This window comes from Rana temporaria, chromosome 13, assembly GCF_905171775.1.
Source record: "Rana temporaria chromosome 13, aRanTem1.1, whole genome shotgun sequence".
Taxonomy (NCBI): domain Eukaryota; kingdom Metazoa; phylum Chordata; class Amphibia; order Anura; family Ranidae; genus Rana; species Rana temporaria.
Genome location: NC_053501.1, coordinates 11,565,677 through 11,854,034, shown reverse-complemented (window position 1 = coordinate 11,854,034; position 288,358 = coordinate 11,565,677).

The window sequence follows — 288,358 nt, the reverse complement described above, 5'->3', positions numbered from 1 at the left end:
TTAAATTTGGTGTTATCACTCTAACTCTCTCATACTGGTCACTGGACGTTCAACATGGCACCTCATGGCAAAGAACTCTCTGAGGATCTGAAAAAACACCCTCTCTTCCCTTTCTTCTTCCTTCCAAACCATGGATTAATTCAAGGTAGTAGTTCACCAGCGGCGCTTAGACGCTCACTTCCCAGTGGGCATTTGGCGCCTAATCAAGCTCAAAAATCAATCAATCAAGAAGATTGCCAAGACCCTGAAACTGAGCTGCAGCACGGTGGCCAAGGCCATACAGTGGTATAACAGGACAGGCTCCACTCACAACAGGTCTCGCCATGGTCCACCAAAGAAGTTGAGGTCATCTGCTCAGCGTCATATTCATAGGTTGTCTTTGGGAAATAGATGTATGAGTGCTGCCAGCATTGCTGCAGAGGTTGAAGGGGGGTCAGCCTGTCAGTGCTCAGACCATACGCTGCACACTGCATCAAATTGGTCTTCATGGCTGTCATCCCAGAAGGAAGCCTCTTCTAAAGATGATGCACAAGAAAGCCCGCAAACAGTTTGCTGAAGACAAGAAGACTAAGGACAAGGCCAAGACTAAGACTAAGGATTACTGGAACCATGTCCTGTGGTCTGATGAGACCAAGATAAACTTATTTGGTGTCAGATGGTGACAAGCGTGTGTGGCGGCAACCAGGTGTGGAGGACAAAGACAAGTGTGTCTTGCCTACAGTCAAGCATGGTGGTGGGAGTGTCATGGTCTGGAGCTGCATGAGGGCTTCCGGCACTGGGGAGCTACAGATCATTGAGGGAACCGTGAATGCCAACATGTACTGTGAGATACTGAAGCAGAGCATGACCCCCCCCCCTTCAGAGACTGGGCCGCAGGGCAGTATTCCAACATGATAACGACCCCAAACACACCTCCAAGACAACCACTCCTTTGCTAAAAGAAGCTGAGGGTAAAGGTGATGGACTGGCCAATCATGTCTCCAGACCTAAACCATATTGAACATCTGTGGGGCATCCTCAAACGGAAGGTGGAGGAGCGCAAGGTCTCTTTTAACCACCAGCTCTGTGATGTCATCATGGAGGAGTGGAAGAGGACTCCAGTGACAACCTGTGAAGCTCTGGTAAACTCCATGCCCAAGAGGGTTAAGGCAGTGCTGGAAAATAATGGTGGCCACACAAAATACTCACATCTGCATGTGTGTCCAAGCTTTGCATTGTATGCTAACGAGAAGAGTCTCAGCCTGTCCTTAGGACAGACTCTCCCTGGCATAAGCCATGATTAAGCACTAATTGTAAGTGCGAAACGCGTCGGCTATCCTGTTTTCTGTTGATTGCAGTGACTGTGTGTGTACAGTTGAAAATTAAAGACAACTTTTTTAAGTCATTGTGGAGTGCGGCTATCCAGTTTTTGTTCCTTATTTTTGCTATCAGGGTTAAGGCAGTGCTGGAAAATAATGGCGGCCACACAAAATATTGACACTTTGGGCCCAATTTGGACATTTTCACTTAGGGGTGTACTCACCTTTGTTGCCAGGGGTTTAGACATTAATGGCTGTGCGTTGAGTTATTTTGAAGGGACAACAAATTTACACTGTTATACAAGCTGTACACTCACTACACAACAGTGTAGCAAAGTGTCATTTCTTCAGTGTTGTCACATGAAAAGATAGAAGAAAATATTTACACAAATGTGAGAGGTGTACTTACTTTTGTGATAGATATATATATATATATATATATATATATATATATATATATATATATATATATATATATATACATACATACATACACACAGGGCTTGTTTGTTAAACAATAGGTGCTGGACCTCAACCACGACCCCCCCCAAAACCCCTCCACCCACACACCCTCCAAATCACATCAAATAGTGGGTGTGGTCAGTCAAATTTCACGAACAGTAGGAGGATCTTAAAGGGGCATTAAATATCAGGATTGCATTATACACAGAGTGCAGAGCTGTCACTTGTAAACACAAAAAACAAACTTCTGTGTTTACAAGTTATTATGGTGAGCAGCCCCCCCCCCCCCAAGGGTCTGAGCCAGAGGTGGGGAACTGAGTTCCACCAAGTTCCCCCTGAAAAAAAAGCCCTGTATATATATATATATATATATATATATATATATATATATATATATATATATCTATCTATCTATATATATATATATATATATATATATATATATATATATATATATATATATATATATATAATTTAATTCTTTATGTTTTAATGAATGTTTTCAAATAAAAATATGAAAGGGAGAGGAAAAAAAAAAGGCCTAGTGAGGGAGAGGAGAAGAAAAAAAAATCTAATAACTCTACATTAATAAAACAATACATATAATTGAGTACATTGAATTAAAAGAAAATGCATTTGGTCTATTCAATAATAATAAAAAAAAATAATAGCATCTATGTATATTATGTTCACATGAATCAGTTAATGATGGTACAATAGGTCCTATGTAATAAAACAGCATGATATAATGATGATATCTGATCTATGCAAATTGCTTGAATCATATTGTATCAAGTCATGCGTGATTAACTTCGAATTATACCGATTGAACATAGTGGGTTTACTATAGAAAACATAAAAATTTAATTAAAAATATAAATAGACCGTTTTTTTTATGTATACATAGAAATTAACTATTGCTTGACAGTTATGGAAGTTACCTGAACAGGCTCAAAGAATGAAATCTGGACATAACATAAAGGAGTAGGTAACAATGATATGTCATGAGTATATCAATAAATGTTCATTAATATTCGAATGTTATGCGTTTGTATCACTTTTTACTAGACATGTGCTCTTGAAAATTCATAAATTCGAAAATCCGAAAATTCAAAAATAAGAAAGAAATTCTGAGAATTCAAAAGAACAAAAATTCTAAATGAAAACAAACTAACTAACTAATAATAACGAACTATTACATTTTAGGTATTAGACATGTGCACACTGAAATATTTCATTTCGGAATTTCGATTTTGTCCGAAAAATAAATGTATTTAGTTACTCCCGAAATTAGTTTTTATTAATTTTGTTTTTCGTTAAAAATTGCATTCGTCCGAAAATCCAAATTAATTGGTAGAATCTGTCATTGAAGGCTTATGGTGTCTGTCGACTGTTCAAAAAGATTCGACGGAGCAGCCAAACTGTACGACGCCGCAATCGTACATTTCTCGTCGAATGTTCCACCCACAAGCTATAGAAGAATTCTAATGTTGTATGACACTAGTAATAATTATATTTATAAATTATTATTACTAGTCAACCAACATTAGAATTCTTCTATAGCCTATGGGTGGAGCATTTGACCGGAAATGTACGATTGCGGCGTCGTACAGTTTAGCTGCTCCGTTGAATCTTCTTAGAACTTTCGACAAACACCATAAGCCTTCAATGACAGATTCGACGTTTGTATGTTTTTCGCTGCTTTGTCGAATCTTTGTCGTTCATGTTGTCTACCCCAGGGGGTTTCCAAACGTTCTAAAGAAAGGGCCAGCTTATTGTCCTTCAGAGTTTAGGAGGGTCGGACTGTGACCAACGTAAGTAGAAAATGGTGAAAGATTGTGATAAACATAAGGGTACGTTATAGCAATATAATGTTACAAAATGTTTATGTAAGGTGTGACATATGGACACAATATGGAAAAGATGACAATTATGGAAAGTGTGAGGATTGCTTTCCAGATTTTCTCCTTAAGCAATCATTCTATAAACAGTTTTGTCATGTTTTTTTTTTTACAACTTATCCCTGTGTTAAAAAAAATTTCACATTTTAAGCCACACTTATAAAAATAGCTTATGACATTTTACCCTTATGTTGCTATTTTCCATATTTTAGCTTTATGTATCATTTTGCACAAATAATTTTGTAGGAAATTTTGAGTTTAAAAAGTCATTAAACCCAAATCATCAACAACTGTAAATACATGCTATATTACATTGTTTTTTTTTTAACTAAAGGAAAATCCACTTTGCACTGCAAGTTCACTGGGAAGTCCAGACGCTGTAGATCCTGTAATTTAGGATATCATTTCTCAGTCACCCTATGGCCCTATCGGACACAAGGTGACCTTAGACATAAGACTCCTTGGTGACGCCGGTACAGGAGTACCCCTCATCCTTGCAAAGTCTCTGTTTATCCCGGGTCATTCCGTTACAATCGCTTTAACTGACAACTGTGCGGTCGTGCGACGTGGCTCCCAAACAAAATTGACGTCCTTTTTTCCCCACAAATAGAGATTTCTTTTGGTGGTATTTGATCACCTCTGAGGTTTTTATTTTTTGCGCTATAAAATTAAATAGAGCGACAATTTAAAAATAAATGCAATATTTTTTACTTTTTGCTATAATAAATATCCCCAAAAAATATATATATATAAAAAAAAAAAATGTCCTCAGTTTAGGCCGATACGTATTCTTCTATATGTTTTTGGTAAAAAAAAATAATCGTTTATTGATTGGTTTGCACAAAAGTTATAGCGTTTACTAAATAGGGGATAGTTTTATGGCATTTTTATTAATATTTTTTTTTTTTTTACTAGTAATGATGGCGATCATCAAATTTTATCGGTATTGTGACATTATGGCGGCCACATCGGACACTTTTGACACATTTTTGGAACCATTGGCATTTTTATAGCAATCAGTGCTATACAAATGCATTGATTACTGTAAAATGTCACTGGCAGGGAAGGGGTTAACACTAGGGGGCGATCAATACATTTATAGGTAGATTCAGTAAGAGTTAGGCCGATATCAGTAGATAAGCCGGCCTAACTCAGAATCTACGCCGACTTATGTTTAAGCGTATGCTCAAACAGAGATACGCTTAAACATATCTAAGATACAACGGTTTGCGCCGTCCTATCTTAGCTTGCAATATTTTGGATGGCCGCTAGGTGGCGCTTCCATTGCAGTCGGCGTAGAATATGTAAATGAGGAGATACGCCGATTCACGAACGTACGCCCGGCCGACGCAGTACTTTTACGCCATTTACGTAAGAGATAGGCCGCATAAAGTTAGAGCTAGGCCCTATTGGAATAGTAATGTCAAGTATGGCCGCCTTTCCCGCGTCAAAATTCGATTTTTTTACGTCGTTTGCGTAAGTCGTCCGTGAATCGGGATTTACGTTGTTTACGTCCACGTCGAAATCAATAGGCCCGTGCGGCGTACTTAGCCGCAATGCACACTGGGAAATGTAGGCGCCCGGCACATGCGCAGTTAGCAAAAAACATAAAAAACGTAAAGTCAAGCACAATTAGCATACAACACGCCCCCCTAACACACATTTGAATTAGGCGCCCTTACGCCCGCCGATTTAGGCTACTTAGCAGGTAAGTACATTGTGAATCATGTACTTGCCTAGCTAACTTACGGCGGCGTAGCTTAAATGCCTTAAGCTACGCCGCCGCAAAGTTAGGAAAATGTACCTGAATCTAGCTATGTATGTATTGTGTTGTATACAATACATTGTATGAACAGACGATCAGTCATTTCTCCCCCTGAAAGAACCGGGAGCTGTGTGTTTACACACACAGCTCCCGGTTCTCGCTCTGTCACGAGCGATCGCGGGTGCCCGGCGGGCACTCGCATCAGCATCAGGGGCGAGCAGGGGGCGCGTGCACGCCCCTAGTGGCCGCAATGCAAAATCACGTTATATTATGTGATTTTGCGCAGCCGAGCCATAAAACTACGGTGGGCGGTCGACAAGTGGTTAATAGATGGAAAGATTAAAAAAATACAGAGAGGCAGATTCACAGAGCAAGTACGCCTGCGTATCTACTTATACGCCGGCGTACTTTCAAATTTCCTGCGTCGTATCTTTAGTTTGAATCCTCAAACCAAGATACGACGGCATCTGGGTAAGATCCGACAGGCATACGGCTTCGTACGCCTTCGGATCGCAGATGCAATACTTTGGCGTCCGCTGGGTGGAGTTTGCGTCGTTTTCCGGGCGGGTATGCAAATGAGCTTTTTCCGACTATCCACGAACGTACGAGCGGCTGTCGCATTCTTTTACGTCGTCTCTAGTCGGCGTTCCCACGTCGAAATTTTTTTTTTTGCGTAAGTCGTCCGTGAATAGGGATGGAAGTAAGTCACGTCTAAGTTAAAAAAATTACGTTGTTGCGACGTCATTTAGCGCAATGCACGGCGGGAAATTTAGGAATGACGCATGCGCATTTCATTCGGCGCGGGGATGCGCTTCATTTAAATGAAACCTGCCCCCAACCCGCCCAATTTCAACTACGCCACCGTAACTTACAGCGCAAATTCTTCCTGGATTCGAATTTAAGCCAGGTAAGATACGGCGGCGTAGCGTATCTCTGATACGCTGCGCCTGTCCAATTGTATGTGAATCTGCCCCAGAAGGTTTAAGTTGTCAACCAAATCAGAATTTGGTTGACAAAACCAAGTAGTGTGGGTAAGAAATGAAACATTTGAATGAAGTGTATCATAAAATTAATTATAGAGATGAAGTTACAAAAGTGAAACATAGAAATAAAATATGGAAATGTATGCAGAAAGTGTAGCATGGGGGTAAGTTATGGAGATAAAAATGTTACAAAACTATTTTTATAAGGTGTGACATAAGAATAAAATATGGGAAGGGTGACAATTCCAGAAAATAAGTGAAAATTGCTTAACATGTGAAAGATTGTGATGAACATAAGGGTAAGTTATAGAAATATAATGTTACAAAATGTTTATGTAAGGTGTGACATATGGACACAATATGGAAAGGATGACAATTATGGAAAGTGTGAGGATTGCTTTCCAGATTTTCTCCTTAAGCAATAAATTCTATAAACAGTTTTGTCATGTTTTTTTTTTTACAACTTATCCCTGTCTTCAAATTTTTTTCACATTTTAAGCCACACTTTATAAAAATAGCTTTTGACATTTTACCCTTATGTTGCTATTTTCCATATTTTAGCTTTATGTATCATTTTGCACAAATCATTTTGTAGGAAATTTTGAGTTTAAAAAGTCATTAAACCCAAATCATCAACAACTGTAAATACATGCTATATTACATTGTTTTTTTTTTAACTAAAGGAAAATCCACTTTGCACTGCAAGTGCACTGGGAAGTCCAGACGCTGTAGATCCGAGGGGGACATGCAAGGAAAATAAAAAACAGCAACTGACCATTCGGGCAATGCCGGAGGGCCCCATGCGACTAGGGGGCCTCATCAGGGTTGCCAGCCTCAGTAAAACCAGGGACAGTATGTTAAAATCTGTGTTTTTTTTAATTCACAAGATTATAGCTGCCCAGCTTCTCCAGTACCTTTTTAGTGTGTGTATGTGCATTATGTGTGTATGTATACTGTATGTGTGTGTATACTGTATGTGTGTGTGTATACTGTATATGTATACTGTATGTGTGTGTGTGTATACTGTGTATGTATACTGTATGTGTGTGTGTATACTGTGTATGTATACTGTATGTGTGTGTGTGTGTATACTGTGTATGTATACTGTATGTGTGTGTATACTGTGTATGTATACTGTATGTGTGTGTGTATACTGTGTATGTATACTGTATCTGTTTATACTGTGTGTCTGTATACTGTGTATGTATACTGTATATGTGTGTATACTGTGTGTCTGTGGGTGTAAACTGTGTATGTATACTGTATGTGTGTGTGTATACTGTGTGGCCCCATAATCTATTGCCTGGAGGCCCCATAATCTCCTATTGCCAGGGGCCCCATGAGTTGTCAATCCACCCCTGGGTACAACTACACTGCCAGTAATCTTTGTTAGAAATCTACGTTGTATCCACATACAAATTAGAATTATGTAGTATGTATACTGTATGTGTGTGTATACTGTGTATGTATACTGTATGTGTGTGTATACTGTGTGTATGTGTGTGTATACTGTGTATGTATACTGTATGTGTGTGTATACTGTGTGTATACTGTATGTGTGTATACTGTGTGTGTATACTGGGTATGTATACTGTATGTATGTATGTATATTGTGTGTCTGTGTATACTGTGTATGTATACTGTATGTGTGTGTATACTGTGTGTCTGTGTGTGTATACTGTGTATGTATACTGTATGTGTGTATACTGTGTGTATGTGTGTGTATACTGTGTATGTATACTGTATGTGTGTGTGTGTATACTGTGTGGCCCCATAATCTATTGCCTGGAGGCCCCATAATCTCCTATTGCCTGGGGGCCCCATAATCTCCTATTGCCCGGGGGCCCCATAATCTCCTATTGCCTGGGGGCCCCATAATCTCCTATTGCCTGGGCCCCCATGAGTTGTCAGTCCACCCCTGGGTACAACTACACTGCCAGTAATCTATCCACATACAAATTAGAATTCTGGAATATGTATACTGTATGTGTGTCTACTGTGTATGTATGATGTATGTGTATGTATACAGTACTGTATGTGTGTGTGTATACTGTGTATGTATACTGTATGTGTGTGTGTATACTGTGTGTATACTGTGTCTGTATACTGTATGTGTGTGTCTTTATACTGTGTGTGTATACTGTGTATGTATACTGTATGTATGTATACTGTGTGTCTGTGTGTGTATGCTGTGTATGTATACTGTATGTGTGTGTGTGTGTGTGTGTACTGTGTGTCTGTGTGTGTGTATACTGTGTGTATACTGTGTCTGTATACTGTATGTGTGTGTCTTTATACTGTGTGTGTATACTGTGTATGTATACTGTATGTATGTATACTGTGTGTCTGTGTGTGTATACTGTGTATGTATACTGTATGTGTGTGTCTTTATACTGTGTGTGTATACTGTGTCTGTATACTGTATGTGTGTGTCTTTATACTGTGTGTGTATACTGTGTATGTATACTGTATGTATGTATACTGTATGTGTGTGTGTATACTGTGTATGTATACTGTATGTGTGTGTGTGTATACTGTGTGTCTGTGTATGTATACTGAATGTGTGTGCATACTGTGTGTCTATACTGTGTATGTATACTGTATGTGTGTGTGTATATTGTTGTCTGTCTGTGTGTGTATACTGTGTATGTATACTGTATGTGTGTGTGTGTGTGTTTACTGTGTATGTATACTGTATGTGTGTGCGTGCGTACTGTGTGTCTGTATGTGTGTGTGCATACTGTGTGTCTATACTGTGTATGTATACTGTATGTTTGTATACTCTGTATGCATACTGTATGTGTGTGTGTGTGTGTATACTGTGTGTATGTGTGTGTATACTGTGTATGTATACTGTATGTGTGTGTGTACTGTGTGTCTGTGTGTGTATACTGTGTATGTATACTGTATGTGTGTGGGTGTGTGTATACTGTGTATACTGTGTATGTATACTGTATGTGTGTGTGTATACTGCATGGCCCCATAATCTATTGCCTGGAGGCCCCATAATCTCCTATTGCTTGGGGCCCCATGAGTTGTCAGTCCGCCCCTGGGTACAACTACACTGCCAGTAATCTTTGTATTCTTTTTTTTTTTTTTTTCTCGCACCCGAGATTCTTAGGACTATTAGGACTATTACAGACACAGTGCAGTTGTAGCGTTGGGTAGACATGAGGATCACCGGCACTCCTTCCTGAAGATGATGTGCAATGTTTTGGAGTGGAAGAATCTTGTGCGCAGATTGTGGAGTTCTGGGGCTTCCGTCACCAGAAATAATAAGCGCCATTCTTCTAACATTACGCAATTATCCTGAGATGAGATCTATTGATCGGCGTTCTGTTCAAGGTATTTTGCCAGCAGCTAAGTCAGGGAAAAAAAAATGAAATCACAAAATGCTCCATCAATCAGGTGGAAATTCTTCACATGCTACAGATGGATTCCCACTTGTGTCATTCCAGAGACATTATTTATAACGCCGTATGTCTGGCGTTATCGGAGACGCCGAGCGCCGCTCCCCCCCCCCAAACAACGGATACCTTTCATGTGTTATGTTGATGAACAATACATTTTTTTTCTTTATTATACATTGGAAGGGATGGATAGAGTTTGTACTTTTCTGTCATCTTTGATTTAAATCATTATTTGTTTTCCCCTTCAAAATAAAATATATTTTTCTATGTTTGTGTGGTAGGTTTAGCGAGACAGAATGCGACTGTCATTGCTTGTTTTCTGATTTTCTCAGGCGTAAATCAAAAAATAAAAAAAAAATAGGATAGAAGCTATAGTGAAAATAAAGGAATAGAATAAAAAATTAAAGAATAGAATAGAAAAAAAGAATAGAACAAAATAAAAAGAATATAACCTTCTTCTGAAATTCTAATTTTGAATAGATTAAATTAAATAGAATAAAAAATAAGACAAAACTCAAAAGACATTGCTTATTTCTGATTTTCTCAAGCATAAATAAATAAATCAAAGAATAGAAACTATAGAGAAAATAAAGAAGTAGAATAGAAAATTAAAGAATAGAATAGAAAAAAAACAATAAAATAGAAAGAATATAACCTTCTTCCGAAATTCAATTTTTTAATAGATACATTTTCTCAGGCGTAGATAAAAAAATTGAAAGAAAAAAAATAGGATAGAAACTATAGGGAAAATAAAGGAAAAGAATAGAAAATCAAAGAATAGAATAGAAAAAAGGAATAGAATAAAATAGAAAGAATATAACCTTCCGAAATTCAAATTTTGAATAAAATAATTTAAATAGAATAAAAAATAAGCCAGAACTCGAGTGACATTGCTTATTTCTGATTTTCTCAAGCGTAACAAAAAAAATAGAAACTATAAAGAACATAAAGGAATAAAATATAAAATCAAAGAATAGAATAAAAAAAAACAATAAAATAGAAAATAATAAAATAGAAAGAATATAACCCTTTTCTGAAATTCGAATTTTGAATAGACTGAATTAAATAGAATACAAAACAAGACAGAGCTCAAAAAGGCATTACTTATTTCTGATTTTCTCAAGCGTAACAAAAAAAATAAAAATAAAATAGAAACTATAAAGAACATAAAGGAATAGAATATAACATCAAAGAATAGAATAAAAAAACAATAAAATAGAAAAGAATACAATAGAAAGTATATAACCTTCTTCTGAAATTCTAATTTTGAATAGATTAAATGAAATAGAATAAAAAATAAGACAGAACTCAAAAGACATTGCTTATTTCAGATTTTCTCCAAGCGTAAATAAATAAATTAAAGAATAGAAACTATAGAGAAAATAAAGGAATAGAATAGAAAATCAAATAATAGAATAGAAAAAAAAAAACAATAAAATAGAATAGAATAAAATAGAAAGAATATAACCTTCTTCCGAAATTCAATTTTTTAATAGATACATTTTCTCAAGCGTAGATCAAAAAATTGAAAAAAAAATAGGATAGAAACTATAGGGAAAATAAAGGAATAGAATAGAAAATCAAAGAATAGACTAGAAAAAAAAAGAATAGAATAAAATAAAAAGAATATAACCTTCTTCTGAAATTCTAATTTTGAATAGATTAAATGAAATAGAATAAAAAATAAGACAGAACTCAAAAGACATTGCTTATTTCAGATTTTCTAAAGCGTAAATAAATAAATTAAAGAATAGAAACTATAGAGAAAATAAAGGAATAGAATATAAAATCAAAGAATAGAATAGAAAACAAAACAATAAAATAGATAAGAATAAAATAGAAAGAATATAACCTTCTTCCGAAATTCAAATTTTGAATAGATTCATTTAAATAGTATAGAAGATAAGCCAGAACTCGAGTGACATTTCTTATTTCTGATTACAGATAAAAAAGATAGAAAATAAAGGCATAGAATGGAAAATCAAAGAATAGAACAGAATAGAAAACAAACAATAAAATAGAATAGAGTAAAATAGAAAGAATATAAGCTTCCTTCCGGAAATGCACATTTAGAATAGATTAAATTAAATAGAATAGAAACTAATAGAGTAGAATAGAAAATAATAGAATGGAAAAAACTAGAATAAAACAGAACATAAAGAGTATAACAATATAACTATCTTCCTAAATTTAAATTTTCATATATATATATATATATATTTATTTACATACATTGGTGTCCCTGATCACCACCACCCCAGTTATATGATGCATCTGTACTGCACTGGTGACATTATGTAAAAAACATGTTTTTACATATACAGTATCTCACAAAAGTAAGTACACCCCTCACATTTTTGTAAATATTTTCTTCTATCTTTTCATGTGACAACACTGAAGAAATTACACTTTGCTACAATGTTGTGTAGTGAGTGTGCAGATTGTATAACAGTGTAAATTTGCTGTCCCCTCAAAATAACTCACACAGCCATTAATGTCTAAACTGCTGGCAACAAAAGTGAGTACACTCCTTAGGAAAAATGTCCAAATTGGGCCCAATAAGCCATTTTCCCTCCCCGGTGTCATGTGACTCGTTAGTGTTACAAGGTCTCAGGGGTGAATGGGGAGCAGGTGTGTTAAATTTGGTATTATCTCTCTCACTCTCTCATACTGGTCACTGGAAGGACAACATGGCACCTCATGGCAAAGAACTCTCTGAGGATCTGAAAAAAAGAATTATTGCTCTACATAAAGATGGCCTAGGCTATAAGAAGATTGCTAAGACCCTGAAACTGATCTGCAGCACGGGGGCCAAGACCATACAGCGGTATAACAGGACAGGTTCCACTCAGAACAGGCCTCGCCATGGTCCACCAAAGAAGTTGAGGTCACGTGCTCAGCGTCATATACAGAGGTTGTCTTTGGGAAATAGACGTATGAGTGCTGCCAGCATTGCTGCAGAGGTTGAAGGTTAGGGGGTCAGCCTGTCAGTGCTCGGACCATACGCCGCACACTGCATCAAATTGGTCTGCATGGCTGTCGTCCCAGAAGGAAGCCTCTTCTAAAGATGGTGCACAAGAAAGCCTGCAAACAGTTTGCTGAAGACAAGCAGACTAAGGACATGGATTACTGGAACCATCTCCTGTGGTCTGATGAGACCAAGATAAAGGTATTTGGTGTCAGATGGTGTCAGGCGTGTGTGGCGGCAACCAGGTGAGGAGGACAAAGACAAGTGTGTGTTGTCTACAGTGAGGCATGGAGGTGGGAGTGTCATGGTCTGGCGCTGCATGAGTGCTGCTGCCACTGGGGAGCTACAGATCATTGAGGGAACCATGAATGCCAACATGTACTGTGACATACTGAAGCAGAACATGATCCCCTCCCTTCAGAGACTGGACCGCAGGGTAGTATTCCAACATGATACCAACCCCAAACACACCTCCAAGACCACCACTGCCTTGCTAAAGAAGCTGAGGGTAAAGGTGATGGACTGGCCAAGCATGTCTCCAGACCTAAACCCTATTGAGTATCTGTGGGGGATCCTCAAACGGAAGGTGGGAGGAGCGCAAGGTCTCCAACATCCACCAGCTCTGTGATGTCATCATGGAGGAGGGGAAGAGGACTCCAGTGACAACCTGTGAAGCTCTGGTAAACTCCATGCCCAAGAGGGTTAAGGCAGTGCTGGAAAATAATGGCGGCCGCACAAAATATTGACACTTTGGACCCAATCTGGACATTTTCACTTAGGGGTGTACTCACTTTTGTTGCCAGCGGTTTAGACATTAATGGCTGTGTGTTGAGTTATTTTGAGAGGACAGCAAATTTACACTGTTATACAAGCTGTACACTCACTACACAACATTGTAGCAAAGCTGAAAATTTAAAGGGGATGTACCTGTACGCCCATTTGCACAGCCGTGCCATTCTGTCGACGTAAACGGTCGTGCGGCGGTCCTTAAGCGGTTAAGGGGGAAAATTAGGGTGACCACATTTCCAGCTACCACCCTCCCTTCCCAAAAATCAGCTTGTGGTGTAACGAATCACAGCACAGTGATTGGACACAAGAGGCGGGATTTATGATTTCTCCAATCACAAGCAGGGGGCGGGGATTGTGCTCCTCCAGGCATTCCCTGCCAGGGCAAGTACTGTCAGTGAGTAAAGCGGTGATGTGGCGGCCTTTTTTGGTGGCATCTTATTGGCCTGGGGGGTGGCTGTGTCAGTTTCATTCCGGGACACTGTATTGTCCTGGAATGAATGTGCCCGGGACAGACCCGCAATCCGGGACACGTGGTCACCCTGAGGCAAATCCTTCCGGTCCTTAAATGGTTAAAGTTTCAGGGCCAGATTCAGAGAAGAGATACGACGATCTCTTAGGCTGCAATTCTAGGCCGGCCGCTAGGTGGCGAGGCCATTGCGGTCGGCGTAGAATATGCAAATGACTAGTTACGGCGATTCACGAACGTCCGCGATGCCCGTCGATCTAAATTTACGTCGTTTCCGTAGCGATACGCGTCGTAAAGTTAAGGCTACCTCCTAGGTGGTCTAAGCAATGTTAAGTATGGCCGTCGTTCCCGCGTCAAAATTTTAAATTTCACGCCGTTTGCGTAAGTAGTCCGTGAATGGCGCTGGATGCCATTTACGTTAACGTCAAACCAATGACGTCCTTGCGATGTCATTTAGCGCAATGCACGTCGGGTAATTCGACGGACGGAGCATGCGCAGTACGCTCGGCGCGGGAACGCGCCTAATTTAAATGGTGCCCGCCCCATTTGAATTAGGCGGGCTTGCGCCGAGCGGATTTACGTTACATCGCCGCAAGTTTACAGGTAAGTGCTTTGTGAATCAGGCACTTACGCTGTAAACCTGCGGCGGTGTAACGTAAATGGGATACGTTACGCCGCCGATGCGCAACGTAATTCTTTCTGAATCTGGCCCTCAGAGACTGCACAAGGCACACAGAACTATAATGAGAGGACTCCGCACCTACACAGCCCACTCATCCCACAAAGATGAGGTTCAGGGGGGACGAGATTCTTTCTACAATGAGATAAAATTGGAAACGATACAGGAAATGACTGCGGCGGAGCCTTTCTTTTGGGACGCGGGTTTGGCGCACCGGTTAACCTGTTCTGGATGGTGTCATGAGCCAGTTTAGCAGACCAGCACACTCGGCGGGAATTCATCTCCCTCTGCAATAACTGCGGGTAGCAGAGGTCAATTAGAATCCATTCGTCTCCACTCCGCACATAAAAGGAAAAGGGCCGCCGCTCGCCGGAACCGTCAGGTAGATAGATTCCTGGGTGGTTTCTCTCTTTGACTCTACACAGGTTCAGGTCATGCTGCCTGGAAGCCGCGAGTCACCCCGAGTGTTTGCTGGCATTTAATAAAAAGGACTCTGATGAATTTCCTTCAAACGAAAGGCTTCTTTAGCAAAATCTGAACAAAAGCCTGAAGTATATAAGAAAATTAAGGCAGACTTAAAGGTAGACTGCATTTAACCCCTTCCATACAGGGGGGCACTTATACACCTTCCCGCCCAGACCAATTTTTAGCTTTCATTGCTGTTGCACTTTAAATGACAATTGCGCGGTCATGCTATGCTGTACCCAAACTAAATTGTTATCATTTTGTACCCACAAATGGAGCTTTCGTTTGGTGGTATTTGATCACCTCTGGGATTTTTATTTTCTGCAAAAAAATAAATAAAAAAAATGACGAAAATTTCGAAAAAAACAAACATTTTTTTTGTTTCCGTTATAAAACATTGTAAATAAGTAAGTTTTCTCCTTCACTAATGGGCACTGATGGTACTGCAATGACTGGCACTGATAAGGTGGCACTGATGGGCACCGATGAGGTGGCACTGATGTGGTGGCATTGATGATGGGCACCAATATGTGGCACTGATGTGCAGCACGGATGGGCACTGATGGGCGGCACGGATAGGTGGCACAGATGGGCACAGGTAGGCAGCACTGATGGGCAGGGATAGGTGGCACAGATGGGCAGGGATAGGTGGCACGGATGGGCAGGGATAGGCGGCACTAATGGGCAGGGATAGGCAGCACGGATGGGCAAGGAAAGGCGACACATATGGGCACTGATAGGTGGCATAGATGGGCACTGATAGGCGGCATGGATGGGCACTGATAGGCGGCATGGATGGGCATAGATGGGCACTAACTAATGTGTTGTACTAATGGATGCCAATCAGTGCCAAACAATGCCTGCCAATCAGTGATGCCCATTGTGGGCACTGATTGGCATCCATTGTGGCACTGATTGGCATCCATTATATGTCATCCCTGGTGGTTTAGGGTGGCATACCTTTGATTTAAATCCCTGGTGATCTAGTGGAATCCCTGGTGGTCCAGTGGGCATCCCTGGTGGTCCAGTGGGCATCCTCAGGGGGGGCTGTGCTGATAATGGATCAGCACAAACCCCCCCTGTCAGAGGAGCAGCCGATCGGCTCTCCTCTCCTCGCATCTGACAGACGCGAGTGAGGAAAAGCCGATTACCGGCTTTTGCTGTTTACATCGTGATCAGCCGTGATTGGACAAGGGCCTCTTCCTGACAACCCTGGCCGTTGGTTGTCATCGGTTAATTGATGAAGCTGACTGATGGTCCGTCGTGCATACACACCATCAGTTAAAAAAACGATCGTGTCATAACGCGGTGATGTAAAACAAAAACACGTGCTGAAAAAAACGAAGTTCAATGCTTCCAAGCATGCGTCGACTTGATTCTGAGCATGCGTGGGTTTTTAACCAATGGTTTTCCATACTAACGATCGGTTACCAGTCCATCGGTTCAATTTTAAAGCAAGTTCTAATTTTTTTGACTGACCGATGGGGCCCACACACGATCGGTTTGGACAGATGAAAAGATCCTTCAGTCCGTTTTCATCGGTTTTGACCGATCGTGTACGCGGCCTAAGGTTTATGGTTTCTTTTATTAATCATATTGAGGTATTTCTTATATCACATTTTAATTTTATTTTTAGTAATTCACTAGAGGTCACACCATCAGGGACCTTTTTTAGGGCCAGGCAGCGCCAACATCCCCAACCCCTTTTTCTGGCAGTTTGGAAGCGTGACATGTTGGATATCAATTTACTCGGCGTAACATCATCTTTCACAATATAAAAACATTGGGCTAACTTTACTGTTGTGTTATTTTTTTTAATTCAAAAAAGTGATTTTTTTTCCAAAAAAAGGGCCCTTGTAAGAGCGCTGCGCAAATACGGTGTGACAAAAAGTATTGCAACGGCCGCCATTTTTATTCTCTAGGGTGTTAGAAAGAAAAATGAATAATGTTTGGGGGTTCTAAGTAATTTTCTAGCAAAAAAAACAAACGTGTTTTTAACGTGTAAACACTATGGCCTAGATTCACGTACCCCGGCGTAAGTCTGGGCGGGCGTAGCGTATCGTATTTACGCTACGCCGCCGCAACTTAGAGAGGCAAGTGCTGTATTCACAAAGCACTTGCGTCCTAAGTTACGGCGGCGTAGCGTAAATGTGCCAGCGTAAGCGCGCCTAATTCAAAGCGGGAAGAGGTGGGCGTGTTTTATGCAAATAAAGCATGACCCCACGTAAATGATGTTTTGAACGTACGGCGCATGCGCTGTCCGTGGACGTATCCCAGTGCGCATACGTCGGATAGAATGCCTAAGATACGTCGAACACTGCCTACGACGTGAACGTAACTTACGCACAGCCCTATTGGCGTACGACTTACGCAAACAACGTAAAAAGATACGCTTGTTCCGACGTCCATACTTTGCATGGGCTACACCACCTAGAGACCCGTTTTATCTTTACGCCGGCGTATGTCTTACGTAAACGGCGTAACTAATTGCGACGGGGTGTATGTACGTTCGTGAATCGACGTATCTTGCTCATTTGCATATTCAACGCGGAAAACAACGGAAGCGCCACCTAGCGGCCAGCGTAAATATGCACCCTAAGATACGACGGCATAGGAGACTTACGCCGCTAGTATCTTAGCCAAATTTAAGCGTATCTGGTTTCCAGAATATGCTTAAATATACAACGGCGCAGATTCGGACTTACGACGGCGTATCTACTGATACGCCGACGTAAGTCTCTGAGAATCTGGCCCTGAGTCTGAAAAACAGGCTTGGTCCTTAACCACTTCCCGACCGCCGCATGTAGATATACGTCGGCAGAATGGCACGTACAGGCACATTTGCTTACCTGTACGTCCCTGCCTAGACGTGGGTCGGGGGTCCGATCGGGACCCCCCCGCTACATGCGGCGGTCGGATTCCCGCGGGGAGCGATCCGGGACGACAGCGCGGCTATTCGTTTATAGCCGCTCCATCGCGATCGCTCCCCGGAGCTGAAGAACGGGGAGAGCCGTATGTAAACACGGCTTCCCCGTGCTTCACTGTGGCGGCTGCATCGATCTAGTGATCCCTTTTATAGGGAGACTCGATCGATGACGTCAGTCCTACAGCCACACCCCCCTACAGTTGTAAACACACACTAGGTGAACCCTAACTCCTACAGTGCCCCCCTGTGGTTAACTCCCAAACTGCAACTGTCATTTTCACAATAAAGAATGCAATTTAAATGCATTTTTTGCTGTGAAAATGACAATGGTCCCAAAAATGTGTCAAAATTGTCCGAAGTGTCCGCCATAATGTCGCAGTCACTAAAAAAAAATCGCTGATTGCCGCCAATAGTAGTAAAAAAAAATAAAAAATAAAAATGCAATAAAACTATCCCCTATTTTGTAAACGCTATAAATTTTGCGCAAACCAATCGATAAACACTTATTGCGATTTTTTTTTTTACCAAAAATAGGTAGAAGAATACGTATCGGCCTAAACTGAGGAAACATTTTTTTTTTATATATATGTTTTTGGGGGATATTTATTACAGCAAAAAGTAAAAAATATTGCATTTTTTTCAAAATTGTCGCTCTATTTTTGTTTATAGCGCAAAAAATAAAAACCGCAGAGGTTATCAAATACCACCAAAAGAAAGCTCTATTTGTGGGGAAAAAAGGACGCCAATTTTGTTTGGGAGCCACGTCGCACGACCGCGCAATTGTCTGTTAAAGCGACGCAGTGCCGAATCGCAAAACCTGGCCTGGGCATTTAGCTGCCTAAAGGTCCGGGGCTTAAGTGGTTAAAGACCATCAGGAACGATATATGACGTCTCCACGCCGCTGAATTTTCAGCTTTCATGCCAACATCATTGTTGTCACTTCACCTCACTATACACAGAACAATGCAGGGGGAAAAAAACTGTGTGAAAACAAATTAGCAAATTCTTATGAGATGATAAAACATAAGCATTTTATTTCACAAACCTCCATCCTTTAATAAATAACGACGCTTGTTAATTAGCATTCCTGCACTTAATGACACAGACTTCATTTAGTGATGAATGTTTGTTTGTTAATCAGACTGTTTGTATTCATAATGTTACCGGATTATGCAAACACCAAGGTGCTTTAGTTACCGGTTTGTTCTCTAGAAAGAGCTATTGACATTCAGAAAGACATTATTTACACCAGGAAGATAGTGACGCTACAACATTGTTTCACTAATATAAAGTACAAGGATTCGAAGATAAAATTGAAGAGCAGTCGCTAGTGAATGGATAGGCTGCATTCTCAGTGATGTCACCGTTCTCTAGTGAATGGATAGGCTGCATTCTCAGTGATGTCACCGCTCTCTAGTGAATGGATAGGCTGCATTCTCAGTGATGTCACCGCTCTCTAGTGATTGGATAGGCTGCATTCTCAGTGATGTCACCGCTCTCTAGTGAATGGATAGGCTGCATTCTCAGTGATGTCACCGGTCTCTAGTCATTGGATAGGCTGCATTCTCAGTGATGTCACCGGTCTCAAGTCATTGGATAGGCTGCATTCTCAGTGATGTCACTGCTCTCTAGTGAAGGGATAGACTGCATTCTCAGTGATGTCACCGGTCTCTAGTGAATGGATAGGCTGCATTCTCAGTGATGTCACCGCTCTCAAGTCATTGGATAGGCTACATTCTTAGTGATGTCACCAGTCTCTAGTGAATGGATAGGCTGCATTCTCAGTGATGTCACCGCTCTCAAGTCATTGGATAGGCTACATTCTCAGTGATGTCACCACTCTCTAGTGCAGTGGTTCTCAACCCCTGTCCTCAGGGCCCACCAACAGGCCAGGTTTGCAAGATAACGAAATACACCACAGGTGATATAATTTTTACTTCTCAGTGATTGCAGTAATCTGGTCTGTAGCTCCCCAGGTTAATACTTAACCACTTAAGCCCCAGACCAATATGCTGCCTAAAGACCCAAGGGGTTTTTACAGTTCGGGACTGCGTCGCTTTAACAGACAATTGCGCGGTCGTGCGACGTGGCTCCCAAACAAAATTGGCGTCCTTTTTCCCCCACAAATAGAGCTTTCTTTTGGTGGTATTTGATCACCTCTGCGGTTTTTATTTTTTGCACTATAAACAAAAATAGAGCGACAATTTTGAAAAAAATCCAATATTTTTTACTTTTTGCTATAATAAATATCCCCCAAAAACATATATACAATTTTTTTTTCCTCAGTTTAGGGCAATACGTATTTTTCTACCTATTTTTGGTAAAAAAAATCGCAATAATCGTTTATCGGTTGTTTTGCGCAAAATTTATAGCGTTTACAAAATAGGGGATAGTTTTATTGCATTTTTTTTTTTTTTACTACTAATGGCGGCGATCAGTGATTTTTTTCGTGACTGCGACATTATGGCGGACACTTCGGACAATTTTGAAACATTTTTGGGACCATTGTCATTTTCACAGCAAAAAATGCATTTAAATTGCATTCTTTATTGTGAAAATGACAGTTGCAGTTTGGGAGTTAACCACAGGGGGCGCTGTAGGAGTTAGTGTTCACCTAGTGTGTGTTTACCACTGTAGGGGGTGTGGCTGTAGGACTGACGTCATCGATCGAGTCTCCCTAATAAAAGGGATCACTCGATCGATGCACCGCCATAGTGAAGCACGGGGAAGCCGTGTTTACATACGGCTCTCCCCGTTCTTCAGCTCCGGGGAGCGATCGCGACGGGGCGGCTATAAACGAATAGCCGCGCCGTCGTCCCGGATCGCTCCCCGAGGCTTACCGACTGCCGCATTTACCGGGGGGGGGGGGGGTCCTGATCGGACCCCCGACCCACGTCAAGCAGAGGACGTACAGGTACGTACATGTGCCTGTCCGTGCCATTCTGCTGACGTAAATGTACATGAGGAGGCCGGCAAGTGGTTAAAATCTGGCCTGTTAGTGGGTCCTGAGGACTGTAGTTGAGTTTGAGAACCACTGCTCTAATGAATGGATAGGCTGCATTCTCAATGATGTCACCGGTTTGTAGATGTTGTTCATCCCTTTTGATAGCAATAAAGTTAATAAAAATATGTTTTTTAAAGGAACAGTGTAAAAGAAATTAAATATAAATAAATAAATAATAAAATAAACAATAATAAAACTATAATAAATAAAATAATAATAAAAATAATAAATATACATGAAAATATAAAGCACTCCTATCTCCCCATGCCCACATGCTCACAAGCACGTCGGTCATGCACACATATGTAAACAGTGTTTGCACCACACATGTGAGGTATCGCTGTGAACGTCATTCAAGCATCGAGCCTCCTATGCAACTAAATTGGTAATCTATAAAGGTTTATAATGCACCGCCTATGGATAATTTAATGTACCGTAGTTTGTTGCCAGGACCCCCAAATTATTTTCCATCATTGATTCCCCCAGAGGTTCTCCACCTAGAATACATTTTTTTGCATTATTCTACATTTTTTTTTAACATTAACCCTCATCTATCAAGATCACCTGTCACAATAATGCAACAATTATTGAATTAAATATAAAAAAAGTGTATTACAGTAATAGTGTTAAAAGCAAAGTAAAGAAAAAGTTGTGTTGATAGGAAAATCCGATATGGAGTAAATGAACAGAAGAGTGTGATGGCAGATCACCATAGTTACCATACGTGTAAAAATGAAGGTAAAGTAAAAGATAAAATGAATAACTGCAAGTTTTATGCTGATGGAAAAATCCGACATGAAGTGAAAGAAGGAGAATGTGTAACAGATAACGATATCTACATGTGTGATGTATATTGAATGAAGACTAACACTGTAGCAATATGTCTATGCAAGTGTGCTAAAAAAGTGTGAATCATTTATAATAAATGAAACGTAACACAGTGCCACCTGAATGTGTTACTGAAAAGATACTATAGCAGTTCATAAGGAGAGAAGTACTGTGAGACTGTGTAAGATCAGAATGGAATAAGAGAAAGAGTAACATTGTAACACACACTGGCGGCCTGTCCATTAGGGGCCCCCTGTATCCACGGCCGCCACCCCCATGCTCTATCCACGGCCGCTATTTTGACAGGACACAGCCGCCCCCTATTCATGAGTCCGGACCCTCTCAGGGCACCGGGCGCATTAATTACAGCATAGATAGAGCTGAGGGTGGAGACCGTGGATAGAGGGGGCAGCGCTTGGGCGCCCCCTAATGGATGGGCTGCCACTGTGTGTTTACAAGTCTTACACATACACAATGCCCCCCCCCCCCCGAAATCGGGGGCTCCACAATGTCACATACCATATTTATCGGCGTATAATGAGCACAGATCGTGGCTCAGCCACGCTCGGAGCCAAACACACCAGAAATCCAGCTCTGCACAGCTCGACCGAGGCGCCAAACTCAAATTGCAACCCCCGGCAGACGGACATGACGGACACCGACAAGGCTGGATGGACCGGCAGACGGACGCAGCGGACACCGACAAGCCCGGACGGAACCCACGCAAGGACGCAGATGGACGCCGGACAAGGCCGCCGATGGACGCTGGGCAAGACAGCAGACGGACACCGACAAGGCTGGATGGACCCCGCGCAAGGCCGCAGACGGATGCCAGACAAGGCCGCCGACCACCGACAAGGCTGAGCATCCAAAATGTAAGTTTTTTCCTAAACTTCCCTTCTAAGCTTGGGGTGCGCATTATACGCTGGCACGCGGTTTCCCCCGATAAATACGGTAATTTCAACTTTAAAGCAGGCCTTTTCACATGCCACTAGATTAGATATCCGCACTGTTGGCCTAGATACTTTTTAGGACCTCACGGGTCCAGTTAGAAATATACTTGAAGAATGATAAATCTGAGAAGCTTGCCACATATATCACAATATATATATTTTTTTTTATTTCAAATAATGATAGATGGAGGCAGAAGTAATACAACGCCATTTCTACACAGCTGTGAAGTTTCGATAACAATTTATCATTTTCAATATTATATATTTTGTGTTATTTCCGGGTGATTAAATGCTGGTTTTGAGATCTGGAAACCGCTGTTTTTTGTCTCCAGCTCGAAGCCCTCTCATGATTGTTGCAGCTCTACCTTCGTTCCATCAAACACAATGCAACAGGCAGAACAGCGCCTGATAGATGTACAATGCTGAGCAGTTTTATCGCCGGATAAATAGAAGCCAGGAGATTTATTCCCGCTGATGGGGTGTCACTCATTCTCCATCAGCCTGTGAGAGTAAAATCTTTACCAGGACAACCAACGTGTCAATGGCTTCGCGAAGAATGGCTGCAAAAACATCTATGCTAGGTTTTCAAATCTTATTTTTTTTTTCCTCAACAGGAAATGGGAAATAAAATGTGTGACAATTGCTTCGTCCCGAAAAGCTGGTAAATATGTAACCGGAGGGCGAAAAAACATTGTTGTAGAAGTAATTGTTATACAGAGTAACAGCAGAATGGATCGCAACTGTGTTTTGAAATTGAGCGTGTTTATATTACACTGAAAGAAACTGCAACTAATAATTACATACAAATATAAATGATACTGATTACAATTTTCATGTTTGATTAATTGTTTTTTTTTTTAATCGATTAATCTACTAATTTTTATTAATTATAACGCACAGTTTTTTTTTTTTTTTTAATTAAACTCCCCCCCCCATACTGTAATATCCACCCCCCCCCCATACTGTAATATCCACATCTCCCCCCATACTGTAATATCCACATCCCCCCCATACTGTAATATCCACATCTCCCCCCATACTGTAATATCCACATCTCCCCCCCCCATACTGTAATGTCCACATCTCCCCCCATACTGTAATATCCACATCTCCCCCCATATACTGTAATATCCACATCTCCCCCCCCCATACTGTAATATCCACATCTCCCTCCCCCATACTGTAATGTTCACATCTCCCCCCCCCATACTGTAATGTTCACATCTCCCCCCCATACTGTAATGTCCACATCTCCCCCCATACTGTAATATCCACATCTCCCCCCATACTGTAATGTCCACATCTCCCCCCCTCCCATACTGTAATATCCACATCTCCCCCCCCCATACTGTAATATCCACATCTCCCCCCCCCCGATACTGTAATGTCCACATCTCCCCCCATACTGTAATATCCACATCTCCCCCCCATACTGTAATATCCACATTTCCCCCCCATACTGTAATATCCACATCTCCCTCCCTCCCATATTGTAATATCCACATCTCCCCCCATACTGTAATATCCACATCTCCCCCCCCCCCCGATACTGTAATGTCCACATCTCCCCCCATACTGTAATATCCACATCTCCCCCCCATACTGTAATATCCACATTTCCCCCCCATACTGTAATATCCACATCTCCCCCCCATACTGTAATATCCACATCTCCCCCCCTCCCATACTGTAATATCCACATCTCCCTCCCTCCCATATTGTAATATCCACATCTCCCCCCATATTGTAATATCCACATCTCCCCCCATACTGTAATATCCACATCTCCCCCCCTCCCATACTGTAATATCCACATCTCCCCCCATACTGTAATATCCACATCTCCCCCCCATACTGTAATATCCACATCTCCCCCCTCCCATACTGTAATATCCACATCTCCCCCCCTCCCATACTGTAATATCCACATCTCCCCCCATACTGTAATATCCACATCTCCCCCCATACTGTAATATCCACATCTCCCCCCCATACTGTAATATCCACATCTCCCCCCCTCCCATACTGTAATATCCACATCTCCCCCCATACTGTAATATCCACATCTCCCTGCTCACGTCGCTACTAGGCCACCGTCGGGTGTACCAAGATGGCCGTGGCTCTGGAGCTAGGCCGAAGCCACGGCCTTTCCTATGGGCGAGACCATGGAGCTCAATCCATGGATCGTCCCGATCAAAATTATTTTGATCGATCAAAGAAATGAATGATTAATCGAGGAATTAAACGTTAATTTCCGCAGCCCTAATATATGAACATGAATGGAATGATAGATAGATAGATAGATAGATAGATAGATAGATAGATAGATAGATAGATAGATAGATAGATAGATAGATAGATACACTCAGAGCTTTTTTTCTCAGAAAATAGGTACAGGAACTCAACCTAAAAAAAAAATCCCCTCCACACTCACACCTTTCAATGTGGGTGGGTCTTAAAGGGGCATTAAATATCAAGAGTGCATTATGGAAAGAGTGCAGAGTTCAGGGTTGTGCTATGTACATAGTGCAGAGTTCAGGGGTGCACTACACACAAAGTGCAGAGTTCAGTCTTCTTCCACAACTGCTTACCTCTGCATCCCCATCCACATCTCACTTTCACTCCTCTTCTGCTGACCTCAGTGTGCAATCCTCCCACTGCCCCACCCCATCTTCTCCCCCCCTCGGTAGACGCTCCACCATCCATAAAGTGTCAGCATACCAAGACATTTTGGACAATTTCATGCTCTCAACTTTGTGGAAACAGTTTGGGGACGGCCCCTTCCTGTTCCAACATGACTGTGCACCAGTGCACAAAGCAAGGTCCATAAGAACACGGATGAGCGCATTTGGGGTGGAGGAACTTGGCTGGCCTGCATAAAAAGTCCTGGCCTCAACCCAATAGAACACCTTTGGGATGAATTAGAGCGGAGACTGCAAACCAGGCCTTCTCATCCAACATTGATGCCTGATCTCTCAAAATGCGCTTCTAGAACAATGGCCAATTATTCCCATACACACTCCTAAACCTTGTTGACAGCCTTCCCAGAAGATTTGAAGGTGCAAAGGGTGGGTCAATTCAATATTGAACCCTATAGACTTAGACTGGGATGTCCCTTTGTCAAGCCTACTTTTATTTATTTAATCTTAGTGTTCAGATGTTTATCTGGACATCAACTTTAACTTTTTCAATAATTTGTATTCAAGTTTACCAAGTAGCTAACCTGCAACAAGTCTGCCCACACAGGGACTACCTAGCATTGACAGTAGACATGTACGGTTTGTTTAGTTCTGAATTAATATTTGAACAAAATTTTGTTATTCGAAGATTCAGATATTTGTGAATACCCAAATTACAATATATATATTTTTTTTTTTACTGAATGCTCTGAATAATGAAACAAAATTTGTCTACATTTTGGAAATTCAGACTGAAATTTGAATCTAATTTTATTTAGAACTTCAGTCGAATTCGTTATTAGAGTGCCAGTTCAAAATAATGCTGTTTTAGTTAAGCCAAAGGTGATTTAAGGAGTAGCGATGAGCTTTGTGTTGGAGTCGAACTCATGTTCGTCTCGAACATCGTATGTCCGACCATTTGTCGAATAACGAACGTTATGGGCCGTTCGCGCCAAATTTCGAGTGGGGTGTCACGGCCCATAATTCACTGCGGCATCGCAGTGCATTGCTGGCTGATGATTGGCCAAGCATGCACTATGACTTGCATGCTTGGCCAATCACAGCTTGCAAAAAACGCAGAGCCATAATTGGCCAAAGCCTGCGTGGCTATTGGCCAATTATGGCTCAGGGGGTTTAGTACACACCCACATATGGCTCAGGGGGTTTAGTACACTTCAACATCTCCCCCCATACTGTAATATCCACATCTCCCCCCATACTGTAATATCCACATCCCCCCCATACTGTAATATCCACATCCTTGGGGGACTTCACATGACACAGTGCGTCGTTCTGAGGTGAAAGGACCTAATTTCACTGTCTGGGATGTAGTAGTGCCATATACAGCCAATACAGGTATGAAGAGAGAGGCAGATTGGAAATCAGAAGAAAGTTAGGCAAGAAGGTGGTGCTAAAGAAATAGAGAATGCACACCTGAAAGGTAAGGATCCAGGGAAAGGTTAAGGGAAGCCGAAGAAGGAGAGCCAGAGGTTAGAGGCTGAGAGAAGGGGGAAAGATAAGGGTTCTGGAACATCGGGACCATCCGTCATAGGCGGCCCAATCTGGCTTGGGGCAACTTTACCTTTTTCAAATGAGTATGAGTTTTCAGTACCGCCCAGCGGCGGTCCGTCCATAGAGGGCGCTGGAGCGCTGCCCCCTCTGGCTCCGCACCGCCACTGAAAATATCATACATTCATGCATTGCATGAATGTATGTTATTGTTGCCAGCTGCCGCTGGTCTATTTAAGTGGCCGGACATTGAGCGCCGACCACCTGAATAACGGCAGCTGGTTGGATGTGCGGAAGTGCCTATCAGAGCCAGCGGCTCTGATAGGCTTTCCGAGTACAGCCCTCGGCTCCTGGATGTCTTATCCTCGGAACGTATGGGGGATGCGTTCCTTGGATAAGACTGAGGGACGTCTCAGCCAATGAGGTTCGCCAATTCTGGTTATCGGTAACCTGATTGGCTGAAGCGTCACCAAGGCGGAAGAAGACATCGAGGGACGTGGAAGGATTAAGGTAAGTGCATTTTACAGGGCACAGCAGCGACAAAGGGCACAGAGGCGACAAAGGGCACAGTGGCATCAATGGGCACAGTGGCGACAAAGGGCTCAGTGGCATCAATGGGCACAGTAGTGACACTGGGCACAGTGGCAACAATTAAAGGGCACAGTGACATGCACAGTGGCAACAATGGGCACAGTGACGACAATTAAACGGCACAGTGGTGACAATTGGCACAGTGGCGACAATTGAGGGGCATAGTGGTAACAATGTGCACAGTTTCGACAATTGAGGGGCACAGTGGCTGCGTTTAATGGCATGGCACAGTGGTGACAAATGATGGCACAGTGGCTGTGTTTGATGGCATGGCACAGTGACTGCGTTTTATGGCATGGCACAGTGACTGCATTTGGCATGGCACAGTGACTGCGTTTGATGGCATGGCACAGTGACTGCGATTGATGGCATGGCACAGTGACTGCGTTTGATGGCATGGCACAGCGACTGCGTTTGATGGCATGGCACAGTGACTGCGTTTGATGGCATGGCACAGTGGCTGCGTTTGATGGCATGGCACAGTGACTGCGTTTGATGGCATGGCACAGTGGTGCGAATTGATGGCATAGTGACTGCATTTGATGGCATGGCACAGTGGTGATAATTGATGGCACAGTGGCTGCGTTTGATGGCATGGCACAGTGACTGCATTTGATGTCATGGCACAGTGGTGCGAATTGATGGCATAGTGACTGCATTTGATGGCATGGCACAGTGGTGATAATTGATGGCACAGTGGCTGTGTTTGATGGCATGGCACAGTGGCTGCGTTTGATGGCATGGCATAGTGGTGACAATTGATGGCACAGTGGCTGCGTTTGATGGCATGACACAGTGGTGATAATTGATGGCACAGTGGCTGCATTTGATGGCATGGCACAGTGGTGACAACTGATGGCACAGTGGCTGCGTTTGATGGCATGGCACAGTGGTGACAATTGATGGCACAGTGGTTGCGTTTAATGGCATGGCACAGTGGTGACAATTGATGGCACAGTGGCTGTGTTTGATGGCATGGCACAGTGGTGACAATTGATGGCACAGTGGCTGGATTTGATGGGCACAGTGAGGCTGAATTTTTTTTTACATTTGCGCCCCCCCAAAAATGTTAAAACCAGCCGCCACTGGTACCGCCCCTTTGTCAAGCCTACTTCTATTTATTTCATCAAAGTTATTAGATGTCCATCTGGACATGAACTTTAATTTTTTTTTAAAAGGTATGAGCATCCAGTCAAGAGTACAATGCCCAGGCAGTAATGTGACAATTTATGTCAGGGATTTTGAGCTATTTGACATAACTATCCAACGTATTCTGCACATGGGCTATCAAAACTCACAGCGGGATCGGTCCGCATTAGACTCATCTTCACCTTTATGACTTTCCCCTCACTACTCCTAGGCCGTTCCAGATGGTGCTTTAGCTGATAACTGCACATGTTGCAAATGCCGAAGCACAAAAACCATTAACAGTGAAAAAGCGGCAGCGCAGTTATAATTAGAATGATTGAAGAGTTTGGTTGGGGGGGATTTGAAATGACTGATTCCAATTTTGTGCGAGGCCGACGCGGAGATATCAAGTGTTAGACGAGATATGATTGACGGCCGGAATGAAATGAGCACAAATTCCAGTCCCCGAAGAACGCTTTAATTTGAAGTTAGCAGGTCTACCTCTGATGAAACTTTATATTTTGAATTACACTGACACTGCACTTAATTAGGCGGGCGGGAAAGGAAAGGCTTTTTTTCCGGCATCACATTGAGATGAGTTCCACCTTTTTAACTGTGCAAAAAAAAAAAAGTATTGTATAATAACGGCTCATTATTTCATCCAAGCCCGTTAAATAAACAAAATGTGTGGCAGCATCGCTCTACCTCCGAGTCAATCATCAAAAATAAACACAAAATAATCAGAATAACTCTATGCTTTATTATTTTCATGTCTGCCAACCCGGAAAAATAATCTGTTATGCAGCCCGATTCTGTCTTTTTAGTTTAACCACTTCAATACCGGGCACTTTTACCCACTCCCTGCCCAGGCCAGTTTTCAGCTTTCGGCGCTGTCATACTTTAACCACTTAAGCCCCGGACCAATATGCTGCCTAAAGACCCAAGGGGTTTTTACAGTTCGGGACTGCGTCGCTTTAACAGACAATTGCGCGGTCGTGCGACGTGGCTCCCAAACAAAATTGGCGTCCTTTATTCCCCACAAATAGAGCTTTCTTTTGGTGGTATTTGATCACCTCTGCGGTTTTTATTTTTTGCGCTATAAACAAAAATAGAACGACAATTTTGAAAAAAATGCAATATTTTTTACTTTTTGCTATAATAAATATCCCCCAAAAACATATATAACATTTTTTTTCCCTCAGTTTAGGCCGATATGTATTCTTCTACCTATTTTTGGTAAAAAAAATCGCAATAATCGTTTATCGGTTGGTTTGCGCAAAATTTATAGCGTTTACAAAATAGGGGATAGTTTTATTGCATTTTTATTTTTTTTATTTTTTTTACTACTAATGGTGGCGATCAGCGATTTTTTTCGTGACTGCGACATTATGGCGGACACTTCGGACAATTTTGACACATTTTTGGGACCATTGTCATTTTCACAGCAAAAAATGCATTTAAATTGCATTCTTTATTGTGAAAATGACAGTTGCAGTTTGGGAGTTAAACACAGGGGGCGCTGTAACATTTAGTGTTCACTTAGTATGTGTTTACTACTGTAGGGGGGTGTGGCTGTAGGACTGACATCATCGATCGAGTCTTCCCTATAAAAGGGATCACTCGATCGATGCGCCGCCATAGTGAAGCACGGGGAAGCCGTGTTTACACACGGCTCTCCCCGTTCTTCAGCTCCGGGGAGCGATCGCGACGGAGTGGCTATAAACGAATAGCCGCGCCGTCGTCCCGGATCGCTCCCCGAGGCTTACCGACCGCCGCATGTAGCGGGGGGGTCCCGATCGGACCCCCCACCCACGTCAAGCAGAGCACGTACAGGTACGTTGATGTGCCTGTCCGTGCCATTCTGCTGACGTATATCTACATGAGGAGGTCGGCAAGTGGTTAAACGATAATTGAGCGGTCATGCGACACTCTACCCATATGACATTTTTATCATTTTTTTCACACAAACGGAGATTTCTTTTGGTGGTAGTTAATCACCGCTGGGGTTTTCATTCTTTGCTAAATAAAGACAGAGGGCCAGATTCTCAAAAGAGTTACGCCGGTGTATCTACAGATACACCGGCGTAATTCGAAAATCCCGCCGGCGTATCATTGTTTTGTATTCACAAAACAAGATACGCCGGAATTAGGCTCGGATCCGACTGGTGTAAGTCACTTACACCGTCGGATCCTAAATGCAATACAACGCTGACCGCTAGGTGGCGTTTACGTTCAGGTCTCATTTGACTATGCAAATGAGCCTGATACGCCGATTCCCGAATGAATTTGCGTTGCGTACTCGTCGTTTATGCCGTTTCCGTAAGCGTAAGGTTACCCCTGCTATATGAGGGGTAACCTTACGCCAGTCCGCCGTATGCCATGTTAAGTATGGCGTCGGGTCCGCGTCGTCTTTTTCCGTCGGTTACGTCATTTTCCTAAGTCGTTCTTGAAAACGACTTTACGTCAATGACGCTCACGTCGGCGTTCAATGACGTTTTCCGTCGTGAGCTGGAGCATGCGCACTGGGCTAATTTTCAGCCCGGCGCATGCGCAGTTCGGTCGTCGCGGGGGCGCGCTTAATTTGAATACAAGCCGCCCCCTTTGAATTACGCGGCCATACGCCGGGCCATTTACACTACGCCGCCGCAAATTACGGAGCAAGTGCTTCGCGAATACGGCACTTGCTCCAGTAAGTTGCGGTGGCGTAGTGTAAATGACTTACACTACGCCAACGCCGTTTCTTAGAGAATCTGGCCCAGAACGTTTTGAAATAATAAAAAAAAGTTTTCTTTGTTTGTTATAAAATGTTGCAAATAAATAATTAGCTAGATTCAGGTAGGCAGGCTTATCCTTGCGGCGGCGTAGTGTATCGTGTTTACACTACGCCGCCGTAAGTTAGCGAGGCAAGTACATGATTCACAAAGTACTTGCCTGCTAAGTTACGGCGGTGTAGCCTAAAGTGGGCGGGCGTAAGGGCGCCTAATTCAAAATAGGCTGAGAGGGCGTGTTTTATGTTAATTTGGTTTGACCTGACGTGATTGACATTTTTTTGGAACGGCGCATGCGCCGTCCGCCTACATATCCCAGTGTGCATTGCGGCAAAGTACGCCGCACGGGCCTATTGATTTCGACGTGGACGTAAATGACGTAAATCCCATGGACGACTTACGCAAACAACGTAAAATTTTCGAATTTCGACATGGGAACGACGGACATACTTAACATTACTATTCCAGCTATTTGATGGAATAACTTTAGGCCTGATAATGCGTTACGTAAACGGCATATCTGTACTGCGTCAGCCGGGCGTACGTTCGTGAATAGGCGTATCTAGTGATTTACATATTCTTTGCCGACCGCAATGGAAGCGCCACCTAGCGGCCAGCCTAAATATTGCACCCTAAGAAACGACGGCGCAAGCCTACCTACGCATGTGGCCTCCATACCGAGTAAATGCCCAACAGGGATTCTAATCCTTCCCCACGCCATTGAAAAACTAAAAAACTAAAACAAGTTATGGCAACATTTTCACAATAAATCAAGCTGATCTCTCAAACGGGTATATTTAAAATACAATTGATAAGATTATACTTTTCCTTTAATAAGGTGTTGACAATAAAATTGCTACTTGGCTGCCACATTGTTTGCTTCGTGTAATTACAAATTGAATGTGATATAGCCTGTTAACAAATGGAAAAGTAGAGAGGAAGAATGGCTGCTGACAGGTTGATTGGCAATAAATCACTAATCTGGATCCGCTTACCGACTTAACCACACGACAAACTAAGGGAAGCTGACAAATGACCCTTATTAGCAATTCTCTTGTCAACAGTTGTTTGGGGAGATCCCAATGATACAACATAACTATTGTTAAAAAACCTACTCAGGATTGGATTTCCTTTTTTTTGAAGATTGACTTTGGCGTCTTTTACTTTTTCTAAGTCTAAGGTGAACCTGTACTTTGCCCACGCCTAACTCGGGTGTATATACAGTGCCTTGAAAAAGTATTTATACCCCTTGAAATGTTCAACATTTTGTCATGTTACAACCAAAAATTTAATAGCTGGATTCAGATAGCTTTACGCCGGCGTATCGGTAGATACGCCGTCGTAACTCTGAATCTACGCCGTCCTAAATTTAAGCGTATTCTGGAAACCAGATACGCTTAAATTAGGCTAAGATACGAGCGGCGTAAGTCTCATACGCCGTTGTATCTTAGGGTGCATATTTACGCTGGCCGCTAGGTGGCGCTTCCGTTGAGTTTGGTGTAAAATATGTAAATGACTAGATACACCGATTCAGAAACGTATGTGCGCCCTGGGCATTTTTTTACGTTGTTTACGTACGGCTTTTTCCGGCGTAAAGTTAGTCGAACAAATAGCTGGCCTAGTCAATGTTAAGTATGGCTGTCGTTCCCGTGTCGAAATTTGAAAATTTTACGTCGTTTGCGTAAGTCGTCCGTGAATGGGGGCTGGACGTAATTTACGTTCACGTCGAAACCAATACGTCCTTGCGGCGTACTTTGGAGCAATGCACGCTGGGATATGTCCACGGACAGCACATGCGCCGTTCGTAAAAAACATCAATCACGTCGGGTCACAAGTAATTTACATAAAACACGCCCCCTCATCCTCATTTGAATTAGGCGTGCTTACGGCCCATTCACGCTACGCCGCCGTAACTTAGGAGGCAAGTGCTTTGTGAATACAGCACCTGCCTCTCTGACTTACGGCGTCGAATCGTAAATACGATACGCTATGCCGCCTCAGAGATACGCACATCTACCTGAATCTAGCTATAAATCTATATTATTGGGATTTTTATGTGATAGACCAACACAAAGTGCCACATAATTGTGAAGTGGAAGGAAAATCTTTTACAAATAAATATGTGAAAAGTGTGAGGGGCATTTGTATGGCGCCCCCCGGAGTCAAGACTTTGTAGAACCTCCTTTCTCTGCAATTACAGCTGCAAGTCTTTCTGGGGGTGTCTCTACCAGCTTTGCACATTTAGAGAGGGACATTTCTGCCCATTCTTCTTTGCAAAATATCTCAAGCTCTGTCAGATTGGATGGAGAGCGTCTGTGATCAGCAATTTTCAAGTCTTGTCACAGATTCTCAATGTGATTTAGGTCTGGACTGTGACTGGGCCATTCTAACACATGAATATGCTTTGATATAAACCATTCCATTGTAGCTCTGGCTGTATGTTTAGGGTCGTTGTCCTGCTGGAAGGTGAACCTCCGCCCCAGTCTCAAGTCTTTTGCAGACTCTAACGGGTTTCTTCTAAAATTGCCCTGTATTTGGCTCCATCTATCTTTTTATCAACTCTGACCAGCTCCCCTGCCCCTGCTGAAGAAAAGCATCCCCACCCCATGATGCTGCCACCACCATGTTTCACAGTGGGGATGGTGTGTTCAGGGTGATGTGCAGTGTTAGTTTTCCACCACACATAGGGGCAGATCCACAGAGATCTGCACCGGCGCAGCGTATGGGAGATACGCTACGCCGCTGTAACTTACTTTGTTAAACTTCGAATACACAAAGAATTTGCGCCGTAAGTTACGGCGGCGTAGTCTATCTCTCGCGGCGTAAGGGTGCCTAATTCAAATTGTCGACTAGGGGGCGTGTTTCATTTAAATGAAGCGCGTCCCCGTGTCGAATGAACTGCGCATGCGTCATCCCTAAATTTCCCACGGTGCATTGCGCTAAATGACGTCGTAAGGATGTCATATTTTATAACATAGACGTGAATTACGTCCATCCCGATTCACGGACGACTTACGCAAAAAAAAAAATTCAAAATAAACGCAGGAACGACGGCCATACTTAACATAGCAAGTCTAACTATACGCTGCAAAACACCAGCTTTAACTATACGCCGGAAAAAGCCGACTAGAGACGACGTAAGAGAATGCGACGGCCGCGCGTACGTTCGTGGAACGTCGGAAAAAGCTAATTTGCATACCCGACGCGGAAAACGACGAGAACTCCACCCAGCGGACGCCGAAGTATTGCATCTAAGATCCGAAGGCGTACAAAGCCATACGCCTGTCGGATCTAACCCAGATGCTGTCGTATCTTGGTTTGAGGATTCAAACCAAAGATACAACTCGAGAAATTTGAAAGTACGCCGGCTTATCAGTAGATACGCCGGCGTACTCGCTCTGTGTATCTGCCCCATAGTGTTTAGCTTTTAGGCCAAAAAAGTTCAATTCTGGTCTCATCTCACCAGAGCACCTTCTTCCACATGTTTGCTGTGTCCCCAACAACCATGAATGTCAACATGTACTATGACATACTGAAGCAGAGCATGATCCCCTCCCTTTTAGGAGACTGGGCCGCAGGGCAGTATTCCAACATGATAAAGACCCCTAACACACCTCCAAGTCGACCACTGCCTTGCTAAAGAAGCTGAGGGTAAAGGTGATGGACTGGCCAAGCATGTCTCCAGACCTAAACCCTATTGATCATCTGTGGGGCATCCTCAAATGGAAGGTGGAGGAGCGCAAGGTCTCTAACATCCACCAGCTCCGTGATGTCATCATGGAGGAGGGGAAGAGGACTCCAGTGGCAACCTGTGAGGTTCTGGTGATCTCCATGCCCAAGAGGGTGACGGCAGTGCTGGAAAAAATGGTGGCCACACAAAATATTGACACTTTGGACCCAATTTGGACATTTTCACTTAGGGGTGTACTCACTTTTGTTGCCAGCGGTTTAGACATTAATGGCTGTGCGTTGAGTTATTTTGAGGGGACAGCAAATTTACACTGTTATACAAGCTGTACACTCACTACACAACATTGTAGAAAAGTGTAATTTCTTCAGTGTTGTCACATGAAAAGATAGAATAAAATATTTACAAAAATGTGAGGGGTGTACTTACTTTTGTGAGATACTGTACGTCTTACTGCCTGCCTCCAGCTTTTTTTTTAAATATGAATTTGACACAGTTTGACTTAACCGGTGAGAGGAGAATTCACAAATAATGAGCAATGCTTTATTATTCGCTGAAGGTGAAAAATGGCAACCAAAAAAATATTTGGAGAAAAGTAAAAAAAAAAAAATGAAATGCGCCATTTGGTGACCTCTGATGGATATCCATTCATTCATGAATACTGAAGCAAAACAACTCATGGAAGTAAAGCTGAGCCAAGTTCAACTTTTTATGCTAGTCTTGTTCAAGGTTTTTTTTTTTCCTTTGCTGAACAACAAAAGAGAAACTGTGGGTGTTTATTGTGGGGAATGAGTGCAGGAATCAGGCATCTGAATAATGGCTCCATAGAAATTCATATTACATGTTTAAGTGCTTTTACTGCTGCAGTGGCAAAAATACAGACCTGATTTCATAGCTATGTTGAAAAAATAGTCTTTTATAGGGAAAAGAAGAAGAAGGAAAAAGAAGATGAATTATATTCATATTTTAACGTTATTTATCTCTTATTTTATAGCTGGCATATATAGAGATTGAGCATTTATTTTGTCTATCTATCTATCTATCTATCTATCTATCTATCTATCTATCTATCGTCAAAACAGTAAATAAATATAATTATATTGCTTGCTTTGGGTGAAATTCTGGGTGTTCCTGTCAGTCCCTCTGCTTTCCTAATAAAAACTGACCATGCTAAGCAGGGGAGCACAACGTGGGGCAGTTCTCTAGCTATGCTGTGAACTCAACCTGCTCTCCTCCAATGATCAGACTTGTCTAGACACGCCTCCCTGCATGACCTTTTACTGGGCAGCTCAGTGTACTGTTGGTCCCCCCCCCTTATGAAGCTGAGAACAGCTTATAAAACAGCTTTTAAAAAAAGGGGGGGGGAGTATTTATAATGTTTTATATAATATTATATATATAGATCTATCTATAGATCATTAGATCTATATATCAATATATATATATATATATATATATATATATATATATATATATATATATATATATATATATATATATATATATATATCTATATAGATCTATAGATGGATATATATATATATATATATATATATATATATATATATATATATATATATATATATATATATATATATATGTATAGATATATATATAGATATAGATATAGATATAGATAGAGATAGATAGAGAGAGATGGATAGATAGAGAGAGATGGATAGATAGAGAGAAATTGATATATATCCATCTATCTATATAAATAGATAGATATATCTATATAGATAAATATATATAGATATATAGATATATAGATAGATATATATGTAGATATATATATATATATATATAGATATAAATAAATAAATATATGTATATATAGATATACATATAGATAGATAGATAGAGAGATAGATAGATATATATATATAGATATAAATATATATATATATATATATATATATATATATATATATATATATATATATATATATATATATATATATATATATATATATATTGAAATGTTTTGCCTTTAATTTCTAATTTAAACTGAATGGGTTGTTTTACAAAGGTGATCATTTACAATCACTTCAAATGTTCTCAGTCTATATCAGGGATATGCAATTAGCGGACTTCCAGCTATAAAACTGCAAGTCCCATCATGCCTCTGCCTCTGGGTGTCATGCTTGTGGCTGTCAGAGTCTTGCTATGCATGATGGGACTTGTAGTTCTGCAACAGCTGGAGGTCCGCTATTTGCATATCCCTGGTCTATATTCTCTCCAATTTGAATGTGAAAAAGCAGGAAGTACCACATTATGACCACTAGATGGCACTGACTATCATGTCAAATACTAATGCTCCTCAGTGCCATCTAGTGGTCATAATGTGGTATTGTCCACATAAAAGCGGACCTTCAGTCATTTTTCCAACTTTCTATCTATTACATCTTCTGTCCTTGTTGTTTTAACTTTGGATAGTATTTATTTTTTTTGACAGTAAATACCTTATACAGCCCACTTGCTGTTTCTTGTCTGGTAAAAAGCCTAGGCGTATGACCACAAGCACAGCTCTCTTATATATATATATATATATATATACCTGTATATATAAAATCACCGGCCACTTTAAATCTGTTCAACTTCTTGACACAGAAACTGGCACATCCCTGTTGTCAGTAGAGAGATCTGTGTTTTATTTACCAACACAAATCTCCCTCCACTGATCGACCATGAGTCATTGGCTGGGACCTGCTGATCGGCATGTGATGGAGCCAGTGAGAGAAAAGCTGGATCAGCAGGGAAGTAAACAATGAGGTCTATATTTGTGATTCTTCGCAGCCAGCCTGCACTGTAGCAGTAAAACTACAATGTGCGGTCGGCAAGTGGATATATATATATTATTATTATTATTTTTCATTACAATTGCATTCTGCTTTCTCATACTGAGCAGCTGAAATATTGTTTCAATTTTCTCACACAATAGCCTTGGTTGGGATATTCCTCCTCTGAGGTCAGGCTGTGGGGTGAATTGGTCAGCCAGCCACAATCCATACAGCTTGTTATCAGGAACTATGAACTGGGATTTCACATTAAGTGTAATAGAAGACGTGCGCAAGCGGTAAATAAGCCCGTTTCCTTAACAGAATAACATTTTTCATTTACAAAGAGAAGACAGTGGCCCAGATTCACGTAGAATCGGGCAAATCTGCGGCGGCGTAATGTATGACATTTACGTTACGCCGCCGCAAGTTTTACGGGCAAGTGCTTGATTCACAAAGCACTTTCCTGTAAAGTTGCGGCGGCGTAGCATAAATCCCCCGGCGCAAGCCCGCCTAATTCAAATGATCCGGGTAGGGGGCGTGGATCATTTAAATTAGGCGCGTTCTCGCGGCCGAACGTACTGCGCATGCGCCGTCCCTAAAATTTCCCAACGTGCATTGCAGTAAATGACGTCACAAGGACGTCATTGGTTTTGACGTGAACGTAAATGGCGTCCAGCGCCATTCACGGATGACTTACGCAAACAACGTAAAATTTTCAAATCGCGACGCGGGAATGACGTCTATACTTAACATTGGCTGCGCCTCCTAATAGCAGGAGCAGCGTTACAACGAAAACGAGTTATGCAAACAACGTAAAAAAACTACCGCCGGGCGCACGTACGTTTGTGAATCGGCGTAAGTATGTAATTTGCATACTCTACGCTGACAACTACGGAAGCGCCACCTAGCGGCCAGCGTGAGAATGCACCCTAAGATACGACGGCGTAAGAGACTTATGCCAGTCGTATCTTAGGCTAATGTCGGCGTATCTAGCTTTCTGAATACAGAAAGTAGATACGCCCGCGCAACTTTAAATTTACGCGGCGTATCTATGGATACGCTGGCGTAAATCGTTCGTGAATCTACCCCATTATTTGGGAATCTCTTTGCTGTGTGAATTCAGAAAAAAAAGAGATGCATCGCCACGTACACACAATCGGATTTTCCGGTGGAAAAACCGTGGATGTTTTTTTTTTCAACGGAATTCCGCTCAAGCTTGGCTTGCAGACACGCGGTCACACAAAAGTTCTCTGAACTTTCGTCCATCAAGAACGCGGTGACGTACAACACTGCGACGAGCCGAGAAAATGAAGTTCAATGATTCCGAGCATGCGTCGAATTGTTTCCGAGCATGCGTCAGAACTTTGCCCGTCGGAATTGCTACAGACGATCGGAATTTCCGAATTGGAATTTTTTCAGTCGGAAAATTTGAGAACCAGCTCTCAAATTTTTGTTGGTGGAAATTCCGACAGGAAAAGTCAGATGGAGACTACACACGGTCGGAAATTTCCGTTCAAAAGCTCACATCGGACTTTTTTTCTTGTTGGAAATTCCGACCGTGTGTACGTATGCTTTTGCTTCTGTGCGCGAACATGGAGGGATATGGGCGTATTACTTTTTTTTTTTTTTTTTTACACTGTACCTTTAATTTACATTTTTTTTCCTCACTTTTATTCTTTATTACAAGGAATGTAAATATCTCATTTAATAGAAATAAGGGATGAAAGGTCCTCTTCATGTAGAGATATGAGGTCTCTAGAAGAGATCTCCAAATTCTCCTCTACCTTTGAAAGAAAACAATAAAAAAAAAAAGTCCTCCTCTCGCGCAGGCCACTCCCGTGCACGTGCCCGGCGAGCACGATCGCCACCGGGCACACGCGATCGCTCGTTACAGAGCGAGGACCGGGAGCTGTGTGTGTAAACACACAGCTCCCGATCCTGTCAGGGAGAGAAATGCTGATCTTCTGTTCATACAATGTATGAACAGAAGATCAGTGATTTCCCCTAGTGAGGCCACCCCCCCTACAGTTAGAACACACCCAGGGAACATACTTAACCCCTTCCCTGCCCCCTAGTGTTAACCCATTCCCTGCCTGTGGCATTTTTATAGTAATCCAATGCATTTTTATAGCACTGATCGCTATAAAAATGTCAATGGTCCAAAAAATGTGTCAAAAGTGTCGGAAGTGTCCGCCATAATGTCGCAGTACCGAAGAAAAATCGCTGAATAAAAATGCCATAAAAATACCCCCTATTTTGTAAATTCTATAACCTTTGTGCAAACCAATCAATAAACGTTTATTGCGTTTTTTTTTTACGAAAAATATGTAGAAGAATACGTATCGGCCTAAACTGAGGAAAACGTTTTTTTTTTTATATATATTTTTGGGGGATATTTATTATAGCAAAAAGTAAAAAATATTCATTTTTTTCAAAATTGTCGCTCTTTTTTTGTTTATAGCGCAAAAACCGCAGAGGTGATCAAATACCACCAAAAGAAAGCTCTATTTGTGGGGAAAAAAGGACGTCAATTTTGTTTGGGAGCCACGTCGCATGACCGCGCAATTGTCTGTTAAAGCGACGCAGTGCCGAATCGCAAAACCTGGCCTGGGCCTTTAGCTGCATTTTGGTCCGGGGCTTAAGTGGTTAAAGGTATCTTACATATTTACAAAATGTAGATAAAGTTCCATCAGGGATGACCTGTCGTAAGGCACTGACAGGATGACCCCGCTATACACTCCCCCCACTTCAAATCTTTGGTCCCCAAAGAGGGCAAAAGTATGAATCCTGATACATTGTCAGTTAAAGCGACACAGTGCCGAATCGCAAAAAGTGCTCTGGTCTTTGACCAGCAATATGGTCTGGGGGTTGAGTGGTTAAAAGTCTAATTTTTTTTTTATCTCTCTTTGGTATTATGTGGAATGCTAATGCAACATCAGCAACTTGTCCTTAGGTAGGTGCATCAATTTGCCTGTGGTTGACCTGTAATTGACTTGCTTTAATTGAATTTTAGACTTGTATGGTAAGAAAATCAGTTTTGGGGTAGATTCAGGTATCTCCGCCTAAAGTTACGGCGGCGCAGCGTAAGTGTATTTACGCTACGCCTTCCACAACTTACAGGAGCAAGTGCTGTATTCAGAAAGCACTTGCTCCGTAAGTTGCGGCGGCGTAGCGTAAAAGGGGCCGGCGTAAGCGCGCGTAATTCAAATGATCCGGTAGGGGGCGTGGATCATTAAAATTAGGCGCGTTCCCACGCCGAACGTACTGCGCATGCGCCGTCCCTAAAATTTCCCGACGTGCGTTGCGGTAAATGACGTCGCAAGGACGTCATTGGTTTCAACGTGAACGTAAATGGCGACCAGCGCCATTCACGGACGACTTACGCAAACGACGTAAAATTTTCAAATCACGACGCGGGAACGACGTCCATACTTAACATTGGCTGCGCCTCCTAATAGCAGGAGCAACATTACGACGAAAACGACTTACGCAAACGACGTAAAAAAACTACCGCCGGGCGCACGTACGTTTGTGAATCGGCGTAAGTATGTAATTTGCATACTCTACGCTGACAACTACGGAAGCGCCACCTAGCGGCCAGCGTGAGAATGCACCCTAAGATACGACGGCGTAAGAGAATTACGCCAGTCGTATCTTAGGCTAATGTCGGCGTATCTAGCTTTCTGAATACAGAAAATAGATACGCCGGCGTAGCTTTGAATTTTACGCGGCGTATCTATGGATACGCCGGCGTAAATTGTTTGTGAATCTACCCCAGTATCACAAACCAAAACATGTCAAGACTGGCCCTATCTGATGTTAGGACTTTGAAGTCCATCTGATTAGGGATACAACTGTTTGCCCAGGAGGTGAACATCCAAGCTTTCGTAGTGGTATTTGACAGTTCAGTTTCCATATACGGAACAGTTTCCCTCTCTCTGCTCTTTTTTTTTTTTTTTTGTTAAGTCGGCTCAGCAAGGCATGGAAAATCTCTCAGTGCATAGAAGTAATTCTTAGTGGAACAGCAGATCAGCTGTGAAGACTTCTTTTCCCCTGGGCAACATTCATGAACCGCTAATAGACAACATGTATTTCGGGGTGAGAAATGCCCGCCGGGTGTAATCGCTACATCTGTCCTGCTCCACATACCAAAGCTCTGCCTTGTTTCTGCTTACAGGATCCCAAGGAAAAAAAATCTTTTCATCCATTACTACTTATAAAAGCTTAGATGTTAAAAAAGTATAATGGCCCGGATTCAGGTAGATTTGCCCCTTAGTTACGGAGGCGCAGGGCAGCGTTTTTGCCCTGCGCCCCCGCAAATTTCCTGCGCTACCCGCGATTCACGGAGCAGTAGCTCCGTAAATTGCGTGTGCGCTGTGTAAACTTGCCCTGCGTAAGGGCGCCTAATGTAAATGATCCCGTAGGGGGTGGGAATCATTTAAATTAGGCGCGCTCCCGCGCCGAGCGTAGAGCGCATGCTCCGTCTGGGGAACTTTCCGGACGTGCATTGCGGCAAATGACCTCGCAAGGACGTCATTTGCTTCAAAGTGAACGTGAATGGCGTCCAGCGCCATTCACGAATCACTTACGCAAACAACGTAGATTTCAAATTTTGCGACGCGGGAACGACGGGTATTCTTTAGCATTGGCTGCCCCTGCTTTTAGGATGTGCAACCTTACGCGAAACCCGACGTACGCAAACTACGTAAATTGCGTACGCAGGGCTCGCGCAACGTTGTGAATCGGTGTTAGTATGCAATTTGCATACTATACACTGAGCACAACGGGAACGCCACCTAGCGGCCATCGCTAGAATGCAGCCTAAAATCTGCGTGGCATAAGAGCCTTATGAGAAGAAAAAATCAGTTGCGCTAAACCATAAGTGAGTAAAAAATAAGTGAGTAAAAAATAAATTGATATAAATAATGTCCATAAGAGCCTTATGCCACGCAGATTTTAGGCTGCAGTCTGCGTTACGATGTTCCTGAATCAGGAGCATTCGTAACGCCGGGGCAAGTAAGCAATTGCGCTGTGTAACCTATGGTTACACAGGCGCAATTGCTTCTTGAATCTGGGCCAATATTTGAATAACTTTTCAAAATGAAGAACCTTTTGAAGATGCTAGGGAGAAGGACATTCTGATTTCTGATGAACTCTGAGGCCTCGTACACACGATCGGTCATAACCGATGAAAACGGACTGAAGGAGCGTTTCATCGGTTAACCGATGAAGCTGACTGATGGTCCGTCGCGCATACACACCATCGGTTAAATAAACGATCGTGTCAGAACGCGGTGACGTAAAACACACGACGCGCTGAAAAAAACGAAGTTCAATGCTTTCAAGCATGCGTCGACTTAATTCTGAGCATGCGCGGCCTTTTGACCGATGCTTTTGCATACTAACAATCGGTTTTGACCCATCGGTTAGGCGTCCATCGGTCAAATTTTAAAGCAAGTGTGACGGTATTACAATGATATCCCCGTCAACGTTCCCTTCTTCCCATAACGAAAATCACCCCAATATTCCACGAGGAGGAATATCCCTGGAGTCGCCCAGAAAGCCACACATGCCAAGCTTACTGCTGGAACAACACACTTTAATGGTTTTCTTCTTAGCTTTTTATACAGTCCAAGACATTGAAGCAACAATGAAATCTCCACACCCCCCCCCCCCCCCTAATCACACACTAAGGCTAATTACTAAAACATTCTAGACAGGTCGGCACCGACCGACAATTATCATGTCTAATCACTGCACATTCCTTAAACAACAAACCACCTTCACACACTTGAGTTTCCTAAGCAGACGTTTCGTCTGCTTCCAGTTTGACACCTATTAACACCTCTGAGAATCACTAGGTTTTTAGACAGGGTTATCACACAATTAAAGGCCTTTCAAAAGCTAGCCTTATTTAACATATGAACAGTGTTCACAGAGAGAGATGAATCACACATGAACACCTGTTACCTCTAACCCACAGCATTAAGTTAGCAGGGAGAGCATTAGACTGAAGCACATAGGCAAAAAGTCCTTCACAATGGCCCCCCTTTTCTCCCTGCTCCGGCAAACCCGGTTGGACCTTCCCTGGTCCAGTAGGGTTGACGGGTTCAGAGCTTTCAGTACGAGGTTAACTCCGTTTGGCGTGACTGACCTCCCTTGGCAACTGCTTCAGACTCAGGTATGCCACCGGGTCGTCAGATCACACGCCGTTCAGTCCCCAAGTCTTTGTGCTATCTGCAGAGTCACCAGAAGTCAGTGTGAAGACGGCGAATGGGTCTGTGCGCCGCCATCTAGGTGTCCCGCTATGGGAGGAGCAGGTTATGGCTCTGAAGTGACAATCACAGGAGATTCATAAAAAGAAAAAGTTATATTTGTTGAAATGCTGTAGCACCGGTGCTCAGAGTTCGGGGGGGGGGAATCAGGGCCCCATAGGGTCAGCCACCCTCTGCTCCCTCCGCAGCCGCCAGTTCTCCTCTTTGAGCTTCTCCAGCTCCATCTCCAGTTCATGGAGCCTGGGGGGGTCAGCCTGCTGTGACCTCAGGTGGTTGTTCTCCTCCTCCATGCGGCTTATGCACTCCTCCAGCTCTATGTACTCACGGATCAGCTCCTGCTTGCTCATGTCCTGCAGGCTCTCCACGTGGTCCTTCATCATCAGGAACTGGGTGGTGCTGTAAGGGGCCACCGGTGGGCCCTTGGCGAACATCTCGGCCCGCATCTGGGACGCCCGCTGCGACTCCCTCTCCTCCAGTCGCTTCTTCTCCTCCCAGGTCAGCTTGTTATACGGCTTCCAGGACCTCTTCTTCTTGGAGGGTGGCCGGCGGTGCCTCTTTCTGCCCAGCTCCCTCCAGGGCCCCTCCGGCTCATGGCTGTCGCCCATGACCAGCTGACAATGGTGTTCCCTGTTGTCCGTAATACCATATTGTACCGTGAGGACTTCGTAAATGGTGTCCAATGGTTCTTCCGGACCCAGCTCCTGGAGATCCCAAGCCGAGTCTACACAATGGGCTGCTGCTGGTGGGCGGTACCCAGGTTGAGACCAATTTGACCTGGTGTTGTCGTTCATGGGGCAATTCTGCTTGAAGTGACCCAGCTGTTTGCACCGGAAGCAGCGTTGTTCGTTGTCCTCCTGGCGTGGATAGCGAGGGCTAGATGTCACCGGTCTGTTAGGAGGTTGGTATCTAGCGGCTGGTGGGTGTAAGGGCACCGTTGGTCGTGGAGGTTTTACCCGTGGTGTGACCTGGTTTGTCTTGCGAGTATCTGCATATTCATCCGCCAACTTCGCGGCCTCTGGTAGAGTCATGGGCCTGCGATCTCTCACCCAGTCTTTGACATCCGTCTGGATGTGATTGTAAAATTGCTCCAGGAGCATTAGTTGCAAAATGTCCTCTGCGGTGGTGGCCTGGCTGCTGTTAACCCAGTTAGAGGCCGACAGGGATAACTGGCATGCCCATTCCGCGTAAGAGTCTTCCGTGGTTTTGCGTGAGTCCCTGAACTTCTGTCGGTGGGACTCTGGGGTTACTGCATAACGAGCCAGGAGCACTTCTTTAACCCGGGCGTAGCTATGGATATCCTGATCTGGCACGGTCCGGAAAGCATCAGAAGCTCTGCCTGACAGTTTGCCTGACAATATTGCAACCCACTCTCTTCTAGCTATTCGGTGCAGGTTACATTGTCTCTCAAAATCTGCCAGGTAGTTATCAATTTCACAGTCCTTTTCATCAAAAGCTTTAAAAGCGCTAAACGGAATCTTCCTTGTGTCTGCTGTGCTGTACTCACTGTTTGGAGAATGTGCGGCTGCTTGTCGGACTGCTGCCAGTTTTAACTGTAGTTCTGCGTCCCTTATTTCTTTAGCCTCCTGTAGCTCCATCACTCTCAGCACCACATCTGCCGTTGGGTTCGGACCGAACCATGCTAGCTTCTCTCTCATTAGCTTGTTGGCTGGCGATTCCTCCTCCTGAATCACTGGTGTCTCCATCTCTTGTACTGCTGGCGTTGCTGCAATCCCGTCCTCCTGGTCTAGCTCCATTGATTCTGCTATGATGACCCGCTTGGTTTTGTTGCTAGCAATCCTTCCACGAACTTCCAGTAGTTCTTCCAGTGTCTGCTTGGAATCCGGGTGTAAAGGAGAGTAGAAGGGAAAATCCCGCTGCTGCCAACCAGTTGTGACGGTATTACAATGATATCCCCGTCAACGTTCCCTTCTTCCCATAATGAAAATCACCCCAATATTCCACGAGGAGGAATATCCCTGGAGTCGCTCAGAAAGCCACACATGCCAAGCTTACTGCTGGAACAACACACTTTAATGGTTTTCTTCTCAGCTTTTTATACAGTCCAAGACATTGAAGCAACAATGAAATCTCCACCCCCCCCCCCCTAATCACACACTAAGGCTAATTACTAAAACATTCTAGACAGGTCGGCACCGACCGACAATTATCATGTCTAATCACTGCACATTCCTTAAACAACAAACCACCTTCACACACTTGAGTTTCCTAAGCAGACGTTTCGTCTGCTTCCAGTTTGACACCTATTAACACCTCTGAGAATCACTAGGTTTTTAGACAGGGTTATCACACAATTAAAGGCCTTTCAAAAGCTAGCCTTATTTAACATATGAACAGTGTTCACAGAGAGAGATGAATCACACATGAACACCTGTTACCTCTAACCCACAGCATTAAGTTAGCAGGGAGAGCATTAGACTGAAGCACATAGGCAAAAAGTCCTTCACAGCAAGTTCTCTTTTTTTTTTGACAGAAGGATAACTGACCGATGGGGCCCACACACGATCGGTTTTGACCGATGAAACGGTCCTTCAGTCCGTTTTCATCGGTTTTGACTGATCGTGTGTACGCGCCCTGATCCTATTTTTTTGGGGGGCAGAGATCATGCTCAGAAATGGGGTTCTGTGATTGGCTCTGACAAGATTTAAAAACTTGAAGGGAAAGTTAGAGCTGAGCTCTGGGCAGCAGTAAACGTGTCTTAAAGTGGAGGTTCCATCAAAAAAACAATTTTGCTTTAAACTGTAGCTTACGACTAAAAAAGGAAAAAAAATTAAGATTTTTTTTTTTTTTTACTCATCTGGAAATGCCTGTTGCTATGCGGTCCCACGAAATCTGCCTTTGAAACCACCTAGGATTCTGACATCATCTCCCTGACATCATCTCACTTTTGATTTTTCATGTTCGTGTCCCATAGACTTTAACGGTGTTCGCGCATTCGAACAAATTTTTTGGCTGTTTGCATGTTCTGCTGCGAACCGAACCCGGGGGTGTTCAGCTCATCCCTAATTACAATATGACTCTGTCCTCTGCACCTGGACTCTTAGGGCCAGATCCACGTACCTGCGTGCATTTTTCCGTCCCGCGTAGCGTATCTCAGATACACTACGCCGCCGTAACTTTCAGCGTATTTTCCGTATCCTGAAAGAATTTGCGCCGTAAGTTACGGCGGCGTAGTGTAACTGTGTCGGCGTAACGGCGCGCAATTCAAATGGCTAAGTTGTGGGCGTGCTTTATGTTAATACATCTTGACCCGACGTAAATGACGTTTCTTCTGAACTGCGCATGCGCCGTACGTGGGGGTATCCCAGTGTGCATGCTCCAAATTAACCCGCAACAAGCCAATGCTTTTGACGTGAACGTCATTCTACGCAAAGCCCTATTCGCAAACGTTTTACGCAAACGACGTACACAACGGAAAATTTGACGCTGGCCTGACGTCCATACTTAACATTGGCTACGCCTAATATAGCAGGGGTAACGTTACGCCAAAAAAAAAGCCTTACGGAAACGACGTAAAAAAATGCGCCGGCCAGATGTACGTTTGTGGGTCGCCGTATCTAGCTAATTTGCATAATCGACGGAAGCGCCACCTAGCGGCCAGCGTAAATATGCACCTAAGATCCGACGGCGTACTAAGACGTACGTCAGTCGGATCGAGCACTCATTCAGTCGTATCTTGTTTTGTAGATACAAAACAAAGATACGACGGGGGATCTTAGAAATTACGCGGCGCATCAATAGATACGCCGGCGTAATTTCTTTGTGGATCTGGCCCTGAGTTTTCTGCTGCTGCACCACGCTGCACCTCCCGACAAGTAAAATACCCCACACACCTACACATACGGAGAAAGGGCTCACCTGTAGAAGCTGCCCCTGGCCACCGTTTGCGCGTTTTGTACGGCTATGTGTGCTTTCCAAAGAGGAGATGTTTAAATTGAAAAACGGCCATAAAATCTTAACAGCGAAAGCTGTTCGGAGATCCCATCAGTATTCAGAATGACAGGTGGAAAGATTTCGCTGCATTAATGAACAAGGTCTGTGAAGTCTTCCTGCCGATTCAGCCTATTGCTCATCATTCATGATGAATACAAACCACATCAAAAAGTCATTTCACAGATTACATCCCAGAGCCGGAGTGCAGAGAACTTTCCAGAACTAGTTTGACTATATTAGAATCTTTATCTGTTATTATCCATTTAGGGCAATGGTTCCCAACCTTTCTGAAGTCGTGACACGACGTGATAAAACTTCAAAATGTTGGTGACTCACATTATATAGTTATGGCTGAACTCCGTTCGGCGGGAAAAAAAGCTTTTAATCCCAAGCCGCAGCCTTACCTTGCCCAAAAGTGTGTCGCTTTATAATTTTTTTCAGAATTGCCAGGGCAACTGAACTGGAATTTCTGTCCTATCAACCCGTAGGAGATGCTACTGCTTATGCTGCCTGGTCACCGTTGCCCTCTTCCAATTAATCAGGGAGACCAGTTCTGCTCACAGATTGCTCCTCAAAGACTCCTCCCACAGAAAAAAACACTGATGTCAGTACAGTCAGTGGCGGCCCATCCACTAGGGGCGCACGGGTGTCGCCCCTTCTATCCGTGCTTCCGGCCCCTGATCTACATGCAGGGACGCCAGAGGCATGCATTCCAATGGGGGTGTTTTTTTTAAGCATACGATTAGAGCCAAAGGGCTAGAACCACAAAGAAATTACGCCGGCGTATCTATTGATACGCCGCGTCATTTCAAAATTCCCGCGTCGTATCTTTGTTTTGAATCCTCAAAACAAGATACGACGGCATCTGGGTTAGATCCAACAGGTGTCCGCCTTCGGATCTAAGATGCAATACTTCGGCGTCCGCTGGGTGGCGTTTTCCGTGTCGGGTATGAAAATTAGAGATTCACGAACGGACGCGCGGCCGTCGCATTTTCTAACGTCGTCTGTAGGCGGCTTTTTCCGGTGTATAGTTAAAGCTGGTATTTTGCGGCGTATAAATAGAATTGCCATTTTGCCATGTTAAGTATGGGCGTCGTTCCCGCGTCGAAATTTGAATTTTTTTTTTTGCGTAAGTCGTCCGTGAATAGGGATGGACGTAATTCACGTCTAAGTTCAAAAAATGACGTAATTTCGCGCAAAGCACGGCGGGAAATTTCTGGACGACGCAAGCGCATTTCATTCGGAGCGGGGACGCGCTTCATTTAAATGAAACCCGCCCCCAACCCACCCAAATTTGAAATCCGCCGCCAGAAATACACTACGCCGCCGTAACTTACGGCGCGAAATCGATGAGGATTTGAGAATGCGCCAGCTAAGGTACGGCGGCGTAGTGTATCTCTGATATGCTGCACCGTTCTACATGTATGTGGATCTGGCCCATAGGCTCTAATAGGCTTCAAAAAAGGGTGGTCTCTGGGCGCAGAGCACTGCGCTCTGAGCCCACCCAGTTGTGTTACAATAGCAAATGAATATTCGCTATTGTAACACTGAATCACCCCCTGAACAATCAGGAAGCGGGTCATGTGACACGTCACCCAGTTGGCCTGAAAGAAGATCTGATCGGACTGGCTGGCTGGAGGAGGAGGGAGGAGATGCACCGAGGAGAAGAGGATGGTAATCGAGCCAACCAGCAGCCTGGAGAGAAGCTGACACTGCCCACCGCACCACCCATGAAGTGCGGGACCCGGACTGGGGGGCATGCCACCTGTGACTTCTGTGACCCAGGGGGGTGGTGGTGGCGTAGGATTGTTTGCTGCCCCCCCACCCAAAAAAAAAAAAAACACCGGCCACCACTGCTACAGCCCCAAAGGATCAATGGACATATAATTTTGCCAGATACTAGTCTGTGAGTGGGATGTGATGCTTTTTGTGTGGAAGCAGTGATCTCTCTGTAGAGGTCTGACATACTGTACACCCTGCTGACCCATGAAAGATTATTGTGCCGCTCAGGCTGTTTGGATTATCTGGGGAGAATTTTTATGGTTCAGAAATCACTGCTGTAGGAGTGCTCAGTGCCAGTGAGGGAGTGGAGCTTGTCCCAACTCCGGTGGTCACTAAAGTAAGGAAGGAGGGAATCCCCATTGCCACACATCCATGGGGTGGTGTGATGGTAGAAGAGACAACCTCAGCCTGGGCACCCGCCCGGTCATGCCCCAAACATGTTTCGTTCCGCCTCCGAGCTTAGTCATGGGGGTTAGTCAACCAAAACAAAATGTATCTTAGGCATGCCCTGACGGGAGCCCCAGCTGAAGTTGTCTCTTCTACCATTACACCACCCCGTGGATGTGCAGCACTGGGGATTCCCTCCTTCCTCTCTTTAGTACACCCTGCTGAGTCAGAGCACTGTTTCTCAATAGACATGAGATATGAATGTCATTGACTGCCAGACAAGGACATTAATGATTTAAGATCTCTAGATCCAATTAAGCAGGGGGTTGTGTCAGATCTCTGTAGTATATAATGTGTGAAAGCAGTGGTCTCTCTGCAGAAGCTTACATGCCCCTGCTGAGTCAGAGTCATAGCATTTCTCTGCATTTAGAAGAGAGCATAAACCTTGCTGATAGGAAAGTGCTAGCTCTGACCACGCAGGAAGTGTGTTGGATCTCCCTATACGATTTTATACTCTCTGTGGGGAAGCAGTGCTCTCTCTGCAGAGGTCCGATATGCCCCCTAATAAGTCAGAGCATTGCTCTCCAATCAGAGGGGAGCATAAACTTTGGAGACCTCTAGTTTTGACTAATCGGGGGGGGGGGGGGGGAATCGATGGGTCAGATCTCTGAAGGATGTGATGCTCTTTGTGTGAAAGTAGTGATCTCTCTGGAGAGGTCTGGAATGAGTCAGAACAAGTGGCATTGCTAGGGCTAGCTTCTGGGGCTATAACCCTGAATCTGGGGCCCATAGCCCAGAGTCTCTTACCGGGTGTACTCTCACTGTGGCAGCCCAGATTCCTGCTCGCCACTGACTGGAATTCCAGTGGAAGTTGGTTGCTAGGACCTCCCAGCGTCTAGCAACCAACCACGTGACTCTGATCCATTCAATGGAGAGTGGAACTTTCCTGGCTTGTAGTCCTGCCCTGGGCTGGCTACTGGCACACCTCCCATCACTCTGTCTCCTCAGTGGTTGGTTGCGATCAACTAACCAACCACCGTTTGTCTAACTCTGCTTCCTCCCAGTGTGGAACATTCTCATTTAGACCTGGCTGCTGCCACTGCCCGGCCTCCCCCTTCACACGTTGTGAATTTAAAGAAAGTAAGAAACTTTAGGAGGCTTATATTTAATGCTAGAGGAGGAGGAGCTCTAGGGACCCTGATGTAAGGGGGGGTGCAACTCTCTGATGACCCGGAAGTAAGGGGGGCTCTCTGAGGACACTTACGTAAGGAGAGAATTTCTCTGGGGACCCTGATGTAAAGAGAAGGTTCTCTGGGGACCCTGATGTAAGAAGGGATTCTCTAGGGACCCTGATGTAAGGAGGGGCTCCCTGGGGACCCGGATGTAAGGAGAAGGTTCTCTGGGGACCCTGATATAAGGAGGAGTCTCTGTGGGGACCCTGATGTAATGAGGGGGGGCTCTGGGGACCCTGATGTAAGAGGGAGCCTCTCTGGAGACCCTGATGTAAGGAGGAGGCTCTCTGGGGACCCTGATGTAAGGAGAAGGTTCTCTGGGGACCCTAATGGAAGGAGGAGCCTCTCTGGGGACCCTGATGTAAGGAGGAGCCTCTCTGAAGACCCTGATGTAAAGAGGAGTCTCTCTGGGGACCCTGATGTAAGGAGAAGGTTCTCTGGGGACCCTAATGGAAGGAGGAGCCACTCTGGGGACCCTGATGTAAGGAGAAGCCTCTCTGGGGACCCTGATGTAAGGAGGAGGCTCCCTGGGGACCCTGATGTGAGGATAAGGTTCTCTGGGGACCCTGATGTAAGGAGGAGCCTCTCTGGGGACCTTGATGTAATGAGGAGGAATCTGGGGACCCTGATGTAAGAGCGGATCCTCACTCAGATATGTAATGATATTTTAAATATACATATATATATATATATATATACATACACACACAAACACACACACACACATATTATATACATGTGTACGCCCGCCCAAGCGTATGACTTTCTTTACTTCGCTGCTATGGGCTCTAGCCCCTGATCTTTTGTAGACCCAGCAACGCCCCTGTTCATAACATTGCTCTCCAACAGAAGTACTCTGCACACAAAAAAATCAGATTGTGTGGACATTGCAGTGCAACTCTAACGCCCTGTACACACGATCGGTCCATCCGATGAAAAGGTTCTGATGGACCGTTTTCATCGGTTAACCGATGAAGCTGACTGATGGTCCGTCACGCCTACACACCATAGGTTAAAAAAACGATCGTGTCAGAACGCGGTGACGCAAAACACAACGACGTGCTGAAAAAAATTAAGTTCAGTGCTTCCAAGCATGCGTCGACTTGATTCTGAGCATGCGTGGATTTTTAACCGATGGACGTGCCTACAGATGATCGTTTTTTTTTTCTATCGGTTAGGTATCCATCGGTTAAATTTAAAACAAGATTGATTTTTTTTAACCTATAGATAAATAACCGATGGCGCCCACACGCGATCGGTGTGGTCCGATGAAAACGGTCCATCAGACCGCTCTCATTGGTTTGACCAATCGCGTGTACGCGGCATTATTCTGCTCCCAAGAATGTATTATTTATTTCCGCTAGAAGAGCTCTTAGAGGGAAGAGTCTGGCTATGTCTGATTATCCGTCTGCCTCCAGATTTATACCTTCTCTCTCACAAACTTTTTTTAATCTCCCGATGTAATTTAATTAGTGGCTGATAGGGAAAAAATAGCTGAAGCTGCAAAGCAATGAGATGCAAAGCATGAGCGTCTCTTTGTCAATAACGGTTTTATTGTGTTGAATGAGGTGGAAATTCAAAACAAATGATGCATCAGCAGCATATGAGACGTGAATATTGCCGAGTCCTCGGCTCAGTGAAATGTATTCAGAACTCAACAGATAGGAGAGAGAAAAGTTTCAGAACCAGATCTCGTGTGTCAGCTGGTTGGAGCCGGTGTGACCTTGAGATGAAGGGCTCAGTCACAGCGCTGGGCTGCGGTAATGAGCGGTAAATTATGTGCATTATTGCTGTGCGTGCTAATACACCAAGAATGTTGTGGTTCATTGCTATGTTGTTTATTTTTAACGGGACCCTTATGAACCCCTACAGCTTGCACTTTTTGCATGTAGCATTTTCATCTTGAGTTGGCACACTGCCCTGAGTTCACGGTCTGTACACTTCCTGTGCCCATTATGAGGAGTTCTCACCATTCCTGTGCTGAGTTCCCGGGTCTGTACACCTACTGTGCCCATTATGAGGAATTCCCACCATCCCTGTGCTAATTTCCCAGGTCTGTACACCTTCTGTGCAAATTATGAAGAGTTTCCACCATCCCTGTGCTGAGTTCCCGGGTCTGTACACCTACTGTGCCCATTATTAGGGGTTCCCACCATCCCTGTGCTGAGTTCCCAGGTCTGTACACCTACTCTGCCCATTATGAGGGATTCCCACCATCCCTGTGCTGAGCTCCCAGGTCTGTACACCTGTTGTGCCCATTATGAGGGGTTCCCACCATTCCTGTTCTGAGTTCCTTGGTCTGTACACCCACTGTGCCCATTATGAGGAGTTCTCACCATCCCTATGCTGAGTTGCCAGGTCTGCACACCTGCTGTGCCCATTATGAGGGGTTTCCACCATCCCTGTGCTGAGTTCCTGGGTCTGTACACCTGCTGTGCCCATTATAAGGGGTTTCCACCATCTCTGTGCTGAGTTCCTGGGTCTGTACACCTGCTGTGCCCATTATGAGGGATTCCCACCATCCCTGTTCTGAGTTCCCTGGTCTGTACACCTTCTGTGCCCATTATGAGGGATTCCCACCATCCCTATTCTGAGTTCCCGGGTCTGTACACCTGCTGTGCACATTATGAGGCATTCCCACCATCCCAGTTCTGAGTTCCCGGGTCTGTACACCTGCTATGCCCATTATGAGGGGTTCCCACCATCCCTGAATTGAGTTCCCAGGTCTGTACACCTGCTGTGCCCATTATGAGGAGTTCCCACCATCCCTGTGCTGAGTTCCCGGGTCTGTACACCTGCTGTGCCCATTATGAGGGATTCCCATCATCCCTGTTCTGAGTTCCTGAGTCTGTACACCTGCTGTGCCCATTATGAGGGATTTCTACCATCCATGAACTGAGTTCCCGGGTCTGTACACCTGTTGTGCCCATTATGAAGGGTTTCCACCATCCCTGTGCTGAGTTACTGGATCTGTATAACAGTTGTGCCCATTATGAGGGATTCCCACCATCCGTGTGCTGAGTTCCCGGGTCTGTACACCTGCTGTGCCCATTATGAGGGGTTCCCATTATTTATCAGCATAGAATCAGAAACTATCTTCTTTACAGGTATGACCTCAATTAAGGATTTTATTTTAGTAAATAAAGTTACAAAAAAGCAACATTTCCTATTCTCTATACATTCCATCATTGAAGTATGAAGAACACAACGCAGAGCCTTACCCAACCCTAACCACGCACAATTCCATCATAAAGGGTTGTGCGTAGAGGGCAGTAACTCATTCCATAGACCATCTGTCTATTAGCCTATTAGATTCTTAGGAGCGTTAATGTGCTCTAATCTTCCTATTTGGAGGTAATTACGGTCTACATGATTACCACAAGCGCCCTTAAATGTATAAACCTGAATCTTTGCCTTCAATCTGAGCGCCACCAAATGATTTTGCCGCTATGCAGGCTTCCAGATAGAATTAGGTTATCTATCATAACCTTATTGATTATCCTCCCTGTTCTCATTTGTAGTGAGTTATAGCTGTAATCTTACTTATCGCTAAGTGTGGCACAACATTCTCCCGCAAAAACACAAGATAGTCGTATCCTCTGGAGATAAGACTCTCATGCAAACAACAAATGACTTTACAAGTCATTGTGGATGGGTCATTCAAGGTATCTATGCACAAAAAAATACTGAAAAAATTAGAACAGAAGATTTCCAGCTAAAAATAAAAAAGAAATAAATATATGTCCTATTTAAAGATACAATTAAAAATCAGCTTTTGCAGCAATAATCACCTTCAATCCAGAGATTTCTCTTGCAGTACTTTTTTCAGCCACTAGATGCCCATAGGTTGGATAGTCAGAATCTTTCAAACCACTTCCTGGACCCGCCCCATCATGTGACAGGATGCTGTAAGGAGAAGCAGCACATGAGCTCATCTCTCTGTCACCCTGCTTCCTCCACCTACTGTATCAACATGCTTCTTGTCAGCACATGGATTAATTTTCTCCTTGTGTGTTGTGCTTCTGTCTCCCTCAGTATGAGCTCTGCTGTACACAGATGGCAAGAGACTAAAACTAGCTATAGGTGGATTGAAATTTGGCCATTTCAGCATGGATCTGCCGAATTTCAATTCACCTATGGCCGTTCCTGTTCGTGAGAAGTCAATCAAGCAATCAACTTCTCACAAGTGTGTGGGCAGGGCTCGTCGCCTGATTTGGGACAATTGTGAATGTGCTCACTAATGCCCGGGAAGGCACAGGGGACGCGGTCATGCGAGAATTGGCATTAAGGTGGCACACCAACTTAGAAGCAAGCCTGTTAGGAAAGGTGCATTCCTGACCAGAAGATTGGTCCGTGGCCGGAAGTGTGCGAACAGGTGCGTGAACGGCTGCGTGAGCATGCAGAAATGCCAGGTGGGCCTATGTCCCACTCCAGCAGCCCAGCCATGATTGACACCTCACTTCCAGTGTGAGAATCCCTTATCGGCCTATTTGTTTGCCTTTACCGACCCTGGCCTGACTTTGATTACTCTTCTGCCTGCCGCTTGTACTTGATCTACCTTTCCATTGCCGACACAAACTGTCTGACTCTTTTTAACTGCATCTGAACCTGCTAACCTGTGTCTATCTCCTGGTCTCCCTGCCACTACAGCCTGCTCTTAGCAACGCACAGCCTCTTAGCAATGTACAGTCTGCTCTTCATGCACACACTGCTCTTCAGCATCCTGCAATGGAAGACCAGTATGGCACTTGTGCCCACTCTGTGCTCAGGTGCTCCTGTGACTTTACCAGGGTTCCTGAGCCATAAGTGTAAGAGAAGCCTACCTCCACACATCAGGCTCTACCACCAGGTACGTTACAGTGCCATTTACCTTGCACAGTTCCACTGTATACACTGAGCACTTCTAACCAAGCACTGACTCTTCCCATGACACTGTACACCTTCTCCTCTTCCCGTGACACTGTACACCTTCTCCTCTTCCCGTGACACTGTACAGTACACCTTCTCCTCTTCCCGTGACACTGTACACCTTCTCCTCTTCCCGTGACACTGTACACCTTCTCCTCTTCCCGTGACACTGTACACCTTCTCCTCTTCCCGTGACACTGTACACTTTCTCCTCTTTCCATGACACTGTACACCTTCTCCTCTTCCCGTGACACTGTACACCTTCTCCTCTTCCCGTGACACTGTACACCTTCTCCTCTTCCCGTGACACTGTACACCTTCTTCTCTTCCCGTGACACTGTACACCTTCTTCTCTTCCCGTTAAAATGTAGGCCTTCTTCTCTTCCCATTACACTGTACACCTTCTCCTTTTCCTGTTACACTGTAGACCTTCATCTCTTCCCGTGACACTGTACACCTTCTCCTCTTCCCGTGACACTGTACAGTACACCTTCTCCTCTTCCCGTGACACTGTACACCTTCTCCTCTTCCCGTGACACTGTACACCTTCTCCTCTTCCCGTGACACTGTACACCTTCTCCTCTTCACGTGACACTGTACACCTTCTCCTCTTCCCGTGACACTGTATACCTTCTCCTCTTCACGTGACACTGTACACCTTCTCCTCTTCCCGTGACACTGTACACCTTCTCCTCTTCCCGTGACACTGTACACCTTCTCCTCTTCCCGTGACACTGTACACCTTCTCCTCTTCCTGTGACACTGTACACCTTCTCCTCTTCCCGTGACACTGTACACCTTCTCCTCTTCCCGTGAAAATGTAGGCCTTCTTCTCTTCCCGTTACACTGTACACCTTCTCCTTTTCCTGTTACACTGTAGACCTTCTCCTCTTCCTGTGACACGGTACACCTTCTCCTTTTCCCATGACACCGTACACCTTCTCCTCTTCCCGTGACACTGTACAGTACACCTTCTCCTCTTCCCGTGACACCGTACACCTTCTCCTTTTCCCGTGACACCATACACCTTCTCCTCTTCCCGTGACACTGTACAGTACACCTTCTCCTCTTCCCATGACACTGTACACCTTCTCTTCCCATGACACCGTACACCTTCTCCTCTTCCCATGACACTGTACACCTTCTCCTCTTCCCGTGACACTGTACACCTTCTCCTCTTCCTGTGACACCGTACACCTTCTCCTCTTCCCGTGACACTGTACACCTTCTCCTCTTCCTGTGACACTGTACACCTTCTCCTCTTCCTGTGACACTGTACACCTTCTCTTCCCATGACACTGTACACCTTCTCCTCTTCCTGTGACACTGTACACCTTCTCCTCTTCCCGTGACAATGTAGGCCTTCTCCTCTCCCCGTTACACTATACACCTTCTCCTTTTCCCTTGACACCGTTCACCCCCCAAATTACTAGAGGCCAGGCCTGGTGGGAAGTCATTTTCGCCCCCTTACCCCGCTTCTAAACTCGCTGGCTGAGTCATTTCCGACAGCAGAACACCCCCTCCCCCCGCTTCTCAACTTTCTTTAATGTGACATGTCACTGTCGTCAGCGCCCCCCGCTTCTCATTTTTAATGTGCCATGTCATTTTGCTTAGGGCCCCAGGGAGGTCAGGATCGGCACTGCCTATATGTCTTATTATTGTGACAGGATCACTTTAATAAAGTAATACAATGCGTGTAGTTCCTGTAAAGAAAGTCAAAGTACAAAAAAAAGAAAAACAAAAAGATTGTTAAAAAAAATACATCATTCCAAAAGGGCTCTAAAATATATAAAAATTTACAAATTTCTATTGACAGAATAACAGGCTGTTTGCCTTGAGTAAATCAACCCCTATAAATCAGCCCCTGGGTAGGTAAGCATGAGAACATCTTATATTCCAGCTGCTTGTATTTTGTATTTTTATTTTTTCAGAGACAGGATTACTTTAATTAAAGTGGAGTTCCACCCATAAATATAACATTACATCAGTAGTTTTAAAAAAAATGTCATTAGTCCTTTAAGAATTTTTTTTTTTTTTTAGATGCCTTCAAAGTGTTGTTGCTAGGCAGAATAGTTAATCTTCCCACTTCCTGCACCTAGGTGCTTAAGCTTCCTAACCTACACCGCACAGACTCCTGGGAATGTAGTGGGTGTAACTTTCCAGGAGTCTGTGCACTCCCCAGTCTCGAAGAATCATGTGACTTGGACAGTACAGGTGCTGAAACCTGATCTGAAACCTATTACACTGCTTGTGCAGCACTGAGCATGTGCGAGATCTGCAAGGCTGAAATCCAGGAAGTCATACAGTCTGGCTTCATGATGCCCACACTTAAGATGGCCCCAGTCAATTTATTTTTTATAAAGTGTCTAAATGCTGTAACAACCTAACAAAACGGACCTTAGTTTGCAGACCAACTTTACTAGAATACATTAAGCTTGTGTATTACAGGGGTATTTATATTTAAAAAGTGAAATTGTGGCCGGAACTCCCCTTTAAGTAGCACAATGTGTTTGGTTCCTGTAAAGAAAATCAAGGTACAAAACAAAAAAAATGATACTAGTAAAAAAAAATCACAATATCATTCCAAAGTCTTCAAATTCCTATCAATCAGCTCCTTGGTAGGTAGTTATTCCATGTCTTTTTTTTTTTCAGTGACAGGATGACTTCAATAGTAACACAATGCATTCAGTCCCTGTAAAGAAAATTTAAGAAAACAAAAATATATATTATACTAGTAAAAAAATATACAATTCACAATATTGCCCCAAAAGAAAGTCAAAGTACAAAAAAGATAAATAAAAAGATTATTATAGTAAAAAAAAAAAAAAAAAAAATTAATATCATTCCAAAGTCTTCAAAGGGCTCTAAAATATTACAATTTTCATTATTTCTATTGACAGAATATCAAGTGATTTCTTTAGCAGCTGCAGCGGCAAAGAAGACAAGACAATAAAGGTAACGAGTTTCACTAATTTCCATTTAATGAACAAAATGAAGTCAGCTTGTGTGGGAGGCGCAGATTTGCATTATCTATGTCTCGGTATTGCAGCTGTTAGACCCCTGGGGTTCCCGTCTTGGATATTCACAAAGAAAAATAAGTTGCAGAAAGTATTAGAGCGACAAAGAAAATCGTCTTCAGCATTGTTAAACAAAGAGCTCCATATCACGTGTCCCCGCCGGAGTACGGCTTTCGTAGGGATTTCAAAAAGTTGACAAAGTTTCACATTTTGACAAAGTAGAAAAGCCAGACGTTTGCACCAAAATCCAAAAAATCAGGCTACAGTATCTCACAAAAGTGAGTACACCCCTCACATTTCTGTAAATATTTTATTCTATCTTTTCATCTGACAACACTGAAGAAATGACAATGTTGTGTAGTAGGGGTGCAACGGATCGTCACCGATCCGTGATCCGAACGGGTCACCCCGTTCGGATCGGCACACCCCGCGATCCGCGGAGTGCTCCGGAGCCTCTGCCGTAGAAAAGTCCCCGGCTTAGGCCTAACTCCGGAGCGGCAGCCATCTTGCTACACCCCCGTGTGCTTGTCAGAGCACAGCGTGACACGCCTCCCCACCTCAGCGCGCTCACTACAGACCCGGAACTGCCTGCAGACATGTGGAGACAGCATCGTTGAGCTCTGCACCTGCAGGTAGGAGCTACACCATCACCTGGGGAGCATGTCTGTACACCAGGGTGGAGGGGGGTGGATAGTGATTAGGTGGGTGTAACAAGATTTGTCTTTTTTTTTTTTTTTTTTGCTGATCCGAGGATCGATCCGATCCGTGACTCCTGATCCGAGGATCGATCCGATCCGTGATTTTTTTGTTCCGTTGCACCCCTATTGTGTAGTGAGTGTACAGCTTGTATAACAGTGTAAATTTGCTGTCCTCTCAAAATAACTCAACACACAGCCATTACAGTGGAGGTTCACCCGGAAATGACAATTTTTAAGATTAGATTGATGCTCATTTTGTCTAGGGGAATCGGGTGTTTTTTTTAAATCAAAGCCGTACTTACCGTTTTAGAGATGCATCTTCTCCGCCGCTTCCGGGTATGGGCTGCGGGACTGGGCGTTCCTTCTTGATTGACAGGCTTCCGACGGTCGCATTTATCGTGTCACGATTTTCCGAAATCGGCCGAACGTCGGTGCGCAGGCGCCGTATAGAGCCGCACCGACATTCGGCTTCTTTCGGCTACTCGTGACGCGATAGATGCGACCGTCGGAAGACTGTCAATCAAGAAGGAACGCCCAGTCCCGCAGCCCATACCCGGAAGCGGCGGAGAAGATCGATCTCTAAAACGGTAAGTACTGCTTCATTTTTAAAAAAACTACCCGATTCCCCTTGAAAAAATGAGCATGAATCTAATCTTAAAATTTTTTTTTTAGGGTGAACTCCCGCTTTAATGTCAATATTTTGTATTTCTATCATTATTTTCCAGCACTGCCTTAACCCTCTTGGGCAGGAGTAGGCAACCTCGGTACTCCAGCTGTGTTGAAACTACAAATCCCATCATGCCTCTGCCTCTAGGAGTCATGCCTGTGACTGTCAGGGTCTTGAAATGTCTCATGGTCTTAGTCCGTAATGTTCAATATTGAGTTGGCCCGTCCTTTACAACAGCTTCAACTCTTCTGGGAAGGCTGTCCACAAGGTGTAGGAGTGTGTCTATGGGAATGTGTGACCATTCTTCCAGAGCATTTGTGAGGTCAGGCATTTATGGGTTCCTGCATGTGTTCATAAATAATATATATAAAGCACATTAGAAAAAAATATAAATGTGAAAAATACCTTTAAGCCCCGCCCTCAGCCAAAGCATCCATTGGCTTCCACTAGCCCAGTGTAATAAATTCAAATACTAACAATACCATGCAAAACCATCCTCAATTCTGCCCTGAGCTAATTTACCAACCTTATCCAGTGTCATACATCTTTTTTTTTCTGGGGGATGTTCAGTCTTGGGCACCCACATTGGGAACAATAAGGTGGCATGCTCTACATGCCACAACAAATTTGTCAGAACTGCACTAACAGTGGGAGGGACTGTTAGCAGTAACATATACCACTGTCCTTGTACCCAAAGGCCTTATGCACATGGATACATAAGGCCATGTATAACATATGTTGCACCCTCTAGTGTGCTACAAGTGTTAGAGAAGGAAAACATAGTTTTGGCTCATGGTTAAGTCATGGAATCTGGGTCAGGGTTTATTGGAGTTCAGGGCTGGGTGACTCATACAGGCAGGTCTCTGGTGCATTCCTCCAATTCTGGAAAGTTGAAGAAAGTTCTGGAAACTGGAGGGCGGAGGCTAGTAGGGTCGTTCTACATACTTAGGGGAGTTTGGCCAATCCCCAGGCAGTGGGCCTGGCAGGGTGGTTGAGCCAGCCCTTAAAGTGGTTGTGGACACTTACAGACCACTTTAGCCTACAGGTAAGCCTAGATTAAGGCTTACCTGTAGGTGCAACAAATATCTCCTAAACCGCCACGGTCAGCAGTAGCAGCAATAAACCATCAAAAGGCCTGGGGTTGCCTGACTTACCACCTTCTGCATGATTTATCCACGTGGGCAGTTCTCTCCCAATATCTTTCTGCCGAAGGTCCCCCTGATCATATCCAGTGTGCCATACTGTCCCCATTGCTGGTGAGCTGAGCCAAAGTCCAATGTAGCCAATCTGTGTTCTCCTCCCCCCTCACTCTGCCACACTGTCCTTTGACTGGCAAGGAGACACAAGAGAATAACCGAGCTGTGTGACTCCAGCTCCTTAAATTGGCCCCTTTTATCCACGCCTCTGACCGTATCTCAAAATATCACCCAAATAGTCCTCTCCACTTCTCCAGCCTCCTCCCAGCCTATCCAATTGTCAGGGCCTGCACTTGAACTTGGGACCTCTGCGGTTTCTGGCTATGACTTTTCTCGCTCAGTTAACTGAAACGCTGGACAGCACCCTGCCTGATCCATTGGACAACCATATCTTGTGCCTTGATTCCTGCTGAATCTTGAACTCTTTGCTTCGCCCATAAACTTTCTGATTTAAGCCATGTCTCTGCACTTCCTGTTTGCCAGATTATTGTGCTTCACACATAATCCTGCCCACTGCCTCAAGCTCTCTCCATAGCTAATTAGAATCAACCTTGGTTTTTGACCTCCGACTACAAAACTCTTCTCCTGCAGCGACTTTGGCTTGTGACTTTGACACTGATCATCGGTCTAGCAGTTCAGACAGTTCATCCTTATAAGAACTGAGAACTGTGCTTAGCCTGACATTGGTCTCCACTCAGTACAGGCATTCTTCTAACACCAATCCTCTGGAACTCACTATCCCAAGCTTTCCAGCTACTTTTGTCTTTAGATGATCCCAAAAAATCTCTTCCAGGAAAGCCATCCAACCTCCACCTAACGACTGCACTTCTACCATCTTCATCAGCCTATTCTCCACAGCTATTACTTTTTTTCACCACTTGCCCATCCCTTTTACATTGCAAGCTCTCATGTATTGACTTGTATTTTAACAGTTGTGTTTCACTTTATTTTGAAAGCACTGCACAAACTACTGGCCCTATATAAATCCTGTATAATAATAATAGTTTTACCGTCTCTCTCATTAAATTTTAAATTCATGGGATTAAGGGGAAGGGGATTAAGGGGAAAAAATGCAGTCATTAATTAGTTCCCACATTTAGCTTGTAAAACCCAAACCAATTATTAACTTCTTTGGCTTTGAAGACATTCACCAGGGAGAGCGCCTAAAACTTTTATATTTAGAAGAAAAAAAAAAGTTATTATTGTTATTCTCTTATTTATTAATATTCTGATTATGTCCTTCAATTTTTAAAGACCCATCCACTAAAAAAAAAATATCCATGTCCCTTTTTTGTGCCTTTTTTCCCCCCTAGAGTTTAACCTTTAAGGAAAACCAGCATCCCGCTTGTGATCTCAAAATATCATCTTAAAGCGGGAGTTCACCCGAAAAAAATTTTTTAACCTTAGATTGAGGCTCATTTTGTCAAGGGGAATCGGGTCGTTTTTTTAAAATCGAAGCCGTACTTACCGTTTTAGAGAGCGATCTTCTCCGCCGCTTCCGGGTATGGTCTTCGGGACTGGGCGTTCCTATTTGATTGACAGGCTTCCGACGGTCGCATAAATGGCGTCACGAGAAGCCGAAAGAAGCCGAACGTCGGTGCGGCTATATACGGCGCCTGCGCACAGATGTTCGGCTACTTTCGGAAAATCGTGACGCGATAGATGCGACCGTCGGAAAGCCTGTCAATCAAATAGGAACGCCCAGTCCCGCAGCCCATTAGATTTTAAAAAAACTACCCGATTCCCCTTGACAAAATGAGCATCAATCTAATGTTAAAAATTAACTTTTCGGGTGAACCTCCACTTTAAAGCAACTCGTCATGAAGATGGATATGCAGATTAAAAGTTGCTTTCTTTGAGATTTAATGTTGTCTTGATTGGGTCTCCATGCTGCCATACTGCAAGATGAACTTATCTGCAATTAATATTTAGAGCATGTGTGGCCAGAAGGATGCCAAGGCAGCAGATAATGCAATCCTGGCATACTTTTTCATTTTACCACTTCTAATTGTGAAAGTTAATCATTAAAGTGATACTGTCATCACCCCCCCCCCCCCAAAAAAAAAGCAAAATAATAATAAATTATACTCGACTTTCTGGAGGCATATGTTTTATACCTTTCCCTCCATTTCAGCACTTAACCCTCCATAACACTGTCAGGACCTTGAGCTGAACCCAGGAACACTGGACAGCCCCCTCCCCGATCCCTTTGACAAACTTACTATCTTATTTCTGGTGAACCTTGAACCCCTTGCTCCTCCCGTGATCTCCTTGCCCCTATGTAACCCCCCCCCCCTGTTATATATATATATATATACATACACACATATATATATATATATATATATATATATATATATATATATATATATATATATATATATATATATATATATATATATATATATATATATATATATATATATAATATTATTTATTATTAAAGGGCCCAGAGGTCCCCAGGGCCCCGGATAGCAACCCCCCTTTTTTATTAAATTTATTATTTTTTATATTGTTTTATTTCTTTTTATTTATTTTATATATATATATATATATATATATATATATATATATATATATATATATATATATATATATATATACATATATTAAAGGGCTCATGTGGCAAACCCCCCCTTTTTTTTTTATAAATGTTTATTTTTTATTTATATTTTTATTTTTATTTTTTATTAAAGGGCCCAGAGGTCCCCAGGGCCCTGTATGGCAACCCCTTTTTTTTATAATATAAAAATGTTTTTTTTTATTCATTTTTTATTAAAGGGCCCAGAGGTTTCTTTTTTTAATTGTATTAAAGGGCCCAGAGGTCCCAGATGGCAACCCCCCATTTTTGTAATTTCTCTTCATAAAAAAAAAATATTAAAGGGCCACAGATGGCAACCCCCCTTTTAAAAAAAAAAATATTTTTTTTAATATATATTTTTTATTTCTTCTTTTCTTTTTATTAAAGGGCCCAGGATGGCCTCCCCCCTTTTTTATCTATATCTTTCTTTATCTCTTCTTTTTTTGTAAAGGCCCCCCCCGCTTCTCAATTCGCGCCAGCCCCCCCCGCTTCTCAATTTCAGACGGCAGCACCCCCCCCCCGGTCCTCTGCTCCGGGGGGCCCATGCCTGAAGCTGTGTAAGGGGCCCCATATTTCCTGATGGCGGCTCTGCTCATCAGTGCCCATCAGTGCAGCCTTATCAATGCCCATCACTATAGCCTAGAGGTGACCATCAGTGCAGCCTCATCTCATCAGTGCCCATCAGAGCAGCTTCATCAGTGCCAATCAGTGCAGCCACATCAGTTCCCATCCCTGCAGCCCATCAGTGCCCATTAGTGCAGCCCCATCAGTGCCCACCAGTGCTGCCTCATCAGTGCCCATCAGTATAGCCTATCAGTGACCATCAGTATAGCCTATCAGTGCCCATCAGTATAGCCTATCAGTGTCAATCAGAGCAGCTTCATCAGTGCCAATCGGTGCAGCCCCATCAGTGCAGCCTCATCAGTGCCCATCAATGCAGCCTCATCAGTGCCCATCAGTATAGCCTATCAGTGCCCATCAGTGCAGCCTCATCAGTGCCCATCAGTGCAGCCTCATCAGTGCCGGGTTGCCTTTATTTTCTCAGTTTAGAAGTGTGGTGCAGGCTTTATTCCTGTCTCATTTTATATCCCCCCCCTTTCCTTCCACGTCTTTAAATATAACAATAACAAAAATCAATTGACTGATAATAAATGAATCTCATATATTGCTAAAAATCTGAAAACCTTCTATTGTTTCCCTTTAACAAAAGTTAATCAGGAGTTAAAAAAAAAATCAAACATTGTTGCAAATAGAAAAATAATATCCATGCGTTATTTTATTCATAAGGCCATTTTCTGTATCTCTAAATCCTTTAATTGTGGATATCACCCATCTAATCAGCCGACCATAAGTGCCAGAGGCTCCTTTATAAAAAAAAACCTTTACATAATTCCCCTTCATCTTTCTGTATTTATTTATTCGGATCGATACAGAATGCCTGCTTTGTCTTGGAAGAGAAATTACTTATTGACCTGTTTACGATAAATCACATACAGGTAGATAATGGTTGACTTTAAACTAATATCCGGGGCCGTTGGTTGGAAAACTTTCTTACCTAATCAGGGTTATTTAATAACATGACAAGAGAAGGTTAGATACTACGTGATAAATGGAAGCCTAGGAGAAAGTCGTTTTCATCATCTTGGTAGAAGTCGGGTGATTTGAAGATGATACGCAAATGGTTCTTTGATGTTGGTGTTGGGTCATGCCAAGGTTATCTTGCTGAGTAAGTTATAAGGCCCGTACACACGATCTGACTTTTTGGCAACAAATGTCCGACGGACCTGTTTTTGCAAACAATCCGACCGTGTGTACGCGCCAACTATTTCGCTTTTTCATCGGACAAATGTTCGCTGAGTGAGTGAGTGAGAAACTTGTAAAGCGCAACACATGCGAACTGAATCGCCACTGGGCGCTTTATCCATTTCATGGATAAGGAACCCCTTGACCTCAGAAGAGATGGGTTTTAATCTTTCTCCTGAAGGCCAAGTGGTCCGACTCCAGGCGGGGACCTTGGACTGCAAATCTTCGATCTCCTTTGGACTTGTATCTGGCTTTGGGTATCTGGAGGAGGTTTTGATTGGTGGATCGCAGAATGCGATTGGGGTTATGGGCTTTTATTTTTTCCGCATAGATATTGGGGGGCGTTGCCTTGAATACACTTATGTATTAGGCAGAGTGCCTTGAAAGTGATTCTGTCTTTTACTGGCAACCAATGAAGGGATCTCAGTGAAGGTGAGATTGATTCCCATGGTTTTTTCCCAGTCACTAGTCGAGCGGCCGTATTTTGAACGACTTGCAGACGAGTGATTTGGTATTTGGGGAGTCCTAGATAGAGGGCATTTGCGTAGTCGAGTCTGGAATTGATGATTGTTCCCACCACGACTGCAATGTCCTCTTTCGGGATAAAGGGCGTGAGTCTGCGTAGTAGGCGCAGCAGATGGTGAGATCCGCTGACTACTGACCCTATTTGTGCATCCATTGTCATGTAGGTATCGAACATGACTCTGAGACTTTTCACTTTGGTGCTAGGGGTGATAGTTTTACCCAGAAAGGGTGGGGGAGTCCAGGTTGACGCAAGGTGATTTGCCTGTGAGAACAGGAAAAATTTTCGGCAACAAATGTCCTACGTCGCCTAATCCCTCATCCCGAAAGAAGACACAGCAGTAGTAGTTGGAACACTAATCAATTCCAGACTCGACTAGGCAAATTCCCTCTACCTAGGACCACCGAAATACCAGATTGCTCGTCTACAAGTTGCCCAGAACACTGCAGCCAGACTGGTAGCTGGTAAAAAACCGTGGGAACCAATCTTCCCGGCCATGAGGACCTTCCACTGGCTAGCCATAAAGGACCGGGTGACATTCAAGACCCTCTGCCTCACCCACAAATGCACGCAAGGAATCGCGCCGCAATACCTATGTGAGAAAATAAAACACTACACCCCAAATCGGGTCCTCCGATCAACTAATCAGAACCTCCTCCACATCCCCAAGTCCCGCTACAAAACGAAAGAAGAACGAAGATTCGCTGTCCAAGGACCTCAGTTATGTAACGCTCTACCCTCATGCCGCGTACACACGAACATTTTTCGACATGAAAAAAAACATGTTTTTCGGCATGTAGAATTTTTTTTTTTTTTGTAGCAACATGAGGTGAAATTGAAAGCTTGGTTGGTCGAATTTCGAAATCAATGGTGGCACATTCGAATCACAAAACGCTTAAAATTTATGTTTTTTAAAAGAAAACTCTTTCAAAATTCGACCCGTGTATGCCTTAGTTATTATTTCATATTTTCAAATTTACAAATTTTCCAATTTCCTAATTTTTACGAATTCACAAATTTTGCAATTTACGAATTTTCGAATTGTCAAATTTTCAGAAAAATTTGTTAAACGGGTTCTTCGCTAATATGGATTTCCGAAAACTTCTTCGGAACAAAATGAATTGCACATGTCTAAAATTAAATAATGTCCATGGAAACGCAACGGCTTGCAGTACGAGATGACTGCAGAAAAAGGCTTCTGCTGAAGAATGGAGGATCCTAAGACTACTAAACTGGGGACTGCTATTTTCTGCAGGCTGTCATCCGTTTTATCAGTTAAATAAATGGTATTATTTTTAAATTGTGTGTGTGTGTGATTCACACACAAGAGAGGTGTAAATTGTATGTATAATCAGTTTCTATGGGGGTCATTGCAAATGATTTTTTTTAAGATGAACAGTGTCAGGCCAATTAGTGTCAGGCCATTAAGTTAGCCAGATTCAGGTAGGGGCGTGTATCTTTAAGGCGGCGTAGCGTATCGTATTTACGCTACGCCGCCTTAAGTCAGAGAGGCAAGTACTGTATTCAGAAAGCACTTGCCTCCTAACTTACGGCGGCGTAGCGTAAATGGGGCCGGCGTAAGCGCGCCTAATTCAAATGAGGATGGGGGCCGTGTTTTATGTTAATGTTTGGTGACCCGACGTGATTGACGTTTTTTTTACGAACGACGCACGCGCCATCCGTGTACATATCCCAGTGTGCATTGCTCCACAGTATGCCGCAAGGACGTATTGGTTTCGACGTGAACGTAAATTACGTCCAGCCCACATTCACGGATGACTTACGCAAACAACGTAAAATTTTCAAATTCCGACGTGGGAACGACGGCCATACTTAACATGCCGTGCATACTAGCTCATTATGACTATCTCTTGCAGGTGTATTTAAAAAAAAAAGGGAAAAACAAGGATTTACTTCCTCTTTAATTGTTATGGTTGATAAAGTGGCTTCTTTGGCTAATTGAATTGAAGTCATGCGGCCTATTGTTTATATTAGGAGGGTTTATTAAAAGAAGGAGCTAAATCCTTTATTTATGAGAATTGTAGGTAACTTTTAATTGCACGGTATATATTATATTTTATTACAGTTTATTTTTTTTAAACATAAGGAAATGCCGATAATACAGTATACCTTTAACAATTCTATATCGTTTTAAAACCCACGTTAAATGTAATGAGATCTGGAAGTATAATAAATAAAATAACGAGGGACGGGAGCCCCGTGTTTGTGTTTATTTTTTTCCATTCCAGCCCAACGTTCTTTTCTAAAGGTAGACTTGATGTAATAACGGCACTAGAGTGATCTAAACAAGAGCTGATCTCTGCCTTTGGCACTTATTTTTGTGTCAATAAAATCTCTCTTGTAATTCATAAAGTGAAGTTCCATTTGAAAATAATAACATCAGGACAAATCGCCTTTCAGATCTGCAAAAGGATGGGGAGAAAAACAGAAATCTGAGGCTGAAATCCTGATGAGGACATTGGGGAGGTTTATTACCGCCTGAAATGCCCAAATATTTCACATGGCTTTTTTCCCAGAATTTGCAGTTCACTGCGACCAAGATTTTTATTTTTTCTCTTTTGCAAAAGGTAAGGCAACTTAAAGCGGAGGTTCACCCAAAAAAACTTTTTTTTAAACATTAGATTGAGGCTCGTTTTGTCAAGGGGAATCGGGTGTTTTTTTTACAATCGAAGCAGTACTTACCGTTTTAGAGATACATCTTCTCCGCCGCTTCCGGGTATGGGCTGCGGGACTGGGCGTTCCTATTTGATTGACGGGCTTCCGACGGTCGCATACATCGCGTCACGATTTTCCGAAAGTAGCCGAACGTCGGTGCGCAGGCGCCGTATAGAGCCACACCGACGTTCGGCTTCTTTCGGCTACTCGTGACGCGATGTATGCGACCGTCGGAAGCCTGTCGGAAGCCTGTCAATCAAATAGGAACGCCCAGTCCCGCAGCCCATACCCGGAAGCGGCGGAGAAGATCTATCTCTAAAACGGTAAGTACTGCTTCGATTTAAAAAAAAACACCCGATTCCCCTTGACAAAACGAGCCTCAATCTAATATAACATTTTTTTTTTCGGGTGAACTCCCGCTTTAAAGCGGAGGTTCACCTAAATCTTAAAGCGGAGATTCACCCTAAAAACATGTATATACCATTACATTCAGCATACTTCTGACATACATACAGTATGCTGTTTTTTATTTTTTTCCGCTGTACATACCGTATCATTGTTCTTTTCCACCCGGCTTCCGGGTGCTCACTCCCGCGGGAGTAGGCGTTCCTATGCAGCGGCGCAATGTCACCTGGGACTTAGCCTAGATGATTGACGTGCTTGATAAAAACTTCCCCCCGGTGGATAAGGTGCGTCACGAGTTCCGAAAATAGCCGAACTGGGAGTCAGCTCTATACGGTGCCTGCGCAGTCAGCTCTACGCGGCTCCTAGTCTGTGCACAGGCGCTGTATAGCGCCGTGTAGAGCCGACTCCCAGTTCGGCTATTTCCAGAAACTCGTGACGCGCCGGGGGAAGTTTTTATCAAGCACGTCAATCATGTGGGCTAAGTCCCAGGTGACATTGCGCCGCTGCATAGGAACGCCTACTCCCGCGGGAGTGAGAACCCGGAAGCTGGGTGGAAAAGAACAATAATACGGTATGTACAGCGGAAAAAAATAATCATACTGTACATGTCGGCAGTATGCTGAATGTAATGGTATATACATGTTTTTAGGGTGAACCTCCGCTTTAAGTATTGTTTAATCGGACTATCTGAGTGTGTATGTAAACAGATCCCTATCCATACTTTGCAATATCATTCCAATACCTTAGATCTGGAGTCTGTAGCTGGCACTTCCTGGTTTTCCTCCCGCTGGAGGGGGCGTGTCGCGTGTATTCGAATTTGAAAATTACAATAGTGCCAAATTTAAATGAATCTGAAAAAAAAAAAAAATTATTCAGACGAAATTCAAATTTTAATTGTTTCCGAATCGTTTTCCGAATTGTTTTCGAATTCGAAAAGTTTTCAAATTCGAAAGGTTTTTCGAATTTGATTTGTTTTCCAATTTCCAAAGACAATAAAATAGAATAAAAGGGAAGAGAATAGAAAAAAAATTATAATTATAATAGTACAGGATTTAACCACTTCAGCCCGGAAGAATGTACCCCCTTCCTTACCAGAGCCCTTTTTGCGTTTTGGCACTGCGTCGCTTTAACTGACAATTGTGCGGTCGTGTGACATCGAAATTCAGACAAATTTTTCATTATTCGAAGACTCGGATGTACCCGAATTTCCGAATTACAGTAGTAATGAATGTAACCGGATCCGAAATAACGAAACAAAATTCGCCTGAAATTTGAATTTGAAACTAATTTCAAAAACCAATTTGAAAACCAAATTGAATTTGAAAATCAATTCAAAATCAAATCTGAAAACAGGAATAGAAAAAATAGAATAGAAAATAAAGAAATAGAATAGATTGGAATAGAATAGAATAGCATAAAACAGAACATAATAGAATAGAAAATAAAAGTATAGAACAGAATAGAAAAGAATAGAGTAAAAAAGAACAGGAAAAAAAATAGAGAATAAAAGAATACAATAAAATGGAATAGAAATGAAAGGAGTAGAATCTCGATCAAGCAATGTCTGGGGTTTCCTCTCCTCTTGGCAAAGACAGCAGCAGGGTGCTATTGGCTGCCACTGCTGTCAATCAAACTGAGCCAATGAGGAGAGAGAGGGGGCAGGACTCTTCCTGGGCCTCCCATCCCACTGGGAGACCGTAGCCACCAGCTGGTGCATCCGCCGCCTAGGCTGACACCCGCACAAAGCCAGATTCAGCTCCGATCTGGTCTCCGATGTAAAATCCCGGAAGCGACGTTGCAACGTCACTTCCGGTTTACTCGGCTACCAATGGCGCAGATTTTAAAAGTATTACATTATTCAGAATCACTGTTTTTGACGATCTGAATAATTTTAAGGGCAAAGGCGGGATTTGGAGTATTTTAGACCCCCAATCTCTCCATAAGTACCTGTAACCACCTAATAAAAGTGATCAGATGTATTTAATGTTTTAAAATGAACAATGTAAAAAATAAATAAATAAGTAAGTAAATAAATAGGAAAAAATAAATAAATTGAAAGCGCCTCCCTCCCCGCGAGCTCGCAGAGTAAAGACAACGCATACGTGAGCCGCGCCCGCATATGTAAACGGTGTTCAAATCACACATGTGAGGTGTCGCCGCAATCGTCAGAGTGAGAGCAATAATTCTAGCACTAGACCTCCTCTATAACTCAAACCTGGTGACCGTTTTTTTATTTTTTTTAAAGCGCCGCCTATCGAGATTTTTAGGTACCGTAGTTTGTCGCCATTCCACGAGTGTGCGCAATTTCAAAGCATAACATGTTACATATCTATTTATTCGGCATTACGTCATCTTTCACAATATCCAAAAATGGGGTTAACTTTACTGTTTGTTTTTTTTTTTTTTATTCACGAAAGTATATTTTTCCCCCCCAAAAAAATGTGTTTGAAAGACGGCTGCGCAAATACCATGTGGCATAAAATATTGCAACTATTTTATTCCCTAGAGTCTCTGCTAAAGTATATATATATATATATATATATATATATATATATATATATATATATATATATATATATACTGTATATATATATATAGGGCTAGAATCAGGTAGACTTACGACGGGCGTATCAGTAGATACGCCGTCGTAAGTCCGAATCTGCGCCGTCGTATATTTAAGCGTATGCTCAAATTGAGATACGCTTAAATGTTGCTAAGTAACGACCGGCGTAAGTCTCCTACGCCGTCGTATCTTAGCTGTCTATTTACGCTGGCCGCTAGGGGCGTGTACGCTGATTTACGCCTAGAATATGTAAATCAGCAAGATACGCCTATTCACGAACGTACGCACTGCCGTCGCAGTAAAGATACGCCGTTTACGTAAGGCGTTTTCAGGCGTAAAGATAAACCACCAAAAACATGGCGCAGTCAAAATTTTCACGTTTTACGTTGTTTGCGTAACTCGTCCGTGAATGGGGCTGGGTGTAAGTTACGTTCACGTCGAAAGCATTAACTTTTTGCGACTTGATTTGGAGCATGCGCACTAGGATACTTTCACGGACGGCGCATGCGCCGTTCGTTCGAAGCGTCATTTACGTGAGGTCGCGATTAATTTACATAAAACACGCCCACCTCTTCCACATTTGAATTAGGCGGGCTTACGCCGGCCAATTTATGCTACACCGCCGCAACTTACGGAGCAAGTGCTTTGTGAATACTGCACTTGCCCATCTAAATTGCGGTCGCGCCGTAGCGTAAATAACATACGCTACGCCCACAGAAAGTTAAGCCGCCGTACGTGAATCTAGCCAATAATATTTGGGGTTTCTAAGAGAATTTTCTAGCAAAAAAAATAATATGGATTTTAACTTGTAAGCAACAAATGTCAGAAATTGGCTTAGGCGTGAAAGTGATAAATAAAAAAGAACTAAAAAAAGGTAAATATGAACCATGTCGGCCCAGCGCGGCAATCTACGTTATCTGGGAGTCTTGCCAGGCCCAAGTCATTGCCATTAATTGTTAGATTTCTCTGAGCTCTGAATCACTTCAGACGTCAGTGTAATAAATACATGGCCATGTTTTCTACATCCCGCACCATTTTGTGCTTGATTAAGACCCGGGCACACTTGTAAACAGAAATACGCTGTGTCTGGCTATTAGGAAGACCTATTTCAGCTCTCCGCTTCCATAAAAGACTGTTAGAAATATAGATTTTTGGGTTGCTGCTGGCACAGAACCTTGAAAAGTTTGAAATCTAGTGAAGGACAGGAGATATTTGCTTGTTTAACAGGCAATATGTATTATTTTTGAATCTTGGTTTTATGAGCAACACATTAAATCAGCAGAAAAATAATTTAAAGTGATGATAAAAGGTAGATTACATGTTGTACTTAGCTGCTCTGTGTAATGGTTTTGCACAGAGCCGCCCAGATCCTCCTTTTCCTGGGTCCCCCCGCCGGTGCTCCTGGCCCCTCCCTCCTGCTGGGTGTCCCCCACAGCTTGCTATGGCTATGGGGCAGGGGTGTATTTAGGTTTTTATGCTGCCCTAGGCCTGACTAAACTCGTGCACCCCCTAATTTAAATACGACCCACCCCTTCCTGTCAAGGCCACACCCCTTGCATTTTAAGACCCACCCTGAAATTTTTAAGTGGGAAAACTAGTTCTGATGGCCTGGGGGCAGGGGGGTGGGGGGCAATGGATTCCCTTAATTTGCATAGATTTCCTCTCACTTCCTGTTTAGCTATGGGACAGGAAGTGAAGGGAAATCTCTACAATGGGACAGGGATGGTAAAAAATTAGAAGCAACACCCCCCCCCCCCACAGTTGCAGAATGCCAACCGCCCACATACTAGAAGAAGTGCGGCCGATTTATGGGGGCGCTAAACTACTTTGCCCAACAGTGTAGCGCAAGCCGGCTGGGACACTGTCCGTGCTGCCCCCCTGCAAAGTGCTGCCCTAGGCCTGGGCCTTGTTGGCCTAGGCCAGGATACAGCATTGCTATGGGGGCACTCCGTTCACACATGAAGCGCGGCTTGGCCCACCCCCCCCCCCCCGGCTCTCTCCTCATTGGCTCACTGGTTGTGATTGACAGTAAGGGGAGACAATGGCAGCCAGGCCTCGGGCGGCATCGCAGGCAACCAGGACAGGTAAGTGTCCTTATTAAAAGTTGGCAGCTACAGTGTTTGTAGCTGCTGACTTTTAATTTTAATTTTATTTTTTTATGCCGGACCTCCGCTTTAAATCCTTAACGCACAATTAACACGTTTGATGAGCGCACTGTGTCCTGTCTAAAAAAACATTTATTATATTTCACGACACAATGGCAGTTGATAGATTGCAGGACTCTTTCTATTTATCGGTCCTCCGCTTACTTACAACCAATTTGGCGCTCAATAGCGTGCAGACATTGGAAAAAAAAGACTGCAATGTGAAAGCAATGGTCATTCGGTTTCATGGAGCGTGCCTAAAAACAGAAACATTTCACACCCCAAACTCTACCCTAGTTAATCTCTGCGGAGAAATCAAATGACATTACGCTGTAGAATTACCGACTGAAAAGAGATAATATCTGCGCGCGTTTCCATAATCCGGGCAGAGGATTCACGAGTTGTGGAGCATGAATTGTTTTCTTATGATCTGAATATGTCATTTTGGAGATAATGGCGTGCACATTACGTGGAATTTTACACAGGTATAGAAAGCGCTCGTGTCCGCTGAATTTTATATTTCAACTCGCAGAACGAATGCCGCTTCTCTTATCAATGTAACCGGCTTAGATATGGAATTGAAGTTATATAAGATCAGGGTATGGTTTCAGCAAGAACACAGGGGGAGCACAGTTTCACTTCCAGCACTGAAGTTACCGTATTTTCCGGCGTATAAGACGACTCGGCGTATAAGACGACCCCCTAATTTTCCAGGAAAAATTTTGGTTTTGGGATATACTCGCCGTATAAGACTACCCCCTTCCTACTAGTCTTTCTGGAAGCTGAGGGGTAGCCAGAACAACCGCTGACAGAAACAACCGCTGACAGAAACAGGCTTTTTTCAAGCCTCACTATGCCGTTACATGCCCTACTATGCCATTACATGCCCCACTGTGCCATTACATGCCCCACTGTGCCATTACATGCCCCCACTGTGCCATTACATGCCCCCACTGTGCCATTACATGCCCCCACTGTGCCATTACTTGCCCCCACAGTGCCATCACATTACATGCCCCCACAGTGCCATCACTTGCCCACACAGTGCCATCACTTGCCCCCACAGTGCCATCACTTGCCCACACAGTGCCATCACTTGCCCCCACAGTGTCATCACTTGCCCCCACTTTCCCCCCCACTGTGCCATCACTCACGTTTTGCAGGCCGGTGACAGTCTCTGTCTGCTGCGAGCGTCCATGATTTCAAAGCCGCGACGTCTTCTCAGCGTGTCCTGTGATTGGCGGAATACAAATTTTCCCAGTAGCGCCTCTGTTCTGTGTTCCGCCAATCACGGATGCCTTCTCATCTCGTCCGAGGATGAGAAGGCATCCGTGATAGGCGGAACACAGAACAGAGGCGTTGCTGGGAAGTTTTGTGTTCCGCCAATCACAGGACAAGCTGAGAAGACGGCGCGGCTTTGAAATTATGAACGATCGCAGCTGCACGGAGACCGTACCTGGCGTATAAGACGACCCCCGACTTTGGATGCATTTTTTTTGCATCCAAAAAGTCGTCTTATACGCCGGAAAATATGGTAATTAATAGCAAGGGATACTGGGGTGTGCTGGAGAGTCTTTTAATGCTGGCTGCTGGGGAAATCTACTGTTGTGGGTGGTCTATTGATGTTGGTGGGGGGGGGGGTCTATTGTTGCTGGGGGGGGGTTGATTGCTGCTGGGAAGGATCCACTGTTGAGGGAGGAGTATACTGACTTTGACTTCTGGGAGATCTATTGTTGCTGGTGGGCGTCTTTTGTAGCTAGGGCTGTATATTGTTGCTAGGTAACTATTGCACCACAACATTAAACTTATACTATAATTATACTACTTCTGTATTCTCTAAAAGGGGTGGTACTGGGAGGTGGATCCAAGGAACAGTGCTCGGAGGTGGGTAGGGGGCAGATATAAGGGACAGTGATTGGAGGTGGGTGGGGGACAGAGACAAGGGACTGTGCTCTGAGGTGGGTAGGGGGCAGAGATAATGGACAGTGATTGGAGGTGGGTAGGGGGCAGAGATAAGGGACAGTGCTCGGAGGTGTGTAGGGGGCAGAGATAAGGGACAGTGCTCGGAGGTGGGTAGGGGGCAGAGACAAGGGACAGTGCTCGGAGGTGGGTAGGGGGCAGAGAAAGGGGATGGTTCTCAGGGGTGGGTAGGGGGAAGAGACAAGGAACAGTGTTTGGAGGTGGGTAGGGGGCAGAAACAAGGAACAGTTTTCAGAGGCTGGTAGAGGGCAGAGACACGGGACAGTGCTCGGAGATGGGTAGGGGGCATACAAGGGACAATGCTCAGAGGTGGGTAGGGGGCAAAGAAAAGGGACAGTGCTCAGTGGTGGGTAGGGTGCAGAAACAATGGATGGTGCTCAGAGGTGGGTAGAGGGCAGATATAAGGGACAGTGCTCGGAGTTGTGTAGGGGGCAGAGACAGGGGACGGTTCTTGGAGGTGGGTAGGGGGCAGAGACAAGGGACAGTGCTCAGAGGTGGGTAGAGGGCAGAGATAAGGGATAGTGTTCAGAGGTGGGTAGGGTGCAGAGACAAGGGACAGTGCTCAGAGGTGGGTAGGGGGCAGAGACACGGGACAGTGCTTGGAGGTGGGTAGGGGGCAGACAAGGGATAGTTCTTGGAGGTGGGTAGGGGCAGAGACAAGGAAAGTGCTCGGAGGTGGGTAGGGGCAGAGACAAGGGACAATGCTCGGAGGTGGGTAGGGGCAGAGACAAGGGACAGTGCTCAGAGGTGGGTAGGGGCAGAGACAAGGGACAATGCTCGGAGGTGGGTAGGGGGCAGAGACAAAGCACAGTGCTTGGTGGTGGGTAGGGCGCAGAGACAAGACACAGTGCTTGGTGGTGGGTAAGGCACAGAGACAAGGGATGGTGCTCGGAGGTGGGTAGGGGGCAGAGATGAGGGACAGTGCTCGTAGCTGGGTAGGGGGCAGAGACAATGGACAGTGCTTGGAGGTTGAGTAGGGCACAGAGACATGGGAAGTGCTCAGAGGTGGGTAGGGGGCAGACAGAGGATAGTGCTCAGAGGTGGGTAGGGGCAGAGACAAGGGACAGTGCTCGAAAAGTGGGTAAGGGGCAGAGTTAATGGACAGTGCTTGAAGGTGGATAGGGGGCAGAGTTAAGGGACTGTGTTTGGAGGTGGGTAGGGGGCAGAGACCAAGGACGGTGTAAAAATAAAAAGTAAAATAAATAAGAAAAAACAAATTAGAGTTCCCCTATCCCTCTGTGCTCGCACGCAAAAGCAAACACATATGTAAGGCGCGCACACATATGTAAACAGTATTTGCACAACACATGTGAGGTATCACTGCGATCGTTCGAGCGACAGCCATAATTCGAGCACTAGACTTCATATTTAACTCTAAACAGGTAACCTGTAAAGGCATTTAAAAAGTTACCTATGGAGATTTTTTATTACTGTAGTTAGTCGCCATTCCACGAGCGTGCGCAATTTCACTTGTTAGGTATTTATTTACTCATCATAACATCATCTTTTATATTTTACAAAAAAAAATTGGGGTATATATTGTGTTGTGTTTTGTTTTTTAATCCGTCAAAGTGCGTTTTGCATAACCGCTGCACAAATTTGACGTAAAAAAAAATGTCAACGATCGCCATTTGATTCCCTAGGGTCTCTTCTATAAAAAAAGTATAATTTTTGGGGGTTATAACTAATTTTCTAGCAAATAAAATCCAGATTTAACCTTGTAAACAAAAAGTGGCAGAAACACCTGGGCCCGGATTCACAAAGCACTTACGCCGACGTATCTCGAGATACGCTTCGTAAGTGTAACTATGCGCCGTCGTATCTATGCGCCGTGCCCACAATCTGAGATGCGCCTGAAAATAGGCTTCCTACGACCGGCGTATCTTGCCTACGCCGGCGTATCGTGGGCGCATATTTACGCCGGGCGCATTTTCCGCTCCCATTGATTTTCTATGCACATATGCAAATGAGGGAGATACGTCGATTCACGAACGTAGTTGCGCCCGGCGCATAATATACGCAGTTTTCGTAAGTCGTACGTCCGGCGTAAAGTTATTCCCCATATAGGAGGCGCAACTCATGCAAAGGTATGGACCAGGGAACACAAGCCGTTGTATCTTTTGTCGGTTACGTTGTACGTGAATAGGGCTGGGCGTAGGTTACGTTCACGTCGTAGGCAGTGATTCGACGTATCTTAGGCAGTTGTTTCGACGTGATTCTGCGCATGCACACTGGGATGCAACCACGGGACGGCGCATGCGCTGTTCCTTTTAAGTACTTCTATGGCGCTTGGCCCATCATTTGCATGGGGTCACGCCTCATTAGCATGGCTCACGCCCACTTCCACCTACGCTGGCTTACGCCGAGGAAACCCAGCGTATCTTTAAGAGCGAGTGCTTTGTGAATCCAGTGCTTGCGTTGGCGTAGCGTATATTAGATACGCTACGCCCGCATAAATATGCGCCGATGTATGTGAATCCGGGCCCTGGTCTTCACGTGGTTAAGAGATTGATTTGCTAGTGTAGAGTAGGCGGAATTTTTTTTTTGGTCTTTGGAGTTATTGGGCCCAGATTCTAGTAGATCGCCGCATCTCTGCGGCGGCGTAACGTATCTCATTTACGTTACGCCGCAGCAAGTTTTACGGGCAAGTGCTTGATTCACAAAGCACTCGCCTGTAAAGTTGCGGCGGCACAGCGTAAATCCCCCGGCGCAAGCCCGCCTAATTCAAATGATCCGGGTAGGGGGAGTGGATCATTTAAATTAGGCGCGTTCCCGCGCCGATCGTACTGCGCATGCGCCGTCCCTAAAATTTCCCGACGTGCATTGCGCTAAATGACGTCGCAAGGACGTCATTGGTTTCGACGTTAACGTAAATGGTGTAAATTTTTCAATTTCGATGCAGGAACGACGGCCATACTTAACATTGGCTGCGCCTCATATAGCAGGGGCAACTTTACGCGTCGCAAATCTTACGTAAACGTCGTAACTTCACTGCGTCGGTCGGGCGTACGTTTGGGAATTCGCAGATTTTGCTAATTTGCATACTCGATCGGGAAAACGACGTCGGCGACACCTAGCGGCGGAAAAAAAAATTGCAATTAAGATCCGACAGCCTTACACCTGTCGCATCTAATGGTTATCTATGCGTAACTGATTCTATGAATCAGGCGCATTGATACGACGGGCGGACTCAGAGATACGACGGGCGGACTCAGAGATACGACGGGCGGACTCAGAGATACGCCGGCGTATCTCTTTTGAGAATCTGGCCCATTGCCTCTTTTTTTATTCATTCCACTCCTACATACTTCAGATATCACCGGAGTCTGAACTCCCTGACTATCTGATGCTTGACGATCTCTGTATATATCTCTATTACGGCGCTCATTGTATGATTGTATTTCTGTACCATAACTTTTTGTGCATAGCTGTAATGTTCAGAATTTCTGTATCTGATAAAAAATTTTTATCATATAATGCATAAAAAAGTAGGAGAAAAATTGTCAGACAGCTAGAAGTTCTATGAAATAAAATTCTAGTAAAGCAAGAAGAAATCCCTTATCCATCCCCCTCATTTCAGACTTCTTTTTCCTTTTTCTCTGCCTATTTTTTCCCTATACCCTAGAAACCCTCTACATCCCCCTTTTCTACCAATAACTCCTTTATGTATTGCCTATATAGGCAGTGGCAGCAAAAAATAGCCCCCCCCCACGAGGAGATGGCGGCACCTCTGCCCTCCTGTTTGCTGGTCGGTCCAACACTTACCCCATCTAAACGGGTAGTGAGTGGCGGGCAGCAGGCACCGTGCAGCGGCTCCGTGTCCTCTCCTCCATCGGTGGCTTCCAGCATGCAGCTCCTCCCCTCCTCCTAGGCATCTAATAGGATCGCCTGTACTTTCAGCCAATCGTGTGACTGGTCTTAAAACCCACTTCCTGATTGGCCGGGAGGAGGATCAGTGTTACAATAGCAAATATTCATTCACCTGGGTGGGGTCCGTTCGCATTCTCGGTGCCTATCAGTCCATCGGTACAGCCTATCAGTGCCCATCAGTGCTGCCTATCAGTGCCCATCAGTGCAGCATATCAGTGCCCATCAGTGCTGCCTATCAGTGCCCATTCGTTCATCAGTGCAGCCTATCAGTGCTGCCTATCAGTGCCCATCAGTGCAGCATATCAGTGCCCATCAGTGCTGCCTATCACTGCCCATCAGTCCATCAGTGCAGCCTATCAGTGGCCATCAGTGCTGCCTATCATTGCCCTTCAATCCATCAGTGCAGCATGAGATGTCACACTACTTGTGCTGTCTATCATAGGAGCCGGTCCGGTCCAGTTTGACAGTGGGTGTCATTTCAGATCCAAGCTGTGTCAGGAAAGGAGTTCCCCTCTCGGTGTGATCTGGCTGGCTCTCCTCTTCCTCTCATCTCCCTTCCCCACAGTTTCCTGGCCAATCGCTGGGAAGAGAATTTTTTAACCAATAGGAACCTTTTTTCATTTTTTTTTTTTTTGCTTTTTTTCGGAAATTCAGGGAAAATTCGACAGGCAGGGTAAGTAATTCCCTGCCTGTGGATGCTGCGAGGCAATCCTGAGTCTGGCTCGGGTTACCGCTTTTGGTTCTGAAAGAGCCAGACTCGGGAATACCGCCAGGGGGGTTAAAAAAAAAAAAATCATTGAAATGTATGCGTCCGATGCCCTGCATGTAGATTAGGGGCCTGCGCCCTGCATGGACGGGCTGCCACTGTGTACAATGGTATTAGGAACTGGCGATATCTTTCTGGATTCATACCCCAAGACATAATCCCATGAGGTTGTGCTTTCTGGTTCAGGTTCTGCTAGAGTCCCCAAAAGCCCTTTTGACCCATCTGTATTTAGGGGGTCCACAAGCTCTTATAAGAGGACATCTTATTAGGGCGTTGGTGATTGGCCTCTTTGGTGAAGGGAAGGAGCTAACATATACCTTTGAACTTTTGGCTGTTGGAACCACTCATCTTTCACTATTTTCTTTGTGAGATTTTTCTTTTTTTCACGTTGGATTAAATATGTATTACTATACATTGGCCTGGATTCAAGAAGCAATTGCGCCTGTGTAACCATAGTTACACAGCGCAATTGCTTACTTGCCCCGGCGTAACGAATGCTCCTGATTCAGGAACCTCGTTACGCCGACTGCAGCCTAAGATATGCGCGGCATAAGGCTCTTATGCCCGCATATCTTAGGCTGCATTCTTGCGATGGCCGCTAGGTGGCGTTCCCGTTGTGCTCAGCGTATAGTATGCAAATTGCATACTAACGCCGATTCACAACGTTACGCGAGCCCTGCGTATGCAGTTTACGTCATTTCCGTACGGCGTCTTTCGCGTAAGGCTGCCCTTGCTATTAGCAGGGGCAGCCAATGTTACGTATAGCCGTCGTTCCCGCGTCGCGAAATTTCAAATTTACGTAGTTTACGTAAGTGATTCGTGAATGGCCCTGGACGCCATTCACGTTCACTTTGAAGCAAATGACGTCCTTGCGACGTCATTTGCCGCAATGCACGTCGGGAAAGTTTCCCGACGGAGCATGCGCTCTACGATCGGCGCGGGAACGCGCCTAATTTAAATGATTCCCGCCCCCTACGGGATCATTTAAATTGCGCGCGCTTACGCCGGGCATTTTGCCTGCGCCCCCACGCAATTTACGGAGCTACTGCTCCGTGAATCAAGGGCAGCGCAGTAAATTTGCGGGGGCGCAGGGCAAAAACGTTGCCCTGCGCCTCCGTAAAAAATGCGCAATTGTATTTGAATCTAGCCCATTGACTTTATGTATTTTTTGTTAGCGCAACACTTTTTGTTTACATATTTTGGTGATAAATATCTTACTGTCTTTTTCATTTTAAGATTTATACAAGCGCAGTAATTTTCTGATTTTCACTATAAAAGAGGTACAGCATAATACCAAACACATATTGAATGTTATCTTACTTAGTTGTTGCTTTTACAAAGTACAGTAAAAGAAAAAGGAACGAAACATGGTATGCCACCATAATTTTGCACTTTTAATTCCACCTTTAATAACCTTTTTTTTATTTTATTGAAGACACGCTGTTTATGGAGTGAAGAAATTTTTCAATAAAATAAAATAAAAATATTGGATTTAAAGACATCTCTGAAATGGTGGTGTATGTGAGTTCTTATAGTACCTTTCCTCTTCTCTTCCTCTGTGAGCCGCGATCGGTTTCCAGAGTTCAGAGATTTAGTGTGTGTGTCTGGCAGTTTTGTTCTCAAAATATTTCACAAAAAATTGCTAATTCTGTTCTCGGTTTTCACAAGCCCCGTACAGTTTGCCGGCTTGTAAATGGTTGTAAATCTGCGCTTCGTAAATATCACAAAAACAGGAAAACAGAGTCTGGTAGAAAACCAGCGCGCTTCCAAAACTGAATTATTTTTAGGCTTGTTAATAACTGCTTTATTTTGTTTTTTCTTTTCACAGAAATTAGTATTTTTTTTAACCATTTAAGGACCATTTAAGGACCAGGACCGGTCATGAAAGGGATTTACCCCTTTCATGACCAGGCCATTTTTTGCTATACGGCACTGTGCCGCTTTAACTGACAATTACGACGTTGTTCTCAAACAAAATTTACGTCCTTTTTTTCACACAAATAGAGCTTTCTTTTGGTGGTATTTGATCATCTCTGCATTTTTTGTTTTTTGCGCTATAATTAAGAAAAAGCTAAAGTTAGGCTACCTTTACTGTTTCGTTTTTTTTTTAATTCATGAAAGTGTCTTTTTTTCCCCAAAAAAATGTGCTTGAAAGACCGCTGCACAAATACCATGTGACATAAAATATTGTAACCATCACCATTTTATTCTGTAGGGTCTCTGCAAATACATATATATATATATAGGTGTGTGTATATGTTTGGGGGTTCTCAGTAATTTTCTAGCAAAAAATACAGATTTTAACTTGTAAGCAACAAATATCAGAAATAGGCTTAGGCATGAAAGGGATAAGTGTGCCATCATGCATTTGACCATTTTACCACTGTGTGTCATGTGATTCAATTAAAGTCCCAAACCTTTTCCTTTTAAAATTCAGATTTAAGGATTGAGGGACATGACCACAGTATGTCATAAGCTAAAGTCCCTAAAAAACCCACATCTAAGAACAAGTAATCTGCAAGATGTTACATTTTTGTTCTTGGGTTTAATAAAATTTAAATGGCTTTTGCACAGACCACATATGTTAATATATATATATATATATATATATATATATATATATATATATACAGCCCTCAAAATTTCCACTCGCCTACTAGCATTTGGCGAGTGGATTTAAGCTGGGGGCGAGTGATTACAGGGCTACATGACCAATCTCCCTCCAATCTGTGCCTACACTTAGAGTTCCGATGAGATTGGCGGCCGAAGAGGAAAGGTGCATGCTCGGGAAAAGTAGTCTGCGAGCCGCGCACAGGCAGAGCAGTACACAGGTGCTCTACTTACAATTCTCATTAAGCCATGGGACCCAACAGTATGACCTCTCTGAGCCTGCCCCCCTCCCCCGGGCCCCGACCAATGTAGCTGGAGAGCAGAAAGTAATGAGTGAGGTGGAGGATTGCAAAAATGACCACTCCGGTGCAGCGCTCATTGAAAGTTGCCCTGACATGAGAGCGGCAGCCTTCTAGTTTGTGCAGTTTTCTTCTCCTTGTGCTCTATATAAGTGTCCAACAGTTTAGCCTGAGCACTGTGAGCAGACTGGTCTCAATGTGTGCTGTGCGCTGTCAGGGTGCGCTGTGCTATGGTGTCAATGGCTGTGCAGTTGTGTGGATCTCAGCACTGGATTGTACTCCCTCCCGCTGTGCTGCAGCTCCTCTCCTCTCCGCCAGCCTGAATAAAAGGGGGAAGTGGGGACATGCAAGCGTGGAGCCACACACACAGGCTCCTGATGATGAGATGGATGGGAGTTGCAGAGGAGACAGCAAGAGAATGGGGAAGAGACCCAGTTCTAGTGCCCTGTCCCTCTGGTCTGCCCCCAGTGCCCTGTCCCTCTGGTCTGCCCCCAGTGCCCTGTCCCTCTGGTCTGCCCCCAGTGCCCTGTCCCATTTTGTTAAAGTTGTTGTTGGTAATATTTAATTTTGTAACTTGATTCTGCATAAAACATTGTCATTCCATGAGATAATCTACGAGGGCGTGTTTACGGGTGCAATTAGGCGCAGGGCAGTGTATGAATTAGGTGGGGAAACTGGTGGCGAGTAACTCTTGAGGCCTGGCTAGTAGCTCAGGACTTGAAATTTTGAGCCCTGTATATATATATATATATCAATCATATTTATCTTCGTATAGCGCACCCCGGCATATAGCGCGCACCCCCAAATTTCCTGAAAAAAAGAAAATACTTACAGTTTGAATGCCCCTCGTCGGTGTCTTGCCCGGCGTCCATCGCAGCCTTGTCCGGTCCGGCGTCCATCTGCGGCCCTGGTGGTGTCCTCCCTGCTTCTCCCACGCTGTTTATGAGTCGATCCCCGCTTCCCACGCTGTGTTTAAACGCCGCCGACATATACCGAGCGCAGTACACTCGGGCACGCGCGGCCCTTTTCGCATAAAGGCTAGGAGGCGGCACAGGGCATGACCACGAGGGGAGCCGAGCCTGGCCGAGTGTACCCGACTGTACTGCGCTCGGTATATGTCGGCGGCGGCGTTCAAACACAGCGCGGGAAGCGGGGATCAGCGTATATCACGCACCCATGATTTTCCTATTATTTTAAGGGGAAGAAAGTGCGCGGTATACGCCGATAAATACGGTGGGGTAGATCCACAAAGAAATTACGCCGCGGGAATTTTGAAATCAGTAGATACGCCGGCGTAATTTCAAAATTACCGCGTCTTATCTTTGTTTTGAATCCTCAAAACAAGATACGACGGCATCTCGGCTAGATCCAACAGGCATACGTCTTCGTACGCCGTCGGATCTAAGATGCAATTTTTCGGCGTATGCTAGGTGGTGTTCCCATCGTAATCCGCGTTGAGTATGCAAATTAGCTATTTCCGACGATCCACGAACGTACGACCGGCCGTCGCATTTTTTTACGTCGTTTCCGTTCGGCTTTTTCCTGCGTATAGTTAAAGCTGCTATATGGTGGCGTACTCAATGTTAAGTATGGCAGTTGTTCCCGCGTATAATTTTGAAAATTTTACGTCGTTTGCGTAAGTCATCCGCGAATGGGGCTCGACGCCATTTACGTTCACGTCGAAAACAATGACGTCTTTGCGACGTCATTTGGAGCAATGCACCCTGGGAGTTTTTACGGACGGCCCATGCGCAGTTCGTTTGGCGCGGGGATGCACTTCATTTAAATGAAACACGCCCCCTACCCGCCGAATTTAAATTCTTACGCCGCGAGAGATACGCTACGCCGCCGTAACTTACGGCGCAAATTCGTTGAGGATTCAAAGAAAAGCAAAGTAAGTTACAACGGCGTAGCGTATCTTACATACGCTGTGCCCTGCGCCGATGTATGTGGATCTGCCCCGGTATATATATATATATATATGTATATATATATATATATATATATATATATATATATTATTTTTTTATGGAATTGGAATTTTCGGCTAAATATCCAGATATATAAAAATTGTATCACACATACAGATAATTTTTAAAACTATTCCTCCATTGAAAGGAATTATTTTCTGCTTAATAGCAGAGAGAATTCCGCAGACCTTTAACTTGTGAATCCAAGTAAGAAAGGAAAACAAGAAGTGCCCTTCAAAGAGTCAAGTGCCAAATGAAAACCTTAATAGGGTTTGCACAGTTGTCTGAGGCTGCCATATATTACTTAATTAGATATTAACCCCTCCAAACCTGTATCATCCTCGAAGGCATGGAAAGTCAATTAGATATACGACAATAATTAACAGAATTCTGCCACCATGTCATGGGCTCCCAATAACGGCCCTGCTCTGTTGTCTATTTAATATAAATTACAGGAACCTTTTGGACGATACCCTCTATGTATTGAATCGTCCAACAGTAATGTAATGGCATCCTAATGGGCAAAAAGAATGGATTGCCTGAAAGGTAATGTCTTTGTGATAGTAGATCCAATAAAGTATCGAAATGGGTGCAGGCTCACCAAGTAATGAAACTGTCAAGCAGAAGGCTTGGAATTGGGGACGAGTTACTGTAACACGGCATGACCTTGGTCCAGCTATACTATACTCTCTATGTTTTGGTCTTCTGCTCCTACCATATAAGTTCCCTAAATGATATTAACTTGGAGCAAAAAAATAATATCAAGGATGTCTTAACAAAAATGGGACCACAGGCTGTAATTAGATTTGACTTTTGGTCGCCCATATCCTGGGCAGTAATGAACAGTTTTTGCCAATTATAAATAATGTCAATATAAGGACGTTGTATGGCTCTTTTTTCATCAATGTTTTTTTTAAGATTCACCCATTTTCCATAGTCTGTTAGAAACATTGTTGAATCTTAGGTGAAAGTTGTGCTATTATCCGTGAAAAAATAATAAATAGACCAGTGGCGGCAGGTGGAATTTTTTTAGGGTGGGCAGCAAATAGTATGCCACCCCCTTCCCCGGTCGGTAGCACTTACCCCATCACTGGCTTCCCCTGCTCCGGCGGCTTCCCGTTCTCCTGCTCTCCACGGGTCATCACAGTGGCGGCAGCTTTTGCTTCCTCCATCCCCCTTTGGCGACCAATCAGGATTTTTCTCTTTTCAGCCAATCGGAAATCGGGTCTCACACCCGCTCCTGATTGACCAGATTAAGGATAAGTGTTTCAACAACAAATGTTGAAAGGGGGTGGCCACAGCAGCCATGGATAGATTCATTTTAAGCACGTCATGGGGCGGGGTCACCCATCCACGTCATTGGGTAACCCAATGACGTGGACGGGTGACCCCGCCCCTTCTTGCGCGTCATGGGGGTTTTGTTCCTCTCTGGGGAGTGGAGACTGGAACATCGCTAGAGAATGGATCATCGTTGGACATGGAGAGACAGGATTACATCGCTGGACAGACATCGAGAGACTGGATTACATCACTGGAATTTTTATTTTATTTTTTTTAATAAAGGATTTGTCCCAAACCATCTACTGTGAATTTTAACATTTTCACACTTTTTCTTTGTGAAAGGGTTACAATTTACCCCTTACCAATTCACATAGGGGTGGGCCAGGATCTGGGGGTCCCCTTTGTTAAAGGGGGCTTCCACATTCTGATAAGTTCCCCTGCCGCAGACCCCCACAACCACCGGGCAAGGGTTGTGGGGATGAGGCCCTAGTCCCCATCAACATGGGGACATCCTCCCCATGTTGAGGGCATGTGGCCTGGTATGGTTCAAGAGGGGTGGCGCTCTCTCATCCCCCCTCTTTTCCTGCAGCCTGCCAGGTTGCAGGTTGCGTGCTGGGATAAGGATCTGGTATGAATATTTGGGGGAACCCCACACCATTAAAAAAAAATGGCACAGGGTTCCCCTTAATATCCATACCAGACCTAGAGGGCCTAATATGGATTTTGGGGGGGACCCCACACTTTTTTTTTGTTCGGGGTTCCCCTCAATATTCATACCAGACCCAAAGGGCCTGGTAATGGACTGGGGGGAACCCCTGCGTTTTTTTTCAATGACTTTGATCTGTATTGCTGGGACCCGACATTTCATGAATAGACGCGAGTAGTTTTAAATGACTTTTTTTCCTTTATAAATGACATATTGTGCAGGGACAGTCCTAAACACGGGAAACAAGCGCTACTTTACAGGCATACTATAGACACCCCCCAGGTATGAAATTTAAAGGAATATTTCACTTTTATTGTTTCACTTTAAGCATTATTAAAATCAGGTCCCGAAACACTTTTTATGACAATGACTTGCATATTAACCTTTAAAATTAACACTTTTGATTTCTCCCATAGACTTTTAAAGGGTGTTCCGCGGCTTTTCGAATTTGCTGTGAACACTACCCAAATTGTTCGCTGAATGGGCATACAGCCAATGTTCGAACATAAAGCTCATCCCTAACCAGCATGTTATTGGAGTGTGGTCACGGAACCGGAGTACCCAGAGGAAACCCACACAGGCACAGGGAATACATGCAAATGCCAGGCAGGTAATGCCATGGTTGGGATTTTTGACCAGTATGCCTAGTGCCGCCAGGCAGCACTGCTAAGCATTTAGCCACTGTGTTTCCCGACTCGCCCCGAATATGCATTTAATCTCTTTACATAAAGGATAGAGAGAGCGCACAGGCTCCTATCCTTTTAATACCAGAATAAAACCAAATTAAACCACTTAAGGACCAGAAGCTTATTTTTGCGATATGGCACTGCGTCGCTTTAACTGACAATCGTGTGACGCTGTACCCAAACAAAATTGATGTCCTTTTTTCCCACAAATAGAGCTTTCTTTTAGTGATATTTGATCACATTTGCATTTTTTTTTCTGCTATAAACCAAAAAAGCGTCAATTTTGAAAAAATTATATATTTTTTGCTATAATAAATATCCCCCCAAAAAATTAAAAAAAATTATAATTTCGTCATCAGTTTAGGCCAATATGTATTCTTCTACATATTTTTGTTAAAAAAAATCGCAATAAGCGTTTATCGATTGGTTTGCACAAAAGTTATTGGGCCAGATTCAGGTACAAATGCGGCGGCGTAACGTATCGTCTTTACGTTACACCGCTGCAAGTTTTTAGCGCAAGTGCCTGATTCACCAAGCACTTGCATGTAAACTTTCAGCGGCGTAGCGTAAAGCCGTCCGGCGCAAGCCCGCCTAATTCAAATGGGGCGTGTACCATTTAAATTAGGCGCATTCCCGCGCCGAACGTTCTGCGCATGCTCCATTTAGAAATTTCCCGCCGTGCTTTGTGCAAAATTACGACGCCCCAACGTGTTTGTGAATGTCGACATGCGTAACGTACTTACGCCGAAAAAAAATAATTAATTTGACGCGGGAAAGACGCCCATACTTTAACATGGCTGGTGTAAAGTTAAGCCATGAAAAAGCAGGCTTAACTTTGCGACGGGAAAAAATTGAATTTATTCTATGCATAATTCCAATCTCAGAGGATGGCTATATTTTTTCTATTCTATTGTTTTTCTATTCTATTCTATTCTGTTCTCTTCTAGTCAATGTTATTCTTTTACTTTCTATTCTATTCAAATTCATTGAATTCAAATTGTAGGAAATACTTAAATTATTTCAATTCTATTTTATTCCTTTATTTTATATTCTATTCAAATTCAAATGTGTTCTATTTGAAATTCAAATTTCAGAAGATGGTTCAATTCTTTATATTATATTCTATTGTTTATTCTATTCTGTTCTTTTCTTTTCTAGTCAATAATATCTATTATTTTCTATTATATTCAAACTTATTGTATTCAAATTTGGGGAAATAATTATAGTTTTTCTATTCTATTCTTTTATTTTCTATTCTATACTTTTCTATTCCATTCAAATTCAAATCTTATCTATTTGAAATTTGAATATTAAATTTTGTTCTGTTTTACTCTATTATTTTATTCTCTATTCAATTCTTTTTTATTCTATTATATTCTTTCCTGTTCCATTCCTTTATTTTCTATTCTATTTTTATTAGTTTCTGAAATTACTTTTCGAAAACTAATTGAATTCAAATTTCTTTCCCAATTTTAATTCGTTATTTTGGATTTGTTAATTGAATTCAAATTTCTTTCCCAATTTTAATTCGTTATTTTGGATTTGTTTAAATTCGTTACTATTTTAATAACAAAAAGTTCTTCCAAATTTTGAATCGGAACAAAATGAACCGTACATGTCTACTGCATAATACATTTGGTGGTACAATTGTAAATCTAGAAAGCGTGATACCACTTTTGGGGGAAATCTTCTTTATTTAAATGTGATGAGTTTACATGTGCTTGAAAATTCAGCCAAAGAAAGTAACCTTCGATATTTGAAACAAATTGAAAGGACATTTTAATTCCCTGTTTTCCCGAAAATAACACCTAGCGTTATTTTTGGGGGATGGCTGCAATATAAGCCCTACCCCGAAAATAAACCCTAGTTAAAGTCGTTGTAAAAACATGTAATCCGTTTTGTAAAAAGATTATATAATGTGCAGTGTGTCTCCTTTTTGTAACTTTGGGCCAGATTCATAAAGAATTGCGGCGGCGTAACGTATGTCCTTTACGTTACTCCGTCGCAAGTTTTCCTCGTAAGTGCTTGATTCACAAAGCACTTGCGTGTAAACTTGCGGCGGAGTAACGTAAAGCCGTCCGGCGCAAGCCCGTCTAATTCAAATGGGGCGGGGACCATTTAAATTAGGCACGTTCCCGCGCCGAACGTACTGTGCATGCTCCGTTTTGAAATTTCCCGCCGTGCTTTAAGCGAAATGACGTCGCCCCGACGTAATGTTTTAAATGGCGATGTGCGTAATGTACTTTCGTATTCCCGGATGACTTACGCAAAAAAAAAACTTGAAATTCGACGCGGGAATGATGGCCATATTTTAACATGGGCTGTCTATTGTTACACCACCTCAATAGCAGCCGTAACTTTGCGACGGGAAAAGCCGACTAGCGATGACGTAACGAACGTGCGTACCTTCGTGGATCGCCGTAAACAGCTAATTAGCATACCCGACGCGGAAAACGACGCAAACTCCACCCAGCGGCGGCCGAAGTATTGCATCCTAAGATACGAAGGCGTACAAAGCCGTACGCCTGTCGGATCTTAGCCAAATGCCGTCGTATCTTTGTTTGTGAATTACAAATTAACATACGACGCGGCAAATTTGAAAGTACGCCGGAGTATCAGCAGATACTCCGGCGTACTTATTCTGTGAATCTGGCCCTTTGTTTTGGAAAATACCTTATTTACAGTGCCGCTGGGCGCTCACGTGACCAGCTGGAGATCTTCTCCTCTCCAACGTCAGCGGTCCCTTCCTCTGCAGTGCTCAGAGTGGAGAAGAGCTACAGCGGGTCACTGTGCTGGCTATCATGCTTTAAAGGATCAGGATATATTTTTTTCTTTTTGTGGTAACAACCACTCTAAGATCGTTATGATGACATGACTGTATTTGAATAAATGTAGATTATTGTACATACTGTAAATAAATAAGACATCCCCTGAAAATAAGCCCTAGTGTGATTTTTTGTAGCCAAAATGAATATAAGACCCGGTCTTATTTTCGGGGGAAACACGGTAAGTATAACAAAAAACATAGGGCCAGATTCACGTAGGTGCGCGGTAGCGTAACGTATGTCCTTTACGTTACTCCGCCGCAAGTTTTCAGCGCAAGTGCTTGATTCACAAAGCACTTGCCTGTAAACTTGCGGCGGCGTAGCGTAAAGCCGCCCCTAAAGTTTCCCGACGTACATTGCGCTAAATGACGTCGCATGGACGTCATTGGTTTCGACGTTAACGTAAATGGCGTCCAGCGCCATTCACGGACGACTTACGCAAACGACGTGAAATTTAAAATTTCGACGCGGGAACGACGGCCATACTTAACATTGGCTAGACCACCTAGGGGGCAGCCTTAACTTTACGATGCGTATCGCTACGGAAACAACGTAAATTTACAGCGACGGGCAAATCGGACGTTCGTGAATCGGTGTAAGGAGTCATTTGCATATTCTACGCCGACCGCAATGGAATCGGCACCTAGCGGCCGGCCTGGAATTGCAGCCTAAGATCCGAAGGCGTACGAAGCCGTAAGCCTGTCGGATCTTAGCCAAATGCCGTCGTATCTTGTTTGTGAATTACAAATTAAGATACGATGCAGCAAATTTGAGGCCCCGTACACACGAGAGGATCTATCCGCTGGAATTTATCCGCGGATCGGTTTCAGCGGATAGATCCGCTGGTGTGTATGACCCAGCGGATATTTATCCGCGGATATTTTTCGGGCCGATGGATTTCCAGCGGATCAATCCGTCCGATTCCCTCCCTCGCATGCGTCGTAATGATTCGACGCATGCGTGGAAGTCCTTATATTTCAGCGTCGCGCACGTCGCCGCGTCATCATCGCGGCGACGGCGCGACACGTCACCGTGGAGGGAATTCCGCGCGGATTTTGATCTGATGGTTAGTACAACCATCAGATCAAAATCCGCCAGAGGACTTATCTGCGGAAACGGTCCGGAGGACCGTTTCCGCGGATAAATCCTCTCGTGTGTACAAGGCCTGAAAGTACGCCGGAGTATCAGCAGATACTCCGGCATACTTTTTCTGTGAATCTGGCCCATATTTTGGAAAACTGAGGTTATTATGATGGTAATGGGGTTCCAAAAAAGCAACAAGAAACTGCAAAAATTATTACCATCAGATTTTTTATAAATAAAACTAAAATTATTATTGCATTTTCAAAAAATGTTAACCTTTTCATTTCAAGCTTTTTTTTTTTTTTTTTTATAAATATTATGTAACTATATTATTACCACTTTCCAAAAAACTTTATAAACAAGTCATCTTAGCAGACAGATGTCACCATCCCTAGCAAAATATAATTATTTTAGAGCATTTTTTTGCCCGGAATGAAAAATATGTCAAGAGCTATTATTTTATTTTGGCCCAAAATTGAAAGTTAAAAAAATGAATCTTCCTACTGGTTTTCTGCATACCAGGTGCACTTTAATTATTCATTGAAAATTGAATTGGTAATAAGTCAAGAACTGCTGATTAGAGCAGAAAAAGCTCAGTGTGGGAGGACAGTCTCCACTGATAGTGAAAAACATCACAGAGTCTTAAGACAAACGTTTGGCGTGAAGAGCGAACCCGAGTGCCAGTACCTCAGAGTGATAGACACTGTTCTGGCAATAAAACTTGTGCAGGAAAAGTTTTACTCTTCATGCCAGAGTTTGGGTAAAGTTCCTAAGTGACACGGACAGAATCACTCAAAACATTTTGTACCACTGACAAAACTATCAAAAAAATTTGCATAACTTTTTTAAAGGAAATTTTAATCTCTTGTGATATTTTTTTTGTACAATCTTCTACTTCTACAGATTAGTAAATGTGCAATTTTTTTTATCTTTTCTTATTTTTAGTATTGTAGTTTTTATTTGCCTCAAATATATATTCCCGTAAAATGATCATCATTATTATTATTGTTATTATTATTATTGTTATTATTATTGTTGTTATTATTATTATTATTATTATTACTATTATTATTTTCTATATTATTATTATAATGATTAAGGCAAAACTCCAGTCAAAAATAAAAATTAATAGCCCATTATAACATACAATAAGAAAAAATAATTTACTAGACATGTGCACTGCCGAAAAATGTGTTTGTTTTGGTTTTCAATTCATTAATTTTTTTTGTATTTTTTTCCGCTTTTTGGGTCATTCATTATGATTGCAATTTGTAAATTTGTAAATTTCAGAATTCATAATTTTTTTTCGAAAAAATAACTAACTAACTAACTAATAATAACTAACTATTAAATGATAGGTATTGGAGTTTCCTTTCAAATTTGGCTGTTAGTGAACGTAATGAATATGAATTTATCCGACATTACAAATTATCCGAAATAACGAATGCCGCAATCTAAACAAATGGAACAAAACAAATTATTAATAATAATAATACGTTTTTTATTATTTTTATTGTTATTTATTATTATTAATTTGTTACATTTCATTCGTTTAGATACGACATTCATAATTTTTAGATAATTCGTAACTTCAGATAAATTTGTTACGTTTATATAAAAGAAAACGAATCAGCGCAATAATATACAAATACATGGACACAGTGAAGCAAAGTGAGGCACAGTGAGGCATGCAGATGGACACCCTAGGCTTATACTCGAGTCAATACATGTTCCTATTTTTTTTAGGTAAAATTAGGTGCCTCGGCTTATACTCGAGTATATATGGTATGTCTTTACACTGGTCCATTGCGCTTCCTTTGTGGTGTTAAAAATCTTGCTTACTGCATTTTTGGTCAGTAAAAAAACAAAAATCACAGCATGGGTTGGCAGTGGGCATGAGCATGTGTGCCCAAAATCTGGAAGAAGGCTGGTCACTTACATGTACCTGTCGCCAGCGTTTTTAAAAAAAAAATCCTATCAAAGGAAAACTGGTCCAAAATAGTAAAAAAAAAAAAATGTATCTGTATGTCTTGCTACTACCATAACATTCCACCAAAGGACAACCCAAAATAATTCTCCTGCTCCTGACGATCGCGGTAATAACACATATGTGTATGTTAGTTGTTGGGGGACTCTGATGTGGGACAAAAGATTGGGGGCTCTGATGGGGACACAAGTTTGGGAGGGCTCTGATAGGGACACAAGTTTGGGGGGGCTCTGATGGGGAAACAAGTTTGGGAGGGCTCTGATGGGGACACAAGTTTGGGAGGTCTCTGATGGGGACACAAGTTTGGGAGGTCTCTGATGGGGAAACAAGTTTGGGAAGGCTCTGATGGGGACACAAGTTTGGGAGGGCTCTAATGGGGACACAGAAGTGCAGGGGGTCTAGGGAGATAAAAATGTGGGCGGGGTACTCTGATAGGGGACACAAGCATATGAGGGCTCTGGTGGGGACACAAATGTGTTAGGGGGACTCTGACAGATGACACAAGGATGGTGGGAGGCTCTGATTGGGGCATAAGTGTGCAGGGGGCTCTGATTGGGGCACAAGTTTGCAGGGGGTTTTGAGAGGGATACAAGTTTGCAGGGGGTTCTGAGAGGGATACAAGTGTGCAGGGGGGCTTTGATAGGGACACAAATGTGCAGGGGGTGCTATGGTGGGGACACAAATGTGGGGGGGACGCTGATGTAGGACACAAATGTGGGGACTCTAAGGGGGACACAAATGGGCAGGAGGGGATTTAATGGGTGTGGGGAGGTGCCTTTGAGGATAACGTGTTGCAGGGTATCTGATGTGGACACAAATGAGCAGGGGGTGGCTTTAAAGGGGGACACAAATGTGGGGGGGGCACTGATGTGGGACACAAATGTGGGGGCTCTGAGGGGGACAAAAATGGTCAGGAGGGGATTTAATGGGTGTGGGAGGTGGCTTTGAGGATAGCGTGTGGCAGGGTATCTAATGTGGACACAAATGGGCAGGGGGTGGCTGTAAAGGGGGACACAAAGGTGCAAGGGGGTGTTAATGGGGATACAAACATGCAGGCAGAGTCTGTTGAGGACACAATTGTGTGGGAAAATCATGTTGGGGACACAAATGGGCAAGGAGACGCTAATGGGGACACAGATGTATGGGGAGACTCTGTTGGGGACACAAATGGGCAGGGAGTCTCTGATTAGGACACAGATGTACTGTATGGGGGAAATTCTAATTGTTTAGCCCTGGTGCACAAGGCTCAGGGCTCTGATGGCAGCCTTTTAAATTCTATTCTATTTCATGTCTGAGGTTTCATTACATATTACATTTATTTATATTTTTTTTTTTCGGTCTGCGAATATCTGTGAATTATATGACGCAGCCCTCAAAGTAAAACGTTTAGAGACCCCTGGACTAGACCCGTTTTTTTTTTGTTCTGCAATAATTGATGAATAAGTTATTGTTCAACTACATAATTATGAGAAGTTTTAAAAGATTATGGCCCAGATTCACAGAGAGCAGGGCGCACATTACGCCACCGTAGAATAACCAATGTACGCTACGCCAACGCAGCGCAGAGAGGCAAGCAATGCATTCAGCAAGCCAGTGCTCCCAGCGTGGCGTGGGATTCGAAAGGCGTACGCCAGCGTAGGTGGAAGTGGGCGTGACCCATGCAAATGATGGGCCGAGCGCCAGACAGATACGTATCACGAACTGCGCATGTGCCATGACATGGACGCATCCCCCTGCGCCTGCTCACAACCACGTCGGAACAACTGCCTAAACTACGGTGGATCACTGCGTACGGCGTGAACGTAACCTACGCCCAGCCAGACACACGTCCAACATAAAATACGCCGGCTTGTGTTCCCTGGTGCAGACCTTTGCATGTCTGCTGCTGGGTTGCACCTCCTTTATGGGGAATAACTTTACGCCGGACATACAACTTACGCGCACCTCGCATAGCCTGCGTCGGGCGCACGCAGGTTCGTGAATCGCCGTATTTCCCTCATTCGCATGTTTGAATGGCTAATCAATGGGAGCGGCACCATGCACCCAGCCTAAATGTGCGCCCACTCTACGCCGGTGTAAGCAAGATACGTCGGCGGGGTGTAGCCTGGTTTTAGGCGCATATCTGTTTGTGGGTCTGGCGCACAGATACGACAGCGCACATTTGCACTTACGTCGACGTAACTTGTTATACGTCGGCTTAAGTGCTTTGTGAATCTGGGCCTATGTTTTTTAGTTTTTTTTTTATCTTTTTCTCCTAACAGTGAAACAGTTTTGGCTCTCCGTCGCCCAAGAATAAAATCCTAAACAGGTTTATTAAAGCATAAACAGACATTCTACACAACTGATAAAAAAAAGAAGATTATCCATCAAATAGCTTTCTTTTAGCTGAAGGCATTAAGAATATGAAATATGTATTTGTGGAGTATGACACATCGATGATATTCATTATCCGGCTGAGGTTCAAAGGAGAGACCGTAAGCTGCTAAGAGGATTATTGTTCAAGCTCAACTCCGGGAGTTAACATGGCTAAATGCAGCTTGTTAGAGAAACACAGGGTCAAAGGAAGACATTCCCATTTCATTAGCCTCTGCCTATCAGCAAGCTACAAGGCTTGCAAAAAAATACTCGCAAATCCTATCGGCCATTATAGTGTTAGTTATACGGCGGATTTGTTAAAACAGCGAGAAACCCTTAAGTTTCTGCTTCTGTCATGTTATTCTGCTGGTTTACTCAGAAAAAATCTTAAAAATAAAAAGAAAGAAAAGAAAATAATTACTTCTGTAATGTCTCTGTAACCCCTAGAGAGAATACCAAACTGAGATTGGGGAGAACAAAGAAAGTTGGGCATAGGGAGAGAAATAGAGAGATAGAGAGAGAATATTGTGCCATAGGTGGTGATGTACTTATTATAGTAATAGGGAGTCAAGCAAGGTTCTCATTTATCCCGATCATGGTGAAGCCGGCACTAGTTAGTCACAATCAACTGGACTTCTTTTGTAATGCCGAGGTCACATCACCACTTACCCATTTGGCTTCCTTCGCTCTTTGTAAAAAGCAATAAACTGTCAAAAACGTTTACTAACTGGCCTGAATTGTGACCGGTAAAGATTGAAACTACACTTACATTCATATTACATTGTTGCATGTAAAAAAAAGAAAGTAAAACTATGAAAAGTATTGATGCTACATTTTTTCGAAAATTTGCTCGAAAGATCCACATTGTAGGGGAAGGATTTCATCACTCTATTCTCAATTGCCTAATAAACCTGACGCCCCGCCCTCTTATGTGTACCCAAATATATTTTACCGTATATACTCGAGTATAAGCCAACCTGAATATAAGCCGAGGCACCAAATTTTACCACAAAAAAATGGGAAAACTTATTGGGCCAGATCCACAGTGAGAGTACGCCGGCGTATCTACTGATACGCCGGCGTACTTTCAAATTTCCTGTGTCGTATCTTTAGTTTGAATCCTCAAACCAAGATACAATGGCTTCTGGGTTAGATCCGACAGGAGTACGGCTTCGTACGCCTTCGGATCGTAGGTGCAATACTTCGGCGCCCGCTGGGTGGAGTTTGCGTCGTTTTCCGCGTTGGGTATGCAAATTAGAGATTTACGACGATCCACGAACGTATGCGCGGCCGTCGCATTTTCTAACGTCGTCTGTAGTCGGCTTTTTCCGGCGTATAGTTAAAGCTGGTATTTTGCGGCATATGGATAGAATTTCCATGTTAAGTATGGCCGTCGTTCCCGCGTCAAATTTTTTTTTTTTTTCGTAAGTTGTCCGTGAATAGGGATGGACGTAACTCGTGTCTAAGTTCAAAAAATTACGTTGTTGCGACGTCATTTCGCGCAAAGCATGGCGGGAAATTTCTGGACGACGCATGCGCAGTTCATTCGGCGCGGGGACGCGCTTCATTTAAATGAAACCCGCCCCCTACCCGCCGATTTGAATTCCGCTGCCAGAAATACACGACGCCGCCGTAACTTACGGCGCAAACTCGCTGAGGATTCGAATATACGCCAGGTAAGGTACGGCGGCGTAGTGTATCTCTGATACGCTGCGCCGATCGAAATGTATGTGGATCTGGCCCATTGACTGAAGTATAAGCCTAGAGTGTGTCCATCTGCATGCCTCACTGTGTCCATGTCCATGCCTCACTGTGCCCATGCCTCACTGTGCCCATGCCTCACTGTGCCCATGCCTCACTTTCTTGATATCATTACCAAATTCCATACAAATTACTTAGCATCACAAAATGATACTTTGTTTCGATATTGTCTAAAAGGGGCGGTACCGGGAAAGGGGGAGTTCCCGCACCTATTGTCTGAGAAAAAAAGCCCTGGATACAACAAGGTTTTAGAAACGTTCCTCAGAGATTTTGCTCCATAGTGAAATGATAGCATCACGCAGTTGCTGCAGATTTGTCAGCTGCACATCTCCCAATCTCCCACCACATCCCAAAGGTGTTCTATTGGATGAGATGTGGTGAGTGTGGAGGCCATTGGAGGACAGTGACCTCATTGTCCAGTGGTGAGATGATTGGAGGACAGTGACCTCATTGTCCAGTGGTGAGATGATTGGAGTACAGTGACCTCATTGTCCAGTGGTGAGATGATTGGAGGACAGTGACCTCATTGTCCAGTGGTGAGATGATTGGAGGACAGGGACCTCATTGTCCAGTGGTGAGATGATCGGATCTTTGTGACATGGTGCATTATCCTGCTGGGAGGAGCCATCGGAAGATGGGTACACTGTAGTCATAAAGGGATGGACATGGTCAGCAACAATACTCAGGTAGGCCGTGGTGATTAAACGATGATCAATTGGTACTAGGGGGCCCAAAGTATGCCAAGAAAATATCCCCCCCCCCCCACACCATTACACCCCCACCACCACCAGCCTGAACCGGTGATACTCCATCCCCCACACCATCACACCCCCACCACCAGCCTGAACCGTGGATACAAGGCCCCACCCCCACCATCTGAATGTCGCAGCTGAAATCCAGACTTATCAGACCAGGCAACGTTTTTCCAATCTTCTATTGTCCAATTTAGGTGATCCTGTGCCAATTATAGCCTCAGTTTCCTGTCCTTAGCTGACAGGAGTTGCACCCGATGCCGCAATGCATTGAGTTGTTGCCATGTGATTGGCTGATTAGCAATTTCTGTTACCAAGCAATTGAACAGGTGTACCTAATAAAGTGTCCGGTGAGTGTATATAGGCCTCTGTAATCTTTTGCACAAATATGAATGTTTGCGATTGGAAAATATTCTTCACCTGTAAAACAAACGATTGTGAAAAGCCGTATTTCAGAATGGGAATGACAATCTGTATATACAAACTCCCAGAGTAATCACAACCTACTTTCGGAAGCCCGGCTTGGAGAGATTTATATTTAGGGTTGTTTGTTTTTTTTTGTCCCAGGATTACCAGAGATGAGAAATACAGTCACTGATACGCATAGAATGTGACTGCGGCCTCCCTCTGTGCTGTAAAATGCATAACTCATTTAACAATAAATAAAAAATATTGCGCTGAAATATTTCTCACGCATGTTTATCTTTTATTTCCTTGACGGTGGCTGAATTTTTTTATTTGTTTTTTGGATAACAAAATAGAACAAAAAATGAACTCGGTAAGCCGTGTTCTGTGATGTAAAATAACAAAGAATAGGATTGTAAAAAAAAAAAACTTTACCAAATGGTACATTGGTTTTCAGCACTAAAAAGCATCAATAAATCTTAACCACTTCCGCCCGTACCATTTCTTTGCGAAAGGACCAGGCCCCTTTTTGCGATTCGGCACTGCGTCGCTTTAACTGACAATTGCGCGGTCGTGCGACGTGGCTCCCAAACAAAATTGACGTCCTTTATTCCCCCACAAATAGAGCTTTCTTTTGGTGGTATTTGATCACCTCTGCGGTTTTTATTTTTTGCGCTATAAACAAAAATAGAGCGACAATTTTTTAAAAAAAAATCAATATTTTTTACTTTTTGCTTTAATAAATATCCCCCAAAAATATATATAAAAAAACTCAGTTTAGGCCGATACGTATTCTTCTACATATTTTTGGTAAAAAAAATCCCAATAAGCGTCTATTGATTGATTTGCAGAAAAGTTACTGCATCTACAAAATAGGGGATATAATTATGGCATTTTTTATTATTTATTTATTTTTTACTAGCAATGGCGGTGATCTGCAATTTTTAGTGGGACTGTAACATTGCGGCGGACATATCGGACACCTTAATGACATTTTTGACACTTTTTTTTGGGAACCAGTGAAATTACTACAGTAATCAGTGCTAAAAAATATGCACTGCCACTGTACTAATGACACTGGCCAGGAAGGGGTTAAAGGGGTTGTAAAAGTTTGTTTTTTATTTTCTAAATAGGTTCCTTTAAGCTAGTGCATTGTTGGTTCACTTACCTTTTCCTTCAATTTCCCTTTTTAAATGTTTTTTTTTTCTTTGTCTTAGTTTCTCACTTCCTGTTCCTCCTCAGTAAGCTTGCCCCCATCATCCGAGTCGTTCTGGCTGGGGGTTAGTCAGCCAGAACAGCTTACTGAGGAGGAACAGGAAGTGAGAAATTCTGACAAAGAAAAAAAAAACATTTAGAAGGGAAATCGAAGGAAAAGGTAAGTGAACCAACAATGCACTAGTTTAATTGGGATATTTGTTCTAGCAAAAAGTAAAAAATATAGGGCCAGATTCTCAGAGATTTGCGTATCTCTGCGGCGGCGTAACGTATGTCATTTACGTTACGCCGCCGCAAGTTTTACAGGCAAGTGCTTTATTCACAAAGCACTTGCCTGCAAAGTTGCGGCGGCGTAACGTAAATCCCCCGGCGCAAGCCCGCCTAATTCAAATTAGGCAGGTAAGGGGCGTATAGCATTTAAATTAGGCGCGTTCCCGTGCCGAACCTAATGCGCATGCGTCGCCTGAAGAATATCCCAGGGTGCATTGCTCCAAATGACGTTGCAAGGACGTCATTGGTTTCGATGAGAACGTAACGTCCCTATTCACGGACGACTTACGCAAACAACGTAAATTTTCTAATTTCTACGCGGGAACGACGGCCATACTTAACATTGACTGCGCCTCATATACCCAGGGGCATCTTTACGCCGGGACAAGCCTAACGTAAACATCGTAACTTCACTGCGTCTGCCGCGCATACGTTCGGGAATTCGCGTATCTCGCTAATTTGCATACTCGATGGGGAAAACGTCGTCGGCGACACCTAGCGGCCAAGAAATAAATGCATTTAAGATCCGACGGCGTAAGAGCCTTACGCCTGTCGGATCTAATGCTTATCTATGCGTAACTGATTCTATGAATCAGTCGCATAGATACGGCGGCCGGACTCAGAGATACGACGGCGTTTCAGGAGATACGCCGGCGTATATCTTTTCAGAACCTGGGCCACAGACTTTTTTTTTCAAATTTCACTTGTTTTTTGTTTATAGTGCAAAAAAAAACAAAAAAAAACACAGAGGTGATCAAATACCACCAAAAGAAAGCTTTATTTGTGGGGGAAAAAAGGCCATCAATCATGTTTGGGTACAACGTCGCACGACCGCACAATTGTCAGTTAAAGCAAAGCAGCGCGTATCACAAAAAATGGCCTGGTCATTAAGGGGGCAAATCTTCCCAGGGATGAAGCGGTCAAACTCACAGCTAAAATTTGAAAAAGGTAACTTTTTTGCTGAACAATTTTTCTGTTCACTAAAACACTATTACGTTCTATACCACTATTTTGCTTTTTTTTTTTTTAATAAATTTAATAAATTACACATAAAATTATACATTTGCTCAATTTCATTAATTCTGCTCATTATGCAATTTCAGCACAGGTAGTGAGCCATAATTACCGCGCCATCATAGCAATTAGCCAAGCCTGCATTTAAGTACATAAGGGGATGGCTGACTGTGCAGTCGTTGCTAAAAAAAAAAAAAAAAATTTAATGGAGCTAGAAAATTAAATTAGTGACTAAATATTTAGGGGGACTCTTAACAGACTACAAGTGGGTCATTGGTGGTACTATGGCAACAGGTGTGCCTCAGCTGCCTTGCCGTTCATCACTTTACACGTTGAACTAAAAATATCCTTGCTGGAAACCCATTTCCCATTTATAGGGCGATTAAAAATACAGGTACAGTACAGACCAAAAGTTTGGACACCCCTTCTCATTCAAAGAGTTTTCTTTATTTTCATGACTATGAAAATTGTAGATTCACACAGAAGGCATCAAAACTATGAATGAACACATGTGGAATTCTACATAACAAAAAAGTGTGAAACAACTGAAAATATATTTCATATTCTAGGTTCTGCAAAGTAGCCACCTTTTGCTTTGATTACTGCTTGGCACACTCTTGGCATTCTCTTGATGAGCTTCAAGAGGTAGTCACCTGGCGCAGCACCCCATCACTCTCCTTCTTGGTCAAATAGCCCTTACACAGCCTGGAGGTGTGTTTGGGGTCATTGTCCTGTTGAAAAATAAATGATGGTCCAACTAAACGCAAACCGGGTGGAATAGCATGCCGCTGCAAGATGCTGTGGTTGCCACGCTGCTTCAGTATGCCTTCAATTTTGATTAAATCCCCAACAGTGTCACCAGCAAAGCACCCCCACACCATCACACCTCCTCCTCCATGCTTCACGGTGGGAACCAGGCATGTAGAGTCCATCCGTTCACCTTTTCTGCGTCGCACAAAGACACGGGGGTTGGAACCAAAGATCTCAAGTTTGGACTCATCAGACCAAAGCACAGATTTCCACTGGTCTAATGTCCATTCCTTGTGTTCTTTATCCCAAACAAGTCTCTTCTGCTTGTTGCCTTTCTTTAGCAGTGGTTTCCTAGCAGATATTCTACCATGAAGGCCTGATTCACACAGTCTCCTCTTACCAGTTCTAGAGATGTGTCTGCTGCAAAAGGTGGAAGAACCTAGAATATGAAATATATTTTCAGTTTTTTCACACTTTTTTGTTATGTATAATTCCACATGTGTTACTTCATAGTTTTGATGCCTTCAGTGTGAATCTACAATTTTCATAGTCATGAAAATAAAGAAAACTCTTTGAATGAGAAGGTGTGTCCAAACTTTTGGTCTGTACTGTAAACCTGGTAAGAGTGGTAGGCAAAGGCCTCTTGAACCAGTGTTGATTCTTCAATGGAGTCAGGACCCTTTAAAAAAATTGTTTCTTTTTTTTAAATAGCGTGGTGAAGGGTTAAAACCCCGGTCAGAGTTGTATTGCTGTCTCAGCCCATATTTAGGAAACTTCTTTTCATTTGGTAAGTAAGTGAAACAGCAGAACCTGAGGCCCCCGTACACACGGCCGAGGAACTCGACGTGCCAAACACATCGAGTTCCTCGGCCAGTTCAGCCCTGAAGCCGCCGAGGAGCTCGGCGGGCCGAGAGCTCCCATAGAACAACGAGGAAATAGAGAACATGTTCTCTATTTCCTCGCCGAGGTCCTCGTCGGCTTCCTCGGCGAAATTGTACACACGGCCGGGTTTCTCGGCAGAATTCAGCCAGAAACGGAAGCTGAATTCTGCCGAGGAAACTGGTCGTGTGTACGGGGCCTGAGAGGAAAGCTCTCCAATCTGCAGTAAAAACCCAATAAAGGATGCAACTTTGGTAATGGCCAAAACTGGTATTTTGTTGCACTAATGGGTATCATTGCCTGAAAGCTCGTTGTGTTTCTTAAGCCTCGTACACACGACCGAGGAACTCGGCGGGCGAAACACATCGTTTTCCTCGCCGAGTTCCTTGTTAGGCTGTCGAGGAACTCGACAAGCCAATTTTCTCCATTCCCGTCAAGGAAATAGAGAACTTGCTCTCTTTTTGGCTCGTCGAGCTTCTCGAAAGTTTCCTCGACGAAAATGTACACAGAAACTCTGTCGTGTGTACGAGGCTTTCGAGGATAGGGATTCCAACCAGCTAGAGCAGTGGTTCTCAACCCTTTAGTGCCGTGACCCCTTGATAAAATTTCCCAAGTTGTGGGGACCCCTAACAGTAAAATTATTTTTGTAGCGTGCGTTGTCAGCCCCTTAACCCACGGAAATGTTGCGCTCCCTGAGTCCCCTCCACTCGTACAATATTAGAACCTCATATGGTTCATTTTAGGATGTAAAAAGAACAAAAAAAAATGTCCACCACTAGTGGTAGAGAAAAAAACACTGCGCTAACATATAAAATATTGTGAAATACGTGAGTGTAAATAGCTGCCAGTACCTAATACCTAAAACCAAAGTAAAAAACACTAAAAATACAAAAAAGTACAGCGCTAAAAGTATGTGTGATCACCAAAAAAATATTGAAAAATTTGTGAAAAATAAATGAATAGTGAAAAGAGAACAATAGTTCAATAAAAGTCCAAAAAAAAACTCGAAATCAAATGGATCATATATTGAATAGTAATGTTGAAAGCAGAAATCCTCCACCATAAAGGACACCCGATAAATAAAGATGTAGTCTCCTTACCAGATGATAAGACCGGTATTGCAGCGGTCTTATAGGGCCCAGGGATATTTAAAAGTCCTCCCAAAAGACTAACTCAGATGCTGGAATGAATATCATAGGCTAAGTGCATGCCACCAAGTATAGTCCCTTCAAGCTCCCATGTAATGAAAGACAATAAAGAGCCACATAGTGTAAATCCGTAAAACTATGCAGGGTTTAATAAGGTGAAAAAGGTGCACTTACAGTGAGTAGAACACAAAACAGCATGTAGATAAACAGTTTTCGGAGTGGCGTCTCCTCTGTGTTTTCCTCCGTCTGCTCACACTCCGTCGCCGTGTGTCTCCGGGTAGTGCGTGATGACGTCACAAGCTAGGCCACGCCTACGCGTTTCGTCACATACAGGACGTCGTCGGGGATTGGCTGCTACCGTGCTATAGTCTGATAAATGTCCATAGAGTGAAATAATTATAGCTAGAATTCAACAGACCTGATTGTGATGACAAATCTGGCAAATTGAGGGACAATTGTCAATGGAACAGATATGAAGAAGTTTTCTCAGCCCTATTGTCTGTGGGTGAAAAAGGTCAGATGCTTAATGATGCTGGAATGCAGACCAATATTTGCCATGTAAAGCTAAAGAGAAATACAGAATACAGATATATGAATATAGTTTAGCAATCTAACTTGAAAATGTATAATGAGCAAATGCAAATATGATGAGATAACAGCTAAGAGGAAAGAAATGCTTTCAGTCTGGCACTTAACTGCACTGTGAAAAGCATAGTAAGGAATTCTCTGCTAAAACAACGAGTCCAGCCAGCCTGTCTCCACAGCACTGAGTTCTTTTCATTCGAGGCACCAGAGTATTTCTCAGTTTCATCGTCCCATCGTAACGAGACAAATTTACTTTGTTAAAATGACTTCATGTTAAAGGTGCAGTCTGACAAAACAATTAATAGCTATGCGTGTTGTGGCTTTTTAGCGAGTCAAGCAACTCAATATGAAGGAGGTCCTGTTGCCAGTCCATTAAATTCAATGATCTTCCCATAAGATTATATCTTTGAAGGTGGATTGTGGAAAAATAAAATGGGGCAGACTTGATAGACCACTTGACCTTTGCCTTCTACTGTGTTTGCATGCATGTTATGCCAGCTATTTACCTCTAAAAACCTCATTGAGCCCTGAGACTGTGATTGGGTGCCACCATCTTGGATGTGATGTTAGCAGCCCCAGCAGACTCAGTACTGTCACTCAAGTGACCCTCTATAGCAGTGATGGCAAACCTTGGCACCCTAGATGTTTTGGAACTACATTTCCCATGGTGCTCATTCACTCTGCAGTGTAGTTGAGCATGATGGGAAACATAGTTCCAAAACATCTGGGGTGCCAAGGTTCACCATCACTGCTCTATAGTGTTCCCATTCAGTCCTCCTCTAGCAGCTGAATAAAAGGTTAGGGTGTTAAAGATAGGGTCTCCTTCAGTGTTTAATGCTGAACTCCAAGTATGGCCATTTTTAAACTGTTACATTGGTCCAGCCTGGACTAACGTTAGGTAATGCCGCGTACACACAATCGGACATTCCGACAACAGAACCTTGGATTTTTTCCAGACAGATGTTGGCTCAAACTTGTCTTGCAAACACACGGTCACACAAATGTTGTCGGAAATTCCGCCGCCTATGGATAGAGGGGGTGGTGCCTATGCGCTAGGGTTGCCACCTTTTCTTCAAGTCAAACCCAAACACTTTAGCGGCGCACATCATTTTTTTTACAGTATAAACTATACATATGTATTGCAATTACGTCCACAGAGTTCCACTTTTACATCTGGATCCGCAGAGTTTCCCTTTTACATCTGTATCTGAATACTGTAAGGGGGGACTCTGCAGACTCTGATGTAAGGGAGAGCTCTGGGGACTCTAACATAAAGGATGCTCTGGGAACTCTGATTTAAGGGGAAACACTGAGAACGGAGAGGACTCTCATGTAAGGGGGAACACTGTGGCCTCTGGTGTCTGGTAGTTTGTCTCTTGTTGACACTATGCTGAGCATGATTCCAGCTGACCCTGGAACAGTGCAAGTAAATATTTAATAGAGGGTGAAATGATGATTGGGTCTAGTAACATGGTAGATGAAAGATGTTGTAAGTAAAACGGCACGAGAGTGAAGGCACCCCATGTAGGGTGACCACGTGTCCCGGATTGCCCGGGACAGTCCCGCATTTTGCAGGTCTGTATCCCGGGCACATTCATTCCAGGACAATACAGTGTCCGGGAATGAAACTGACACAGCCACCCCTTGGGCCAGTCTGATGCCCCCAAAAAAGGGCCCCACATCACCACTTTACTCACTGATAGTACTTGTACTGGCCGGGAATGCCTGGAGGAGCACAATCCCGCCCCCTGCTTGTGATTAGAGAAATCATAAATCCTGCCTCGTGTGTCCAATCACTTTGCTGTGATTCATTACAGCGCAAGCTGATTTTTGGAAAGGGAGGGTGTCCCTGAATGGTAGTTTGGAAATGTGGTCATCCTAGGACATAGATGGGAGAACAGACATAGGGGTTTCCCTCTCTTCACTGCCACATCATTCCACACATGGAGGACATACTTACTGGTAAGCAACACATATCCCTTCTGTTCGGGACATTCTCATGGACATGTTCCCATCCTGCACTCAGGCAATGCTTGCCTTTGGCTCTGCATTGGCACAACTTTTTGTTGTTTTTGTGTGTTTTTTTTCTTTCTACAATCAAGCACTTTTTTGCAATTCACAGCACTTCCCATCTCACTATGCCCATAGCATTGTAGGACTAGGATTGCTCTGCATAATATGTTGCTTCAAACATCATTATCTCACAGTCTGCCATTACAGGATTCATGAAAATACATATTTACATTTACATTGCAGTTGCTCTGCAAAACATGTAGATTTACCCAATACTATTATACAGTTTGTTCTGGCAGGACTTGTGACAACATTTAGATACACATACTTACATTCACACTACAGTTCTTTATGTTTTATATTACATTGAGATCATCCATTACTTTTTTACAGCCTGCCACAATAGGACTCATGAGAATACTCAGTCATACATATTTATATTTACATTGCAGTGGCTTATCCCAAATGCTTAGACAACTGTCACCATTGAGTCATGTCTGTCCCTCGCATGTTCCCCCGGCTCCACCCCTCCAGCTCCCTAGCTGTATGCATCCTGTTGCCGCCTCCTACGGGATCAATTTTTGGAAACTCGGCTTCACCGTTTTTTTGTAAGTACGGGGCTCCACTTGGGCCTCTACTTGCAAAAATATATGTTATGTGATAGGAATTTTCAATGCATACTTTGTTTTTCTAGAGATACTGCAACTAACGATTTACTCCTGAAGAAGCGAGCAGTGGCTTGCAAAACACGTTGAGTTATAGATGCCAGTACAACTCTAACATTGTATACAATAAAATGTGATTGTTTTCAATAAATGTGTCATCATGTTAACAGGTTGGCTTTTATGTCTATGAATTTACTCAGGTTTTAATAAACCATGGGCCAGATCCACGTAGCGGATCGTATTTTTATGCAGGCGTAGCGTATCCTAGTAATGCTACGCTGCCGCAACTTTGAGAGGCAAATGCTGTATTCACAAAGCATTTGCCTCTAAAGTTACGGCGGCGTAGCGTAATTCTCCCGCCGTAAGGGCGCGCAATTCAAATCTATGTGATGGGGGCGTGTTTTATGTTAATATGTTGTGACCCGACGTAAATGAAGTTTTTTTTAACGGCGCATGCGCCGTCCGTGGGGGTATCCCAGTGCGCATGCTCGAAATTAAACCGGAACAAGCCAATGCTTATGACGGTGACGTCATTCTACGCAAATCCCTATTTGCGAACGACTTACGCAAACGACGTAACATTTTAAAAATTCAACGTGGGAACGACGGCTATACTTAACATAGGATACGCCTCATATAGCAGGGGTAACTTTACGCCGGAAAAAGCCGAACGCAAACGACGTAAAAAAATGCGCCGGCCAGACGTACGTTCGTGGATCGCCGTATCTAGCTAATTTGCATACTCAACGCGGAATTCGACGGAAACGCCACCTAGCGGCCAGCGTAAATATGCACCTACGATCCAACGGCGTACTAAGACGTACGCCTGTCGGATCGAGCCCAGATTCCGTCGTATCTTGTTTTGTGGATACAAAACAGATACGACAGGGGAACTTTGAAATTACGCGGCGTATCCATAGATACACCGGCGTAATTCGTTTGAGGATCTGGCCCCATGTTACTATGTTTTACTGTACTTTGTTGGCCCCCATGCTTGCCTCGTTCAAAGTTCCATGGGCTATTTTCCTTTAGTTTTTTTCCCTACAAATAAATTGTTTTTGGGTGGCATTTGATCACCACTGTGGTTTTTATTTTTTGCGCTATAAACAAAAAAAGAGCGACAATTTTGAAAAAAAACAACAACATTTATTTTTTACTTTTTGCTATAATAAATATCCCCCCCCCCCAAAAAATGTCTTTATCAGTTTAGGCAGACATGTATTCTTCTACATATTTTGGGAAAAAATTGCAATAAGCATATATTGAGTAGTTTGCACAAAATTTAAGATTTATTATATATTTATTTTACTAGTAATGGCAATCAGCGATTTTTAGCAGGACTGCGACACTGCGGTGGACAGATGGGACACTTTTGACACTTTTTTGGGACTGTTGACATTTATACAGCGATCAGAGCTAAAAATAGCCACTGATTACTGTATAAATGTCACTGGTAGGGAAGGAGTTAACACTAGGGGGCGATCAAGGAGTTAATTGTGTTCCCTGGGAGGTGTTTCTAACAAGAAGGGGAGGGGACTGACTGGAGGAGGAGAGAGATCGCTGTTCTTGATCACAGCAGCAGATCTCTCTCTCCTTCCCTGACAGAATGGGAATCTGTCTGTTTATATTGACAGATCTCCGTTCTCACTTTGAAAAAAGATTGCGGGCCACGCGCTTAAGCTCCGTCTCTTAAATCGGCCGATGTATAATGATATATATAATGTATAATAATTAATGATTAAGTAAAATGATATTAATTAAGTATAATTATTAATTAAGGAATAATGATTAATTAAGTATAATTAATTAAGGGATTTATTATTGAATTTATTTATTATTGACTTTAAGGAATTTATTATTGAAATTACCTTTTTCTTTCTTCACTAAAAGCTAGACAGAAAATGTTTTCCAAAAAAAAAATTCTTTGAGTTACTGTAAAACTCTAACTCTAAATAAGTCTAACCCCTTTAAAAAAAAAAAAAACATTTTATCTTTGGAAATGTTAGACTTTTTATTGCTTCGGTACACACAGTCACCGGGATTCCGGTTTAGCGACAGATAGCCTCAGCTGCAAAGATTTGATTCATTATCTACAAAATCTATTACAGCGTGAAGTCAAGATGAACTTGTTTGTCATACGACTGTCTTCCTTTCACGCCGAAATGCCTTGAATCACAGAGAAGGTGAAGAGTTTTGTCATGGCTGAGCGGCAGGGGAAGAAAGTTCCAGTAGTCATTCATGTCACTTGTTTGAGCCCCTTTATCTGTCATCTACGTCCGCTGGAGATGGCAGCATGGTCTACCAAAGAGCCTCCTAGATGTCTGAAAACGAGGGTTATAAATTGTGGCCCAGATTCTCGTAGATCTGCGTATCTTTGTGCGGGCGTAGCGTATCCTATTTACGCTACGCCTCCGCAACTTAGACAGGCAAGTGCTGTATTCTCAAAGCACTTGCTCCGTAAGTTGCGGCGGCGTAGCGTAAATAGGCCGGCGTAAGCCCGCCTAATTCAAATTTGGAACAGGGGGGCGTGTTTTTATGTAAATAACTTGTGACCCAACGTGATTGACGTTTTTTACGAACGGCGCATGCACCGTCCGTTGACATATCCCAGTGTGCATTGCTCCAAAGTACGCCGCAAGGACGTATTGGTTTCGACGTGAACGTAAATTACGTCCAGCCCTATTCACGGACGACTTACGCAAACAATGTAAAACTTTCAAAATTCGACGTGGGAACGACGTCCATACTTAACATTGGTACGCCGCATGTACGCCTCATATAGCAGGGGTAACTTTAGGCCGGGAAAAGCCTAACGTAAACGGCGTATCTGTACTGCGTCGGCCGGGCATACATTACTGAATTGGCGTATCTAGCTGATTTACATATTTCTAGGCGCAAATCAGCGTACACCGACGCGGAAAACGACGTGAATGCCACCCAGCGGACGCCCAAGAATTGCATCTTAGATCCGAAGGCGTACGAAGACGTACACCTGTCGGATCTAACCCAGAAGCCGTCGTATCTTGTTTTGAGGATTCAAAACAACGATACGACGTGGGAAATTTGAATTAGCCATCTGTATTGAAGCCCCCCAGGCTGTGAGGTGTGGGTGGAGAGTTTGATTTTTCCTTTCATGCTTAAACTGTATATAACCTTGAGAACTAACCATTAAAGTTGTCTTGCATTTGAAACCAGAACAGAGCTGTGTGTCTCGTGTCTGGGGGTAATTCTTATGGGTCGTGTTCGTTTGCCTGATTGTGGAGTGTCGATAAGCTGTCGTGGGTTGATGGAAGGTCGTAAACGGTGGTGACCGTTACAGACGTAATTTACGTTCACGTCGAAACAAATACGTCCTTGCGGCGTACTTTGGAGCAATGCACACTGGGATATTCCACGGACGGCGCATGCGCCGTTCGTGAAAAACATCAATCACGTCGGGTCACAAGTTATTTACATAAAACACGCCCCCCTGTTCCACATTTGAATTAGGCGGGCTTACGCCGGCCTATTTACGCTACGCCGCCGCAACTTACGGAGCAAGTGCTTTGAGACTACTGCACTTGCCCATCTTAGTTGCGGAGGCGTAGCGTAAATAGGATAAACAACGCCAGAACAAAGATACGCTCTTCTACGAGAATCTGGCCCTAAAACTGCAGAGACGATCAAATACCACCAAACAAAAGCTCTGTTTGTGCAAAAAAAAAGGACGTCGATTTTATTTGGGTATAGTGTCGCACGACCGTGCAATTTGTAAGTTAAAATAGCGCAATGTCGTATCACAATTTTTCAAGTGGTTAATGTACCTAAATGCGTGTAAACGTACTTAAAGCGGAGGTCCATTAAATTTTTTTAAAAAAAATTAAAAGTCAGCAGCTACTAACACTGTAGCTGCTTACTTTTAATAAGGAGACTTACCTGTCCAAGGTGCCCGCGATGACAGAAGCCGAGCAAACGCTCGGGTCTCGGCTGCCCCACCGTCATCCTCGGTGAGTAGGATTCCCTACTGCGCATGCGCGAGCTGTGCGGCGCAACGTGAATGGATGATGTCTCCTGGGACACACACAATGTCCCAGAAGACACCGCTCCCCCATTCCACAGGAGGCAGCCGAGGAGCAGAAGAAAGAAGACGGACCGCGGATCAGGAAGTGGCAGATTAGGATGATCTGCCTAGCAACAGGCACTTCAGGTATGTATAAAATATATATATATATATATACCGTATTTATCGCGGTATAACGCGCTCCCGCGTATACCACGCACCCCTAAAGTTGCCCCGAATCCTGTGGAAATTTTATTTTTTTGTACTTACAGTTTTGGTGTCTTGCGCGGCGTCCATCGGCGGCCTAGTCGGGTCCGGCGTCCGTCTGCGGCTTCGGGTGTCCTCTTTGTCGAGTCCGGCGTCCTTCTGCGGCTTCGGGTGTCCTCTTCGTCGGGTCCGGCGTCCGTCAGCGGCTTCGGGTGTCCGCTTCGTGGGGTACGGCGTCCTTCTGCGGCATCCTCGCGTCCTCCCCGCTCGTTTCCCACGCCGAGTTTGAATACTGCGCCGACATATACAGAGCGCAGTACACTCGTGTATTGTCGGCAATGCTCGGCTACCCGCGCTGACGTCCTGTACGTCCAGGACGTCAGCGCGGGAGGAGCCGAGACTGCCCGACAATACACGAGTGTACTGCGCTCGGTATATGTCGGCGCAGTATTCAAACTCGGCGCGGGAAAGCGGGTATCGGCGTATACCGCGCACCCACGATTTTGCCCTGATTTTCAGGGCAAAAAAGTGTGCGGTATACGCCGATAAATACGGTATATATATTTGTATTATTTTTTTGCAGCATTTTAAAAAAAAAATCTTGGTGGAGCTCCGCTTTAAGTGCAGGCCAATGGAATGAATGCCCAAGTGCTCACCTAAACGCAGGTTTTAGAGCATTTTAATGCTGCATTTTTCTCCCCTGGAACAAGACTTCAAGGGGAAGGCAAAAAAAAATTGAATAAAAAATCCAGTGTGCATGAGACCTTCAGTTTACTTTTTCTAAGGAAATCAAATTGTGCGAAATTAGCTGGAGGTGGATGGAGTGAATTACCCGGAAGATCATCTTTAAAAAACACATTTATGAAAATTCTAGAGACTTGCTAGACAAAAGGTCTTTTTCCAGCCTAGCCGGGGATTATGCCGCGGCTGTACTCACCGAACAATGGAAGCAAAAGACGAGGCATTTTCTTCCATGTCTGCTCACAGTGTGCTGAAGTTCATTCAAGGTAAAAAGAAGAAATCGAGTCCATGAATGCGGCGTGGGGTTGTTTACTTCCTATACTCATAATTAGTGTTGCTCACGAATATTCGCATTGCGAATATTCGACTCGAATATAGCATATTCGAGAAATCGCGCTATATTTCGAAATTCGCGGTGAATATTCGCAATTCCGAATATTCGATTTTTTACAATTTTTTTTTTGAATCAGATCACATCCTAGATATCTCCATCGACGTCTAAAAGCATTGCTGGTATCATTAGAGACCCTGGGCCGAGTAGCTGAAGCGTTCATTGAATTTTCCAGAAAGATCGCAATGCGATTATTCGGCAAACGCAATATCGCGCGATTATTTTCCTCGCCCCGATCTTCCGCATCAGAGCGATTTTTACAGTTTCATTTTTAAAACAGATCACATCCTAGTGATCTCCATAGACGTCTGAAAGCATTGCTGGTATGATTAGAGCCATTGGGCCGAGTAGCTGAAGCGATCATTTTATATTGCCGAATAATCGCAATGCGAATATTCGGCAATAGGAATATTGCGCGATTATTTGCTCCGCCCTTTTGCATCAGAGCCAATCAGAGTTCTCCTTCCACACTCGTCACAGGTTAGCAACCAATAGGAACCTGCCTGCATGGACATTATATAAGCTCACTCCCAGCACCATTTCATTGCAGATTCAGAAGCTTGCTATAGAGTGTGGAGGCTGTTTCTGTGTTCCTGGTTTCCTGGTTTCCTGTGTCTTTGTTCTTGATTGATTTAGATCATCACCAGCATTGCTATTTAGTGATTCCAGTGGATCTTTTCCAGTATATCAACTGCTTTTTTCAAAGCAATAGACCCAAGAGCTTTTTTCAAAGCTACGTTTTGTGCTGTTTTGTGCTGTTTTTTTCATTTGTGTTACTGTTTGATCCTGCAATCCTCCCTGTTCAGTTATATTTGCAAGAGATTTCAGAACACATATTGATCTGAGCTTTATAAAAGAGCTTTTCTAAAAGCTAAGTTTTGTTCATCTTGTGTTACTGTCAGATCTTGCAGGTTCACTGTTCAGTGATATTTGATAGGCATCTCAGTTCAAATTTTGTTTAGTTTTCCCTAAAGAGCTTTTATAAAAGCTAAGTTTTGTGTTCAGTTTAGTTAAATTTTGTGTAGTAAGTGTACACACTGTTAGTGTACATTTATTTCATCTAGCTTAGCTTAGTGTGTGTTTAGTGTCTGTGTTTTGTGTTTAAAAAAAAAAAAAAAAAAAAAAAAAAAAAAAAAAAGTTAGTGTTTGTTTAGTGCTTTTTTTTTTTTTCTTTAATTTTGTAGTCCTTGTCTGGTGTACTACTTTTCTTATAGTTTAGTAGCTGTCTGTGTACGTCTTTGTCTGCGTGCCTGTCTTGTAAAAAAAACACAAAAACACATTTTGTTCACATTTTCCCCCCCAATAAAGTTTAACCCCCCCACACACATATCAGCAATTATGAGCGGCATCCGTGGCCGTGGCAGTAGGGGTAGGGGAGTTACTCCCAGTGCTGGATCGCTGCCAGCACGGGGTACCTCTCGTGCCCCTACTAGTGGTAGAGGATCGGGTGCAAGGGGAGTACGCCTGATCCGGGAGTTCTTCCCATCGGGCAGCCGCCCGATATTGCCATCTCAGGCTCAAGTAGTGGTGGACTACATGGGGCACAGCAGTGCCACTGAGTCGTCGGTCCCGACTCACAGTAGTACCACCATTACACCGTTGCCTGTACTACCCCCCCCCAGCCCCCAAGAGTCCAGCATCTTACTGTTCGACAGCGACAGTGATAGGGATCTCTTGGGGGAGGCCATGCATCAGGCAGACCTCCAGCTCTGTCCTGATGGTCAGGACCTTTTTGAAGGGATGGATGAGGAGGATGGGATACCTGCTGGCAGTATCCCAGAGACATCCCTTCAAACTGGTGCTGCTGTTTTGGTGCAGGAAACAGCAGCACCTAGTCAGACCCAGGCGTGGGTGAGGGGACAGCGGAGCCAGGCTAGAGGCTCCATGTCACGTGGTTCCCTCAGACCAACACATCTCAGCCCTTGGTCTGACATCTCTGGGGGCGAAGAGGGTGACCCATCATGGTTGCCATCTGACGCGTCGGCTCACTACGTCAGTGACGACGGGGAAGGTAGGCACCCTGGTGAAACGGTGCGCCAGGTCACCACCAGGGAGACCATCGTCAGGGTCTCCACTGGTGATGGCAGCAGGAGGTGTCAGGAGGAGGAGCAGCAGCAGCAGCAGCAGCAGCAGGCAGCTCCACCTGTGCGCACCGAATCCCAGCAGGTGCAAGTAAGCGTCACCCCATCTGACAGGAGGGCGGTGCTGAAGTCACCTGTCTGGAATTTCTTTACCCTGGTGGCAGACAACCCTACCGTGGCCATCTGCCGGATTTGTAAAGTGAGGGTGAAGAGAGGGAAGTGTTTGGCTCGGGTGGGTACCACAGCCCTGAACCAGCACCTCAGGATAAACCACTGGGCGTTGTATGAGGAGATGAAGCGTGGTGGTGGTAGCAGCGCCACCACCACAAGTGAGCAGGGTACAGCAGCCCCTGCCACATCTTCATCTGTTTCCAGCAGGTCATGCCCCCCCGCTCCCTCTAGTAGAGGTACTGGTACCGGCAGCCAGACCTCTACTTCCACAGCACCCTCCACGTCTGTGTCCCGCACTGCCGTCCGGCGCCAGGCGTCGATTTCAGACGCCTTTGACCGCACCACTCCCTTCCCCCCTGGAGACCGACGTGTGCGTTCCCTCAATGGGCTCCTGGCAAGGGTTATTGCCCAACATCTGCTGCCCTTCAACATAGTTGACAGCAACCCCTTCAGGCAGATGTTGGAGCAGGCCCAACCCCAATGGCGTGTCCCCAGCCGCCATTTCTTTGCCAGGACTGGTGTCCCTGCCCTACACCAGCACATTGTTCAGAATGTAACCCTGTCGCTGGATCACGCTGTCAGCGACAGGGTTCATCTGACAATGGATGGCTGGACCAGCAGGCATGGGCAGGGACGCTACATCAGCTTCACGGCCCATTGGGTTTCCCTCCGAGGCGTCGGTGAGGGATCGTCGGCAACCGATCTTGTGGTGCCGCCCCGGGGTGTCCAGGGGAGAACTGCTGGTCTCCCTCAAGCCACTGTCTCCGCAGCTGCTGAGCCTCCCAGCAAGCGCCCCCGTAGCTACTCAAGTGTGGGGCACGTGCGCTGTCAGGCCGTGCTCCAGCTTGTTAGTTTAGGGGACCGGAGACACACTGCAGAAGAAGTGCTGAAAGCACTTCAAGCTCAGGTCCAGAAGTGGCTGACACCCCGAAGGCTCCAGCCAGGTATGGTTGTCTGCGATAACGGCAGCAACCTACTCGCCGCCCTCCATGCTGGCAGTCTGACGCACGTGCCCTGTCTGGCACATGTCCTCAACCTGGTGGTGCAGAAGTTCCTGCGCACTTATCCAGGGTTGAGTGACATTGTGGCAAAGGCGCGTAGGATTGCCAGCCACTTCAGGCGCTCCCCAACCGCTACCGCGTCCCTGTCCAAATTGCAGCGGAAGTACAATCTGCCCCTTCACAGGCTGATTGTGGACAGTGTGACGCGGTGGAACTCCACCCTCCACATGCTGAAGAGGTTGTGGGAGCAGCAAAGGGCGGTGAGGGAGTACCTGATGGAACTAGGCACTCAGAGGGCTTCACCACAACTCCCTTTCATCGCCTGTGCGCAGTGGGGGCAGATAAACCAGGTCTGCCAAGTGTTGTCCTCCTTCGAGCAGGCGACCAAGATGGTCAGCAGTGAGCAAATTGGCCTCAATAGCGTGCTGCCAATACTGTTCATGCTGGAGAGGACACTAGATCGCCTGCTCGAGGCTGGGGAGAGTGCCTTGGTGGAGCAGGAGGAGTCAGCAATGCTCCACCGAGACCAGGGCCAGGACCAGGAGGAGGAGGAGGAGGAGGAGGATGATGATGAAGAGGAGGAGGAGGTGGTTGCTGGTGTCGTCCCGGAGTCAGGGCCTGGTCAGGAGGGAGAGCCGGTGTTGGGGGCACCGATAGTCCGGGGGTTGGGCATGTCTGAGTTTGACCAGCAGCGCCTCAGGGAAGAAGAGTCGCACCTCATTCACCTGGCCAGCATTGAGGAGTCACAGCGGGCTGTGCTCTTCCCCATGGCTGCCCACATGCTCAGATGCCTCAGGAGGGACCCCCGGGTTAAGACCATCAAGACGAGGGATGATTTCTGGATGGCCACCCTTTTGGATCCCAGGTGCAAGGGGAAACTGGAGCAGTTCATCCCAGCCAGCCGGAGGCAGCACCGGATGGAGGAACTGCAGGCAGCCATTGTCAGACGGTTGGAGCAGGCAACTCCCCGGCCTCCAGTTGTCCCCCCTCATCTCACCCAGCAGGTGGCTGCACCCAGCTGCAGCCGAGCAGGGGACCTAATGGAAGAGATGACGATGTTCTTCCAAACCGAGCGACCCAGTACCACCACCAGCAGCAGCAGCAGCAGTCACCACCAGCGGCTGGCCCACATGGTGGCAGACTACATGGCGTCCGTCGGTGCTTCTGACAGTATGAGCACCGACGACCCCATGGAGTACTGGGTTGCCAGATTGGACACCTGCCGCGAGCTCGCTCAGTATGCGCTGGAGTTATTGTCTTGCCCCCCCTCCAGCGTACTATCTGAGCGGACATTCAGCGCGGCAGGTGGGGTGGTCACGGACAAGAGGACCCGTCTGTCCACAGAGTCCGTGGACAGACTCACATTCATAAAGATGAATGAGTCCTGGATCGGCGGTGACTTTCTGGCACCCGTCGTCGGTTCAGGGCGCTGAAGGGTCCCTTGCCATGCATTCCCTGATGAAGCCCCGGACCTGATGTATTTACAGTGCTGAATATAACTATTTCAACATCAGAGAAAATCAATGTTAATATTTGGTACAGTAGGCTTTCTTTGCAATTACAGCGGTCAAAAATTTCTTGTAGTTTTACACCAGCTTTGCACACACTGGAGGAGGGATTTTGGCCCACTCCTCCACACAGATCTTCTCTACATCAGTCATGTTTCTGGGCTATCGCTGAGAAACACGGAGTTTGAGCTCCCTCCAAAGATTCTCTATTGGGTTTAGGTCTGGAGACTGGCTAGGCCACGCCAGAACCTTGATATGCTCCTTACAGAGCCAATCCTTGGTTATCCTGGCTGTGTGCTTTGGGTCATTCTCATGTTGGAAGACCCAGCCTCGACCCATCTTCAAAGCTCTAACTCAGGGAAGGAGGTTGTTGCCCAAAATCTTGCAATACATGGCCCCGGTCATCCTCTCCTTAATACAGTGCAGTCACCCTGTCCCATGTGCAGAAAAACACCACCAAAGCATGATGCTACCACCCCCATGCTTCACATTAGGGATGGCGTTCTTGGCATGGTACTCATCATTATTCTTCCTCCGAACACGGTTAGTGAAATTATGATCAAAAAATTATATTATAGTCTCATCTGACCACATGATTTTCTCCCATGACTCCTTTGGATCAGTCAAGACAATTATGTCAGCAGTTATTTCACACCCTATATACTCTTATTAAGACTGCTGTACATCATGGCAACTCCTGCCCATGTGAAATGACTCTGTATCAACTACTACTGTTAATACTACTACTGCTGCTTCTGCTGCTGCTGCTGCCCAGTCAAGACACCTATGTCAGCAGTTATTTGACACTCTATATACTCCTATTCCTACTGCTGTTCATGATGGCACCTCCTGCCCATGTGATATGACTCTGTATCAACTACTACTGTTAATACTACTGCTGCTTCTGCTGCTGCTGCCCAGTCAAGACACCTATGTCAGCAGTTATTTGACACTCTATATACTCCTATTCCTACTGCTGTTCATCATGGCACCTCCTGCCCATGTGATATGACTCTGTATCAACTACTACTGTTAATACTACTGCTGCTTCTGCTGCTGCTGCCCAGTCAAGACACCTATGTCAGCAGTTATTTGACACTCTATATACTCCTATTCCTACTGCTGTTCATCATGGCACCTCCTGCCCATGTGATATGACTCTGTATCAACTACTACTGTTAATACTACTGCTGCTTCTGCTGCTGCTGCCCAGTCAATACACCTATGTCAGCAGTTATTTGACACTCTATATACTCCTATTCCTACTGCTGTTCATCATGGCACCTCCTGCCCATGTGATATGACTCTGTATCAACTACTACTGTTAATACTACTGCTGCTTCTGCTGCTGCTGCCCAGTCAAGACACCTATGTCAGCAGTTATTTGACACTCTATATACTCCTATTCCTACTGCTGTTCATGATGGCACCTCCTGCCCATGTGATATGACTCTGTATCAACTACTACTGTTAATACTACTGCTGCTTCTGCTGCTGCTGCCCAGTCAAGACACCTATGTCAGCAGTTATTTGACACTCTATATACTCCTATTCCTACTGCTGTTCATGATGGCACCTCCTGCCCATGTGATATGACTCTGTATCAACTACTACTGTTAATACTACTGCTGCTTCTGCTGCTGCTGCCCAGTCAATACACCTATGTCAGCAGTTATTTGACACTCTATATACTCCTATTCCTACTGCTGTTCATGATGGCACCTCCTGCCCATGTGATATGACTCTGTATCAACTACTACTGTTAATACTACTGCTGCTTCTGCTGCTGCTGCCCAGTCAAGACACCTATGTCAGCAGTTATTTGACACTCTATATACTCCTATTCCTACTGCTGTTCATCATGGCACCTCCTGCCCATGTGATATGACTCTGTATCAACTACTACTGTTAATACTACTGCTGCTGCTTCTGCTGCTGCTGCTGCCCAGTCAAGACACCTATGTCAGCAGTTATTTGACACTCTATATACTCCTATTCCTACTGCTGTTCATGATGGCACCTCCTGCCCATGTGATATGACTCTGTATCAACTACTACTGTTAATACTACTGCTGCTTCTGCTGCTGCTGCTGCCCAGTCAAGACACCTATGTCAGCAGTTATTTGACACTCTATATACTCCTATTCCTACTGCTGTTCATGATGGCACCTCCTGCCCATGTGATATGACTCTGTATCAACTACTACTGTTAATACTACTGCTGCTTCTGCTGCTGCTGCCCAGTCAAGACACCTATGTCAGCAGTTATTTGACACTCTATATACTCCTATTCCTACTGCTGTTCATGATGGCACCTCCTGCCCATGTGATATGACTCTGTATCAACTACTACTGTTAATACTACTGCTGCTTCTGCTGCTGCTGCCCAGTCAATACACCTATGTCAGCAGTTATTTGACACTCTATATACTCCTATTCCTACTGCTGTTCATGATGGCACCTCCTGCCCATGTGATATGACTCTGTATCAACTACTACTGTTAATACTACTGCTGCTTCTGCTGCTGCTGCCCAGTCAAGACACCTATGTCAGCAGTTATTTGACACTCTATATACTCCTATTCCTACTGCTGTTCATCATGGCACCTCCTGCCCATGTGATATGACTCTGTATCAACTACTACTGTTAATACTACTGCTGCTTCTGCTGCTGCTGCCCAGTCAAGACACCTATGTCAGCAGTTATTTGACACTCTATATACTCCTATTCCTACTGCTGTTCATCATGGCACCTCCTGCCCATGTGATATGACTCTGTATCAACTACTACTGTTAATACTACTGCTGCTTCTGCTGCTGCTGCCCAGTCAATACACCTATGTCAGCAGTTATTTGACACTCTATATACTCCTATTCCTACTGCTGTTCATCATGGCACCTCCTGCCCATGTGATATGACTCTGTATCAACTACTACTGTTAATACTACTGCTGCTTCTGCTGCTGCTGCCCAGTCAAGACACCTATGTCAGCAGTTATTTGACACTCTATATACTCCTATTCCTACTGCTGTTCATGATGGCACCTCCTGCCCATGTGATATGACTCTGTATCAACTACTACTGTTAATACTACTGCTGCTTCTGCTGCTGCTGCCCAGTCAAGACACCTATGTCAGCAGTTATTTGACACTCTATATACTCCTATTCCTACTGCTGTTCATGATGGCACCTCCTGCCCATGTGATATGACTCTGTATCAACTACTACTGTTAATACTACTGCTGCTTCTGCTGCTGCTGCCCAGTCAATACACCTATGTCAGCAGTTATTTGACACTCTATATACTCCTATTCCTACTGCTGTTCATGATGGCACCTCCTGCCCATGTGATATGACTCTGTATCAACTACTACTGTTAATACTACTGCTGCTTCTGCTGCTGCTGCCCAGTCAAGACACCTATGTCAGCAGTTATTTGACACTCTATATACTCCTATTCCTACTGCTGTTCATCATGGCACCTCCTGCCCATGTGATATGACTCTGTATCAACTACTACTGTTAATACTACTGCTGCTTCTGCTGCTGCTGCCCAGTCAAGACACCTATGTCAGCAGTTATTTGACACTCTATATACTCCTATTCCTACTGCTGTTCATGATGGCACCTCCTGCCCATGTGATATGACTCTGTATCAACTACTACTGTTAATACTACTGCTGCTTCTGCTGCTGCTGCCCAGTCAATACACCTATGTCAGCAGTTATTTGACACTCTATATACTCCTATTCCTACTGCTGTTCATCATGGCACCTCCTGCCCATGTGATATGACTCTGTATCAACTACTACTGTTAATACTACTGCTGCTTCTGCTGCTGCTGCCCAGTCAATACACCTATGTCAGCAGTTATTTGACACTCTATATACTCCTATTCCTACTGCTGTTCATCATGGCACCTCCTGCCCATGTGATATGACTCTGTATCAACTACTACTGTTAATACTACTGCTGCTTCTGCTGCTGCTGCCCAGTCAAGACACCTATGTCAGCAGTTATTTGACACTCTATATACTCCTATTCCTACTGCTGTTCATCATGGCACCTCCTGCCCATGTGATATGACTCTGTATCAACTACTACTGTTAATACTACTGCTGCTTCTGCTGCTGCTGCCCAGTCAATACACCTATGTCAGCAGTTATTTCACACCCTATATACTCTTATTAAGACTGCTGTTCATCATGGCACCTCTTGCCCGAGTGATTTGACACTGTATTGTCAATGTCTACTACTACTATTACAGCTCAGTCAAGACACCTGTGTCCCAATTTTTTGGTACACTATTGACTACTATGACCACTACTGATGCTGTACAGTATTCCCCAAGTGTTTTTATGCTATGTATTACTATTACCACTACTGCTTGTAAATCATGCCTGTGTGATACTTAGTGGGAATGCTTTAATAAGCATTCCAGTATGGATACCCGTAAATGTATTAATCTTAATTAGTGTGAATGCTTTAATAAACATTTCCAGTATTGATATACGTAAATTTAGTAATCTTATTATTCCTTACGTTTTTTGGTTCTGCGTAACTTCGGCATACTTTCAGCTATTGAGACCATTCAACTGTAAAAATGTTCGTCTCTTTCAGCTAATGATGGGACTTCTTCAAGTTTTTTTCTACTTTTTACACTTTTATAAATTTTAAGCTTTTAGACCCTTTTTTTAACATTGAAGTCAATGAGAACATCCTTTTCCCCTTTGAATTCACATGCCCTGCCAAAAGTTTCAGCTACTTCATACTTTCACTTACAGACACTGAAAAAACTGTAAAGCGGTCACAAAATATTTAGCTATCCGGCTATGACTTTTCAGATCTTCATCGTTTACAATTTTTTGTTGAAAACGCAATTTACGTTTTGCGAATTTTTCACAAAAATGCGATAGGTTATAATGTAATCCTATGGAGGGGATTTAGAGTCTGTCATGTGACCTTAACATTGGAGATCTTTGTAATTAAAAATATCTTTACAAAAAGGGGAAACAAAATGGTCTCACGCCCACAAGATCTACTTTTCATACACAATTTTTATATCAAAACGTAGCTATGCTTGTCTGGTTTCTGGCAATGTGATCAATTCTGCGATACGTATTTTAGTTTTAGTTATTGGAGCAACAGCCAGAAATTATGTCTCATAGACTCTCATGTTAAATTATCTAAAAAATGTTGCTGCAAAACTCACAAAGACGCTGTTTTCTAAATCGCAGACATGGCCACATTTTTAAGTTTATCAACATAAATTTCATATCAATGCGTTCACAAGGGCCGTGTATTTCAAACGGTGTAGTCGTTGTATCGATCGCATGTACGGTTGAGGATTTATTAAGCTTTGTTTGGAGGCTTAAATCATGTATTTGATCTGTGAATTAAAAGCGTTTGTAATGTTATTTCTTTCCATAAATAACTTTCCTGACCTCAGTGCAATATTCCTCCTCACTGACCTGGGGGGGAGGGGAAACCTCTTGAGGGGGGAGGGGCGACCAGGAAGTCAGCATACTCTATACTTTGCAGATAGAGAAAGAAGCTGTGTGTCCTAAAGATAGTGTAGTGGTTATGGTGAATGTCTTTGGCAAGGGGCTCAGCAATTAAGCTATTCAGCATTCCCACTCGCATTTTCCTCAGGAAATGCATTGTCTAGTTACATTATATTTTAATACTACTGCTGCTGCCTCCATGCTGAGTAAAGCTTCATGACCTCTCTGGCACAGCGGATTCACCAACAGCCTCCGCTTCAAGCTACCAGACCGGATCGTAACAGCAAGTGTAACTAAAACAATTAACCTTATGTTAAACCCTGGTTTGCGGCCTTTATACTGCAACCATTAGGCTGTCTGCAAGAGCAAATCTGCACTCTCTCTCTCTTTCTTGCTCTCTCTCTCTCTCTCTGTATATATATATATATATTTATTGTTGCTTTTGTTATGTTCATTTTCAACAGTTTATTTTGTGTTCGTCGTGTCTGTGTCCGTGTGCTTTAGTTTGTCCTAGGTTTGTGTTAAATAAAATGATAGTATAAAATGTTTTTGCTTATTATGAAGTTAGATGTGTTGATGTTGATTTGTTCGATGTGAAGTTAGATGTGTTGAAAAACCTAAAAATCGATCTCAAAAAGAAATGAAACATTTCCAAAAAATAACATTTTTTAATCAAAAAATTAATTCAGACATAGCTGAGCATGAGCTTCTGAAGCCTTTCCAGCTCAGCAAGATATTCTAATTGCTGCTGGTCTAGCTGCGTATTTTGCTGGACCAGGTATTTAATTTGTTCATGATTTGCCTTTATCCTCTGATGTGTCTTCTTTAGCAGCGCGTGCTGCTGCATCATCTTTCTTGCTACTGTTAGGATATAATAAAAAAACATTTGGATTTCAAAGAACGTTACCAAATAAATAAAATATTTTTTTTGCTTATTAATCAATCATTATCATGTGTATACACTTGTTATGTGTCTAACACATCCCGGGAGTGCAGAATTATTAGGCAAATGAGTATTTGGACCACATCATCCTCTTTATGCATGTTGTCTTACTCCAAGCAGTATAGGCTCGAAAGCCTACTACCGATTAGGCATATTAGGTAATGTACATCTCTGTAATGAGAAGGTGTGTGGTCTAATGACATCAACACTCTATATCAGGTGTGCATAATTATTAGTCAATTTCCTTTCCTTTGGCAAAATGGCCCAAAAGAAGGACTTGACAGACTCTGAAAAGTCCAAAATAGAGAGATATCTAGCAGAGGGATGCAGCACTCTTAAAATTGCAAAGCTTCTGAAGCGTGATCATCAAACAAAAGAAACGTGTGGAAAAACAAAGGCGCAAACTTAACTGCCCATGACCTGAGAAAGGTTAAGCGTGCAGCTGCCAAGATGCCACTTGCCACCAGATTGGCCATATTTCAGAGCTGCAACATCACTGGGGTGCCCAAAAGCACAAGGTGTGCAATACCCAGAGACATGGCCAAGGTAAGAAAGGCTGAAAGACGACGACCACTGAACAAGACACACAAGCTGCGACGTCAAGACTGTGCCAATAAATATCTCAAGAAAGATTTTTCTAAGGTTTTATGGACTACTGAAATGAGAGTGAGTCTTGATGGGCCAGATGGAAGAGCCCGTGGCTGGATTGGTAAAGGGCAGGGAGCTCCAGTCCGACTCAGACGCCAGCAAGGTGGTGGTGGAGTACTGGTTTGGGCTGGTATCATCAAAGATGAGCTTGTGGGGCCTTTTCGGATTGAGGATGGAGTCAAGCTCAACTCCCAGTCCTACTGCCAGATTATGGAAGAGACCTTCTTTAAGCAGTGGTACAGGAAGAAGTCACCATCCTTCAAGAAAAAAATGATTTTCATGCAGGACAATGCTCCATCACACGTGTCAAAGTACTCCACAGCGTGGCTGGCAAGAAAGGGTATTAAATAAAAAAAAGTAATGACATGGCCTCCTTGTTCACCTGATCTGAACCCCATTGAGAACCTGTGGTCCATCATCAAATGTGGGATTTACAAGGAGGGAAAACAGTACACCTCTCTGAACAGTGTCTGGGAGGCTGTGGTTGCTGCTGCACGCAATGTTGATGGTGAACAGATCAAAACACTGACAGAATCCATGGATGTCAGGCTTTTGAGTGTCCTTGCAAATAAAGGTGGCTATATTGGTCACTGATTTGTTTTTGTTTTGTTTTTAAATGTCAGAAATGTGTATTTGTGAATGTTGAGATGTTATATTGGTTTCACTGTTAAAAATAAATCATTGAAATGGGTATCTATTTATTTTTTGGTTAAGTTGCCTAATAATTCTGCACAGTAATAGTAGTCACCTGCACACACAGATATCCCCCGAAAATAACTAACACTAAAAACAAACTAAAAACTACTTCCAAAAAAATTCAGCTTTGATATTAATGAGTTTTTGGGGTTCATTGAGAACATGGTTGTTGTTCAATAATAAAATGAATCCTCAAAAAATACAACTTGCCTAATAATTATGCACTACCTGTATACTTCTAGCATCAATACCATATTATGGTTCTACAATCTGACAGGTGCGCTTTATATGTTGTCCATTTTTATATCTACATTTTGTTGTTGAAATGTTATTAATCATTGTGCACATATTTACCTTCCTGAGCGAGGCTCACAGGACCGCTCTCTTCCTCCTGCTCTTCCGCTTGAGAAGCTGGGGTGGTGGGGGGGGGAATCTCCTCAGCTTGCTCCTCAGCAGGAGCTGGGGTTGGGGAGTGGGAGGGCCCTGGCTGCTCCTCTTCATCCATCTCCTCCTCTGCCGCATCCTCCTCTGCCGCATCCTCCTCCTCCTCCTCATCGGCCTGGCGCCTTCTGCGCTTGGCGCGGATAACTGGCATTGGAGCTCCTATAATAACACAATGTTCATATATTATAAAAATGTTTTCTAATGACGTATGCAAATTCTGTGTACTCTGCTGTATTGTATATGAATACAAATTGATTTATATAGACAGTTAACCAATGGGACAATGTTATATTAAAGGGTCTTGTGGGCACTACAGGGGACTGAGCGTGAGCTGGGATGCAACCATGTTAAAATGAGCTGTTTTTGTCTCCTTTGTTTTGTTCAGACCATCTCATGTTAAAAAAAGGGCCTGATGGAGCACACGGGATTACTATAACAACCCCACTCCTAACACAGGAATTTAGTGGTAATCTATATATATAAAACTCAACGTGTGTGTGTGCATAAATGTATGTATGTATGTATGTATGTATGTATGTTCCAGCATCACGTACAAACGGCTAAAGATATTTATATGAAACTTGGCACACAGGTTACTTATATGTCAGCCACAAACATAGGATAGGTGGTTTAAACCTTACCCACCCCCACTTGCCATGGTCGGGGTTTTTCTTTAAAGTCCCATGCAAAGCAATGGGAAAATTATGTTCCCACATAACTTCTGTGTTCCTGTCTGCTGCCCCATGTCTTTTTTCAACAGTACTATGAATACCTTGGCCGGTGGTGATATATGTTAGCACAACATGGCATCTTGGTTAACAACATCTGACCTTACATGAATTACATATGACCTTACATAACTGTCACCAAAGGAGCTGCGGTGGCTCCACGCGATTGCCACTGCACTGACAACTGATTCACCTCTGCAGCTAGGGGTTCGGATCCCGCTCTCGGCTACCTGTGAATTGAGTTTGGTGGTCTCAGCCCCGCCACTGGTGGGTGTGCTATGCGAGGTTGGGTTGGGAGGACCCCCTCACACCCGCCATTGCCAACCGGGGCATGGAGAAAGGTGGCAGATTGCCTCTGGGGGAGGCCTCCCAACTCCTGCAGGCCGGCTCCTCTCTCTTTCGAGTTCACGCACAAAATACACTTTTTTAAAAAAAAACATAACTGTCAACAATAACTTACCTGGATGATATTTAGCCCGAAGACGTCTGACATTACCCATTTGGCGCCTCTTGAGGTCAGACCACTTCTTAACAATGGCCTTGTGGTCATGTTGGCCGCCAAAGTCAGCGATTAGGGCGCTGACCACAGCCCTTTTCTGTGGCTGCCGCCGCAGGTCATCATATCCTGTTTCCAGGAACTTCTGCAAGATGAAGAACAAAGTATATTGTAATACTTCTGTTGACAGCCTTATGGATATATGACGTAAATGTATGCTATTCAACAATTGGAAGCATTCTCGCCTTATTAATCAATGACAGGGGTAACATGAAAGATTTTATATCCTGCCATTTCGGTCGCCACCTTTTTTGCATAAATATAGCAGCCATTATCATTTGCATAATTATGAATATATTATTAACAACACAGGATACACGTATAGGGGAGATATGCGTTGCTAACTCTTTTCCCTGTCAGGAGCCTAACGCCCCGGGGGGTCAGAGACGGGACCTTTTTCGGAGGACCACTGACGTATGTACCAGTCGCAGTTTTTTGTGATGTCACTCTTTAGGTGTGTGCACATTTTTCACTGCATCCGGGTGGAGTTTTTGGGTTGTGTTTTGCACGCCACAGGCTTTTCAACAGGAAAAAAACAGCTGGAGGCAGAATGGTTGCAAAACACTACGTGTTTGTTACTTAACTCTGGGTTTCAAGACCAGTCCACCTCCAGCTGTTGCAAAACTACTACTCCCATCAGCCACGGTCTGTCAGTGCATGCTAAGAATTTTACTTTTGCTGCATTTAGGGTGCCACAGTTTAGAGACCCGTGCATAAAGGCCTGAAAAATGGGGGCCTGCAGAACTTACAATACTAGAAGTGCCAGCATTCCCAGGCATGCTGGAAGTTGTAGTTCTGCAACATCTAAAGGGCAATATGTATTCGAACGTCCTTGGGCCTTGAGGACACTGAAGTCAGGACGTTCGCATACGTCCTATGTCCAAAAAATTTTTAAATTCATTATGCTAAATAACAAGGAAAAGTGCCTAAATACACATTTGCCAACCAGGGTGTCTGCAGCTGTCCAGGCATGCTGGGACTTGTAGTTTTGTAAAAGCAGGAGACACATTTTTTGTGAAATACTAATATATGATCATATATACTAACTTTTAAACTAGACTTAAATGCTGGGCTGGGCTGGGACTTGTAGTTTTGTAAAAGCAGGAGACACATTTTTGGTTAAATACTAATATCTGATCATATATACTAACTTTTAAACTAGACTTAAATGCAGTTGAAGATGATGAAATAACAGTGGTCAAAATACTTACACAAATCAGCAACTTTTCCTCAGACTTAGTGAAATTGCTTCCAACCATGTTGCTGTGTGATTGCGCTGCGATCATAAGTTGGAAACTGGCAAGGCTCCAGGAAATGGTCGCGTGTTGTTCGCGTGTTGATTGCGCTGCTTGGACCGAGATGGGTCCATATGGCTTCGGCTGTATGGACCACAGTAACTCTTTTCCCTGTCAGGAGCCTAGGAGCCTAACGCCCCGGGGGGTCAGAGACGGGACCTTTTCGGAGGACCACTGACGTATGCAACCGTCGCAGTTTTTTGTGATGTCACTCTTTAGGTGTGTGCAAATTTTTCCTTGCACCGGGTGGAGTTTTTGGGTTGTGTTTTGCACGCCACAGGCTTTTCAACAGAAAATAACCAGCTGGAGGCAGAATGGTTGCAAAACACTACGGGTTTGTTACCTAACTCTGGGTTTCAAGACCAGTCCACCTCCAGCTGTTGCAAAACTACTACTCCCATCAGCCACGGTCTTTCAGTGCATGCTAAGAATTTTACTTTTGCTGCATCTAGGGTGCCACAGTTTAGAGACCCGTGCATAAAGGCCTGAAAAATGTGGGCCTGCAGAACTTACAATACTAGAAGTGCCAGCATTCCCAGGCATGCTGGAAGTTGTAGTTCTGCAACATCTAAAGGGCAATATGTATTCGAACGTCCTTGGGCCTTGAGGACACTGAAGTCAGGACGTTCGCATACGTCCTATGTCCAAAAAAATTTTAAATTCATTATGCTAAATAACAAGGAAAAGTGCCTAAATACACATTTGCCAACCAGGGTGTCTGCAGCTGTCCAGGCATGCTGGGACTTGTAGTTTTGTAAAAGCAGGAGACACATTTTTGGTTAAATACTAATATCTGATCATATATACTAACTTTTAAACTAGACTTAAATGCAGTTGAAGATGATGAAATAACAGTGGTCAAAATACTTACACAAATCAGCAACTTTTCCTCAGACTTTGAGAAATTGCTTCCCACCATGTTGCTGTAATATTGGGAAACTGGCAAGGCTCCAGGAAATGGTCGCGTGTTGTTCGCGCAATTGCGCATGCGCGATCGAAAAAATCGCAATCGCAATATGTATTTTGGTTAAAATATCATACATATTCGATTTCAGAGTGCTGCTACAGCAGTTTTCGAAATATCTGCAATAAATTTCGCATTCGCATGTTGCGATATTTCGATAAAATATCAGGAATATTCTGAGCCAATCAGAGCGCTCCTCCAGCATATCTCGAAATTGCGCAATAAATATCGCATTCGCATGTTGCGATATTTCGATAAAATATCACGAATATTCTGAGCCAATCAGAGCGCTCCTCCAGCATATCTCGAAATTGCGCAATAAATATCGCATTCGCATGTTGCGATATTTCGATAAAATATCACGAATATTCTGAGCCAATCAGAGCGCTCCTCCAGCATATCTCGAAATTGCGCAATAAATATCGCATTCGCATGTTGCGATATTTCGATAAAATATCACGAATATTCTAAGCCAATCAGAGCGCTCCTACCGCAGTTATTAAAAAAATCGCAATTATTTTCGCATTCGCAATAGCGAAAAATCGCATTCTATTAATTTCGATAAAATATCACGAATATTCGAATTTAGCGAATATATCTCGAATATTCGAATATATATTCGAGATATATCGCGAAATCGAATATGGCATATTCTGCTCAACACTACTCATAATATGTGCCGCATTAGATGATAACACACCAGAATTATGAACTTTGCAAGCAGCTGGCGTGAAATCCGCAAAGGGATCAACTACCAACATCCGCTGAAAATGCAAATCTGGTCCCGCAATAATAAATGTGCTCCGAGGGGAAAGATTTTTTTTTTTCATGTTTGGTATTTTTAATGTGTTTTGGGGGATAAAAAAAAAAAAATCAGTTTTAATGATTTTCTAAAGGTTTGTAGGTGGATGTAGAATGTGGCAGCAACTGAAGACATGGGCAATATAATTTTTTAAATGGACTTTATATACAGTATAATAATATATATACTGTATATATTATATATGTGTGGTAGCTCAGGACTTGCAGTATAAGACCCCAATCACACCTGAGCGTTTTGTAGCTTGAAGCCTGAAGCTACAAAACGCTGGAGGGGGAAAAAATCAATTATTCCCTATGGAGATGGTTCACATCTCCACTACAAAACGCCTGAAGCCAGAAGTTCAAAAACGCCTAAAGCTCAAACAAGTTCCGGGACTTCTTTTATGCAGATTTGGGCGTTTTTCTGCTTTTAACATTGGTCACCCTAGACCTGTCCAAAATAGTAAAAAACGCCGCAAATATCGTGGCAAAACACGGTAAAAAAACGCTGAAAAATCGCGGCAAAATGCTACACTCAGGTGTGAATGCAGTCTTAATATATATATATATATATATATATATATATATATATATATATATATATATATATATATAGAGAGAGAGAGAGAGAGAGAGAGAGCAAAAGATCTGCTCTGTAACTCTAAACAGGTAACCGTTATCTTTAAAGCGTCGCCTATGGAGATTTTTTGAGTACCGTAGTTTGTCGCCATTACGCGCAATTTTAAACAGTAACATGTTAGGTATATATTTACTCGTCTTAACATCATATTTCACATTATACAAAAAACTTAGCCTAACTTTACTGTTTATTTTTTTTCACATTCAGCGAAGTGTATTTTCCCCCCCAAAAAAATGCATTTGAAAGACTGCTGCACAAATACTGTGTGGCATAAAATATTGCAGTTACCGCCATTTTATTATCTCTGCTAAAAATAAATAAATATATATATATATATATATATATATATATATATATATATAATGTTTGGGGTAATTTTCTCGCAAAAATATACTGGCCTGGATTCAAGAAGCAATTGCGCCTGTGTAACCATAGGTTACACAGCGCAATTGCTTACTTGCCCCGGCGTAACGAATGCTCCTGATTCAGGAACCTCGTTACGCCGACTGCAGCCTAAGATATGCGTGGCATAAGGCTCTTATGCCCACATATCTTAGGCTGCATTCTTGCGATGGCCGCTAGGTGGCGTTCCCGTTGTGCTCAGCGTATAGTATGCAAATTGCATACTAACGCCGATTCACAACGTTGCGCGAGCCCTGCGTACGCAATTTACGTCGTTTCTGTACGGCGGTTTTTGCGTAAGGCTGCCCCTGCTATTAGCAGGCGCAGCCAATGCTAAGTATACCCGCCGTTCCCGCGTCGCGAAATTTGAAATTTACGTTGTTTGCGTAAGTGAATCGTGAATGGCGCTGGACGCCATTCACGTTCACTTTGAAGCAAATGACGTCCTTGCGACGTCATTTACTGCAATGCACGTCGGGAAAGTTTCCCGATGGAGCATGCGCACTACGCTCAGCGCGGGAACGCACCTAATTTAAATGATCCACGCCCCCTATGGGATCATTTAAATTGCGCGCGCTTACGCCGAGCAGTTTTCCGGTGCGCACACGCAATTTACGGAGCTACTGCTCCGTGAATCTAGCGTAGCGCAGGTAATTTACGGAGGCGCAGCGGCAAAACGGTGCGCTGCGCCTCCGTAAAAACTGCGCAAATGTCCCTGAATCTACCCCACTGTATATATTATAAATGTGTGGTAGCTCAGGACTTGAAATTTTGTGCCCTGCAGTATAAGACCCCATTCACACCTGAGCGTTTTGTAGCTTGAAGCCTGAAGCTACAAAACGCTGGAGGGGAAAAAATCAATTATTCCCTATGGAGATGGTTCACATCTCCACTACAAAACACCTGAAGCCAGACGTTCAAAAACGCCTAAAGCTCAAACAAGTTCCGGGACTTCTTTTTATGCAGATTTGGGTGTTTTTCTGCTTTTAACATTGGTGACCCTAGACCTGTCCAAAATGGTAAAAAACGCCGCAAATATCGTGGCAAAACACGGTAAAAAAACGCTGCAAAATCGCGGCAAAACGCTACGCTCAGGTGTGAATGCAGCCTTAGGGCCAGATTCACAAAGAGATACGACGGTGTATCTCCTGATACGCCGTCGTATCTCTGACTTAAACTGGTCGTATCTACAGTATGCGCCTGATTCATAGAATCAGTTACGCATAGATAGGGCTAAGATCCGACAGTGTTACACTGTGTTACACCGTCGGATCTTATTTTCAATTTGAAAATGGCGCGGGGGGCGTTCCCGCTGATTTACGCTGAATAATATGTAAATCAGCGAGATACGCGAATTCACTAACGTACGCGGACCCGACGCAGTGTTACGATGTTTCCGTAGCGGTTTTCCCGGCGTATACTTACCCCTGCTTCTATGAGGCGCAGCCAATGTTAGGTATAGCCGTCGTTCCTGCGTCGAGTTTGATTTTTTTTACGTCGTTTGCGTACGCCGATTCGGAAACCCGCGCGTCGCAAGTTACGCTCACGTCGAAACCACTGACGTCCTAGTGACGTCAGTGGGAGCAATGCACGCCGGGAAATTTCACGGATGGCGCATGCTCATTTAAATCGGCGCGGGAACGCGCCTGATTTAAATAGTACACTCCCCCTAGCCGCGGAATTTGAATTCCGTCGGGGGTTTTACGATCTGCCGCCGCAAGTTTGGAGGTAAGTGGTTTGTGAATTACCCACTTGCCTCTCAAACTTGCGGCAGCGGATCTTAAATCAGATACATCGAGCGGATCTAAAGATCCGCTGATCTACCTGAATCTGGCCCATAATATATATATATATATATATATATATAGAGAGAGAGAGCAAAAGATCTGCTCTGTAACTCTAAACAGGTAACCGTTATCTTTAAAGCGTCGCCTATGGAGATTTTTTGAGTACCGTAGTTTGTCGCCATTACGCGCAATTTTAAACCGTAATATGTTAGGTATATATTTACTCGTCTTAACATCATCTTTCACATTATACAAAAAACTTAGCCTTACTTTACTGTTTATTTTTTTTTTCATATTCAGTGAAGTGTATTTTTTCCCCAAAAAACTGCATTTAAAAGACCGCTGCACGAATACCGTGTGGCATAAAATATTGCAGTTACCGCCATTTTATTATCTCTGCTAAAAATAAATAAATATATATATATATATATATATATATATATATATATATATATATATATATATATATATATATATATATATATATATAATGTATAATGTTTGGGGTAATTTTCTAGCAAAAATATACTGATTTTAACTTGTAAATAACAAGTGTCAGAAATAGGCCTGGTCTTGAACATCCAGCGAGTATTACACAGTAGATGGCAGAAAATCCAAGCTGAATGTAGGTCAAAATATTAGATTCTTATAATTATTATACAGGATTATTATTATTATTATTTTTATCATTCAGGATCATTATTATTATTATTCAGGATTATTATTATTATTAAAGCGTAACATGTTAAGTATCTATTCACTGGCATATTATTATTATTATTATTATTATTATTATTATTACTATTCAGGATTATTATTATTATTATTATTCAGGATTATTATTATTATTATTATTATTATTCAGGATTATTATTATAATTATTCAGGATTATTATTATTAAAGCATAACATGTTAAGTATCTATTCACTGGCGTATTATTATTATTATTATTATTATTCAGGAATATTATTATTATTTTTCAGGATTATTATTATTATTATTATTATTATTATTATTATTATTATTATTATTAAAGCGTAACATGTTAAAGCGGAGGACCCCCCAAATATATATTTTTTTAAAAGCCAGAAGCTACAAATACTGCAGCTACTGACTTTAAAAAAATTAACACTTACCTGTCCAGCGTGCCCGCGAAGTCGGCAGACGAGGACGAGTAATCGTTAGGTCCTCGGATGCTGCCGCCGCCATGCTCGGTGAAGGAATCAGGAAGTGAAGCCTTGCGGCTTTACTGCCTGGTTTCCTACAGCGCATGCACGAGTTCACGGCGCGCCGTCACTGGTCCCCGTTCTCCTGGGAACACTGTGTTTTCCAGAAGACAGCGGGGGGGGGGGGGGGATGACGCAAAAGGGCATGACTCCCGTGAGAGTCAATACCCGGAAGTGGTGCAAATACCTGTTTTATACAGGTATCTGCAACCCCCTCCCCCCTGAAAGGTGTCAAATGTGACACTGGAGGGGGGAGGGTTTCCGAAAAGCGTAAGTTCCACTTTTGGGTGGAACTCCGTTTTAAGTATCTATTCACCTGGGTATTATTATTATTCAGGATTATTATTATTATTATTATTATTCACAATTATTGTTCAGGATTATTATTCACAATTATTATTATTATTATTAATATTATTATTATTATTATTATTATTATTCACAATTATTGTTCAGGATTATTATTCACAATTATTATTATTATTATTATTATTATTATTATTCACAATTATTATTGTTCAGGATTATTATTATTATTATTATTATTATTATTATTATTATTATTATTAACGATTATTATAATAATATTATTATTATTATTATTATTATTATTATTAATAATATTATTATTATTATTATTATTCATGATTATTATTGTTCAGGATTATTATTATTATTATTATTATTATTATTATTATTATTATTCACAATTATTATTATTATTCACGATTATTATTGTTCAGGATTATTATTATTATTATTATTATTATTATTCACGATTATTATTATTCACGATTATTATTGGGTGGAACTCTGCTTTAAGTATCTATTCACCGGCGTATTATTATTATTATTATTATTATTATTATTATTATTATTGTTCAGGATTATTATTATTCGGGATTATTATTATTGTTATTATTATTATTATTCACGATTATTATTGTTCAGGATTATTATTATTATCATTATTATTATTATTATTATTATTATTATTATTATTATTCAGGATTATTATTATTATTATTATTATTATTATTATTATTCATGATTATTATTGTTCAGGATTATTATTATTATTATTATTATTATTATTATTATTATTATTATTATTATTCACGATTATTATTATTATTCACTATTATTATTATTGTTCAGAATTATTATTATTATTATTATTATTATTATTATTATTATTATTATTGTTCACGATTATTATTGTTCAGGATTATTATTATTATTATTATTATTATTATTATTATTCACAATTATTATTATTATTATTATTATTATTATTATTATTATTATTATTATCATTTTTACGATTATTATTATTATTATTATTCACGATTATTATTGTTCAGGATTATTATCATTATTATTATTATTATTATTTTTATTATTATTATTATTATTATTATTATTATTATTCACGATTACTATTATTTAATCGATCATTATATCATTATACGATTTGTATTATTCCAACAATTTGCACAGTGCTTTACTAAGTAAAAAGAGACAATACATTTACTATTCAATGCAAGCCGAGAAAAAAGCTAGGAGGGCCCTGCTAGTGAGAATTTACAATCTTACATTCTAGGTTGTGTTTCTTTTTTAATTTTGTTTTGAAATGTAACAAATCAGTTCACCAAAGGTGATAAAATGAGGTGTTATTTTGTGTTGTGGAGGAGTTACAGATGGATTAATCAGTATTATTTCTTATGGTTGTTCTGTATTCTGAGCATGCAGAAGCAGTACCTAGTTGAACGTGGTAAACTATTTATTTTATTACCATCCAGAAACAAAAATAATATATATATAAAAAAAAAAAAAGCTATCCAATCTGAATTTCCTTTACTAATTTAAATGGTTTTGCTTGACGTTCTCCTTTTAAGGAACTGCCCGTTTTATTTTTTTCCGACACAGTAGCTGCGAGTTTAGCCGTCACCCCGGAGCTCCGCTTTATGTCGTCTTTTTTAATGGTAATTTTCCAACTTAAGTGAAAACAATATCCTCGTTTTTTTTTTTTGTTTCTTCAGCCTAGACAGTTTATTTCCTTTTAAAGTTTCACGGCTGCCTATTGTGTCCTGATGATTGGAGTCTAAAATTTTCATAATTTAGATAAACTGTTGAACTCGGTCCCGGTGACTTATGATGTTTGCTATAAGCGGCGGCAGAAAGCGCATTATACGTCTTGATTATTTTGCGCTGTGAGAGAACCGCAGAGTCTGTTTGTCTGATAAATGTCCGGCGGTTTTGGTTTGAAAGTCAATTAAAAGGAACCTGTCGGCGGGAGAAAAATGGGAGCTTGAATTGTTTATTTGTTTTTTAAAGTGGAAATTTGAGCAACAAAAAAAGAAGAGTGACAGATATGTCGCCGTTCGTCAATAGATTTGCCTCAGCAGTTTTTGTTTTTCAGATCCACTGCTATAACAAAGTTTTGTTACAAGTTGATCCTAAACTAAAGATTTTCCTCTTCCCTTAAAGTGATATTAAAGCGGAGGTCCGCCTAAAAAAAATTATATGAAAAGCCAGCAGCTACAAATACTGCAGCTGCTGACTTTTATGCATTTTTTTAGGAGCCCTGTTAGGAGGCTTTGGTGAAATATTAGGGGTCTGAATAGGGGAAATCTGCACCACATGGAGTGATTAGGCACACCTGGCACACCCTGTGCACACACCTATGCACAGGCAGGCACGTCGCTACAGGACAGGCAAAACAAACAATTGCTTGGGGCCCCGAGCTGGCCTGGGGCCCCCAACTTCCCCTTCCCAGGATGTAGCATGGCCGAGCTCCTCTTTCTTCCACCTAGAGTCCTGTCAGTCCGGCTGGGTACCGCGCATGGTACAGGAGATTCAGTTTTCTGTTCCCGACCGGACTGACAGGAAGTGCACACTGAGTGCTCACTTCCTTTCCGGCCCGGGCACTATCTGATAGGGGACTGGAGAAGAGGCAGGGGGGAGAGGAGCTCGGCCACGCTTCAGCGGGAGCCTACAGGGAAGAAGGGGAGGTAAGAATAGAAAAAAAAATTGTGTAGCGTTAACGTAGGCTTTGCATGCGGGGGGGGGGGGGGGTTGGGGGCCCCCAAATTACTTCAAACGGCCCTGTGCACTATGATGGGAAATGGTAATAAACAGGTTGCAGGCAGTCGGGGGTTAAATGATCCTATATAATCTCTTTACCAGTAAGCACCAAAGACAACATGTAACAAGTTTAGTGTGAGCTAGCCGGTGCACACGTGTAAATACCATAGGAATTACCTGTCAAAGCCAATGCCGTTTTGATTGAAGGTCTGAGCAAATCCAATCAATTCCTTCTTTCGGGCCCTTTAAGGTTTCTCTCCTTTGCAAAGTGGGTGTACTCAATCTCTAGTTTTCTGTGTTCGCAGGTTATGGATGGTGGCTTTTTAAAATCCAAGGCATGTTTCTTTGCCAGAGCTCCGGACTGTCCATGAGGCCGACGGGGCTACAAGGGAAGCCGCCCCGCAGAACCCTCCTGCAGAGGAGCCTGAAGGAGAAGTTTGACTTTGAAGATTTCTCTCTCTGTTCCCTGCTGGGTGCAACAAACAAAGCTGCTACACGTCTCCTATGGAGATGTTGGATGCATCCTCAAATGTGCGTACATGCAAGAAAACACGTAGAACTATAACCACTAATGATAAGATTTTTTTTTTTTTTTTTTATTGTTGTTGCTTTCAGAAAATGTTTTCCAAAGCAAACTATTTGTGAAACTCTTTAGATTTTTTCTAAACTAATAGGTAGATTCACGTAGAGTGGCCTAACTTTAGGGCGGCCTAGCCTAGCCTTTTTAGGCTACACCGCCGTAAATTAGTTAGGCTAGTAGTGATTCACAAACCACTTACCTGCTAATCTACGGCGGTGTAGCCTAAAACGAGGGGGCGTAAGGGCGCCTAATTCAAATGACTTGGAGGGGGGCGTGTTGTATGGAAATGAGGCTTAACCTCACGTTTTTTGATGTTTTTTGACACTGCGCATGCGCCGGGCGACTACATTTCCCAGTGCGCATTGCGGCTAAGTAGGCCGTATGGGCCTATTGATTTTGACGTGTACCTAAACAACGTAAATCCCGATTCACGGACGACTTGCGCAAACGACGTAAAAAATTCGAACCTCGCGGCGGGAACGGCGGCCATACTTAACATTGTTATTCCACCTCATAGGTGGAATAACTTTAGGTGGCCTATTCCTTACGGAAACTACATAATGCGACGGTGTAGGCCTGGCGTACGTTCGTGAATCAGCGTATCCCCTCATTTACATAATCTACGCCGGCCGCAATGGAAGTGCCATCTAGCGGACAACAGAAACATTGCAAGCTAAGATAGAACGGCGCAAGCCGTCCTATCTTAGCTTTGTTTAAGTGTATCTCTGTTTGAGAATACACTTAAACAAACGCCGGCGTAGATTCAGAGTTAGGTCGGCTTATCTACTGATAAGCCGGCCTAACTCTTTGTGAATCTACCTATAAGATCGTGTTAAAGTGAAGCTAACGCTGGATATTTTTATGCTAACCACTTAAGTGCCCGTTCACACTACCACGACTTGGGATCCGACTTGTGTCGCCCCAAGTTGCCCCAAGTCACGCGACATGAGAAATTACATTAAAGTGAATGAGAGCTGTCTTAATGCACACTACTGAAGTCGCTCCTTCAGAAAAGGTTCCTGTGCTACTTCAAGGCGACTTCTAGGTGACTTGTACCCATTGATTTCAATGGAAGTTGCCTCCAAAGTCGGATCAGTGTCTTAACTGAAGCAAATTTACAGGAAGAGAAAATTGTTTTCTCAGGCAAACCCCTCCCTCCACAGAGCTGATTATTGTTTGATTGGCCACAGCCAAAGTTGCCTGTCCTGGAGGCGACTTGAAGTTGCCTCGAAGTTGCCTCAAGTTGCCTCGCAATGTCGTGCCGACTTTTATGTGGCTGTAGTGAAAAACTGGCACTAAGCCCCAGAGCCTCTTTCTGAGATTTGTTGTTTACAAGTTGAAGCGGAGGTTCACCCTAAAAACAAGTATATACCATTCCATCCAGCATACTGCCGACATGTACAGTATGCTGTTTTTTTTTTCCGCTGTACATACCGCTGTATAGCTATTTTCCCCACCGGCTTCCGGGTAGTGGATCCCGCGGGAGTGGGCGTTCCTATTCAGAGACTAAGGGCCAGATTCACAGAATAGATACGACGGCATATCTCCTGATACACCGTCGTATCTCTCAGAGTATCTATGCGACTGATTCATAGAATCAGTTCCGCATAGATAGCCCTAAGATCCGACAGGTGTAATTGAATTACACCGTCGGATCTTAGGATGCAATACTTGGGCCGCCGATGGGTGGAGTTCACGTCGTTTTCCTGCGTCGGGTATGCTAATGAGCATTTACGGCGATCCACGACGGTTTTCGCGTTCGTTACGTCGTCGCTAGTAATTTTTTCCCGACGCAAAGCTAGTCATGATTTTACATGCCCTAACTTTACACGAGCCATGTTAAAGTATGGCCGTCGTTCCCGCTTCGAATTTCAATTTTTTTTTTTTTTGCGTAAGACGTCCGGGAATACGAAACGTCGCAACTCACGTCGCCGTTCAAAAAAATGACGTCACATCGTGCAAAGCACGGCGGGAATTTCAAAACTGAGCATGCGCAGTACGTCCGGCGCGGGAGCGCGCCTAATTTAAATGGTACGCGCCCCATTTGAATTGGGCAGGCTTGCGCCGGACGTGTTTACGATACACCGCCGCAAGTTTACAGGTAAGTGCTTTGTGGATCAGGCACTTACACTGAAAACTTGCGGCAGTGTAACGTAAACGGGTTGCGTTGCGCCGCAGCAATTGTACCTGAATCTGGCCCTAAGTGATTGACGTGATGACAAAAGCTTCCCTCTGGCGCATAATGCGCGTCACCAGTTTCCGAAACAAGCCTAATGTCGGTGCGCAGGCACCGTATAGAGCCGTATAGAGCCGACTCGCAGTTCGGCTTCTTTCAGAAACTGGTGACGCGCATTATTTTATCTTGTAGCGGACCGCCCGCTCTTGAAGAGGTTCCCGGGGTTATGGTAGCTAGCTAACAACGGTATTCCTCTTCAAAGTAGCGATGTATAACCATGGCGGGCCATTGAAAAAAGTGCAACATTAGAAAAAATATTTCATTTTGTAAAAATAACTTTTCAAAGCTTTGTACCATTGCTGACAATTGGTATCGACGAGTACCAAAAAAAAAAGTATCGGTACTCGTAAAAAAAATGGCATCCCTAAAGCGGAATATTCAGATTCGGGTCATTGGAAAGGCCACCTCGTTCCACTCTGTTATTATGGGAAAAAAAACAACAGCAGCACGCAGATGCATCTCGGGCTTACGGGGACGAGGCTTTTCTGGGCAGCGAGCCTGATCGGTATTGGTCGAGCACCAGAGTAAAAGCCTGACACAGCGCTGTGAAAGTCAGAGATAGTGTGAAAATGTGTTTGCTCAGAAAACGAATCTCCTGTATACAGTTTATCGAGGAAACACTTCACCCTAATGTGTTTATCTATCCTTTCATGCAAAATACACAGACTTCTAAATTGCGTTTAAAAATATAATTGGCACAAATCGTTTTAGCAATCGACTTCCTTGCCGCAACAGTTTTTTTCTGGGTTTTTTTGTTCTGTTTTTGTTTTGTCGTTTTGGAGTTATTTTATTTTAATGAGGTTTCTGTTGGTCTTTTGCATCACCTTGTTTAATATTGCAGCGTTGACAGTCCATTTAGCTCATATTATGGCTCAGACTATCTAGGCTTCGCTGCGAAGAGTGAGATGCCAAATATGGTTTTCGCAGTTGTGGTCACCATCCAAGAGCAAATGAAACATATGAATGAATTAAACAAGTGCCAATGGCTCCAAGGTCTATGAGAGATACGCGGACATCGTGTTTTCCTACTCTGCTTCATTAAAGTCATTTCTGTGTAAAAGCTGGTGGTAGCGGTTGGGCTGCGGAGAGATTAAAAGCCACAGAAAAAACCAACTCCGTGGTTCTGTAAAAACATATACATACATATATACATGTACACAGACACACATATATATATATACATAGGGGCAGATTCACATAGAATCCGCGGCGGTGTAGTGTAAGCCATTTACACTACGCCGCCACAACTTACTGGAGCAAGTGCCGTATTCTCCAAGCACTTGCTCCGTAATTTGCGGCGGCGTAGTGTAAATGGCCCGGCGTATGGCCGCGTAATTCAAAGGGGGCGGCTTGTATTTAAATTAAGCGCGCCCCCGTGCCGATTGAACTGCGCGTGCGCCGGCTGTTAAAATAGCTCAGTACGCATGCTCCAGCTCACAACGGAAAACGTCAATGAAGCCGACGTGAGCGTCATTGACGTAAAGTCCTATTCGCGAACGACTTAGTAAAACAACGTAAAAAACTGAAAAAGACGACGCTGACCCGACGCCATACTTAACATGGCATACGGCGGACTGACGTAAGGTTACCCCTCATATAGCAGGGGTAACCTTACGCTTACGGAAACGGCGTAAACGACGACGAGGCGGCGCAAAATCGTTCGGGAATCGGCGTATCAGGCTCATTTGCATAGTCAAATGAGAAATCAACGTAAACGCCACCTAGCGGCCAACGTAGAATTACATCTAAGATCCGATGGTGTAAGTGACTTACACCTGTCGGATCTACGCCGTATCTATGCGTAAATGATTCTAGGAATCATACGCATAGGTACCCGGGGCCAAAAACAGAGATACGACGGTGTATCTTGAGATACAACGTCGTATCTCTTTTGAGAATCTGGCCCATACTGTACATGTATCCAATGGGGCATGGTATTTTAAAAAAGAGAGTCCTTTAATTAGAGAGTTCCCTTCTTGTTATAAATATGGATTTCAAAATCTCCACCACAACATGAGACCAAAATTAAACTTTTTGCCCTAAAATCAAAATACTATATAAGGCGGAAAACTAACACTGCCCATCACCCTGAACACACCATCCCCACCGTGAAACATGGTGGGGATGCTTTTCTTCAGCAGGGACAGGGAAGCTGGTCAGATTTGATGGGAAGATGGATGGAGCCAAATACAGGGCAATCTTAGAAGAAAACCTGTTAGGCCTTGTACACACGACCGAACATGTCTGCTGAAACTGGTCCGTCGGGCCAGTTTCCGCGGATATGTTCGGTCTTGTCTAGGGCCGACCAGACAGTTTCCCGGCCTAGCGGACAGGTTTCCAGCGGACAAATGTTTCTTAGCATTCTAAGAAACATGTCCTCTGGAAGCCTGTCCGTCGGACATGTCCGATGGTCAGTACGACTCATCGGACATGTCCGCTGGCCCGAGAACCCGCACATGGTGTCGAAGTGATTCGACGCATGCGTGGAAGCATTGAACTTCCGGGTTCGCGCACGTCGCTGCGTCATCGTCGCCGCCACGTCACTGCGTCGTCACCGCGTTGTCTGTCCTCGGGGAATTTGGTCTGATGGTGTGTACAGCCATCAGACCAAATGATCCCAGTGGGCATGTCCGATGAAAACAGCCTGCTCGTCTGTGCGAGGCCTTAGGCCCCGTACACACGACCGGATCCCCAGCGGATAAAAATGTCTTAGCATGCTAAGAAATCTATCCGCTGGAATCCAGTCCAGCGGACTGATCCGGTCGTCTGTACAGACTCACCGGATCAGTCTGTCCGCTCCCATCCCTCGCATGCGTCTTAATGATTCGACGCATGCGTGGAAGTATTTACCTTCCAGGGTCGCGCACGTCGCCGCGTCATCGGCGCGGCCACGTCATCGCGGATGTATTCCGCTGGGATTTCGATCTGATGGTGTGTACAGCCATCAGATCCAAATCCGCCAGAGGATTTATCCGCTGGAAACGGTCCGGCGAGGCCTTAGAGTCTGCAAAAGACTTGATACTGGGGCGGAGGTTCACCTTCCAGCATGACAACCCTAAACATACAGCCAGAGCTACAATAGAATGGTTTAGATCAAAGCATATTCATGTGTTAGAATGGCCCAGTCACAGTCCAGACCTAAATCCAATTGAGAATCTGTGGCAAGACTTGAAAATTGCTGATCACAGACGCTCTCCATCCAATCTGCCAGAGGTTGAGATATTTTACAATGAAGAATGGACAAAAATGTCCCTCTCTAGATATGCAAAGCTGGTAGAGACATCCCCAGAAAGACTTGCAGCTGTAATTGCAGAGAAAGGCGAGTCATACAAATGTCATACATGTGGGGCGTCATACAAATGTACCGCCCCACACTTTCCACATATTTATTTGTAAAAAATGTAAAAACCATTTATAATTTTTTTTTCTCCACTTCACAATTATGTGCCACTTTATGTTGGTCTATCACATAAAATCCCAATAAAATACTTTTACGTTTCCTCAATAAACAATAGAGAAAGAAAAAAATACATTTACGTTTTCGGGTGTAATGTGGAAAAATGTGGAAAATTTCAAGGGGTGTGAGTACTTTTTCAAGACACAGTGGGCCAGATCCACATACAGCGGGCGCAACTTAATTTTTGGGATTTAAGTTACACCGCCGCAAAATCTCTACCTAAGTGCCCGATCCACAAAGCACTTACCTAGAAATTTTCGGCTGTGTAACTTAAATCTGTCCGGCGCAAGGCGTGCCCAATCTAATGGGGCAAGTCCCATTTAAATTAGGCGTGCTCCCGCGCCGGACGTACTGCGCATGCTCCCGACGCGATTTTCCCGACGTGCTTTGCGCGAAGTTACGTTACGCCGAGTTTTGTGAATCGCGACGGGTAAAAAAAGTTGCGTCTGGAAAAAAAAGAGATGCGGCGGTAAAAAAAAAATTAAAAAAAATTTGACTGCGTCGTGGGAAAGAAGGGTCTACTTTTACATGGTGTACTAACTTTACACTTTGTAAAAGCAGCCCTAATTTTGCGACTGCAAACTAATACTTACAGAGAAAAAACGAAGCGTAAAAGCTTTGTGGATCTCCGTAAGTGCTAATTTGCATACCCGATGCTGGATTTCGACGAGAAATGCCCCCAGCGGCGGATGCGGTACTGCATCCTAAGATCCGACAGTGTAAGTCCCTTACACATGCCGGATCTTCTGCCTAACTATGGGAAACTGATTCTGTGGATCAGTTCCATAGATAGAAACAGGGATACGACGGCGTATCAGTAGATACGCCGGCGTATCCCTTTTGTGGATCAGGCCCAGTATTTTTATTCCTTTGTTTCACTTTTGTCCAGATGTTCCATATCTAAAGAAGTTGGTTTTGGTGTGTCGGCTGCGGGTCATGATGCATAAAACCCTATGGTTGCATTGATTAAACATTAAAACCTGAATTATTAAAAGATCTCTACTTGCAGATGCATAAATACTAAATTATTTGATCTAAAACAAGATATATCTCAATGTAGGGTATATCTCAATTTGATTGTACTCCCACCCCTACGATTAAGCCCTGTTAACAGGGCAAAATGCGTCAGGGGGCATGGCCTTGGAGGAGTCAGGCTGCTTTTCATTCATCTATAGATGTGACTGTCCCCAGTATGTGGTGTCCCATGCCTTCTTATTTCTCGAATCGTAATTTTTAACCCCTTCCCTACCGAGTCATTGTAAAATGACATCGGCGGGAACCCTCCCTCCGGGTGGACGTCATATGACGTCCTGGGCTTCCCGGGCGGCTAGGGGGCGCGTGGGCGTCTAGGGGGCGCGTGGGCGTCTAGGGGGTGCGTGTGCACCGCCGGCGCCACACGCTTGCGCCAGCCAGATCATTCGGGACACAGTGCACGTGCCCGACGGCCGCAATGTCCGCCGGGCAACCGCGATTGCCCGCAATCACGGCAGGAACATGGATCTGTGTGTGTAAACACACAGATCCACGTCCTGTCAGAGGAGAGGAGACCGATGTGTGTTCCCAGTACAGAGGAACACACATCGGTCTCCTCCCCTTGTGAGTCCCCTCCCCCTACAGTTAGAATCACTCCCTAGGGAACATATTTAACCCCTTCAGTGCCCCCTAGTGTTAACCCCTTCTCCGCCAGTCACATTTACACAGTAATCAGTGCAGTTTTATAGCACTAATCGCTGTATAAATGTGAATGGTCCAAAAAACGTGTCAAAAGTGTCCGATCTGTCCGTCGCAATGTCACGGTCACAATAAAAATTGCAGATCACCGCCATTACTAGTAAAAAAATATAAAAATGCTATAATTCTATCCCCTATTTGGTTTGCGCAAAATGTATAGGGCCAGATTCAGAGAAGAGATACGACGGCGTATCTCTGAGATACGATTGTCGTATCTATGTGACTGATTCATAGAATCAGGTTACGCATAGATAGCCCTAAGATCCGACAGGTGTAACTTGTGTTTCACCGTCGGATCTTAGGCTGCAATTCTAGGCCGGCCGCTAGGTGGCGAGGCCATTGCGGTCGGCGTAGAATATGCAAATGACTAGTTACGGTGATTCACGAATGTCCGCGATGCCCGTCCATCTAAATTTACGTAGTTTCCGTAGCGATACGCGTCGTAAAGTTAAGGCTGCCTCCTAGGTGGTCTACCAATGTTAAGTATGGCCGTCGTTCCCGCGTCGAAATTTTAAATTTCACATCGTTTGCGTAAGTCGTCCGTGAATGGCGCTGGATGCCATTTACGTTAACGTCAAACCAATGACGTCATTTAGCGCAATGCACGTCGGGTAATTGGACGGACGAAGCATGCGCAGTACGCTCGGCGCGGGAACGCGCCTAATTTTTTTTTTTTTTTTTTTTTTTTTTTTTTTTTTCCACGTCAGACATAACCACAGCAAGAGACCTTCTCATGATTTTATTCATAATTCCGTCTCTATTTCAGGTATAGCATCATTTGTGGTAGTTTATTTTCTTATTTTTTTTTTTTTTTTTTTTTATTTTTTTTTGCTTGGTTCTATATTTGTTATTCTGCTATTTGCATATTGTTTAAATTTTTTTTTTTTTTTTTTTTTTAAACATAGCTTCTTTCAACCCTTTAACAATTTAAACGGGCTAGAGCGTTCCTCATATATACGAGGTCCAACATGCTATCATTACGTGATAACGTGGCGCAACATCCCATCCTAGTCCCTTCCCTCCCCTCCCCCCCCCCCCCCCCACTACCCTTCCCACCCCTCCCGGACCATCTCCCGACTCCACCTAGTATTTTAATTTCCTGTAATGCTGCATTCTTATTCCTCTCTCATATTTTCTGCGTATTTCCGAGACTTTTTGAAAACAATCCATGTTTCCCAGATATCCTTATTTCCTGCCTTGTTCTTTTCGCCACTGTATTTTACTTTCTCCCTCCTATAAGTACCCTCTACGGAGTCGATCCACTCCCATATTTGCGGGCTTGCCGGGTTTCTCCATTTTTGGGGTATCAATCGTTTCGCAGAGTTCAACAAATGCGGAATTAGTGATCCCCTATATTCGTTCACTGGCGTATCTCCCCCATGGAAGAGGACTATCCAAGGGTTATTTTCCAATTCTTTTTTAGTTATCTCTTTTATCAAAGCCAAAACTTTTCCCCAGAACGTTTTGATTTTTACGCAGTCCCACCACAGGTGGGCCATCGTTCCTCTTGCCTCACATCCTCTCCAACATTCCTCTGACTCCCCTACTCCGAATTTGGCCATTTTATCTGGGGTATTGTACCATCCTGTCAGACACTTGAAGTTCATCTCGGCGGTTTTTACATCAACCGCCGAAGTATGAGTCAAATTAAGGATTCTCCCTATGGTCGTCTTCCCCCTTGGGACTCCTAGGTCTCTCTCCCATTTCTGTATGTAGTTTAGCGTATCCGACTCGTCTATTTTCTGTAAATATTTATATACTTTGGAGATATTTCCTTTTGAGCTTTCGGTACTACACATCTGTTCCAGTGTAGTGTACTCCTCTCGTGACCTCAATGGGTGTGGAAGGCACTTAACGAATGACACCAACTGGAGGTATCTCCACTCGCTGAGTGCCTCCATTTCAATCCTGATTTCGTGAAGGGTCATAATTTTGCCCTCTAGTGTTATGTCTTTTAACTGTGTTCTATTTTTAATCCACTTACCACCTATCTCTTTAGTCCCAGGTGCAAAATATTCGTTTTCTTTTAAATCTATAAGGGGTGAGTTGAATTTAGTTTTTAATTGTTTGTGTAATCGATCCCATATCCTTAAAGCGTTATGTGTAATTGCGTGTGTTGACGTGTGTAGGGTTCTACAATGTGGGGGGTTCCAGATTAATCTCCCTAACTGTGCCCTCGCTAACGTGCATTCAATACTTATCCACCTTTTATCCTGTGACTCTTTAGCCCATTCTATAACCCGTGTGAGGACCGAAGCGTTATAGTATAATCTAATGTCAGGTACAGCCAGGCCGCCTTTTTTCTTGGTTCGTTTTAGAGTTTGGGCAGAGACTCTGTGTTTTTTATTGTTCCATATGTATTTCATTAGAAGGGAGTTAATTATTTTAATATATGACGGAGGCAAATAAATTGGAACCATTTGGAATTTATACAAAATTTTGGGGATAAGTACCATTTTTACCACATTTATCCTCCCGAACCACGATATTGGTCTGTTGTATATAGTTTTAATTTCTCTTTTAATTTCGTCGAGAAGGGGGATAAAGTTTATTCTATATATTTTTTTCAAAGTATTTGCCATTTTTATACCCAAATACTTTATCTCTCTTTGCCAGGAGAAATTATATTTCTTCCGCAAATATAGTTCTTCGTCTTTGTGGATATTAATATTCAAAATCTCAGTTTTTGTTGTATTCATTTTAAAGTTTGAGACCTCGCCATATTGTTTTAAGGTATCTATTAACTTCGGGAGAGTGACTCTTGGGCTGCTTATGTAGAATAATAAATCGTCTGCGAAGGCTGACAGTTTATGCTCGTCTTCACCTACTTCTACCCCATAGATTTCTGGGTTTTGTCGGACCATTGCCAGGAGGGGTTCCAGTGATAGGACAAAGAGGAGGGGAGATAGGGGGCATCCTTGCCTAGTCCCATTTTTCATCTCAAAAGGTGCGGAAATGGATCCGTTAATTTTGATCCTTGCACACGGGTGATGATATAGGGTTTTGATCCTCCTTATCATCCCTGGGCCTATTCCTATAAATTCTAAAGTTTGTATCAGGAATCCCCAGTCTACCCTGTCGAAAGCTTTCTCAGCATCAACCGACAGGAATAGACCGGGGGTCCCACTTTCTTTAATCTGCTCAAGGAGGAGGAGCGCCCTCACGCCATTATCTTTTCCCTCCCTCCCAGGTATAAAACCTACCTGGTCTGGGTGGATAATGGCAGTCATTACTCCCTTCATTCGTTCCGCTAAAATTTTTGCATATAGTTTCGTATCTGTGTTCAGGAGTGAGATCGGTCGATAACCTGAGCAAGTCGTATTATCCTTTCCCTCTTTTTTAATCACTGTAATCGTTGCTGTTAAAGCCTCTCTACTCATGTCATAGTCTATTCCAAGACCATTAAAGTATTGGCAAAGTCTGGGGATTAAGATGGTGCTGAACTTTTGTAGGTAGGCAGATGTAAAGCCATCTGGCCCGGGACTTTTCCCCTTAGGAGTGTTTTTTAAGGCCTCACTTATTTCCTGTTCCGTTATTAAACCTTCCATCTCTTCTACCTCCCCTTCTTCTAATTTTGGAAGATTAGCTATTTGTAATATTTCCCTATTCTTATCTATTTTTTCGCGTGGACATCTGATCTTTTGTTGGATACCGTAAAGTTCTTCATAGTAGCTCCGGAATACTTCTGCTATTTTACTTGTCGTGTATACCAAGTCACCATTTCTGTTCCTGATTTTTTCTATAAAATTCCTAGTTTTCTTTTTTCTTACCATTCTGGCCAAGTTTTTACTAGGTTTGTTTCCCCAGATATATCTTTCTCTCTCTATCCGGTCTGTATATTTCTTAGTTTCTTGTTCCGCCAGAGCTCTATATTCATCCCTTCTTATACGCAACTTATGAAGTATTTCCCTCTTTTGCCCCTGTGATTTATGTTCCTGTTCCAGCCGATATATCTCCTCCCTTAATGTTTTTAATTTACTTGTTCTTATTTTATTTTTCCTTGCCCCTTCTACAATAAAAATTCCTCTTATATATGCTTTATGGGCATCCCAGAGGGATGCTCTTGAAATCCCCTCCTTATCGTTCTCCTGAAAGTAACGTTCCAATTCTTTCTGTATCCTCTCCACTACCTCCTCATCCCCCAACAGACTCTCATCCAATCTCCATTCTGGTGGTATGTCTTTTTGTATAGAAGTTTTTATTTTTAAGGTTATAGGGGCGTGGTCAGATAACGTCATGATCTCACACCTTGCTTCTATCACACTCTCCAGAAGTCTGTGGTCGATGAGGACGTAGTCGATCCTCGAGTACGTCCCATGCACCGGTGAAAAAAACGTGTAATCGCGGGCCCTCGGATTGAGGATCCGCCATACATCCACCAATTGATTTTGTGTCATTTGTTTTATCAATATCTTTAGTTGCTCACGATTTGTCCCCTGTACACAGGACGTACTATCGAGGCTTGGGCTCATGCAGAAATTGAAATCTCCCATCAAGACTACATGGCCCTCTTCAAATTCTTTTAATTTTCTCATGATTTTTCTAATATATTTAACCGAGTTCACATTGGGGGCGTACACATTAGCCAGGGTATAAACCTCTCCTCCTAGTTTTATTTTCAAGAACAGGAACCTCCCCTCCGGGTCTGTTTGTCTATCCACCAATGTGAACCGGATTCTACGAGCAAATCCAATAGCGACCCCGCGGGATCGCGATGAGATTGTATCCCCGTAATACCATATCGGGTATTCTGATGAATAGAGCTTTATATTGGACTCCAAGGTAATATGGGTCTCTTGAAGGTAGGCGATATCAGTTTTATACTGTGTTAATTCACAGAGAATTTTATGTCTCTTAATATGAGAATTTAGCCCTTTTACGTTATATGAGAGAAACTTGACATCTGTCATATAACTTTTTTTTTTTTTTTTTTTTTTTTTTTTTTTTTAAGCGTTTGGGATGATTTTTTTATGGAGTCGGTCCGATGGTCTCCCTGCCTCCCCCTACCCCCCCGCCCCCCCCATTCCCTCCCCCTCCCTCCTCCATCCCATCCCCCCTCCCTCCCTCCTCCCCCGTCCCATCCCCCCTCCCTCCCTCCTCCCCCCAGGCCTATTCTTGGCCTATGAGCCTTGGAAGGGCAATTCCTCGCCTTCACCCTCAACTCCTCTAATTGTGGTGGTGCTCGGGCACTCCCTTGACTCCCCCCCTCTCCCTCCCCCCCCCCCGGTCCATGATCCCGGAAATCCAGGTAATTCAGAGCCCCACTAATCCACCCAAGCCGATAAGTCGGGGGGTTCTAGCTGCATTTTAGAGCAGAAATCATTCAGTTCTTCTGGAAATCTTAGTCGAGCCGTTTTACCTCCCTTAATGCCTATAAGGCATGCCGGGAAGCCCCATTGGTACTTTATATTTTGTGCCCGCATCAGCTCTAAGAGTGGTTTCAAATGTCTTCTCCTTGCCAGCGTTTCCTTAGATAGGTCAGAGAATATTTGTAAGTCAGTCTCTCTATATCTCAGGGGGGGTTTCCCCCTAAGTCTTCTCCAGATTTCTGCTTTATCAACAAAATTCTTGAACCGGACAACAACATCTCTTGGCCCGTATCTATCTATCATCTGGGGACTTCCCACTCGATGCACTCTTTCAATTTTGAGGGGCTTCATTTCTGCTGGTCTCTCAAGTAAAGGGCAAAAAATTGTGTTCATGATCTCCATAAGGTCTTCCTCCTTTTCCTCCACTATCGCTCTGACTCTAAGGTTCTGTCGCCTGTTGCGATTCTCCTGGTCCTCTATCCTGTAAGCCGCTACTCTCTGGCTCTCGGTCAGGGCCCTGACCTGCCCTTTCAGGGTGTTTATTTCTTGATCCTGTTCCTCTAATCTCCTCTCTGTCTCTACTACCCTTTCTCTGAGACCTCCGAGGTCCACTCTCACCTTATTGATCTCTGTCTTTATGACATTTTCCATCCTTAATAGCATAGCATTCATTTCTGCCTTTGTGGGAGGCTGTGAGTCCTGTAAGTCTGGGACCAACACTTCCGTGTTATTGTGATCTTGCTCGCTTTCTATTGTAGTTTCACTTTTAGAGCTCTCCGCGCTATTCGCTCCCTTTTTTGATTCATTCTTTCTTTTTTCAGTCTTTTTTGCGAGACCCGGACTTTTAAGGCTCCCCTCTTGGGTCATGTATTGCTGTATAGAGCTATTCCCCGAGTTATTCTTAGTGGGTTTTAAGGTGACACCTCTCGTTGACCTATTCATTCTATTGGAGGGTCTGATTCTCTTCCCCAGTTTGAATGCGGATTTTTTCCAGTCTACTATTGATTCTTTTCTTTTTTTTCTCTTTTCTCTCTCCCTCAGCCTTGCCTTAGCTCTTCTTTATGGGGATATCTATTCCCCTCTTGCTACTCTCTCTCCTCCCCTTAAGGGGAAGAGAAAAAAAAAAAAAAAAAAAAAAAAAAAAAAAAAAAAAAAAAAAAAAAAAAAAAAGAGGCGCAAAGGGGGAACGGGCTCCAGCAAAACAAAGGATATGGCCAGGAGCACCAGAGAGGGAAGGACACACAGGGAAGGAGTTCCCAGTATAGTACACAGGAAGAAGGGGGGACCAGACGGAGAATAAAGAAGATAAATAAAGGACCCGGAGTAGGGGCACCTCCTCTCCGTCCCCCTATTGACTCCCGTCCACTCCCCGTCCCCAACCCAGCTTAATTATTACAATGGACAGACCAACTGTTGTTTTATCTTCTTGTATCAGAGCTGTCTTCCATATGATTTTAGTATTTGAGCTGCGGTATTTTCTCTGGCTTGCCCTCCTAACCTATAGGGGCCTTTCTTCAGGTTGGATTTCCCAAGCTTCTAGTAAGATTTTAAATACATGTCTATGGTTAGGGTGAAGGTTTTTGCGACTCTTTACCTACACTGCAGAAAATTCTGAATGTTATCTGGCAGTATGCTGGAACCTTCTATAGGCACCTGGTGGTTAAGCTCTATTCAGCGTTTCTTGATGTGCTATTACCTCCAGCCTATGGTTAGATTACCGGACTAGTTATCCTGTCTGTCCGCGTCATCTAATCAATACGGCCCTTTTACATATAAGGGGGGTCCTGCTCCTTCATAAATTGATTTATATACAGGCTTTTTGTACGTATGCAGAAAATAGGGCTCAGACCAGTATATCTTCCCTGGTCTGACTGTCCCTCAAGTTACTGGCTGCTAGGTATGCTTACCCCACTGCCGAGATACACGCAGGGGGCCCAGGAAGGAAAAAGACACCGGTAACAGAAGGAAAAAAAAGGAGAGAAAAGATAAAGGAAAGAAACATGTATCAAAATCTGCTCCGCATCTAATAGGACCTCTGTCACACGTCTCTTTCCTAGACTGCAGGCAACTTAAGTCTCTTACTCTTTAGAAACACTTATCAGCTTAATGCTTATTTAAAAAGGAAAAATCACCCATGCACATTCAACCTCTTGCTTTGGTAATCATAGATGGCAGTACTGTGATAATAATGATAATAGTCCTGTTATCTCAGTGCACCAAGATTATAACTCAGTCCTTTTTCCTATATGTACAGCATTAGCTCATTGCACATATAGTACTAACACCATCTAATCCAATTTTCCTTTGTCTCCTGGGCTGTGGCACCTGTAGAGAGTCCCAGCATAATAAACACATTACCGGGGGGATTGGGGGGGGGGGCCCAGGGAGGAGGGGGGGGGGGGGGGGGGGTGGCACCCGACCCTGCTCGGCTCTACTGAGCGTCTCACCCAACCTCAGGACCTCCTTGACGACCTGTTGCTGCCGCTGCCAGTGCTGCTGGGGCCCCGTTTTCCTTCCTGCATCATCCTCTATCGTAGCACCGCTTCCTCCGTTCCCCAGCTGCTCCCGGCGTAGTGCTAACCAATCGCATAGCCTCTTCCAGTCACGAGGTATCCCTCTGGGTCCCGTTTATTTAGGGTTTTTTTTTTTTTTTCATTGAGCCATGCAGGGCGGGGGTGAGTCTCCGACTTGGTCGCCGGGGGTGTCAGCCTCTCGTGCTGGCATCCACCGGTCCGCAGCTGGATCCGTCGGCTCTCCACTCTCCTCTCCCGCTACCGCACGCCATGGAGTACTCCGGCACCTCCCACCTACACGTGCGCGCGCGTCACGTCCTCATCAGCTGAACGCGCCTAATTTAAATGGTGTCCGCCCCATTTGAATTAGGAGGGCTTGCGCCGAGCGGATTTACGTTGCACCGCCGCAAGTTTACAGGTAAGTGCTTTGTGAATTAGGCACTTACGCTGTAAACCTGCGGCGGTGTAACGTAAATGGGATACGTTACGCCGACGCTGCTGTAATTCTTTCTGAATCTGGCCCATAGCGTCTACAAATCAATAAACGCTTATTGCGATTTTTTTTTTAACCAAAAATATGTAGAAGAATACATATCGGCCTAAACTGAGGAAAAAATATATATATATTTTTTTAAAATTTTATATTTGTTAAATCAAAAAGTGAAAAATATTGTGTTTTTTTCAAAACTGTCGCTCTTCTTTTATGTACAGTGCAAAAAATAAAAACCGCATCAATGATCAAATACCACCAAATGAAAGCTCTATTTGTGGGGGGGGGGGGGGCATACATTTTTTATTTGGGTACAGTGTTGCATGACCGCGCAATTGTCATTCAAAGTGCGACAGCGCTGAAAACGAAAAATTGGTCTGGGCAGGAAGGGGGTGAATTAAAGAAAAAACAAAATTTTGGTTTAAATTTTACAAAAGCAATTTGTAATATAAAATTGTTACTTTGTATTAAATTGCTATTACTGCTATAATATTTTACTGACCTTAATCATTATTTATATTTGACATTCCAATTTATTTTATTATAAATAGAACTTAATTGTTCGAGTGACACCATCTTTCCGGAGAAAATAGACATTCCCACTTTATCTATATTAAATAATTTGTTCTCCACTAAAACTGATGGACTTGGGACATATGGTGTCCAATCTGTTTTGACAATGACCCAAATTGAAACCTGAGCCTTTCAGGCAGACGAGTTGCCAAGCTCTGCTTTGCCGCAAATTGAAAAGATACCAAAGCATTTTTTAACCACTGCTCCCTTCCAGGTACTTTTTTTTATTATTAAAGTACTATGCACGCTTCATAAATCCACGCAGGTTCAAAAGCCGGTTTAATTTCTGTTTATAAGCCCCCAGCTTTGATTTGCAGACCGCGTTTTGGAAATTTTATGTCTCACGCTAAAAGATTTTTATTGTTTGGTGCCCTAGAATTTATCCAAAAAAACACAGCTGGTCCTGCGTAGGACAGATTGTAATGTTTGCTATGCTCCACAAACCCTTCATAGTCACTCTTGTACAGATGCCTCTCTAAAGCTTTTCCAGTGATCTGTCAGACCGGGCTGCGGGCCTCTGCTTAGGCAATATCTATTCTCTGTGCCGTTGGTAAGAAAGCTAATTTTTCCATAAGCCAGAGCTTGGAATTAAATCAGAGTAGCTTTGGCATCTATTAATGAACGGGCCTTCATTGTTTGTTGGGGTAGACCAGCTGCCAGCATGGAAAACTCAGACATACAGCTAGTCAAAAATATGAGTACATGTGTGAATGCAAACATGAATTGTCTGTAATGAATATCAAGTGTTCTACTGTTGTTAAAGCGGCATTCCACCACTAACAGTGTAGCTGCTGACTTTTAATAAGGACACTTACCTGTCCTTTTTTGCCCGCACTGATGGCCCCCCCGATGCCGATCCCTCGATCAGTGCAGGTCCCGACCCCCATTGAGAACGTCCTAGTAGTGACGAAACGCGTCTGGAAGGCTACGTCAGTGACATCACCACGCTTAGGAGGAGGGCTCCTTCATGCCGGCCGGCATTTTTCATTTATCACACACGCTGTTTTTAACTTCAACGTTTGTAAGTACAATACTTTTTAATTAAATTGTGGTACCTCGCGGAATTACGCTATATGCGTCTTTTTTTCTATCATACAATCATATGCTTTGGAGTGGCCTGTATCAGGATAATCGGGACGCTGTCTGCTCCATCTGAGATCCCTGGGGAGCCAAAGGCCATGGCTGGGTTATAGCCAACCGCTTGTGTTACTTGCCATCTGGTAAGCGGCTTACACTTACGGTGGAGGGATTTCACTGAATGCATACATGTCACCTGGTGATTGGAGGATCAGATCTGTCATTCCAGTGTTATCAAGTCCTATGGAGCAAGTGTTTGGTTATTAAGAATTACACAGTTCAGCCTCTGTTTATTATATAATTTCATCATTTACATGGACTTTTTGGACTATCTGTCAATTTACCCTTCTCTCAGAGTCGGTTGTTTTAAGGTGTAATATTTTTGGCGCAGCTTTTTTGTTTTTTAGTGCAGGTCCCGCGCCACCAATCACACTAAGGAAAACAGGCAGTAAAGCCTTAGGCCTTGTACACACGAGCAGACATGTCCGATGAAAACGGTCCGCGGACCGTTTTCATCGGACATGTCTGCTGGGAGCTTTTGGCCTGATGTGTGTACACACCATCAGACCAAAATCCCTGCGGACAGAGAACGCGGTGACGTAGAAGACATCGACGTTCTCTGACACGGAAGTTCAATGCTTCCACGCATGCGTCGAATCAATTCGACGCATGCGTGGGATTTTGGGCCGCTGGTTATACGTCATAACCAGCGGACATGTCCGATGAGTCGTACTAACCATCGGACATGTCCGACGGACATGGTTGCAGCGGACAAGTTTCTTAGCATGCTAAGAAACTTTTGTCCGCTGGAAACCTGTCTGCTAGGCCGGAAAAATGTCCGCTAGGCCCTACACACGGTCGGACATGTCCGCGGAAACTGGTGCGCGGACCAGTTTCAGCGGACATGTTCGGTCGTGTGTACAAGGCCTTACGGCTTCACTGCCTTTTCCTACTGCGGCCTATTTACTAGAAGAAGATGAAGAAGAAAATAGACCGCGGCTACGGAAGAGGCAGATTATGGAGTATAATTTTTTTTTTATATTTTAATTAGGATTTTTTGGATAACATTTAACCCGTTCCAATCTGGAGCAGTTGGTGGAAGAAGAGTGGACCAAAATTCCAGTAGAGAGGTATAAGAAACTCATTGATGGTTACAGAAAGCCATTGATTTCAGTTATTTTTTCCAAGGGGTGTGCTACCAAATCTTAACTTGAGGGTGCAAATAATTTTGTTCAGTCCATTTTTGGAGTTTTGCGTGGAATGCGTCAGGTTTGGAATTATTGTTTCTCCACTTTTTTGTGTCATACAGATACAAACAAAATAAATACACATGAGAATGACTAAACATTCGTAATTGCAACAATTTTCCGGACGAAGTGGTGCATTATATGACACAGATGCAGGGTGTGACGGGAGTCACTTTGGGTGGGGGGCTTGTGGAACCCAGCTCACCTTGGAGAGCTCTGGAAACTCATTGTGCAGCTTCCCCACCCCCTCCTATGTGTAAGTAACCGTGTCTATAGGGGCACAGGGTGACTGAGAAGCCCAGTCTGGTCTGCACTAACCGGACTCACCGTACAACCGGACTCAGCGTTTCCTTTTACCCCTGTTATCCAGAGTTCTATGTGTGTGGTTTTGTGTTGAAGAAATGAAGGGGTTCTTTCACTTGGGACATTAATATTTCTAAACAATATCCCTTAAGAATATATGAGGATAAAGTCCACCTTTCATCAGAGACCATTATTAGAAGGTTTGAGGTGGGGTAGGGGTTGCTATGTGTTTGTTAAGTGCCATTTTTGTGTCTGCCTTGGGAGCAACCTATTATGGGATGTATATGTCTATGTGGATTAGCTGTGAGAGGGGAGGGGAGGGATTTCTCCAGCAGCCCCTCCCAAAGATGATCTACTATCAGAAAGTTTAATACACCTACTCCACCATGCTACTGGTGGAGGTAAAGTTTACCCCGCCCTGTGTCATTATTGTCATGGATATGCAATAGTCTGGCAGCTTACCTGTTTCCATATGTCCATTAAGAGGCCTGACTCTGTTCTGGTTACCTTCTTATGTCCTCTCCTTCCTGTATGGCCCCACCCAGGCAATCCCAGGAAGTCTATATTAACTGTTGCACTACAGGCCTGCAGTGCTGTTCAACAGTGTTGTTTGCTTTAATTCCTGTCTGCAGGGTGCTACGATTATCTTCCTGTGTACCGTTTTTGGCTCGTCCCTGACTTCTCCTGTTTGCCTGTGATCTTGACCTTTTGCCTGTCCCTCGGGTTACCCCTGTCTGTCTGTTGCCCCGACTTAGGCTTACCTATCACTATCGCTTGTCTGCTTGCTGCTTCCCCTCTCTCCCTGCGGAGCGTGACCTAGGGGATCCCAGGGGTCGCGACCTGGATCCAGATGCGGCGAAGGCCATCCTCACCACTAGAGGCTCTGGTGAACACAAAGCTGGGTCTTAGACACCGCACCCTGGGCGATCTTGGGTTCACACTTCCTCTCTTATCGCAGCAGTCGGTCATAGGTTTCACTACCCTGTGGTGCATCCCTGACCCCAACAGGGTGCACTTGTCAACTGGCCACAGGTGACCTGACAATTATGCAAAGAAGGGGGGATTGTGCCTTGATTGTATATCTCTGTGTGCCTTTGTTCAAATAACCAGTTCAAATGCTGGTTTACTCCAAAACTGGTACTGCCTATTTTTTGGGGTAACGTAGCCAGATCCACTGGTCTCGTGTTCCAGAGCTTGGGAAGTAGCTTCTTGGTGGAGTGTGGGATGATTCGTTGCACAGGGATGCCAATATTTTTGGCCATACTGTAACTGTATATATACGTGATTCTGCACAGGGCGGCAGCCCTGTAGTAGTATATCTGCTAAGGGGTGGCTGGGAAGTGGTTGATGGCTATAAAAACTTGCCACCACCATAGTGCCGTGTGTTCCTTAGGCCCCCAGTTGTTTCACAGAATGTGTTCATTTTGCAGTTCATTCCACGCTGTGTGAGTTTATTATTTTTTTTATTTATCTTCGTTTTTATTATGTGACCTTTATTTTCCAGGTTCTTCCCTCACACTAAACTAAAAGTGACACTTGTGAATGTTGAGCAAAAACAAATTTGTTTAGCTCCAGGACAGCGCTCCTAAACGTTATGTTAGGTAAGAAGTGTAGAGAGTGGCTTTTGATGTCCTGCATGCTTCATCAGCTCTTCTGGATGAGCGGAGACCGCTGTCTACATTTCATTTCAGATAGTGATGTAAATCATCGCCTGTTTGTGAATTTCACCTTCACATCCGGAGCGGGAATACCTCACATCACCCCGCTGCATGATAGAACTGCATTTGAAGCTGCTTCCTAGCAGATACTTAAATAAATTAACCACTAGGGGCCCGCGCTATAACCGAATGACAGCTAAAGCGCAGACCCCAATTGCCCCTTTGCACACGCCCAGCCCACGCCCTGCAGGGAGTGCGCAGCGAGCGCTGTGATCACAGAGTCACCGAGACTCGTGTAATCACAGATCTGAGTAAGAAGCCGGTCCGGGCCACTTACCATGTGATCAGCTGTCAGCCAATGACAGCTGAACACGTGATGTAAACAAAGCTCGTAATCTTTTTTTTTTCTCCTTGCGCTGATAGCTGATAGGACCAGTGTAAGTCAGAGATACGATGGTGTATCTGTAGATACACCGTCGTATCTCTTTGTGAATCTGGCCCTATATTGTCATAAATATTGAGACACCTGCCTTTACACACATATAAACTTTAATGGTATCCCAGTCTTAATCCATAGGGTTCAATATTGAATTGGCCCACCTTTTGCAGTTATAACAGCTTCAACTCTTCTGGGAAGTCTGTCCACAAGGTTTAGGAGTGTGTCCATGGGAATGTTTGACCATTCTTCCAGAAGCGCATTTGTGAGGTCAGGCACTAAGGTGGACCAGAAGGCCTGGCTCGCAGTCTCCGCTCGAATTCATCCCAAAGGTGTTCTATTGGGTGCAGGCCAGTCATATTGGAACAGGAAAGGGCCATCCACAAACTGCTCCCACAAAGTTGGGAGCAGGGCTGGGACAAGGGGTTGGCAGCAGGGGAGTCTGCCTTTGCCCTGTGGTATCATGTGAGGTTCAAGGGCACCAACAAGAAGATTGGGAGAGGGGATTTGATTTGGGGGGTGGCAGGAGGTAATCATTGTTCTGGAAGGGGACATTTGGGGAGGTGTGCTAGAAGTGGTGATTTGGGGGGGTGGTGGGGGGGAGAGGATTTATGCATAAATAGGGGATTTGGGGGGGTTTGTGCTAGAAAAGGCAATATGGTATTGTTCCAGGAGGGGAGATTTGGGTGGTGGGATATCTGAATAACAGCAGTTGGTTGGCTTTGGAAGTGTCTATTTAAATAAAGTTAACCAGGGGACGCACAGGGTGTGCGTTCCCTGGTTAACACTGACACGTGTCTCAGCCAATAAGGTTCACTGGGTCTTGTTACCAGTAACCTGATTGGCTGAAGCAACATCGAAGGCGGGAGAAAACTTCGAGGGACAGTGGAGGGAGCATGGCTGACCCGAGAAAGGAAAGTGTCGGGCGGGGGGCAATCTGGCAGCATTTTACAGGGCAAACTGGCGGTTTTTGAGGGGGCAAACTGGCGGCAATTGATGGGCTCAGTGGCAACAATTGATGGGATGGCACAGTTGCAACAATTGATGGACACAGTGGCGACAATTGATGGGCACAGTGGCTGCGTTTGATGGCATGGCACAGTAGCGACAATTGATGGGCACAGTGGCGACAATTGATGGGCACAGTGGCGACAATTGATGGCACATTGGCTGCGTTTGATGACATGGCACAGTGGCGACAATTGATGGCACAGTGGCGACAATTGATGGGCACAGTGGCTGCATTTGATGGCACAGTAGCGACGATTGATGGGCACAGTGGCTGCGTTTGATGGGCAGAGTGGCTGCAATTGATGGGCACAGTGGTGGCAATTGATGGGCACAGTGAGGCTGCAATTGTTGTTGTTTTTTTTCGTTTGTTTGCGCCCCCCCCCCCCCCCAAAAAAAATTTGAGCACCAACTGCCACTGGTGGCCGGTGAGTGTATATGTATAACCCATCCATGTAATCCATTCTCCAGACTGACATTCATCTATCATTTTTCCATAGCTCCTCCCAAGAGTCATTCCACTGCTTAAGCTCTCTGATATTGCATCAAGGGATGGATGGATGATGGATAGATGCAATCCTGCAGTGCAGAATCCTTAAGGTAACAGTTAACCTGGTATACAGTATATGTGTAATGTATGCAAAGATACAATAGATTACATTTTGCTTTGAATCATCCATCTCTGGCTCCATAAGGCCTTTGATTTCTTAGGACCAGCTTCATGTTTGTAGCTGCAGTACAAGTTGGCAGGATAGTGAAAAAAAATAATGATTCTGTAAAACGGTGAGGGCTTTAGAAACGGTAAAGAAACGCTGACCCTTCTTGGCTAAACCCATGTAAAATATTTATTCAACAAATGTAGGATTTAGCGTTCCTTTTTCCCCTTTCATCCAAATAATAAAATATTAATTTATTAATATACTGCCTGTAATTACATTCACAAGATATTTAAGCTAATTGTTTATGGACTTCAGCTGCCAAGATGAAGAATTAAAAAAAGAAAAAAAAAAAAAGGCAAAGAATAAAATGTAATGCACTTCACAGAAAAGCCAATTTTTGAACAAAGTCAGCCGGGACATCTAATGCCAGCAATCATTTATTTTAATTATTGTAATCTAGCAGCCTTTTAATTAGAAACAGCACAGCCATTCTGTGATTAGATGGACTTACAGTATTATATGAAATGAGATAGATGGATTGATGTTTATTTTCCATCATCTCCCTGTAATTCTGAGGATCTTCTACTGGCTGACAGATACAGTGCCAAGCGAATAAGCATTCTGAGAGTGTCTCCCTCTTTCCCGCAGTAAGAAAACGAAGTTCATATGTCAAGAGCATCTTTACAGACAGCAGAAATAAGTCAACACAGCCATGGAAAGATGAACTGTATCCTTAGCATTGGAAGTAGACTTTGGAGTGTTCTACTGACATCTGCTGGATGTGTACGTCCCCAAGGACAGTCTGGACGAGTTACATCCAGCCAACATCACCCTAAAGCTGAAGTTTAATAAACATTTCGGCACGGATTCACAGACACTGGCGCATATTTATGCCGCCGTAGCGTATCTCCTTTACGCTACGCCGACGCAGCGCTGGCAAGCACTGAATTCACAAAGCCAGTGCTTCTAAATCTGCGCTGGGTTTCCAAGACGTAAGGGCCCTTTCACACGTACGGACCGTATGTCCACATTTTCATCCGTTCCGGATGAAAACGGGACATACATGGGTCCCTATGTGATTACGGGTGTCAGCGGATGAACATCCGCTGACACCCGTAATTTGTCCGCCTCCGCAAAGATCCGCATTTGCAGACGGAAGAAATCCAATTTTTCTTCCGTCTGCCGGATCGGATGAACACGGACATACGGTCCATGTTCGTCCGATCCCCCATAGGGGAGAGCGGAGAAAACACAGGGCGGTCCGTGCACAGTGTGCGGGGACCGCCCTGTCAGCTGCCAGCTCAGCGGGGATTTTACGGAAGATCCCCGCTGAGCTTTGCGGACACACGGAGCGGTTCATTACTGATCCACTCCGTGTGAAAGGGACCTTAGTCGGCGTAAGTGTAAGGCCCCGTACTCACGACCAAACATGTCTGCTGAAACTGGTCCGCAGACCAGTTTCAGCAGACATGTTTGGCCGTGTGTTGGCCCGAGCGGACCATTTTCGGGCGGATCAGACAGGTTTCCAGCGGACAACTGTTTCCTGGCATTGCTTTAAAACAGTCCGCTGGAAACCTGTCCGCCCGGACATGTACGGTCATCTGTACAGACCTACCGTACATGTCCTGCCGCCCGCCATCCCTCGCATGCGTCGAATGACTTCGACGCATGCGTGGAAGCATTTTAAAGGCGGGCCACCCACGTCGCCGCGTCATTGTCGCGGCGACACCGCGTCATCGACGCAGCGACACCGCGGACACGCCCCGCGTATTGTTTACGTGCGGACTTCTGTTCGATGGTGTGTATAGCCATCGAACAGAAGTCCCCGGCCAGACATGTCTGCAGACCGTTTTCACCGGACATGTCCTGCCGTGAGTACAAGGCCTCAGTGGGCGTGAGCCATGCTAATGAGGCGTGACCCCATGCAAATGATGTGCCGAGCGCCAGACAGATACGTATCACCAACTGCACATGCGCCGTCCCGTGGGTGCATCTCAGTGCGCATGCTCACAATCACGTCGGAACAACTGCCTAAGATACGTCGGATCACTGCCTACGGTGTGAACGTAACCTACGCCTAGTCTCACATTCACGTTCTACATAAACTACGTAAAATACGTCGGCTTGTGTTCCCTGGTGCAGCCCTTTGCATGGATGCTGCTGAGTTATACCTCCTTTATGGGGCATAACTTTACGCCAGACGTATGACTTTACGTGCACTGCGTCGGACGGACCTACATTCGTGAATCGGCGTATCTCCCTCATTTGCATATGTGAATAGAAAATCAATGGGAGCTCCAAATACGTCCATGGGAAAATATGCGCCCACTCTACGCCGGCGTAGGCAAGTTACGTCGGTTGGATGAAGCCTATTTTCAGGCGTATCTTGGTTTTGTGGGCATGGCGCACAGATACGACAGCGCATATTTGCATTTACCCTGCGTATCTCGAGATACGTCGGCGAAAGTGCTTTGTGAATCCGGGCCTTCTTTTTTAACACCATCAGGTAACTTGCAACTAAAGAATTATAATAGTTACAAAAGTCATACTTACAATTCCAAGACAAAAACAGAATGGCACACGAGAGGGTACCGAAACACACTGATAACACAACTAAAAGTCTATAAAGTCCAGGATGTATACGTATGCAGCATTAGTGGTAGCTCCCTTCAGAGCGGAGCAGTCTCTGAAAGAACAATGGGAGAAAAACAAGGTGCACCAGAAGATGCAACAAATGGTATATTCAGCCAAATGGCTACTCACACTAATATAAAGATCAATGGGCATATAACAGTATAATACTGTGGTCACTCAGCGGGACCCCGGTGGAAGGTGGTGTGTGTAGATGTTAAGACAAGAGGAGAGGAACAACCGACCAGACATCCATCTTGTCATCTTGGAACCACCATGGAACAAACTATTGATCAATAGTCATTTAGATCTGAGGAAGAAGCGGATGCTTTGAAACGTTATCTCCATGTTCTGACGTCACTTCTGATATGACTCCGAAAAACAAGGTGCACCAAAAGATTGTCAGAAACCATGAATCAGACCGAGACAGAAGTACAGTTAAATCACACCTGTTTAATTAAAAAAAAAAAGGGTAAACAGAGTAAGCGTAGTCAAAACATAGCCAGAGTTCAGTAAGTGGATCAGGTAGTCGGCCAAGCCAATGTCCAAGAACTAGCGATAAATGTCTGTGTCAGAAAGTACCTGTCTGCCACAGTGCTACTCAGCACTCGCTCCTCTCTCCCCGGTCTCTCTCCACAGGCTGCTGTGCTCTCTGGTGTTTCTCCATAAGCTCTAGCATATCCCTCCTGTCTGCTCCCCAGACTACATAGTGCCCCTGGACGAAGTCAGGTTTGAGAAAACGACGTAGGAAGAAGTAGTGTGCTGACGTCACCACTACACAACGAGAGTGAACGGGCTGTGTTAGCCGGCCGGCTATACAATTTCACACGCAAATTTTTATTTTGACACTGTAAGTGTATTTTAACCATTTCCTTTTAATAAATGTTTACTGGATTACGCTATGTTGGCCTTTTCTCTTTCCTCACCTGGCTGTGATTAATTTTGACGGTTTGTGAGAAGCTGAGGATCGTTATATTGCCGAAAAAGGGATATCCTGTCATATAGACACACTGGCTGAAGATCTCTAGTTGGGATCTTCATCTTCGGTAAGAGGCAGTCATTTAGAAGGTGGAGGATTTCTTTACTATCACGTCACTTTTCTTTGGTTTGCTCTGGTTTGTTGTCACCAACTCACCTGTAGCAGGACTGTACACCTCAAGTACTTTGGCTAATGAAATCCGATGTTTCTCTGGAGAAAAAGATAGATCATTCATTTGTCTATTTTTGGGACTCATTTGATCCTTGTACAGATAGGACACCCTATCTGTGTTGTGTCACTAGAATCATTGATATTGTAATCTTCACGCACTTATGTTTAATGATTGTATTGACCCATTTGGATACCATTACATCCATTGCGCAGCTTGTTATTTATAGGTACTTCCTGTCCCTGCTTGCTAGGTTAGAAACCCTGCCAGCCGAACTGTGAGCTGTTACAAAGGGGAGTTCCCAGGAAGTTATGAGTCAGTCACACATAACAGCCACCAAGACAAATACATGAGACCCAGGGGGTGACACGTTTCACACTGTCAATAGTGCTTCTTCAAAGTGTGAAACGTATTACCTCCTAGGTCCCATGTCTTTGTCTTGGTGGCTGTTATGTGTAACTCATGTTGGATCAATAAAATCAAATTGGGTCATTTTCATTGGTGTGCAGCCTTTCCGTCTTTTCCAATTGTCTTCAGTGTCGGGCCATGGCAAGCACCCAGCACATCCAGGATTGCACTGATTTGCTTACCTGGAGTGGCGCTCTTTCTTGTTGAACTTCCCAGGAAGTTTTGACAGAATTGAACCACATGGCCTTCCATGCAAAATTTGTTGTATTTTATCCAGACCAGATGGTTGCAGGCTCGGTAGGAGACCATCCAATTGGATAGCCTAGCCTCCTTTTGAACAGAGTGGGAGTGGGTACCTGCTAAAACTAGGTACCAGCTCCCCCCACAAAAAAAAAATCCAATTGAGGTGAGGAGTAGAGCAGAAGAAGATGTATTAAAGCAGAGTTCCAACCACAATTAGCATTTTTTTAAATGCTAGTTTATAAAACTATATCTACACCGTTGTCATTTTGCTTGTGGGCAATGTGAAGCCTACAAGCACTTACTTCCTGGAAGTCTTGGATGGGGAGTGATAATTGGACAGCGCACTGCATCCTGGGAAATGATGACACACATTTCCCAGGAGCATTAGAGGGAGATGATGTCAGAATCCTAGGTGGATTCAAAGGCAGATTTAGTGGGACCGCATAGCAACAGGCATTTTCAGATGAGTAAAAAAACAAACATTTTCTTTTCTTTTTTCTTTTTTAGTCGTAAGCTAGAGTTTAAAGCAAAATAGATTTCTTTGATGGAACCTCCACTTTAAGTAAACCGTGGGGGTGCCTTAACACAAACTAGGAGTCATGAAGATAATATGCCGGGAAGTCACCAACTTGTAAACCCTTGAGGTTTTTCCCTTTAATGCATTCTAGTGCAGCAGCCCCCCCAGAGGTCCCTTTTACTTACCTGAATCTGATCGCTGCAACGACGGGGATGAGCACAGCAGCTCCAGCCGGGGTCTCTGGTCCTAGTGACACAGGAGCAGGGGGCGGGGCTAAGTCTTGCTGCCTGTGTCAATGGACACAACAGCAGGACTCGCGCGAGTGCCCCCTTGGAAGTGGCTTTCTGTGGGGGGGCACTCGAAAAGAGGAGGAGCCAGAAGCGCTCACCACAGAAAAACCCTTACAAAGAAGAGGTAAGTATAAAATGTTTGTTATTTAAAAAATAAAAAAAATAACCTTTACAATCACTTTAAGTACCGTAAATAGTGAAAAGTGAAGAGAAACAAAGCGGGTACTCTAAGGGTGGCCTGCTGGCATTTAGGCGATTGTCCAATTACACGTAAAAAAAGGCTTATATATAAAAATATATTACTTTTATTGAACAGCAATTAACAAATCGTAAAAAAATCTAAGTGGATTCACATATAAAACCATATAAAAAAAGAAGACTGTCCATTGCAATGGTTCAATCACACATTTTGTGGTAACATAACGCTTCTTCAGATTGCCAAATATGCTTGTGACAGTTAATTCAATACAAAATCCATATATAAATAAATATATATATATATATATATATATATATATATATATATATATATATATATATATATATATATATATATATATATATATATATATATATACAGTATATATATATATACACATTACATAGGCATTAAGGCATTACAATGTACAACTTTTAAAAAACAGAACCACTATCCCCTTACAAAAAAATTAATTAATTAATAAATAAAATATTTAAAACTACAATAAAAAAAAAAATATATATATATATATATATATATATATATATATATATATATATATATATATATATATATATATATATATACACAGCACTTTCAAAAACAATCAAAGAAACATAATGGGGGGTATATGAAGGGCACAGTGTTGCCTTTTTTTAAAGTTTAAACTTGTACATGCATATGATATGCATATTGATATATGTTTTATTTTTTTAGATACTGTATATACTCAAGTATAAGCCAAGTTTTTCAGCCCTTTTTTTGGGCTGAAAATCACCCCCTCGGCTTATACCCAAGTCAGCGTACCTGAGTCCATTGGCGCCTGACCTCACCATGCCCATTGCAGAATCCGCTCTGTGTACCCAAGTCTGTGACATAGACGGCGGCCGTGCAGTTTTAAAAACTTGCGCTCCTCCTTGTGCTGTTCCGTGATAGGCGGAACACTCGGTTTCCCAGCAAACACTGTGTTCAGTGTTCCGCCTATCACAATCGCCCTCTCATTCGTGATAGACGAGAGGACAAGAGGGCGATCGTGATAGGTGGAACACTGAACACAGTGTTTGCTGGGAAACCGAGTGTTCCGCCTATCACGGAACAGCACAAGGAGGAGCGCAAGTTTTTAAAACTGAACAGCTGCCGTCTGAATATGTCACGGACTTGGGTACACAGATCGGATTCTGCAATGGCCACAGTGAGGTCAGGCTGCAAAGGTAACGGGACCTGCCGGGGGAACCAACTGGATCCTGCCATTACAAACAGTAGAGAGAATGTTGGTGAGAGGATGGTCGAGTTGAAGAGCTGCAATGGGCACAGTGAGGTCAGGCTGCAAAGGGGCACAATGAGGTCAGGCTGCAAATGGGCACATTGAGGCAGCAAATGGGCACAGTGAAGCTGCAAATGGGCATTGTTGACCCTCTTTTCCACTTACAGTAGCTGCTGCATTCTCACCATAGGCTTATACTTGAGTCAATAAGTTTTCCCATTTTTTTGTGGTAAAATTAGGTGCCTCGGCTTATACTCGAGTATATACAATATATGAATTTTGTATTGAATTAACTGTCACAAGAATATTTGGCAATCTGAAGAGGCGCCATGTTACCGCAAAACACATAATTGAACCATTGCACTGGACAGTAATTCTTCCTTTTTCTGCATGGTTTCATATGTGGATCCAATTATAAGTTTTTAAGATTTTTTTGTAAAAAGTTATGTATTTTTATATCTAAGTTTTTTTTTGTGTGTAATTGGACAATGAAGTTAATACCAGCAGGCCACCCTTAGAGCACCGGCGTTGTTTCTCTTCATATAACTTTTTCACAGAGAAAGTGCAGAACTTCCCCTTTTGGATGACTTTGCACTTGTTTAATACAGTGTACACTTTTCATTGCGTGAGCTGTAGCAAGAGGATTCATCAGGCAATTGGCATTTTCAAGCAGCAGTTCGGTGAGTAAGCACGGTCACCCTAAAACAGGAAGTAAGGGCCAGATTCACAAAGAACTGCGGTGGCGTAACGTATCGTAGATACGTTACACCGCCGCAAGTTTTCATCGCAAGTGCCTGATTCACCAAGCACTTGCGTGAAAACTTACGCCGGCGGCCTCCGGCGTAAGCCCGCGTAATTCAAAGGGGCGTATGCCATTTAAATTAGGCGCGCTCCCGCGCTGGACCTACTGCGCATGCTCTGTTTTGAAATTCCCGCCGTGCTTTGCGCGAAGTGACGTTATTTTTTCGAACGGCGACGTGCGTAGCGTACATTCATATTCCCGGACTTCTTACGCAAGAAGAAAAAATGTTTACATTTCGACGCGGGAACGACGGCCATACTTTATACAGCACATACGTGTGCTGTGTAAAGTTAGGGCAGGTCAAACGACGACTAAAATTGCGACGGGAAACTAGACTAGCGACGACGTACCGAATGTGAAAAACCGTTGTGGATCGCTGTAACTGCTAATTTGCATACCCGACGCTGGAATACGACGCGAACTCCACCCAGCGGCGGCCGCGGTATTGCATCCTAAGAAAAAAACAATTACACCTGTCGATCTAAGGGCTATCTATGCGTAACTGATTCTATGTATCAGTCGCATAGATACTCTGATAGATACTCCGTCGTATCTCGGCTGTGAATCTGGCCCTGTGTTACTGGCAGCATCACCAATAAAAGAAAAAAAATTTGAGGGGGAAGAATAAAACTTTATGCAACTACCAAAAGGATGAGTAAACTACAATATATTCGATTTTTGTTTTACAATTTTTTATGGTGTTTTTATTATTTTGTTCAGAGTTTTTACTGGCGGAATATAATAATATCAGCAATGATATCAGCAATAATTTGAATTAACAACAGGTGATAAAGTGATGCACACATAAGATAAATAACACCATAATGATTTGCATAAGGGTTTAAACTTTGCCAAACAGTAATTAATTTAGGAAGATTGCCATCCGTTTTCTTGCTGAGTGTGTCAGTAAAGGAGATTAATACTGACTGCCTTTGGCTTGGGTGTGTAATTTGAAAAGTGAAAAAGTACTGTAGATCTAAACCTATCAAAATCTTATAAAAAAGCTTTAACATTTAAAAGTGTATGTTACTCTAAATACTATATATTTTTTTTATTACTTGTGTGACTGACAACACAAGGCACACAATCTGATCTGTCACAGCCTGCCTCTGGCACACCCCCTCCCAATCACAGCCTGCCTCTGGCACACCCCCTCCCAATCACAGCCTGCCTCTGGCACCCCCCCCTCCCAATCACAGCCTGCCCCTGGCACACCCCCCTCCCAATCACAGCCTGCCTCTGGCTCAACCCCCCTCCCAATCACAGCCTGCCTCTGGCACCCCCCTCCCAATCACAGCCTGCCTCTGGCAAACACCCCCTCTGAATCACAGCCTGCCTCTGGCAAACATCCCCTCTGAATTACAGCCTGCCTCTGGCAAACTCCCCCTCCCAATCACTGCCTGCCTCTCGCACACTCCCCCCTCCCAATCATAGCCTGCCTCTGGCACACCCCTCACAATAACAGCCTGCCTCTGGCACACCCCCCAATCACAGCCTGCCTCTGGCACAAACTTTTACTCCCAATCACAGCCTGCCTCTGGCACACCCCCCAATCACAGCCTGCCTCTGGCACAACCCTTTACTCCCAATCACAGCCTGCCTCTGACACACACCTCCCTCCTAAACACAGTCTGCCTCGGACCCCCCCCCCAATCACAGACCTGTTAAAACATTGACACCATATTGGTGTCACTGGTTACTTTTCCAAAATAGCCAATTTTTCAAGGAACTCCTAACAACCACTGATGTAACCCTTGTTGAGAAAGGCTGATGAACATGTCACTTCTTTTAGGCCCCGTACACACGACCGGTTTTCTCGGCAGAATTCAGCAAGAAACTCGATGGGAGACGTATTCTGCCGAGAAAACCGGTCGTGTGTACACTTTTTGCAGAGGAAACCGACGAGGATCTCGTCGGGCCAAAAAGAGAACATGTTCTCTATTTCCTCATTGGGCAATGGGAAAATTTAGCTCGCCGAGATCCTCAGGCGAGCTAAATGTGGATGTGTTTTGCCCGTCGAGTTTCTCGGACGTGTGTACAGGGCCATACTCGCACCAACACTTTATATATTTTTAGGGCAAGCTTAGTTTAATGTCCATTGTTTTCCTAACTTGTCTTAGTATTTTTCTGAACTTCTTTATATCAGTACTGTACTACTAGGACTGGGATAAGGAAGTAAATCTCCTAATCTCATTAAAGCTTGTCCAGGAAAAGAAACATGTACAATTCTCAGTTGGAAGTTATTCCTTACATCCTTTGAGTGCAACATTTGACAAGGCCACCTCCTCCTCATTCCTATAAAAATATTAAATCTTTGAATCATGTTCAGTCTTCTTTACCACAATCACTAAAACATGACTTTGAAAGAGCCCCCCCCCCTAAAGAGTGAAGCCTTAAGCTGATCATACATGTAACTCTTTACAGCAATGTCAACCATTTTCGTTTAACCAGAAATTGAATTCACAGTTAAAAGTGGTTGCTTGAAAGCAAGCAATATACCACCCATGGGTTTGATCTGCCAATTGAATTCTATCAAGTGAACTGGGCTATAAACTGACAGCTTCAATAAGCTTCAATATAGGTTAATAACCACTTGCTCACAGTATATTTTTTTCTGCGAGCGGGTGGCACAGCCAAGCACTGAGATGTTGTGGTGTACTTCCTGGTTTGCACACACCCCCTGCTAGCCCATGCTGTGATTGGACACAGCACAAGTTTGTAAGCAGGTTACAGCCAATGATTATGGCTGCTGATCAGCTGTGTGTTTAAATACACAGAACTCTGTACACAGACAGCGATCTGTCTGTTTCTCCTCCCTGCAATCAACTCTGAGTTCAAGGAGAAAAGGCAGCCAGATCAGTAAGTAAAAGCAGCACACATTACATTTACTGGGCACATAGCCAGTGGCATCACTAGGGAGGGACAGAGGGGGCCATGGCCCCACCAACATTATACTGTGCCCCCCATGCACCCCCCAATTAAAACATCTTTTTTTGTTTAGCGGGTGCTGATGCCGGGTGCCGACTCCACCCCTCGCACATTCTCTTAGCCACTGCTGCAACAGGACACAGGGCAGCGGTGTCAAAACTGACAGGCTCTGTGAAGAGACAAAGGCAGAGCCTCATCTGCTGGGGGACTTACACCCCTCTTTCTCCTCCTCCAGCCAAGCAGCTCTCATTCACCCAGCCCGGGAATGACCGCTCCTATTGGCCACATTTAGGGCCAATGAAAAACTAAAAGCCAGAGGATTATGGGATATATAGTCCCGGATATCAGCAGGCCCAGCATGATTATTTGGGAGTGGACTGCAGCCCCCAGCATGTTGAGCAGGAGGGGGAAGAGTAGGAGGCGAGAGAGGACCGGGAGAGGAGAAGATTAAGAGACTAGAGGCATCAGAGGAATCCTTCCTTTTTTCCCTGCTAGAAGGACATCCTTAAGGACCCCATCACGCCGATATACGGCGGCAGAAAGGTACGGCTGGGCACATCAACGTATATGTACATTGTCCTTTAAGCCCAGCCGTGGGGTCGTGGGCGCGTGCCCCTGGCGCGCTCCCACGACCCGGTCTGAAGCTCCGTGACTGCGGGACTCGCCGACCCGATCGCCGCTGGAGTCCCGTGATTGGTCCCCGGAGCTGAAGAATCGGGGAGAGCTGTGTGTAAACACAGCTTCCCCGATCTTCACTGTGGCGGCGTCATCGATCGTGTGATCCCTTTTTAAAGGGGGACACAATCAATGACACACTTGAGGTCACATATATCCCCATCAATGCCCCCTGTGGTTAACTCCCAAACTGCAATTGTCATTTTCACAATAAACAATGCATTCTAAATGCATTTTTTGCTGTGAAAATGACAATGGTCCCAAAAATGTGTCAAAATTGTCCGAAGTGTCCGCCATAATGTCGCAGTCACGAAAAAAATCGCTGATCGCCGCCATTAGTATAAAAATGCAATAAAACTATCCCCTATTTTGTAAACGCTATAAATTTTGCGCAAACCAACCGATAAATGCTTATTGCGATTTTTTTACCAAAATTAGGTAGAAGAATACGTATCGGCCTAAACTGAGGGAAAAAAATATATATATTTTTGGGGGATATTTATTATAGCAAAAAGTAAAGAATATTGATCTTTTTTCAAAATTGTCGCTCTATTTTTGTTTATAGCGCAAAAAATAAAAATCGCAGAGGTGATCAAATACCACCAAAAGAAATCTCTATTTGTGGGAAAAAAAGGACGCCAATTTTGTTTGGGAGCCACCTCACACGACCGCGCAATTGTCAGTTAAAGCGACGCAGTGCCGAATCGCAAAAAAGGGGCAAGGTCCTTTAGCTGCATTTTGGTCCGGGTCTTAAGTGGTTAAATATTTAATTTTTTTTGTCAATGGCTTCCAGTTTGGAACATCCACACTTTTTTTCTGGTCAGTACAGAAAGGACGATCTATACTATGAATGCGTGGCCAATCGCCCTGCCCACCTAAAATACTGCAGTCAGATCATTAAATCTGACATACATCTCACTAATGATCCTTTGGATTGAAAAATATCCTTTCTTTGTCAGGACAGGGCAGCTTGTGGCATTGATTAGACATGATATTTACAACAAAATCCCATTACATTTCTTCCAGCTCTGGGCCATGGAATTCTGGATACTGGAACTCAGAAGCTTGGGCGTCAGTGGTCATCGATCAATTGAATGTTGGAGCTTTCATTTCCAATTAAATCATGTTTATAGGATACACTGTTACTGGATTGTACACAATGAGAATGATTTGGTGTTCTCTTCTATTTAATAGGGACAGAATTGCATATTTATAGTTTTTTTTTTTTTTTATTCCTTCAGCACATCGTCCTTCCCTGGTCAAAAGAACAGATTAGCACTTTAATTACATTTCAGTTTTAAAATAGAAATAAACCCAATCACTAAAGTCTCTTAGTTAGTTTTTACAGGTTGATGTGATTTCAAATGTAATTTTCAGTATTTTTTTTATAAATATTTAGCTTTCATTAAAATATTCCCTAGTAGTTCTGCCATGAATGTCCTTGTTCAGATACCTCCTGTTATAGGGTGACAACACTTTGTCCCCTATTACTAGCTGTGTTCCTGGGTCCTCACCCTGTCATCCTAACTTCTGATGGAGACTACCTGTGGCCATTTCAATCTGCGTTACAAATGGCATGGTCCACTGTGTCACCATCACCAAACAAAACCACCTCGAAAAATACCATGCAGTCGTTGATTGAGTGTACGTAGACAGGTAGTGGCTGCAGAAAGACTGCAGAAGATCAACAGCACTGAGCTGTAGCAGGGCCATCTTAAAGTAGAACAAGGAGAGCTGTGGTGGCTCAACGCGATTGGCACTGCGCTGACAAGCCATTCACCTCTGCAGCTAGTGGTTCGGATCCCGATCTCAGCTACATGTGAATTGAGTTTGGTGGTCTCAGCCCAGGCAGCTACCGGTGGGTGTGCTATGCGAGGTAAGTCTGCGCTTAGTACGCCCACCCCCTCCCACAAAAACCACCACACTTACACGCACTCGAAATTGGGTTAACCTTCCACGCACTTTGACCACGCGAAGGACTAACGGGGCTGGTTGAGCGGGCTAGATCCTCTCACTCCCTTATAGGGAGTCCCTCTGCCCCGTTGGGCTTCAAAGCAGAGCAGGTAGGGCGGGCTGTGTGGGAGGACCCCCTCACGCACCCACCATTGCCACCCGGGGCATGGAGAAAGGTGGCAGATTGCCTCTGGGGGAGGCCTGCCTACTCCCAACTCCTGCAGTCCGGCTCCTCTCTCGAGTACACGCACAAAATACACTTTAAAAAAAAAGTAGAACAAGGAAAGAAACGTTCACCATCTTTGTCCTATTGCAGAGATTTACCTTTACTTCCTGTCCCATAGCCAAACAGGAAGTAGGAGGAAATCCCTGCAAATTAAGGGAATTCCTTGGGAACATCAGGTCACCAGAATTAGTGTCCTCATAGGAAGTGCCCTTCATTAATTTTTCGGGGACAACCCAAACTTTTGGGGATTTTTTACTTTCATTTTTAATAACAACAGTGAACAGGACAAGTAGAGGGGACGAATCTCTTTTTCCCCTCACACTGTCAGCGATTACCGATCTTCTGTTTATATCACGTGATCAGCTGTCAAGGGGATCAGCCCCTTGCTCCGATCTGTGATCACCCGAGTCTCATTGACTCGGTGATCACAGTGTGCGCCCTGCAGGGTGTGTTTGGGGAGCATGCAAAGGGGAGGGCGTCTATTGATGGCCCCCCGGCAAAGTAGGTCCATGCTGTAGCCATCATTCAACTATAGTGCAAATCTGAAGGGGTTAATTCTATCAAGGAACTCAGTCGACCGCAGATGCGCCAATGCGCATGCACGGAGGAGCAAGCATGTCCACGTGTTCCCTTGGCATCAGACAACCTATTTAAGGGTCACACTGATCCCAGTCTAGTACTGACGGATCTCAGCTGTTCCAGTACCTGTATCCTGTGTTTACCTGTCTTTCACCTGTTACTGACCCTGCTACTGAATTTCGCTACACTTCTGATTATCGGTTCCTGAACTTGGCTCCCAACTCTGGCCTTGCTTCTGCCTGATGACTTTGCACCTTTCTGCCCGTCTGTACTGAACCCGGCTATTCGTGTGACTGTGCTCTTGTCTCCTGTTTGGCTTTACTCTGCTTCCCAGGGATTCTGCAACTCCGTGCCTGCGACCTGCTGCGACTTGCTGCCCTTCAAGAATCGCATCATCTGCTTCAGGCTTCCAGAGCTTCATCTGCAGGCACTCGTGTCCCTGCGGGCCCTTGGTTTCTCCTGTCTCCACTCTCAGCAGGACCAGGGCCGGAGATTCAAGAGAGGCTGACCTCGTCACTTCAGACTCCGTCCAGGTACGTGACAGTAGGTGGGTAAACTGGGACAGGTTGGTAGGTGCCTCAGTGCATTACTTTGGCCAGGATGCTCTTAAGATGGCCCAGAGATGTAGCAAAGAAGAGTTGAAGCTGTTATAGCTGCAAAGGGTGGGCCAACTCAATATTGAACCCTTTGGACTAAGACTGAGATGCCATTAAAGTTCATGTGTGTGTAAAGGCAGGCATCCCAATACTTTTGACAATATAGTGTGTGTGGAGTTGCACTTCTATCCTTCCTATGGATCCCCAGACATCCCATATTAATTAGAGCTGCCAGTTTACTTCAATATATAAAAATGATAAGTATACACCAGGTGATCCAGCTCTCTTCCTCATTTGAAGAATTATTGTTGCTGAATTTGGTCTGAGCAGCTAGGCTTTGATGACCTCTGGTGATAAAATGGTTAATAGTGTACATTTTTGGATGGGTTGCTGTAAAACTCCCGGAATGTTGGCCGTTGGCAATCCCCAACAAGATGCATGGTGTAACTGATAGACCAGAAGCAGTTCTCTGCATTATTTGTGATTCAGCCAAACAACTGGAAACACGAGTGAAAAAAACGGCTCTAGCAAGAGAAGAATCAATACGATTTACCTTTTTTGCCACAGGGCTACATCCATATACGATCTCCTGGACAGCTATTCCCAGGCTGGCTCTTACATAATGCTGCATTGCAGGTGTTACAGAAATTTCTTTTTTTAAGGGTAAGCTGAAAACAGTCTTGGCTATCATTAAAGAATTGGCAAAAGCAATAAAAAGCTTTGTGCAAATAGTAAAGTCTTTGGAAATAGGGGGTCTCTGCATCACACCCCTCCCGGGTTGGCAACATTCTGAAAAATACATTTGGGACACATTTTTTCTGTGGGTTTAGTAGGGGCAGTGCAATCTTTTCTAGGTGTAGTCTAGGAGCAAAAAAATGCAGTACATAAAGCGTAACTCAGCAAAAAATGGGCGTGGTTTAAATTACAATAAATATTGGACATGGCTTAAAGGGGGTGTGGCTAAATACAATTTGAGATGACTTATATAGTGGAAAATGTGAAAATATATAGGGAATGTTGGTAGGGCTGGGGGTTGGGGGGATGGAGAAGAGGGGGAGGGGGTAAGAAGAGATGGGGTGGAGATGCAGAAGATGGGGGGGGGGGAGAGTCTGGGTGGGGGTGAGCAGAGTTAGGGTGGGGATGAAGAAAAGGGGAATGAGCAGAGTTGGGGGGTGAGCAGAGTTGGGGAGATGAAAAAGAGGGGGATGAGCAGAGTTGGGGGTGAGCAGGGAAGAGGGGGGTAAGCAGAGTCAGGGTGTGGAAAGAGAAGAGGGGGGGTCAGCAGAGTTGGCAGATGGAGGGTGGAGAAGAGGGGAGGAGCAGAGTTGGAGTGGGGATGGAGAAGAGGGGGGATAAGCAGAGTTCAGGGTTGGGGAGAGCAGAGTTGGGGTGGGGTAGAGAAGAGAGAGGCCTAAGAAGAGTTAGGGGTTGATGGATGGAGATGACCGGGACACGGTGGGAGGGGGGGTCACCTCTCCTGACACCTCCGATAAAAGCAATCTTGTGGCGAATCCACCGTTTTTAAAAAATACCAAGGTTATGGCAACTATCTGCTGTCGTAACAATGGAATTCAACATCAAAATACTGATGTATACCGACGTATAGCAAAGGCGGCCGGTCCGGAAGTGGTTAAAGAGTCATTGTAATCATTTGATGAAGATTTTTCTTTTGTTTGTTCACTTTGCCCCATTCAAATTGAAAATTAAAAATCTAACGTATTTGATTCGAACGATTCAAAATTTATCGATTCAAATTTATGTTTCAAATCAAAAGAAATTTGGTAGAAAAATTCAGAATACGCATTCAGAAACAAATCCTGAATGAATCAATTAAATTGAACTAAATAACTAGATTAACTAAACAAAATGTTATCGTCGTGCACATGTCTAGTTTTTAGTGAAAAAAAATAACAAAAAAAATTAGAAATGGTTTAAATGCACGAACACCTTATTGTTTTTATTTTTTTATTTGAAATGACAAGGCTGTATTGAGTAAATAGATATGTCAAGCCATAAAATGTAAGCTAATCTTAGCATTCCTCCCTCCAAAATGTCCCCAACGAGGACAATACTTACACCCTGATGCCCCCCAAATTCCACCTCCCAACACAAATCCCAGTTCCCAACCCAACAGTGTCTGGGGCAGCCATCCCGCCTGCCCACCCCTTGTCTCAACCCTGCTTAGCAGTTCATAGAGTCAAGCACTGTCTTCCTCGCAGCCAGGGCATTTTTTCAGGGGGAACTTGGGGGAACTCAGTTCCACCACCTCTGGCTCAGACCCTATGGTGCCTGCTCACCACAATCACTTGTAAAAACAGAAGTCTGGTTTCTGTGTTTACAAGTGACAGCTCTGCACTGTGTGTAACCCCCCTGAACTCTGTATTCTGTATGTAATGCAATCCTGATATATAATGCCCCTTTAAGACCCATCTACTGTTTGTGAAATCTGAACAGGGTCGTGGTTGAGTTCCTGCACCTATTTTCTGAGAAAAAAAGCTCTGCTCGTAGCCAATACTTTGCCGGGCTTAGGATCCCTGGCACTGCCAAGTTGGATTTGGCACCTGGCTGTGCTTAGCACTGTAAATATTTAAAAAGACATTAACATTAACAGTACCTTCAATCATAAACTTGGAGATATTTCAACAAATATAGGATTGAGTAGACAATGTGCAATTCGTTTCGTTTTCAAATTCCTTTTTAGAAGAAATTCAACAAATTTGTTCATTCGGAAATATTTGAATTAACGAAAACCCGTTTAACAGATTTTTCAAAAAGTTTGTAAATGAGAAAATTCGTAAATTAAAAAATTCGTAAATTTGAAAATTAGACAATTTGAAAACCCACAAATCCTAAATAATAACTAACTAATAATAATAATAATAACTATTACTAACTATTAAATTATAGGTATTGGAATTTCCTTTCAAATTTGGCTAAAAAATATAAATGTATCTAAAGCTACAAATTATCCAAAATAACGAATGCCACATCTAAAACAAATGGAACGTAATGAATTGATAATAATAAATGATAAAAATAATAATAAAAACTTTTTATTCAAGTTTATTATTTATTATTATAAATTTGTTACATTCCATTCATTTAGATTCATTATATCAGATAATTTGTAACTTCTGATAAATTTGTATTCTTTACGTTCATAAACAGTCAAATTCAAAAGAAAATTCCAATATCTATAATGTAATAGTTAGTTATTGTTAGTTAGTTAGTTAGGGCCAGATTCACAGCGGAGATACGACGGAGTATCTCAGATACTCCGTCGTATCTCAGATACTCCGTCGTATCTCTCAAAGTATATATGCGACTGGTTCATAGAATCAGTTACGCATAGATATCCCTAAGATCCGACAGGTGTAATTGTTTTACACTGTCGGATCTTAGGATGCAGTACCGCGGCTGCCGCTGGGGGGAGTTTGCGTCGTAAACCAGCGTTGGGTATGCAAATTAGGAGTTACGGCGAATTACGACGGATTTTCACGTTCGCTACGTCGCCGCTAGTCTAGTTTCCCGTTGCAATTTTTTTTGGTGCCTTAACTTTACACAACAAACTTATTGCTGTATAAAGTATGGCCGTCGTTCCCGCGTCGAAATTTTAAAATTAACATCGTTTGCGTAAGCCGTCCGGGAATACGGAATTACACTACGCGCGTCGCGGCGCGCAAAGCACGGCGGGAATTACGAAACGGAGCATGCGCAGTAGGTCTGGCGCGGGAGCGCGCCTAATTTAAATGGCACACGCCCATTTAAATTACGCGGGCTTACGCCGGAGGCCGCCGGCGTAGGTTTTCATTGCAAGTGCTCTGTGAATCAGGCACTTGCGATGAAAACTTGCGGCACCGCACTTCTACGTGAATCTGGCCCTTAGTTACCATTTCAGATATTTTAATTTTCAGGTTTTCAAATCTTAAGATTTCCGAATTTATGAATGAAAGATTTTCAGATTTCTGAATTTTCTGAATTTCTGAATTTTGGAATTTTGGAATTTTCGAGTTTCCAAATTTCAGAATTTTTTAATTTACCAATTAACGAATTTACGAATACCATATCTAAACAAATGGAACATAACAAATTCAAATTTTTACAAAGTTACGAATTTATTCGAAATAATGAATTTCAATTATGACGAATGGCCCAGAAAAAGAAAAAAAAAAGAAAAAGACTGAAAAGTAAATGAAGACAACAAATTTTTCGGCAGTGCACATGTCTAGGATTGAGAATTGATCAATAAAACCCTAAAGTGATATCACACCCTCAGTTTTTTAAGATTAACTTCACTGTTGTTGAGAAAAAAAAAACTCCCCTCTGGGTGATCTCTGTACATTGCAGGGATTTTAACAGAATTCGGAGGAAATCCCAGTTTGTTTGTCTGTGTCCATGTGAAGTGAATCTCTATGGGAGTGGTTTTGTAATTATCAATCAGCTGCTGCACCAGCAGGGAGCTAATGAGAAGGCAGGGTCTGCATCCCTTTAGACATGATTTCCCTTTGGGATTATCTCCCCAAAAATGACATGTGTGTTGCAGGGGATGTCCAAAATGTGACTTGTATCTTGGTGCAGACTTCTGGGAAAATCTAAGAGCTAATCACACAAACAGGCAATTATATTTCTGGGGAGTGATCAGCACACAGTACACGCTTCCAGGTGGCCATATTGAATTTTACAGAAAATGACAGCGGCTGCAGATTGAAAAGGAAAGGTCATTTTTAATAACATTCAATTACAACATGACTTGTGTCGCAATTGTATATGCTATATATATTTTTTTGCTATTTTTTTTTCCCTGGAGTTACCTTTAGGCCCCTTTCATGCCCTTTTAGGCCCCTTTCATGCGGTACAGCGCTAAAAATAGCGCTGCTATACTGCATGAAAAATCATGCCCTGTAGTGTTCAATGTGAAAGCCCGAAGGCTTTCACATTGAAGCGGTGCGCTAGCAGGAGCGCTCTAAAAGTCCTGCTAGCCGCGTCTTTACCGCGGTATAGGAGCGGTGTGTTCACCGCTCCTATACCGCGCCTTCCCATTGAAATCAATGGGAAAGCGCGGTAATACCGCGGTAATACCGCCAGCAATGCTGGCGGTATTAACCCTTTTTCGGCCGCTAGCGGGGGTTAAAACCTCACCGCTAGCGCCCGAATATCGCGGTAAACACGACGGTATAGCCGCGCTACAAATAGCGCGGCTATACCGTCACCGCGGCTCCACGCTGCAATGTGAAAGCAGCCTTACCCTTTAATCACTTTCACCATCTAGTTTAGTCACCTACTGCATATGCAGCTTCTTTATCAGTAGTTATTGTCTATGTTCTAGTTTATCCCCTTGAGAATATCAGTATTTAAGAAAACACGCAGGGAATGTGGCCTGAACGCCGTGACGTCATCACACGCGTTATTGTTTTCCGATCTTTGCTATGATACTGCTTGCACAAGATGAGTGTTTTTGACCTTTTGGAACCAATGTTATTTGTATTTGTTAATGTATTACACTATTTTGGTATTTTTTTTTACATGTACATGTTGGCACTTTTGAATGTAAGCTGTATGCTAATTGAAGAGGCCAGGTGAGAATTGCCCCTGGATGGGCTATACACACACATGCTTTTCATGACCACTCTGTAGCCAGGGGTCATGGATTTCTCGTAAGAGTTCTTCCTTAACAACTTGCATACAGGGCACTTTTACCCCCTACCTGCCCAGGCAATTTTCAGCTTTCAGCACTGTCGCACTTTGAATGACAAGTGATGCAACACTGTACCCATATGACATTTTTATCGTTTTCTTCACACAAATAGAGATTTATTTTGCTGGTATGTAATCACCCTTTTTTTTTATGTTTCCGTTATATTTGTTTTTACTTTTTCTCCTTCACTGATGTGCACTGATGAGGCTGCACTGATAGGTACTGATATGCTGCACTGATGGGCACTGATAGTCTGCGCCAATTGACACTGATGAGGCTGCCCTGATGGGCACTGATCGGCTACACTAATGGGCACTGATAGGCTACACTGATGGACACTGATAGGCTGCACTGATGGGCACAGATATGCTGCACTGATCGGCAGCACTGATGGGCACAGACAGGCAGCACTGGTGGGCACAGACAGGCAGCACTGGTGGGCACTGATTGGCAGCACTGGTGGGCACTGATTGGCAGCACTGATGGACACTGTTGGGGTTGTACTGATAATCAGGACACTGATTATCAGTGTACTGTATATATATTACTGTTTTGCTGTTGGAGAGTGACCCTCACTTCCTGTCTAGTAAACTGTTATCAATAGAACAGGAAATAAGGGGAAATCCTTCCAACGGATCTCAACTAAATAAAAATCAGGGATTCTAATCCTTCCCCACTCTATTCAAAGCTACATAAAATGGGTTTGACATATACTAGGGGGTATATGAAGCAAAAAATTGCACAGACATGTATATATATATATATATATATATATATATATATATATATATATATATATATATATATATATATATATATATATATATATATATATATACAAAAATACATTCATTCTTTGTGAATGGGGCAAAAAACAAATTTTCAGTGGTTAGAAAACGTATTCTCTGTATTTCTTTCAGCTCTAGTTTTCTGGAAGCTATCTGGTTGGGGTCATCTTTTCTTCACTTCCTGCTGCATATATATTGCTATTCTCAGCACTCTGTAGTCTCATGCACTCTATTAGCTGGTGACTTTAATCCTTTGCTTATACAACCATATTAATCTGTATCTTGTTGGTGGACTCAGGAATTAATCTTTGTAGGTCTTCTAATATGCGATATCCAGGCACAACGCTACTATCTCCGAATGTGCGACACCTTCATATGTACTTAAAGTGGAACTCTAGCTTTAAAAATAATAGTGAGCAGTCAGATTTTTCATTGCATGCGACTTGGTGTACATCTTGTGCCATGTATGCGTTCCTTGATCATCCAATCGAGGGCAAATACTGCTGTGCAAAATATAAGCACTTTGGGCCAGATTCACGTACAGCGGGCGCAGCGTAGCGTAACCGATATACGTTACACCGCCGCAAATTTTCTGTCTAAGTGCCCGATCCACAAAGCACTTACCTGGAAATTTGCGGTGGTGTATTGTAAATCCGTCCGGAGCAAGGCGGGCCAATTCAAATGGGGCGGGTACCATTTAAATTAGACGCGCTCCTGCGCCGGACGTACTGCGCATTCTCCCGTCGCAAATTTCCCGACGTGCTTTGCGCGAAATTACGACGCGCCAACGTTTTGTGAATCGCGACGTCAAAAAAGAGTTACGCCGGGAAAATTAAAAAATTTAAAAATAATTCAAAAGCGACGCGGGAAAGACGGGCATACTTTAACATGGTGGAGAAATTTTCCACTTTGTTAAAGGTGCCCTATCTTTGCGACGGCAAACTAACACTCGCGGCGACGAAACGACGGGAAAAAGCTTTGTGGATCGCCGTAACTCCTAATTTGCATACCCGACGCTGGTTTACGACGCAAACTCCCCCCAGCGGCGGCCGCAGTACTGCATCCTAAGATCCGACAGTGTAAAACTATTACACCTGTGGGATCTTATGGCTATCTATGCGTAACTGATTCTATGAATCAGTCGCATAGATAGAACAACAGATACGACGGCGTATCAGGAGATACGCCGTCGTATCTGCTTTGTGAATCTGGCCCATTGTTTCCCTGGAAGCCCAGGTTCTGAATCTGGGGAAGCAACTGTCAGCACTGAGAAGACCTTCCATACTAAAGGAGAACCGAGAACATACCCGGCAAGTGCCAGCACAGAGACGGGTGGAGACAAAGAGTAGCAGGCACCAGAGAAGTGCAGATGGGTGACAGTCAGGAAGGATAGAGGGGCAAGTGCCAGGGAGGCAGATCCTGGGCTAGAGCATCCCAATAAGTACACTCCATTGAGTAACAGTGGTGAAATCAGTCAGGGACCAGCACTGCTGGAGCTGATGGACAATTCTAGCTTCCGGGGGAAGAACTCCTCCAGTGAGAGTGGGGGGGGGGAGCGAAGGGAAAGGAAACACAGATTCTGGTGGTAGGGGACTCAATTCTTAGAAGGACAGAGAGAGCAATCTGTAACAAAGACCTGAAGCGCCAGACTTTATGTTGTCCACCGGGCGCTCGGGTTTGGCACATGGCTTAAATCCAATGTAAAAATGCATATAAAAGCAAAGAAGAATTCCTTAAAAAAATACAAGGTTGAGGGATAATCATCAGCATTCAGACTTTATAAAAAATGCAACAAGAAATGTAAGGGTGCAATTAGGGTGGCTAAGATAGAACACGAACGACACATAGCGGAGGAGAGCAAAAAAATATACCAAGAAATTATTTAAGTATGTAAACAGTAAAAAAGGGAGGACAGACCATATTGGCCCCATAAAGTATGAGGAAGGACTTCTGGTTACAAAGGATGGAGAGATGGCGAAGGTATTGCATTTATTCTTCTCCTCAGTCTTTACAAGGGAATCGGGGGGCTTCAGTAACCAAAACTGCAGTGTTTATCCTCATGACACATCACAGGAAGCACCTCCATGGTTAACAAAGGACATGAATAAAATTAAACTTGGGAAACTTAACATTAATAAATTGCCGGGACCAAATGGCTTGCACCCAAGGGTACTTAGGGAACTCAGTCAAGTAATTGCCAGACTATCATTCCTAATTTTTACTGACAATCTACTGGCTGGAATGGTACCAGCTGATTGGAGAAAAGCCAATGTAGCACTAATATTTAAAAAGGGCCCAAAATACATCCCTGTGAATTACAGACCAGTTAGCCTAACATCAATAGTATGTAAGCTCTTGGAGGGGATGATAAGGGATTATATACAAGATTTTAGTAATGAGAACGGTTTTATTAGCAGTAATCAACATGGACTCATGAAGAATCGCTCATGCCTAACCAATCTATTAACCTTCTATAAGGAGGTGAGTTGCCATCTAGATAAGGGAAGACCCATAGACGTGGTGTATCTGAAGTTTTCAAACGCATTTGACACAGTTCCCCATAAATGTTTACTGTACGAAGTAAGGTCTGTTGGCATGAACCATAGGGTGAGTACATGGAATGAAAACTGGCTACATGGGCGAGTTCAGAGGGTGGTGATAAATGGGGAGTACTCGGAATGGTCAGGGGTGGGTAGTGGAGTCCCCATGGTTCTGTGCTGGGACCAATCCTATTTAATTTGTTCATAAATGACCAAGAAGATGGGGTAAACAGTTTAATCTCTGTATTTGCAGACGATACTAAGCTAAGCAGGGCAATAACTTCTCCGCAGGATGTGGAAACCTTACAAGAAGATCTGAACAAATTAATGGGTTGGGCATCTACATGCCAAATGAGGTTTAATGTAGAACATTTTTAAATAATGCATTTGGGTGGCAAAAATATGAATGCAATCTATACACTGGGGGGAGAACCTCTGGGGGAATCTAGGATGGAAAAGGACCTGGGGGTTCTAGTAGATGATAGGCTCAGCAATGGCATGCAATGCCAAGTTGCTGCCAGCAAAGCAAACAGAATATTGGCATGCATTAAAAATGCGATTAACTCCAGAGATAAAACGATAATTCTCCCACTTTACAAGACTCTGGTCCGGCAGCACCTGGAGTATGCCGTCCAGTTCTGAGCACCAGTCCTCAGGAAGGAGTACAAAGAAGGGCAACAAAGCTAATGAAGGATCTGGAGGATATTAGTTATGAGGAAAGGTTGCGAGCACTGAACTTATTCTCTCTGGAGAAGAGACGCTTAAGAGGGGATATGATTTCAATCTACAAATACCGTGCTGGTGACCCCACAATATGGACAAAACTTTTTTGCGGAAGGGAGTTAAACAAGACACGTGGCCACTCATTAAAATTACCATAAACTAGGTAGAGGGTTCTTTACTGTAAAAGCGGCAAGAGTGTGGAATTCCCTTCCACAGGCAGTGGTCTCATCGGGGAGCATTGATAGTTTAAAAAAAAAAATAGATTAGCACCTGAATGACCACAACATACAGGGATATACAATGTAATACTGACATATACTCACACACATAGGTTGGACTTGATGGGCTTGTGTCTTTTTTCAACTTCACCTACTATGCAACTATGTAACATTTTAGATCTCTTCTGCAGTAAATGCCTTTTGTTGTCTTGTTCACAATTTTTCATTTTGTGAGTAAAATATTAACATCTGCTGGTTGCTTGGATGGATGAACTTTCGTTCACATGCGTAGAAGTTATATGATATTGTTCCGACCAAGCAAGGTGGCCAAAGATGCCAAATCCAGAGAAAGGTGGGTAGAAGATATTGGCGCCAACTGAGGGCACTCATGGATGCTGCATCGCTGAAGTAGATGTGTGCATGATAATTGTTTTGTTTTTTCACAAACGTCCTTCATTATGTTAATAGTGGTAGTACACTAGGCAATGCACAGTAGAAATTAAGTTATATAAAAAAATAAACCTATTTCCATTGTGCATGTTGTTAAATTTAAATTATGGCAACCTGGTTTAGGTTATATTCCAAAGCTTGTAACATACCCATGAAAGGTTCATGTTGATGTATACATGTATATCATTTATTAAAGCCCAACTTCAGCCCAAGCATTTTTTTATTTTGTTGGACAGTGTGGGATGTCAGGATGTTATTGTGTTCTGCGACACCATTACATTTTTCTCACTTCCTGTCAGGATAGGAAGTGATGGGAAATCTCTTTAGTTAGGACACTCTAAAAAAAAAGTTTTGGCTGAAGGGTTGGTAGCTTTGTCAGGAGAAAAGGAAAAGAAAAGAAAAGAAAGAAAAGGAATGAAAAAAAAGGAAAGGAAAAGAAAGAAAGCAACACAAAAAATAGAATAAAACAACAAAAACACACTAAAAAAAATTTCAGCAAATTGGGGAATGTTTAGAAGCTGTGTCAGGAAAATAGAAAAAGAAAAACAAAGAAAGAAAAAGAAAAAAGGGAAAGCAAGAAAAAGAAAAAAAAAGAGGGAAAGAAAAAAAGAGCAACACAAAAAAAATGGAATGAAAAAACAAAAACACACTAAAAAAATTCAGCAAATTGGGGAATGGTTAGAAGCTTTGTCAGGAAAATAGAAAAAGAAAAAAAAAGAAAGAAAAAGAAAAAAGGTAAAGAAAGAAAATGAAAAGAAAGAAGGAAAGAAAGAAAGAAAGAGCAGCACAAAAAAAATTGAATGAAAAAACAAAAACACACTAAAAAATATTTTCAGCAAATTGGGTAATGGTTAGAAGCTTTGTCAGGAAAAAAATAAAAAAAAATAAAAAGAAAAAGAATGAAAAAGAAAGAAAGTAAGGAAAATTAAAAAAAAAGAAAGTAAAAGGAAAGAAGCAACACGAAAAAATAAAATGGAATGAAAGGACAAAAACAACACACTAAAAATATATTTTCAGCAAATTGGGGAATGGTTAGAAACTCTTTTAAGGAAGAAAGAAAGAAAGAAAGAAAGAAAGAAAGAAAGAAAGAAAGAAAGAAAGAATGAATAAATTATAAAAAAAATAAATAAAAAGCAAAGCAAAAAATAAAAAAATAAATGGAATGAAAGAAAAAAAAATAAAGGAAAGATAAATATAAAAAGCAAATAGAAAACAAATGTGAAAGAAGAAAAAAGAACATGAAAGAAAAGAAAATTAAACAAAAAAAGTAAAAGAATAAAACAAACAGAAAAAAAAGAAAGGATAGAAAAAAAATTTAAGAAAAAAAGGAAGGAAAGTGAAACAAAGAAAAGTAAAATAATAAAAATAAGCAAGAATAAAAAATAACATATAAAAAAGAATTCAAAAGAAATAAAGAAAGAAGAAAAAGAATAGAAAAGAAACGAAAGTTAAACAAAGAAAATAAAAAAACAAAAGAAAAAAAGAATAAGCAAGATTAGAAAAAAGGGAATTAAAAAAAAAAGAGGAAAAAGGAAGAATGGAAAAGAAAGGAAAATGAAAAAAAGAAAAGTAAAACAATGAATGAAAAAGAGAGGAAAATGAACCAAAGAAAAGTAAAAGAAAAACATGAAAAAGAAAGAATAAAAAGAGAAAGAAAGCAAAAAAGCAAGAAAAACAGTTCACACACCAGCACTATATTTGGATATTTCTCTTCCTGATGTTATGATCATAAGCAGCACTGTGAATGATGAATTTGTGGAGTATTTTCACCCTGAGGCATTCCTGACATACTCCGGTATCAGCGACCTTTACTTCTCGTAGAACTTTTGATTAGATGACATTTATTCTGATAAATATACTCTGCGATGTATTGCAGAGTGTTATCTGCTAAATTGCCAAACCTCCTGGGTATCACTAAAATTACGCAGTACATAGACATACCTTACCCATCCATAAAAAATAAACAAATAAATAAAACATTCACATTTTGGAAATTGGCAGCTGTTGATTATTTTTAGTAGAGATGAGTTGAAATTACAGAATTTGAACCCTATTGAAGTCAATGGGAGCCAAAGCTTAAAGCGGTTGTATACCCGCAACATTTTTTTTATTTTACACCTGAAAGGCAAAAGGCATAATGAGCTAGTATGCACCGCATACTAGCTCATTATGAAATACTTACCTTGGAACGAGCTGTGGAGAACTTACCTGGTCCACGCCGAGCGAGATGTCATCTTGCCTCAGTGTGTCTTCCGGGTATCGCTGTGAGCGCGGGAGACTTCATTCCAGCAAGGTCCTGCGGCTGCCGGCCCTTTAGCCGAGGATCCCCGCTGCACATGCGCCGCTGCTATACAGGCTATACCTCCTCTACTCTTGGGTAAAGTTAGTCTTGAGAATTTGATTCTAGGGGGTTTACCCCTCCAAATGAATGAGGAGCAAGATTTTCTGAAGGCGGCGAAAAATGATAAGGGAATTATGATTGGCATTGTCTGCATAATATAGAGAAACCTTGGCAGGATGGTCATTTTGATTAGGGAGGCTCGCCCAAACCAGGATACATTTAGGGCATTCCATCTTTTCAAATCTTCCTGTGTTTCTCTCAGAACGGGTTTGAAATTGAGACGGAAGAGGTCTTTCAGGTTTGATGAGATTTCAATTCCCAAATATGTGATACTGTGGTTGGCCCACCTAAATGGGAAGTTTTTCTTGCATAACTCTACCTTGTCAGTGGGCAATGAGATGTTGAGGGCGTTGGATTTGGAGTGATTGATTTTAAAATTTGACAGTAAATGGAAGTGATCTAGATCTTTCGGTTTCGTTTCGGTTCTGAAATTTCCATTTCGGTGCACCTCTAATTATTATTATTTTTATTATTATTATTATTATTATTATTATTATTATTATTATTAATAATTCCATTTAATTAGATACGGCATTCGTTATTTTGGATAATTTGTAATATTGGATACATTTGTATTGTTACGTTCACTAATAGCCAAATTTTAAAGGAAATTCCAATACCTACAGTTTAGTAGTTGGTTATTATGAGTTAGTTAATTAGTTAGTTAGTTAGTAAGTTATTTGTTCTTTTTAATTTTTGGATTTTCTTTCAGATTTTCAAATTCTCGTATTGACAACATTTTTCATTTTGGAATTTACAAATTTATGAATTGCGATCATAATGAATGACCTGAAAAAAATAAAATAAAAAACGAATGAAACGAAAACAATAGTTCTTTTTATTAATTAGTTAGTTATTTATTCAAATTTTCGGATTTTATTTATCATTTTTGGATTTTCAAATTCTTGAATTTACAAATATATGAATTTACGAATGAATGAATTTGAGAATTTATGAATTTACAAATTGTGATCATAATGAATGACCCGTAAAAACAAACAAAAAAACCCCCAAATAAACCAAAACAATAGTTAGTTTTTATTAGTTAGTTAGTTATTCTGTTGAATTTTCACATTTTATTTCTTTTTTTCGGATTTTCTAATTCTCGAATTGACAAATTTTGGAATGTTCGAATTTACAAATTTTGGAATTTCACGAATTGCGATCATAATGAATGACCCGAAAAAACAAACGAAACCAAAATGAAAACAATAGTTAGTTATTATTAATTAGTTAGTTAGTTATTTATTCAAATTTTCAGATTTTATTTATCATTTTTGGATTTTCAAATTTTCGAATTTACTAATTTATGAATTTACGAATTAATGAATTTGCAAATTTATGAATTTACAAATTGCGATCATAATGAATGGCCCGAAAAAACAAACAAAAGAAACCCAAATGAAACCAAAACAATAGTTAGTTTTTATTAGTTAGTTAGTTAGTTATTCTGTTGAATTTTCGGATTTTATTTCTTATTTTCGGATTTTCTAATTCTCGAATTGACAAATTTTGGAATGTTCGAAATTTACAAATTTTGGAATTTACGAATTGCGATCATAATGAAAGACCCGAAAAAACGAACGAAACCAAAATGAAAAACAATAGTTAGTTATTATTAGTTAGTTATTCTGTTGAATTTTTAGATTTTATTTCTTATTTTCGGATTTTCTAATTTACAAATTTACAATTTTATTAATTTCACAAATTTACGAATTGCGATCATAACGAATGACCAGAAATAACAGAAAAAAAAACAAATGAAACGAAAACTAACAACTTTTTCGCCAGTGCACACGTCTACTGGAGCGTCCACACCAGCATTGTTGGCACCCTGACTGTGATGCCAGGCAGGGGTAACCTGGATCCCAAAACTGGACAAACAAAATTTCCAGTCATTTGGTAGATAAAAAACAGTTCCTATATGATGTGTATTTTGACTGTGAATTTGGCCGTGTGCCTGGAGGTTTTTCTTTTGATAACAGAATGCTGCATAAGACATAATAAATGGGTGAGAATTTCCACAACGCTTCCTGATATAGAGCTACAAAACCTTTGTTTGTGAAACATAAAACACTGCGGCGATGCGGGGAGCATCGGGAACATACTGACAAGATGAATTGATTAGCGTACAGTATGGAGCTGCAGGAGAACTGCTAGACAGCAAGATTGCATCGATCTCCATAGCAGTATTGGTTTCATGGGGAGCTTACAATAGCACGAGCGTAGCCGAGAAATACGGTCACGCCGTCTATCTGAAGATCATAGACTGCGCTCACCAGACAAATCACTTCACCCGGCAATTAATTAACCACTTCCATACCGCGCCTATTCTGTCACTTCTCTCCTTTATGTAAAAATCATATTTTTTTTTGCTAGAAAATTACTCAGAACCCCCAAACATTATATATATTTTTTTAGCAGACACCCTAGGGCGGTGATATGCAATTAGCGGACCTCCAGATGTTGCAGAACTACAAATCCCATGAGGCATAGCAAGACTCTGACAGCCACAACATATCACCCAGAGGCAGAAGCATGATGGGACTTGTAGTTTTGCAACAGCTGGAGGTCCGCTAATTGTATATCCCTGCCCTAGGGAATAAAATGGCGGTCATTGCAACTTTTTATCTTGCACGGTATTTGCGCAATAATTTTTCAAACGCTCTTTTTTTTTTTTTAATAGGTTTCATGAATTAGAAAAAAAAACCAGTAAAGTTAGCCCAATTTTTTTTGTATAATTTGAAAGATGATCTTACGCTAAGTAAATAGATACCTAACTTGTCACACTTTAAAATTGTGCACACTCATGGAATGGCGCCAAACTTCGGTACCTAAAAATCTCCATAGGCGACGCTTTAATTTTTTTTACAGGTTACCAGTTTAGAGTTACAGAGGAGGTCTAGTGCTAGAATTATTGCTCTTGCTCTAACGCACACGGCGATACTTCACATGTGTGGTTTGACCGGCGTTTAAATATGTGGGCGGGACTTACGTGCATGTTCGCTTTTGAGCGTGAGCTACTGGGGACAGGGACTTTTTTTTTTATTTTTTTTATAAATTTTTTTATTTTTACACTTTTTTTTATCACTTATATTTCTATTACAAGGAATGTAAACATCCCTTATAGTAGGAATAGTGTGTGACAGGTCCTCTTTATGGAGAGATGCAGGGTCAGGCTGGAAAGCATGAGATCGGGAAAAAAAATTCACAGATCTCACGCTTTGTTTACTTCCGGGCACCCGGGGCGTGACGTCATAACGTCGCGCCCGGGCCTCCGACGGTCATAGAGATGATTGGTCACCAGAAATCTCTATCTTCCTCATCCGGCTGCGGCCGATTCATTCTCCGGGTCCCCGATGGCACGGGAGAGCCCAGAGAAGCACCGGATGGCGGCGGAAGGGAGGATGTCCCCTCCCGCCGCCTATATGAACAATCAAGCGGCCGAACCGCTGCTATGATCATTCTCTTGGTGCGCAGAATCGCTGCCTGAAAAGAAGGATATCAGAATGATGCCTGTAGCTGCACCCATCATTCAGATATCCCCACCCCTAAAGTCCAGGACGTCATATGACGTCCTACGGTACGGAAGTGGTTAAATGTAGCATCAAAGACGCGTAAAGCAATGCAAAGAGAGATGAAACATAATTCTGGGTGTAGGAAACAAGAATGGTCAAATACACCTAAAATATAATTGACCTATATAAAAAAAAATCCATATGTGGAAATAGCAGAAACAGTTTCAATATTTTAATTCACAGTCTCATGGTTCCCCAATAGAAGGTTTCTCCTAGGACCCATTCAGATGCATGTTTTACAGCAAAACATGAGTATTATTGCTATGCACCTTTCATGCAGTGCCATTCATTTGCAATGGCACCCCAACACACAAAGACCACACACCCTCCACACAGTGGTGTCACTAGGGTTGGTGTCACCCGGTGCGGCAAAAAATTATGTCACCCCCCCTCCACACTATGTACATTGTAGTGCAACAACAATTGGTAACACATGCTGTATGTTGTGCTGCAAGAGAAAAATAAATGGTGCCTTGAAAACTTCTTATAAAGTAGTATTGAGGTGGTACTTGGTGCTTCATAGAATAGCAAAATATACCACTTTATTAGGCCCCCATTGCTAGTCCCAGGTTGGACCTCCTTTGGCCTTCATTCTTGGTGGCATAGATACAACAAGGTGTTGAAAAAATTCCTCAGAGATTTTGCTCTATAGTGACATGATAACAGTTGCTGCAGATTTGTCGGCTGCACAACCATGATGGGAATCTCCCTTTCCACCACCTCCCAAAGGTGCTCTAGTGGTGAGTGTGGAGGCCATTGGAGTACAGTGACCTCATTGTCCAATGGTGAGATGATTGGAGCTTTGTGACATGGTGACATTATCCTGCTGGAAGGAGCCATCAGAAGATGGGGACACTGTAGTCATAAAGGGATGGACATGTCAGTAACAATACTCAGGTAGGCCATGGGGTTTAAATGATGCTCAATTGGTACTAAGGGGCCTAAAGTGTGCCAAGAAAATATCCCCCCCACACTATTACACAACCCGCTTGAACCAGTGATGCAAGGCAGGATGGATCCATGCTTTCATGTTGTTTACATTAAATTCTGACCCCACCATCTGAATGTCGCAGCTGAAATCCAGACTCATCAGACCAGACAACCTTTGTCCAATTTTAGTGATCCTGTGCCAATTGTAGCCTCAGTTTCCTGTTCTTAGCTGACAGGAGTGGCACCCGGTGTGATCTTCTGCTGCTGTAGTCCATTTGCTTCAAGGTTGGATGTGTTGTGCGTTCAGAGATGGTATTCTGCATACCTTGGGTGTAACAAGTGGTTATTTGAGTTACTGTTGCCTTTCTATCATCTGGAACCAGTCTGCCCATTCTCCTCTGACCTCTGACATCAACAAGGCATTTTCCTCCACACAACTGCCGCTCACTGGAAATGTTCTCTTTTTTCCTCCATTCTCTGTAATCCTGAGAGATGGTTGTGCGTGAAAAACCCAGAAATACTCAGAAGCAGCCCGTCTGGCACCAACAACCATGCCACCTTCAAAATCAATTAAACCCTCTTTCTTTCCCATTCTGATGTTCAGCTTTAACTTCAGCAAGTCCTCTTCACCATGTCTAGATGCCTAAATTGAGTTGCTGCCATGTGATTGGCTGATTGGCAATCTGTGTTACCAAGCAATTGAGCAGGTGTACCCAATAAAGTGGCCAGTGAGTGTAGGTTTTTAATGGTTTTGTGCTGGTTGGAATTCTTCCACAGAGTAATTTTAAATTGCTGATAATCGTAGAATATTCATGGATCACACATCCTGTAAAGCTAATAAAAACAGCAATGATTGTAAATGAAATGCTAACGCCTATTGTGTTGAAATTTTTTTGGTAACAATTGGCTTCTTGTATATAACAACAACAAGCCACTTGTAAGTATTTACCACCATTTTATGAGAAGCAAATATAACGTAAAAAGTTCATTTAGCAGTCTAGAATAATTCGCCAGCTAAATTGTAATTAACAGCTTTCCTAATTCTTCAGCTAAAACACTGTATTAGAAAAATTGCCATGAAGTTCTTTCAATGGCAAACGTCACACTTGCTGGTTTATATCACACCAAAGAATGGGATGCCGGCTATAATATCCCATTAGAGTAAAATTAAGGGGGCATTTTTGGCACTAAACCATTTAAAACCCATTTCACCCTTAAAAACCCCAAACATATCACTTTCCCCCATGGCCCCCCCATGGTACCAATTTTGCAAAATTGTCAAAATTTTCCTGAAGTATCTTGATTTTTTATTACATTTTGAGGAACCAAAAACTCCAAATTTTTCTCATCCCAAGTCAGCATAGTGCTACCCCCTTAGGAGCTATTTGATGGATGGGTCCTTCTGGCTTCCCCTAGCCATAACCCATCTTTTAATGGCAAACGTTACTCTTGCTGGTTTATATCACACCAAAGAATGGGATGCCGGGTAGGTTAACCCATTTTTGGCACAAGACCAGGTCCAGGATAAGCTTCCCTAACCTTCAGAAGCCCTTTAAAACCCATTTCATGCTATAAAAACACCAACAAATATATACAGTATACCGTATTTTTCACTCCATAAGACGCACTTTGTTCCCCCCAAAAATTGTGGAGAAATGTTCCTGCATCTTATGGAGCGAATACTGACCAGGAACCCCCGCTTTGAACCAGGGAAAAATCGATTTTGCATTTTCCTGCAGCCAACAGTCATAATAGGATATGTGTACATGGAGCCTTATGTAGGCTGTGCCTGCTTGCACTACAGTGGGATAAGAAAATGTTGCAAGACCATCGTTATTGCGTTGGTACTGCAGATATACAAGCTTGTAGCTTATCAACCAGCACCTGTGCGCTTGCTCGAACTGCCGCTCTATGGACCATCCAGCATAGACAGTGGTGGCAGGACACCTTCTAATAAATGTGGACCTTATGCAGTTATTCCCTTACTGCAGCCCATAAGGATTGTTTGACCCCACACCTATCAGGGTTTTAGCGATTATACATGTTCTTCACTGCGAATGCCTGATTGCTATACCATGATGCTTATTAACTGTAAATGGGCCCTGTTTAAACCTATGGAATATATGCCTTTTCTCCTGAAGAAGCGCCCAGGCACGTAACATGTAGAGCTGAGCCACAGCATGCCATACCAACCTGCACCTAACCTGATGCAACACTGCTAATTGTTATGCCTTGGACGCTCTTACAACCATTCAGGATACCTACCTTGGTGTAAATGGTGGTGGTGCGATCTGTGATATCTGGGCAATATTTGCATTGGAAAAAGTTTTTAGAAATGTTTGTCTAATTTTCCTTTTTAAAAATTGTTTTTGTAATAGAGACGTTGAAAACTTTTAACCATGTGTATTCTAGTGCCTAAAAAGTCCATATTTAATGGTTCCAACTAGTAATTTATCTCATGGATTGGTCCTTCTGGCCTCCTTCTTGAAAGAACTGGAATCCAATGAGTGAGTGAGTGAATAACATATATAGCACTACAAATGCGAACTAAATCGCTGATTGGTTCCCAGGGTTTTTTCCCTGTTACCAGCCGTACCGCCGCGTTTTGGACGACTTGGAGACGGGCAATCTGGTATTTTGGGAGTCTGAGGTAGAGGGAATTTGCATAATCTAACCTGGAGTTAATAATTGTTCCTACCACCACTGCTACTGTATGTCTTCTTTTGGGATGAAGGGAACAACTCTTCGTAGGAGACGTAGGGGACAGGGACAGTCAAGCTGGGCTGGAAATGTGGCAAAGTATTTGACTTGCTGCAGCTTCTAATGCACATTGAGAAGCTCACAGTGTGCAGTGAAATCAGAGGAAGCCATTTCAGTCCAGGAGAGGAGCCGGTACAACTGTGCAAGACTGAAGGGAAAGCCGTAATTCAGTTTAAGTTCCGTGGACTGTTCCTAATGCTTTTTCACTTTGGCAGAATTTCACCTTTTAATGAAAAGTTTTGACATGTGTTACTGAAAGTTGGTTTTAATGCAAATATATGCAAATTCTCTCCCATCTCAGTGAACATTTACAAGGAAAAGTAAAATGGCATTTAGTTAAAATAACCTTAAAGGTGAGGAGTCGGCTCCAACGCCTTCACCTCCCCGAGTGATGTTTGTCACAGCAGCTCATATTGTCACATTTAGCCCGAGTCGTTCTTATGAATTTGGTTAATCAAGTGAATATTCAACAATAGCACAAATTAATCAAGAAGGAAAAGCTGGTAATGTGTACAAAGGTAGGACAATTAGGAAATGAACACGTCTGAATGAAATCCCTGTGTAAAGAAATTAGTCAATACTGAAAAAGACTAATTCAATTACATCTCGCTTACCAACTGTTTAGAGCGCATTGTTTGGGTTTTTGTAGCGTTTCTACTGAGATAAAACATTCTTTAATTGGTTGCAGTGGTGCACAATTTCCAACAAATGATACCCCCTTACTAGATTATAAAGAAGATTTTATTCTTTGTTTCCATATCAGGTTTTATCTAGTTTTTTATGAGCACTCTTTTTTTTCATGCTAGAATGTGTTGGTACTGCCACCTTCCGACACTGCTCAGGTGTAGTTATCAGATTTCCTGGATATTGCGGGGCAGTCCCGGGATTTTGAGTATCAATGTCCCGCTGCCTGTCCTGCAAGACACAGGGTACTAACAAACTATTGAAAAGTTCATTGTGGTTATGTTATAGGAATAAGTACACCTTTTTTTCATGCCAAAATGTGCCAGTACTGTCACCTCCTTCCACTTCCCCAGTGTAGTTGACAGATGTCCTGGATCTTGTGGAATACTGCCAAAGCCTGCTGCCGCCAGAGTACCCCTCACTAATACTGGGATCCGGATGCAGACCAAGGGGAAATTCGTCCTTTTTTCGAGTGGAGGCGTGGAGGCCCTCGGACTGTCCTGCCCCCGCTGCTCGGAGCTGGCCGTATGGATCCTGCCCTTTGTCCGGTGCAAAAAGTGCCGGATTTTCTTGTTCCAGATCGAGCCACCCACCGAAGCTCCCCGGGAGTACAGGGTGGACTGGGTTGCAGGGACTGTGACCGCGGAGAAGGAGGCCCCATGGCCAGATCTGTAGTGATTAGCGATCCGGAGGTCTTGACCATCTCATCCTCGCTGACCCTGCTATCGGCTGCCTCCCACAGCAGATCACCGGAGGTAAGCGAAGTGGATGAGAAAGAGTTGAAACACTGTGTGACCAGCGTGACTAGTATGCAAACCGATGCTGTATCGGAGACTACTCCCACCAATGTGGTCTCCATATGGCACACCGTCCCTAAGAAGGGCCCTGCACAGGTTTCCCACAGCAGCGGTTGAGGCCTGCCTGCCCACCTACCGGACTTGTCTATTGCCCCGGCCGGGACATGTAACTATTTGCCCGCGGAAAAATACAACTCTTCCGAGCTGGAATCCCTGTCGGACGGCAGGGGTGACGACCATTGGTTCGAGCCCGGGTTTCCCGAATCCCAAGGCTATGGAGGGTTTTGGGCCCACAGGTCTCGTAGGAGGGAGAAACGCTCCGCCTGGAGCGCGCCAAGCGCATTGAGCGCGCCAAGTACAAGTCTTCCCGCAACTGACCTGGGGAGTCGGTGAGTCCAGTGTGAATGTTGCAAACCCCATGCCTGTCTTGGTGCCTATGCTAAAAAGGGCACCTGACACCGTTGTGTTGCCTGGACTCGGAGACCCCCGCGTCCTGCCTAGGCTGGCCCGTCTGTAGCGCATCGTAATGCGGAGGGTGGCCACTGATTATGGCTGGGAGTACCCTTAAGTACCTCCAGTTCTTCTTCTTGAGATCGACCAGGAGAGAGAGAAATGGTATTGAAATGCCGTTTGGGAATACCTAAATGTCCCAGCCAAGGATCGTGACACTGAGTATACCTTTTTGTGCGTCGGCAATCGTCTCGAGAGCTGCTTGAAGGAGTGGAACCCTGGTCGATATATCTACAGTGACCGTGTGGTTCTCAGGTGTCCCAGAAAATCGGATCAGGTGTTTTCTGTTGCTTCCACAGATTCCCGAGGAGACATAGTTTCTTTGCCAGATCCACGGTTTTATAGATAGGTCTCATGCGTATATTTTCATGCCTGCTGCTGCTTTTGAAGAAGACACGGACACGAACTATTGCCCCTATCCAAGTTATGTTTTCATCCCACCGGATCCACATTTTGGTGCTTGTGCAGAACTTCGGGTTGGGTTTTGATCAGTTAGTTAGGATAGGGTCTTGCCGGCTTCTTTACAGCACCAGGAAAAAGTTCACAGGAGGGGATGCCATTTTTTACATCTCCCTTCTTCTGCGTATGTGTTCTTAAATGAACGATAGACTGCCGTGTAGTACCAGCGCACTGGCCACCAGGGGCAGTGCTCTGCAGGGTTTTTTTTCCTCGCAGAGACTCAGTGTACATAGTTGTTTTTTTTCTAGGTCTTGCAACTTAGGAAATGACTAGCACTTACTGGTATCTCTTTGGGACGAAGGGAAATTTCACCCTCTGGCTAGAGGCTGCAGTTTCAACTCCAATCTCAGGGATTGTATATAGATACAGTTAATATATTTGAGTAAATGTTTTTGTGTGTGTTCTTTTATTTTGTCTTGCAGGTTCTTGACCTTCTATCAACTCTGTCGGAGACTGGGGAAGATTAGATAGCTAGGGTTGTGTAATTCCATAGTTCTTACTGTAGAAATTCGTACAAAGTATTGTTTTATATCTTAAAGTTTTATACTCTTTTCTATTTTCTTTCTTTTTTTTCTGTCAAAGCAGGTTCAGGTTTCGGTGTTCAGGCTTGAACACCGGTTATAGGACACTGGGGACAGTGTCTATTTCAGTGGGGGGAGTGTGTAGCGCCTGTGTACTTTCAGTCCAGATGCTATCTTAAATTTAGAGGGGGATGAGAGCGTTATTTGGCTCTCATCCGGTTAATTTGTGTAAATTGGGTCTCTGCTGGGTTGGGATACGCTGTGGTTTCATTCTGTGTTCCAGAGATGCTTTTCCACCTCTGGGAGACAGATGGCGCCAGAGGGGTCCAAGCAGGGGTGCCTCTCTCCAGCAGCCAATCAGTGAGGTTTTTCCCTCGCGGGGCATGCTGGGGGAGGGTATTTCTAAGGCAGACGCCTTTTGGCGGGTCGTTCGTTCGTGCTCCTGGTTCTGGGTGTGGCACCCACCTTCAGGGTGTGCGCACATCACGGGCCCCGGCAAAATGGCCTACCAGGCCGGGGCGCACGTGCTACGCGGTGTTCTTGGTTCCAGGACCATGCTGGCCCGGAGCAACTGAAGCTGTGGCGGGGCCCCAGTGATCTACTGGGTCCCCCAACCTTTCTGAAGAAGATCCCAAGCGAGTTGTGCTGTTCGGTGGGGAGTCAGTCTGAGGAGAGCCCAGAGGCAGGTGATCCAACAGGGCCTAGACAATCCATCAGGGATCGAGGTGACCGGACACTGGGAGTTTGTCTGTTGGCAACCTGTCAGTCGGTGACCATTTGAAAGACTACCTGATGGAGATTCGGGCACTACATTTACCAAGGAGGATTTACCTCACTATCTGCGTTCTGGAGAAGGGGCCTGTGGCAGAGGTCCCGTTCTGACCTGTCAGTTCTACTAAGTCTGTGGCAGAGATTTATTTTCTCCTCAAGTTCCGAGTGATACTCTGGCTGCCAGGTCGGTGTGAGAGGCCTGTCCAGATACACTCTACCCACTCCGGCTGGAGTGGCGATGAATTAAAAGTGCCGCTAGAAGCAGGACTGCTTCTGCATTGTTTGAGCCTGAATCTGCAACTTCTCCTCTTCACCCATCTTTCTCTGTCTACCTCAAGTTACTGTTGGGTGAAATAAAACTACCAGAAAAGATACCTGCTGCTTGGACATTTCATTATTGCTCTCATCATCACCTCATCATCATCATTACTCCTAGACGCTCACAAAGGTAATACGCCATCCCTATTCTATCCAGCGGGTCCTGCGGGGGTATGTAACACAATTCTTCAGTGAAAACCTTTTTACCCCCCATTTTTCTAAGTATGATAAAAATCTGAAATTGAAAAAAATGGCCCAGATTCACAAAGAGCGGACGCACATTACGCCGCCGTAGCGCAAACAATGTACGCTATGCCAACGCAGCGCAGAGAGGCAAGCATGGAATTCACCAAGCCAGTGCTCCCAACGCTGCGTTGGGTTTCGAAGGCGTATGCCGGTGTAGGTGGAAGTGGGCGTGAGCCATGCAAATGAGGCGTGACCCCATGCAAATGATGGGCAGAGCGCCAGACAGATACGTTTTACGAACTGCGCATGCGCCGAGACGTGGACGCATCCCCCTGCGCATGCTCACAACCACGTTGGAACAACTGCCTAAACTACGCCGGATCACTGCGTATGGCGTGAACGTAACCTACACCCAGCCAGACACGTCCAACGTAAAATACGCCGGCTTGTGTTCCCTGGTGCAGACCTTTGCATGTCTGCTGCTGGGTTACACCTCCTTTATGGGGAATAACTTTACGCCGGAGCTACAACTTACGCGCATTGCGTTGGGCGCACCTATGTTCGTGAATCGCCGTATTTCCCTCATTTGCATATTTGAATGGCTAATCAATGGGAGCGCCACCATGCGTCCAGCCTAAATGTGTGCCCACCCTACGCCGGCGTAGGCAAGTTAAGTCGGCGGGATGAAGCCTGTTTTTAGGCGCATCTTAGTTTGTGGGTCCGGCGCACAGATACGGCGGCGCACATTTGCACTTACGTCGGCGTATCTTGTTATACGTCGGCGTAAGTGCTTTGTGAATCTGGGCCAATGTTTTTATGTATAATGTTCAAAAACTGGAAAACTGGATTTGAAGGTGCTAATAATCTAGGCTGGGACTGAAGTGGAGCCAGAGGAAAGGTGTTTCGAGAATTCCTTCTCCATCTGTGTATAAACGTGAAAAAAAAAAAAAGCCTACAGCCATTCTTTTTAATTGTGTTTTTGTCACATTGATAGTTAATAGAGCTAATTTACTAAAACTTATCAGATATGACATATACAAACTCAATCATAATGTGCCAAGCTGTTATAACCGACATTAAAGTGTTACTAAACCCACAACAGCACAATCAGTCTGCATATGCAGTAAAGCAATCTGGTTATACTCACTGTGGCGCCTAAGGGGTTAATCCTAGATAATCGACTAAAATAGTTCCTCAGAGGTCTGAATTTTAGCACTGATGACGGAGGCTGTTCTAGGATGGTTCAGGCGTACTGACAACAAATATTTTTAGGCCGAAGCTTTCCAGGCATTAGTTAAATGCTGGGATAAGTGTATAAGGCTCCATGCACACAAGATGCTCAAAAAAGTCGTTCTGGATGTCGGATTACTGGCAGGAAAACGCTGCTTTAAAAAGGCATCAATGCGTGTTTAGCCACGCTGGCTCTAGTCGCATTTCTCTGCCAAAATTGGCGTGGGGTTCCCGCCTCAGACGATACCAGACCCTTTGGTCTGGTATGTATTTTAAAGGGAACCCCACGCCCCAAAAAATGTTGTGGGGTGCCCCCAAAATCCAAACCAAACCCTTATCCGAGCATGCAGGCCTGCAGGTCATAATGGGGGGGGGCAAGCGGGACAATACCAGACCACATGCCCTCAACATGGGGGTTGGGTGCTTTACATCCCCCCACCCCAAAGCACCTTGTCCCCATGTTGATGAGGACAAGGGTCTCTTCCCGACAACACTGACCGATGGTTGACGGGGCATGCGGGTGGGACGCTTATCGAAATCTGGAAACACCCTTTAAGAAGGGGTCCCCAGATCCCGGCCCCCCACCCTATGTGAATGAGTATGGGGTACCCATTCACCTCACAAAAAGTTTTTAGGTATTTTATTAAGGCAGCTCCAGTGTCTCTTCTGATTTCTTCTCCCCTCTCTGGTTCTTCTCCTTCCTCTGGCTCTTCTCCCCTTTTCAGATTTTCTCCCTTCTTCGGCTCTTCTCACTCCTCCAATTCTTCCCCTCTCTGTGCTGTCTTCTTGCTCTTTTCTTCTTCTGATGTTGACTCAACGTGATCTCCCGCTGTAATGCTGGGTCCGCCGTGTGGAATGACTTATATTCCCATGGGGTGTGGCCACCCGCCGATAAGCACCCCGCCCACAGACCCCAACAACCACCGGCCAGGGTTGTCGGGAAGAGGCCCTTGTACTCATCAACATGGGGACAAGGTGATTTGGGGTGGGGTGCTGCCCCAAAGCACCCACCCCCATGTTGAGGGCATGTGGTCTGGTATGGTCCAGGGGGGGGGGGCGCTCACTCGACCCCTCCTATCCTGACCTGCTAGGCTGTGTGCTCGGATAAGGGTTTGGTATGAATTTTGGGGGGACCCCACGCCATTTTTTGGGGGCATGTGGGTTCCCCTTAAAATCCATACCAGACCAAAGGGTCTGCTATCATCCGAGGGGGGAAACCCCAGGCCAATTTTTTTAATTTATTTTGGCAGAGGTTCCCCTTCATCCTCAGCAGACACGTCGCAACGCAAGTCGGATCATCACGATCCGACTTCTGGTGCGACTTCTATTGAAATCAATGGGCTCCCATAGGGAACCATTGATTTTGAATAAAAGCAGAGAAACGCCTAACGAGGCTTAACGCTCTGTTTACAGCGTTAACCCTCGTTTAACGGCTTTTACCACGCAATTGAACAAGTGCACCTAATAGAGTGGCCGGTGAGTGTATAGGCCAGTGATTACGAACCTGGGCACCCCAGATGTTCTGGAACTACATTTCCAATGATGCTCATGCCTTCTGCAGTGTAGTTGAGCATCATGAGAAAAGTAGTTCCAAAACATCTGGGGAGCCAAGGTTCGCCATCACCGGTATACAGTAGGCTGTAACTAAATCCTTCACCTCGGTCTAATTGATGACAGTGCTGCAGGAGATCTGTTGCAGTCAAGCGTCAGGCTATCGCCTAATTAGCTGTATAGGTAGATTTGGCTGTTTGAAGTCTGCCTGCTCAGTGCCTCTTCACTCCTCGTTGAGCCGCTATCAGATGCATCACTTGGGAGACAAATTCCTGGCATGAAACCTCACGTGGTTCCGAGTCATAATCTCTCCTCCTACATAATCTACTAGTTTGTGGCACAAACACTATCATTCCAGTTAGCTTGTAAATTGTCTTCTGCCTACGTGTATATGAGTAAAGAGCTCTCTAAATAACATAATTACCGGCTTTACTACTAATTGAATGAATACAATTCATGTAGCAAACTGTTATAGTATCATCTATGAGAAAACATCACCGCTCTGAACGATGCCATAAAGTAGTTCTAAAGGCTGAAGGATTGTTTTACCTTAATGCATTCTGTGCACTAAGGTGATGTAGCACTACCCCCCATACAGGGCCGCTGATAAGGCAGCCCTCTTGTACTGGGCCCGGGGCCCCATCAGTTTAACCGCTTGCCGCCCGCGGCACGCAGATATACGTCTGCAGCATGGCACGGGTAGGCAGAACGACGTATATATACACGTCCCCTTTAAAAAGCGGTTGTTGCGAGCGCACACGCTCCGGCCGCGATCTCCGTGAGCGCGCCCGTGGGTCACGCAGACTCGATTGCCGCGGGCATAACCGCGATCGTCTCACGGAGAGATAGAATGGGGAGATGTCAGTGTAAACACAACAGCCCAGATTCACAGAGAGCAGGCGCACATTACGCCGCCGTAGAGTAACCAATGTACGCTACGCCAGCGCAGAGAGGCAAGCATTGCATTCAGCAAGCTATTGCTCCCAACGCTGCGTCAGCGTGGCGTAGGTTTCGAGGGTGCAGGCCGGCGTAGGTGGAAGTGGGCGTGACCCATGCAAATGAGGCGTGACCCCATGCAAATGATGGGCAGAGCGCCAGCCAGATACGTTTTACGAACTGCGCATGCGCCGTGACGTGGACGCATCCCCCTGCGCATGCTCACAACCACGTCGGAACAACTGCCTAAACTACGCCGGATCACTGCGTACGGCGTGAATGTAACCTACGCCCAGCCAGACAGACGTCCAACGTAAAATACGCCGGCTTGTGTTCCCTGGTGCAGACCTTTGCATGTCTGCTGCTGGGTTGCACCTCCTTATGGGGAATAACTTTACGCTGGACGTACAACTTCGCGTAGCCTGCCAAAGCATACTGCGAAAGCAACCAAAGAGTTTTTAAGGGAAAGAAGTGGAATGTTATGCAATGGCCAAGTCAATCACCTGACCTGAATCCGATTGAGCTGAAGACAAAACTGAAGGGAAAATGCCCCAAGAACAAGCAGGAACTGAAGACAGCTGCAGTAGAGGCCTGGCAGAGCATCACCAGGGATGAAACCCGGCATCTGGTCATGTCTATGCGTTCCAGACTTCAGGCTGTAACTGACTGCAAAGGATTTGCAACCAAGTATTAAAAAGTGAAAGTTTGATTTATGAAATTATGATTGTTAATCTGTCCCAATACTTTTGGTCCCTTAAAAAGTGGGAGGCACATATACAAACTGCTGTAATTCCTACACCGTTCACCTGATCTGGATGTAAATACCCTCAAATTAAATCTGGAACATCTTGTTTGTTTCATTTCAAATCCATTGTGGTGGTGTATAGAGCCAAAAAGATTAGAATTGTGTCGATGTCCCAATATTTATGGACCTGACTGTATTTGATTTTGTTTTTGCTTCTTATGTATTGGTTTCCAGGAGGTATCTTTAAAAAATGTTTTTCTCTTTGGGACTCAGGCTTTTGGTATGGCTCTGATTTTCCTCTTATGCTCATCTCATCATTTTTTTTACAAACTGAAGATAAATGCCAAAAAACATCCATCAAAACATAATTTTTTTTAAGGTAATAATACTTTACTGAAATCATTAATGTTATTATAACTCCAAACTTCGAGGAAGAGTTTAAAAACCACAAAAGAACAAACAAGATTAAATCCAACGCTTGGCCAAAACCAGCTGTTATTGGAAATTAATCACACCTGCTTGTTAACTAGATTACCTCAAAATGACCGACTAAATTGCAGTTGTATATTATATTAGAGGGCTATTAATGAAATGGAAGCTTCTATAAAAATCGCACAAGTTCTAATCAAAAATCACTCTATATGCAAATTCTCGCCTATCAGTCCCAGTGTTAATTAGGATGGCAAGGCCAGATAAAGGAATCTAAGGACACCGAGAAAGTTGACTTGTACAATGGCATGATTGTTATATTTGGACCTTTACAATATAAAAGGTCAAGACACAAATGGAAGATGATCTTAGAGCTGATTATAAAAAATAAATAAATAAAAAGAAAAGAAAATGTACCTGTAAACTTATTAAAAATGGAAAATATTGGGCCAGATTCTCAGAGGAGATACGACAGCGTATCTCCAGATACGCCGTCGTATCTCTGAGTCCGGCCGGTCATATCTATGCGCCTGATTCTTAGAATCAGTTACGCATAGATATCTATTAGATCCGACAGGCGTAAGTCTCTTACGCCGTCGGATAGTAACTGCATATTTATGCTGGCCGCTAGGGGCCTGTACGCTGATTTACGCGTCAAAATATGTAAATCAGCTAGATATGCAAATTCACGAACGTATGCCTGGCCGACGCAGTACAGTTACGCCGTTTACGTTAGGCTTTTCCCGGCTTATAGTTACCCCTGCTATATGGTGGCATAAGTGCGGCGTACCAATGTTAAATATGGCCATTGTTCCCGCGGCGAAATTTGAAAAAGTTACGTCGTTTGCGTAAGTCGTCCGTGAATGGGGCTGGACGTCATTTATGTTCACGTCGAAACCAATGACGTCCTTGCGGTGTACTTTGGAGCAATGCACACTGGAAAATTCCATGGACGGCGCATGCGCCATTTGGGAAAAACGTCAATCATGTCGGGTCACAGTAGATTTACATAAAACACGCCCCCCCTGATCCAAATTTGAATTAGGCGGGCTTACGCAGGCCGATTTACGCTACGCCGCCGCAACTTACGGAGCAAGTGCTTTGAGATTACAGCACTTGCCCGTCTAAGTTGCGGAGGCATAACGTAAATCAGATACGTTACGCCCGCACAAAATTGCGCGGATGTACGAGAATCTGGCCCATTGGATACAAATACAAAAACAGATGTGAATACATCGAATAATTGATATTGGGCAACAAACTCACCAATCTGGGCCACGTTCAATCCACACACATTAAATGAGAAACAATGATTTGATAGAAAATCGAATGAATCCATATATTGCCGCTGATCGCCCCAAACAGGCCGTACGTTTTTATGTACTTATATCTATGGCCGTTTTGCCCTAGTTTGGATCTATTGGCTTGTTTGCCTTTTAGCTGCAGCCAATTTGGTGATTCCCTTTACATATTGATCTCGTTTCTATTTACTATAGCCAGTATTTATGTTTTGAATGGACCGGGACTCTACGGCCTGTTTGGGGCGATCAGCGGCAATATATGGATTCATTGGATTTTCTATCAAATCATTGTTTCTCATTCAATGTGTGTGGATTGAACGTGGCCCAGATTGGTGAGTTGGTTGCCCAATATCAATTATTCGATGTATTCACATCTGTTTTTTTATTTGTATCCAATATTGTTATCATAACCCCCCACCCCCCTCCCCCCCTCAAAATGATCATGTAAGTGTATTTTCTTTGAAAATCATTTATTTATTCCAATTAATATGTAATGAATTATTGTTTCAATACTTTATTCCTTACGGATTGTTTCTCTATTTTCTAGTATGTCCTGTATAGCTCCCGATGAAGCTCTATTAGAGCGAAACATGTCGGGCACTCTTCACACAGGTTTCGTTATGGCTCTCCTTTGAGCCTTGTATGTCCTTTGGGATCAAATCATGTTCAATCTTTTAAAAAAAAATTGTATATGTCAAACAATAAATTTTGTTTTTTAACATATCTATGTCAGGACCGTTAAGGTAAGTACTCACTGAGGCCGAGATGCCGAGGGCGGCTACCATTGCGACTCTGTGCACCTCACCCCCTGGAGGTGGTAACAGCAAGGAGGGGCACAAAGAGGCACCGGCTACCAGCAGCGGAAGATGGTAAGACGAGAATCACTGGAGATGTGATGCGAAGACACCAGGGGAGCTGTGGTAGATGTAGCAGAGATGCAGGTGCAAAAACAAAGTCCAGAAGGCTGGGAGCCCGTTCAGGTCAGGACAACAGGAGATCCAAGAAGCAAGCCAAATGGTCAGGGGTTCCGGAAGGCAGAGAGTCCAAGTCAGTAAGCCAATGGTCAAAGGGAGTGGAGACGGCAGCAGGTCCAATAAACAATCCAGGGGTCAAGTGCAGGAGAAGGCAAAAGAGTAGTCAAGTCCAGATCCGGGTCAAACAGGTAAAGGTTCAGGTTTCTTCAAGGTGTTTCAAACAAGGTAAAGCTGACAACAAACCAGCCATTAGCAAGGAGGAAGGGGCTGGCTTAAATAGGCCGCTCAGGCCACTGATTGGTCCACAGTAGTACAGATTCAGAACCAGGCTCCAACGGACAGCAAGCAGAATAACACTGAGCAGTGGCTCAGAGGCAAAGAGCTGGACCTGTAATGGAGAGGTCCTAGGTTCGATTCCACCCAGAGCCAACTGGGGAATGTGACCGTGAAAGGCCAGTGCCCTGACAATCTATTTTGATTCATTGATGTAGATTTTGACACCTCCAAAATCCCAGGGTTTGTTACCCTTCCCATTTTCTTCTTTAATATTTTCATGGGATGTGGTGTCCTGATTTGACCCTCTGTGCCTCACAAATGTTGTTCTCATTATTATATAGATCATAATAATAATAATAATAATAATGATGATGACAATAATGGAAATTATAATAATAACAGAAATAATAATATAATGCTAAAATCAAGGTAGAAATTAAATGGTTCCTTATAAATAATATAATAGTAAGAGTATAGTAAATATTTAACCCTCTTGCAGCCTCTTTTTGAAAAAAAGCCTCTGTAACGTAGAAAAATCTCCCTCCATCTCTCACCTCTCACTCTTTTCTATTATAATAATTTCTGAAAATAGAAATAGAATGTATCATGGGTTTTTATTCTTACCTGTGGCAACACATTATTTCCACTTGAGTAACCAAGGTTTCATAGGACTGGCGGAGTTGGATGTACTGGTGTGAACCTGATCATGTGCAGGCCTCATCATCACCTTTAAATACCCTTTACATTCTTTAATCTGATTACCCTGCTTCTTGAACCAAACGAGTATGTAAAAGAAAAAAAGAAAAACTTGCTTCAAGGAAGTGTTGGTATTTGGACTGAAAATATATTAACTGTAAAGTAAAAAAATATATATATATATTTATAATACATATAACAAATAGACATTTAAATGGGTTGTAAAGGTTTGTTTTTTATTTTCTAAATAGGTTCCTTTAAGCTAGTGCATTGTTGGTTCACTTAACTTTTCCTTCCATTTCCCTTTTAAATATTTTTGTTTGTCTAAATTTCTCACTTCCTGTTCCTCCTCAGAAAGCTTGCCCCCATCATCCAAGCTGTTCTGGCTGGGGGTTAGTCAGGGTGTGTTCTGGCTGGGGGTTAGTCAGGGTGTGTTCTGGCTGGGGGTTAGTCAGGGTGTGTTCTGGCTGGGGGTTAGTCAGGGTGCTCGTCCCCTCGCTTGTGGCTACATCCCCGCAGGGATATAGCGTCTCCCCACAGGGATGTAGTCCCAAGGGAGGGGGCAAGCACGCTGACTAACCCCCAGACAGAAATTTAGAATTTCAGGAAATGGTTATATATAGTTTTGTTTAAATGTGGTAGCATTATTTAGAATTTGATATTTTTTTTTTCGAATTCGGTAGATTTGTTTTCGAATGCGTTAGAATTATTTAGAATGCGGTAGAGTTTTTTCGAATACGAAATGAATCCCGAAAACGAATGTAATGAATGCAACAAACTTAACTAAACAAATTTAATCAAATAAAGATTAGAAGAACTAAATCTATTCACTCTTGAGAAGAGGAGAATTAGGGGGGATATGATCAACATGTACAAATATATAAGAGGTCCATACAGTGTACTTGGTGTTGAGCCTTACGGTCAACACAGAGGACAAGGGGGCACTCTTTACGTCTAGAGGAAAAGAGATTTCACCTCCAAATACAGAAAGGTTTTTTCACAGTAAGAGCTGTGAAAATGTGGAACAGACTCCCTCCAGAGGTGGTTCTGGCCAGCTCAGTAGATTGCTTTAAGAAAGGCCTGGATTCTTTCCTAAATGTACATAAAATAACTGAGTACTAAGATTTGTAGGTAAAGTTGATCCAGGGTAAATCCGATTGCCTCTCGGGGGATCAGGAGGGAATTTTTTCCCCTGCTGTAGCAAATTGGATCATGCTCTGCTGGGGTTTTTTGCCTTCCTCTGGATCAACTGTGGGTATGGAGTTGGGTGTATGGGATTGTATTGTGTTTTTTTATTTTGTTTGTTTATTTTTTTGTGGTTGAACTGGATGGACTTGTGACTTTTTTCAACCTGACTAACTATGTAACTATGTAACTATGTAACTATGTAACGAATCGAAACAAAACTATTTTTTTCATCCTGCACATGCTAATTTGGCAATTGTCTATTAGGGTGGCTTTGTGTCTTCATTTCATTCCAGGACACTGTATTGTCCCGGAATGAAGGTGCCCGGGACATGGGACACAAATGAGAATTATGGGACAATCCTGGGCAAGACCAACACAAAGTGGCACATAATTGTGAATTGAAATGACAATAATAAATGGTTTTCATTTTTTTTTTACAAATGAATATCTGAAAAAAGTGGCGTGCAACGATAAGTAAAAAAAAAAATAGCTTCGAGGAAGTGTTGGTATTTGGCCTGAAAATATATGTACTGTAAAGTAAAAAAATATGTATTTATAATTTTGTTTTAAACAAGCCCCTGAAGGCGGCACAGAATAATTTGAAAAATCCATGTATCACCCTGAACAGAAGAAGTGGCAATTTAAAACCACAAAATGCTTTTTTTGTTGGTAAAATAAGGCAATTCAATGTTTATAGAGAAATTACAGAAGACACCTCTGAAGATCACCACCGGGCTTTTTAGACGCACCCAGTTCAAAAAATCAGCTGAGAACCTTGCAGATCATACAGACTTGGGACCCCCGTGGCATCCAGAGCAACCATCTTCATCCTGCATGTGGACAGGGCTTTCTCCACCTGCGTACATGGACGGTTGCAAGTTTTCACCCCATAGGGTGACCACAGCTTCAACAGATGCAAGTCATTTTCTCTTTTTTTCCCTGCTGGACAAATTTGAATCTTCATAAAGCCGATTTGAGTATATACTGTATTTATCGGCGTATAACGCGCACTATTTTGCCCTGAAAATCAGGGCAAAATCGTGGGTGCGCGATATACGCCGATACCTGCTTTCCCGCCACGAGTTTGAATACTGCGCCGGCATATACCGAGCGCAGTACACTCGTGAATCTTCGGGCAGTCTCGGCGCCTCTCGCACTGACGTCCTGTACGTACAGGATGTCAGCGCGACAGTTGCCGAGCCTGCCCGAAGATTCACGAGTGTACTGCGCTCGGTATATGCCGGCGCAGTATTCAAACTCGTGGCGGGAAGGACGCGAGGATGCTGCAGAAAGACGCCGGACCCGCCGAAGAGGACACCGGACCTGCCGAAGAGGACACCGGACCCGCCGCAGAAGGACGCCGGACCCGCGGAAGAGGACACCCCGAAGCCGCAGAAGGACGCCGGATGACACTCTGATCCATTGAAGCTCGCTTCATAACTTGCTTCTGAGCTTGCGCGGGTTTAAAAACGTCGTTTTAAACGTCGTTTTGCCCACACACTATCATTTTAAATGACACAAAAAACGACGTTTTGAAAAACGACACTTTTTCAGAAGACATAAAATGACGTTTTCCCCACACACGGTCATTTTAAATGACGTTTTCAAAAAACGATTTTTTTTTTCATCACAAAAAACGACCGTCTGTACGCGGCATTAGGCCGCGTACACACGACCGGTTCATCCGATGAGACTGCTCCGACGGATCGTTTTCATCGGTCCACCGCTAAAGTGGCCTGATGGTCTGATGTATGTACACACCATCAGTTCAAAATCCGATCGGGTCAGAACGCGGTGTCGTAAAACACAACGACGTGCTGAAAAAAAACGAAGTTCAATGCTTCCAAGCATGCGTCGACTTGATTCCGAGCATGCGCGGGTTTTGAACCGATGCTTTTGTGTACTAACCATCGGTTTGGACCGATCGGTCAGCGGTCCATCGGTTCGATTTTAAAGCAAGTTTTAAAATTTTGGTCCGAAGGACAAAAGACCGATGGGCCGTACACATGGTCGGTTTGGACCGATGAAACTGAACTTCGGTCCATTCTCATCGGTTTTGACCGATCGTGTGTACGCGGCCTTACAGACCACTTTTACCAACAGGTAAGCCTAGATTAAGGCTTACCTGTAGGTGCAAGAAATATCTCCTAAACCTACACGGTTTAGGAGATATTTCCAAAAGACATGCACCGATGTCTATGGCACTTGCGCGGTAGACAACGGCGCGCAGGCGCATTGAGCGTGCCGTTACTAACGACAATCATGCTGTTAGTGGCAGCACCCGCGCGCATGCGTGGGAGTGACGTCATCACGGCTATACGAGGGAGACGCTCGGGAAAGATGGCGGCGGCGGATGTGAGGAACGAGCACCGCTGCAGGGGTTGATCTTAGGTAAGTAATACATAATGAGCTAGTATGCTATGCACACTAGCTCATTATGCCATTTTCTTGTAGGGTTTTTATTTCAGATTTTTTTTCCCCCGATTTCTTTAACAACCAATGAACCATCAGCTGTCAGCTGAATGTAACAAAAAAAATTACTGGCATTAAAATACAGGGGGAAAAACGGTGTGGGGTCCCCCCTAATCCATACTAAGCTCTTCGGATCTGGTATGAACTTTAAGGGGAACCCCCATGCTGAAATGTTTAAAACAATGGCATGGGGTCCCCCCCAAAATCCATAGCAGACCCTTATCTGAGCATGCAGCCTGGTAGATCAGGGAGGGAGAGGGGTGAGAGAGCCCACCCTTGAACCATGCCCTCAACCAGTGGGGTGATTTGGGGCAGGGGACTCTGCCCCCCCCCCAAAAAAAACACCTTGCCCCCATGTTGCTAGGGACAAAGACCTCTTCCCCACAACCCTGGTCAGTAGTTGTGGGGGTCTGTGGTCAGGGGGCTTATTCAAATCTAGAAGCCCACTTTAATAAGATCCCCCATGTGAATGAGTAGGAGTACTCATTCACCATAGCACCATCCATGTTAAGGGCATGTGGCCTTGTATGGTTAAAAGCGGGGGGGGGGTATAGCTCAGCCTCCCCTATTCCTGACCTGCCAGACTGCATATGATAAGGGTCTGGTATTGATTTTTGGTGGACCCCATGCCATTTAAAAAATAATAATTGGGATAGGGGTTTCTCTCATAATCAATATCAGACCCAAAAGGGTCTGGTATGAATTGGGGGGAGGCACAACTTTTCCCCCTAAAATGTGACTTGTATCTTAGCGCAAATATCTGGGAAAAAACAAGAGCCAATCACAAAAGCAGGAAATAACATTTACGGGGGTGTTCGGTACACCAAAGCCCCCAGGTTGCCTTTTACAGAAAAATTGCAGCGCTGAAGGTTGAAGAGAAAAGGTCATTTTTAATCAAATTAAATTACAATATGGCTTGTGAATCAATTGTATATGTTGTATTATCTTTTTATTTGCTATTTTTATATATATATATATATATATATGAAAGTGGAATTACCCACCAAAGCAGGAAGGCTGAGTGATTGCACTGAAATGTTAATTTCCCTCCAGTGATTAATTTATAAATCTGTATTTTATATTAAAAAACATAAAACAATAAAAAAAATATGGAATTACTAACTTGTAAAAACCTTTTAAAAAATGACTTTAACATTACAGTAAAAACTCAATTGTTACTCTTACTGAAAATGGACCACATGTTCCCTTTAATGGTGCTGAACTAACTATATGTCACGCATCCACAGTCATGTTCATTAACAGTCCATTAGTGCACTAATGCCAATTATTAATTTATTAGCATAAAAAACAGAGAAGGGGGGTCAGAATCCAATGGAAAAAGTATTTATAACCACTTCAGCCGCGGACCATTTCGCTGGCCAAAGACCAGAGCATTTTTTGCGATTCGGCACGGCGTCGTTTTAACTGACAATTGCGCGTTCGTGCGACGTGGCTCCCAAACAAAATTGACGTCCTTTTTTTCCCACAAATAGAGCTTTCTTTTGGTGGTATTTGATCACCTCTGCGTTTTTTTATTTTTTGCGCTATAAACAAAAATGGAGCGACAAATTTGCTATAATAGATATCCCCCAAAAAATATATAAAAAAACGTATTTTTTTCCTCAGTTTAGGCCGATACGTATTCTTCTAAATTTTTTTGGTATAAAAAAAAATCGCAATAAGCGTTTATTGATTGGTTTGCGCAAAAGTTACAAAATAGGGGATAGTTTTATTGCATTTTTATTAATGATTTTTTTTTTACTAGTAATGACGGCGATCAGAGATTTTTATCGTGACTGCGACATTATGGCGGACACATCGGACACTTTTGATACCATTTTGGGACCATTGTCATTTTTACAGCGATCAGCGCTATTAAAATGCACTGATTACTGTAAAAATGACACTGGCAGTGAAAGGGGTTAACCTGTAGGGGGCGCTGAAGGGGTTAAAGCGGAAGTAAACCCTTCTATCTTAAAAATAAAAATAAAAACCCTGCAAGAGAAAGGCATAATGAGCTAGTATGCACAGCATACTAGCTCATTATGTGTCACTTACCTGCGATCGAAGCCCCCGAAGTCCTCCTTCGTCCCATCCACCGCCGCCATGTCCCCTCGTTGCTTCCTCCTGGTCTCACCGCTCCGACGCTGTGATTGGCCGGAGTGTCGATGACGTCACTCCCCCGCAAGCGTGCGGGACCGACTGGTCCCACGGCATTATCTACAATAACGCAATTGAGAAAAACGGCACGGTCAGTGCGCCTGCGCCGTTGTCAGTGTAAATATCTCCTAAACGGTGTAGGTTTAGGAGATATTTCTTGCACCTACAGGTAAGCCTTAATCTAGGCTTACCTGTAGGTTCAAGTTGTGTGGTTGGGTTTACAACCACTTTAAGTGTGTCCTAAGGAGTGCTTGTAACTGTTAGGGGGCGTGGCTTGCGGTGACACTTCACTGATCGTTGTTCCCGATGACAGGAAACACGATCAGTGACAGTGTCACTAGGCAGAACAGGGAGATGTTGTGTTTACATTAACATCTCCCCGTTCTTTAGCTCTGTGACCCGATCGCGGGACACCGGGGGTGCAGTCACGGCTTGCAAATTAAAGGCGATGTACCTGTACATCCATTTGCGCAGCAGTGCCATTCCGTCGACGTACATTGTCGGGAACCGGTTAAAGTGTATTTTCCCGAAAAAATTGCGTTTGAAAAATCACTGCGTAGCACCTCCTACAAGGCCACAATTTCCCCCTGCTCTCTGGGAACTTACGCAAAAGATCACTCTCCGATGGTACATGACCCCGGCTAGAATCTCATCCTTCGACCCTAAAGCCTCCAACCTCTGCTGGCGGTGTAAAACTGCCAAAGGAGATTTGCTCCACGTTCTATGGGCTTCTTACAAAATCCAACCGTTCTGGGCCGCAGTTTTCAATCTGCTATCCTCAACTATTGTTACGACGGTGACTCCAACCCGTGATCTGGCTTTACTGAACCTTACCATTGAAAATATCTCTTACCCATCCAGGTACACCACAACCCACATCCTCCTAGCATCCAGACTCTGTATAACCCGGCTGTGGCGTTCGGATGCGGTCCCGGCAGTGGCCCACTGGGAGGTGAGGGTGTCCCCCGGACACTTGCGACAACTACCGCGTACGATTCCAATGTTTGATTATTGGACGTGTTACCTGTATATGGTTTCAATGTAATTGCATACTGTCCAGAACCTGTATTCTGCAAATCTTGTATCTTCTTTTTTTCTTGAAAAAATTAATAAAATATTTGAAAATAAATAAATAAATCACTGCGCAAATACCGTGTGACATAAAAAATTGCAATGACCCCTATTTTATTCTCTAGGACCTCTGCTAAACAAAAAAATATATCATGTTTGGGGGGTTCTAAGTAATTTTTTAGCAAAAAAAACATTGATTTTTACATACATGACTGAAGTATCAGAATTGGCCCGGTAAACAAGTGGTTAAATCTCAGTGCCACTTGCTGTTCCTTTTTAATTAAGGAATTAAACTTCAAGTTTGCACAAGACTTCCATTGCCTTTGAGGTGTTTGGATTGGTAAAAAAAAAAGAAAGAAAAGGAAATGAGAGCCTGTTTTATAGAACATACAGGATGAGATTAAAATAAGGCATATCGTCTCTTTTAGGTCCTGAGGCTACATGGCAGAGAGAGAGAGAGAGAATTCCTCCCAGACGATTGTTATTATAATCGATTGTGATAAGCAGGATACATTGTGCTTAATTAGAAGTTTAGCAGAATGGTAATTCAGCTGGAGAAATGTTTAGACTTAAAGAGCCATATCAGGTAAGAAGTCATATAATTCACGGAATTTCCGTTACAAAAATTGGAGAGAAATTAACCAAAATAACATCTTTGACCTACAGTTACCTCATCCTTCCATTTTGCTTTTAAATGTCCTTATTTCTTCTGAGAAATCCTCACTTCCTGTTCTTCTGTAACTCCACACAGTAATGCGAGGCTTTCTCCCTGGTGTGGAGAAAGCCTCGTGAGGGGGCGAGCAGGAGAGTCAGGACGCCCACTAACACACAGCTCCTTTCTCTATCTGCAACGTAGAGAGCGTCCTGACTCTCCTGTAGTCAAAGGGAGGGGGCGAGCATGACACTCTACACCAGGGAGAAAGCCTCACATTACTGTGTGGAGTTACAGACAGAAGAACAGGAAGTGTGGATTTCTCAGAAGAAATAAGGACATTTAAAAGCAAAATGGAAGGATGAGGTAAGTGAAGGAGGACGGCACTAAGGTAAAGGGAGCTATTTAGGGAAAAAAATTGTACCTTTACAACCCCTTTAAGCCTCGTACACACGCACGGTTTTCTCGGCAAGAAAATGCAAGAAAATTACTGGCAGAGCTTTCTTGCCTCGTACACCGAGCGTGTGTACGAGGCTTTGAGGTTTCTCGTCGAGAAAACTGCCCAGAATCTAGACGAGGAAAATAGAGAACCTGCTCTCTATTTTCTCGTCGTGATTCTCGGCAGTGTTTTCCTGCCGACAAACCCGAGCATGTGTATACTTACCTGTCTTCATGGAAACCCGCGCATGCTCGATATGACTTTGACGCATGCGCGGTAGCTTCCAAGGCATAGGTAGGGTGAAGCAAGATGGCGGCGACGGCATCGAATGTGACGAGCGCATGCTCGTCGTAGTCGATGACGTCACCACGTTCGTGCCATTCAAAAGAACAGCATGGTTTTTTTAATCATACGTGTGTACACTCGGCAGGCAAGAAAATCTTGCCAGGAATCTTGTCAGGAAAAAAGTTTTTTGTTTCCTGACGAGAATCCAGGCCATGTGTATGTAGTGATATAAAAAAGTATCCAACACAGAACCATAAGATCCAATGTAGTGAAGTCAGGGAGTGCATTTGGATTTAACTTCCAATAACAAACAAAGTCCAAATTCCACAGATGATACAAAATCCAACAGGGTAATTCAAAGTCTCATTTTAGAGAATATATATTCTGATCACTTCCAGACCAACATATATTCATGCAGAGAATACATAAGGAACATATTCTCTTCACTTCTAGATCTGTGCCATGTTTCTCAGTGACAAGACCGACTGAATGCCAGCTTGACTTTCTCAAATGCTGGTCTCACACTGGAGGGAGGGGTTCTTCCAGGTCGACCAAATGTTTCCCTGAATGAATACCCACTCAAGTCTAATTACCATCAATAAATACTTCCTAGGTAGTCTTGCATAAGATTAACACATCTAAGGGTCTTAAGCTGTCCCTTTGATATGTGTTTGGCCACTGACCCCTTTGGTCACAAACATCCTTTGATGTGTAATCTTGAATGCCTGTATGTAACATATATATCATGCCATACATATAACACAATATTTTAAATACCTACACATATATATTAATATTACAACAGGCTTAACTGTGAAGAAACCTATTCCGGATTTGGAGGTGAAATCTCTTTTCCTCTAGACGTAAAGAGTGCCCCCTTGTCCTTTGTGTTGACCGTAAAGTCAAAAACTCAACACCAAGTTCACTATATAGACCTCATATATTTGTACATGTGGATAATATCCCCCCTTCATCTCCTCTTCTCAAGAGAGAATACATTCAGTTCCTCTAATCTTTCCTCATAGCTGAGCTCCTCCATTCCTCTTATCAGTTTGGTTGCCCTTCTCTGCACTTTCTCCAGTTCTCCGATATCCTTTTTGAGAACTGGGACCCAAAACTGAACTGCATATTCCAGATGAGGTCAAATGGGACCACTGTGACAGCCAATCACATTAGTCACATGATCGGGCAGTCCTTTCTGCCTCCGGTAGACCCTCTTAGGCCTCGTACACACGGGCAAACATGTCCGATGAAAACGGTCCGCAGACCGTTTTCATCGGACATGTCCACTCGGAGATTTTGGTCTGATGGTTGTACACACCATCAGACCAAAATCCCTGCGGACAGAGAACGCGGTGACGTATACGACACCGACGTTCTCTGACACGGAAGTTTAATGCTTCCACGCATGCGTCGAATCACTTTGACGCACGCGTGGGATTTCGGGTGAGCAGACATGTACGATGAGTCGTACTGACCATCGGACATGTCCGACGGACAGGCTCCCAGCAGACAAGTTTCTTAGCATGCTAAGAAACTTTTGTCTGCTGGAAACCTGTCCGCTAGGCCGGAAAAACTGTTCCGCGGACCAGTTTCAGCGGACATGTTCGGTCGTGTGTACAAGGCCTAAAAGGAAAACTGGAGCTGGGTGAGAAGGCGTTAAAAAAAAAACGATGCTATGATAATCAGGAAAATAAAACTTGACACCTGCATACTGTACAGTATGCTATGAAATCAGCACCAGGAAACCAGTGTCAGGATACCTGTGCCGAAGATAACCGATCCATCTCCTGGTAAGCTCCTATTTATGAGTCAATTTAAATGCAAAACTTTTCTTGTTTAACTGGAATGTGCCTTTAAAATGTTAAAGTTCATCTATGGCAAGTAATACATTGATAGATTTAGAATGTATGAAATGATCCTCATCGTTCCTATATTTTATGTCAGTTTCCTAAAATTGTAAGCCCCGGGACCCACATAACCTTTTATCGCCATGCACTAGAAATTGTATAGATTGAATGTATGACATAAAGAAAGTGAAAAGTTTACATACGTGTATTCCCGTAGGATATTTTTCCTGAACCTTTTTCATGACTGACAGCTGAAATTGTTGGGTACAAAGGATATTCTGGATAGACGTCAGATATTTATGGAAATAGGCTGTCATCTTCTGAAAAATGACCCTAATGCACACGATCGGAAATTCTGACAAGAAAAGTTCGATGTGAGCTTTCGGTCAGAAATTCCGACCGTGTGTAGGCCCCATCGGACATTTTCTGTCAGAAATTTCCAAAAGCAAAAATTTGAGAGCTGGTTCTCAAATTTTCAGAAGGGAAAAGTTCTTGTCGGAAATTCCGATCGTCTGTATGCAATTCCTTATCCTTCGATGTCCAGTATGTGCACCCCCATATTCCTTGCATGTACGCTGTTCCCTCTGGCCTCTTGACCAGTGGTGGGCTTAGGGTGGTTTCGCCGCCCCCATCCCCATAGAGGTGGGGCTTGTTCGGGCTGCGGTTGTTTGTGGGTCGGGGTTGACTGATCAGACACTACTTAGTAACACCTTTTTTGAAGCTCCATATCGCTAAACATGTCAAGCTTATTTTAATTCTTCAAGAACTTTGTGGATACTTACTGTAACGGTATGGCCCGTGGGACCCAGAGGCTCTTGAAGGATGTGGGGTACCCCTGTGTCAGCTTCACCAATGACTCTTGTGTCTAGGGTCATCCTATGTCCACTAGGGGCATAGGATGACTGAGAACTGATATCATGGATTACATGAGATGGGACAGTAATGAAAATTTTGGTATTGCAGGATATCTTGAAATATTACAGGTGGTTAATTCTGACCCCAACAGGTCAATAGGAGAGTGACTCATTCATGTGGGGACACATACTGTTGAGGTGTTAATTGAGTCTGGCTCCTAAGATATCTCATTGTGTGAAAGTCTATTGATGATAGATGTGTTGGGGGTTGGCAGTCTGAAAGGTCAGATGGCTGACTTTTCAGCTGTAGTGGACTAGCATGTCAATTACGTCTACAAAGGAATGTGTATTGTGTATCAGGTGAGAATAGCTTATCGCGGAGTCAGAACGTCTGGGTAAATGACTAGTAATTATTCATGTAGATTATCTGAATGTCATTATCTGAAGGAATGTGTATTGAGCACCCATTGTGTCATGTTGTTGGTGGAGTTAAGCCATTGTTTCTTGGGGCTTCTAACTGTATATAACAAGCCTGAGTTTACCATTAAAGTCTATCTGTATGGAACCAGAGACAGAGCTGTGTGTCTCGTTATTCTGGGGGAAATCCAATGGGTCCTGTCTGCCGGATTGTGGAGTGACGGATAAGCTGTCTTGGGTTGGTGGAATGGAATATCGTAACGGCGTTAACCCCTGACCGTTACACTTACCAAGAAGAGCCTTCCTCCTTTTTTTCAGCGTTGGCATCTCTTCTATATATCCCTGCAACAAGTGAAATATACTACTATAGAGCATCTTCTGTGGTTAATCACGTGTTTTTTTTCTTTTATATGTTATTTATGTGTCCATTTTCTTGTTCAAACTTCTAATCCTATTTACTAATTAGGTGACTTCTGAATGCAATTGGTTCCACTAGGTTTTAGTTAAGGGTATCAGAGTAAAGGGGGCTGAATAAAAATGCACGCCTCACTTTTCAGATATTTATTTGTAAAAAAAATTAAAGCCATTTATTATTTTCCTTCCACTTCAAAATGATGTGCCACTTTGTGTTGGTCTATCACATAAAATCCCAATAAAATACATTGCACTGTGAACAATTTGTACATTTTTCCCCCTACTGTACCCAGATCTTTCAGTCATGATGCTGATGTACTGATAGGGAAATTGCATATTTCATATTCCTTATTAATGTTGGCCTCACAGACATCTAATAAAGACTCTAATATTCTGGTTATTCTGGTTACTTTTAATGACTCATCTGATAGGATTGTGTGATTGTAAACTGACCAAGTCCTTGAGCGGTCATATTGCAAAGGGAGTTGGCTTGGGGGTATTCCTTCTACACTAAATATCTAATTATCCCTAGGGATGAGCCGAACACCCCCCTGTTCAGTTCGCACCAGAGCCTGCGAACACACCAAATGTTCGTGTGAACTTTAGAAACCTGTTAAAGTCTATGGGACTCATACGTTTGAAATCTAAAGTGTTAATTTTAAAGGTTAATATGCAAGTTATTGTCCTAAAAAGTGTTTGGGGACCTGGGTCCTGCCCCAGGGGACATGTATCAATGCAAAAAAAAAGTTTTAAAAATGGCAGTTTTTTCGGGAGCAGTGAATTTAATAATGCTTAAAGTGAAACAATAAAAGTGAAATATTCCTTTAAATTTCGTACCTGGGGGGGTGTAAAGTATGCATATGAAATAGCGCATGTTTCCTGTACTTAGAACTGTCTCTGCACAAAGTGTCATTTCTGAAGGAAAAACGACGTTAAAAACCCGCACATGCTCAGAAGCAAGTTATGAGACAGGAGCGCTCGTTCTGGTAAAACTACCGTTCGTAATGGAGTAAGCACATTCATCACGCTGTAACAGACAGAAAAGCGTGAATCGTCTTTTACTAACATGGAATCAGCTAAAGCAGCCCAAAGGGTGGCATCATCATATGGAACTTCCCCTTTATAGTTCTAGAGCATTTTTTAAAACGAACGGTTGCCCACACAAACGGTGTGTGGGCAACGTCATTTTAATGATGAAGTTGGAAAAACGTTGTTTTTTCTACATGCTGAAAAATGATCGTGTGTACGCGGCATAACAGGTTAGCTAAAGATTTTTTGGCTTTATTGGAATATTTTGACTTAGCTCTATTTGTTTGCACCCCCACGCAGATCAAAGGCCACACCCTGGACCTTAGAATTGCAAATTACTCTTTTGTCTCTGACTGCTCTTCCCCTGACTCAAGCTGGGTATACACTACAGCTGAGAGCTCCGGTCAGGAGACGCTGTACTAACCATATGGCAATTGGCTGAGAGCGCTAATCAGGAGTCGGTCGGCTACTGTTTTTTCAGCATGCACATCCGACAGAAGATGGCTGTCGAACGTGCATTACCAAAAACAGATTTTGTACCAGCAAATGTCTACTGACATTCTGCCCGTGTGTACAGGGTTTAGGACCGGTAATTTTTGTACCAACATATGCCCGTGTGTAAGGACTGGTTAACCATTTAACTATTCTTTTCAATCTGGAATTAGCAGTTTAAAACGCCTCCATGTCTTGATCTGTAAATTATCACAACTCGGCTTGTATTGATCAGCCCAAATATGCAAATTCTATTACTTCCTCCCTATCCTGCATCTTCTCCTCTGACACTCTTTTTGATAAAATAGATGCCCTTAACCAGGCGCTTTCAACTTCTCTTGACACCTTTGCCCCATTAAAAATTCTAACCGTCGCATTCTCCCATTCAGCTCCATGGTATAATTCTCACCTACGTTTAATGAAGGCAGTCTCGCAGAGACTTGAGCGTATGTGGCACCGTTCTGGCCTGAATGTTCATTATCAGGTTTGGAAAGATCATTTGTGTGTCTATTAGGGTCAAAATTAGATTGCTAGATCAAACTACTTCTCCCATGTCATTGAGAAATTTTTTAGCAACCCTAGGCAACTTTTCTGCACCTTGACAGATTATTAAAACCTCTCAGTCCCTCCACGTTACCAGCCTCAACACAGCTCTGTTGCACATTCCTAGATTTTTTTCTCCTCAAAAATGTACAAAATAAAGCATCACATTCTCAACACCGCACATATTTCTTCCACATCACTTCCTAATTCACCCAGTTTTACTGGTTCTTCTCTCTCCCACTTCTCTCTACTTTATCCCTGATAAAATTGGTCTCTAATATAAAATCCTGCATACTTGATCCTATTCCCACCCATTTATATAAATCTTGCTTTAGTTCTCTATGCCCCATTATTTTCAATATCATAAATGACTCCCTTAGCACTGGTTTTGTACCAACAATCCTCAAAACTTCCGCCATCACCGCAGTACTGAAAAAACCCAGCATGGGCCTGGACAACTTAAAGTATACCATATTTATCGGCGTATAACACGCGCCGGCGTATAACACGCACCCCAATTTTAAGAGGGAATTTTCTGGAAAAACACATTTTTTAAATAAACAACTTTGAAGCAATCTAAGGGTCAGTGCCCATGAATGTCCATCTGCAGTCTGATCAATGTCCATCTGCAGCCTGATTAATGCATGAATGAAGCCTGATTTTTGCCGTTTTATTATATTAGGCCGTTTTATTTTCATTTGCATCCTCACCATCATCAGCCTGAACATTCACACATACCTCGGAGGGGAAGGAGGGGAACGAGCGTCCGCCAGAAATCAAAGAGCCGTCATCTTCTCTCCACTCGGCTCTCACACACATACCTCGGAGGGGAAGGAGGGGGACGAGCGCCCGCCAGAAATCACCAAGCCGTCATCTCCTCTCCACTCGGCTCTCACTCGGCTGTCACGTCACACACGCACAGTCCCACCTCTGCCATCGGCATTGGACCATCTCCTGTGATAGACAGAACACTGGTCCAATGCTGGTGGCGGGACTGTGCGTGTGTGATGTGACAGCCGAGTGAGAGCCGAGAGGAGATGACGGCTCGGTGATTTCCGGTGGACGCTCGTCCCCCTCCTTCCTCTCCGAGGTATGCTATCGGCGTATAACACGCACCCACGATTTTCCCCTGATTTTATGGGGAAAAAAGTGAGTGTTATACGCCGATAAATACGGTAACTATATGTAGATGGATTAGAACACACAACAGTTTTTACCGCTGTCTGAAGAAATTCACCTTCTCTATTTGTCCTATTTACCATTATTATTGAAAGTGGAAGTAAAAGAAAATCCCAAATTTTGGGTTGTCCCAGTAGTGTATTTAGGTTTTGTGCTGCCCTAGGTCTGACTAAACTCATGCACCCCCTAATTTAAATATGACCCACTCCTTAGACAGCACAGCTATGTTCTAAACACAGGGTGGGGAGTCTGGAAGAAGACTTTGGTAGAAAGTAAAGAGCTCCATACCACCAGCGAAGGTCTGTGCCAGAAGGGGCTCCATAACACCAAGTAAAGTCTGTGACAGAAGGGGTTTCATAACACCAAGTAAGGTTTGTGCCAGAGGGGGCTCCATAACACCAAGGAAGGTCTGTGCCAGACGGGGCTCCAAAACACCAATGAGGGTCTGTGCCAGAAGGTGTTCCATAACACCAAGGAAGGTCTGTGCCAGAAGGGGCTTTCAAAACACCAAGGAAGGCCTGTGACAGAAGGGGCTCCAGAACACCAAGGAAGATCTGTGCCAGAAGGGGCTCCCTAACACCAATGAAGGTCTGTGCCAGAAGGGGCTCAATAACACTTAGAAAGTTCTGTGTCAGAAGGGGTTCCATAACACCAAGGAAGATCTGTGTCAGAAGGGGTTCCATAACACCAAGGAAGATCTGTGTCAGAAGGGGTTCCATAACACTTAGGACGTTCTGTGTCAGAAGGGGTTCCATAACACCAAGGAAGGTCTGTGCCAGAAGGGGTTCCATAACACCAAGGAAGGTCTGTGCCAGAAGGTGTTCCATAACACTAGTGAAGGTTTGTGCCAGAAGGGACTCCATAACACCAAGGAAGTTCTGTGTCAGAAGGGGTTCCATAACACTAGTGAAGGTTTGTGCCAGAAGGGGCTCCATAACAAAAAAGAAAGGTATGTGCTTGAGAGACTTCACAAGACCAAAGGAGGAAATTACCTAAAGACACTAAATCTACACTATTAAGAGCATCCAGTGTCCTGAAATTCGCTTGAATGGAGCCTGGGATCCTGTTTGTTACAGAAATTGCAAACAATAACCCAAGAAAACTAGAACTATAACCTAAGCTAAATATTTTTATGGTATCCCTCTTGCATACAGACCATTGTCAATGCTCATCTGCTAGGAAGGGTAGATAGTGTGTGCATGTGTGTTGCCTGCATATTTGTAGTAATCTGTATGCTATGTATTGTTCTCCTACAATTGTAAGTAATTTTTGTATGTAGAGCATTCTTGTTTAGTAAAACACATCAATATTATACAGGGGTTTCTGCTTCCTTGGTTCGCCTGCAAAGTAACCTAAAAGATACAAGGAAACCACCATTGAGATCCCATGACTGATAGAAGACTTTTTTTTTAGGAATGCAGCCCTTGGTAGCATTTAGCAAACAAGTGAGGAATTGTTGCTGCACTACCTAGATAATGGGACTAGATGTCTGTATATGTTTTTATGTTTGTAAGTCATGAATATCCAACTCTATAAAAAAAAAAATAATCACAATGGAATACTTAGATTGCATTTTCACATTTCCGCTTATCCTTCTGCCACTGAAAAGTTGCAACCATCTTTTTTTAAAACTGTGACTCTTTGTTCCTTAAAGCATCGCAATACTTTTTTTTACGGTGTTATTATTTACCTTTATGCATTCCTGCGAGATTCATTTGAAACACTTGAGCCTATGCCGGTGAGTAATTTGCCTTCTTTTTTTTTTACAAAATCAATTGTTAACGGAACTCACGGAGAGTAAAAACAAAAGAGTCACAGGTGAACTTTTGTTCATCACTCCCAGAGCTGAAATGATAAATAATAATAAAGTGGGAGAGCGCCTTTTTCTATTGTCCATAAAGTCAAAGTACGCGTTTTTTTTTTTTTTCACAGTGCAAAATAAGTGCTTTAATAAAACAAGCTGAACTTCCACTCTCAATGAAAACTGCCAATAGCACTTGCTGTGCTTTCCTGGAATCTGGAACAAGGCTGCAGCACCGAGCACAACCAACATACAAAATAAATATTGTACTACAACAATAAGGCAATATCATCTGGAAAGATAATGAAAACAGACTTTTTTTTTTTCTTTGCAGCTGCCTGTAGGGGTAAGTGAACAATAAAATAGATTTAATAATTATCTTTTAGTGTCGGTACACATTCACTACACACTAAAATGATAATAAAAAACTTAAAGGGAATTCTGTTAGAAATAAATGTAATAAATGCTATTTGTTTATGAAAGATGGCTTTGAAACCTTTTAATACTTTCTTTTTTTTTCTTCTATGGCTGAATGCGCGGTACTAGACAGAAACACGTTCTTCGTATTATTCCAATATAATACGATCTGTACTGTGAATTTATTTTACTCTGTTATTAAAGTCAAACAAAACTTGCCAGGCTTTTATTTCGAAAACCATTATTATTAAAATGTTTACATTTTCTATTTAAAACAAAACTTTACGAAAACTTCCCTTAGGCCCCTTTCACACTGGGACGGGAGGCACGGTGGAGGCATAGCGCCGCCAAAAATTAGCGGCGCTATACTGGCGGAATTGCCGCGTGATTCGGCCGATAGCGGTGCGGTATTAACACCCGCTAGCAGCCGATAAAGGGTTAATACCGCCCGCAATGCGCCTCTGCAGAGGCGCATTGCGGGCGGTATTTCCGCGGTTTCCCATTGTTTTAAATGGGAAGGAGCGTTGTAACGGTCAGGGGTTAACACTAGGGTTGTCCCGATACCGATACTAGTATCGCTATCGGGACCGATACCGAGTATTTGCGCTAGTACTCATACTCGCGCAAATACTCCCGATACCAAAATAGAATACTTTTTTTTTTTTTATCGAGCGGTGCATAGAGGTGAGCGGTGCATAGAGGTGAGCGGTGCATAGAGGGGGCGGTGAACGGGAGCCAGCGATGGACTGGGAGTCTGGGTGAGTATTCATTTACCTGGCTCAGGCTGCACGTATCTGCATGTACCCGGGGTCGGCGGCGCCGTCAGCCAATCACCGGCGTCCATCACTGCTCCCCTCCCAGCGGCGTGACGTATCTCAGGGGTCACGGCCGTATGCGGGAGGGGATGGGAGGAGGAGCATGGGAGGAGCTGAGCCCGAGGAGAGAGGCCGTTCAAGCTAGAAGAGGAGGCGGAGCCAGCACCCCCGAGGAGGAACAAAGAACGGCAAAACCGTGCCACCACCACCGCACCATTGCCAGGCAGCAAGTAAGACTAACATGTGACTAATACATCAGATCAAACTGTAGTCAGATTCCTAAGATTATGATCTTTATCAGTGATGACTGGCTGCCATTCAGATTTTTTTTAATATGCAGCATGGCGCGGGGGGGGGGGGGGGAGAGTCAGGGGAATGTACTGTCTGCCACCACGGGTCATAGTTACTTACTGATTCACAGTTCATAATCTTCATTCATACACTTATTACATCAGTTACTATGACCAGTGGTGGCAGACAGTACATTCCCCTGCACATTGCTGCATATGGGGGACATTGCTGGATTTGGGGGACATTGCTGGATATGGGGGACATTGCTGGATATGGGGGACATTGCTGCATATGGGGGACATTGCTGCATATGGGGGACATTGTTGCATATGGGGGACATTGCTGGATATGGGGGACATTGCTGGATATGGGGGACATTGTTGCATATGGGGGACATTGCTGGATATGGGGGACATTGCTGCATATGGGGGACATTGCTGCATATGGGGGACATTGCTGCATATGGGGGACATTGCTGGATATGGGGGACATTGCTGCATATGGGGGACATTGCTGCATATGGGGGACATTGTTGCATATGGGGGACATTGCTGGATATGGGGGACATTGTTGCATATGGGGGACATTGTTGCATATGGGGGACATTGCTGGATATGGGGGACATTGCTGGATATGGGGGACATTGCTGGATATGGGGGGACATTTCTGCATATGGGGGGACATTGCTGCATATGGGGGACATGACTGCATTTGGGGACACATTAAAAAAAAGTATCGGTATTCGGTATCGGCGACTACTTGAAAAAAAGTATCGGTACTCGTACTCAGTCCTAAAAAAGTGGTATCGGGACAACCCTAGTTAACACTGTTTACGATATTCCATTCCACCAATCCAAGACAGGTTATCCGGCACTCCACAATCCAGTAGACACGATCCATAAGAATTCCCCATAATAACGAGACACAAGCTCTGTTCTCTGGGACCAAACGAATGAATTTTAATGGTAAACTCAGCTGGTTATATACAGTTAGAAACCAAATCTGGACAATGACTCACTCCACCCACAACATCACACAAAGGGGTGCTAACGAGTCCCCCTCAATCCACATCTTAGACAGACTTTCTGACTTTGCGATAAGCTATTCCCACCTGCTACATAAAACACATTATTTAAGTAAACATAATTGACATGCTAATCCACTACACCTGAAAGGTCAGACATCTGACCTTTCAGACTGCCAACACATATCTATCATCAATAGAACTTTCACACAATACAGTGTCATTAGCATACACAATGAAAGGTTCTTGAGAGGCAGACTTAATTAGCACAATAGACAATAGAATGCAATCACAGCAAGCGTTTATCATTACAGCCAGGTAGACTTAATTAGCACCTCAACAGTCTATGTGTCCCCACATGAATGAATACTGTCCTATTGACCTGTTGGGGTCAGAATAAACCACTTGTAATATTTCAAGATATCCTGCAATACATGAATTATCATTATTGTCCCATCTCATGTAATTCATGATATAATTTCTCAGTCATCCTATTCCCCTAGTGGACATAGGATGACCCTAGACCCAAGAGTCATTAGTGAAGCTGGCACAGGAGTACCCCGCATCCTTCAAAAGTCTCTGGGTATCACGGGCCATTCCATTACAAGCGTTATACATGCCGCTCCTCTCACCGCTCCAAAGATGCTGCTTGCAGGAGATTTTCTCTCTCTCTCCTGCCAGCGCATCGCCTCAGTATGAAAGCCCTCCGGCTTGTACATTAAGAAGGCTGGGCTTTCGTTTTTTAGGCGATATAGCAGCGCTATATTTAGCGCTGTAACACCTGAAAAACTCCTCAGTGTGAAAGGGGCCTTAAAGTTGGACTCCTAATGTAAACTGTCTGACTAATAAAAACGTTTGTAAAGAAAAAAAAGTTGGACTCCTTTTTGCCTTTAGAGTAAATGTTCATTTTTTTCTAGGGCAGCCATTCTCAATCTTTTTAACATGGAGGAACCCTTGAAATACACTCACCTGTCACTTTATTAGGTACACCTGTTTGATTACTTGATAATCAGCCAATCACATGGTAGCAACTAAATGCATTTAGGCATCTAGACGTGATGACAGTGGCGGTGCGGGGAGCACCGATTTTTTAAATCCGGGCACCCCTTCCACAGACTCCCATGTTAAACGTCAGTCTAGTCATGGGCAAAGTGTGGCATGGACACAGTGAGGCATGTACATGGACACAGTGAGGCATGTACATGGACACATTGAGGCAAAGTGAGGCATGGACACCCTAGGCTTATACTCGAGTCAATACGTTTTCCCATTTTTTTGTGGTAAAATTAGGTGCCTCGGCTTATATTCGGGTCGGCTTATACTCGAGTATATACGGTATACCCTATTTATCGGGCTATAACGCGCCCCGGCGTATAGTGCGCACCCCCGAACTTGAAGGAAAATTCCTGAAAAAAAAATACTTACAGTCTGGATGCCCCTCGTCGGTGTCTTGCCCGTCGTCCATCGCGTCCTGCCCGTCGTCCATCGGCGGCCTCGTCCGGTGTCCTTCTGCGGCCATCGTGGTTTCCTCCCCGCTCGATCCCCGCTTCCCGCGCTGTGTTCGAACCACTGCGCCGACATATACCGAGCGCAGTACACTCGGGTATAGTCAGGCGGGCTCGGCCAAGCCTACCCGACTATACCCGAGTGTACTGCGCTCGGTATATGTCGGCGCAGTGGTTCAAACACAGCGCGGGAAGCGGGCATCGGCGTATATGGCGCACCCACGATTTTTCCCTGGCAAAAAAGTGCACGGTATACGCCGATAAATACGGTATATATATTTTTTTAAGCAGAGGCCCTAAAGAATAAACTGGTGGGTTTTGCAATTTTTTTTTAATGTCACATGGTATTAGCGCAGCTGTTTTCCAACAAATGTTCTAGCAGCAAAAAAAAAAAAGATTTTCGCATTCAAAAAATAAGTGCCAGAAAATATCCTGGTCTTCAATGTTGCTTGAAAACGATAGATTCTTTGCAGCAATAATTGTAATCCAGGCTACAGGAATGGGTAGCCATTTTCGCAGATAACAGTCAGATTGGGTAACACTGACATTATTCTATTGAATTCCATGAAATATGAATTTTAATGGCATTAAAATTAAAATGCGTTAAGAAGGACATGTATTTGTTATGGCAATAGTAAAAAAAAAATTGAAGCAAATAACAGTAGATGTTGTTTAATGTGTTGCTTTATTAAGTGCTATACAGATGTGTTTTGTTTTTTTTTGTTTTTTTGAAGGACGTATTCATTGAAATCAATTTCAAGGTCCCCTCCGCAGAAGATTCAACCCAACGTTTATTTTTTTTCTGCTTGGTGTTAATCGGAGAGAACAATTCTAAATTCCATTGTACTTACATGTACTCCTATAGAATATATTAAGCTCTGCGGATAAATAACCTCGCTGTTATGTCTTTATTGTTCGGCTGCCAAGATATGAAACACAATACACATCAATGGCAGCGTATTAAAGGGAACTTTTCCCAGAATTGGTGGTCAATGTACTTATTGATGCGATTGTTGAAAGAAATCAAATATACATGGGAGAACGCCATTGCTGACCTTCTTATAGACTATGCTTGTTGCTTTGCTCACTCGGATCCCTAAGGTATGCGAATGGACAGAAAAAACAAGAAAGAGTGCTTGGGAATGAGGAAATTAAAGAGGTTCTAAAAGCCCAAGGTTGTTGATCATCATGCATTCTATGCTGGAAGGCAAAGCACCTTCACAGAGAATTGGGACAGCTGGGGGAGGGGGGGGGGAGCTTTCCCGATACGTATCTGAGCTCCCTCTTAATCCAGCAATCTGCATGAGAGTTTTGGCTCTCCTTGAGCTCTCCCTCCTCATTGGCTGAGACAGCAGTGGAAGCCACTGAGGAGAGAAAGGGGACAGGGCTTGGGAACGAGCCTGCTTGGGTGCCCCCTATACAAGTTGATTGCTAAGGGGGCGCGCGGCAGAAGGGAGGGGCCAAGGGCCCCGCCATGGTACCCTAGAAGAGGAGCCATGACTAAGCACTGATCTATAGTGTGAAACGCGTAGGCTGCTATCCCTATTTTTGCTGTATTTTGTAGTGCATTTTCCATCCGTTTTACTGATAACGATTGATTTCCTGATACAATCTCAGGGCTTAACCCCATTTCTGCCGCTTGACCCAAATCAATGAGAGCATGCAAACCAGAGAGATTTCACATCCTCACCTTTCAGCTTTCAACCAGCAAGAGAAAGAATTTTATTGCCAGCACAGCTTTATAAACATCATGACATCCAGGACATCCAGGACAGGGATCACCGCTGGAGAATCAGAGAACAGGGGGCCAGATTCTGAAAGAATTACGTTACTCCACGGCAGCGTAACGTATCTGATTTACGTAACACCGCCGCAGGTTTACAGCGTAAGTGCCTGATTCACAAAGCTCTTACCTGTAAACTTGCGGCGGTGTAACGTAAATCCGCTCGGCGCAAACCCGCCTAATTCAAATGGGGCGGGCACCATTTAAATTAGGCGCGTTCCCACGCCGAACGTACTGCGCATGCTCCGTCGGGTAAACTACCCGACGTGCATTGCGCTAAATGACGTCGCACGGACGTCATTTGTTTAGCCGTTAAAGTAAATGGCGTCCAGCGCCATTCACGGACGACTTACGCAAACGACATGATTTTTTAAATTTCGACGGGGGAACGACGGCCATACTTAACATGGCTTAGAACACCTAGGGCTCAGCCCTAATTTTACGTGGCGTATCTCGACGGAAACGACGTAAAGTTAGAGCGACGGGCAGCGAGGACGTTTGGGAATCGCCGTAACTAGTCATTTGCATATTCTACGCCGACCGCAATGGCCTCGCCACCTAGCGGCCGGCCTAGAATTGCATCCTTAAGATTGAACAGTGTAAGTCAATTACACCTGTCGGATCTTAGGGCTATCTATGCGTAACTGATTCTATGAATCACCTGCATAGTTAGGACGGGCGGATCACAGAGATACGACGGCGTATCAGGAGATACGCCGTCGTATCTCTTTTGTGAATCTGGCCCTTGGATCCCCGTTGGAAAAACAGAGGACAGGGATCACCGCTGGAGAATCAGAGGACAGGGATCACCACTGGAAAATCAGAGGACAGGGATCACCGCTGGAGAATCAGAGGACAGGGACCCCTGGCAGGTCACCTGGCAGAGCTCCTTTCCCATCCCAGCACTGTATACAGCTCCACCCCCCCCCCCCACACTTCACTTCAATATGACAGGGAGGCTGCAGGGCCCCCCTGGGGTTAGGGGTGGGATTGCGATTGTGACCCCTGTAACCCCTTATGCTACGCCCATGCTCAAACTCTATTGGCGTCATTGTCTAACTATAGGATGATGTTACCCACCCCCACATGCTAAACTTTACCAGTGAGGCAACATCCCTTAATCTGCGTGTAAAGGAAGGCGTCCAAAGACTTTTGGAAATATAGAGTATTAAGTTTGAATTTTTGTAAACTTTTTGCCTTTCAGATACTTTCGTTGGCATGCTTCAGTTTCCGTTTTTCTTAGCAAATCCTGCAACGCTTTGTAAATCATTCTTTAATTCATTGCGAATGTATTGAATGAGAAAAGACGAGCGCAAGTCAGCATTCTACAAAAGACAAACAATTAAGAGTCGGCTCTAGCCAAGATAAAGCTTTACACCAAAAAAAAAAAAAAAAGAAACAAAAGTTTGAAAAATGACTTAATTAAAAAGGTTTTTTATCTTCATCGCAATTTAGAAAGCATTGATTATCAAAAGCCAGAATGCCGCAGGGTTGGGGACAAGATCCAAACGGCTTCTTCATTATCAGTTCGGCTGGAAGCAATGAAAATAAATAGCTGTTTGCCCGACTAATATCCAATTAGATTTATTTACTTGCATACCAATGTTCTGGTGACGGAAAACTGTTTTTTTTTTTTTTTTTTTTATTCTTAATGAATAATTAATTTGCATAAAGGAGTTAAATGTTATAAAAGCAAACCAGAAAGTCATATATTTGTGAGATATTTGCTGAAGTTGAAAGTGTTAAAGCCAACTTAAATCATAAGGCTCCATGCACGCTGGATGCAAAAAAAAAGTTATAAAAACGCCAGTAGCTTTGCAGAGAGTCTTTTCAACGTTTTTTAATGTTTTTGCAGTAGCGTTTATTAGCGTTTTTCAGCGTTAGCGTTTTTAAGCTTTTTTTTTAAAATGGATCAACAAACGCTATAAAACTCTGCGTTTATTAACGTTCATTGGCGTTTTTTGGCGTTTCCTTTTTTTTTAAAAAAAAACAGCACTTTGAATGCAAATTTCTTGCGTTCAGAAAAAAGACCATAATCTCCACTGCTCGTTAATGCTAAAAAACACATAGGCTAACATAGAGTGCAGTTTGGGGCTTTTCAAAAAAACGCCCAAACGCAGATAAAACTGCAGTTTGGAGCCTTAGCTTTTCAAAAAGTGCTGACAAATCAGTGCAAGAGAAGTCTTCCTGTTGTATCGGCCTTCTGCCGAACTCCAAGCAGATTTATAAGGCCTCGTACACACGACCGGACAGTCCGCTGAAAACGGTCCGCCAGACCGTTTTCAGCGGACATGTCCGGTCGGATATTTCTCTCTGATGGTTGTACACACCATCAGACAGAAATGAGAGACAATCCGCGCGGACAGACAGCGCGGTGACGTGTCTGCACCGTCGCCGCGCCGATGACGCGGCGACGTGCGCGACGCTGAAAGGTCAATGCTTCCACGCATGCGTCAAAGTCATTCGACGCATGCGAGGGATGGCGGCCGGTCGGACATGTACGGTGAGTCTGTACAGACGACCGAACATGTCCGACGGACAGGATTCCAGCGGGCATGTTTCTTAGCATGCTAAGAAACATTTGTCCGCTCGAAAACGGTCGGGCGGACAAATGTATGCTGAAAACCTGTTCGCTCGGCTATACAGACGACCGAACATGTTCGGTCGTGTGTACGGGGCCTTAGACACAAACTAATACAACTCTGTGTTTATATATATATATATATATATATATATATATATATACAGTGTATATATATATATATATATTAGGGATGTCCCGCTACCGATACCAAGCATTTCCCCGGGTACTTATACTCGGGGGAAATGCTCCGATGATTCATCCAATACCTGGGAAGTCAGGGGTGATCGGTGCGGTGTGGGGGAGTTGCAAGCACTCATCTGCCCCCTTTTCAGCTGCTTTAGTTAAAGTTATACAGCGGTGATCGCCGCTGACTCTCCCCGTATCCTCCTCCGTGCTGCTCTCCCTCCTCCGTGCTGCTCTCCCCCCTCCATGCTGCTCTCCCTCCTCCCCCCTGCTCTCCCCCTCTGTGCTGCTCTCCCCCCCTCAATGTCCTCCTCCACCCCCTCAATCTGTCAGGACGGAGAGCGGAGGTAGGAGCCGCTAAATCCAGCTCCTACCTTTTCCGAATGTGCAGAGTCAGTGATCACTGACTCTGTCCATTCACATAACTGAACATCGTAACCTGTGTTTACGATGCTTCCGTTTATGAATGGAGAGGAGCTTCTCTCCATTAATTTTCACTGAGGCTGCAGAAAAAGGGACTGGGGAATCCGTGTCCTTAGTTCCTTTCTCTGTCTAAAAAGGGGAGATGTCAGAGGTCTGTTAAGACCCCTGATATCTCACCAAAGACCCCCAACAGGACTGATAAAAAAAAAGTAGGGCTGTGCAAATTAACTTTTAATTAATCGATTAATCTTAAATTTTTTTGATCGATCAAAATTTTTTTGATCGATTAAAATTCTTTTGATTGGTACTCACCTCTCCACCGACTTCTGGGCCTTCAGGGAGTTCCGTCGGACATCCAGTAACATCACGGACACCGGCGGGTCTTGCCGTGTCCATCTGAAGGGCTCCTTTGCTGTGCCTTCATATCTGCATGCCGGCGGGACCTCACTATCTGCCACATGCAAGGGCTGTTACACTTCCCTCTATCACTTCCCTCTATCAACCTGGGATTCTACAACCATCCACTGGGAGTTGTGATAGTTCCCTTCATGGGACATCTACATGCCGACAGACTGATGTTAACCTCTCCTCATCTGGATTCAGCAGTGGTATCGTTGTACACATTTTTATACCAGTATCATACTTAGCTACATGTTTTTATGACTGCTTTTGGTACCGTTTATGTAGCTACATCGATTTTATCTCCAGTGCAATATTTATTTGGTTACCTACTTGAAGACTATACAAGTTTTAATGCTATTCGCATCGAGCGCTGCCTTTGTGTGGTTTTTATATCCTGCTATCCATTTTTCCAGTGGTTGGAAGCTGCACTGGGAATCAGCCTGCAAGGAGATCAGCTAAAAGTAGTTGGATCTTTATGTGCGTTATAATTAATCGAAATTAGTGGATTAATCGATTAAAAAAAAAACGATTAATCGAACAGAAAAATTTTGATCAGTAACAGCCCTAAAAAAAAGAAAAAGAAATTGCAATAAATAATATATATATATATATATATATATATATATATATATATATATATATATATATATATATATATATATATATGTATATATATATATATATACTGTATATATTTTTAAATATTAAAAATGTAAATAAAAAAACACACTGACACAATCCACTCCCCCCCCCCCTAAAAAAAAAGAAAAGAGGAAAGCACTGTAAAAAAAATGCCAAAAAATAGTAAAAAAAAAAATACTGACACATGTGCCACTGTCACATGACATTAAGAAAATGTATCGGTAATCGGTATCGGCAAGAACTTGAAAAAAAGTATTGGTGCTTGAACTCGGTCTTAAAAAAAGTGGTATCGGGACAATCCTAATAAATAAATAAATATATATATATATATACATACAGTGGGGCAAAAAAGTATTTAGTCCCCACCAATTGTGCAAGTTCTCCCACTTAAAAAGATGCGAGAGGCCTGTAATTGTCATCATAGGTAGACCTCAACTATGAGAGACAAAATGTGGAAAACAATCCAGACAATCAAAAAATAGCGTGAGGGTCCCCCCAAATTCCATTACCAGGCCCTTCAGGTCTGGAATTGATATTAAGGGGAACCCCGCCGTCAATTAAAAAAAAATGGCCTGGGGTTCCCCCCAAATATCCATTCCAGACCCTTCAGGTCTGGTGTGGATTTTAAGGGGAACTCCACCCCAAATTTAAAAAAAATGGCGTGGAGTTCCCCCAAAAATTCACACCAGACCCCTTATCCGAGCACGTTAACCTGGCCGGCCGCAGAAAAGAGGGGGTGGGACAGAGTGCGGCCCCCCCCTCTCCTGAACCGTACCAGGCCACATTCCCTCAACATGGGGAGGATGTCCCCATGTTGATGGGGACAAGGGCCTCATCCCCACAACCCTTGCCCAGTGGTTGTGGGGGTCTGCGGGCGGGGGGCTTATCAGAATCTGGAAGACCCCTTTAACAAAGGGGACCCCCAGATCCTGCCCCCCCCATGTGAATTGGTAATGGGGTACATTGTACCCCTACCGTTTCACAAAGGAAGTGTAAATAGTTGGAAAAAACACACACACACACACACACACCGTAGAAAAAAGTCCTTTATTACCGGTGGTAATCTACTTGGTCCCAGCTCCCTGCTCCAACGTTGTCTGTATCCAGCGACGGGTGATCTCCGGTCCAGCGATGAGAAGATCCATCCATCAAAAGTGCAGCCACGCCAACCTCCTCTCTCCGCTGGACACAGCCCAGCGAATGACGCGGCTGAAGCTGTGACATTTCTTATATAGGTGAGGTGGGGCCACCCGTCACGTGACCCCGCACCCTCTGCTACGTCACTGGGGAAGCCCAGAAAGGGGGAAGACTGGGCTTCCCCAGTGACGTAGCAAAAAATACCAAACACATGAGAGGTATCGCCGCAATCGTTAGAGCGAGAGCAATAATTCTAGCTCTAGACCTCCTCTGTAACATGTTGGGTATCAATTTACTTGGCGTAACATTATCTTTCACAGTATAAAAAAAAATGGGCTAACTTTACTGTTTACTGTAAAGTGATTTTTTTTTCTGCGCAAATACGGTGAGACAAAAAGTATTGCAATGACCGCCATTTTATTCTCTAGGGTGTTAGAATTTTTTTTTATAATGTTTGGGGTTCTAAGTAATTTTCTAGCAAAAAAAAAATGTTTTTAACTTGTAAACACAGAGTCTGAATAACTCGGTCTTAAAGTGTTAAGATTGTTGCCTTTAAAAATATATATTTTTAAAAGCTGTTGGGCATTAGTGTTGAGCAGAATACGCCATATTCGATTTCGCGATATATCTCGAATATATAGTCGAATATTCGAGATATATTCGCTAAATTCGAATATTCGTGATATTTTATCGAAATGAAATGATTGCGAATTTTCGCTATTGCGAATGCGAAAATAATTGCGAATTTTCGATAACTGCGGTAGGAGCACTCTGATTGGCTCAGAATATTCGTGATATTTTATCAAAATTTCGCAAAATGCGAATGCGATATTGATGGCGAAATTTCGACAACAGCGCTAGGAGCACTCTGATTGGCTCAGAATATTCGTGATATTTTACAATACAAAATAATTGCGAATATTCGGCAAATGCGAAAAGAGCACTCTGATTGGCTCAGAATATTCGTGATATTTTACAATACAAAATAATTGCGAATATTCGGCAAATGCGGAAGGAGCACTCTGATTGGCTCAGAATATTCTTGATATTTTACAATACAAAATAATTGCGAATATTCGGCAAATGCGGAAGGAGCACTCTGATTGGCTCAGAATATTCTTGATATTTTACAATACAAAATAAAAAGTGTTTTGCATTGGTTGTGATTCTTTACTCTATCCATCTGTCACAGCCGTTTGTCAATCAAACACCTTGAAGATTGAACACGTTCATGCTGCATGCTTTGGACTTTTTTTCACTTCACATATCAAAGACATTTTTATGAAAGATTATTTTTCTATTATTGGGACTATATTTCTTTATATATTTGTTTCACTGTGTATTTCACAAGTTATTTGCGCTTGCTTATTTTATAATTTGCCCACATGTCTTGTCACTAGACATATTTTTTATTCTTGTAGAGCGACTCCATTTTCTGTCTTGTATTAATTTATGTTGTATAACATTTTTGAGTTGCTGCTGTATTCTCCCCTTTTTTTAAGGTATGCGCAATTTTTTCCTTCTTACAAAAAAAAATAATATCAAACATACAAATATTCATAACATACACATACACAAAGCCCCCCCTTTTGCATCAGAGACAATCAGAGTTCTCCTACCACAGTTAGCGAAAATTCGCAATTTTTTTTTTTTTTTTATATTCGGCAACATAAAAGGATCGCCTCAGCTTAGCTACTCGGCCCAGGGTCTCTAATCATACCAGCAATGCTTTTAGACGTCGATAGGATGTGATCTGTTTTAAAAATAAAATTGAAAAAATGCGAATATTCGGAATTGCGAATATTCACAGCGAAATTCGAAATATATCGCGAATACTCGAATATGCCATATTCGAGCCGAATATTCGCAATACGAATATTCGTGAGCAACACTATTGGGCATCATCCTTTTTTTTTTTAGAATGCCACCCTGGAGTACTGCCGCCCTTGTTGGAATATGATGTGTGGCGCTGAACATTTTCTAGGCACATTGCTGACTGACTCAGGAGAACAAAGTCGGAACAGATGCACCGTCTAGAGGAGCAAATTGTCTGCCTCAAATGTTCCGTTTCATTAAGCACAAAGTTGATGCATTATTTTTTATAGTCATTGATGTCTGGCTCTTTTGGGAAACAGGAGAGTAATGTCTTCTGGTTTTGTAGCTGAAACGTGAGGATCAAAATGCAAAATGCGGTGACGTGCTATCTGCGTGTAAAAATCAACCCTGAATGCCAACATGTACTGTGACATACAGAAGCAGAGCATGATCCCCTCCCTTCAGAGACTGGACCGCAGGGCAGTATTCCAACATGATAATGACTTCAAACACACCTCCAAGATGACCACTGCCTTGCTAAAGAAGCTGAGGGTAAAGGTGATGGACTGGCCAAGCATGTCTCCAGACCTTAACCCTATTGAGCATCTATGGGCATGGGTGTCCACAGAACTTTTTTCAGGGTGTCATCATTTTAAGGTCACCCATACTACGTCCCTTTTCGACAATGTCATTATCACTGTCAGAGACTGCGGACATAGTACAGATACACCCAGATACATTACACCCCAGACACACAGTTTACACCTGGACACATTACATTTCCATACACACAGTTTACACCTGGACACATTACATTCCCATACACACAGTTTACACCTGGACACATTACATCCCCATACACACAGTTTACACCTGGACACATTACACCCCCATACACACAGTTTACACCTGGACACATTACACCCCCATACACACAGTTTACACCTGGACACATTACATTCCCATACACACAGTTTACACCTGGACACATTACATCCCCATACACACAGTTTACACCTGGACACATTACATCCCCATACACACAGTTTACACCTGGACACATTACATCCCCATACACACAGTTTACACCTGGACACATTACATTTCCATACACACAGTTTACACCTGGACACATTACATTCCCATACACACAGTTTACACCTGGACACATTACATCCCCATACACACAGTTTACACCTGGACACATTACATCCCCATACACACAGTTTACACCTGGACACATTACACCCCCATACACACAGTTTACACCTGGACACATTACACCCCCATACACACAGTTTACACCTGGACACATTACATCCCCATACACACAGTTTACACCTGGACACATTACACCCCCATACACACAGTTTACACCTGGACACATTACACCCCCATACACACAGTTTACACCTGGACACATTACACCCCAGACACACAGTTTACACCTGGACACATTACATTTCCATACACACAGTTTATACCTGGACACATTACATCCCCATACACACAGTTTACACCTGGACACATTACATTTCCATACACACAGTTTACACCTGGACACATTACACCCCCATACACACAGTTTACACCTGGACACATTACACCCCAGACACACAGTTTACACCTGGACACATTACATTTCCATACACACAGTTTACACCTGGACACATTACATCCCCATACACACAGTTTACACCTGGACACATTACACCCCAGACACACAGTTTACACCTGGACACATTACATTTCCATACACACAGTTTACACCTGGACACATTACATCCCCATACACACAGTTTACACCTGGACACATTACACCCCCATACACACAGTTTACACCTGGACGCATTACATCCCCATACACACAGTTTACACCTGGACACATTACACCCCAGACACACAGTTTACACCTGGACACATTACATCCCCATACACACAGTTTACACCTGGACACATTACACCCCCATACACACAGTTTACACCTGGACGCATTACATCCCCATACACACAGTTTACACCTGGACACATTACACCCCAGACACACAGTTTACACCTGGACACATTACATCCCCATACACACAGTTTACACCTGGACACATTACATCCCCATACACACAGTTTACACCTGGACGCATTACATTTCCATACACACAGTTTACACCTGGACACATTACACCCCCATACACACAGTTTACACCTGGACACATTACACCCCCATACACACAGTTTACACCTGGACACATTACATCCCCATACACACAGTTTACACCTGGACACATTACACCCCCATACACACAGTTTACACCTGGACACATTACACCCCCATACACACAGTTTACACCTGGACACATTACACCCCCATACACACAGTTTACACCTGGACACATTACACCCCAGACACACAGTTTACACCTGGACACATTACATTTCCATACACACAGTTTACACCTGGACACATTACATTTCCATACACACAGTTTACACCTGGACACATTACACCCCCATACATTACACACACACACAATCATTAGTATAGAAAACCCCCCTCCAATCAATTTGCAACCTTCAGATGACAGAGAGAATTAAATGGATTACTAACCCCCGAAGATGGAAGGCTCCATCAACAGCTGTACATGCAAAGCAGCTCAGATGAGGCTGGGGCCCCATGCGGTGGGTGTTCTTGGGTCCCCTATCTAGAAGGGAGCGCTGGGCCTCTCACACGTGTCTAGACTGAGCACACACAGCCAGCAGTCGGAGCCGAGGAGGAGGAGATGAGGGGAGATAAATCATCAGTAATCTGGTCGGGTTGAGCATTAGCAGACGCTGTCCAGGCAGCAGGTGAAAGGTAACAGGCAAGCTGCAAGAGAGTTTTGTATTTCCTGCCTCTGGCCGCACTGCCTCCCCTCACCTCAGGGGCCGCAAACACCATCTCTCCATGTTGTCTATGTGACTCCCAGCCCTGGGACATGCAGTGCAGCGCCCCTGACTGATTGTGTACACTTGCCTATAGGTAGCACCAGCCCTGCAGGGGGGGGGGGCAATTGACCCCCCTTGCCCCTACCTGAAGACGCCCATGTCTGTGGGACATCCTCAAAAGGAAGGTGGAGGAGTGCAAGGTCTCCAACATCCACCAGCTCCGTGATTTCATCATGAAGGAGGGGAAGAGGACTCCAGTGGCAACCTGTGAAGCTCTGGTGAACTCCATGCCCAAGAGGGTTAAGGCAGTGCTGGTAAATAATGGTGGCCACACAAAATATTGAAACTTTGGGCCCAATTTGGACATTTTCAATTAGGGGTGAACTCTGTTCTTTTTTTAATCTTAGTTTATTACACCGTAACCTCTTCCCATCCAGCCCCGGCATCCCTATAAGTTAGTCTCTGCACCCAGGAGGAGGGTAAACCCCGGTCACTTATGATTGGCAGAAAGCTAACCCTATGACTAAGCCACGGTGGGTGTGATGAAACGCATCAGGGGGCATGTTTTTGGCAGAGACATGCAGGCTGAGGCAACCTTTCACTCTTGTTTATATGGCTGATTGGGAGAGTGGCGATCCTCTATAAGGCCCTGTACACACGATCGGATTTTCCGTCCAAAAAAGTTGGATGTGAGCTTTTGGTCGGAAATTCCGACCGAGTGTACGCTCCATCCAACATTTTCTGTCAGAATTCCCGCCAGCAAAAGATTGAGAGCAAGTTCTCTATTTTTCGACAGAAAAAGTCCTTGTCGGAAAATCTGCTCATCTGTATGCAATTCCGACGCGCAAAAAAAAACACGCATGTTCGGAATCAAGCAGAAGAGTCAAACTGCCTATTGAACTTCATTGATCTTGGCTCGTCGTATGTCTTGTACATCACCCCGTTTTTGACGGTCAGAATTTCAGACAAGATTTGTGTGACCGTGTGTATGCAACACAAGTTTGAGCCAACATTCTGTCAGAAGTGTGTACGGGGCATAGGACACGAATTAGCCTTATGGAGGGGTACTTGTTCGTATTAACCACTTAAAGGGGAGTTCCAGCCATTTTTATGTTTATTAAAAGTCAGCAGCAACAAAAAGTGTAGCTGCTGGCTTTTAATAAACAGGCACTTACCTGCTCCAGCGCTCCAGCGACGCGCCGGCCGGGGCTCCGCTCCTCTCCCCCCCTCCCCGGCCGGCGTCTTCATCTTCAGTGTGGGCACCCGGCCGTGACAGCTTTCGGCTTCACGGCCGGGCACCCACTGCGCATGCGCGAGCGCGAGCGGCGCGGCACTGCGCATGCGCGAGCGGCGTGGCCCGGCGCCGCGCCGTGTAATTGGCCAGGAGATCGCCTAGGACCTGTGACGTGTCCTAGGCGATCGCCTACAGCAGCCACTTCCTGAAGGCGACTAAGCTTAGTCGCCTACAGGAAGGAGGAAGTGGGACAGGAAGTCCCACTCGTGCTGAAGCCCCCACTCCCCCCCCAAAAAAATTACATGCCAAATGTGGCATGTAAGGGGGAGAGGAGTGGGTTAAGAGGAAGTTCCAAATTTGGGTGGAACTCCTCTTTAACCCCCGGACCATATTGCTGGTCAAAGACCAGAGCACTTTTTGCGATTCCGCACTGCGTCGCTTTAACTGACAATTGTGCGGTCGTGCAACGTGGCTTCCAAACAAAATTGGCGTCCTTTTTTCCCCACAAATATAGCTTTCTTTTGGTGGTATTTGATCACCTTTGCGGTTTTTAGTTTTTGCGCTATAAACAAAAATAGAGCGACAATTTTGAAAAAAAATAATATTTTTTACTTTTTACCATAATAAATATCCCCCAAAAATATATAAAAATAAATATTTTTCCTCAGTTTAGGCCGATACGTATTCTTATACATATTTTTCGTAAAAAAAAAATCGCAATAAGCGTTTATTGATTGGTTTGCGCAAAAGTTATAGCGTTTACAAAATAGGGGGTAGTTTTATGGCATTTTTATTAATATATTTTTTTTTACTAGTAATGGCGGCGATCAGCGATTTTTTTTTCGGTACTGCAACATTATGGCGGACACTTCGGAGACTTTTGACACATTTTTGGGACCATTGGCATTTTTATAGCGATCAGTGCTATAAAAATGCATTGGATTACTATAAAAATGCCACTGGCAGGGAAGGGGTTAACACTAGGGGGCGGGGAAGGGGTTAAGTATGTTCCCTGGGTGTGTTCTAACTGTAGGGGGGTGGACTCACTAGGGGAAATGACCGATCTTCTGTTCATACATTGTATGAACAGAAGATCAGCATTTCTCTCCCTGACAGGACCGGGAGCTGTTTTTTTTTACACACACAGCTCCCGGTCCCCGCTCTGTACCGAGCAATCGCGGGTGCCCGGCGGCGATTGCGACCGCCGGGCACGCGCATGGGGGTCGGGGGCGAGTGGGGGGCGCGCACGCGCCCCTAGTGGCCTGCGCGAGAGCCGACGTTATATTACGTGCTCTCGCGCAGGGGAGTCGACCTGCCACCGTAAAACGACGGCGGCAGGTCGGCAAGTGGTTAAAGTTAGGGTGCGTGTTATATGCCGTTAAATACGGTATATGCTGAACTCATTGGGTTTTAGGAAGGATTTTGCTGTTTTATGTAGCATTTTTTAGGCAAAAAGTAAATTTCAGCACGAAAATCAAGTGATTTAACATTAGAAAAGTTTTTTTTAGTTTTTTTGTCCTCCACTGCATTAATTCCTAGAAGACGATTGTGCTGATGCCACGGAGATGTTTGCAGATACAGGACCATCTGCTGTTTTACAAGCTTACAGTTTTTGCTGCTTAAAAAAAAAGCGACTACATAAGCTGTTCCCTAAGAAATCGTTTTTTTTCCAGCAGTTTCGGATTTACATGAATTTATGTGTTTTGTGAATTTTAAAGACATTTTGTTTAGTGGAAATAAACACTTTGGAAAGATACATCATAATCAGGAGAGAAAATTGGCTCGGGTTTCTATGGCAGGTGTAGGCGGAAACATTATACTGTCGATTGATGGATGGGTGATTAGTACGTAATAAATCAAGATTAGAGAGAAGCAGATTTAATTTTAAAAAAAAGTCATCCCGCGGGTGATCGGTGCGATCCGTTGGGTTGGGGGAACCTTTTTGTTCAAAAAATCAAGGGGCCGGATTCAGAAAGATGATCACATATTTCTGCGGGCGTAACGTATCTCAGATACATTTCGCCGCTGAAACTTTGGGCGCAAGTTCCGTATGCAGAAAGAACTTGCGCCCTTAGTTACGGCGGCGTAACGTATGTGTGGCGGCGTAAGCCCGCCTAATTCAAATGGGGATGTTGGGGGCGTGTTTTATTAAAATTTTACTTGACCCCGCGTTTTTGACGTTTTTTTTTAACGGCGCATGCGCCGTCCGTAAAATATCCCAGTGTGCATTGCTCCAAAGTACGCCGCAAGGACGTATTGGATTCGACGTGAACGTAAATGACGTCCAGCCCTATTCGCGAAAGACTTACGCAAACGACGTAAAATTTTCAAAACTCAGCGCGGGAACGACGGCCATACTTAACATTAGCTTGGCACTCCTCACTGCTCCAGATGTTAGAAGGCAGGACTCTGGTTGATTATCTACATATGTTGTGCTTTGTTTATAATATGTGATTTGCAGTATATCACGTTTCTCCTATGTTCACTACTAGAGGTCTGACCCGCATGTAGGGGACGTCCATTCTTTACTCTCATATCATTGTATTGATGCATTGCATAAGTTGTATTGTACTTATTCTTATTTTCAATAAAAACCGTTTAAAAAAAAAAAAAAAAAAAAAAACATTAGCTACGCCTCATATAGCAGGGGTAACTATACGCCGAAAAAAACCTAATGTAAACGACGTAAAAAAATGCGCGGGCGGGACGTACGTTTCTGAATCGGCGTAAATACCTAATTTGAATATTCCTCGCGTAACTATACGGAAGCGCCACCGGCCAGCGTGATTATGCAGCCTAAGATACGACGGTGTAAGACACTTACACCAGTCGGATCTTAGGGATATCTATGCGTAACTGATTCTATGAATCAGGCGCATAGATACGACGGCCCGCACTCAGAGATACGACGGCGTATCAGGAGATACGCCGTCGTATCTTGTTTCTGAATCCGGCCCAAGGGGTGTATTTATAAAAAAAATAAAAAAATTGTCCGGCGATGTGATCACACATAGGAATGGGCGAGCGGGCAAGAACATCGCTCGTTCTGGTGTTGGCCAAACATCCGAAATTTTCTGTGCGCTTGGTGGGATGATCGCCGCCGACAACTGAATGAAAAAAAAAAACGACCCATTGCCGAATTTGCCGAACGAGGGGAAATCCAGCGCACTAATAGCAAACAGTCCCAATTGGTAAATGACTAAAGGAGCATAGAAACAGTCAATTGGGGTAAAAAGTCCAGTGAGCTCAGTGACAGCGGTACTCTAGATGGCACTCTGCAAAGGGAAGGGAAGAGAGAGAGCAGCGCCATCTAAGTGTAGCATAGAGGTACTTTAATGGCAGTAAGTATCTGCCCCTAAAGTACCTATTTGCTACACTAATGCCCTCGTACACACGATCGGTCAATCCGATGAGAACGGTCTGATAGATTTTTCCATCAGTTAACCGATGAAGCTGACTGATGGTCAGTCGCGCCTACACACCATCAGTTAAAAAAACGATTGTGTCAGAACGCGGTGACGTAAAACACAACGACGTGCTGAAAAAAATGAAGTTCAATGCTTCCAAGCATGCGTCGACTTGATTCTGAGCATGCGTGGGTTTTTAACCGATGGACGTGCCTACAAACGATTGTTTTTTTTTCTATCGGTTAGGTATCCATCGGTTAATTTTAAATCAAGTTTCACATTTTTTAACCGATGGATAAATAACCGATGGGGCCCACACGCGATCGGTTTGGTCTGATGAAAACGGTCCATCAGACCGCTCTTATCGGATTGACCGATCGTGTGTACGCGCATTAGAGGGTGCAGCTCTCTCTTCCCTTAAAAAAAAACAAAAAAAAGGCCTAGGGGTCTCCCCTTCTAGATGTGATTGGTGGACCCCACGCCATTTTTTTTGGGGGGGGTGGAGTTTCCCTTAACCACTTCAGCCCTGGATCATTTGGGTGGTCAAAGACCAGGCCACTTTTTGCGATTCGGCACTGCGTCGCTTTAACTGACAATTGCACGGTCGTGCGACGTGGCACCCAAACTAAATTGACGTCCTTTTTTTGCCACAAATAGAGCTTTATTTTGGTGGTATTTGATCACTTCTGCATTTTTTTTTTTTTGCGCTATAAACAAAAATAGAGCATCAATTTTGAAAAAAATATTTTCTACTTTTTGCTATAATAAATATCCCCCCAAAATATCTAAAAAATATTTTTTCCCTCAGTTTAGGCCGATACCTAATCTTCTACATATTTTTGGTAAAAAAAAAAATGCATTAAGCGTTAATTGATTGGTTTGCGCAAAAGTTATAGCTTCTACAAAATAGGGGATAGTTTTATGGCATTTTTCGAAAAAAATTTTTTACTAGTAATGGCGTCAATCAGTGTTTTTTTTTTGTGACTGCGACTTTATGGCGGACACATCAGATACTTTTGACACATTTTTGGGACCATTGTCATTTTCACAGCGATCAGTGCTATAAAAATGCACTGCTTACTGTGAAAATTACACTGGCAGTGAAGGGGTTAACCACTAGGTTAAGTGTTCCCTGTCTTGTGTTTCTTACTGTAGGGGGGATGGGCTCTCTGTCACATGACACTGATTCCGAGTACACGGAGCCGAGATCAGTGTCATTCTCACTGGGCAGAGCAAGGAGATGCTTGTTTACATACCTCCGTGAGACGATCGCGGGGATCCCCACGGCGATCGAGTCTGTGGGACCCCCGGTCCGACTCATGGGGAAGGCGGTACGCTCGCGACCACATGGCAGGCATTTAAAGGGCCATGTACAGATACGTGATAATGCCTGTCCGTGCCATTCTGCCAACGTATATGTGCGGGAAATTTGAAAGTACGCCGGCGTATGAGTAGATATGCCGGCGTACTTCGTCTGTGGATCTGGCCCTAAGTGTCTATTGATCTTTTTAGAAACTTTAATTTGCTACAGCTTATGTACTATTCTTTAAAGTTCACTAAACTAGATGGAAAATAGCACATTAAGGCCATTAGGTGGCACTGAGGAGCACACTTTTGTCCTGATAGTCAGCTCTGTCCAGTGGCCATAATCCAGAATGGCCACTAGATGACGCTGACTATCATAAGAAATAAGAATGCTCCTCAGTGCCACCTAATGGCCATAATGTGCTATTTTCTACATTCACAATGCAATATAGTCACTAGATGGCGCTGACGATCATAAAAAAAAAATATGCTCCTCGACACCATCTAGTGGCCATAATGTGTTATTTTATACACTCACACATTCAAATTGCTGAAACTAGAGCCTGAGAATGCAAAATGTTGCCCCACTTACACAGAATAAATTTACATGCAGTTTTAATGGAAGAACTGCTATGCAAATTTATTTTAAAATCCAACCCCAAAGTGTCTATTGGTCTTATTTGAAAATGATGTGCTATTCTTTGAAGTTCACTGAACTAGATGGGAAATAGCACATTATGGCTATTAGGTAGCACTGAGGAGCACACTTTTTTCCTATGATAGTCAGCTCTGTCCAGTGGCCATAATGCAGTATGGCCACTAGATGACGCTAACTATCGTAAGAAATAAGAATGCTCCTCAGTGACACCTAATGGCCATAATGTGCTATCTAATGGCCAAATTCACACATTCAAAATACAGTGCAGCCACTAGATGGCACTGGTTACCAAAGAAATTAAATATGCTCCTCAACACCATCTAGTGGCCATAGTGTGTTATTTTACACATTCACAGATTTCGAATTGCAGAGATTGTAGCCTGAGGAAATTTAATTTTGGCTCACTCGCACACCATACATTTAACATGTAGTTCCAATAGAAGTTTTTAATACTAGATGGGAAATAGCACATTATGGCCATTCGGTGGCACTGAGGAGCACACTTTTTTCCTATGATAGTCAGCTCTGTCCAGTGTCCATAATGCAGTATGGCCACTAGATGACGCTGACTATCATAAGAAATAAGAATGCTCCTCAGTGCCGTCTAGTGGCCCTAATGTACCATTTTCCACAAAACACATTCAAAATACAGTACAGCCACTAGATGGCGCTGATTATCAAAGAAATTAAATATGCTCCTCAACACCATCTAGTGGCCATAATGTGTTATTTTTTACATTCGCACATTGGAATTGCAGGAATTATAGCCCGAGAAAATATAATTTTGTCCCTCTCGCACAGAATACATTTAACATGCAGTTCCACTGGAAGGATTGCTATGCATGGTTATTTTAAAATCTAATCCTAAGGCCCAGATTCTCAAAGGCGTTACGACGGCGCAACACCATTTGCGCCGTCGTAACTCCTCATCTGGCCCCGGGTATCTATGCGACTGATTCTTAGAATCAGTTACGCATAGATACCCATTAGATCTGACAGGCGTAAGGCTCTTACACTGTCAAATCTAAAATGCAATTTTGTTTCCCGCCGCTAGGTGTCGCGGACGTTGTTTTCCCAGTCGCTTATGTAAATTAGCAAATTACGGCGATTCCCGAACGTACGCGCGCTCGACGCAGAGAATTTACGTTGTTTCCGTAGCCTTTCCGACGCGTAAAGTTGCCCCTGCTATTATGAGGGGCAACCAATGTTAAGTATGGCTGTCGTTCCCGCGTCAAAATTAAAAAAAATTACGTTGTTTGCGTAAGACGTCCTTGAATGGTGCTGGACGCCATTTACGTTAACGTCTAAGCAAATGACGTCGGTGCGACATCATTTAGCGCAATGCACGTCGGGTAATTTACCCAACGGAGCATGCGCAGTACTCTCGGCACGGGAGCGCACCTAATTTAAATGGTGCCCGCCCCATTTGAATTGGGCGGGCTTGCGCCAAGCGATTTAACGATACACCGCCGCAAGTTTGCAGGTAAGTGTTCTGAGAATCAGGGTGTAAACCTGCGGCGGTGTAACGTGAATCACATACGTTACGCTTCCCAGGAGCAACGTAAATGTATGAGAATCTGGGCCTCAGTGTCTATTGATCTTTTTCGAAACTTTAATTTGCTACAGCTTATGAACTTTTCTTGAAAGTTCACTAAACTAGATGGGAAAATAGCACATTATGGCCATTAGGTGGCACTGAGGAGCACACTTTTTCCCTATAATAGTCAGGTTTGTCCAACGGCCATAATGCTGTATGGCCACTAGATAATGCCAACTATCAGAAGAAAAAAGAATGCTCCTTAGTGCCATCTAGTGGTCATGATGTGTTATTTTTTTACATGCACACTTTCAAAATGCAGTATAGCCACCAGATGGCGGTGACTATTATAGAAAATAAATATGCTCCTCAGTGCCATCTAATGGCCAAATTCACACATTCAAAATACAGTACAGCCACTAGATGGCGCTGATTATCAAAGAAATGAAATATGCTCCTCAACACCATCTAGTGGCCATAATGTGTTATTTTTTACATTCACACATTGGAATTGCAGAAATTATAGCCTGAGAAAATTTTATTTTGGCCCTCTCGCACATAATACATTCAACATGCAGAAGTTTTTAAACTAAATGGAAAATATCACATTATGGCTGTTAGGTGGCACTGAGGAGCACAATCTTTTCCTATGATAGTCAGCTCTGTCCACTGGCCTTAATGCAGTATGGCCACTAGACGACGCTGACTATCATAAGAAATAAGAATGTTCCCCAGTGCCACCTAATGGCCATAATGTGCTATTTTCCACACTCACACATTCAAAATGCAATATAGCCACTAGATGGCGCCGACTCATAAAACGTAAATATGCTCCTCAACACCATCTAGTGGCGATAATGTGTAATTTTATACATTCAAGCATTTGAATTACAGAAATTATAGTCTGAGAAAATGTAATTTTGGCCTTCTCGCACAGAATTCATTCAACATGTAGTTCCAATAGAAGTTTTTAAACGAGGTGAAAATGAAACATTATGGCCGTTAGGTGGCACTGAGGAGCACACTTTTGTCCTATGATATTCAGCTCTGTCCACTGGCCTTAATGCAGTATGGCCACTAGATGACGCTGACTATCATAAGAAATAAGAATGCTCCCCAGTGCCGTCTAGTGGCCCTAATGTGCTATTTTCCACACTCACACATTCAAAATGCAATATAGCCACTAGGGCCCAGATTCTCAAAGGAGATACGACGTTGTATCTCTGAGTCTGAGCCGTCGTATCTATGCGACTGATTCTTAGAATCAGTTACGCATAGATTTGTATTAGATCCGACCAGCGTAAGTCTCTTACGCCGTCGGATCTTAACTGCATATTTACGCTGGCCGCTAGGGGCGTGTTCGCTGATTTACGCCTAGAAATATGTAAATCAGCTAGATACGCAAATTCACGAACGTACCCCCGGCCGACGCAGTACAGATACGCCGTTTACGTTAGGCTTTTCCCATCGTAAAGTTACCCCTGCTATATGAGGCGTACATGCGGCGTACCAATGTTAAGTATGGCCGTCGTTCCCGCGACTAAATTTGAAAATTTTACGTTGTTTGCGTAAGTCGTCCGTGAATGGGGCTGGACGTCATTTACGTTCACGTCTAAACCAATACGGCCTTGCGGCGTACTTTGGAGCAATGCACACTGGGATATGTCCACGGACGGCGCATACGCCGTTCGTGAAAAGCGTCAATCACGTCGGGTCACGAGTGATTTACATAAAACACGCCCCCCTGTTCCACATTTAAATTAGGCGCACTTACACCGGCCTATTTACGCTACGCCGCCGCAACTTGCTGAGCAAGTGCTTTGAGAATACTGCACTTGCCCGTCTAAGTTGCGGAGGCGTAACGTAAATAGGATACGTTACGCCCGCTCAAAGATACGCCGCTGTACTGAATCCGGGCCTAGATGGCGCCGACTATCATAAAACGTAAATATGCTCCTCAACACCATCTAGTGGCCATAATGTGTTATTTTATACATTCGCGCATTTGAGTTGCAGAAATTATAGCCTGAGAAAATTTAATTTCGGCCCTCTCACACAGAATAAATTGACATGCAGTTTCACTTTCAATGGAAGAACTGCTATGCAAATGTATTTCTAAATCTCAACCCTAAGTGCCTATTGATCCCTTTTCAAAATTTAATTTGCTACAGCTTACGTACTATTGTATCTAAATACATAAATTTTGTTTCCAAGCGTAGTCATTCCTCAGGTTCTTGTTCTTCATTAGTTAGTCAATCTCCTTTGAATTCCAATAGAGGTGTGGGCTGTTTAAATAATGATGAGGAGAAGCCTGGTGGGCATTCAGCAAAATACCTTTCAATTTAATGGCGCTCAGATGAAGACGGGTCGCTCGGCGCTTTAATTAAGAACTGAGGTGTCTATTGTCTATCTATGCATATTATATTTCACAAAGAGGCCTCCGCTGTTTATCTGGCATTTAATGAGATCTCGTTCCATCACAAGCCCGGCTTCAATAACAAATGATAAGCCCGGCGCAAACAACAGGGGCACGAAGGAAAAAAGCTGTGACATGGCCTATATAAGTTCATTTCATCAAACGGATCGGGGGAGGGGGACATGGGGGGCAAAAATAAAAAGGGATTTTCGCTATTGTCACCCGAATAATAATAACTCTGCTGGGATTTGAGACAGAAGGTAATTGAAAAGCTCCCTACTTGCAACTACATCTGAATATTTGTTGCTTCGGCAATGTGTTTATCTAAAAGAGATAGGGGAGGAAAAAAAAGGAGATGGAACAAAAAAAAAAAAACGATTAGACGAAATCCACGTCATGTTAAAATCGTGGGGATTATTATGAAAAATATTATATTACTAGTATGGCCCTTTACAGGCAGGGACTGCGGGTCCCTATACTTGAGAATGTTGGGTTGACACCACTAGCACTTTCACTGCACTTCCTCCCGTGGTCACTGGTCTCCGCACCACCTCTTCAGGTGGTACACCCTAAAGAAAGGTTTGTAGGATTGGCCCTTTACAGGCAGGGACTGCGGGTCCCTATACATGAGAATGTTGGGTTGACACCAGTAGCACTTTCACTGCACTTCCTCCCGTGGTCACTGGTCTCCGCACCACCTCTTCAGGTGGTACACCCTAAAGAAAGGTTTGTAGGATTGACCCTTTACAGGCAGGGACTGCGGGCCCTATACTTGAGAAGGTTGGGTTGACACCACTTGCACTTTCACTGCACTTCCTCCCGTGGTCACTGGTCTCCGCACCACCTCTTCAGGTGGTACACCCTAAAGAAAGGTTTGTAGGATTGGCCCTTTACAGGCAGGGACTGCGGGTCCCTATACTTGAGAATGTTGGGTTGACACCAGTAGCACTTTCACTGCACTTCCTCCCGTGGTCACTGGTCTCCGCACCACCTCTTCAGGTGGTACACCCTAAAGAAAGGTTTGTAGGATTGGCCCTTTACAGGCAGGGACTGCGGGCCCTATACTTGAGAAGGTTGGGTTGATACCACTAGCACTTTCACTGAAATTCCTCCATGGTCACTGATCTTAGCACCACCTCTTCAGGTGGCATCAACCTAAGGAAAAGTTTGTAGGATTGGCCCTTTACCGGCAGGAACTGTGGGCCCCTTTACTTGAGAAGGTTGGGTTGACACCACTTGCACTTTCACTGCACTTCCTCCCTTGGTCACTGATCTCAGCACCACCTCTTCAGGTGGTGTCACACTAATAAAAAGGTGTGTAAGAATGGCCCTTTACAGGCAGGGCCCCCTATCCTTGAGAACATTGGGTGGACGCTACTAGCACTTTCACTGCACTTCCTCCTAAGGTCACTGATCTCCTAATGAAGGGTTTGTAGGATTGGCCCTTTATAGGCAGGGACTGTGGGCCCTATCATTGTAAAGGTTGGGTTCACACCACTAGCACTTCCACTGCACTTTCTACAGTGGTCTTTGATCTCAGCACCACCTCTTCAGGTGGTGTCACCCTAAGAAAAAACTTTGTAGGAATGGCCCTTTACAGGCAGGGACTGCGGGCCCCTATCCTTGAGAGCGTTGGGTTGACACCACTAGCACTTTCACTGCACTCTCAATTGTCAGCATTTCCCCCTTCTTCCTCTCCATGAGACGATCGCGGGTATCCCCGCGGACATCGAGTCTGTGGACCCGCGGACCCCCTCAGACTCATGGGGTGCACACGCGTGCCGCATGCACGCCCACAATGCCGATTCTAAAAGGGGATGTACCGGTACGCCCAGCCGAGCCATTGTGCCGACGTATATCGTCGTGCGCTGTTCGGCAAGTGGTTAAATTTTTTTTTTTTTGTGTGTTTTTTTTTTTATTATTATTTTCATTGTCCATCATCTGTACCAACCTTATGGATGTATTTTACATGTGAATTTTCAATATTTCTTCACCCCCACTCAGGACCTCTATTTTTTCTATTTTTTTTTTCCGCAATAAAGTGAATTCATTAACTACCTTTCAAACATTATTACTTTCTGGAGAAGAATTCAGGAAAAGCAGCAGCATCCACTTTCCTCAGTTTTGGCCTCGCAGTCAGGAGCGGTTACTCTATACATCACTTATGTGATATGAGAGGAATACAAATGAAAAGTAAATCTCTGGGGCCTGCTGTGCAACTCATAAGATAAAGCCAAGCAAAAGTACACCGCCGCTGTGCCAAGGGCAGCAACGTGCGCATCTCACGCGTCTACGGGGGCCTACGTCCTACCATGGTGCTCTGTGCGCAGTCTGTCTCTCTGCAGCCTATCGCACTTTTTGTGGAAAAATAAAAGGGTTGGTGGCGCTGCTCAGTGAGCTTGTAGCGTGTTGGAATCCAATCCAGATGGGTGGATACCCTGGAGCAGCTATAATACTATGCACAATGCTGAAAGTGAAAAATTATTGTCGGGAACCCCTGATAGGTGCGCTCATAGGTGAAACGAGCTACCTTATACCCTCAGGAGGTGAACCCTGTTTTCTGGTCACACAGGGCCAGCTTCAGGTACAAATGCGGCGGCGTAACGTATCGTCTATACGTTACACCGCCGCAAGTTTTCATCGCAAGTGCCTGATTCACCAAGCACTTGCGTGTAAACTTACGGCGGCGGCGTCCGGCGCAAGCCCGCCTAATTCAAATGGGGCGTGTGCCATTTAAATTAGGCGCGCTCCCGCGCCGGACGTACTGCGCATGCTCCGTTTTGAAATTCCCGCCGTGCTTTGCGCGAAGTGACGTCATTTTTTTAAACGGCGACGTGCGTAGCGTACTTTCGTATTCACCGGACGTCTTACGGAAAAATAAATAAATTTGAAATTCGACGCGGGAAAGACGGCCATACTTTAACATGGCTAGTCTAAAGTTAAGCCACGTAAAAGCAGGCTGAACTTTGCGACGGGAAAAAATTACTAGCGACGACGTAACAGAAGCGAAAACCGTCGTGGATCACCGTAAAAGCTCATTTGCATACCCGACGCAGGAAAACGACGTGAACTCCCCCCAGCGGCGGCCGAAGTATTGCATTAGATCCAACGGTGTAAGTCCATTACACCTGTCGGATCTTAGGGCTATATATGCGTAACTGATTCTATGAATCAGCCGCATAGATAGGACAAGAGATACGACGGCGTATCAGGAGATACGCCATCGTATCTCGTCTGTGAATCTGGCCCATAGAGTTTCCAAAATTGTGAATCTGGTGACAGTTGAGTGCTTTCCAGTGGAAATATGTGAAGAGATGTAATGGTGTTGTCCCCTCTGCACCTAGGGCAGAATAACTGCCTGAGATCTATATATAATGAGACTAGGCTCAATTGGTGATAAATATATATATTCCTGTGCACCGGGTGAGTGTATATAATACACCCCCCCCCCCCCCCCCCCCCGGTTCTCAATGTCATTTTCGGCAGCACATGGCCCCCCCCCCCCCCGCCTATCAATGTCATTTTTGGCAGCAGCACCCCCCTGCTTCTCAGTGTCCTGCCGAAAAAGTCACCCAGCGGATAATGTCCCCCCTGTACTGCGCAGGGGGGGGGCGGCATTGTAGGACCCGGCCTTGGGGCGGCAAAGGGAGTAAATCCAGGCCTGCATGGAACGCAAACAGCCGGTACACACGATCCCCATTGCGGAGCGCATTATTCGAAGCTGTTTTCTTGTTTTGTATACAAATTGTAATTTATCTTGCGTACTAGTTTTAACCCCATTTTTACAAATAAAGTGCCAGATTCACAGCCGAGATACTCCGTCGTATCTCTCAGAGTATCTATGCGACTGATTCATAGAATCAGTTACGCATAGATAGCCCTTAGATCCGACAGGTGTAATTGTTTTATGCAAATTAGTAGTTACGGCGATCCACAACGGTTTTTCGCGTTCGCTACGTCGCTGCTAGTCTAGTTTCCCGTCGCAAAGTTAGTCGTCGTTTTAGGTGCCCTAACATTACACAGCACACGTATGTGCTGTTTAAAGTATGGCCGTCGTTCCCGCGTCGAAATGTAAAAAAAATGTTGTCTTGTGTAAAACGTCCAGGAATACGAAAGTACGCTACGCACGTCGCACGTTGTCGCCGTTCGAAAAAATTACGTCACTTCGCGCAAAGCACGGCGGGAATTTCGAAACGGATCATGCGCAGTAGGTCCGGCGCGGGAGCGCGCCTAATTTAAATGGCACACGCCCCTTTGAATTACGCGGGCTTACGCCGGAGGCTGCCAGCGTAAGTTTTCACGCAAGTGCTTGGTGAATCAGGCACTTGCGATGAAAACTTGCGGCGGTGTAACGTATCTACGATACGTTACGCCGCCGCAATTCTACGTGAATCTGGCCCAAAGAGCTGTATTAATTTACAATTACCCTACCTCAGCGCGGATCTTCACTTTTATTTTATTTATCGGCTTTCCCCGTTCTTCAGCTCTGGGGAGCGATCGCGAGGGGGCGGCTAAAAAAGGAATAGCCGCGCCCTCATCCCGGATCGCTCCCCGGGGGGAGGGGTCCCGATCGAACCCGCGGAAAGGCGGGGACGTACATGTACGCCCATATGCCTGTACGTGCCATTCTGTGGACGTACATATACATGCGGCGGTCGTTAAGCGGTTAAATAATAATGCATAAGGATGGGCATTTGTTTCCCCATTTATTATGTTTTGTATATTTACATTTTTTTATATATACAGTATATATTATGTTTCACCATTTATTCCATCTTTTTTTTTTTTTTTTAGGTCACAGGATTGGTGCAGATTTTGCCTTAAGAAAAATAACATTACTTCAAATTAACACTTGCTTGGATTAATATTGACTAACAATTTTTATAAATATTTTTTATTTTTATTTATTTTTTCCCCTGTTGGAGTTTTCTAGAGCACTCCATGTGTCACCTCGGGCAGTATGTTTTTACAAACTTGACTAAATGAACTTCAGCTCTGAAATAGCTGGAGGAAAAAAAAAAAAAATTCCAAGGCGAGCTAGTAAATCACTCATTATATTAGTATCATGTTATCCTGCTTGCTCTTGCTATGAATTTTTTTTTTTGTTGAGAAGTCGATCTATTTTTATTTTTTTTAAAGTGAATTAAATATCAAAGTTATATAACTCTATTCCGAAAAAAAATAAAATAATAAAAAATACCATTTGTCTGTTATGTCAAACATTACCGATGCCTTGAATTTTTTTTTTACAGATTATGGCAAAGTAACGGGGGTAAGGAGGCTTCTTCAACTTGCACTAATGATACGTACGTCTATATTGCTGATTGAGAGTGATTGTTCTTCGTCTCCTACCTACTCAAACAGCCCCAGGCAGCCTAAGAAGCTTTATTTCCCAACTCAGAATTCATTTTAATGAGCTGCCCTGCTCTCCCTCATCGCCTCTGAGAAATTGTTCCTACTGAACACGGGCCGAGAACAACATGCTGCTAAAAGGCAGTGCTATCCTTAGGTTGATGTTAAGTGAGTCGATTGCATTGTAGGATTTTTTTTCCCCCTTGCTTTTATTGGCAATTGAACTGAAATGACTACATTGGTTGTTTTGAGTTACCTAAGCAAACCTAGATCAGAGAAGGAACTATACACCGATCAGCCATAACACTACCGGCGACAGGTAAAGTGAAAAACATTTGATTATCTTGTAACAATGGCATCTGAAAGTGGGTAGGATATACACAGAGGTGGCCAGGGCTGATCCTAGGCAGGTGCGTGGGGAGCAGTGCACCCAGGCGCCACAAAGGTGGGGGCACTGAAGCACCGGAGTTCTCCCCTCCCTCCTCCTCCTCCTCTCCTTGTCCGTGTCTAGAGGCAGCTCTCCGCCGGTTACCCCTGCTGCCACTGTGTTTCCTGCTCAAGCCCGTCCCCCCTCCTGTCAGAGGAGGAGAGAGAAGCAGCGGCTGTCTCTGTGTGGAGAGAGACCAGCCGTGCAGTGATGTCGCTGGAGGGTGGTCCGTGCCTAACGTGTTCTCTTTGTTCATGTTAGGGGAGCATCTCTGTGTTTGAGTCATTGCCAAAGAAACATTTGTAAAGAGGAGGAGTTGGTAAGATGACCACGCCCATGTGGGGGGCGCACAAATTATTTCTGCACCCAGGCGTCTGTGACCCTAGGATCGGCCCTGGAGGTGGCTCTTTAATTAGGCAAATTAGGTGGGCGCCTAAGGCCTTGCACTCACAGGGGCCCCGTGGCCACCTAATTTGCCTCTGCTCAATCACTGTGTGCTAGGTCCGTGCAACTTTCTGCAGCCATTTTTATTTGCTCGAATTTTTTTACCCATTATGGGCACGAGTGGGGCCCCCGTGTCTAAGTTTTGCTTAAAGGGTCACTAAAGAAAAAATTTTCATTGCGCGAGTGCCGTATGCGTTCCTGCACGAAAAGCATTACGGCGCTGAAAGCGCCTGCTATTACAGGAAACAGGCGGCGCGACGGCACCTGTTACACTAGGGGGGAGAACCTCTGGGGAAATCAAGGATGGAAAAGGACCTGGGGGTCCTAATAGATGACAGGCTCAGCAATGGCATGCAATGTCAGGCATCTGCAAGCAAAGCAAACAGAATATTGGCATGCATTAAAAAGGGATTCACGCCAGAGATATAACGATAATTCTCCCACTTTACAAGACTCTGGTCCAGCCACAGCTTGAGTATGCCATTCAGTTCTGGGCACCAGTCCTCAAGAAGGATGTCTGGAGAGTCTGGAGAAGGGCAACCAAACTAATAAACGGTCTGGAGGACCTCAGTTATGGGGAAAGACTACAAGCATTGAACTTACTTTCTCTAAAGAAGAGGCGCTTGAAGCCCTGTACACACGATCAGTCCATCCGATGAGAGCGGCCCTTCTATGTTCTATTTTTTTACAGGGATGGAAAAAAGACGGATGGGGCCCACACACGATCGGTTTGTCCGATGAAAAAGTCCATCGGACTGTTTTCATCGGATAAACCGATCGTGTGTACACGGCATAAGAGCAATTTCATCTGCCTAAAAGGATTTGTATTTCTGGTCCATCCGATCCTGAGATTCAGGCAAATCTGCAATTCAGCACAGACCTCTTTTGATACAATGAGGTTTTTATTTTTATTTCATAACCAAACAACCACAAACAACAAAACAATACTATAATTGGACAACTGTAGCGTCTCCCTGCAGGGATGTAGTCCCAAGGGAGGGGCGAGCACGCCGACTAACCCCCAGCCAGAACGGCTCGGATGATGGGGGCAAGCTTACTGAGAAGAAACAGGAAGTGAGAAATTCAGACAAAGAAAAAAAAAACATTTAGGGAAATTGAAGGAAAAGGTAAGTGAACCAACAATGCACTAGCTTAAAGGAACCTATTTAGAAAATAAAAAACAAACCTTTAACTACTTGCCGACCAGCCGCTGCAGTTATACGGCGGCAGGTCGGCTCCCCTGCGCGAGAGCCCGTAGCTATACGTCGGCTCTCGAAGCGGCCACTAGGGGCGCGTGCCGCCCCGCTCATCTCTGACTCCCGTGCGCGTGCCCGGTGGGCGCGATCGCCGCCGGGCACCCGCGATTGCTCATTACAGAGAGAGGACCTGGAGATGTGTGTGTAAACACACAGCTCCCGGTCCTGTCAGGGGGAGAAATGCCTGACCGTCTGTTCATACAATGTATGAACAGCGATCAGTCATTTCCACTAGTGAGGCCACCCCCCTACAGTTAGAACACACCCAGGGAACATCATTAAAGCGGATGTGCCACGGGGAAAAAATATTAAAAGCCAGCAGCTACAAATACTGCAGCTGCTGACTTTTAATATTAGGACACTTACCTGTCCTGGAGTCCAGCGCTGATCGCAGCAGAGCACGAGCGATCGCTCATCTCTCTGCTGCTCCCCCCTCCATCCACGCTCAGGGAACCAGGAAGTGAAGCGCTGCGGCTTCACTGCCCGGTTCCCTACGGCGCATGCGCGAGTCGCGCTGCGCCCGCCGATTGGCTCACACGCTGTGTGCTGGGAGCCGAGTGATCCCAGTACACAACGGGCGACAGATGGGATGTGACGGAATGCCCGTCTTTCGCCCGTAGCGTGTGGCCGGAAGTGGGTGCAAATACCTGTCTTTAGACAGGTGTCTGCACCCCCCTCCCCCCTGAAAGGTGTCAAATGTGACACCGGAGGGGAGGAGGGTTCCGATCAGCGGGACTCCACTTTAGGGTGGAGAACCGCTTTAACCCCTTCCCCGCCCCCTAGTGTTAACCCCTTCCCTGCCAGTGGCATTTTTATAGTAATCCAATGCATTTTTATAGCACTGATCGCTATAAAAATGCCAACGATCCCAAAAATGGTGTCAAAAGTGTCCGAAGTGTCCGCCATAATGTCGCAGTACCGAAAAAAAATCGCTGATCACCGCCATTACTAGTAAACAAAAAATATTATTAAAAATGCCATAAAACTACCCCCTATTTTGTAAACGTTATAACTTTTGCGCAAACCAATCAATAAACGTTTATTGCAATTGTTTTTTAACGAAAAATATGTAGAAGAATACGTATCGGCCTAAACTGAGGAAAAAAATGTCTTTTTATATATATTTTTGGGGGATATTTATTATTGCAAAAAGTAAAAAATATTCATTTTTTTCAAAATTGTCGCTCTATTTTTGTTTATAGCGCAAAAACTAAAAACCGCAAAGGTGATCAAATACCACCAAAAGAAAGCTCTATTTGTGGGGAAAAAAGAACGCCAATTTTGTTTGGGAGCCACGTCGCACAACCGCGCAATTGTCAGTTAAAGCGACGCAGTGCCGAATCGCAAAAAGTGCTCTGGTCTTTGACCAGCAATATGGTCCGGGGGTTAAGTGGTTAAAGGAACCTATTTAGAAAATAAAAAAACAACCTTTACAACCCCTTTAAGCAAAAAAAGAAAAAAAAAAAAAACCTTCTGCATGTAAAGAGCGTGATTCACTGATCATGCCCTGCAAGTAGATTGTGATGTCATTGACAGGGAGATAAAGCAAACCTCGTGAGGGGTGGAGGAGATACAGCTGCATCAGACACAAACCATTATGGTCATTGTTACTGTGATATCTGGGGACAGGTGACAAATGTACTTAGCCGGATCATCACAGAAGGGAGACTGGAGAATAAATTGGGCTCTAGAGTACCAGGCGAAAGTCAGGACAACGTGGATAGGCTGCTTCTGATTCCTGTCACTTATTACAAAACAGACCTCAGAATAATAATGATACACGGCACTATTTTCTTAAATAAACTAAACATATATATATTAATTCTAGATTGTCTGATTATTATTAGACCGATTAAAGCATTTCAATATTTTTGATGATGCTTTAGTTTTAATCAATTGATAGCTTCATAGAACGTTTTCCTCCGATTTATGTTTGTTCTTTTTTTTTTCCTTTTTCAATATAGACAAGGACCCAAATGATGATACATAGCATTTTGCTGACTTAACTACTAGCCGACCAGCCACCGTCATTATACGGCGGCAGGTCGGCTCTTCTGGGCGAGAGCCCGGAAGCTATACGTCCGCTATACGTCCGCTCCCCGACTCCCGTGCATGTGCCCGGCGGGCGCGATCGCCGCCAGGCACACGCGATCGCTCGTTACAGAGCGGGGACCGGGAGCTGTGTGTGTAAACACACAGCACCCGGTCCTGTCACCAGGGGAAATGCTGATCTTCTGTTCATACAATGTATGAACAGAGGATCAGTGTTTTCCCTAGTGAGGCCACCCCCCCCCCCCCACAGTAAGAACACACCCAGGGAACATACTTAACCCCTTCCTCGCCCCCTAGTGTTAACCCCTTCACTGCCAGTGGCATTTTTATAGTAATCCAATGCATTTTTATAGCACTGATCGCTATAAAAATGCCAATGGTCCCAAAAATGTGTTTTTTTACGAAAAATAGGTAGAAGAATACGTATCGGCCTAAACTGAGGGAAAAAAATGTTTTTTTATATATTTTTGGGGGATATTTATTACAGCAAAAAGTAAAAAATATTTTTTTTTTTTCAAAATTGTCGCTCTATTTTTGTTTATAGCGCAAAAAATAAAAACCACAGAGGTGATAAAATACCACCAAAAGAAAGCTCTATTTGTGGGAAAAAAAGGACGCCAATTTTGTTTGGGAGCCACGTCGCACGACCGCGCAATTGTCAGTTAAAGCGGCGCAGTCCCGAATCGCAAAAAGTGCTCTGGTCTTTGACCAGAAATATGGTCCGGGGGTTAAGTGGTTAAAGGGACACTGCTACTGCATTAAAAATTACTGTGTGTGTGTATATATATATATTTTTTTGAAAAGTAAGATTTTAGTCAATATCTCAATGAACACATTTACTCAAAATTAGCTGATGCAAAAATGAATCCACCCCACAACAAAAACTCCTCCATCTAGTATTTTGTGTGACCTCCATTATTTGTAAGGACAGCGCCAAGTCTTCTAGGCACGGCATGAACGCGATGGCGACATGTTGCCGCATCAATCTTTTTCAAATGTTTAAAGGGGTTGTAAATGTTTTTTCACCTTAATGCATCCTATGCACGACCGCGCAGTTGTCAGTTAAAGCGACGCAGTGCCGTATCGCAAAAAAATGCCCGGTCATTGGGCAGCCACTGGGGCTGAAGTGGTTAATGATGTATCATTAAAAGAGCTGCCTGTCTTTGTGTCTTTTATATTTGCCCAGAGTTCAGCTTTAATGTTACTCCTATTACTCATATTATGAACCATTTTCATACATATCATGGGCAAAGGAGAGTCTGCTTGGCAAATGTCTCAGCCACATTATTGTTTTGCCTCACTCTCTGGAGACAAAGTATTGCACAGCTTAAAATATCCATTACGCAGTCTCTCAATCTGGAGAACAGCCGGATAGCCTCAGGTTCTTCCTAGTACACAACACTTATAGCTCAACAGAAATACCTTGTAAAAAAAAAAAAAATCGCAGGGGGAGCTCCATTCAGAAATTGTGTCATTGAGCCAGATGGATGACAATGTACAGTGGGGTAGATTCAGAGAGCAATTACGCCGGCGTATCCATAGATACGCCGCGTAATTGCTAAGTTGCGCCGGCGTATCTACTTTCTGTATTCAGAAAGCTAGATACGCTGACTGTAGCCTAAGATACGACTGGCATAAGTCTCTTACACCGTCGTATCTTAGGGTGCATTCTGACGCTGGCCGCTAGGTGGCGCTCCCGTAGTCGTCAGCGTAGAGTATGCAAATTGCATACTTACGCCGATTCACAAACGTACGTGTGCCCGGCGGTAGTTTTTTACGTCGTTTGCGTAAGTCTGTTTCGTCGTAACGTTGCTTCTGCTATTAGGAGGCGCAGCCAATGTTAAGTATGGACGTCGTTCCCGCGCCGAGTTTTGAATTTTTACGTCGTTTGCGTAAGTCGGTCGCGAATACGGATGGCCGTAATTTATGTTCACGCCGAAACCAATGACGTCCTAGCGACGTCATTTGGAGCATGCGCACTGGGAAATTTCGCCAGCGGCGCATGCGCAGTTAAATCGGCGCGGGGACGCGCCTGATTTAAATTGTACACTCACCTTAGCCGCGGAATTTGAATTCCGCCGGGGGAGTTACAATCCGCCGGCGCAAGTTTGGAGGTAAGTGCTTTCTGAATACTGCACTAGCCTCTCAAATTTGCGCCGGCGGATCGTAAATCAGATAGATTTACGCGGATCTAAAGATCCGCAAATCTATCTGAATCTACCCCAGTATATATATATATATATATATATATATATATTTTTTTTTTTTTTTTTTTAAAGTTGGGGGTTGTCAACTCTCGTGGTACAGCCGTTTTTGAGTGATTCACGCCAGTCAGGAACTATCTTTAAGGGCCTGGTAGCCCACTTTTATTTAAAAGCACAAAAGTTCACAAATACAATAGCAGCCCTCGCAGGGGGTTTCACCATTCCTGTATCTTGCCAACTCAACAGTTTAGCCTCCTGGCTTTCATACTTGCCATCCGGCTGTTTCAGGTCTGTAGCCTAGGCCTAAGTTTCTGTTCCTCAGAACAAACAGTTTCCTAGAGTTAAGCACACACCTAGCTTACTCCTGTCAGCGTCTTGCTGCTCAATCATCAAACGACATATGCCTTCTGCAGACCTGCATGCTCTAGCTGTCTGCAGCGTCTCTGACTCCTCTCAGAGGGATTGGGAATCCACCTGATTCCCAGGAACAGACTTCCTGTCTGTGGGGTGCGGCCCTGAGCCATGTCAGGTCAGACTTAAAAAGCCCAAGACACAGCTGTGCAATTAATGTGTCTTTCTCTCCAAAATCTGGTGTAAACCAGCAATCTTTCACATAGCACAGGGTCCCACCATCACAATATATATATACACCGTATATACTTGAGTATAAGCCGACCTAAGTATAAGCAGAGGTGCCTAATTTTACCACAAAAAACTGGGAAAACATATTGACTCGAGTATAATCTGAGGGTGAGAATGCAGCAGCCACTGTAAGAGGAAAAGAGAGTTAACAGCCCATTTGCATGCCTCACTGTGCCCATTGCAACCTCACTGTGCCAACCTCACTGTGCCAATTGTCACTGTGCCCATCGTCACTGTGTGCGTCCTCACTGTGCCATTCCTTACTGTGCCCATCCTCATTGTGCCCGCCATCACTGTACCTGAAATTGAGAGGCTGCGGGTGTCCATTCAATGTTTGAAACTTGCGGTCTCTCAGCTGACACAGTTCCGCATATCACAGATGTTCTCTCATCCTCGGACTCGGTTTCCCAGCAGACAGCGGGCCGGATTCAGATAGGAGATACGACGGCGTATCTCCTGATACGCCGGCGTATCTCTGAGTGCGGGCCGTCGTATCTATGCGCCTGATTCAGAGAATCAGTTACGCATAGATTTCCCTAAGATCCGACTGGCGTAAGTGTCTTACACCATCGTATCTTAGGCTGCATATTCACGCTGGCCGCTAGGTGCCGCTTTCGTATAGTTCCGCAAGGAATATGCTAATTAGGTATTTACGCCGATTCAGAAACGTAAGTCCCGCCGGCGCATTTTTTTACGTCGTTTACGTTAGGCTTTTTTTTATAGTTACCCCTGCTATATGAGGCGTAGCTAATGTTAAGTATGGCCGTCGTTCCCGCGCAGAGTTTTGAAAATTTTACGTCGTTTGCGTAAGTCGTTCGCCAATAGGGCTGTATGTCATTCACGTCGAATCCAATACATCCTTGCGGCGTACTTTGGAGCAATGCACACTGGGATATTTTACGGACGGCGCATGCGCCGTAAAAAAAAAACGTCAAAACGCGGGGTCAAGTGAAATTTAAATAAAACACGCCCCCAACATCCCCATTTGAATTAGGCGGGCTTACGCCGCCACACATACGTTACGCCGCCGTAACTAAGGATGCAAGTTCTTTCTGAATACAGAACAAAGGTACAGCGGAGTAACGTATCGGAGATATGTTACGCCCGCAGAAAGATGCGCTCATCTTTCTGAATCTAGCCCACTGTGTTCAGTGTTCCGCAAATTACGGACGTCCGAGGATTGGCGGAACACTGAACACAGTGTCTGCTGGGAAGGGTGAGGACGAGAGAACGTTTGTGATAGGCGTTTCTCAGCAGACAGAGTTCCACCTATCACGGAAGGGACAAGAGGAGACCGCAAGTTTTAAACGATGGACGCCATCAACCTCTCAATAATTCCAGGTACACTGACTCGAGTATAAGCCTAGGGTGGTATTTTCAGCCCAAAAAAAGGGCTGAAAATCTCGGCTTATATACGGTATATATATATATATATATATATATATATATATATATATATATATATTTTTTGTCTTCACCCAGAGATCGGAGGCTACCAGGGGCGGATCGGGCACAGGACAGAGGAGAAGATGCTTTCTAGCTTTGTTTCGCCTTCTCTTGCATCGCTGAGCATCCAGTAGGGGGCTCTGGAGAGCGCAGAGAGGGGAGAGCACAGAGGGAGGCTGACATGAAGGCTTGCGTCGCATGTAGGATTTGAGGGAGGCGACGTGAAAGCGATGACCGGTCAGTGTGTGCTTGCGTGCCCACAGAGAGGGCTCCGCGTGCCATAGGTTCTCCGACGCCATCACTGCAATAAAATGATCAATAAAAGGAGCGGCAAGCACAATGCATACAAAAAATAATTTTGGATGAACGTTGCTGTGAAAAGTTAAAAAAAAATTCTCCCTTTAAATCTTAAAATTCTTGCTATGATACCACGACGCATCTTTTCCATTAATGTTAATCTATGCGCCATAATTAAGTCAAGTGTTAGAAATTAGTCAGGAGAGATTACTTCCCTTTATCTGTTCAAAAAGCCAATTGAACATATGCCATTTGTCTCTGTCTATGACTAATTTGACATATTTCAGAGGAAGGAGTAGAAGTGTAACGTATTAGGACAATGCTGGGAACAATTCCACAGTGCCAATTCTCATTTGCTTGACGAACTCTCCGTCTTCAATCTGGTTTCAGCTATTTTCTTCCGGGAGCGTGGCGGGCGCGATGAGAACCGAGGTGTCGATTTTCTTAAAGCGGAGGTTCACCCGCACATAACACTTTTTCCCCTTAGATGGATGCTCGTTTTGTCTAGGGGAATCGGCTAGTTGTTTTAAAATATGATTCGTACTTACCGTTTACGAGATGCATCTTCTCCGCCGCTTCCGGGTATGGGCTGCGGGACTGGGCGTTCCTATTTTGATTGACAGTCTTCCGAGAGGCTTCCGACGGTCGCATCCATCGCGTCACGATTTTCCGAAAGAAGCCGAACGTCGGTGCGCAGGCGCAGTATCGAGCCGCACCGACGTTCGGCTTCTTTCGGCTACTCGTGACGCGATGGATGCGACTGTCGGAAGCCTCTCGGAAGACTGTCAATCAAGAAGGAACGCCCGCTCCCGAAGACCCATACCCGGAAGCGACGGAGAAGATGCATCTCGAAAACGGTAAGTACTGCTCATATTTTAAAACAACTAGCCGATTCCCCTAGACAAAACGAGCAGGAATCTAAGGGGAAAAGAGAAAAAAAAACATAATTGGGTGAACTCCCGCTTTACGTGACAATGCCATTCCATATATTGAGCATTGTCACATCCATAACACAGTCTGCATTGCCTTGGAAAACGTCCTCCAGACCTCATTGCTGCATTTTACAGGTAGCCAATCACAGACAGGAGAGCAAACAAGATGGGAACTCGAGTGTCTGCACATTACATTCGCAGATCATTTATTACATTTGTGCTGAGAATATAATACAGTGGAACCTCGGATTGCGAGTAATGCGGTTAACGAACGTTTTGCAATACGAGCAATTTTTTGGGTTTGCGGGGGTGTTGTTTCGCAAAACAAGCAGGATTCAATCCTCTGCGGTGCAGTACCGCATTTGGCCTGAGGTGCGGGGGCGCCGGAGCCGATCGAAAATATATATATATATATATATATAAAAGTTTCCGAATGCATCTGAACAGGGATGGACTGGGACAGAAATTTGGCCCTGGACTTCATCCAGACTGGCCCACTTTGACAGGTCTCTCCCATGGCGGCCGAACAACTTACACCCCCCCCCCCCCCGGCCACCCCAGCCCCCTTTTCTAGCCGTTCTACTTTATTAGAGTAGAACGACTGGTACTGGTACTCGTATAGGCAGCTAGACATTATTTCACCCGAATCAGTTCGGTGCCCCCCTTATGGTACAAGATTAGGCAGATGTGAGAAACTCCCAGGCCATAGCTGTTGCGTCAGCTGTCTGTCCCCTCCCCCCATGCTCCTCTGTCGTCCCCCTGCTTCTTTGTTACCCCCAGGTGAGCGCTACCCCTACCTATATTTCAAAAAAGTGTAAAAAAGTAATAACCACAAACGTTTTTAACCGCTTCTGAACCACCCACTGCAAATATATTGTGACAGGGTGGCACCGGCTGCACAAAATCACGTACCTGTACGTAATTTTGTGCACGCAGTGTAGGGGGCCGCTTTCATGATCAGGCAATTTTTTGAGATACGGCGCTGACAATTTGCGCGGTCATGCGGCGTTGTACCCAAATAAAAATGATGTCCTTTTTTTCGCACAAATAGAGCTTTCTTTTGGTGGTATTTGATCACCTCTGGGGTTTTTATTTTTTGCACAAAAAAAAAAAAAAAACAATATTTTTTACTTTCTGCTATAAAACATATCAAATACAAAAAATTCAAAATTAAAATGTCTTCATTAATTTAGGCCAATTTGTATTCTGCTACATATTTTTGGTAAAAAAATCCCAATAAGTGTTTATTGATAGGCTTGCGCAAAAGTTATCGCGTCTACAAACTATGGGATAGATTTATTGGGGCATATTCTTATAGATCTGAGGCGGCGGAACGTATGTCCTTTACGTTACGCTGCCGCAAGTTTAAGTGGCAAGTGCCTGATTCCCAAACCACTTACCTGTAAACTTGCGTCGAGTAAAGTCCACCCGCGCAAGCCCTCCTAATTCAAATGATCCTGGTAGGGGGCGTGGATCATTTAAATTAGGCGCGCTCCCGACGTGCATTGCGCTAAATGATGTCTCACGGACGTCATTTGTTTTGACTGTAACGTAAATAGCGTCCAGCGCCATTCACGGACGACTTATGCAAACGACGTTAAATTTTCAAATTTCGACGCGGGATCGACGGCCATACTTAACATTGAGTACGCCACCTAGGGGGCATCTTTATCTTTACGCCGCGTATCGCTTACGGAAACGACGTTAAAACACTACGGCGGGCAAGCGTAGGTTAGAGAATCGGCGTGACTAGTCATTTGCATATTCTACGCTGACCACCACCTAGCGGTCAGCGTAAATATTGCAGCCTAAGATACAACGGCGCAGGCCGTCGTATCTTAGGCATGTTTAAGTGTATCTCAGTTTGAGAATACACTTAAACATAGGATCGGACTTACGTCGGCGTTTCTGCTGATACGCCTGCGTAAATTATTTGAGAATATGGCCCATTGATTTATTTTTTACTAGTAATGGCGGAGATTATCGGCTTATATCAGGACTCCGACATTGCGGCGGACAATTTAAACACTAAGGGCCAGATTCACGTAGATCTGCGGCGGCGTAACGTATCGCATTTAATTAGATGGTGCTAGGTACTTAGGTGCTAGGTACTTAGGTGCTAGGTACTTAGGTGCTAGGTACTTAGCACCATCTACTGGTCAAATACAGTATCTTACGTTTTAAATCCATGAAATACATTGAATTAGAAAAGGGAATATCCTTCTTTTTGCACAGAACAAATGAACATGTGCTTTCATTGGGAGAATTCCTATGTAATTGTTTTTACAAATACACCCCGTAGTGTATTTCTGAGGGATTAGAAATCCAATATGTAGTAATTAACTACACAACACCAGTGTGCTGCTGATAATGGTTTGCATTTTATAACCAACATTATTGGAATCATAACACAACAATAATATCTCTCAGAACCCTATGAACCTGTAAACTGTGATTTGATCCATTACACTGACGCCAAGATTTATCTCTTTGTATATTATATTGTAAACCTGTTATTATTATGAGCTGTGAATGATTATCCCTATAACCTGCTAATTGTGTACTTGTAATGACCGGTAATAGGGTTGATTTACTAAAGGCAAATAGGCTGTTCACTTTCATATTAAGTTGTCCTTAGGTAAAACTGTACTGATTGCCATCATCTTTCATGTGCCATCAAAAAATACAGTTGTTTTTTTTTTCTGGCACGTGATTGGGTATTCTTTGCAAATGGAATTTCACCACATTTAATAAGCTAAGGGAAACATTTCCTGCAAAGTGAAAATTCAAGTGCACAGTCTATTTTGCCTTTACTGAATCAACCTCATTGCACATTGCACCTGGTTTTCTATGTGTTTAAGTGTATCTTGCATTTTTAGTGACTTCCTGGACTTGGTGTGTTGCTAGGGCTATTTTAGTGATTTTTAGGACCATGTATTGTTTTTAGAAGCTAAGTTTCCCTATTTATATGCCAATGAACTTGTTGGACTGGTTCATGAGCTCAGGGCAGATAGTTATGCTACAGCAGGGGTCTCAAACTCAAATTACCTGAGGGCCACAAGACAAGTTTTCATATGCCATGGGGGGCCGCATGCAAACTTTCAAACTTCAAAAACAACAGTACTGGTGTCAGCGAACACATTATTAACCCCCAGTACTGGTGTCAGCGAGCGCATTATTACCACCAGCACTGGTGTCAGCGAGCGCATTATTACCACCAGCACTGGTGTAAGTCAGGGTTTGACAAATTTGCTTGGAATCTAGGAGCCAGCTAAAAAAGTTAGGAGCCAGAAAACGCACCCCGTCCCGACGAGCTTGCGCGCAGAAGCAAACACATACGCGAGCAGCGCCCGCATATGTAAACGGTGTTCAAACGACACATGTGAGGTATCGCCGCGATTGGTAGAGCGAGAGCAATAATTCTAGCACTAGACCTCCTCTGTAACTTAAAACATGCAACCTGTAGATTTTTTTAAACGTCGCCTATGAAGATTTTACCCTTGTAAAAAAGTTTGTCGGCATTCCACGAGCGGACGCAATTTTGAAGCGTGACATGTTGGTTATGAATTTACTCGGCGTAACCTTATCTTTCATAATATTAAAAAAAATGGGGATAACTTTACTGTTGTCTTATTTTTTTATTAAAAAAAGTGTACATTTTTCCCCAAAAAAATGCGCTTGTAAGACCTCTGCGCAAATACGGCGTAACAGAAAGTATTGCAATGATCGCCATTTTATTCTCTAGGGTGTTAGGATAAAAAATATATATAATGTTTGGGGGTTCTAATTAGAGGGAAGAAGATGGCAGTGAAAATAGTGTAAAATGACCTTAGAATTGCTGTTTAACTTGTAATACCAACAGTCACCACCAGATGGCGCCAGCTCACATCTGGTGGTAATAACTTGTAATACCAACGGCTCACCACCAGATGGCGCCAGCTCACAAAAAAAAATATATATATTTTTTTTCCTCTTTGCTCCCCCCACTTCCGCCCTGCCTGCGGGCCATTTATAACTGGTCCGCGGGCCGGTACTTTGAGACCACTGTGCTACAGGAATTAGAGGGAGGGGAAGGAGGACTTATAACAAAGAAGCAGCACTGAATGTTTTGCAGGGCTCCAAGAAGCATAAATAGCATAAATATAAGTAGAAGCTGAGCTTCCCCTATTCATAAGCTAATAAACTTGTTGGACTGGTTAACGAAGCTCAGGACAGGAAGTGATAAACAAGCCCCCCCCCCCATGTGCCCCCTACGACGAGCAACCAGCAAACTTTGTGATCCTAGATCAGCTGATCACAGATCAGGGTAAAGGGCCAATCATAGCTGCCCTTTACCACTTGATCAGCTCTGTCTAATCGCAGCTGATCACAATGTAATCACACTTTCCGGATATCAGCATTCCTTTCCTCACATGCTGTCACAGCATGAGGAAAGAAGAGCCGGTAACCAGCAAGGGTGACAGGGGACATCTACACTGATAATCAGGGGACTGATCATCATTGTCCTGATTATCAGTGCAGCCCCAACAGTGCCCATCAATGCTACCTATCAGTGTCACCTAATAGTGCCCATCAGTGCCGCCTAACAATGCTCATTAGTGTCACCTATCAGTGCCCATCAGTGCCTCTTCATCAGTGCCCATCAGTGTCGCACTATCAGTGCCCAATAGGGCCGCCTCATCTGTGCCCATCAGTGCTGCATATAAGCCCCATCAGTGCAGCCTATTAATGCCTCCTAATCAGCGCCTCCTCATCAGTGCCACCTCATCAGTGCCCATAGGTGTTGCCTATCATTGCCCATCTGTGCAGTCCATCAGTGCATATCAGTACAGCCTATCAGTGCCCATCAGTGCAGCCTCATCAGTGCTCATTAGTGCCACCTCATCAGCACCGAATAGGCAGCACTGATGATGTAACACTATCAGTGCTGCCTGTCAGTGCCTCCTCATCAGTGCCTCCTTATCAGTGCTGCCTCATTAGTGCCTATCATTATACCCTATCAGTGTCAATCAGTGCCACCTCATCAGTGCTCATCAGTGCCCAATAGTGCCACCTTATCAGTGCTGCCTATCAGTGTCCATCAGTGCTGACTCATCTGTGCCATCTCATTAGTGCCCAACAGTGCTGCCTAATCAGTGCCTATGAGTGCAGCCTATCAGTGCCCATCAATGCAACCACCTCAGCGCAAAAAAATACAGTCTTTTTTTGTTTGTTTAGCAAAAAATCAAAAACCCAGCGGTACTTAAATACCACTAAAAGAAAACTCTATCTCTCTCAGAAACAATGATAACAATTTCATATGGGTACAGTGTTGCATGACCGCGCATTCAAAATGTGACAGCGCTGAAAGCTGAAAATTGGCCTGGTCAGGGAGAGGGTGAAAGTGCCCTCTGAGGGTGAAAGTGGTTAAACATGAAAAATGTACCTGATGTGACATCTGCTGTCATTTCTTCTTCCTCTATGTGTGCCAGAAGTTTCAAAATATAGCGAAGGTTCCGGAGCTCGGTACAAAGGAGTACTTGTCACAGCAAAGTATCAGCTGACCCTTTCATTATGTGTAAGCCGCGTGATGTTCCAAATAGAACGCGGCACATGAGTGTTCATGTGAGCATAAAAATCTATTACATTTATTAGTCACAGACTAACAGTTTCTCTCCGGGGACTCTTGGGTGGGACAGTAACATCAATGTACTTAAATGTCTCAGAATAAGTTCTATTGATTTTTACAGTCCTTTGAGCAACGCGGTAAAATGTTCAGCTGCATCTTAACAATCTCAGGAAAAAGTTATTTTTCACCACTGCTACTAAATTCCTTGGGCCAGATCCACATAGATCGGCACCGGCGCAGCGTATCTAAGATACGCTACGTCGCCGTAACTTACTTGGCTTTGTTTCAAATCCACAACGAATTTGCGCCGTAAGTTACGGCGGCGTAGTGTATCTCTGGCGGCGGAATTCGAATCGGCGATTAGGGGGGCGTGATTCATTTAAATGAAGCGCGTCCCCGCGCCGAATGAACTGCGCATTTCAAAATTTCCCGCCGTGCATTGAGCAAAATGACGTTGCAAGGACGTCATTTTTTAAACTTAGACGTGACTTACGTCCATCCCGATTCACGGACGACTTACGCAAAAAAAATGAAAAAAATCTAATTTCGACGCGGGAACGACGGCCATACTTAACATGGCAAATCTAACTATACGCCGCAAAAAAGCAGCTTTAACTATACGCCGGAAAAAGCCGACTAGAGACGACGTAGGAGAATGCGACGGCCGCGCGTATGTTCGTGGATCGTCGGAAATAGCTCATTTGCATACCCGACGCGGAAAACTACGTGAACGCCACCCAGCGGACGCCGAAGTATTGCATCTTAGATCCGAAGGCGTACGAAGACGTACACCTGTCGGATCGAACCCAGGAGCCGTCGCATCTTGTTTTGAGGATTCAAAACAACGATACGACGCGGGGAAATTTGAAAGTACGCCGGTGTATCAGTAGATACACCGGCGTACTCGCTCTGTGGATCTGCCCCCTTCTTTTTACTTTTACTCTCTAAAAAAGGGAAAAGTTAAGGGAGTTGTAAAGGAAAAAAAATTGGGATAAAATTAATGGCCCGGATTCACAAAGCACTTGCGCCGACGTATCTCGAGATACGCCGCGTAAGTGCAAATATGCGTTGTCGTATCTATGCGCCGGACTCAGAAACTAAGATACGCCTGAAAATACTTGCCTACGCCAGCGTAGAGTGGGCGCATATTTACGCTGGACGTATTTGGTGCTCCCATTGATTTTCTATTCACATATGCAAATGAGAGAGATACGCCGATTCACGAACGTACGTCCGTCCGACGCAGTGCGCGTAAAGTCATACGTCCGGCGTAAAGTTAAGCCCCATAAAGGAGGTGCAGCATCCATGCAAAGGGCTGCACCAGGGAACACAAGCCGACTTATTTTACGTAGTTTACGTAGGATGTGAAAATGACTAGGCGTAAGTTACGTTCACGCCGTAGGCAGTGATCCAACGTATCTTAGGCAGTTGTTTTCCGATGTGATTTTGAGCATGCGCACTGAGATGCGACCACGGGACGGCGCATGCGCAGTTGGCGATACGTATCTGTCTGGCGCTCTGCCTATCATTTGCATGGGGTCACGCCTCATTAGCATGGCTCACGCCCACTTCCACTTACGCCGACTTACGCCTTGGAAACCCAGCGCAGATTTGGAGGCACTGGCTTTGTGAATTCAGTGCTTGCCTCTCTGCGCTGCGTCGGCGTAGCGTAAAGGAGATACGCTACAGCGGCATAAATATGCGACAGTGTCTGTGAATCCGGGCCAATGTCTGCAAGGTAGACAGACAGAATAGTGTAATAAGCTCCGGGACCAAAGCTCCGGGACCGCGAGACCCGCGGACCCGATCGCCGCTGGGGTCCCGCGATCGCCCCCCGGAACTGAAGAACGGGGAGAGCTGTATGTAAACACGGCTTCCCCGTGCTTCACTGTGGCGGCTGCATCGATCGTGTGATCCCTTTTATAGGGAGACACAATCGATGACGTCACTCCTACAGCCACACCCCCCTACAGTTGTAAACACACACTAGGTGAAACATAACCCCTTCAGCGCCCCCTGTGGTTAACTCCCAAACTGCAACTGTCATTTCCACAATAAAGAATGCATTTTAAATGCATTTTTTGCTGTGAAAATGACAATGGTCCCAAAAATGTGTCGAAATTGTGCAAAGTGTCCGCCATAATGTCGCAGTCACGAAAAAAAACGCTGATCGCCGCCATAAGTAGTAAAAAAAAAAAAAAAATCCAATAAAACTATCCCCTATTTTGTAAACGCTATAAAAAGTTAAAAATATTGCATTTTTTTCAAAATTGTCGCTCTATTTTTGTTTATAGCAAAAAAAATAAAAATCGCAAAGACAATCAAATACCACCAAAAGAAAGCTCTATTTGTGGGAAGAAAAGGACGCAAATTTTGTTTCAGTACAACATTGCATGACCGCGCAATTACCAGTTAAAGCAACGCAGTGCCAAATTGTAAAAGCACCTCTGGGCATTTAGCTGCATATTGGTCTGGGGCTTAAGTGGTTAAAGTTGCATGTAGAGCCAGGTGTCTCAATACTTTTGACAATTTTGGGCCAGATCCTCAAAAGAGATACGATGGAGTAACTGCTGTTACTCCGTCGTATCCCTGGTCCTAACTATGGAACTGAGCCACAGAATCAGTTTCCCATAGTTAGGACGAAGATCCGACATGTGTAATTGAATTACACTGTCGGATCTTAAGGATGCAATTCTAGGCCGGCCGCTAGGTGGCGAGGCCATTGCGGCCGGCGTAGAATATGCAAATGACCAGTTACGGCGATCCATGAACGCTCCGACGGGCCCGTCGCTCTAAATCTACGTCGTTTACGTCGAGTTCCGCCGCGTAAAACTAGGGCTAAGCCCTAGTTGTCTTAAGCCATGTTAAGTATGGCCGTCGTTCCCGCGTCGAATTTTAAATTCTACGTCGTTTGCGTAAGACGTCCGTGAATGGCGCTGGACGCCATTTACGTTAACGTCTAAGCAAATAACGTCGGAGCGACGTCAGTTAGCGCAATGCACGTCGGGTAAGTTACCCGACGGAGCATGCGCAGTACGTCCGGCGCGGGAGCGAGCCTAATTTAAATGGGACTCGCCCATTTGAATAGGAACGCCTTGCGCCGGACGGATTTAAGTTACAGCGCCGCAAAGTTCCAGGTAAGTGCTTTGTGGATCGGCACCTAACTTGGGAATTTTGCCCAGATTCAGTAAGAATCTGCGCCTTTCTTACGCAGGCACAGGGCAGCGTTTTTGCCCTGCGCCCGCGCAAATTTTCTGCGCTGCCCGTGATTCACGGAGCAGAAGCTCCGTAAATTGCGGGGGCGCTGTGTTAACTTGCACGGCGTACGGGCGCCTAATGTAAATGATCCCGCCGGGGGCGGGAATCATTTAAATTAGGCGCGCCGAGCGTAGAGCGCATGCTTCGTCTGGAAACTTTCCCGACGTGCATTGCGGCAAATGACGTCGCAAGGACGTCATTTGCTTCAAAGTGAACGTGAATGGCGTCCAGCGCCATTCACGATCCACTTACGCAAACAACGTAAAATTTGAACGTCGCGACGCGGGAAACTTGGCCATCCTATAGCATTGGCTGCGCCTGCTATTAGGATGTGTAACGTTGCGCGAAACCCGACGTACGCAAATTACGTAATTTGCGTACGCAGGGCCAGCGCAAGTTTGTGAATCGGTGTTAGTATGCAATTTGCATACTATACACACAGATCACAATGGGAGCGCCCCCTAGCGGTTTTCGCTAGAATGCAGCCTAAAATCTGCGTGGCATAAGAGCCTTATGCCGCGCAGATTTTAGGCTGCAGTCGGCGTAGCGATGTTCCTGAATCAGGAGCATTCGCTACGCCGGAGCAAGTAAGCAATTTCGCCGTGTAACCTATGGTTACACGGGCGCAATTGCTTCTTGAATCTGGCCCATTGTTATTAGAACACTTATTAGATTAAAATATAACCATATTAAAATATTCTTTACCAATGAAGCTTGCCATGATATAAATTCATAGTAAAACTCCAGGAAAACGGAAAAAGAAATTGCACCATAATACCCTTTTCAAATTAAATTGGGAACAGAATATGTTCCCTTTATCCACCAAAGATCCACCCCATGATTCTCCAGCACTTTGCGGGGATGCGTCTTGTTAAAACTGCATGCTTGGTTTGGTGCCACGGCCGTTGCCTCCACACGGCTCCAGCGCTCGGCTTCACTGGCTGCTCCCAAATGCCAGAAGCGATAAGAGATTTTATGCAGGATCGGGTTCTGTTGGAAAATGAAATCTCGGAAATGACCCCATCCATATACATGATATGCTCCATTATTCAGACATGCCAGAGCCGGCGTGGAAAGGCTGATTTGTAAATTATTGAAACTCTTCATAGGGTAAACGCGGAACATTATTTTAAATTCATAAATATTAGTATTTCCTGCAAAACGGACACGGGGAGAAAGATGGATGGTGGTCGGGAATCAAAGGGGACGAGCAAGAAAAATTACTTATTTTTTTTCCATACCATTTGTTGTGGTAATGTAATAAAGGCTAAAAATAAATAAAAAAAGCAATGTGTAAAGTGGAGTTACCATAAAAACTGTTCTGATCCTGACAAATAGGTGACATTGTATTTATTTTTATATATAGGTTGGTATATCTTTGCTGAAAAGTGATGAAGATGGTGGCACTCCAAAATAGATTAAAACTGGCAACTAACACGTAGGTTCATTGTTAATAAAATTGTAGTATAAATATAAATATATATATATATATATATATACAGCTAAATAAAAAATGAAATAAAAACATAGAAAAAATAAAATTAAATAAAAACATAGAAAAATGTTAATATATACCATATATACTCGAGTATAAGCCGAGGTACCTAATTTTACCCCCAAAAAATGGGAAAACGTATTGACTCGAGTATAAGCCTAGGGTGAGAATGCAGCAGCTACTATAAGCTGAAAAGAGGGTCAACAATGCACATTTGCACGCCTCACTGTGCCCAACCTCACTGTGCCCATTGCAACCTCACTGTGCCCTCACTGTGCCCAACCTCACTGTGCCCAACCTCACTAAGCCCATTGCAACCTCACTGTGCCCAGCCTCACTGTGCCCATTGCCACCTCACTGTGGCCATTGCAGCCTCCCTGTGCCCGAGTCTGTGTACCTGAAATTCTTGACAGGCTGCGGGCATTCATTCATTGTTTAAAAGTTGCGGTCTCCTCCTAGCCCCGTTCCATGACAGGCGTTTCCCACAGACGTCTTCTCATCCTCTGACTCAGTTTCCCAGCAGACACTGTGTTCAGTGTTCCACCAATCACAGGCGTCTTTTCATCCTCAGACAAGAGAACGTCCGTGATAGGCTGAACACTGAACACCAGAGGCGATTAAATTCGCATGTGCTGCGCTATATAAGTTTTCATTCATTCATTCAACACAGTGTCTGCTGGGAAACTGAGTCCGAGGATGAGAGGACCTCTGTGATAGGTGTGATAGGCGTTTCCCAGCAGCCTCGCACGGACGTCTTCTCATCCTCAGACTGAGTTTCTCAGCAGACACTGTGTTCAGTGTTCTGCCAATCGCGGGCGTCTCCATTGAAATGAGCCGTGACCCCATGCAAATGAAGGGCCGGCCGTACTGCACATGCGCGCACGAATCTGCACCTCACTGGGCATGCTCAGAACTTGACATGGCGCAATCGGTGAGATAGGAAAAAGGCCAAGCAGACTTAGTGAGATACGCCCTGTGTATAAATAGCCCCACACAAACGCCCTTCCATTGCAAAAGTACATCCCTGTGTTCTCTTTCCTGAAGCAAGTTGCTTTTGCTCTGTTGTTTGTTGGTGTTTGTTGGTGAGTGTAGTATTGTTAGATTAAAGATTTATTGTAGTAGGAGGTTGTAGTAGCTGAGTGTTTTTTCTGTTTGTTTTTTCTGTGTTTGTTTTTGATTTTGTATTAGCTGTCTGCTTGTGTTGTTTGATATTGCTGTCTGGTTGTTGCTGTCTGATTTTTGTGTGTGTTTGTTCTGTGTCTTTTTGTGTGTGTTTGTTCTGTGTCTTTTTGTGTGTGTTTGTTCTGTGTGTATTTGTGTGGGTTTGTTCTGTGTGTTTTTTGTGTGTGTTTGGTACTGAGTGTTGGGTGAGATGGCACCAAAGAGACGAAAGTTGAATTTTTCGGTGCGAGAAAAGCAAATACTTGCCAGGGCCATCACCCGATATGGGCGATATTTACATGGCCCTGAGAGCCGGGACACCCCCCCCCCCCGGCCAGGAAGAGGGCGACCTTCAGCAAATTACTGACGAGATCAATGCGGGGGGGAGACGAGGACCCCCAGTGGGATAGCTAAGAAGATCAATGATCTCAGGAGCCTGGTCCGTGACAAGATGGCCAAGATAAATGCCCATGCCACGGGCACTGGCGGAGGACCACCCTGCCCCGTCAGGCTGACTGAGGAGGAGTGGGCAGTGGCCCGGTGCTTCCACAGCCAACAAGTGGTGGGCCTGCCTGGCTTTGACTCCGAGGAGGCCGTGAGGACAGGTAATTTTTTTTTTTTTTTATATCTGGTGAGTAGCATGTGTGGGTGGGGGAAGGGAATATGTGCCAAGTGTGTGGATCCTCCAACCTGTGTATGTTTTGTGTCATCCACAGATGGCCAGGAGATTGCAGGGCCATCAGGCCACCAACCCCGGACAACAGGCTGCAGAAGAGCCCCAAGAAGGGCAGGAGTCCTCAGGGGAGGGGAGTGGCCACAACTCCCCTCATGAGGAGGTTAAGGGGGAGGAAGATGAGGGGGGGATGATCGGATGGACTTTGCCAGGGAAATCCTTTTGACTTTGGATGTGGTTCCCCCTGAGGCTACCCCTGAGGCTACCCCTGTGGCTGGCAGCAGTCAGGCCTCCATCAGGGGTAGCCCCTCCCACTCCTCCCTCAACAGGGCTCCCCCCACAAGGGTCTCTCTCTTCCCTCCTCCCAGGCCACAAGCCTCAGCTGCAGGCAGGAAGGCTACCCAGAAGACCAGGGGGGTGGCTGAGGTTCTGCCTGCCAATCTGCGGAGGGACCAGGCCCGGCAGACCCAACATCTGGGTCAGGTCACCTGGACTTAGGCCCAGATGGAGGACAGCCTGGGCTCAATTAAGGACTCGGTCAATGATGTGCGCACAAACTCCTTGGCGGTCATAACATGCATTTGTGACCTGCAGACCGCCACAGCAGGCGTGTCCCTGGAGGTGAGTGCCCTGACCCAGGCTGTCCACGCAAACACCCAGGCTGTCCAGGCCAATACGGCTGCCCTCACTGTGGGTCTGACCAGGATAGCCGTGGCCTTGGAGGGCAGGCCAGCAGGAGGACAGTCACCAGGGGAGGCTCCTCCTTCCCCTGCTCCCCCCCCATGAGTCTCCCCTGGTTGGCCATGGCCGTGCCTGTGGCCGGCCCAGGCGTAGGTCACGCCGCCGCCGTTAATTTTGGTTGTACTTTGGATTTTTGATTTTTATTATTTTTTTAATTATACTGTGATTATGATTTGGTTTATGTGTGTGAATGATGTATGAATGTGGGGGGTGACATTCCTGATGAAAAAAGGGTGTCACCCTCAGTTTTGGTGGAGTAGGGATCCCCAGGACCAGGGAGAAGTGATCCCAGGTCCATGTGAATGGTGTATGAATGCACAGTGACATAATTGGAGCTGTGGCGGGGCGTTGCTGCTCCCTAGTACCATGGGGGGTACTTGGGTCTAATCCAATTCGATGAGGATGTGATGTGTCTGTGCTAGGGACCACAGTGGGTGTGCATGCATGCATTCTCATTGTGCCATGTTTAATGTGTGTGTTTACTGTGCAAAGATGCATTCTGCGAGGCGTCTCCTGGCTGCTGTTCCCTCAGAAGAGGGGGTACCCTCGGTTACTAAAGTCACTAGTATAGCTATGAGCATGGATGCCCCTGGCATGTTGGCATACAGATTGTTGTCCTGCAAGTGTGTGTGCTCAGCTCTTCCCTAACGGTGTTGCTTTAGCTGACATTTACACGGCTGGTGTAAAGTTAGGGCAGCTTTTATAAGGTGTAATATTCCACCCTGAAACTAGCAGATGCGCACAGGGCGTAGCCTTACGCCGCACAAGCGTACTTTTGTGGATCGCCCTATCTCCCTCATTTGCATATTAGCATAGAAAATCAATGGTGTGTCTAGCATATTTTGCGCTTCAAGATGCGCCGGTGTAATTGTTTTACGTCGGACGGAAAAATCTGGTTTTCAGGCGTATTTCATTTTGAGGATACGGCGCAAAGATACGCGCGGCGCATTTTTGAATTACGCCGTGCATCTCTAGATACGTCGGCGTAAGTGCTTTGTGAATCTGGCCCTATGTGCCTGATTCTTAGAATCAGTTACGCATAGATTCGGCCAAGATACGAGCGGCGTAAGTCTCCTACGCCGTCGTATCTTGGGTGCATATTTACGCTGGCCGCAAGGGGCGCTCCTGTAGATTTACGCGTTGAATATGTAAATTAGGTAGATACGCCGATTCACAAACGTACTTGCGCCCGCTACGCCGTTTACGTTAGGCTTACGTCCGGCGTAAAGTTACCCCTGCTATATGAGGCGCAGCCAATGCAAAGTATGGACGTCGGCAAGCGTATCTTTTTACATCGTTTACGTAAGTCGTACGTGAATGGGGTTAGGTTACGTTCACGTCACAAGCATTGGGCCTGGCGTATCTTATGGAGTAAATTCGACGTGATACTGAGCATGCGTTCGTTAGGCGCGTCATTTACGCGGGGTCACGATTCATTTACATACAACACGCCCCCTACCAGCCTATTTTGAATTAGGCGGGCTTACGCCTGCCAATTTACGCTACGCCGCCGCAACTTATGGAGCAAGTGCTTTGTGAATACTGCACTTGCCCGTCCAAGTTGCGGAGGCGTAGCGTAAATAGGATACGCTACGCCCGCACAAAGATACGGCCAGATATGTGAATCTGGCCCATTGTCTACTCCTTTAGTAAATCAGCCCCTTAATTTGTTTACACAAATTATATCCAAAGAAATGTTCGGGTTTTACAGAGGACAAATTATTTTCCGATGTCTCTGACTGATTTTAATGTCTGAAATCCACTTTCAGCAAAAGAGCATAACAAATGCTAAATACATATTCAGTGATGGAACATTTCAAATCTAAAATATCATATTCATTTATCAGGAGTAACGCGCGGTGAAATACAGCAACACCTGAAAAGGTCAGTTACCAGCGACGCAACAAAAAAAAACATCTTAGAGAAAAAGTAAACGGCGCGGGATCATTTGGCTGGAATTGGCCGCGTCTGACTTTTTTTTTTTTTCTTCTCTGAGTTTCTCTGGAGGGTTGATGAATTCCAAATCATTTCTTAATCAATATAAGCAAGAGAAGAAAAAAAAATTAATGCGGCATCATTATGAATACCGCGGCTAAATAACCGCAGATTAGGGTGATTAAAGGACTATTTATTGATCCTCGTTGCTTTCTGAGAGCTCTCGGTCATTTTGTAAGTCAGTTACAAGATTCCCCCCATACTTCATGCGGTGACAAGGCAACGTACCGAGTGTCTGCGCAGGAAACGTCATTATCTTACCCAGAGGGATGCAGCCATTAAATCAACAAGAGAGTTAACTTCTCAAACGCAAATAAAAGTTTGCCAGCTCCAATATGGCTCCTTTAGACAATGGGCTAGATTCAGGAAGCTTTTACGGCGGCGTATCTCCAGATACGTCGCCGTAATTTTAAATCTGCGCCGGCGTATCGTTACGCCGATCCTCAAAGGCAGATACGCCTAAAAAATAGGCTTCCTCCGCCGACGTAACTTGAATGCGGCGGCGTATAATTGTGTGCAATATTACGCTGGCCGCTAGGGGCGCTTCCGTTGTTGTCGGCGTAGAATATGCAAATTACCTAGATACGCCGATTCACAAACGTACGTACGCCCGGCGCAATTTATTTACGTCGTTTACGTTAGGCTTTTTCGGCGTAAGGTTGTTCCTGCTATTAGGAGGCGCAGCCAATGTTAAGTATGGATGTCGTTCCCGCTTCGAAATTTGAATTTTTTACGTCGTTTGCGTAAGTCGTTCGCGAATAGGGCTGGACGTAATTTACTCAGGAGCAATACACACTGGGATATGTACACGGACGGTGCATGCGCCATCCGTACAAAACGTCAATCACGTCAGGTCATTATATATTTACATAAAACACGCCCCCCCCATCCACATTTGAATTACGGCCCCATTTACGCTACGCCGCCGCAACTTACGGAGCAAGTGCTTTGTGAATACTGCACTTGCTCCTGTAAGTTGCGTCTGCGTAGCGTAAATACAATACGCTGCGCCGCCGTAACTATGCGCGTCCCTACCTGAATCTAGCCCAATATATTCTTAACCACTTCAATACCGGGCACTTACCCCTCTTCCCAGGGCCGATCCTAGGGTCACAGATGCCTGGGTGCAGAAATATTTCTGGCGCCCCCACGTGGACGTGGTCATCTTACTATCTCCTCCCCTTTACAAATGTTTCTATGGCTACGACTCAAACACAGAGATGCTCCCCTAAGAAGTCTTCATTAGTGTCCCCCATTAGAGTCCTCCCCAGCAGGTGTTCCCCACCAGAGCCCCCCCTCCCAAGCGGGTGTCCCCCATCAGAACCCCCCCCCACAGCAGGTGTCCCCCATCAGAACCCCCCACATCAGATGTTCCTATAGATCAATACATGTCCAATAGATCCATGTAGCTCGGGCGCGCTGGGAGCAGAAGCACATTACAGGGGGCAGGGCATACGTGGCATATTTTGTCACTTGGAGGGTGGCACTCGGAGAGCATTTCTGGGAGTGCACGGGATGATTGTCAGCAGCTCCAGCCAACCCAAAAGCCTCTCATCACACTGCCTATGGGAGAAGAGCCGACACACGCAGAGGGGGCGGGGCAGACAGAAGACTGCGCACCGGACAGAATTAATTAGTGGAGCCTAGTACTGGAAACAAGGGGGGGCCAGTCTGTGATGGGAGGGGACCCAGTCTGTAAGGGGGGACCCAGTCTGTAAAGGGGGGGACCAGTCTGTAAGGGGGGGACCAGTCTGTAAGGGGGGGACCCAGTCTGTAAGGTGGAACCAGTCTGTGATGGGAGGGGACCAGTCTGTAAGGGGGAACCAGTCTGTGATGGGAGGGGACCAGTCGGATGGAGGGGGACCAGTCTGTGATGGGGGGGACCAGTCTGTGATGGGGGGACCAGTCTGTGATGGGGGGATCAGTCTGTAATGGGGGGGACCAGTCTGTGATGGGGGGACCAGTCTGACAGAGGGGGACCAGTCTGTGATGGGAGGGGACCAGTCTGTGATGGGGGGAGGACTAGTCTGTGATGGAGGAGGACCAGTCTGTGATGGGGGGAGGACCAGTCTGTGATGGGGGGAGGACCAGTCTGTGATGGGGGGACCAGTCTGACAGAGGGGGACCAGTCTGTGATGGGAGGGGACCAGTCTGTGATGGGGGGAGGACTAGTCTGTGATGGGGGAGGACCAGTCTGTGATGGGGGGAGGACCAGTCTGTGATGGAGGAGGATCAGTCTGTGATGAGGGGGGACCAGACTGTGATGGAGGGGACCAATCTATTATGGGGGGACCAGTCTGATGAGGGGGAACCAGACTGTGATGGAGGGGGACCAATCTTTGATGGGGGGACCAATCTGTGATGGGGGGACCAATCTGTGATGGGGGGACCAGTCTGTGATAAGGGGGGACCAGTCTGTGATGAGGGGGGACCAGTCTGTGATGAGGGGGGACCAAACTGTGATGAGGGGACCAATCTGTGATGGGGGGACCAATCTTTGATGGGGGGACCAATCTGTGATGGGGGGACCAATCTGTGATGGGGGGACCAATCTGTGATGGGGCACCAGTCTGTGATGAGGGGGGACCAGTCTGTGATAAGGGGGAACCAGTCTGTGATGAGGGGGGGACCAGTCTGTGATGAGGGGGGACCAGTCTGTGATGGAGGTCTGAGATGAGGGGCCGGTGACGTGCACAGGAGGCTGCGATGTGGAGGATATCATGTGGAGTCATAGCACCAATATGACACTCGGACCTCCCTGTGAATTTTAATTCACTACCCCTGATCTACACACTGTCCAGATATGCCTTTAGAGGTACATGTATGTTGCTCTGGTAGTTCTTTTGTTGTTGTTTGTTTTCAATACTTATTTTGAACACAACACAATGCATGGATGTGATTGATGGACATCTATAGATTTGTTAATGTGAGTGCTGACAGCAAAGATAAAACGTACCAAACAGATAGAAACAGATCACAACATAGGAACACAATTATGCTGAAAATTCATCAGTGGATGCACGAAGCCGCCTTAATTATAGGAGCCAACGCAATCAGGATTTACGTGATGTTACTGCTGAAAATATATGTAATATAATGCCTGTGATCTGGATAATAAATTGGATTTTTAGAGAGATTAATAGAAAGGCAAAGATAAAAGGGAGTGAAGAAAAAACAAAGGTAGATTTGTGCATAGTGCGGTGCAGCGGTGAGATGACATTGATGAAATGATGCATTGAAATGTAGATAATGAAGACACAGGAGGATAGGTACTAGATGGATGATGCCAGAAAGGAATGCTTAATGGATGAGCGCCTACAACTTCCTACAACTTCCACTATATGTGAAATAAATATCAGATGTTACATTGAAGTCACATAGTCCAAGGTTCTCCCAAAAACTCTACCTTGGAACCCGAGCCCTTCTTTTTCATCTCCGCCAGTGTTGCCAACCTACCAGATTGAAAATGACTGACACAACACCCAAAACTTACTGGCACAGCCAAGTTTTTACTGGCCTTTCCAAAATTACAGTTTAAAGAGTAAATTAGAGTAATTAGGCTACAAAAAAAATACAATATGCAATTAGCAATATGATTTAAGGTAGATAATAAGGCAAAAAACATATTTCTTATTTTATTTTTGATACGGTATTTTCCGGCGTATAAGACGACTTTTTAACCCCTGATATTCTTCTTAAAAGTCGGGGGTCGTCTTATACGCCGATAACCTAATATGCAGACCGTGGACGTCCATTTTTCAAAAGCCACGCCTCCTCTTTCTGCTGTTCCGTGATAGGCAGTACACTAAGCTTCCCAGGAGACAATGTGTTTAGTATTCCGCCTATCACGGCTGCCCTCTTGTCCGAGACCGAAGACGAGAGGGCATCCGTGATAGGCGGAACACTGAACACAGTGTCTGCTGGGAAGCTGAGTGTTCCGCCTATCACGGAACAGCAGAAAGAGGAGGCGCGGCTTTTGAAAAATGGACGGCCGCGGTCTGCATGTCACGGATAAGGTAAGCAGTGACACACTGAGGCATGTAATTGGGCACAGCGAGGCATGTATTGGGGCACAGTGATGCATGGAATTTGGCACAGTGAGGCATGTAGTGGCGCACAGTGAGACATGTAATTGGGCACAGTGATCCATGTAATTGGGCACAGTGATGCATGTAATTGGGCACAGTGATGCATGTAATTGGGCACAGTGAGGCATGTAGTGGTGCACAGTGAGACATGTAATTGGGCACAGTGATGCATGTAATTGGGCACAGTGAGGCATGTAATGGTGCACAGTGAGGCATGTAATGGTGCACAGTGAGGCATGTAATGGTGGCACAGTGAGACATGTAATGGTGCACAGTGAGGCATGTAATGGTGCACAGTCTAGCATGTAATAGTGGCACAGTCTGGCATGTAATGGCACAGTGAGGCATGTAATGGCACAGTAAGGTGAGGCGAGGCATGACTAGTAGGAAGGGGGTAGTCTTATACGGTGAGTATATCCCAAAACCAACATTTTAGCTGGAAAATTAGGGGGTCGTCTTATACACCCAGTCGTCTTATACGCCGGCAAATACGGTAGTAAGTAAGTAGCTCAGGGACTGGCCTCAGGAGCAGCACAGATGATGATGAGACGTCACCGACACGACACGTCCCCTCCTGAGTCACAGTGACAGTCTCTCTCCAAGCCCAGTGGTCCCTCCAGTCTAAACAGCACTGACAGTCCTGGTCCCAGCCTGCCCTGCTCTCATACCGCCAACCCGCACGTGAGGCTCTGGTCGCTCTGCTTGGCTCCATTGCACCATGACATCACACGACATGCTCATAGCCGCCTCCGCCAGAGCCGCCCGATCACACTGTAGCAAGCACTTGGATGGTCCCAGCCAGCTCTGGACCAAGCCGAGCTTCACAGCCATGTTTTTTACTGGCAACCTTTTACTTTTACTGGCATTTACTGGCAGGAGAAAAATGTTTTTTTTTACTGGCTGCCAGCTGGTGGTTGGCAACACTGATCTCCGCCTAGATGCCAGATTAGGCAATATTTGCTGGCATCAGTAAGTTCTGCTTCATTTGAATACGACTCAATATCACATTTATCTACCAAAAGAAAGTTTACATGCCTTATGCCGCCCCGTTTTTATTTTTATTTTTATATATATATATTTTTTTTATGTTTTTTTTGTCTAAGACCACCAAACCGCCCCCCCCCCCCCCCCGTCCCCCCTTCCGTTCTCCGTTTTTTTTTTTTTTTTTTTCATTATTATTATTTTTTTTAATTATGTTGTATTATACACTGTTGTGTTGTAAAAAACCCTATTCCTCTCTTTTTCTTTAACACTTGGTGCACTTTTCATCCCTGGTGCTCTCTACCTGCATGCCTATTTGCAAGTGTTTTTATGTAAAATTACCTCGACCAATAAGGTCTCTTGTCAACAAGCATCAACCGGAATCTTGTTTGGTCCATCTAATAAACTTTTTTGTACTTTTGAGTTTGGCCTTCAAAGTCCCATTCCTGGGGGTATCTTTCTTTGTCTATTTTTTTTTTTTTCATTTTTTTTTTTGTCTAAGACCACCGAACCGCCCCCCCCTTCCGTTCTCCGTTTATTTTTTCATTATTATTATTTTTTTTTCTTAAATTTTTTCTTAAATTTTTTTTTATAAATTTTTTTATTAAAACATTTTTTTATTTTTATTTTGTTGTATTATACACTGTTGTGTTGTAAAAAACCCTATCCCTTACTTTTTCTGTAACACTTGGTGCACTTTTCATCCCTGGTGCTCTCTACCTGCATACCTATTTGCAAGTGTTTTTATGTAAAATTACCTCGACCAATAAGGTCTCTTGTCAACAAGCATCAACCGGAATCTTGTTTGGTCCATCTAATAAACTTTTTTTGTACTTTTGAGTTTGGCCTTCAAAGTCCCATTCCTGGGGGTATCTTTCTTTGTCTATTTTTATTTTTTTTTTCATTTTTATTTTTTGTCTAAGACCACCGAACCGCCCCCCCCCCCCCCCCCCTTCCGTTCTCCGTTTTTTTTTTTTTTTTTTCATTATTTTTTTTTTTTTTTTTTTATTTTTTTTTTTTTAAATTTTTTTATTAAAACATTTTTTTTTATTTATTTTTTTTTTTTATTTTATTTTTTTGTCTGACCCCCCCCCCCCACCTTTTTTTTCCGTCTGACTGTAGCAACTCACGGCAGGAGAAAGAAGAGAAGAGAGGACACCAGGGGGGCCCTGC